Raw genomic sequence first — 288358 nt, 5'->3', positions numbered from 1 at the left:
TGATCCATATAAAAGATCATTCAAGTATAAAAAATGAGCCAAATCAAAGATGATGATGTGAGTGAGGACTGCAGAAATAATACTGACACATAGAAATAATGGACAAAAAGGTCAAGGGAAGCCTGACACAGAGGCAGGTTTACAGAATTATTGACCATCCTTAATCATACCCCCATTAACTTCCAAATCATGTCTGAAGGAGCCAAGCAGTGTCAACCACAGCAACTCCTGCTCAATGTACTTGGTAGAAGTCAACAGATAGGATTCTGCTTGTAGTTGTGAACCGAATGTTTCCTGGAGGAATATTAAGGTAACTCCACATTAGTCTATAAACCCCGGATAAAATTAAGCTTTAATCATAAGTTTAACATTTGCTAAAACTTTTTTTGCAATCTTTAGACATACTACTTCTAAAAATCTTAAAAAAGCAGGTTCTGAGGAACAATTCAATATTTTTCTTATATTTTCCTCAATGGTGCAGGTCAGATCTACAAAAGCACCTACATCACAAAGAGGCACAATCTGCTCTTATCAGTCTGCAGTCCAATACAAAGTGGATTCCTTGCAGCCGGCTCACATGCATGTTGGAATTTTAAAGATCTGAATACCATAAATAAAATGTGTCCTTAAGAAGCTGACATTTGATGGTCAGGATAGTCAATGTGTACTGATGATTACTTAAATTTTTTTTGATGGCATGCTTTCATACTGAGATATACTTCTAAGAATTATGAGAAGCTATTTGAGAAGGAAGGATCACAGCTCCATTTGACCATGTTCTATCATGTGCTTTGCTGCACAAACAGTAAGATCTGATCCTCTAACAACTGGATAACAGATGTGCTTTCTACAAGAGTCACTCCTACAAAAATACTGGAGAGTCTTCTGACTTAAACAGCCAGGTAACCTCAAAACTGTGCATAGCATAGCATAACACAGAATAGAAAAGAATACATTTTCAGTTAGAAGAGACCTAAAATTATCATCTAGTCTACCTGCCTGACTACTTCAGGGCTGACCAAAATGCAGGATTACTTCCATGCACAGGAGTATTCCTTATTCACTCTACATATCCACCTCTTTTCCTGTATGCCTTATTTCCTGAACAGTGTAGAGTAAGCACTGCTATGAGTTTCCTTCCTCTAGTGTCCTGACCAGACCCTGTTTCTCCCAGGGACTGGGATACCTGGGATTACCTGCTATTAACCTGGGATGAGTTCAGACTTCGCCAGCAGACATGACGTAGATGGTGGTGATAACTCCATCATTAACCTTTCCAAAATAGCATGTGTTGCCAACACATTTTTGAGATCATCGAATCAGATGTCTGAAAAATCATATGCAGACTTTCTAATAGTACTAAATAATCAGTGTCCAAAGAAAGGTATGGTGAAAATTGGAGAAGACTCCTGTAGATATGGAAAGAAGAAGCACATGGAAGAAAGGGAGAAGAGCAGATGGATGAAATAGAAAATTAAAGAGGAAAAACATTAGAAAGTCAAGAAAATAATATGACTTACTCAAAAATTACTAGAGACTTTAAGACTTCTCAGTTTTAGCTGCTCAAACTTTAGGTGGCCAGAAGACCTTGATTTCATGGGAAAGTGTTTACTCATTCTTGAAAACTCTTTTTATGTAACCTCTGGTTAATTGAACTATATAAGGCAGGCAAAATCTCTTGTAACTTTTGAGCTACTGAACCCTAAAATCTCCTCTAAAAGATGAATAGGCTACCTAAAAGAAATAACGAGGAAATAGGAAATTATTAGGTATTAAAATATAGGAGATAGAACAGATACAACCAGATAGTGCAACAGGTTTTTAAAAATTGTCTATTTACTTGGATAGAAAACAAAGTTGTAAAAGAATATCAGTAATGCCTATTTGATAATGGTGAAATTATGTTTTTGTTTTAACAGTTTGTCCTTAGCATCTATAGAGCAGCCATTACTCTATACCATTCTTAAACTACCAGCAAACTGCCAATTTATCATTTCCAATCAGGAATCACAGAATACATGCAGATCCTTATTTTTTAGCATATTTGGAGTATTAGTTACTTGTAAATAGCAAGCAAATATTTGTATTGATCATCCTTTCCATTTCATTTGCCTCAATTTTTTGTTTTCCAAGATGACCACACACATAAGGTGGACCTGGATGTATTTTCTCCGTGAGGCAGATTGTCAGACCTATTTTTCTAGTAAGTAATCTTATCTTTGGAAGCCAATGAGAGCACTTGTTCCTGAATCTAAATACTCCTAATAGTAGCCAAAGTCAATATTTAGGACACAAGTTGCTGGTTGACTTATTCACAGTTCTTTCTCAGGCCTTCCGTTAAATATCTGCTTTAGACACACAAGAGCAGTGCAACTCAAAAAATCAAATGAACAGAGTAAAAAAGGGGTTTGTTCTTAAAACAACATTTGCTAGCTGTCTCTTCAGATAAGGAAAGGCACAGCACAATGTGTGTGCTGGCCAACCTCCAAATCCCACCATGAATCCCTGGACTAGATCCCAGAAATTGAATTTGATCAGGGGATGCCTGGAAAGGACATGTTGCTGGCCTTCCATGAGGAGAAACTATTCTGTTTTAGGCAAGGGGAGATAATGCTCAATCTGAGAAAATGTGCAGGTGGTGGCTCTGAAAGGCATTTACAGCTTACAGTATTGAAATATCAATAGATCTTCTTCCTCATCTGTTAGAGCCAGCTTTCCCTACAGTATTGCAAAACATATGTACAAGGTAACTTGCTTTCCTTGCACAAATCTAGCATGCCAAGGATGAATGTTTCATCATCTACAAACAGAGTTTCAACATGTCAGCATGCCAATGCTTGTCAATCTGAGAAAGCCACCAACACTTTTAAACCACATTAAGGCTGCATTAATTTCCCAAGAAGCCAAGTTAACTGAAATGAGAAAAAAATAAGTATTCAGGGATAAAAAAAATTAACTACATTTGGTGCTATGTAGCTATAATAGAGCAGCTAGGGGAAGAGCAAAGCTTCTTAGCAGCTGTTACAGGAACAGAAGAGACAATTAAAATTCCAGCTGCAGAGGGAGAGAAATGTTCAGTGTGGGGTAAAAATAATAATCAGGTAACAGAGAACTTTAGAGGAAATCTATTGCTTTTTGGTCCCAAATAAGCTGATGTTCTTAAAGGTCAACTGCAGTTGGTATGTAGTTCCCATCTTTTCCTATGTCAATACCTAGCCTAGAGAAGGGGCCTGTGCTCAAAACTCTTTGTCAAATGTGACAGAGTTCTCACGTTAGGAGTACTCTCAATTCTTTTGAATATCTCTATCCAAAAAAAAGGAGGATCACTATACCACTAAATAGAGTGTTCTACTTTCAGCTCAAAAATAAACAATTCTGTTTGGGCAGAGACATAAAGTTTCTCAGCAGCTATCACTGATGTAATATTTCAACTATAGGAACTAATCTCCTCATTTTCTTTGTTACCCAACTTCCTCTCAACACCTCCTTCCCTCTCCATGGCAACAGCTGACAGGCTGTCAGGCACATCTAAACTGTTGGACCAGAATACAACTCCAGCCCTTCCCTGACTTTGTAAAACAGGACAGGGGAGGCAGTAACTTCCCCTTTCCCCATCTCCCAGACAAGCTATATTTTCATTACAATTAAATTAAAGTAATTTAGAAACAGATTTGTCACCGTGACTCATGTAAGCAAGGTCACAGGCCTGTATTTTGAGGGAAGACTCAACTACAAGAGATTAGCTTACAACACTTCATCTTGATAATATTTGAGTCACCAGTCTTCTGTGAAACGGTTTGCAATATAACTCACAATATCTCAAACCAACACTGCCTCCTTCAATAGTGATCATTATCAAAGAATGCAAACACAGTATCAGAAGATGGCATGGGAGAGTTTTTTGCATTTTCAGGATTAAATGTTAACATCTGTGTACTACAGAGTAACTTTTCCCTTTTCCATCAGCTCAACAATATATAAATAATTTCTCTCCATTATGCTATGCTAAAACTCCAGTACATAAATTGGGAGCACACTTTCACCTACATTGTTTAGTATCTTTAAAACCTCAGACTGATCACTGTTGATGAAACCTATTCTAGAATCACACAACTGTATTGGAGAGTATTAGCAGAACCAGAGAAATGGCTCAATAAATATTAATTTAAAAGCAGAGGAACAAGGAAAAAGTCATTGTAGATGGCAAGTATTTCTCAGCTATAGGAATAGATGAGATATTTTTCTTTCTGTGAATAATGTCACAATAGTAATTTCTTTAACTGCCATAGATCTTGAGGTAAATTTAAAATACTGATATTTCTGGTCTCAAAAGAGGATTTTGCTTTCAGGGGTCTGTGCTTTTGTCTACAATATATAAAATATCCTGCCATCCTTTTGCTCAAGAGACCATACCATTGGCATTTTGTTGCTCTTTCTTTCCACATCACTTTCCATTCCATCTTGTAAGAGTGGCTTAATGCAGCATTCACTTCAAAATTCCCAAGCACCACTAATGCTGTTGGGTTTACTACTGAATTTACTTTTCTACTGATGTAGAGTGAGATTTCTGTATTTAGAGTCCCATAGGAAGCCACCCTTGTAAAATCTTAAGTGATGATCTTGTCTGACAATCTTTCAGCTCTTAAAAGAGCCTTCTTTACAACATTTTCTTTTTTTTTTCTACTTCCAGCATTCTAATAATACTACTGTTTTTTTCAGTTCTTTTGTTCAGCTCAAAAATCTTAATTACTTTATGCATCCCTTTTTATTTTCTATACCCTGAGGGCTTCAAAGTTATTGATGAATTAAATAAACTTTACAGGATCCACTTGAAATGAAAAATGGAGATGATTCTGGTTCACACACTTTTACATTTGGGATCAAGGAAGTTAAAAATCCACGTAGTAAATCTACATGCAGAAACATACACAGAACCCTTACCCATGGATTTGACAAAAATATCAGGCTTAAACAATTTGAACACAGATGGGCAGAAGCTCATTGTCAAAGTTCAATAAAACCAGCAGGTCTCTTCCCACTACATTTAGAGTTAGGAAGCATACCAAAACCAACACAAATAGCTTCCTCCTGTTCAGATTTGACAGGCACACATCATTCTTGCCCTTTCCAGTTCAAGCTAATGAAATGCTGTCACAGTAGACAACTAGTCCACGGTAATGAGCTTCTAAAATGGGGAGATCATGACTGGATTTTAACTAAACTAGATTTACTGATTTTATTTCCATTCAGAGACGACTTTCTACCAAAGTAAGAAATTCAAGAAAATTTGAATATGATGCCACTACAGGAAGAAATTTGAATTAACTCAATACCAGACAATTCCTATCACAGGAAAATTGAGAGGTAAATGTGTTGGAGATGGGGCTTGGCATTTCTGTGTGCAGCAGCATAAGAAAAGAAATGGGTGCTGTGGGAGAGATTCTCCTCTCCTTAAATTATCTTGGAGTCACCTTGATCTTACCCTGTGTGTACATGACCTCCAAAAGAAAACACAATGTCTACTGCTGCTGAATTGCAGAAAAGAACTGTAATGCAAGGACAAGATTTCAGTTTTACACAGGCTAAGGATTAGATCCCACCAAAGTGTCAGACATATTTAAATCCAACAGGGTTGAAATGGCTCTACCATGTACCTTCCCAGTGTGGCCACAGAGATTCTGGCCAAGATTTGGCTGCTAGCTGTCTCAGAAAGCTGATAGGTGGAAAATTCCTGTCTGCCTGTGAAAGACTTAACACATATACACTTTTATGTATTCTGTTTCTAAAGGGGAGCTTGAAAGTTGTTTGCACAATGAGTGGTAGACCAATTCCAGTCAACTAACTGGAAATTTTACGTGCATCCCAACTACTATAAATATGCCCAAGTCTATGAACCAAGTATCTTCATCCACTTATGATTCAGAAAGCATCCTTTTTCCAAAGCAAATAGCTGCAGCTCTGCCTCCAAAGACAATGTGAAGTCTTCTTTTGCTTTAGTTCCAGTCTTATGTAAGGATGGCTCTGTCCATCCTACATTGAAAAGTTTGATTTTAGATCATTTATGCAAGAAATGAGACAAATAAGGTCTAGGTCCTTGTCTTGGGATTTTTTGAAAGCCAAAATGATCCACATATCTTAGGAGAATACAGCAGCAAGAAAATTGTTGTGTAGCATGCATAAAGGCATCTTTCAAAGTGTTTTCAGCAAGTTTGTGTGTAATTTCAGGTGCTTCTCAGTTATGTTGCAATTAAGAATGGAGAAAAGAGATGGGGCTGGAGGATGACTAAACACTGTTCCACTTTTAGTATGATTTAGTTTAAGATCTCTAAAATGAAAAGTAAACATTTCAGAAAGAGCCCACCTGAGGCTCAGAGACAGAACTAGCTGAGTTGAAGATGCAAACTGAGTTATAAATTAATCAGTGTATGAATATAGATCTATATTTGATGGCAGTTGAATTTTATTAATTGAATAGAAATTTTTTCATCTGAAAATCAACTAGATTTGTAGAAGTCAAGGAGAAGGACATGACAAATAAAATTTAAACAGGGATGAGGATCAGACCTTTCTTACACATATACTTAATCCTGATGTAACTCTACTATATTTTGATGTCTTATGAATACCACATAAGATAAGAAGGATATTCTACAACTGGTGAATCTGTTGAGGGTTCTAAGACTGGTAAGGCAACGCATACTGTTCCTAAATTGCATTTTCTAGAAATCAATGGGAAGTTGCACTTCAAAATATCACAGAATGGTAAATAAACATGAAGGCCATGAAGATACTGATTCAGTGTAGAAATTTCTTGGGAAAATCTTGGGCAGGGCAGACGTAATTAAATAAAATTAGCTTAATAGTTTAGCTTCTACAAAAATGAACAGTGCTCTAGAGACATTGTACATTGTTGCAATTAGTTGTTTTATAGTTTGTCCTAGTTTCTGCCAAGGACATGAAAGGGTGTGGAGCCTAGAGCCATGTGGGCATGTCTAGGTTGCTGTTCTTTGCCACTGACACCATGGGCTGGGGCTGGGAGTAGGGAATTCTCACTTCTGTGAAGGTGGGAGTGGATTCACATGCAGGAAGAAGGTGGCTCAGTTTGTCCTTTTCAGGGGCAGCGAGTGGCAAACAGAGCAGTGGGGTAACTCTGCCAGAGTCACGACCAGAGGGTTTGTCTGCCACTGGATTTCATGGGCTTGGGCTTGGGGGACACTCATGCAAAGGGTCCTGAGGCCGTTTTGTTCTGTGTTCTGTCCCAGTCAGAGGGCTGGGCAGTGCCAGGTAGGTTGGCCAGTCAGTGAGCATTTTCTGGATATTAATCACCCTCTTTTTGTATACTTTTGCTTTTAATGTTGCTGTTACTGTTGGTTTTCTTACTGCATTGCTATTTCCAGTAAATTCTTCTTATCTCTGTTTGGGATCTCTACCTTTTGTTTGTCACTGGAAGGGGCTGGAGGGAGCAGCAGCTTGTGGTTTTTTATTATAGTGGGAGCACTAATATGATTCCTAAACCATGACACAGTTTTATAAAGCAGATGATTCTGTGGTATTAACAACTTGCTCATAAGCCTGTTAGAAGCAATGTAGATCTGCAGGCATAGATCAACAAAGAAGAAAATACACCCAAAAGATTAATGTTTTGAAAATGTTAGAGATGATATCAAGGATTAACTGTTTGACCCTATTCTATTTGTATTACTTGCAGAATTTCAGATAAGTAAAAACATTAACTAAAAGCAATACCAGATGTTTTTCAGTCTTTATGCTCTAATTGTTGTAGAACAGTTTAAGATTACTTAGATCACTAATAATACAAAGAGAACAAAAGCAGACATGTCTCTTAATCAGTGTTCTTAGGAGAATTACAACTTCCTTAAACAGAGGAATTATACACATAGACATAATCATCATGCATTCTTGTTTGATTTTAAAGACTCTTCTAAGTTGTTTCTGTGCAAGCCACCTATGTACCTTTCACAAAATGGAAGCTGGAGTCACATTTGGGTTACATAGTTTGGTAGATTTATCTTCTCCATTCTTTACTTTTATTTTTTTTTTTCTCTTGCATTTGGCTATTAGCCAGAACAGAAATGTTTAGAATAGAGAATTCATTTTGCCTATGTGAAGTACCATAATGTAGAATATGAGCTAAAGGTATGTCTGAAGTGTTCAACAAAGTAGACATACAAAAAATGACTGAAGCTTTTCATCCTTTAGAAAATTACTTTGAATGACCAGAAATTATACACCAGTGAAAAGGAAAATGTAAGGCAGTTATTCAGCACTTGCTTTACTTTGTTCATTCATTACCAATTTAGCAGAGTTGACAATATTTTTTCATGTGATGAAATTTTGATTTGTATTGAAACCGAAAATCAATTTGCTTTCTGATGGACATTAGTTTCAGTAGAGCAAATGTAAAAGCTTCACACCTTTCATTGATGCCTGAATTAGGCTAAATTAAAGGACTTGATATGCTTGATTGAGTGGTTATATGCCACTTGTCAATATTACTAAAACAAGCCATACTGAAAATCACAAATTAGTTACACTGAAAGAGCACAGGGAAAATTGCTGGAAGATATTTGGGATAATGGTATTTTCTACTGTTGTGGCAATAGATATGTCAAATCACAAGAATTGCATGCAATTATGCTTCATCTATGTTTAGAGCTTTGACCCAAGTTTCCATTAATATCAAGAGGAATGCTAGAGGAAAAGTCAAGGCAAAACTAACCCAGTTACTATATCAAAGTGTTCATATTTGACTAGTCAGAACTCCTGCAAGTAAACTTCAGTTTTGAATAACTCATCTCCTGACCAAAACTGAAATGCCCAGACCATCATTTAGGCCCTAAAACTGACAACATGACAATGAGTGAGTGCCAACAGCTCTTTTTAGGTGTGTTGTTTAATAACTTCCCTTAGAAGAAGAAAAAAGGAAGTTTTCAGAAATTTACAGTTTCAGAGCTTAAATTATCTCTGCTGGGTTTTTTATTTTGTTAGATATTTCTACTAGAACTGTGTGCATTTTTCTAAGTAGGAGGCTTTATTAGGGTTTTTTTGCAATGACTGCTGTCTTGGATTGACTATCCATTCTTAATGCCATTCATATGATGGTTGAATGTAAGCACTGGTGATTGCAACTATTTACTATAGAAAGTGGGAGCATTCATCATTAAATCACATATTAAATTAATTTCTCTACCTTTTTTTAAAAAAACCTTCTTTTTTCAGGAATTTTCCTGACAAAGTAACAGTAGCAGACCATGGATGAGTCTTATTAAGCAAATTATTGTTTCTTGTTTTGATCATCTGTTTTTTCAAATTCTGAAATGAAACCTATAATAAAGTGAGTGTCATTGCATTAAGATCCATAATAGTCCTATCTAGAAAAAAAATCTCAATATTTTTACTGAAATGATTCACAATAATATAAAATCATAAAATTATTTGGATTGGAAGGGATCTTAAAGATCATCAACTTCCAGCCCCTCACCATGGCTAAGCAAGATAAACACCCCCAGCTCCCTCAGCTGCTCCTCACAGGACTCGTGCCCCAGACCCTTCCCCAGCTCCGCTGCCCTTCCCTGGACTCGCTCCAGCCCCTCAGTGTCTTTCTCACAGTGAGGGGCCCAGAACTGGACACAGCACTCCAGGTGTGGCCTCAGCAGTGCCCAGTACAGGGGGACAATCACTGGTCCTGGTCCTGCTGGCCACACTACTGCTGACACAGGCCAGGATGCCACTGCCTTCCTGGCCACCTGGGCACACGCTGGCTCATGTTCAGCCATCTGTCAAGCAACACTTCTGGTTCCTTCATTTACTCATTATTTTTGTTTGTGACTGACACCAATTTACATATCCTATGTGAGTTCTTTTTAGTTCACATAGCGCAAAGCATGGCAAATTTTTTTTTCATACAGAAACATTTTCTAACACAATAAAAGCATTTTATCTATTAATCCTCAATTTCTTCTTTCCTTGGTCCAAATGGTGTTCCTACTGAACTCTAGATATAAAGATAGGTTTGGGACTCTTATTTTCATCTTGTTGCCTGAAATATTTCAGTAGAGAAAGTCCTAGTGTCAAAATAGACTTTTGTTCCTTTTAATTTTACACTGCAAGTTCATCCAAGGCATTTGACTGAAGAAAAGACAAAAATTACTTCTGCTGTGATTAGATAATGTTGTTTGTTTTTTTTAACTCAGCCACCTGAATCAAACACCTTGAAAAGCCTCTCAGTGCTAGTCTGATTTCATCTTGCAATCATTACCATTGTTTAAACTATTAGTGATCACTTATATACATCATAGTTTTATTCATCCATTTCAAGGGAGATTAATTTAGACTGGAATGTGTGCAGAGAAATCTTGCTAGAAATGGGCAACTGAATGGAGATCTTATGTTTGGAAAGGACACGAGTGAAAATTACATTTATTTAATTCAGGAAATAAAATATAGAAATCAGTCTGTAAAATCATCAGGGTGACAGATGAGAGGGAGAGAGAAGAGCTAGTTTAAGCTAAAAAAACTTGTAACAGAACAGATTAGTTTGAACTAGTAGTAAATAAACTTTGTCTGGATTTTATTTATCTGAATAATGAAAAGTGGAAATTGTCTTCCACCTGGATATTAGAACAAGAAACAGCTGTTTTCATCTATCTACCCTGTAGCACAGATAATTCAGTTCTACAGATCTTAATATCTATATTGTTTCTTTAACAATTGATTCTTCTACAAACTCTCTATAGATTTTATCACTCACACTCCATACCCTGTTCATTAAGAACTAATCTGTATTCAGAAGTCCTTCTTCACCAGATATTGGCTCAACTGTCCTTAGGAAAGATAGTGAAAATGCCCCCCAAAAATATCAGTTTGTGGTGGTTGGTCTTTGGTTTTTTTTTTTTTACTTTCTTCCTCAGGAGGTACCATGGAGAAGTCCAGTGGATAATCAGAGACCCCTAGTGTGTGATCTGCTTGCTAGACAACCCATCTCAGCCAGTTCTCTCAATCAGGTGCCAGGTTGGTTTCTTTTCTGTTTGAACAAATCTACTGTTTCTGGCTGCCTAGGTGCACTTCTGTGAATACTGAACTGTCAGGAAGGCAGAAGTGCAGAGGGAGTTAGGGAGGTGCACCTTAAAGCTGAGAAGACTGACTTTGATAAACAACACCCATTGTGCTATAGAAAATTCAGAAGCAGCTGATAGGTAGATCTTCTGAATTATCAATAAATGTACTTAGCAGTACATTTGAGGATTAGACATTAAAGCTGGAAAGCAAAACTTGGAGGAAAAAAACCCAAAAACAAGCTTTGGCCAGCAAAGCATATTTTTCTTATTTTAAAAATTGCTAATTGGATTTGCTGTTCTGCAATTCTCACCACTCAAGCAGTCCAATCAATACTAACATGTGAAAAAAATAATTTAATTCTAGGGGTTTTTCCTAGGCAATTTATCCTTGAGATGTCCAAGGTCTTTCAGTTAAATTTTAGTGATTGCGTAGCACTTTGGGAGCACAGTATTTAATTTTTTTGTCATGCATGTACATCCTAAGGTCAGATTCAACTGTGCATTAATGTCAGATCAATTGAATAGAAATAGAAATGGAAATAGAAATAGAAATAGAAATAGAAATAGAAATAGAAATAGAAATAGAAATAGAAATAGAAATAGAAATAGAAATAGAAATAGAAATAGAAATAGAAATAGAAATAGAAATAGAAATAAGTAGATCTATCTGGACAACAGTATTGTCATAGTTTAGGGTAAACTGTATATTTTGATCCATCCCTGTGGATATCTCTTTCAAGCAACAAGTCTATATTCTGCACAGTCATATTCCAGTGTACTGTTTCTGGCTAAGATGGAGTTAAATTTCCTCACAGTATCCTATATTGTGCTGTGCATTTGTAGCTAAAATAGTGTGGAGAACACACCAATGTGTGGTCTTTTCCTGAGCATTGCTTGCACTGCATCAAGGCTTTCCCTCCCCTCCAAAGGCCAGCAGGTTGGGAATGAGCAAGAGGCTGAACAGATCTAGGACAGCTGACCCAGACTGATATAAGGGACATTCCATACCATATGACATTGCAATTTGCTGCTGAGGGCAAAGAGGTAAAAATGTGGGTGTAGTTCTGGCTATGCTCTTTGGCTCCAAGCAACTGCTATAGGTGTGGAGGCCCAAAGAGTGGCTGGAGATCTGCCTGCCAGTGGGAAGTAATGAATATTAAGATGCCCTATCTCATTCCATGAGCTTTTCTATTTTATTTTCTGCCCCTCTTCTGTTGAGAAGGGAGCAAAGAGCAAAAGTCTGGGGTATCAGGCAGCCAGCCAAAGTAAAGATCCTGTTCGTACTGTAACCCACGGGTTATAACCACAGAATTATGCAGGTTGGAAGGACCTTTAGCAATTTAAATTCCTTTGCTTATAGCAGGTTCCCTTAGTGCTGGCTGCTCTTGGACTTCTCCAAATGAGCTTTGAATATATTGAAGAATGGAGATCCCTCAGCCTCTTTGGAAACTCATTACACTGTTTGATCACACTCATGGTGTTTTTTCCCCTAATATTGACCCAGAATCTGCCATCTTCCAGCCCCTGTCCTCTCATTCTTCCTCAAAGAGTCCATCTCTTTTGTCTCTTATTTCCTTCCATTAGATAGCTGAGGACAGCATTAAGATCCCCCCAGACCCATCGTGCTCCAGGCTCAACAAGCCCAACTCTTCAGTCTCTTTTCACAGGAAAATTGTTCCAGCTCCTGGCCAATCTTGCTCAAGTTTATTTATGTTTTTCTTGTACTCAGCTAACACCTGGGTAATATTACTTCAGGGGAGAAGAAATTTTCTCAGTAAGTCTGACTATGTTCAGGTACCTGCAGTTTTTATGACTCAGATACAAATCATACATAGATACATAACTGCCTTCTTAAAATGGAAGTGTTAAGGTATTGTAACAAAGGGACAGTATTTCCTGAGAGAGCAGCTGGCATGCTCATCTATCTTAAAATCTTTTGATCTCCTGATAATAATGAAGCTAGTTGTAACTTCTTCTGGTCCCACAAAGTACTGTGTCTCAGCTGGTTGTTCCAAAATAATTACTCTCCACGGAGCAAGTGTTCATTTTTAGACCTGCAGGAGAGTTCTTTTGATCTCCTGCATACCAGGAACGTTTCTGTCCTTCTTCAGAATAGTTTCTCAGCTCACTGTTTTCACGGCAATGATAGCAAATTTTCCCTTGCTTCCTGAGCTCCAACTTACCTTGAACCATTCCTTTTGTGTCTTTAAAAAAGAACGAATCTCCTGATTTACTAAAAAACTCAATTTTCTGAAAATGTATCAATAATCCGTTCAAAATACTGGCTAAATTGCTCCTCATCAGTACCATTTTAAATACATAACTTGAGTCTTCCAAGCATATATGTTTTAAGAAGTTTCTCAAATCTACTTCTGGGTTATAAACTGAGAATAAATATTAGTAATTACTTTCATCTGGATTCTCACCATATCATCCTCCTGGAGGAGAAGACACCAAGTTAGGTATTAAGTCTTTCACACATGGGAAATGTTTCCTATGTAGCTAAGCACAGATGTAAAGGTGTTCTTTCTGTGTCAGACTGCCTTCTCTAAGGATGCTGAAAGGTAGCTGGGAATCCTCCTAAGACCAGAAGTTAAAGAAAGCAAATCACAAAACCTCTCAGTTCTGTCTTTTAATGCAAAAACTCAAAACCTTCCAATAACCTGATCTGAACACTCAGAAATCATTACAGAGCAGCTCCAAAGAAGTTTCAAGTTTGCTAATCCTTGTTCTCATGGGGGATTTCAATTTATCGGATATCTGCTGGAAATACAACCCACCAGAGAGAAAACAGTCCAGAAGATCCTGAGGTGTGGAAGAGATCTTCCTGACGTAGTTAGTGAGTGTGCCAACCAGGAGAAATGCCACACTGGAAGTGCTGTTAATGAACAGAGATGGACTGGTGGGTGATGTGAGGCCTCTTTGGCACAGAAATCACAAAATGATGGAGTTTTTGGTTCTTGGGGAAATAAGGAGGAGGATCAACAGAATGGCCTCTTTGGCACAGAAATCACAAAATGATGGAGTTTTTGGTTCTTGGGGAAATAAGGAGGAGGATCAACAGAATGGCCACCTTGGACTTGTGGGGGTCAGACTTTGGCCTGTTTAGCAGTTTGGGTAACAGAGTTCCTTGAGAGGCAGACCTGAAGGGCAAAGCAGCCCAGGAAGGATGAACATTCTTCAAGAGAGAAATCTCAAAGACCAGGAGCAGAGCCCCTGTGTGCTGAAAGATAAGCTGCTGGGGAGCAAGTTGGCTGGGACTCAGGAAAAAAAAAATGCATTTTATGATCTTTGGAAAGAAGAGGAAGACAACTCAGAAGGAGTCCAAGATGTCATAAGATTATGCAGGGAGAAAACTGGAAGGGCCAAAGCCCAACTAGAACTTAATCCGGCCACTGATACAAAAGACAAATAAAAAACAAACATTGTTATGAATATAGAGAGGAAATAGCAAATTGCACCAAGGGACATTTGGATTGGATATTCTAGAAACTTCCTTCACAGAAAGGGTTGTGAAACACTGGAACAGGCTGAGCAGGGAAGTGGCTGAGTCACCATCCATGGAGGCATTTAAAAGACATGTAGTTGTGGCACTTGGAGATGTGCTTTAGCGGTGGTCTTGGCAGTGCTGGGTTAACAGTAGAACTCAATGATCTTGAAGGTCTTTTCCAACCTAAACAATTCTATGATTCTATATCAAGGAGCTAAATGAACTAAGGAAAAAAGCCTCAAATAAAAAAAAAAATCAAATACTTGAACTACATCAAACATGAGCTTTCTTCTGATGTTGCTCAAAAGGCAGAACTTCTTTTATTTAAAAGGTAGTGCTTTTTCTGAAGTTATGTGCAGTGATGACCTGCAAACACTAAAAGACGCCAATTACTAAATACTAGATAGCAAATAGTGAATAAAAAATAATGAATACACTAAAAAAAAAAACACAAGCAAACAAAGGAAAACAAGTTCCTTGAGGATTATTTAAAGAAAAAACATTATTCACTGTGTATAATAATTCAAATGTTGTGGTGCTGATGATGGAACTGTGTTCAGCACAACAGTCTTCACAGATGGCCCTGAAGCTTCTGGCCTCACATGAACTAAACACTGTGCTATCCAAAAAGAGGTGCTATATGTACAAAAATGGTCCTTTGAAATGAATGGAAGTTACTGCTCTTTTCAAGTCAATAAAATGAATAAAATTAATCAAGTCAAAGGCACAAAACATTATGACAGAGTGTTCTGAGGACCAGCACTGCTCCTTCTTGCTGAGGTAAGGTGGCTATCACACAGAAGTATTTTGAGGAGAATATAAAAATTCAGAATTTTGGGCTTTTTATATCAGGAAAGCAATGCAATACAGGCACTGTGGTCTAATCAGCAATGATGGTGTACTTAGCCAGATCTGGGTGGTATCTTTAAGTCAAATATGTTCAACTTCTCTCTGAAGAGATTTAAACAGTCTGAAATGACAGAGAAGTTGTCTGTATTTCAGAAAGCTTAGCCTGTGGGAGGACAGGAAAGAACAAAAACAATGATGTAACCTACTTGATCTTTTTGTGGACTTCTATGATAATTAAGATCTATGTGTATACAATGTAAACACACAAAATTGAAATCTGCATATTTAGAAAACAGGCTCAGGAAGTATTCTGAGATGGCAATTGACTGTAGAACTTATTAAGAAGCCTTTTTAATGAAGAAGTTTTTAATTGTGCTTCTCCAAATTGTGATCACCAAAGATATTGATTAAGTTTTCTTTTCACTGTACAGTGAAGATAAATGAGAGGCACTTTAGCCTGAAAGAACATTCAGACTAGCACTGTAGCACTAAAAGGATATTCCAGCTGTTATGGTTTTCCTGCCATTTGGGTCTACTGTGAACTGTAGGTTTCAGTATCTCTGTAATATTAAGCAAAAAACTGAGGCTGTACCTCTGTTCCTCTGTTAGCCAGCTCTCATTTCAAGAAAGACATGGAGGTGTTGGAGCAAGTTCAGAAAGGGAAACAGAGCCGGTGAAGGTTCTAGATAGTAAATCAAATGAGGAAGCTGGGGGTGTTTAGCCTGGAGAAAAAGAGGCTCGGGGAGACCTTATTCTCTACAACTGGCTGAGAGGAATTGTAGCAAGGAGTTGGCTTCTTCTCCCAAGCAACCAGCAACAGGACAAGAGGAAATGGTCTCAAGCTGTGCCTGGGAAGGTTCAGGTTGGACAGCAGGAAGAATTTTGTCACTGAAAGATGGAACAGTCTACCCAGTGAGATTGTGAAGTTGCTTTGCCTGGAAATATTCAAGAAGAAGATAGTAGTGCTATTATTTAGTTGATATGGTGGTGTTTGGTTGAAGGTTGGACTTTATGATCTTAGAGGTCTTTTCCAAATGTAATGATTCTATGAACCTATGAAACTTCAGAGGAGATTGCATCATGCTTATTGAAGGAAAGGTTTGCAAAATCACGTGGAATAATAGAGATATCATATTATAAAGCAAATTTAGTTTTCAGCAAGTGTCTTCTATCTCCTCACTCACAGTAAAAAAAAAAAAAAAAACCCTAATGTACCTCAAACAAAATCGCATTTCAAGAGCATTACGCTGCAAGTTATCTTCTAAGCAGCAGCTATGAGAGGCAGTGATTTTTGATAGGTGAGCTTTTGATCAACTGTCAGAAAGAGAAATCACATCAATACCAGCCTGAATTAATGCTGTGACATGCACTGACACTTTTCACAGAACTCCTGTGAGTGATGCTGCTCTTCTTCTAGATTTGTTCCATTCAGGTTGGCAACAATGAATCAAGATAACTGTGTAGACAAATCTCTGATGATCAGGTGAGTGAACAATGTAGATGAGGAAAGCATCAGTGCAGGAAAACCCTGTAGAGCAGGATGTGTTTTCTTGTCTGACCTCCAGTCGGGATGGAGAACAATTTTTGACAGCATTGCTTGGTTTATAGGGCCATACAAAAAGACTTACTCCTATAAGTAGTGGCTCAGTAGTCATCCTGCACTTTCTCTGTGCATAATATGGGGGGAGCTGTTCTTTGATGCTCTTTCCCGTGTTACTTCTTACCTCTCTCAAACAAAAATATTTGAGCATTTTTCCTTAAAATCCTCTGTCCTAACAGCAGCTGTTGAGCAGAATAACCTCAGAACAGGCATGAGAAGTGGCATTTTCATTAAAACAATTGCAATTTCCCTGCTGCTTGTATAAGTTCATTATTCCATTATTGATGTTGGCCAAGATCCAGGCCCATTGTACCGTCTTACAAAATGTGCTACAAAGTGAATTTGCTGCTACAATAAAGTGCATCTGTCACCCCAATTATGCAAAGCAACTGGTTGACAGCAAAACTTCATCAAAAAGAGAATTAGGATCTTTCATCCATTTATATAAGAAATGCCAACATGACATACATGTTTATTTTGTAGTAAAGGTACTATATTACCACTACTACAGAAAATTGAGTCTGTATGAGAATGCAATTACCATAATATATAAAAAAAAATATTTTTTTTTTACTTTGGTCAGTATCTCAGTTGCTGTGAACAATGTCCTGCAGAATAAAACCTGACTTATCAAAGCCATATTTAAAAAAAAAAAGATCAAAATAATCACCTTAGCCTAACAATTTTATCAAAGGGGCAGATTGTGATCCCCTTTTTCATGTAGTATAACAATATATTCCATTAATATCCTCAGTAATATCAATAGAACTCTTTGAGGTTTTATATGTTATTAATTGTGATGGTATTTAAATCTCACTTTACATAAACCTCTCATCTGCACCACAGAGACCTAAATTTTGGTGAGGATCCAGTAATGTCAGCTGGTGAGTTGAGGTTTGAGTTCATTCTTAATGAAAAAAATAAACCACAGAAACTTTCAGAATGCTTAGGTCTTGTTGAATTTTGGAGGTACTGAGTAAGGACATTGCAGAACATCCATCGTGAAAGATCTGTAAGAATATGTTATACAAATCTTTTGGAAAGAGGCCTTGGGACAGACTGATGGGCAAGAAAAGTTCTTCAGGTCACTTCTAGCCCCAATGTTTCTGATTCCATGGCATGTGACAGAAGGCCATAGATCTATGCCATTCACATCACTAAAATCCAAATCAAAACCTCAGTTTGCGTCCTGAATGACTAAAATGAAGACAAATGTGACTTTTTTTTTTACACTTGCAGGACTGGTTTTCATGTATACTTCCTGGAGAGAAAGAATACTTTCTTATCTTCACTGGAATATAATTTAGGAAACTCAATATATTTTTATACATTCTGGATATGCTTTCAGAGTCTTTTAAATAGAATTTCTGTAATCTTCTTGTCAAAAATTCATATTTTGATAGCTTTATCTTTCAATATCCATATCAGCTGGAGCCGTACCAAGATGTATGCCATTTAAATGCCCTTTTCCTGGGATTAGGAAATACGGGGGGGAAAAAATGTAGTTTGGAATAGTTAGCACCATGAAGAACCTCTAGGCTTCTTAAACCTGTGAAGAACCACTTCAAAATAGCACTATTTTTTTGTATTACCTATAGATATTTATTACATAAGTCTGAATCAAGCACCTAAAATCTCCATAAAGGCAGTACAGACATGTTTTCACAGCATGTGCATAGCGAGTGGAAGAGCCTCAAGTTCTGGAATGAGGGCATCTGAAATGCTACTTACCAAGGCTATTTCCAGCTATGGGATTCTCTGACTAGAAACACATGTTGGATTTAAGACTGTACACAGTCTGCTGGAATATTCATATGTTTGTAAAAGATTATTTGCCCAGCTATGCAGGATGTACCTAAGAATACTTGAAAAGCACTTGATTATTGGCCAGAAACTGGCACATGTTATGAAATTACATTCTATGTAAGTCCTTCTACATCTGAAACAATTCCAAACTACACCTTTTTCTCCCTGCTTGTGTTATAGTCCTAACCATGAGTCCAGCAGTAAGTCTATGTATTTACCAGATATACTTCACTTCTCATGACAGAATTCACAGCCAAGATTATAATTCCATGATGGTAACAGAGGACAGTCCTGGGTACTGGTTTACACTTCCAGAGCTGTTTATTCATCTATCTTTAAAGACTCCTTGACACTGTCTTTCAGCAGGGCTTCAACACAGCCACACAATTTTGCCTTTCCAGTAAATATATAGATTTTAAGTAAGCAGTGATTTAGAGATAACGTCCTGCTCACTTGAACCTTTTTTAGTACTTATGAACCTGGTGCTCTCTGCTGTACTGTGTTACACCTTCACCAGGAAGCCTGGATGAAAAGTCTTTCTCAGCATAGTCTTTAACTTGACAGAAAAACAGAGATGTTTTTGATGGGATAAGATGGAACTCTTTCATTTATTGCACAAATATAAAATAAATTTTGTAGTAAAAGACTGACCTTTTCTCCCCTCACAGTTTTTCCCTTATATTGGTATGCAGTACTACCTTCCCTAACTGTGCTTTTAAGTAAATACAGCCACATTGCACATTTACTGCTAAATTCAATATGGTGAATGTTCATAAGGTTTCTTCTGAGCATTTTTAGTCCCTGAGCATTGAAATTTCTGCTTTTGTGAATGATGAAGAAGCTGAAAAGTTAAACAGATGGCAAGACATTGTTGAGATGTGATGGTTTTGTCACCACAGCACTTGAAGCCTTGGAGTACTTCACCATCTTAATGTTCAGGATAATATTTATCTGGGTAGACATAGTTGCTTTGTGGATATAATTTTTGGACTCCTTCCTAAATTTCATCAAAGTTGCACTCTATTTGCTCAAGTACTTTTTTCATATCTCTTCATTTTTCGAGTCACTATGAAATATGAATTACAGAATAAAGACACAAATACTGGGAATATGTAATCCACAGTAAAAATAAGGTGATTAAAATTCATCATAAATGTCAGTGAATAGTTCATTTAATATACTTTAAAATTGAATTTGGACATGACGGTTGTCAAGCCACAGATTCTGCCAGTCACACATGTCCTCTATTATTACGGACCCATCTATATCCCTCAGTTTTTCTGTCTTCCTGGATTTCTAGAACACAGAGTATTAAAACAGAAATGTTCAGAAAGTGGGGCATTTTATTAAAATTTTTTTATAAGTCCTTAAATTTCAGTTCTTGCTGTTTTGGTTATGTCCATATGACCCATATAATAAGATGCAATAAGCCTGATCTTGCATGTTGAAGAAAAATATTGCATTCCTTAGAATGCATTACTTTAGGAATCATCTCTTAGAAGATACTATTCTCTGAGAAAAAAAAACCAACTAAGTAACTTTAGCCAAAAGTGGAACTGTCATCCATGCTTATTTTACTATTATGTTCAGCTTTGGAAAAGAAAAAATCAGTGTTGCAGCTAATAACAAGCATTTTTTTGGTTGTGGTTTCTAAACATTTGCAATAGTACACACTCGCTTTTCTGAACTAACTTTATTACAGGGAAAGGACAAAACTGGAGAACAAGACAATTCACAAGCAAACCTCCAAATGGAATATGACTAAAATATGAGACAGAATCAAGCAACGGCAAACGTCATAGACCTTCAAAGTATTTTAGTGCTTGCTAAATATAGCTGCTGGCATAAAAAAATTAACTGGCTGCATAAATCTATCAATCATTAATGTAAAACTCCTACTATGTGCCTCAATACCAGCTCCAGTCCCACAGTCTGTTTGCAACACTTGGGTTTAACCACAGTGATAGCTGTAGTCATCTGAACTGATTGACAGTATTAAAGACAGACATCCTTTTCATGTGAGATTAAATATGTGGAGGAAATACACTATGATGCAACCAAAGACCATTAAATTTGATGCATGTGCTTCTTGAAAACATGCTTTGGTTGATAGACAGCTACGGAAATGTGGTATACTGAGAGAGACTCCTGAGTGAGAAGACAGGCACTGGTTTCCCAAGTGTTTTGCAAAAAACTAATGCTTACTTACACAGAATTCCCTGTGCTGTATCATCCCTCCACCACCACCACGTCTTAAGGGCTGAAGGACAGGAAATTCTATGAGTTTAGCTTGTCTCACCTCAAAAAACCCCTGTCCAAAGTCCTGCAGCTTAGACACTTAAGCCAGAAAATGTTGAAATCATAAAGGTTCAAAAATTTTTAATTTCTTCACTGTTTTTGAGTAATGAGAAAATTGAACTTCAAGTATTCCGGAACCTAATAAATCTGGGTTATGACTTTATAGTTTTTTTTATCCAAGAAGCAATTTTAAATGAAAAAGAAGATGGAAAAAACAATATAAGTTTTAAATGTCCTTATATTTTTTCAAGCTATAACTCCTACTTCCTAAAATATATTTATGTCATTTTATCTTCCTGCCAGCTAGGCAAAAGAAGATCAAAACAGGCAAAAAATATTTATGTGTTTTTATAACCTTATTTGATGAATAAAAGAACACCAAATAATTTATTTTCCTCTTAAAAGGACAATCAAATAGGGAATTCCAAATATTCATGTCAACAATAGAATATATAGGGCCCAGATAGCCCAAAATTGTTCATGTCAAAGCTTTCAATACAAAACTTTTTTTTCTAAAAACATAACAAAAACTATTCCTAGTATAGGAATTGGTGAATAGGACAGGACCAGTTTTGACAAATACATTATTCATAGTGAACCTTTAGTTTAGATCCTGTCTTGAAGTACTACATAAGCTGTCAGTCACTTCTGCAGACGTATTGGATGTCACATCAAGACTTCTGTGTTTATTTGACTGAATATCTTCTTATGCATTTTGATTGTTTTAATGCCAGGAAGTACAGAAAATGGTGTTGCCCTGTAATGCAGTCAAATATTCACAAATAATTTCAATTACAGACCAAAAAATCTTCCTTTTTTATCAGTAGTTACGTGTTTGGATTACAAGACAGATTCTTCTCTCACTTGCTGCACTGTAGATTGTCCTTTCCTAGATTGAAACATTGAAGACAACACAAGCGCACATTACAATGTGAGTAGGGTCAGAACTGCCTTTTATTGAAACAGGCTTTCTGAAACACTTGATTGCAGCGTGATACTTACCAAACTATAATTATCAACAGGGAAGAATATCCTACGTTGCACTTTCTAAAAGCAGTTTGCTTAGGTAAGAGCATTAATGACAGTACCAGCAGCAAAAGCTCCTGGCTCCATGCTAGGCTGGGTACACGCACAGGAGGAGTAGCTCGCGTATTACTCGTGGGATGCTTACCTCAGCTTGAGAGCTCTGGGCCAGACCCATATTTGTATTTGGATGACACCAGTGCAGCAGTCACCTCAGTCTTGTCATGAGGCAGTGCAAACCCTGTGTCTGTGACACCTGGAGCCTGACATTGCTTGCCCACTGCAAGGGCAAAGCAAAACGTGCTGGGTTTAAACCTCCACTGAGCTGGGGAGCGGAATGGTTCTGCACCAGGTGTGCACCCCCGTGGTTGTGGAGATGGCAAAGGGGAGGTGTGTATTAGCAAGTGCACTATTTGTAGCATAAATATGCAAATCTACCTTTCTGCAGGGAAAAATTAATAGAGGTGGTAATGATCATCATCATCTTAGTTGTTCATATTGCCTAAAAAAAAAATTTGAGTGGGATTTTTATTGCATTTTAATTGCTCTTTGCAAGTTTTATTGATTTTATTCTGACATACATAGAAGACAAAGTAGATATACTTTAACTGCTAACATTTAAAACAGAAAATAATTGTTTTTAGCTACAAATTGGGGTATACTACGGCACATCAGGAGATTTCTTTGTTAATTATTTCTTATCTTAGACATGCTCGGAGGTCATTCACTGCTTTCTAAATCTGCAAGCTTATTGCAGACCAGTCCAAGGTTATGTAACTCTCCAAACATAATTGTTCTGTGTACAATATTGGCTAACAAGTAATTATAACTACTAGCTGCTCCCAGCTGATAATATGCTCAGGAAATTCATATATTTGGAGTTGTCAGTTTAGGTCAAATTATTTGAGAAAAGGCCTGACTTAATTTGAGAACATGCCTGACTTAAGAGAGTGCCAAAAGAGAGTATTCAGATATAAGTAATTGCATAGCATGTGCTGCCCTTAAAATGGAATAATTTAAAATTTAAATCTCTTAAAATTTACAATTCCTAAAATAATTTTTCTAAGAATATGGATTTGGAAAAACATTATATTGACAGCATTTTGAGAAAGTACTGAAAGCTCAACTCTACGACCACATGCCAGGTGGCAAAGGACTTACATGGTTTGCATCTATCTTTAACTAAATTACTACTTTGAAGTCAATAATTGTATAGTCATCTTGGATACCAGAGGAAGTTTTTTCTACCATCTAATCATGATTTATATACACTTACTTTCAAAAAGACAGGAGTCTTCTCATTTAAAAAAATTCTGCCTTCAAAGATTTTCTTCCATATATTGAATCATGTTGTTTTGGGGTTTTTCCTTGAGTTTTAAAACTGTTAGGACATTCTTTTTCTAAATACTGCATTACAAAGAAAAACTAATCAATAATCATCTAGGAAATAAGAAACTAAGTGCCAAAGAAAGAATGATTTCAAAATAAGAAAAAAAAGGCAGGGAGAAAGGAGCCTGGTAATTTAAACACCCAATGTACTGTAGACACTGAAAAATCACTGGAGCATAAAATTCAGAATTGAATTTTAAAATTATAACATAATATATGTTATATATAGTATATATTATATATAATATGGTAACATTTTAGCATGTTTTAGGAGATACGGTACTGATTTTAGCCCAGATCACATGGCTAGAAGTGGAAAATGTCCCAACTTTAAGAGATTTGAGGAGGCCTTTCTGCTTTGAGATATGTAATAGGATCACCCATTATTGTAGCAAAAAAAGTAGTGCCAGAGAATAATCCACGTTAGTGCCCAGAGGCCAACAGCCACCAGATCTCCCAGGAGCCCCACAGCTATGTACAACTACCAGAATGTCTCTCAGTGCCTTTATACCTCAAAGCCACTGCTGGTATGGGCCCTTTTCCTTTCTTTCACTAACTAATTTCACCAGGATTTTAAAACATTTTACATTTATTTGGATTTTGTACCAAGGCAAATGTAACTGGACCAATAGGCCAGGAAGTAACACTGGTATTTTTGCCACAAAATATGTGAACATATGTCATAAAGCGTAATTTCTCCAGAAGTCAACCTGGAAAGGGTGGAAAACAATGAGAACATGTGGTTTAAGAACATGTTTCATCTCTTTTAAATTCTTCTAGGACGTGCAGAGCAGGTCAATATCTTTTGAAACTGTTCAAGTTAATTTTAGGAAGTACATTATCAGCACCAGAAAATCTCCTTGCAAATGTTGTTTCTTGTCCCAAAACATTGCTTTACCTTCTTATCAGCTGTTGTCACCTCAGAAATACTACTTTTTGTGCTATAACTGCATGGTTTCTTCAGCCTTCCCAGAAAAGAGCTTTGGGGTTTTGAATGCCTTTGTGTCACATGTGTGAGGACTTAAAGAATGCATTTGCATGTCTGAAAATGTAGTTCCCATAAGATAGGTCACCACAACAGGAACTTGAGATAAGCACAGATGGCAGAACAGGAAGGCATTAATTCCAGGCCTAACAAAGGTGAGGGTTTGTAATTAGCACACCAGACATAATGCCACTGTGCAAACTGTGGGAACTTCAGACTTTATCCAGACAGAAAAAACTGCATAGCAGAAAACTGGGAAAGTATACACATGTCAGCCCAAGTTGTGGGAATGGCATCTATGCCCATGGATACCTGGGACTGGACTGTATAAAAGCGTTACCTCCATAAGAATGACTCCCACCACCAAAGCCCAGGCTGAAGAAGGATTGGTGGGATGCCACAGGAGTCCATAATGTGCTGATATCTTCTGCTTAATCTCTCTCTCTGTGTCTCACTCTGACCCTCTTTCCCTCCTTCCTCTTCCTATTTCTTTTTATCTCTCTACCTCACATTTACTGTTAAATAAAATCTGTACAATTGACTTTTCCATATGGTCTTGCTTGCACCTTAATTTAGGCAGAAGCATCTTTTATAATGGGATCTTAACAACATAATTCTCCTTCACGTTATATTTCAGAAGAATGAAAAATCTCCTCCACCATTTAGGGCAGTATCTTGAATAACTTCATCCCAACAAAACCTCTCATTTCAGAACAGACATAACTACAGTATCAAAGTGTTTTTCCTGCTGAATTTGCTTTCTCAATCTTCAGAGACTTCACCTTTACTCAGAAAAAGCATGCAGTCAGCTGAACTATAAAATATTTTGAACCTGGTGGGCAGCCTTTACCCAAGATATTCTGGTTGTTCCAAAAAAAACTTAAAAAAAAATAAAAAATAAAAAGGCCATTTTGTCTGAAACCTTTCCTGTTATTTGTTTGCTTTTCTTGGCGGAAATTAAAAAATATGCATTTAGTTCACACTGTGCATACTTATCTGTAGAAATATGTATGCCCCTGTATGCCTCATTTGGCTTAGAGTTGTAGTAGTTCTATACCTGTTCTATAAGCACTTCTTAGTTCCACTGGGTTGAGCTTTCAAGTTTTTTTTCTTTGATGCACCTTCTAGTTGCTGTGTCGTTAAAAGTGACTGCAAAAGACCCTGCTAGAGTCATCACACCACAGAAAGGCTCTAATACTCCAGAGAATATGTGCTCACACTATGTGAGCTACACATCCACCCAATTTCCTAGGTATCCTCAAATTAATTGTTCTATTGCTCTAATTCCTTTTTTAAAACATGACCAATGGCAATGTCACATCCATCTGGCTTAAGTTTTGAGCCTTTTTCTAAGGACATTCATGACTTAATTCTCATCTTAGATACTAAACTATTCCCCTACTGTCTTAGCTATAACTGAGCCATGCTGTCACCTATTCCTCTCCCTTTCAACAATGATCTCCAAAGCAACACCTGTAAAGGAGAATTGCATCACCGCACTTGTACCTGGTTTTGATCCTCAGCAGAGACCTCTGTTTCTTCTGCATCATCTTGGTCCTCAAATTCAGGTGGTTGTCTCTATGTACAGTTTATAAATTATTGCACAGCTTACTCTGTGAAAGCAACACCATTATCAGCAGATAAGTAGACCTAGCTACTTACATCCATGTAAACTGTTAATGTTCCTTATTTACAGCAGATTTTTTTTATTCTTTTTTTTTTTTGTGAAATCAATAGAATAGTTTGTAATGGGATCTTTGTCCTCTTTTAAATTCACTTCTATTTATACAGTTTGCTGGAGTCAGTCTTTGTTAAGGCTGACCCATAAATACCTGACAGGCAAGAGGCTATTTTCTATTAATACAAAATCTGTAAAGTGCAGCCAGAGTTATTTAAGCTAGGAACCAAAGTGGCTTTTAGCTGCCTGAAAAATTATATGTTATATATTTTTTTGTGAGACTGGTGAATCTTAGCACTGGTTCATTAATAATGTGGATGGTGATATCTCACGACGTTATCACTCCACAAAGTAATACATCTTCACTCAAAATTTGTTCTGAATATCAGAAATCTAAGTATGAGATGGCCATATATTTGGGAAAGTGTGGAAGCCTTTTCTGGTGATGCAGTTTATAAGCTCATATTCACATTGATAAACTCCTACTGATCTAATTAATCATCTATCACATCAAATTTACTATCAATCTGGCCTCGAGTTTAGAGCTAATTAAAAAAAAAACCAAAAAAACAAAACCTGAGGTGATTATAACTTCTAAAGACACAGCTTATTTTCACCAGAAATAAAAGTATCTTTAAATGAGTGAAGTACTCTCTTTCAGTAACATGCAGCTTTCCTGACCAAGCACATTTTCACCTGGGCTTGGTTTCACATACTACATTTTTAGCCACTTGTAGTATGTGTGTTAAACCATGACACCAGGTTTGTAGCCTAATTATAGGAGAGAAACACAATTAGGTATTTCATTTGAAAAGGGTAGCTGTTAGTTCAATACCAGTCTTCCCCACTGAGTGCTAATGTTACTAAGGACAGATTTCCTTTAAAAGTTAAGAGCATACATAGCAAAGAACATAGCAAAAAGGGAGTTATTTCAATTCTTTGAATAATTTATTTGAGGTTTACTAGTATCACAGTATCTGGTTTACTCATTTCACATAACAAAGCACATGCCTGGTCCACTGCTTGCAGGCACCATTTAGATCTTTAGTGCATAGTATACTATGAATATTTTCTAAAGTTAATAAAGCATTCTTTTCCTTCCACAGCAGAAAACCATTCTGGTACTAAGAAAAATGTAATATTCAGCAAATATTTAGAGCTGTCAGCTAAATCTGTTGTTAAATTAGCATAATCTTTAGTTTTTATTCTTTGCTGGCTATTCTAGCCAGCTAGAATAAAACAACTGACCTGTTACAGTGTTTGAAGAGAATACACAGTGGAAAGCCCAGGGATGGAGCCAGAAGCCAGTTTTGTCTCTAAAGTAGATTCAGAAGCTACCTTATGGATTTTCAGTAAGTGTGACAAAAGAGCTGGAGACTACAGCAGGCTGGATTCTTTTAGCTACAACTAAAAAAGAGATCTGAGTCACTTTGTACTGTTTTGACTTCATGAAACTTGTAGCATGCTGTCAACCTACACAGAAGTCCAGCCTTTAATCTAAGTAAATCTGGCTGCAGGAAATGAGACAAGTCAAGGTCACAATGTAGGGGAGAAATCTTGGATTCAAGTTCCATATGGAGCCTCTCTTCGGGAGCAGAAGATTGCTCTTGTGCTAAACAGCACATTAAAATGGGAGGTAAAGAAACACCTGAGGATTGCTCTCAACATCTGTAACTATGTTGCAATTATAGAATCTTTCACATGTATCATCAGCAGCCATCTTATAGCTACAAAACCTTTGCTGACTGGTTTTGAACTTCTGACAATTTGACCAAAAAGCCCCTTAACATCTCCATGATGTATAAAGGTATATAAGCATCTCCATGAGCTCCTAGGAAAGGCCAATTGGCGTAAGCATGAGTGCTGAAATATGGCATCCTCTTCACTTTTAGGAATAGGTTATGTCACACAGAATGGAACTGAGGAGTCAGCCAAAAGAGGACAGTGATAGAAATAAGCATAAGGTAAAAGTTATATGAAGATCTTTTTTTGGCTTCAGAAGAACAAAAAGGAAATGGAGTGTGGGTCTAGGCCAGGAGCTGCTCCTGTGCTGTTCTTCAACAGTTTTCATCTTAATTTCAGAAACTCAATGTCATGTTTGCCATGTTCTACAGCGTTCTACAGCCTTAGTGTCAGCAGCTGAGTCAGTGCATTTCCAGGGAGGGAAGGGAATGGAAACAGTGGGACCACAAAGAGAGGCTTGTGGAACAAACTTAGGAAAGAGAAGATGCCTACTGCATCCCTGAGATTTATTCTTTTACTAGCTACAAGACCTGAGGAGAACAGCAGTCCAGAAAGGGAATTTTGACAGCGATGAGGTAAAGGAAAGACACTGAAGTTTTGGTAGTAGTTGTAAAGCAAGGTGAGACAGAAGACAGAAAGCTCTCCTGGCACAAAAGATTCTGCACTCAACTCAATTTGTGAGTCAAACACAGACCAGGAGATTGCACCCATGTTTACATTTTGGGATACAGCCTGCTCTCAGTGCCTGCAAGCAAGGGTCACAATGCAAACTGTGTTTATATGTCCCATGCAATCTTCTAAACCATGGCCAAGCATTGTCCAGGACAGAAAAAGCTGGCACTGGCCAGAATTGTGCCAGAGATCTTACAGATACATCAGTGCTCCAACTCTGCCGTGACACAGTGATTTTATTAATTATGGAAGTAGCTTATGAAACTATCTTGGGCAGTAGGAGGGATGCTAGTATGCTATGCAAGACAGCATTAGTGCTATGACAGCACTATGCAACACATGAATATAATTTTGAAATGCACTTCGAAATAAACCATAGCTGCACTTCTTAAAGCATCTGAAAGTTTATGGAATTAAAATCCTTTACCCAAGTGAAAAGTGATCCCTTGCACTGGATGCCAGGTAAATGGTAAGTAGCAGACCACTACAAAATCTATGTCATAATAGCTTCTCCTGTGTTACAGAAATTCATTACATACATAGTTTTCTGGAAGAGACACTTGTTAGGCCTAATTTTGGTTATATTATGAATATATAGTATTACAAGTTATAGAGAGAAAACACATTTCTGTAAATTTCTGGAATTATCATATGGAGACACAGAAATCTTCTATTGCATTAAAGTGGTAAATTCAGGGTTTTCTGTAGGTTGCAGCAAATTGTAAAGATTTGTGGTGTCTTTCTGGAAGTTATGCTGGTGTCATGCTCTTCTGGGAATGCAGAAGAGCTGTATCATTGTAAGTCAGTAAGTCACTGAGAATTGACTCTGAATTCTCAAACAGTTTACTAAACTAGAAGAGATTATACTAAATGGGAAAAGTGAGAAGCCAGCAACAGTCTCTCTCTCTGAGGGCATCCAAGGCAAGCTCAAGCAGATTTTAATGAGTTTGTTTATGGGAGTTCAAATAATACTTCTGGAATTACAAGAGATACATCCATAAAAACCAATTTATATTACCATTCCAGCAGTGCTGTTTCTAAGTTGAATGAAATAAAACATCATAAGATGAGATGATGAACCTTAAACAGGACAGTACTTCTGTCTTACAGCAATTCAAAGCAAAATACATTGCCCTTTTGGCCCCCAGGGTGACTATTTGAAGATAATCTATTTTTGGGGGGGTCAGGTAAACCCATAGAACTTCTTAATTCCTGGAGATGTTAACTGCTTATGTTTCAGTTAGTACCTACCGGTGGGTAACTAATTACACTGTGAAGAAGACTGCCAGCTATCTGTATGGGCAAGGCATTACTGATGTCGAGCTAAGGAACAGGGAGGCCTGTAGCTGCCATGGCCAATTTGTATTTGGGAGAAGCCAGAGCATCCCAGCAGAATGCTGTGGGATGAGCCAGCAGCCTTCCAGACCCTACAGCTGATACACTCAGGCACAGACATCACCTGGTTATTATAGATCACACAAGAATAAGGAAAAAGTTCGAAAGCACACTAAATTGTCGTCCTAAACATTTACCTTTCTAACATAAGGGGAAGCTGTACTTTCCCCAGTCCTTCTAAAAACTTTCAGTGAAAGAAACACAATAGGGTTTGTGGGTAGTCTCTTCCAATGTTTCATTAGTTTTACTGATATCCAGCCTGTATATTTCTACTTGAAATTTACTGAAGTTTGTTTGGTTGTAATAAGATTCATCAATCTCTGACTGCTTATGCTAGTCTACCCAGGTGGAGACCTTGAGGTAACACAAAAGATCCTTGAAGGATGAGGGAGAGCATGACACTGCAGTAAACCCCAATCATTCCTTGGATCCTAGAAAGATCTTTGCTTTTATGAATCAAATCAAATGCTACAAATAGTTCACAATTTGTAATTCAATTATCTCCTTTTTCAAATGCCTTGTGTTTAGCTAGGTTTTCAGCAAAAATGCAACTGATTTCAGTACTGCCAATGGGGTCCCAATTCTAAGTATAAAAGTCAGAGCTTCCTGTTTCTGAATGGACCTCAAAATTCTAGAATTTTTCTATAAACTGTTACTTACATTAAGTACATTTTATTGTGTATAGAAAAGATGTTCTGCTCTAAGATATGTTGATGCTCTCTATGGTGCCTACTGCCATAGCTGCCTTCAGACTATGCTCAAATTCATGCCAAAATTCCTTAGGAAGTCAATAAAGTTGCTTCCACTTGCACTATTTACCAACTTGTCTGGAATTAATCTGAATAGAACTTATATGGACTAACAAATGGAAGAAAATTAATATACATCTTAAATGAACCATTTCACCTATAAAGGAACCTAAGATTTTTAATCACATACAGAGATGTGCAAGCAAGAATCAGTTTTGAGTGAGCACCTAGATCAAATTTTTCAAATGTGAATGGCTCAGATTTGACTTAAATATACGTATCTGGGCAAATAAACAGATAAATAAAGATATTTGTCTGTATCAGAACTGTTGAGTATGTGCGGTACCTATTGATTCATTGAGAGGTAAACAGAAGACATTTTATGCAATATTTATGTGTTTTAATAATACTATATTTGTGCTGCTAAATTTATTGCTTTATTATCATCAGACAAGGTTTAAATGTGACTTTCTCACACAAAGTTTCATGAGCACTACTGTGCTGTGCTATCCCAGATTAAGTCCATTTAAACAACTTTGTATTTGAGTACTTCATTGATTCCTTCATATTTATTGTAGGGTTGCATCTATTTTCATCAGGTGGACTATTTTAGCAGGATTACTGATGTGATAAACTGGGCAGTTGGTCATAAGACCATTGTTTTATACCACAAAAAAACATGGATAAAACTACAGCAATGACACTTTGTGTTACAGGCTTTACTTACAGTGAACACTTGCAGGTCTGTCTCTGTAAGGACTGAAGAAGTTGGGATTTTAAGTACTCTCAGTACTACTAAAAGGAAGGAAATAACAGAATAAAAATCCTAGCAGAAAAAAATCCCCAAAATTTAGCCAGCAACCCAGGAGCAACATCTCATTCCAGTAGTTATCCAGAAATCTGATTTCCTTTGCTTTGTGTCAGGCTCTTAGCATTATTGTTGCATTAAGGGAACTTTATGGGAATGATTAAAATAAAACTTCTTGGAGGAGAGGTGCCACAAGAGACTGCAGCATCACTCGGGAAGTCATTTATCTACTGCGAAAACACAGGTCTCTTGCTTTATTAAACATCTCTGTACAACTCCCCTTGTTGTCTGCAGCCAGATATTCACCTGGCACAGTTCCACTGGAATCAATGGACCCATATTGACTTACACAAGCTGAAAATTTGAACCTCTGAGTTTATTACAACATCACTAAAAGGGCTGATTAATTGTAGGATGGCATCACAATATGATAATAACGCTCAGAAACCTCTCCAGAGTGGAATAGATATTTATTATGTCTTTCTGCAGAGCATTTGTTTTATGCAATCTACCTCTTTTTCAGTTGTGGGGGAGTTTTTTGTTTTATTTTTGAAATACAGATGGTAATCCTGCTATCATCTCTGGTTTACGCTGCAATAAATATCATGACATGGTTGTGGTATATATTTCCTGAAATCCTGACTGTCACTGGGTCTCAGGCACACAGTGATCCTCCTGAAAAAGAGTATACATTCTCCATTTGGCAATATCCTGCAGAAGACATGGCCTTTCTGTCCTGCAGCTCAATCAGTCCCCACCGAGGGGCTTGCTGCCTGGGCTGTTGGCCAGCCCTGATACAACACAACTGGGACCAAAGCTAAGCTGAGATCAAGCTTCTGGGAAAAAAGCTGTGCAGAAGAGACATCAAAATCTCTCTCAAGGCCTCCCCCACCTTTACTCATGCATTTAAGCTGTAGCTGTTTCCTAGGTTCAGGCCTGAGCCATGTTGAAGGTGTGCCTGTGCCTGGCCAACATCCTGACCTCCTGATTTGAACTCAGACTTCTCTGGACTGTTAGAGTCTCCAGTTGCCATCACCAGACCTGCCCTGTTCTCCTTGCTTAGGTACAGTGAGACTGACCCTTTCTTATGAGAACACTGTCCTACCACCTTGCCATTACCCCAGCTGCTGCTTGCCTTCCCTGGAGATTAGCTTGCCCTTGTTGCTTCCTGAGAAGATGAACCCTTAAATACTGCACAGACACTGCTACTGCAGCAGGCATAAATAAAAGAGACATGCTGTTGCTTTTCCAAAAGATAAAAAAATGTCCCTTACAGGATCATTCTTATTTACTATTATATTTAGTAGGAATAGTAAAAATTGTGCCTCTATTTTTGTTTGTTTTGTTATGCATAAATTTTCTGTTAACTAAGAGTTCATAATCTCAGAAGCCCAATGGCAGAGAGAAAATTTCATCCAAAGCACCATGGTCCAAGCAAATAATTTCTCTGGTTTTGCTTAATTTTAATAATGTGAGTAGAGGCATGTTTCCCACACTGTAGATATGTCAACTGTCCTGCATAAGTGTGAGACACACTCAAGGGTTTACCCCAGCTTGTTGTTGCCCTGTAGCTCCTGCAGCAGTGACACAGTGCCCCAGTCCCTTTTCCCCACCACGTGTGAAGATGCAGAGAGCAAAGGAGACCAGATCCTGTGCTACAGGAAAGGTTGGGCCTCTTCAGGAAGCCTCCCACACAGAAATCACAAAAGAAGAATTGTTTAGCCCCCTGCAGTTTCATGCCATCACTCCTGTCCTGTCACAAACTCAGCAAAGGGAAATGAGATGAGCTGGTGCAGCAGGGCAGGGATACATCCCACACAGGATCTGCCCTGCTGAGCCTCATTGGATAGGTTAGAGGAAAAACAGAAGTCTGAATCAAACCATCATTGACTGGCTCGTCTCCTAATTCTCTGTTTCATGGCAGATCTGGGTCAGGAGAGGTAAAATGAAAAAACCCCAGAAGTAATAAACTTAATGCATGAGGCTCCAGCTGTGGCTGTATAGTTTAATTCTTAAAGAAAAAAAAGCAGAACAGTCCTTACTTATAGGACTGTAAGTAGTCAATAACAATGTCAGGTCAACATATTTTTGAGACAACTCTTAGTAGAACTAAACCCTGCAAAGGGCAAGTTCTCTTTTCACAGAGGAGTTTTACAGTGCTGCACACTCAGCAGCAACACTAAATGTTAATAGTATGGAGAAATTAGGTACAAGTCTGATATTTTGGTGTAAAACTCCTCAGCATGAGTGACTTTCTGAAATGGCAGTGGGCATGACACATATTCATCCTAATGCAGCTGCTGACATGCTGCATGAAATGGTGCTTTGAAGTGTTTTGGGGAGCCAGGCAGTACTGTTTCCATCAGAAGCACCCAGGTCCCACAACAGGCCAGACCTAGAGCACTGCAGTTCAGCAGCTCATTAAGCATTTCAATCATGCCTTGCAGTTCTCTGAATTGTGGTCTTTCCAGTACATCAATTTTTTTCTCTAATTATATTGATTTTAGCAAATTGCAGTGTCCTTCTGTTGATTTTCAACTATGTATAGCAAAAACTTGCAATGTGAGAGAAAAACAAACTCATTGTGCTCTAGCAAGTTATTCTATACCATTAGACCTTTCATGGAGCAAAACATGAGAGACATGAGAGCTAAGAACAAATGAAAATATTGCAGTTATTACAAAAATAAACAGAAGCTAAGTTTTTTAATTAATATAGACCTTACATTCATCACCCAGAAGAAAAAAGACCAGTCAACTGTCTGGAGCACCAGCTCTGTAATTACACACCCATTTATCTTCAGTGTGTGGAGGATGTAATTGCCTGTGCCCAGCTCTATCTTTGGGTCATCACAATGGACCAACCATACAGTGTGCTAGCACCTGCCATCTGCAGGCTGTCCTCCCACACCAGAGACCTCAATTCTAGCCCACACTCCTGACTAAATCATGTTTTTATAAGGCAGAGAACTCCTAAAATCTGTTCAATTAATTAGGGGCTGCCATACAACCTCTCTAAAACCAGCAACACAACCCCTATCTTCTTGCTTCCCCATGAAGACAAGATATTATTCCCCTCTACATTTTCATTTTACAAGACAGCTCAGTAATTGTACTGCTGGATCATGCTTCCACTTCTGCATTGGTGGAAGTGCTCTGGAGTCAATGCATCTAGACAATACAGTTCCAGTCATCTCATTCAGGGTAGGAAGAAAAAGTACTTTGGTGCCCAGGAACTATGTATCTGTTCCTGTTTCTTTGACCATTTTACTCATTTTAGTGAATGATTTGCTGATAAAAATATGTAAGCACATTGGGGAGCCAATAACCAAGCCTGGAGTGAGTGTTTCAACAAGCCAGACAGCACCAAGAGCATTTTAAAGAACAGTGGAACCTGGGTCATTCATTCAAGAATTTATATGGTACATAGAGCCACCTGCTGCATTTCTGGATGTAGGGCCCATGTGGTGGGAGATAACTGGCTCATCCCTGCAGGTAAATACCTTATCTTTAGAGGAGGGTGTAGCAAAAATATGCATCTTTCTGCAGTTTTCCCTTCTGGTTAGCTCTGAAATACTTCTTCACTGCTTTTGGTTTTGGCTTTTTTAGAGAAAATCAGTCCTTTATTGGATTTAGTTCATATATTTTACAGACAGTTTAGAATTTTTTTTGCATCAATGAGTCATGACAATATACATAAGAAATTTTTATTTTTCTGTTCTTTGTTTTGGGAAAATTAATACATGTTCACATAAGTGGGGTTAATCTAGCATCTAGCAGGCAATTTTTCTCCCACATTTTAATTAAAATTTTCTAACCTTTTAAGTATATAAAAAACAGAAGGATACAGTTTATAGTTAGATATATTTAGCTGTTATCCTGTGTGCATTTAGTCCTTATCCCAAGAATTTTCGGTGTATACAAAGGACAAAATAATTTACACAACAGAAGGTTGAAATTACATGTTTAGGGGCATTCCATATGACTTGCACTTATTTGTGTTTTGAAGTCCCCTTTCTCTGTGAATCAGGAGACACCTTGGTAGGACCCATTACATGGACTTACCACTTTAGTAAAAATGTGTTCTTTCAAAACTCAGTTAAAAATCTGTTCAGGCACTTGTTAACCTCACTAAAAATCAGTGGACCAAATCTCATACATCTCATATATATCACCAGAATGCCACTTAAATCAAAGAGTTGCCTTAGGTAAGTAAGGAAGGCATTTGTCCAGTGAGGATGTTCATTCAAGTAATCCTGCAGGCTTACGTCTATCCTTGTTATCAGACACTCAGCAATGTCAAGTTAATTAATTTATTTCAAGTGTTTTTTCCCCCATCAGTGAAAGAATTAGATGAAATAAGCAAGAAAAAAACTATTGCAAATTAACACATAAAGATAGGAAAAGTGTCATACCTTCTGCTGTGGCCTGCATTCTGCTGCCAGAGACTGAGGAAAAAACACCAGTTCACATTTGGAGCATACCATATCATACCGTGGGGCATGCCTTCAACTACAGTTCTGATTGAAGCTTTAGCATGTCAGGCACAGCAGCATTCAGTTATGGTGTGACTTCATTAAGGTCACAATAGTCCACTGTTAGTCTCCATTTTCCATTCAACCTTCACACTGGCCATGTAGGATTGTTAAAAGGTGAGCAGGTCTTGGTGATGACTCCTTGGCCCTCCAGCCAACAAATCGGCTTATGGGTGGGGGACATATTAGGTCAGATATTGCTGTCGGTGCACTGCTGTGGTAGAGAGTGGCACCTGTTGCTCTTAGACCTTCAGCAACTCCACAACACAAGGGTCCTCTGAGAGACTGGGCAAGGAAGACACCTGCCTAATTTCCTCCATCTGCAAGACAGAAAGCCCAACCTTTTGGGTCCTTGAAACACCCTCTTCTGAGTCTCTGCCAAGGATGCATGGAGTCTCTGGACCAGTCACAACAGGTAGCTTTTGCCGCTCATTCCCAGTGAGGGTCACTTCAGCCTTCAATACAATTAGCTGTTGGCACACTCCAATTATTCCAGAAATACAAATGGGTTCTGCTTCTCTATAGCTGGGCAGTATTAGGATACACCATGCACCAGTGTGTCTAGTGTATGACCCTTAAACTCCCATTGGCATGATATACCAGGCCATCAAAATCACACAGTCCAGTAAACCTCCTTGTCCCCTTCCTCCACCTGGCTGGAAGCAGGGCCCCTCTAGTCCTGATCATCATATTGGTTACTCACTTTTTTTATGTACAAAATGGAATTCTTTTTATTACAATCAGAGGTAGGATCAGCTCTTCTACTCTGTTTGGGAAACTGCCTGCTTGAAACTAAAGCAGCAGTTTTCCTGAAGAACCCCATTTTGTGGTTGGCTTTCCTGTAAATCAGATACCCATGAGGGTGCTGAGGTCGATTTTCCACCCTACTTTCTCATGTCTTCTCTGTGGTCACTCAGGTGAAGCCACAGGATGGTCTGTGGTGTGTAATCGCTATATCCTCTCTCTTGAGCAGCAGACATGTAACTCCTGATAGCTGAGATACTGGTCCATGCAGGTGTGGACTAGAACATATCCTGTCTGAATTGCTGGAACTCTTGGAACATTTTCTCCACAGCTGAGACACGGCCCCACTGGGGGAAGAGAGAATTTCTTCATGTTGCTGGAATTGGACAGCCCATACATCCACTGTCTCTCTCCATCTTTCCAGGTCATGGCTGTCTATGATAACAGTGGTGGGCTCCATAGAAACTTCTACCACCTGGGTGACATACACTTGATTTCATCTGGATCTTTAAATAATTCCTCATTGCATAAATCACCTCCAGCATTGCTAATTCCCTCAGGTACTGGATACTTTTCTCAATGGTGATCCATTTGCCTGAATGACAATCTTCCTTGAAGGGAGACTTTTCCTTACTGCCTAATAGAAGTCACATCCAGAGGCTGAGGTCTTGTGCCCTTTTTCCAATCTCTTTGCCAATGCTTTCTCTAGGAAAGGATCCTAGCTGCTGCTTGGTTCTTCTACCCTCTAGTTTCAGGCCACTGGTCCTACTACCCCAGCATTGGAGCAATCAGGTGACAATATGCTGGTCTGGATGAAGCTGAAATCTTTTCACATATCTCACAGCTCTCTCAGGGATAGGGATCAGGTGGTTACTGTCTTGTTTATTAGTTCTTTCAGTTCCTCCTCCTCCTCCTCCTCCCGATGGCACTTGGAGAATTCTGCCTTATCTTCTTCTTCCTCCTTCCCTTTTACATAGGAGTTTCTTCCCTTATTAAACAAGCTCACTTTTGCATCCAGTATTCATTCTCATGTATGTTGGGGCAGCTGTTACCAGCATGGGTTGGTAACTGGTTCAGCTTCCTACTTGCCAGAGTTGGAGCAGCTGCAGTTGCAGGGAGTTGAGTAGCCCCAGTCCCTATTGTGGTTGCTGCAGTGTCTGTCATTTTGTCATCACAGACCTCTTTTTCCCCCTAAAGAGTGTTGAGCAGGGCTCATGATCTTCCTGGGCCAGGCCCCAGCATGTGGTACTGATTTTTTTCTCTCTTGAATTATCAGGGTCACAGCATATTTTTTTCCAAATATTTCACCAGTTTTTCTGGATTCTACACTTTTTTAGGGATGAAGTTCCAAAACACTAGAGGTGTCTGCTTGCCTAGATTCTTGCCCATGCTATCCCACACATCCTGTCACTCATAACTATCCACCCTTGGAATAGATCTCTGCATGGTATTCTTAAATATTTGTTTAACCTTAAACAAGACCTGAAATTTGTTCAGGAGACAGCAGTAGGAACACGCTTGTTTGAACATCCCAGGGATTCAAAATTTTCAAGAGCTATTGTAACTAGCCTGGAGGAGAAGGGGAAGGTGAAGTAGCAGGGGAGCGTTCCCTCTTGCCTCCCCCACAGACCAGCTCTCTGAGGAGAAGAGGTGGAGTGTAATTGTTAATAGTTTTTGAGACATGGCTCCCAAAGTACAGAGATGACAGCAGTGCTGAGTACAAATACCAGATTTGTCTCACGATCACTAATTTTATGATATCATAAACCAGTGTTACACAGTACAGCAAAATGATAACCTTAATCCAGCCCCCAGGGATGATAAACAGCACAACAGGGAACATATACAGCAAGTAAGGTCTTACATAACATGACCCTCAGAACAAGTGAAAATTCTCTGAAAGCAGATAAATCAACAGTGTGATCAGCAACTATTAAACTAATATAATGAACCTGTAAAACAAAAAAATTTTAACACATCTCGGGTCAGAGCTGTTATTTCAGCCCTTTGAACCTGATGCTGGGTACCAAAAAGGACAGTTGGGGTTTAACCCCAGCCAGCAGCCTAACACCACACAGCCATTCTCTCACCCCCCTCTAGTGGGATGGGGAAGAGAGGGAGAGAAGAGGGAAAGAGGTAAATCTTGTGGGTTGAGATAAGGACAGACACTGTAAAGGGAAAGGAAAATAATACTAATGATAAAAGAATATATAAAACAAGTGCAAAAAAACAACAATGTAGCTGCTCACCATGCACTGAATGATGTCCAGCCCATCCCTGAGCAAGTGGCTGCCCCACCTTGTTGTCCAATTGCCCTTAGTTTTACTGCTCAGGGGGGTGCTGACTGTGGTATGAAATATACCTTGTGTCCATTTGGGTCAGCTCTCCTGGACGTGTTCCCTCCCAGCTCCTTGTGCACCCTGCACCTCCTCAATGGCAGAGGAGAATGAAAAGCTGAAAAATCTTTGAATCAGAGTAAGCCCTGCTCACTAACAGCTAAAACATCAATGTGTTAGCATTATTGTCATCCTAAATCCAAAACACACCACTGCATCAGCCACTAGGAACAAAAGTAACTATTCTAGCCAAAACTAAAGTACTAGTTCTTTCTCTCCCTCTTTATTTCCAAGCTGACAGTTCTGAATCAGTGACTATCAGACTATCTAGTATCTCTAAAGTTTTAGACTGACTTAAACTTGGTTCCCATGAAGGATTCAGAGGCCAAGGAGTCAAGCACCTAGGGAGATGTTGTGGTGAAAAGAAGTAAAGAAAGGCCAGCAGTAGAGGAGTGGAGGGAAGTAATCACAAAAATTAACTTCAGCCCTGGGGATACCTGACCTGCTTCTCTAAGCTTCTTTATAAAGAATGGAGGATAATTATGGAACAGACAAGTCAAAGCAGAAACCTAATTTTAGGCTGTCTGAAATTGCACTCCCAGGGGAACTTCACTCACCATCATAGAGCTCCAGTGTCCACATTTTAAAAAGGGATTTTTTAAAAGTATTGTTGAGCAGAGAGGAAATACAAAAATCATTTAAGAACTGGAGAAAATGTCTTTCTTCTAGCTTGGTCTGTTTAACTTACCAGGAAAGAAGACTGGGATGTGAATAAATTAAGATGTATAAATGCTTTCATGAGTAAAAGACACTCATTTACAGAAGGGGGCTTTATACAACCAGAGGAATACATAACTAGAGCCAATTGTCTAGAAGCAGAAGCCAGAAAATTTAAATTAGAAAATAAGCATACATTTTTAGCTGTGGGAGTGAATAGGTACTGGAACACACTACAGAGGAAAATGATACATTCTCACCATATTCAGATTTTCAAGTCAGGACTAGGCTGAAAGAAAAGTTTCAGTTAAACTAAGGGTCTCAATGCAACATCACTGTCTGATACTTAATGGTCTGTGATATTCAGGAGATTAGATAGTCTCTCTCAACCTTAAACACCATGAAGCTTAATTCTATGAGTCTGTACCAGTTACCAGGGATATAGGCTTTTTATAAAAAAAATACTCCCTAAATTCAACTCAACAGTTTGATAACTTCTGGCATCTTTCAACACCAACCAATCTCTGAAATATTTCTGGCCATAACATCACTTCTGCTGAGAACTGAAGAGTTAAATATAAGCTGAATACAACTGTTGAAATAACTGTTTATTAATAATGGGGCTGTTTACTATTCTTGTATAAAAGTTCTTAAAAACAATAAGGAGTCTGTTAATTTATGGCAAAAATTACCATATTTATGATAATATATATGATATTTAGCAGCTGTAATTTGCCTAGAAATCAAGCTACAGAGGGGGAAGCAGAGTATATTGTGATTTGCAAATATTCATTAATTGAACATCATTTTAATGCTGTGAAGTAAATATTATTACTGAAATTTTTTCAGAACTTTTCAATTGGCTTGTTCCAAGTTGTGTATATGTGTATGCATATATATATATATATATATGATAATTTATTTTTTTTAAATACAATGAGGAAAAGCATATCAAAACCCATTAAAGAAGTCCTGACCGTCTTGATGTTATTTGCAGATTTGAAGGCAATAAACTTTAAACCAGCTTAATATCTCACTGTAAAACTAAATCAATCCCAAACACTGTGAAATGTTTTTCATTATTTTGGTATCTGACCTGAAAACCTGTGATTAAAGAAGTAAAATGATCGCTTCAAATATATTTATTTTCTCCTTTTTCTGCACTAGTTCTTGTTTGACAATCACTTTGAATTACTAGATTAAAAAATTCCTCGCTCTCTGCTCACTTTATAGTATTTTTAATATATTTCCCATGAGGGTAAAGTGAACTGAATACTGCTAACAGAAACACTTGAAAATCCATAAGAAAAATGTCCAGGGAGAATGATATTGGGCCTTTACTCCTGGTAATACAGATTATTTCAGATGTTACCTTTAGCTATGTAATCCAATGCTTAGATTTTCCTTGTACTTAAAAAAGAAGCCCAACATTAAGATAAACCTTATGAATTAAAAATGTTTAATATTAAATGAGAAGTACCTAAATGACTTGGGGTGAAAGATATAAATTCTATAACTCGTAACACTTTGTTCAACAGAAACTCATACAGGGATGGTCCCCCATCCCCATTGGTTCTCCCCAGTTAATTGACATACTCTATTAGTTTTGGAGATGTTTTAAGGGATTTCAAACACAATAATTTCGACTAGGTTTAACTTGAGCTACTGGGGGAAGACAAAGACCACTGAATGTAATGCTGAGTTTTAAGGCAAACTTTTTCTACCATGTGGCTGCACTGCCTCTGCCCACATGCACTCTCACACTGCTCAGACATCAGCATGGCTTTTCCCTACCTTCACACCCAAGAGGAGAAATGGACAGGAAGCCATCACAAAACCATGATCTTAACCTCTTCACTACTCTGGCCTTCAATTTCACAAAATTCCTCCCCTTAGCCAGGATCCCACCTTTCCCTCAGAGTAAAAACTGCAGTAGCTGAGAGGTTTCATTACTTGAGTAGACAGGCCACAAAGCTTTCCTCCCTCTAGCCCTGGTGCCTCTAAGCAGGAATTATTACCTCATCATTTCTAACTGACTTCCTCCATGCCTTTTCACTCAATAGCTATACAGATTTACCAGGGCTCAGCAGTCTGCAGCAGTTTTCAGCTCAGCTACTTGCAACCCATTTGAATTTTTGCTTTCCAAAGAAATGGCTTTATGCAGAAAAGTGGCATATGTCACCTGGAAAGCATTGACCTTGCCTTGCTTTCCTGGCAAGGTCATTGCAGTATATTTGTATATTTGTGGTAGTTTCCCTATATATAACAGTACTTATTTTGCTGGACCATCTCCTTCCAGTGCTGGGTAGTACATTTATTAATTATCTGCATGAGGGGATCAAAGGCACCCTCAGTCACTTTGCAGATGAAACCGAGTTGGGAGAGACTGTTGATCTGCTGAGGGGTAGCAAGGGATATGGACAGGCTGGATTGATAGGCCAAGACCAATTGTTTAAGGTTCAGTAAGGGCAAGTGGTGTGACCCTTGGGTCATAGCAATCCCATGCAGACCTACAGGCTGGGGGCAGAATGGCTGGAAAGCTGCCTGTTGGAAAAGGACCTGGGGGTGCTGGTTGACAGCAGCCAAACATGAGCCAGTGTGTGCCCAGGTGACCAAGAAGGGCAATGGCATCCTGGCCTGGATCAGCAATAGTGTGGTCAGCAGGACAATGAAGTGATTGTCCCCTGTATTGGTCACGAGTGAGGCTGCATCTCAAATCCTGTGTCAAGTTCTGACCCACTCATGACACAAAAGACACTGAGGGGCTGCAGCATGTCCAAAGAAGGGCAATGTGCACTCTGCACAAGACAGCTTCTGATCACCACATCACCCACCGGTCCTTCTCTGTTCACAAACAGCAGGTTCTGAGGGGCACCTTCCCTTGGCTCACTCACCAGCTACATCAGGAAGTTCTCTTCCACATGTTGCAGAAACTTCCTGGACTGTTTTTTCTCTGCTGTGACGTATTTCCAGAAGATATTTGGGAAGTTTAAGTCCTCCTTAAGAACAAGTGCCAGTGATTGTGAGACTTCTCCCAGCTACTGAAAGAATATTATAGACTATTTTGTCAGCTGGTATCATAGAATATTTGGTCAGTTGCTTAAGCAAAAACAAAATACTTGAAAAATGCCTGTGTTAATGCAAACACGCATAGAGGAAATTACACATAATAGATACACATCCATAGTGTCAAACATCTTCACATTTCTCTATTATGAGCCATACTAAAGTACTGTCCTCAAACCATGTTTTCCTAAAACAAACCTCAGTGTTGGTTTTGTGAGCTGGAGAGCAGATTTAGATTTTTAGCAGCACAAACCATGTTAGGTTACAGGTCATCTAAACAAATTGCTTTTGACTTTTGAAATGTGCAGACTGCCTTTGCTGAAGGACCTGTTGGCATGAGAAGGCATTTTTGAGATGCATTAAACATGCTAGTTATACAAAAGAGCATGATGAAATTGTTGCATTCGTACATGAAGGCACAGAGGTGAATATGAATATCATTCTCCAGAATGATCAGTTAGGATTTTGCATACAAAATTTGACCCAGAACATAAAGATCAACTTATTTTCCATTTCAAAATAGCAAGCTTTATTAATATATCATCAACAATCCAAATATATTATAACTAGCACCCTTAAAAACAATCTGGACTTTTCATGTGAATTTTACAGGATGGTTTAGATACGCAAAAATTTTAAAATTCTTTTTCCTTTCACTGTCAAATGGTATTCTCAAATGGCAGTAATTAACACATGCAGCTTCATCCTGGAGCAATGGTAGATCTGGTGGTAGTAGATCTGATGATAAGTCAATGAGTCTGTCAATAACTTCCTGTTAAACTCTTTAGGCGAGCATCATTTTCATGAAACCATCAAGAAGGGATGCACCTGCTGTTTCAGGAACGAACAGCCATGACACAGTTTTGGAACTGGAAACACAGCTTTGGACTGTGCCATTTGGTGGGACAGTGACCAAGCCACAGTGCAACTCAGGGAAATCCATGAAGCAGAAGAGGAAGGTCATTGAAACAGCTTTTCTCCAGTTAACCATAACTGTGTAAACTTGCCATTACTGTCAACCTGTGCTCATGCTACCAAAAGACACAGTGCCTGAAATACAATTTTCAAGCTATGAGTTTGTAGACTTTAGTAGCACAACTAATAACAAACTAGACACCTCTTCATCACAGACCAGCTCCTTATGCTAAGAGCAATGGGATGTTTCTTTTCATGCCCATGCTGCATTTCAAATCACTTTATCAAATTATGTTGATCAGCACATGGCTATGTTCCTGCAGAAACTGCTTCAATGTGAGGATATTTGCCCTTGTATCTGAATGTCATCAAGGATATTCCCCAGGAATAAGTTAGTATGGCTATTGTTCCTTCACATCCTCCTTCTACCCTCACTTCTGGTTATTGCCTTGAAGCAATCAGGCAACTACTTGTTGAGGAATACATCTGAAGTTTCCTTAACACTACAAAAGGTTAGGTTATACAACAGTGAAGAGAAACAGATGTCATTTGTTTGTGAAAACAGATTTCCAGATGGTTCAAGATCACCACATTGCGCAAAGCTTAAACAACTGCTTGTTTTTATTGTAATTACCCTCCAGTTCTCTTCTGCCATCACCCTCTAGTGTGTGCTATACTTCCTTACTTCAGTTTGTGTTCCAGGGTTTTATGCTATTTGAGACATGAGACATTATCTGCTAATAAAGTTTCTAGAAACATCTGGAGCAAAAATGGTAAAACAGAAATTGTAATAATAGATCATAATAAAACCATCCCCATTATCAGAAATGTGAAAGCCCAAGCAATGAGGTAGTATAACACCTATTAGTTTTGAAATTGCTTAGGAATGAAGTAGCTATGCTTTTAACAAAAATATGTACTTTCTCATAAATATCTTACCCCAATAGCAGGAAAACGTCAAGTTAATGCCTTGGTCACAGCCTGTTGTTCACACAGCATGTTTCCACACAGCAACAGCTTCTGAGTCCCCAGAAGGAATTTTCTTCTGCCTCCATCTGATAATGAAACACTCTACACACAACACATTATTCTCCCTCACAGAACAGCACAAAACCTTACCTACGACCTCAGGAAAATAGCAAGTACTCAGCCCTGAAATGTTTGCCAAGATTAGCTGTGCAGTGTTATACTCTAGCACTTGTTACAGTACAAGTCTCTGACAGACTCTTGGCACAGTAGTGTAAAGAGGACCTGCATGTAGTTAGTGTCCATGGAAGATATAAGGCCTCAGCACCTTGGTAAGTGTGGATCCGAAGGAAAACTCAGTGTAGCAGTTTCTCCATCAGATATAAAACACCCATAACTCAATCAGGTTCCCACTGTCCTAAGAAAAGCCTGAACCTGGGCAACCCATGTACCCCTGTGATTCTTGTTGCATGGAATGTTGGGAACCCCTTAGAAGGCCTGATTTCATCAACAGTGACTGCATAGGGACTGACCAGACAAATGGTACTACACTTGATTGCCCCAACCATCTCTGATAAGGTAGTCATTTTGCACAGGATATGCAAGACACCATCATGCCTATTCCTGCATATTATCATGGATGCAATATGAATTCAAGACTGAATGTGACACGGGCTCATGCTTAAGATGTTCTGTTGATCCCCCTGATCCTGTCTGTTGTGCTATTACAGCTATAGGCTGCTCTTCAGATTAGTGCCACTGAAGCATGCATTGGTGCATTTAGATACTATTAACTTGTCATAGGGTGACTTCACCTTTAAGATATCTTTGGGAGCTAAGGAAGTTGAAGCTGCTGGTGGCTGATGGGAGTCTTTAAAACCATGACATAACTATGTCCATTGAAAACTCATTCTGGTATTCCTATGCCTTGGTGAGGTATACACTGTAAAAGCATGCAACAATGAGTATTGCCAGCCCTGTTAATATTTTACCTAGGTAAAAATTATCCTGAAGCTGTTATTTTCAGTGCTGAAATCTTTAAGCTATTATTCAAGATATGGTACAAATACAGTTATTGTTTATTCTCCTACTACAGTTTTGAGTGGTGAAATAAAAGGTCATCATTCAGATGAGCTACTCTGAAACTGTGAGACAGCAACCAATTATAGATGCCTCAGACAGATGGGATTCTGCTCCTAATATGCAGGATCCCAATTATATCACATAGACACTGCCACAAGGAACAAATAAGGAACTGAAAAGAATAAGGACTTTGTTTAACAGATGCATTTGTGTAAGTCATTCTGGGCTTACACTTGAGTAATGGTGGCCTGGTTTTTTAAAACAAGCATATGCTTGCTCATTAGTGGCATTGGAGCACCCCTCAGTGGGAGCAGAATGTTAACTTATCCCCATGTAATTGGATGGCCTAGAGATAAGAAGTGTGTGAAAGTGTGACTGCACTTTCCAGGCAATGCATGACCAATTCAGCAAATTCATCATTCAGGTCATTGTGAACAGAAATGTGAGAGATTATGAGCAGTACATCCCATCTTTAGCTCTGGAGGGTACTACTTCATACAAAGATTTAAAATTTCTTCTTTTCACCCATTAATCGTAGTTTTTCCTGGGGGTTTAAAAGAAGCATCAATGAACATGAAAGGTTTCCCTCAGACCTTGTCAAACCAGAGACCAAAATGGGACTCACCTGTCACATGCTGGATATTCTCAGAATTCCTTAATTTTCATTCCACTGTGTCCCACTTTGGCCTTTTGGAAAATATACTTGTTAAGAAGTTGTGCCCTCCTTTTTGATATATGGGCTTTGTATTTCTACAGAACACTTTGTATATTAAGTGTTTGAGGTAGCTGAATCACTCTCAGCCTACACTGTACATTTTCAAAGGGACTATAACCACAGAGAAAGGAAATTACAACTTTAGCTTTATTGGAAGAGCTGTACCTGGCTCAAGTTATTTAGCCAAGTGAATAAATGAATGAGTGTGCAAACAACTAGAAATGACATTTCAGTTACTTTTGCTAGCCTGAAAGCCCTTAATCTTGTAATTAAAGGGCCTGAGATTTGAAATCTTATTACAGTATTTCTGTCAATGAAATATTTCCACAATAACTCTGGGCCTGGAACTCAGACAGGTAAAAACCATCTTCATCATTTTCTCTACAGCCAAAGATTCAAGCTGGGACCAGCGTACCCCCAAGCACTCATCACAAGTAATTACCCTGCAGAGGGAACACAGCCAGAGAAATGTTACTGCATTTCTATTATTACTTTTTTTGGATTAAGTAATAAATATTTAAGAGACTAAAGCTAGCTCACATGAAATGACAAATGAGTATACGCCAAATCCCCACCTACTTGACTGTGCACTTTAAGATCTCTTCTACTTGAGATAAACAGCAAAAATAATTCCCTTCCCCACCATTGTGGGCTCTTATTTTCCTTAAAAAACTAGAATCTCCTTCAAAGCTAAAATCTACTGTGATATTAGTTACCTTTATAAAAGTTTCTAGTCTGTTTCCAGAATGAGGTTAAAACAACTTCAGACAGCACAATAAAGGACAATTTCCTTTGTAGAGCTACGGGTGTTTCTCAATCTTTTCCACTTTGCAAATCCCCAGGCCCGTCTGAGAAAGATGCAGGTCTTTGTACAACAAAGTTAACCTTCCTGACCGCAGGAGCACATTTTCTACATGCTGTTACACAGCATTTCAATGTAATTCAGAATCCCAAATATTCACAGACCCTGGAGTGAAAAGCAACAAAACTGTTCTTTTTCCATTGCCATGTCATGCTTTGTCTGATTTACTACTTACTCAGCTGGTAATACTTTCTCATAAGTATTTTTTTTCCAGAAAATTTGCAAATATAGATAATAAAGAAACAATAATGAACTGTGAGGAATTTATAAAAATATAATTTTATATCAAAGAAATTAATTTTTAAATGACCCCATTATTTGATCTTTCACTACATTTTTCCTAAATAGAGATGAACAACATTAAGCTTAAATCAACAGGTATGGTACAGATTTCGAGAAATATTTAGACTTCGTCAAAGATACTTCTAGTCATTCTAGTACTTCTCAGTATTTGATAAACTATCAAAATTATGAAAAAAAATAATAATGGTGATTTTTAAAATTAGCTGGTTATAGATTATAGTCTCAATTTCATTTTTACACACTTTTTTTTTAAGTTTATTTGAATTTGGTAATAATAAAAAAAATCTTCAAAATCCCAAACATTTTTCACAGGTTGATGTGGATCAATACACTCTTTTATTAGGAGTTTTAAATATATTGACAGAATTATTAGTCACTTGAGAAAATAACCTAACAAAGACATAAATTCCACAGCTGTTAAAGGTCTTTTTTATTTGTCTATTTATTATGTAGCATCCGCAATCAACATATTTAGTGTAACTGAACTTCTTCAAGTCATGGACACAGGAATGAAAAAAAACTGTTGTATTGCCAATATTTCTAAAATGTGAAGACCTCAAACAATTCCCGTGCCATTCCTTCAAACATCTGCTTTTATTTTTGCAGCTTCTGCTTCTTTAAAAGCTGATGTCACATAATCTTCTTCAACTTAAAACCACAGTTATTCCCTCTTTTTGTCATTCATCTACAACCAAAGAAATCTTTCAGAGACATAAAAAAATAAAAACTAAAAATAAGACATTGACAAAGTGTCTTCTCATCTGTTTGCTACTAACATTGCTTTGGTCTAGAAGATTCTGGAGAAGTTCTTATTTCAAATATGTATTTCTATAAGGAAACAGAACATGGCTTTCACATAGATTGATATCTCTAACTAAAACATTATGAAGAAATTTAGGAGCAGTAAATGCAAGAATACAATCATATAACTTATTTCTAACAAAAATTAAACAGAAATTTGCCCTAAACCAAGACAGTGACATAGCAAAGGTGCTGATAGAGACAAGTAGCATGCAACTGCAAATTTCTGTAAAGCCAGAGATTTGCCTTACTTTCACTCTAGCCTAGAAATGCAAATGCACATCTCTTGAGAGATACAGGTGAAGTCCACAGAGAGAGTGGACTTAGAGTGAGTGCTTAGAGGGAGATTCTACTCACTTTTATAAAAAAGGATATCTTAGAAACTCAGTCTCAGAGGTATTGTTTGAAAGACACATTACACACAGAAGTTGGCGACTTCTTGAAAAATACAACCTCACAAGATCAGACTGAAAGAGTTTCAGTATGAGAAAATCTGGTCTCTAATATGTTAGAGATGGTGTGATTTCTGGAGGGTTAATAAATCAGGATGTAATAGTAATTATTAGGTTATTTCTGACCACAGAAGAACATTGGGACAATTGAGCAGATTCCTTTTTCTTGCAGAAAAGCTACTATCTACTCATAAAATAAAAAACAAAATACCAGACATCATTTATAATACTTCCCAGTTTTAAGTTTCTTACCCAGACACAAGGCTTTGGGATCAGCCTGTTCATCCCTGTGGCACTATCTGTCTATGTAAGGCCAGCAGGTGCTCAGCACAGCTTCCCTTCTCCCAGAACACCTGCTATGGCCAGTGCTGTCTCCCTGAACTGTCCTAGAAAGCTATCATGCTCTCTTCCTAATCTTGTGTTAGGGCTCTACAGCAACATGCAGGCAAAAAAGAAATAAAAAAATAAAAATAAAAATAAATAAAACAAACAGTACTTGGTATCAAGCAAATTTTTTCAAGTGTATATCTGACCTTAAAGAGTTTTCAAAGAGAGCTTCTTTTTGTATTTCTTTTGTTTTGGTTTGGTTTTGGGTTTTTTGGGGTTTTTTGGCTTTTTTGTTGTTTGTTTTTTTGTTTGGTTTGGTTATTTGTTTCTGGTCTTGCCTTCTTCAGTTTGTTCAGCAAGAAAAACAGAAGGCTTCAAGAGGACCTAATTGTGGCCTTCCAGTACCTGGAAGAGAGCCTACAAGAAAGATGTGGAGAGACTTTTTATACTAATAAGAGGGAATAGCTTCAAACTGAAAGGGAGTAGGTTTAAATTAGATATTAGGAAGAGGTTCTTTACTGGGAGGGTGGTGAGGCACTGGAATGAATGTGTTGTCTGAAGAAGCTGTGGATGCCCCATCCCTGGAGGTGTCTGAGGCCAGTCCAGATGGGGCTCTGAGAAACCTGGTCTAGTGAGAAAGGAATTGGGACTAGGTGACCTTTAGGGTTCCTTTGAAACCAGGCCATTCTATGATTCTCTGATTTTTAGTGGCAAGGACTAAGTTTTGTCGTAAGAGACCTTCCAGGTCCTGAGCAGGCTCAAGACAGCTGAGTGCTACAGTAACATAAATATTAGGCAATAGTTTGTATCTCCTTGTGCCCACTGCAGTGGAACTGGGCCCAGACACTTTCCTTGTACAAAAGTTGTATAAAATGTATTACAACTTCTATTCATATTTACTTAGTTCCACCCCTCCAACATCACCCAGTCTTTGGAACTAAATAAAACTTGTGGGTTTTTCTGTGTTTCTATTGCTAAAGTTTGTGTGTGCTGGGAACAGTCTAATAAATTGTTTAGTGTGAATCCAAGAAATTATGGAAAACAATGTATCATTTCAGGCTAGTTCTGTGAAAATTTCCATTAAAGCTGACAAAAACCACCAGAAATAATATTTAAAAAAACATCAAGTAGCTGATACAGTAATTTTTTCCCCAAGAAATCAACAGTGTGAATTTGTTAACAAAAAATGGCTTTTATTCTTATAAACAATAGTTATGTCTCTTTAATTAAAGCTAGTTAGACAGCTAATAACCTGATGGAAACTTCTTAGTGGGTAATCTTGCAGTGGGTCAGACCCTTTTTTATACTCAGACACTCAGTTTATAATTTTTACTTGTAAATTTACAAATTCAACCAAAACAACAAAATTTCACCTAATTTGAATGTGTACACCACACAGCATTTGTACCAAGCCACTCAAAGTACTCACTTCAGACACAGAAGGATATGGCTTTGTGGTATCTAAGATGTTTAAGATGCAAAGAATTTTAGTCAGTACTTTGACCCACAGCCTCATAAGAATTAATTTTTGTGTGCTCCATATGCCAGAAAAATTTGGTGCACAATCTCTCTGCAGTAGAGAAACTAGAAGGAAAGGCACCCTACTGGTTTTGTTCTGCTGCTTATGGCTTGTTCTTTTACCTCCTTCTCTAGAGAGACCCTCAGCAGAAAGTCTGAGCCAGAGTTTAGCATTGTTCTCATCTGTGGAACTCAGATCCAAAACTTTATTCAGGTCTTAAGGAAGTTTTTTCTTATAACTTCAAATATTTAGGCAATATTAAAGACTTAATAATGAGACTAATAGCAGTTAATAAGAGATAACAAAGAGACTTCAATTCGAGCAGAGAAGAAAGCTCTTAGCTCTGATTGACAAAAGCTGGATGCAGCCTTATTATTGGTGGCATTAACTCTATTGACCAGATTCTAAATCCAGGAATATTAATACATACAGAAATAAAAAGAACATGAGCTGAAATTCAAATTATTTCTGACATTCGTGAAAAGTCTAGTCATACTACCTTGTCAGGAAAGGAAGAATTTGTATTCTGTGGAGTGTCAAAGCAAAATGTATGCCCTTACAGGGGATCTACTTTAAATTATTCTCTTTTATTATTTTAAAATTGTTGTTTATTAGTTAACCTTTAAAGTGCTTTTCTCAATATACTTTTATGAAATCATATGCTAATAGCTTCAAATTCAATAAACAAACTGAAAAAAAAACCAAAGCATATGTTTGGTTAACATATGTTACAATATTCCTCAGTACATGAAAACTATTTGACATACTTTTGTTGCCAAGAAGAAAACAAAAAACCAAACCTCTAGGGGGAAAAAATCACATGCCATAGAAAAAAGTATTTTCCTAAATATAAAAATTTTCACTTTAATATGATACCTTGCAAACACTGGGACACTGATCAAATATACTGTTTCTCCAGTGCTACAATAGCATTAATACATGCTCAAAGCATTCTCAGTTGAATTCTATATGCATAGAAGTAGTCAATATTTTTAGTAACACTTTGTTCAGAGACCATCTCAGCTTCTTCTTCAAAATTTCACATCCTAATGTTTAATATTCCCACTAAATTTTAGGACAAATGAGATGGAAGAAAGACTGTGGAAACTCCAAATTTGAATAAAGCATAATCTGTCAGGTCTGCTCCCAGTAGTGATCTTGCGGTTTTTCCCTTCCCTCTCAAAACACACAGTCAGTCCATGAGTAGGCAGGATTTTTTTTTCAAAGGTCTCTACTTTTCTCAAAGAAAGGTGATAAGGATAAAAATACTTGGGGACAGATAGATTTTCACTCTTTCATTTTAATTAATCCCTAAAGTTTTTGTCCAGTGTTACAGAACCTGGAAGATCTGACCTTTCTCAAGTGTTCCCAGAGGAGAGGTGGATAAGAGATAAGTTTCAAAAGCTGGAACTGCAGTACTCCTGGGCTTATTTCTCTCTGCTGAGAAGGCCAATTTGGAAAAGGGGGGGGGGGGTGGGGGGGGGGGGGGGGGCGGGGAAAGAAGAAAAAAAGAATAAAAATTTTAAAAAGAGGAGAGGAAAAATCAAAACTAGATACATTTTAAAACATATTAAATTGAGTTGCCTAGGTCAGCTAGTTAATTATGCTGTTCTTTAGTCACTGGAAGGACATGTGATGTCAGCTTCCCAAGATTATTATCTCCATTGTAGGAATATAAAAAGAGAGGTGCCTAAGACATGCAGGATGAATAACCTAGGGCAACTCCAGAAGGGACTCCACCATGATGGGTCAGCAAGATCCTTCAGGGTCTCAAGCAGTGACCATCAGAACCCTCCATCTCTTCCCAAGGGAATCTAGAAAGTGTGTACTAGACACTCAGCTCTTTAGTCAGCTAATAGAGGAAATGGAGCCTGCTCTGTATCTGAAACATCAGTGAATAGTTGCATTTTTCATGCAGTGGTTCCCCCAAGTAACACAAAAAATATTCTCAAATTCAGGAGGCCTCTAAGAGAGGCAGTCAGTCCTATTGTCCAAGTTTCCAAATGATACCCCTTGTGCCTGCCCTGTACACACAAAAATACAGGCAGACAGTGCTGAGGGGCAGGGACAGTGATCACTGTGGTCACCCTATCTACCAGTTATATGCAAAGGGAGCAGATCACAATTCAGGGCACTACAGGAACTTATCTGACTCACGGATGCTTTACAGTTAAAAGGCAGCAGGAGAGGGTTTACTTTCTTTTTATATCTCAAGCTATACAGCAGCACATAACAGGCTTGTCATGGACATGAAGGAAATTAGCTCAGATTGCTACCAGCAGCTCTTCTCCTGTGTCATCTCTGTTTTCCTGTCACCTCTGGCTCTCTGGCCAAGGACAAAGGCTCATAGTTTGGTTCAACCACTGCCTCTAAGATCCCAGCTTGATCAGCTGTCATGATAATAAGTAGATGGTGGGAACGAGTTACAGAAAGAAATCCATGTTTCCACCACTGAGCACTGCTGCTATTAGTGGCAATTAAAACACTGCTTTGGAATCTACTCTCTCTGTCCAGCTGAGAGTTCCTGCCCAAAATTTCTGCCAGTTGTGTCCAGCTTGGCTTCCTCTGAGTCTTTTAAGAATTAACATGTTCAGATTAACCTCCATCACTGGATTAAAATTCTTGCATTAGAATATCGAGTGTCTATTCCACCTGTTCTGGAAGCATTATGTGGGAGCTTAATGCACCTAGCCCAGTGTGAAGACTTACAGAGAGCCCTGAAAAATTTGTAAGAAAAATCTGATGGGGCTGAGAAAAGTTGACAAGCAGCCAGAATAAGCACAGGGAAGCAATGAAATATTAGGGGTTAGCAAGGCGATGGCATAACAAGAGGCACAGCCCAAGAAACCACAGTTTAAAGGGAGGGAGTTTAAAGACCTGCAAATATCTAAGCATCAGAGAACACCTAAGAAGAGGTGGCTGAATTTGGAAAGAGCATATATTTTATTTGCCTAGATCTTGGGGAAAAATAAAAAATAGCATAGATCTCAATTTATAGTAATCTTTCACTTTGAGAGAAATTTGCATTCTGTATGAAGAAGAAGAAGAAAACAGATGCAAGGAGGGACTAACTATCACAACAGAGTATAATTAGCAATTCAACAAGTAAATGGCCACCCTACTTAGGATGCAGGAAGTCCTAATAGAGACAAATAGCATGGCTGCCTGGCATGATACATGAAAAAATAGCTTCAGCAGTTCACTGAATCATAACAGTTCATCTAATGTAATGACTGCAGAGAAAAGGTATCTGATCTAAAGGAGTGTTTCATCTATGCAGGACATTTTTTTTGTCCTGAAAGCTGTTGGAATCACCATCCACCTGAATCCTAGAGCTTATTCATTTGAGTCAAAGAACAAAGAACCGCATCTTGCCGATTCTTTGTGTTCAACATGAAAAAGCGTCTTGACCAAAAAACAAGCAAAGTGCCAATCTTGCAATTCAGCCCAAGCTTGACTTAAATTAAGGGCTTTCAGTAAATTTTTGATCAAATGTAGGTTTAACCCCAAACATCTTTTACAAGCACTTTTAGGACTGAAGTAATAAATTAACTGCATCCCTTTCACACATGTCTAGCTCAGTCCCTGCGCTAGGAGGAAAAGAGTAAATCCACTTCTTCTGTCTAAAGGGCAGAAACACTTCAGCAAAACAAAAGGAATCCCTCAGCACAGCTACCACACAGGTCTACCACACCAGTGTGTGCAAGAAGACTTAGTTTCATGATGGCCCAGTTTTTATATCAAGGCAATTCTAGCCACTTACAGTGTACAACACGGTGGAAAATAGTCTTTGTAAAAATTTCCTTAAGTGAAATATTTAAGGTAATGGCAGGTACCATAAAGGGTACTCAGGACTTTCTCTCAGGTTTGTGTGTTGGAAAATCAGTCATTATTCTTCCTCCAATGGATCCAAGCCACTGGTTTTCATTTAACAGCAGTTCTACAGGTACAGTGAAGTGAATCTGTACATAAAGTTACCACTATTCCCCTGAGAAGACAGCTGAAATCACATGCCAATTAAATTTTTTCAATGTGTTCACTAATAGCAAAATATTACACAGCCCAGTAGTGTTCCATATATAAAAATAGCTTTTCAGAAATAGCGGCTCTGCTGTACTGGAATTTCCCAGAAGACCAGTTACTGTTGTTTGATATGTTAACACACTTGCTGTAGAGTGAAAATACTGAAACCAAATACATTAGCAGTAGTTTTCTTATTGCCTACAAATGGCATTTAAGCAACAGTAATAATGCTTTAGACTTGAAAAGCTTGTGCTTTCAAAATTTTGGCAAGTAGTTGGAATAATTCTGTGCTCCATTCCCAGTGCATAAATGTCAACACAGTGGGTATATTCTCAGTCAAATTACTGCAAGGGGAGGAAGCCTTGCAGTTGTCTGAGTGCAATGAGTTTGGCAAGATAGCTCTATTATTGTACTTTTTAATCTGACTTTTTTTTTTCTCCACTGCTCAGCAAGAGCAAGTAATCAGAACAGAAAATGTTTCCAAAATGTAAATTAGTGAGTCTGATGTAGGGAACTAGTGCATACAAAAAGTCTTGATTCAAAAACATTTATTTTTCTAGTTCATTGCTGGCAATGCAACCCTTGAAATTAAAGAACTGCTTTTCTAATTCTAGTGTTATGTTAGTGTTTCCTTTAGCTGTGCAGTACGTGGGCACACACATATCATGTATCTTTGTTTAGAGGCTGTAGTTTCTATTAAATTTAATTACTTCTTTCAGTTCCTAGGGTAGAAAACAAGGGCAGTTTCTATTAAATAGCATAACATTCCACAGAAACATACATGCTAAAGGCATCTGTCAGGATGTGGCTACAAAATGAAGTCTTACCAAGGCACTAGGCTATTGAATGCAAATACAGATGAAGATGACTACAGTGAGGCATCTCAATGTTAACAGCTTAGACTTTTAGCCTAATGAAACACATATTCAAAACAGTTGAAACCACAATCCTTCAGTCACTGCATCTTGAAAATTTCATTACAGTCATTGTAATGACTGTGTTAAGAGTTCAGAACCTGCAGGGTCAAACCTCTAAGTAATGTTGACAGGCGTTGCTTAAAATTTTGTTCAGTCATCTTCACTATTTCTTCTGGCATATGAATTTCAGGTTATAGTATTTAAATAATATGGAAATAAGAATAGGAGCTAAGCATGTACTGTTAAAAGTTCAGAATACATTATTTAGAAGATGCCTTCCACTGTTGCTTAATAATTAATATTTTAGGAAAGAGAGTAGATAATATCTATGTAACACCACTGAGGCAGAGATATGTAGAGACTACAAAAGATAAAAGTATTTTACTCAATAAATATGGAAGAGTGGATCAGCAGGTTCACAAAGAGTCACTAAACTCAGTAAAAATTCAAATATGGATCTGATTACAGAAGCTGAGCTCCAGCTCCTGCTTTGACACAGTGCAGTGTGATACAGGGAAAAGGTCTGGCCCTGACCCAGTATATCATTAGAACCCCTGTGTATCAAGGAACATGTATTGCTTCACTGGCTTTGCTGTAGCTATGTACAGAAACTATTATTATTTATTATTTGTATTATGGTAGCTACCTTCAACAACCAGGGCTTGAGTGATCCAGCCATTATAGAGACATTTACAGGGCTCACAGTTTTCAGGAGAGGCAGTATATCAAAAGAGACAAGCATGATTGGGAAGGATGACATTACAAATGAGCAAATTGAGCAGGGAAGTCTGCTGAAGTCACACTGTTTCTGCGTGTAAAATTGTAATCATCCTAAAGCATATTTCAAAACAACATTCTATATTAGGCAGGAAGGAGATATATCTGCACAACAGAAGATTTTAAGCATTCTTGTTCGAGCAAAGTCCATAACACCTCTAAGAATGTCTTCACCTTTCTGCACACATCTCGTTCCTCTATGGAAGGTTTTTTCTAAACACATTTCAGTTTTAACAGATTGTGATAAGCATTTGGGTCATGGACAGAATGAATAAATCACAGTCACCTAAATTAATTTTTCTATGTGGCACTATCATTTTGCTTGATTTATTATCATTAAGCACATAACAGTTTTAAAAGGTAAGTAACATTAGATTATTGGGAGAAATAGATGCCAAACACCCCTTAAGAAGCTGGCTTCTATTTCCTGTTTGAGTTTAATAAGAAAGTAGTTGTTGAATAAAAAGACTTTCAGCCTTGAACCAAGCAAGGCTTCTTGGAAGAGCCAGTCATTATTTTGTTGCATGTGACCTTGAAAGTGAGGCATTTTCCCTGAATATAGGGCAAAGCAAAAAAAAAGATGCCTTTCAATTGCATCAACACCATGCTTCTGTAACAAAATTGTCAGCAATAATGACTAGAAGCATGAAAAGAGTGAAGCTCTGCATTTGGCATCATATCAGCATAAGGAAAAATAATTATTTTTGAGAAATTTTATTTATTAGAACTAGCTATGATCTTTGACTGTATTTTCTGCTATGCTTTAAGATCGTTTAGGACTTTAGGTTAAATCCCCAGATTTAAATTCTCTCAATACTTAAGTATTAAGTGTGTTTGAAAACAAAATTTCAATACAGAACATAATTTCTGAAGTTATTAAATCAATAGAGTAATCCCGTATCTTCAATCCAAGCATACTGTAACAAACCAAGCCAAGTGTGACCCTGAACTCAATTGAATTTTGCAGGTTTTGGCCAAACACTTCAATAAAATGTTTCGAATATGATCCTTAGAACTTACTACCATCATAGCTACAAGAACTAAAAATCAAGCTTCAAAAATCATTTAAAATTGTTTTACAGCAAGTATTCACTGTGAAAATGTAGCTAAAGTTATCCAAATGTAGCTAAAGTTATCCAAATCACCAAAAATTCTGTGTTTAGATTATTTTACCCCTGCTTTCAGATGTCATGGCTATGCTTCATACAATTTGCAAACTTCAACTCTGTATATGTATCCATAGCTAGAGAATTTTTTTTCGTCCTGAAAATTAATAAGCCCATTAAAGACTCCTGTAGTAGATGGAAAAATAAGCAATATGAAAGGGGAAATAAAAGCAAACACTACTTGGTAATGTTTCTGATTTTGCAGTGAAACTCATTTGACAGCTGAGCTTTAACCATAATTCCTTGGTTAGATGAAAACACTAGATTTCCTAATTTCCTTTTAATAAAAAAAAAAATCTACCAACTTCCTTTTTCTTTAAAAATGATTGAAATTACATCCTAAAAAGATTCAAATCTTATACATCCTTCAAAATAACTCCAAGTTTTTTTTACAATTCCATTGCTTTAAAATGATGGCCATTTTGGAGAGAAAACCAAGGCTGATTTCAGTAGTTTGGTGATCTCCCAGTAGTAGGGTGTTTGAAAGCAGATGATCAAGTAGGAAGATCCACTCTACTCTCTGATACAGCAAAGGCTCTGCTTTTAGCTTCATTGATATGTTTTACTGAAGACAAAATCTACCAGAAATGCACTGATGCTTTCTGATAAAAAGTTCTTATAAATACCCCTGTTGCAGTATCTGCAGCAAAGCTGTTTTTCAAAAACTACTTTTACATTATGAAATACAGAAAACTCTTAGAGCTTCAGCTTCAACATTGCCCATCTAACTTAAACACCTGTCCTTTCTCCGGACATCTTATTAATGACTGTAAATACACCTCAGATTCAAGGTAAAAGTCAGAAAGCAGATGTTGAAAGCAAATAATTAACACTGCTTTGCTCAACAAACAACATAGTAAGGCTCTATTTGTGTGTAGTGGGAATTTTGTAAAAAAGAAATAATTTGCTGTGGGCTCACACAATACATGAGGGAGAACTGCAAAACATCAGTCTTCCTGACAATGATAATAGTACTGCCTTCTAAAATAACATAAGCAACTGCTAACTCAAACACTGAAGATAAGGACATCTGATTTGAAAACAATACTTCTTCCTACTTTGGATATTTTCCTTAGAATGGTCTCTGCAGGTAGTTGAACCACAATCTATTTAAGAACCTTCTGGTACAAAGCTAAGCAAATTTGAGGAGAAAGACCAGATTGCATGTTTTGCACTCAGTAAAACTGTGTAAATATTTACATAGTGGACAGTTTTGAAATCTGAAATGCTGCTACAGGTTCTCTAAACACTTTGTTAAATAAATGGTAAATTCATATTTCTAGAAATTGAAACATATCCTGTTATACTTAATGCTTTTAACACAGTTACATAGATACTGTAACAGGGAAACATTTCAGTAGCAAATTAGATTACAAAAAAACTTCCAACTGAGTTTTCAAAAAGAGATCTTGGGCACTTTATATTTTTATGATGGGAACAGATGATCCTTTTGGATATTCTCTCTGAGGCTGAATATCCAATTCAAAGTGCTGAATTGGAGAAGTTCTTATGAATAAACAAAAAACCATTTCTTTTGACTCTTGAGCAAAACTTTCTATTGAAGCATTCATACTTCCTGTGTAACCATAATGACATTGGTCACTTGTTCATTTCTAAATATTTCCAGGAACAAACACCTATCAGGATTGACCTAAAACTTGAGGGAATTAGATTAGGTAAATTATTTTTTGCAATTATGTAATCATTTTTATTAGCATCTTAGGCAAAGGAAACATCTATTACTTTCTTGGGCATGCTTGTGCAGACTTCCCAAAAATTTGAATGGAGAATATCTGACTATTTGCTGAAATGTAACAATAACCTTGAGATCTTTAACAATATCAATCACCTGTTATGACGTTACAAACTGATTTCTAAATCTATTCTATTTAGACAGATTAGAGCAGAATAAGTATATTCAGCATTGTCTAACCCTCTACTGAATTGTTTTCAGCCACATTCATCTCTGCTATAACTCAATTGATATGAATTTTTTCTACAATTGCAGTGTATGTTAGTCTTAGAAAAGCACCTAAATTTAAATGCACGTGGCTTACATTTACATTTACATTACACTTACATTTGTAGTACTAGACAAAGAAGGAAATGCCAAGATAATTATTCTCAAGTTTTAGGTTTTAGCTGGCAAAATTAACCGCTTGTGACACAAATTTTTTCAAATATGATGAAGAGTAGAGAGAACTACTGAAAAGTCAGTTTCTAGATTTTAGAAACTGAGGAACTTTGCTATAAATAGGCAGAACAAGTATCCTTTGACGTCTTCCTATTATCATGCACTCCAAATCCCACAAATACAAATTCTGATGTGGGATCTGAGAAAGTAATCTAAAATCAAGTTTCCAGCCTGGTTAATAATTAGCAGTTATTTTATCTTTGTGATTATCAGCTGTATAGAAACTACATAGCCTTGTGCTGTATCTATGTACATCATCTCAAAGTATCACAAGAGCATTTCAGTCGCATTTCTGATTTCCTCTTTTGTGAATTCTTGTCTCCCAGGTCTGACAAAAGACTTGATTACTAAACAACTTACATATAAAAACTATTAATTATAACCTTGCATTGTCTCTGCCCTTGAAAATGTGTACAGCCTACCCAGAAACTTTTCTGTGGGTTTCATCGCCTTTCCCAGCCCCTGTATTGGTTTTAAAAGAGCACTGGAGTCAGATGTGAAAAAACAAAATTTTTAAACAAATACTTTTCTCCACTTCCCCTCTGGGTCTGTTCCCAGACTATTGTATGAATTACTGGGTGTATCCTGCTGTTATTACCCTCTGTGGGAGAACTGTCATTTACTTTCCTGCAACCTGGATCAGACTACAAGTTATATAACTGAAAGTTTCTGCAAGGGGAAGAATATTTTATTGTTAACAAATGAAACTTCCTCACTTAGCTCAAAACAAAGCTAGGTAATAGCAAATAACAGCAAATATTTAGTTCTTATTATAATTCTTTCCCATCATCATAATGTCACCTGTAATAGCCATTTGCTGCTGTCTTACAAAAAAAGTACAAAAAATTATTCCCCAGAATTGTTAACCATTTGCCTATCGGAAATGCCATAAAATGTGGGTTCCCATTTTTCAGGGAACTGTGCTGCTTTTTGTCTCTAAAATTAATAAATCCAAAATTGTGGCAGGAACAGAACTAATAACATGACTTGTTTCCAAGTTCCTCTCGATTGCTCTGCTACATCACAGCACTTTGTTACAGTTTTAAGCCAACCATTTACTCATTCCATGCAGTGTAGGAGCCTACCATTGCTTCCTCCAGTAAAAAACCTTCTCTTCAGTGTACTCCTGGCACCAGCATGGTGAAAATACACTAGTGCTGTAATGGAAACATCTGGTTCATTTGATAGGAAAAAAAGAGGGAACTGAATTTAAATTAAAATCCTCTTGTAACTTTGAACTGCAACACAGCATTTGTGTTCTGTTGAGAATTTAAGCAACCTCCTATTAATAGCATTAATTTGAGATCTTAAAAGCTCATGATAAATAAAGCATTTTAAAAAAATCCTGTTGATGTGATTTGCCTGGGAGGCATATTTGACAAGAGGATTATAATTTTTTTTCATTTCCCCTTCTTTGAAAAATATGTTATAACTGGTGGAAGAACTATTTCAAAGAGAATTGTGGAAGCAGGTTTACTAAAGATGGAAGTGAGCTCCAAGAAGAAAATATAAAGAGCAAAAAAACAAAGAGAACATTTAAGTGGCGCTGGATTAGGGCAACTGAGAATGTATGAAACCAGGAAAAAGTCAAAGATGAGAATATGAGAAAATTGAACCTTACTGGAATTGCAGAAGCTACTAAAGGGATTAAAAAATGAAGGTAATGAGGGACAGATAAGACAATTTTTTGAACAGCACTTCAGGGACTAGAGTCTTAAAAGTTTGAATGTTGTATTTCCTTCAGGCAGATATAAAAGCATAAATTTTATTTGTTTTGAATCATAAACACTAAGATTTTATTTAGCAATTAACTTTACCATTTACTTTTTCGTTATTAAGAGAAAAAAATACTACTTTTTGATACTACTTTTTTCATGTTAGAAAATGCCATGACTGAAAGTGATGGGTCTACAACTAATACACGTGTATGCATGAGAAACTCCCAAGCATTTGAGAACCAAGTAACCATGCAACTGAAGGATTACAAGAGACAAGCAGATTACAAGATAAACTCTGAGTAAACAACTCAGAAGTAGTCCAGAAACAATATTAAAAAATATTACAATGAATATTATCAATTAGTGAGCCAAATCAAAACTCATTGACACAGAAAAATAGGTTTACTGATTAACTTACACCAGTCTGCTGAGTTATCTGTTTCTATATATCTGCATTAATGCATGCATTAATATCTCTACCTTTTCTTTCTCCTTTATGAGGAACAAAAATAGGTACAGATCTTTCTGTAACAGAATATCTTGAGAGTCCAGCAAAAGGAGCAAAAGTCTGAGAGAGAGAGGTGGGAGTCCACAGTGACTCATCCCTACAATGCAGAGAAATAACAAGATGAATCAAGAGAATACAAAAAGAATAAAGGTAACAAGACTTGTGGCTTTTAAATAGGCAGTTTCACAGGCAGTGGCAATGTGACATGGGGAGGAGATAATAAGTAAAGCAGAGGACCCCACAGCAGTATTCTGAGGTCTTGAATATTACCTTCTGTTTTCAAATCAGATAAATATTGTGAAAGAGCTACCAGTTTATAACACAGAACTGCACAAAATGCAGAAGGCTGAACACAGGGATGAAAGGGATTCTAAATAAACAGTAAAAACACGTAGACAAAAAATGCAGAGAAGATATGGTTTGAGATTCATACAAAGAAAGCAACATGAAATAAAAGCACATTATACATCATTAGGTGTAAGCTGAGGGAAATATAGATCAATTATTTTAAGAGGAAGAGTGAATAAATAATGAATAATACTAATAATACTAATAATTAACTAATAATACCAATAAAAGTCAAAAGATTTACTGCCTTTTTGGTATGGGCCTTTGGAGAAAAAAGATTAATAGCAACCATGCATGTAACACGAACTTTATATTAGAGGAGTTCAGGTGAGCAAACAGCTTAGAGAATACTTAGAATATGGGAGGCGTTCAAGACAGTAAATGGGGTGGATTTCCATCAATAGCTTTAAAGAAAGTAACAAAAAGGATCTTTGAATAATTTGCAATTAGTTACCTAAGAAAATTTGAAAGGAGAGAGACAGAGGTGTCAGAAAAGACTTGAGGGCTGGAGAACAATAAATATAAATTTAGTCATTTTTTTTCTTCAGAATGAGGAATATGTAGGACTGGACATAATCAACCCAAAAAGATATTGTTGAAAAATATTGATCATTCAACTAGTCCCTGAAAGAAATGTGATAGGAAATATCCCAAAAGGAAGTACAAAAGCATCCCTTGTCAAAATAATCTCATCTTCCGCAGAGTCAATAGGAAAAGCAGAAGGTATTTCCCACCTTTTTTATGGAAATGCACCGCAGCTAGGATTATCTTACAACAGTGAAAAGACTGGACAATAAAGCTGACTAAAGTGTAGTGTGCAGTAGTTTTTTGACTGGACCTATGAAAATCTTTTATAGGTTTGTTCTGTGCTTTCACAAATAGCTTGAATGCTGGAGTAGAGAGCATACACAAATAACTGCACTAAGAGCAAGCTGCATCAGAGGAAGCACTTCAGGACAAGCAACTACCTTCAGCATTTTTTTGCTCAATTTACAGAACAATCTGAAATTAGTAAGACAAAATAAAACTAAAGAAGAACAGAAAAAGACAGAAAAATGCTAATGATGGGTTGAAAGTACAATAGGAGGCTGAAAGTAATTCAAAAAATATTTTAATTTGACATGAATCAGTCATGCCACTATAAGAGTCTTGTTTTTCTACTGCCATACCTCCTCTCTTTTGCAAGGGAAAAACATTGGCATAGCTATTCTGCAAACCATATCAAAGGCACAATGTAGGTGAAAAATAACCTCTTTTGGCAAATTAGCTTTCAGCTCAAAGGAAAGAGATGAGAATGGAGACAGGAGGGCTGCAGAGGCTGTCTTATAACAAGTTTGTTCACATTTTAAGCTGGATACACAGTGTAATACTTATTCTAAAAAGTTCCAAGAAGAAGGCCAGATATAAGACATCAGAGACAGCAAGTCAGACTGATGAGCACCTGTTCTGCAGCCTTCTACTGCACCTCAGGAAAGCACATCTAAGAAAGGGGTAGATGTTTTAGAAGGATTCCAGAGGAGTGCAGTGAAGATAAATCTTTGAAAGAACTGAGGAAGCATCCTAGCATTGATGGGGTTAGGTTGGAATTAAAATTTTACAGTCTTCATATGATGGAGCCTATTTCAAGTACCTCAGATTCCTTATAGGCACGTTTTTGTATGTTTTTTAATTTATTTTAAACATTTTATATTCCAAATTTTAGAATTTTAAAATGTTTTGATTTTTTTTCTGGAAAACACTTCCTTTTTTTTCAATTTACATAAACTGTATATGTGTATATATGCTTTATCATGTCCTGTTATCTCTATTCTATGTAACACAACATCCACCACTGTCCATGTAGCTGAGTTACATTCCAGTAAACTGAACTTAATCTTACATATGTTTCTTCATTTTCTGAATGCTTTTCCAAAGGTTTCAAGATTAGAAAACCTTATCACTTTAAAATAGAAATTAATGCATATTCAAATAAGGCTGTTTTCAGTTGTTTTCAATAACAGATGTGCTGGCAAAATTTCCATAACTAAGACTTGAAAATTACTGCAGGATTACCAGAAATCTTCAGGGAAGATGATGATATGAAACAGTGTGGTGTAGGCAGACTCATGGCATTTTGACTTTTACAGCTGCTAAGAGTATATTCAAAAGGCTGTTGAAATAATGGTTTATGAACTCTACTGAAAGGTAGTCTGCTGCCACCAATAAACTCCTTGCTTAAAATATCACGAGCAGTTGCCTGGAAAGATATTTCTATGAAACTGATCAATTTTTAGCTTACTAGTCTTTGTCCATTTGTGGGACTCTTGGGAAAGACAGAAAGAAGTTCTTTGACATGGTCCCCCCCACCCCCAACATACTTTTCTCTAAATTGAAGAGATACAAATTTAAGGGACTGACCATTTGGTGAAGGAGGAATTGTTTAGACAGTCGCATCCAGAGGGTAGTAGTCAATAACTCAAAGTCCAGATGGGCATCAGTGACAAGTGGTGTTCCATCATGGGTTCATATGGGGATAAGTACTGTTTAATATCTTTATCAGTGCCATGGACAGTGAGTTCCCATGCAGCCTCAGCAAGTCTACAGACAACACCAAGCTGAGCGGTGCAGTTGACAAGCCTGTGGGACTTGACATACAGAAGGATCTGGACAAGCTCAAGAGGTGGGCCCATGAGAATCGCATGAGGTCCAAGGTACAAGGTTCAGCCTTTGTGTCAGGGAAATGCCCAGTATCAATACTATCTAGAGGATGAAGAGATAGAGAACAACCCTGTGAAGAAGGGCCTGGGGTACTGGTAGATGAGCCAAGAGTGCATTCACAGACCAGGTCAGCAGCATCCTAGGCTGCACCAAAAGCAGTGTGACCAGCAGACCAAGGAAAATTATTACACCCCTCTGCTCTTCCCTTGTACAACCTCAACTGGAGTATTGCATCCATCTCCAGAGTTGTCAGCAGAATAAAGACATGGAACACTCTGGAATGGTTCCAGAGGAGGGTCATGATGATGAACAGAGGGCTGGAACAGCTCCACTGTGCAGGGAGTCTGAGAGAGATGGAGATGTCCAGTCTGGATACAAGAAGACTCTGGGGAGACCATATTGCAGCCTTGGAGGGGGATTATAGGAATGGTGGGGACACACATTTTATCAGAACCTATTGTAAAAGGAAAGCGGTTATAAGGATGGTGAAATGCCAGAGCAGGTTTTCCACTGGGAAGTGATGGATGCCCCATTCCTGGAAATATTCAAGGTCAGGTTGGATGGAGCTTTGAGCAATGTGATCTAATTGAAGAGGGCCCTGCTCATTGCAGGGAATGTTGGACTAGCTGACCTGTAAATGTCCCTTCTAACCCAAATCATTCTATGATTCTATGATTTGACAAGACTGCTAAAGGGCCTCTGAGGGCTGAAGTGTGGGAGAGAAGGCTGGGAGGAGCAGTTTTGGGTCTTGGGAATAGTCATCCACTTATCTCCTCATGCAGAATGTAAAAGCTGGATTGAATCACCTCATATTGTATTGGAATTAATTCTCTACTCATAATTTCAGCATCCCACTTCAGCATAACATAGTTATGTTCAGTTTACTCTTTATGACTCTGATGGCTAAAATTCTGGGAAAGCTGCACTCTCTTTTGTGAAGTGGAAAAAAAGAAAGGAAAAAACAGAGAGAAGGTTTATGAGGTTCCCCAAGGAAAGGAGACAGAAAAATAGTTAATCCCATCTCCTGTTTTACTACAAAGTGAAGTCAATAAGTATATTTTGAGGGTTCAGTCTTCAGTTTCCATTTCTTTAATTTGAACCTCAAAGTACGGGAAAAATAACTTCAGCCAGGCCAAATATAAAGTGTGTGCTCAGTCCCAAAAAAAGTTCAATGTTTTCTTGGCTACTGTTCACAACTCTGTAACAAGCAATTCTGTTGGCAATTGTTAGGGCTGGATCAATAATTATCTTTGTCCTAATGTTTTGCTTAGATGGAAGCAGAATGAAGAGTCATTCTTGCCCCTTTTGTGAAGAAAACAGCAAAACAAATCAAAGGAAAAAACAAAATGTTATTTATCAGAAATATTTATTAAGCTGGTGATTACTATAATACTGCCAAGCATTATAATACTAAATACTCTGGAAGATCACTGGGATTTTGGTGACCTGTGATAGGGAGGAGGTTCTCTCTCTCTTCTCCATTTCAAAACCTCTTGCTGCATGGCTGGTCCCACTGAGAGTGCTTGTCACTGAGGGCAGAGGAAGTTTACAGATCCCAGAAGCAGCCCCAGTCCCTGTCACAATCACTATCTCCCCTATCCCCATGACAGGATTCCTCATCATCAGGAAAGCTCTCCTCTGCCAATTTTTGCTGGTGCTTTCTGTCATCAGGGAATGTGAACAAAGCTGGAAAAACAGAAAATAAATTGGTGGAAGCACCTAATAACTATTTTCTACTAAAAAAAGGTTGCCTTGAATCTGTGCAGGGAGCTCACATGTCCATTCTCTATTTACTAAAGGTAGTGTGAGTGATTATTGAGTAAGTAATTCTGCATCTGTCTTTGTGACTGCTTGTGACTGCTGAGCTGTGAAAACCAAAATGTAGTTTAAATGCTCATAAGTTTGAAACAGTTCAGGATATTAAGTATCTCTGCCCAGCTTTCCAGAGATCTCCCCCTCATCCTGCCCACAGCACAGAACCCCAGACCAGTGCCCCCAGGATGCCAGAGTGAGGCTGGTCTCCAGCTTCCCACAGCCCAGCCCTGCCCAGCCACGAGCTATGGGCCATGCTAAGCTGGACCCAGCCTCTGCCCATCCTCATCCCCAGGGATGTGTCCAATATCTGGGGCTGTCTGGTGTCCCTGGCTGCTCTGCTGCCTGCTGGGATGGTGAAACAGGCCTGGCTGCCCATCCCTGCCTGCGCTGATGAGGTCTTCAGTGACTCCTGAGGGAACTCATAAGATTACCACACCTATATGTAGACACCTGCATTGCAGACAAATAAATGCAGATGTTTCAATCTGAAGCTAGCTCTCATTCCTGGAGGTCATTTCAAGAAAATGTCTGGTATGATGTTTCCTGGACAAAAAATTGGTTTGACTTTGACTAATGTGAAGTTTTTATTGATGATAAGGAACTAGATATAACTCAGTACTACTTCATAAAAACCTGCAGTTTTCCTCTGGGTGAAATACCCAGACTTCTGAATCATTCAGCAAGATGAGCAACATGACCCTGTCAATCAGCTCAGTATCTTCTAAAAATCCATAAAGGTTTATTAAACTTTTGAAAGGCAATACTTGCTTTCTAATTCTATCAGAGGCTTTGTTTCTCTGAAGTGACCAGTAAGAATATTGGAGCAGAAGGATCTCAGAGGTGCAGCTGAAGTAATAAATGGATAATGATGATTTTTGTAATGTTTTCTGACAAGTTCTTCATTAAGACTATAAGTTTTCTGTATTTCAGTTTCTACTGTCTATATTTCAGTGTATGGAATTATATTAAAAAATAAAAATCTTATCTGGGAACCACCATTTATTCTTAAATGCATTGACTCTTGGGCAGAAGCAGACCTAACAAATATTTTAGAATCTGAATGACAAGAGTTTTGCTAGCATTTTATCAAGAATAAGAGATGTCATTGATGACTTTCAGTCTGACATATCACCTTTTCCTTCCGCAGAAAAAAAGCAATTGTACCACTATGACCAACTAGCGAGGTGCCATATTCCCAAACAGATACAAATCACAGCTTTTACCCATGAATAAATGCTGCAGCACCATAATTAAGTGGAGCAAGAGGCAATGCCTTTACGGTCTGGTGAGCAGTGACTTGAGCTGATGTACAGCTTTCTGATTTCTTCTGAAGATGGTGCTGCAGCAAGCACTTGAACTGTCTCTGCCTGTGTTTCTTTTTTTTTCCTCAATTGCCCTCTGCAGAAGGTTAATAGTAGGTTTATAATGCCAAAGTTTTGTAGCCAGTGAATCACCCTTTCAGATTTGTCATTTAGTGATGTGAAACCAGCTGCTATTTTAAGTGGAATATGAACACTCCCCCCCAACTCCACAGATGCTCTTCAGTTGTATAAAAAAATCGATCATTTTGTTTCTTCTGCAAGCCTTTAGAATGTCACTAATTTCTTATTTACCACAAATTTTTCATCTTGTGTAAGTAACACCATAGAAGCATTACAGTTACCCTATATGCTCTGCCCTGTTCTCACAGCTGGATAATGAAAGAATGAATGATATCCAGCACAGAATTAAAATTCATAAGTATGGAACTTGTTGCATCCTGTCTATAAATATCCTGTAATGATGCTATGAATTACTATACTTAAGTTATTTCCAGGTTAAAAATTCATTACTCCTGCTATGAAGAACAATTACAGACAGATTAGTAAAACCAAGCTGATTTTTCAATTATTATTTTCTTCTGACAGTCATACTATTTGCATTTTGTATTTCCCTAGATCTAGACAACTTTTATAAGGAAATGTCAGCCCGAAGCAGCTGCAGAGAGTCAGCAGCTGAGATTTGCATTGGTTTCCTCATGTCTTCTGGGGATTTTCTGCTCTCTGCTGCGCACTATAAATATTAACAAAAAGGAACAAGATGAAGTTTTAGACATTTTGATCAACCTCAGGAGGAGTCACTGTCAACAGGATTTAACCAAAACCCTCTATTTCCAGACCAAAGAGGGAAATGGCTGTCACTACAGAATAGTGACATTTTTAAGCCTGCTTGCTCATCTGTTTTTTCTACCCTATCATTATGATACTACATCATATATGCTCTTCTGATCTCCAGTTTCTCTCTGCTCACAGATCATTCTACATTCAGCTTTTGATAGGTCATTGCAACAGTGAAGAATATGCGCATAGTTCAACAGCTACAGTGTCATCTTTATAAGTAATGGAAACAACTACTTTAAAATAACATCTGACTCCACAAAAAAAAAAAGTATCATTTAATTGATTATTTAAGTAAAACATGAAAATATCTTCCCCAAATTATAATTTAAAAATTATGGCTTTTAGTTAGCTTCTTTGTTTTTCAGGAAAAATATTATAACAGTTACTTAGCTTGAAATAACTCCCTACATGATGTGAGAGAAAGAAAAAAAAATGTAAGTGGAGAGATTCATGTACTGTGTTGCCTGTGTTGCCAATTCTTATCTTGTCTTTCAAACTATATATCCGTTGTAAGTAATTGAAGCCCATCAACTGAGAGATTTTAATGTATTTTTCAAAATTCAATCTAGATTTCAAGAATCCATTGTTGATGTCCTTTATTCAGTAGGAGAGCTAGATAATGTACATTGTGGATAAAATTTGGCATACAACCTGAAGACATTTGTGCTAATTCTAAATGCTTAACAATGCCAAATAACAGGAAAATTACCTTCTATCACTTCCACATAAAATTAACTCTGATAAAAACTAGTTAAAATATAATCAGACTAGTATTAACTACTTACCCCACTGCATAATTATATGTATATTTTAATTGTGACTGACATCTTTGTGCTCAAAATAAAATGTTGTTTATACATAATAGCACAGGAATATAAGTTACCCCAGCTAAAGATCACTTGGTATAGAAAGAGTTAAGCTAGTCATTTCATGATGGTAGAGATTTTCCAAAAAAAATCCTAAATACCTTTTAAGAATACATAGATTCACCAGATACATCAAAGAATTATTTGAACAAAACAAACCAGTATCTGAATTCTCTTTTAAACTGGCATAGATTAATTCAGTCCTTGAATCTTTGTCACTGGTATTGATGAAGGATAGATATCAAGAAGTCTTGGATCAATCAATGGATTGATTCTTCATTTTAGAATCAGCATTTATACTGTTTTTTCATCATTTCTTAAGCTTTCCAAATTGGATTATTAAAGGAAGTATTATTAAAACATACTTTTGGAGAAAGTCCTTACTTGTATGTAATTTTTTCTTTTGTTTTCCATCCTCAAAGTATTGAGGCAAATTATATAGCCAAGAATAAACTTTTCTGAACCTTAACAATTTTTTGGCTGGATTTGATTCAAAGTTAGGATTGATTTTTATTTCATGAAAATGAGTTAATTCCTCTCAATATACCATATCTGGCAATGTAATACACATCCTAATGGAGACACATATCTTAAAAATATTGAAGTTCAAATTAGTAATTGCTTTACCTAAATAGTTGGTGTGGGGAAGAGGAGGGAATATTACATGTCAGATTCCAGAAGTAGCTGAGAAACAGCTACTTAATCTGCAATGATTTATTATTAATATTCTGTATTGCCTAGTTGTGGCTGTATCAGCTTGCCAAAATGTTTACTATATACATATGTTGATTTACTTTTATAAGAGAGTAGTTAGAAAACTGCCAAGAAGGGAAAATAAAGATTCTCAATAAGCATCCTGTTGGTAAACATTTCAAAAGCACTATGAAACAATATCTGAATTATTAAGCTATTCCAGGGACCAGTCAGGTCATTTCTTTTGCTAACACTAAGAGCAGTAAGATCAGAGGAACAGTAACATAGTAAAGCAGTCATTTTAGAAAGAAGGTGTAGGCTTTATTATGCAAGATTAAACTTTGAGCTTCTGACAGTGATAAAAAGAGGCAAAATCTATAGACAAAAACCTTCTACTAAGCATTTTAGCTCCAGTGAGGATGCAACTGACCATAATTAGCTTTTCCATAGTTAAATTAACAATGTGAAAAGTGCAGAATACTGACCTTATTTGGTACAGATTCTGAAGAAAAAATATCACTTCTAAATTCCCCTTTACAAAAAATCATCTTTAAATAAAGGTCAAACTATCAGTACACATAGACAATGGCTTTTGCAAAGCATTTTGTTTTGTCTAACTTAAGTGATCACTAAGATTGATGACTAGTAAAAACAAATTGCACTGCAATATCAAAGGACTCATATTTTTACTAGATTTGCATTGCCGGGTTTTTTTCCCTTCCTGCTGTTTTTTATTATACTCTCCAAAGCTTATGAAGGCAAACTGTTTTTAAAATGTTTTTCTATGATTAAACTTCTCCCTTCATGAAGCAGATTTCCAAACAAAATTACTGCCCTCAAACTTTGATACAATGGAAACGAATTTTATTGAGTTAGCTTTCATAAATTTTCTCTCAACAGACAGAAGTTCTAAGAAGTTTGGGCCACAGTTAAACTACAGGGATAGGAGTCTCTCAAAATCCTGTAATTAGCAGCCACAGGATCTTTGTAAACAGGTAATGTCAAAGGAATCAGAGGCAAGCTAGCATGAAATAGTAAAAACAAGTGGCTTCAGCAGCAAGTAATCAGCATCACGATAGGGAATATTCAGGAAACAAAGAGAATTAACTTTGAAAGCTTTAGTCCTTCAGACTGAAAAAACAAGCCACACACTTCTGCATAGCCTTCACTTTACTTATGAGAATAGGAGCAAGTTGACTAGAAAGTGCGGAAAGTTAAAGAAAACTTGCAAACAATTCCAGTTGCTGCACTGATGTTCCAGTGGCAACAAGATGAGGCAAGCACGCAAATTCTAGGAATAAAGCCATGCACAGTTAGCACAGATACACTTCAAATCAGGAGTTTCTACTAAGTGCATGGGGACAGAAGAGCAGGATCAGAACATAGTACAGTCAAAACAAAGAAAATTAAAAGGCCTAATACTCTACAGTGACTTTCTGAAGTGCTGTGTAGCAGTCTCAGGAGGTAGGAACAATCCTTTATAAAAGAAGAACAGAAAGACAAAAAGAGTTCTAAACCCAAAGTATTGCTCAGTAAGGAACTTGTTCTGGCCAGAGAGCAGAAATCAAAGCTCTGTGAAGGCAACCAACAAAAAGTAACAGATAGGTCATGAGGTGTCAAAATATGTACATTAATTAAATACTTAGTAAGCTTTAGAGGAAACTGGGTACAGAAAATATATCTCCAATAAAACCTTTGGGATTGCAGAGGAGACTGAAGCATTTTGATCTCTGTAAAAATTAGGGATGCTGATGCCACAAGCGAACAAATAGGAAACTCACCCTGATGGCGCCTTCATGAGAGTAGAGTCTCAGCACTGAGAATCAGAAGGACTTTGCAAAAGCAGAACTGTATGAAAGCATATGAATAAGGTAATTTAAAACTCAAAGGGATATACGTGACTGAGCAAAGCATACCTAAAAGGTTTAGCTGAGTCTGTCATGCAGTATTTCAGCAGCTTTCTATACTGCATATTGCACTGACCTGCATTAACTTTGCTTTTCACTTCTGTCCTGAATGAGTTCTCGCAAGGAAACAAGACACACATACAGAACAAGCAGTTGCTGCTATACGAAAAAAAATGAGCAAGGTCACTACATACTCTGCAGAAAGAGGCATTAATGGCTTCTCAGTATCTTCCAAGAAAAAACCCATTTATGTATGCCATCAGAGAAAATTCTCAGCAATCATAGCACTACAGCAAAATTTATCAATATGCAATGTATTTCACTTTGAGCAAAATTTTAGTACTGTTTTTGACAGTACCTTGAGGTATGCTTTGGCAAATGGTAGCTTACTAAAGTAGCCTAAAACCATAAAAACCGGATAAGCACACTTGTTTAATTTTCTTTTCAAAAGACTAAAGTATGAAATGGAAAAATATATATCACGTTTTACCTAAGCAACAATATCCTTTTGTGGATGACAGAACATATGGAAGACGTTTCTTAAAATCAAGTTGCCTGCAGTCAAATACACAGAAAATGAACTGTCTGCAACTTTGTCACAAAGGGAATAACTTCCATTAGGTCAGATAAATGTGATGCCCCTCTTGACTTACAGGTTATGATTTAACATAGCTCCTATTTCTCTAACCGATTTCAGGATCTTGCACATAGTGAAGGGAAGTGTGAGGACATTGACTAGAGCACACAGCAAGTTCTTCCAAGGATAACTTCTTTTAGTAATACTGAATAGAATCCAAGTAGAGTACGTGTTCAGGGTAGATTGATCCCAATCTTACAGTGCATATGAAAATATATATTATATATAATATATATATATAATGCATATTAAAAATATGCATTGTATTACCTTTAAACAATACACTATTACTTTTGAAATCAATGGACTTACCAGTGTACCTAATGACTTTACTGTTTGGGACACAGAGTAGCCTTTTTCCCAATAGTTCAAATGTTCTCTTACTATTACTGTTGCCAAAGGCAACATATATGCAACATAAACTGCTTCTGCCAGAGGACATGCTTCGTGTTTGGCTTTAGCCTACCTCTGGTATGGGTTGCTGTATGGGTTACTCATGCTACAAATTTCTTTAAGCAAGCATGAGAAGTGTTGCACAAATCAACTTCCTCATGTTCCATCTGCTTTTATCCTAATGCCCAGAGGAATCCTACTGGTTTTCAATAGATATGGACAAGGATGCCCCAGGATATTCTGTTTCTGCCAGGAAGGCCTGTGGAGATTTTGCATGGGCACTGACAAGCAAGTGAAGGAGACTACGCCTTTGCTTCAGTTCAAGACATACAAGTATGACTTACTCATCTCTTCTCTGACAATTACTGATTCATGCACTAATAATTACACTTCATGAGCTGGTCTGCAGCAATATGCTGTGTTCCCATCTTCCTTTTTTCCTATTCCCTACTCCCAGAAGTTTACCTGGGTTTTCTCACTGTCTCTATATGATATCTATATCATATTATACTATATTCTCACTGTATATCTATGACATCTGGAATTCTCCCAGAGCCCCAAGATACCGGTCTAGTTCTGGGGCATTGGAAATGCAGATGGGCAAATATCTCTCCCAGTGTCTCCCAGGCTGGAGAGTCAGGGCTTCAGAAGAAGACATCCTTGGACCTGGATCCAACACAGAATCCAGGTTCAAGGATCTGGGAAAAGAGGCTCTTCTGTTTAGGGCTCTGGCTTCACTAATTCCTATAAATAATACATAAGGTGACACCACAGTCAATTAAAAACATAAACCAAACAAGTAACACCCCACCCCCTGCAAATCTCTTTGAAAGAATAATGTCAGGTATGTATTGACAAGGTACTGTAGTTGAGAACTGAAACAGAGAAAACAACTTGTTATTTTCTGGAGTACTGAAAAACCACACCAGGGAGACCTGTGCTTTAGGGAGACACCGATGTGCCCGGGAAGGACTTCAGGGGGCTGCCACCAATGGCTCAGGCACTCCCTGTGCACACAATTAGAGACAGACAGCCTCTGATGTGTGATTCCCTTCCAGAAAACACAATGGTATCTGGTTGCTGATGCACTTAGGTGTTTTACTTGATCTCTTCCCTAACCCATAGACACTGTCATGAAAAATATCCAAAATACAAAAGAAAATAACCTTTGTTTTTTGCACATTAATGTGAAAAAGAGAATTTTTATCTTCCTTAATTGTAAATCTGAAACAGTAGTTTTACCCAGACACCTTACATGTCCAGTGGAGACTGGACACAGTACATTTCAATACCTTCAGGGGTGTATTTGCTGATAAGAAGCAATGCCAATATAGTCATTATACTCTTCACAATTTAAATTTATTTCAAAGTGGGAGACAAAGACAGGCAAAGAACATGAATGGGAGCAATTACAACAGAAGGCAAATAAACAGCAGACTCTACATATGGGGATCTGTCAGGCTGCTTCCTTCTCCCCTTCTGCACTTTTCTTTCTTCAAGTACTACTGAGTTATTATTTAGTCAGCTTCTCTTATTCTGTCAACAAGCTCACTTAGCTCATCAGTGCTTTCTATTCCCTCTTCAGCTAAATAATAAAAAATAGTTACTTAAGTTTTCAAGGACTAATAACTTCAGCACAGGTTTTCTTGTTTAAGCAACATAAACTGCTTAATCTGGTAGGGCAGAAACTAGGTCCCCAGCTAAATTTCAAAACATGACTAATAAAGAGATAAAGGATTCATCTCTTTCAAACAAAAGGTTTATTTGACCATGAGGGAATTGGGAGAAAAGATAAGAATCTAAGCTAAAGGTACATGAAAGGAAGAGAGAAGATGGAATAAAAGAGGAGGGAGGTGAGAGAAACACAACCTTTGCAAATGTCCTGGGTTCTGTCTGAAGCAAACACGGTATAAAGTACTGTATGCACTTAGGCCACATCAATTTGAATAACCCAACTGTGATCAAAGCAGTTGTTCATCAGAATTAAATCAAACCCACACAAGTGTTTGGAGCATAAGAAATGTTACTGCAACAAAATGACAGAAAATACAGTGTCAAGAAAAGCAGGGCTTCAGCAGCAGTTTGAACTTTTTAAAGGAAAATTTGTTCTGCAATAACTAGTGAAGAATCAATATTTTCCTAATTGACTCCTTCTTTTGCAATTTTGAGTCTGTTCTATCACAAGTATTTCCTTGTAACACAATAAATGATGCAAGGTTTCAACTGAATTTTAATATCAGAGGGTCAAATACTAGTTCACACAATAATAAGCTTGCAGCCAAAATCATCAAGACAAACATTGAGGTCTGACAAACTCCATAAGGAAAAATGTGATATCCTGCTCTCCTTGAGAGAAAAACTGCACTGGCAAGGTCACTAAAAGGGTCTCTGATTAGCTTAAGAAGAAAGTCAACAATAACTTTTAAATTTAAAATTGAATTCAAAAATAAATCACTGAATAACCTAGAGAAAGAAGTTTTGGTTCAGCAATTTAGAATAACTTAATAAATTGTGAAGAAGCATTTGGACTAAGTATACTCCTAACATCAACACAAGCACATTCTTTGAGTAATACAGGATTAACATTGTCAATGACTAAAATATCATCACTCTGGCAACAGAATATAAATGGTGTCTCTCCATCAGGATTCTTTAAGTGATAAACCCATCTCTTGTCAGAACATATACATTACCTGGTCTTTATTTTAAAAACATTGATCCAAAAACAATATTGAAATCTTAAGTGCAGAGAGAACACTGGACTATTAAATTACATGGTTGCAGAAGGGGCTGTTGCAATCTTTTGCCATGAGATAATTAGTTTTACTTCCATCTTGTTCAAATTCACTTTAAAATTAAGGTGCTCAGTTCTGAATTTCTGCCAAACACTGCGACAAAGCACAGGCTGCAGCTGAAGTATCAGGAAACACAGAGAGGGAGCTGGGAACCACCAGCAAAGCAAAAGAACATTATATTGTGATTGTGAAAAATTGAAGTAGGAGACATCATATAAAGAAGAAAAAAATCTAATCATTGTTCTGCAGAGCCCTGGGATGAAGCCACTCCACAACAAGCCAAGTACATAGGAAGAGGAGGGAAGAATTTGGTCAACAATCTAATGATGATCTCAAAGACCTTAATATAGCTTTGTTAAGGTACAAACTGTCACCAAATTGGCAGCAAAGTATGGTTCAGAAGAACAGAATATTAATTATGGCACTGAATAGAAGGTCTGGTTTAAAGTAGAGATGCCATATGCCATGACAAATAAATAAATACAATGAGAAAGAAGACCTGCAGGAAAGTATAAACAATGTCTCAGCAATTACCAAAAAATGAGAGAAATTGGGGTTTTCTTTCTTTTACTGGCATGCAAACGATCTCTTCAATTAACAGATACAGAATGGAACACAAAACAAGGAAGACATATATATATAAGACCATATAACACTACAGAAGTTAGGCTAAGGTGGCAGTAGATAAAGCTTGTTACTGATCAGTACCCACTGGTATACCAGCTAGGTTGACACAAATTCCTCCTAGTGATCACAAGAAAATAGCCCAAAGTTAACAGTGTGAATCTGTACTTCACCACTTCTTTATGCTTACAGCGGGTCAGAAAATAATAAAGACTAAATAGACAGAGAAAATGAAGAGCTGGAAAGGGACTTTTTACAAGGGCATGTAGTTCTAGGACAAGGAGAAACTGCTTTAAATTGAAAGAAGGTAGATTAGATAATAGGAATAATTAGATAATAAGAAAGAAATCTTTGCTGTAAGGGTGGTAAGGCATTGGCACTGGTTTCCCAGAGAAGCTGTGAATACCCCATCGCTGGAGAGTTGAAGGCCAAGTTGGATGGGGCCCTGGGCAGCTTGGTCTAGTGGAAGGTGTCCTTGCCAAAGGTAGGAGAGTTGGAATGAGATCTTTAAGGTCCATTCCAACCCAAAACACTAAATGATTCTGTGAAGCTGTAATATGGAAAATTGAGCACCTTTTTGCTCTTGCAGGCTCTATGTGTGAATACAGAATTCAGCACTTGGACAAGAGCAGTAGGAGGAATTTAGTACTCTTGTTGACTGCAGAATTTTCACTTGTGTATAATGCAGGATGGATTATTGGACAAGCACCCTTCCGAATACTGCATTTTGCTTTACAAATAAATTTTAAAATGCTTGCAAAGCACTTGGTAGTAAAATACTAGCAAATACCTTCTACCAAGACAAAATGTAATCTCATCAGCAAGCAGCTGAAAACAAGTGCCTCCTCCTGACTATGAGAGGGAGAGCTATGAAGTCCTTTAAAGATATTATATTCAGATGCAACAAAGGACTTGCAGGAAGGCCAGTTAAGTATCACACACATCTGTGCTGAGAACAGAATCCAGAGCAAGGGACTGACTCACCATGCAGCCCACACTGAGCAGGATGCCCTTACCAAAGGAGTACTTGGTGGCTCCACATTTCACATAACTGCCCTAAGGCTGGGGTGCGCCTCTGGGGCAGTGAACCCTAAATTCAGTGTCTTCCTTATCTGGCTGTCCCACAGTCTTCCAAAATTATTTTTTGTATGTACATGCTTCTCCAATCTGTGAGGAGAGTCCCATCAAAGGGAAGCCAAAGCAAAACAACTGCGCACAGTATCACTGTAAGGAATGGTAAGAGGGAGAGAGAGAGAGAGACTCTGTCCCCTAGGGAATAAATTAGAAGATGCAGGCCCTTCACAAAAATTAGGCATATACATAAAATTTTGAGTATGGAGTGAAAGTAAATAAAATCATTAAGAAAATCAGTGCCTTCTCTTAAAAAAAAATAGAAATAAACAAATTATATAAATATAAATTATATAAAAATCTATAAAACAAAACTGATGGCTGCACAAAGGACATTGATCCCAAAGAGTGAGACACCTGTTTTCATAAATCATACGTTGCAGGGTTCACAAACTAAGACAGAATTTAGAGGGAATGTGTTTTTCCAGTTCAGGCAAAGAAACATAATGTAAGCAATTTTGCCTGGGTCAAAAAATGTCTGCACTTTAACATCCAGAGCAAAAAGCATCAGAGCTCAAACGGCGTCAGTTGTCTCTTGAAATAAATTACTTCCATATTCCTACAGATACAGTTACTATTAGCAAATGGAAGTGTAGGATTTTATAAGCTGTCAAAAGTATATACATACATCTTGTCAGAAGATCTTGAAGGTCATACAGCCAAACTTTACTCTGTTCTTTTCAGCACATAAAAGTGCGAGCAGATTCCAGAATCAGACCTTTTTCTATAGAATAAAATAAAACATTGAAGATTCAGCCCAGTCAATATTTACTCTAAAACACAAATGTTCATATCTCATTAGTATTATTAGTATTAGTATTAATAATAATAAATCAATATTATTATATTTTTGTTATTGTCATTAATATCATTAATATTACTTATTCAGAAAAGGCACTGGAAAAATCTTGTCTCAAAATATTTATACATTTCTTTCCTGAATCATTGCTTGGAGAAACAGAACTAATATATGCATATGTTGATACTATATGAAGCATAAGTAGTGCACATTCTGCAGGTACTGTTCAATGTGACTCAAAACAGTAACCTTTAAAAAGGGTGCTTCAGAGTTAGAGAAGGATTTATTCAAACGCAATAATTTCAGTTTATTACAAGTAGGCACATGAATAAAAATTAAATATAATTTACATTGTATTAAAATATGTCTTTTGTGTAAAAACACTAGGCAAAAACTTTGCAGCTGATCTTTGGGTAGAATTTATTTTTCATAAGTTCAAATAGCTACAATATGGACATTTACATCTGAGTTTCTGGCTCTGTCCTTCCCATATAATTGATGTGGAGCAACAGGCATGTCCGGGAAGTCATTCAGTTGATCTGTTTCCACTGTGTAGTGTAGGCTAATACACATCACACCCTGGGGATATCTATTTCTCTGCAATGACTATAAAGGGAGCTTCAGGTGACTAATTCACAAAGTACTATAGGTATCTACATTTGTTCAGATGAAACCCACCCTAAACGTGCTCTTGAAGAGAAATGTGATGTATCTTTAGGCAAAGAAAACTACGCAGGATAAAAAGAGCATATTGAAGAAGTAGGTCAGAAAAATAATTTAAATTTCCAGGATCAGTTGCTAAGAAATTACCATAATCAAATCTCCTGTAAGTTCTGAACCATGCCTTGTTATATTACTAAAACTCAACCTTAAAACAGTTTACTAGCTTACACAGCTACAACCTGGTAAAATGTATGGAGAAAATGTGGAATGGAAAGACACAATCCATGAGTGGCTGGAATAAGCATTGTACAACCAGGTATAAGAAATAAAGACCACATACCAGAGAGGGAAGGGACACTTGCTTCTTGATTTCTATTTGAAAACTGAAGAGAAAGGTCTATACTACATCAAATTCATTCCTTTGAATTTCCCTCACTCTGCTTGGCCAGCATAACCAATCCCCAAAGCATTCAAAAATACACGAATATTTCTGAACTACCCCAGGGCAATGTAAATAAAAGTTTGCCTTGATTCAAATGGAACACACATTTACCACTACCTGATAAAAGGCAGGCAGTGCCTGAACCCATCCCTCTGTGGGAGTGGGACTCTCCATCAGCTGGTAAGGAAGGAGGAGCTTTGAGGACAGCCAAGCTGTCAGGGAAATCAGCCAGAGGAGATGTGCTAACCCTGCTTCTGGAAGCTTTCAAAACCTGATGGGACTAAATGAATTTCCACAGTCCCTTCCAACCTACGTGATTCTGTATGCATGTGAGTCTTTCAAATATGCACATATATTAGAAATCAATTATCATTAATTATTGATTGCTATTAAATATTCATTAACATTAATTAGCATAAAATTCTGATTTTCAAGGAACAATGCATAGAACAAATCTTCTAAATTAAACAGGGGCAAATATGTAACACCTTTGGATAACTGAATATAAGAACTCTCTCTGACATCTTCATTTTTCCTTCTGCCTAGCACTGAAGGTGATCTTGCCTAAACAAAACCAAAAGAAAATGTATAAACATGCTTTTGTTGCATGTCCACAAACAAAGTCAAAATATAAGACTTGTTTCAACTACTTACAAGCTATGAGTATTTCTTTTTTTGCAGATAGAGAGATGTTCCTCATGAAACTATTTCATTTATAGCTACTTCTATCAGAACCACCAAAATTCTGTAAAAATTGTCCTGATTAGGTTTATTTCTTTTCTACTTACTTCTTTTAGGTTATACTTATTTTCATTTTTCAGAAAGGACAGTTCAGAAATATGAAAAGAAAAATCTATATCAAGTTTATATTCCTGTATATAAATGCTACTTACTTTAAAAGTAAAATCTTAAGCTCAGGCTAGTTACTTATCTGAAGTCTTTAAAAAAAAATATATAAACCACAAACCTTACACTTAATTAATTAGTAATTATACTAAAAATCTGCAGTAACTTCATTCTTGTAAAGCAACATCTTTCACAATGGCTACGATTTCATACATAGACTATCTGTAACACACTTGTCTATATTTAATTTTGCAGTCCATGCTTAATAAAACAAAAAATGCTTTTCTTCATTTAAAAACTCGATTATGTAGTGTAAATAATGATATAGAATGACAGGAGTGAAATCAAAGTACCCATTTAAACACAATTAAGGAGTTTTAAGAGAACAGTTTTGGGTTTTTTTTAAAGGTGTACATTTTCATCAGCCTTCGCTCTGTACTCACAAATAATAAGTCAAAAACTTCTGTAACCTCAAAGAAAGGAATTTGCATTTTATCATTGAAAGAATTTGCATTTTATCATTGAAGTTGGGAATATTCTCTGTGGGATCGGATTCTGCCTTAATTCTAGCCTCTATCACAGTAGTTAAACTTCAATAGTATTGCACTTGGTATTTTTCCGTGTGATAACAAAATCACCCCTAAACAGTTGCATTCATTATATAATGGTGGCCCATAAGTTAAATCTGAGACAGATTCCACTGATCTTTTATTTCAAAGCTTAAAGTCTTCCTGAGGCAACCAGTTTAACCTCTAAAGATAATTTTGATATTGTGGGTATAATTCATCCCACATTCATTTTCATCTGGAAAGTAACCAAGGTATCTAAACATGGGTGTCTACACCTATTAGATCTTGCAGGATGTCTTCTACATGGAGTTATAAGGAATGGCAGAGAGACTATTTAGAAACATGCATCTTTCTTTGCAAGAAAGATGGGGATAGGTATTTCTTGAGTTTGAGAGGACATTCAGTATCAGAATTCCATTTTGGAACATATTTATTAGTATCAATATTACCATTAGATAAGTATTATTTAAGTCTGAACTATTTTATTAATGTCTTTTTTTTGGCAACAGGAAGAAGTAAACACTTCAGAATATATTCCTTATTAATAATTTTGCATCTCTGTATCTATCTATATATAATCTCAAATGACATACCAGAAGCAGTCATTTCTTTGCACCGAGTATAAAGGAAACACAGTAATTGCCTGAATCTCTGTGCTTTCAATCACTTTTATATCTACTGAGCATATAAGTGGGCATTATGATATCATACGATTCAAGTAACTTCCTTTCTCCTATCTAATCTAAATAGCCTGTCCATTAGTTGCTACAGCACTGCATGATGAACACAGAGGAAAAGAGCAGAGAGAGAGCTAAGAGATGCCTGTTTCAGACTGATAGCACACTTGAAGAGAGAGAGGGAAAATTCATAACAAGGATGAAAGATGCACTTATTCTGCTTTGCCATGTGTTATGTTATACAGAAGCATAATCACAATGATATTGCCAAAATAAAATACATCAACAATTGCACAGTATCTTCAGGTGTAAAGTAAATATAAGAGTGTGATACATGAGGCAACTGATAGTCTCAAGTGTACCTCTCAGAAGGGGTTATTTCAGATATTCTGCTCAGAGGTGAGCAGTTAGTGATCACATGCTGGTTTGTAAATGGTTTATATTGAAGCATTTGTGTAGATAACCGTTTTAACACAAGATGTTTTTTCCATCAAAGACTTTCATTCAAACCTTTGTTTAAATAACTTATGTTTGATAGGTCACCCTAACCTTCTGTGGCTACTGATTACAATACATATGCTAAAAAATTGCTGCATCTAGCTATGCAACAAGGGAAGTCAAGCTTCGCTGATGAGTCAGGGATGAGGTTCAGTGAGATAAAATGAACAGTACAGGCTCAGCTCAGGACACTGATTTCATTCTGCCATCAGCTGTACAATTATTGATCTCGGCAGTTTAAAAGAAAAGCATGTATTTGATGTAGCTGGCAGCAGCCTCCCAGTTAAATTGCTCATCAGCTGGCAGACTATTCTGTAAGCTTTGTTACAGAGCAGTTCAGCAAATGAACACCATTCTTGTATTTCTCACCATACCTAAGACAGTAAGTAATCTGAAAACTATTTAAATATTTTCAGTCATAGCCCTAATGGGTGTAAATGCAGCCCATTGCCCTAAACAAGTGGAAATACAGCCTGTGTGCATGGGACCTGCTGTTTGCCAACTGATCAGGAGGAATTCACAACACCAAGTGCAGCTTTCTCTTCAGCTCAAAAGATGTGTAAGAGAACAAATAGAGAAGATCAGTGTGTGAATCACAGATTTGGGCCTACAGCGTTTGGGAAGAAAGTCTTTGGGGATAACATGTTATTGATATGCGATAAACTTTGGCTTAGGTGGTTCATAAATAGGTTTACACAGTCAAAAATGCAGTGTTCTTCCTTTCTTTTTATCATGTCTCAAATAAATTCAAGGTAAGAAAGGGGAGAAAACAGGGACAGAAAAGCTTTTCCTAAAAATGTAGAAAAGTAAAATGTTGCCAGAAAGGGATAACAAAAAAGGTAGATCTAAACTTAAAGCTACTTCTGTGCATGTTTGTATCTGATCTTCACATAAACACTCCGGCACCACATGTTGTTAATATAGTATCTGTAAAGGAATTAAAGTACAGGCTTGTAAGAAATTATCTCATTCCCTAAAAGAAATCCCAGCTGAGGTCTGAAGAATGAGAACACAAATATCTAAAATCTAAGGGATAGCTGAGAGAAGTACCAGGGCTATGTAGGAAAGGTTGTTGTCCAAAGAGAGATGGGGAGGGTGAGAAGAGTCAGAAGTAGCAGTTAGGAGTAACCTCAGAGAAGTAAAAGCCCAGAAGACAGAAACTGGTCTTAGAGAAGGGAATGGCAGCCCAGCCAAGTGGAGGGATAGCACTTGTACAGACTCTCTAATGGGGTATACATAAGGGGTCAATAAGAGATTTTCTTGCAGGAAAATATAATGAATAGAGAGGGAAAACATTACGGAGACAAATACAGGTGGTCAAGGGAATCAGTCTCCAGGGCATACCATTACCACCCTTCCAAGAGCTCCCTTTGAGGTTGTAGGTATATTTGTTAAGGCAGTCTACAGTGACCACATTTTATTTTGTGCATGTATAACATCTCACACAGAGGCCTTGATTGCTTGAGAGCACCTCAATATTAACATTGGATACAAGTGCTTCCTACAAGTATCAAACGTAGTAAACAACCGAAGGACAAGAGAAGGAGGAACTAGATGACCATGCATGCTCTCCACTCAAGCACACCCTAACAAAAAAGGACCAAATGTGAGCTGTTTTACTGTCTCCCCTTACAGCTCCTTCCTGGTCCAGGAAAATTGCACCTAAATAACAGTGAATGTTATTGCCACAGCAGAAGGATTTCCCCACCTGTTCCACCTGTTAGGTAGAAATTAGAACAGTGATGTACACACTGCATGTTTGTAAACATTCATAAGGTGACTATAAATATAAGAAAGTAGCTCACATGATTATGTCATAAATCACTGTACTTTGAAGGAAAGGAAGCTGAACTTAAGAGCTAATTTACATATATACTTACCACTGTAAGTACATTGTGACACATCTTTCAATTGTTCCTCTGCAGAAGACTGAAATCCTTACAGGCAAGGTCTAAAAGTTTGGGTTATTCTGATTATATAATGGCCAAAAGTGTCCTGCAGCCACTGCTGTTAAGTGGCTGACAAGATGCATGACCCCACCAGGGAATAATAGCTCAGCATGTTGCAAGAAGCCCACTTGAACTCTTCTGGCAAGAACAAGTGAGTCATTCATTATCCCACAGCTGAATCTATTGAAGACTTATTAACACTAATTCACAAGAAAGGGGCTTGTTTGATTCCCAGCAGGGATGGAAAACCTGAACTAGGCTGTTATTAAAGGGCACCTGGTATTAAGGTAGTACCTCACAAAGTAATATAATTCTAAAGTGATATTAGTACGATCATCTGAAATACATTTGACCTAAATATTAGTATTGAATTACTATGCTATTACTGTTCATTGCCAAAACAAACTTGCCTTAACTATAATATTTAGCATAACTCCTATGCTCCAAAAATTATCTGAACTCACTCCAGTTATTAATGACCAAAAGCTAAGTCTGCCTGTTAAAATTTCTTTAATGCTTGTTTTAGGAATTCAGACTGATTACCATATAAAAATCGATCATGAACTAATCCAGAAGGAATTAAAGAACAATACAAAGCATTTCAAGGTACAATTAAAAACATTAAAAATTACTAACACTTGCAATTTAAACATTGCTGTCACATGAAACCAGAAAGTAGAACTGGAATTAATTACATTGATCATGATTTTTCTGTCTATGTAAGCCAAGAGTAAACAAAAGCTCTAAACTGAAACTGGAAACAGAATCTGGAAATACATACTGTATTCCTTAAGAACTTTGAAAACCCAACAAAATGTTTCGGAGTTAGGTTTACTTGTGTATTTGCATTTAAAAAAGAAGTTTTCATTCTAGTTGCACCAGTTTCCTCTGTGTAAATCTACATGCAGGCTATATTTTGGGATAAAACCACCTTGAAATATTTTCTTAATCAATAAATGTGAACTGACAAGAATGATAGAGCAATTTGGAAATCTGTAATGAGCTAAATTCTCAATTTTTTAAAAAATGTTTCTAGACCACTAATTAAAAATAGTTTTGTTAATATTTGTTAATAAAACCATCTTAATTTTACTGTTTAAATTATTAATTGTTTAAGCAAATTTTAAAATTCTGCCATGATTGTTTAATACAGTCTTATGCCTTGCTGTCATGTTTTGAAAATAGCTGAAATGTCTAAAATAGAGAGAAATGAAAGGTACAGTCCTGAAAACCTTGTGGATGATGCACAATCATGAAATTGCAAAATTCTAAAGAAATTGTCACTGCATCTTGCTTTTTAATTAACAGTTTCCCAAATTACTTTTCTGGACATCACCTTTGGCATTTCATTCAGTCTTAGGAGCAGCCTGGTGCAACAATGAAGACTGACAAGGAACCATTTATTTGTTTGTCCATTAACAAAGTATTCCAAGGGTGTCTTTAAATGCACTTTAGCATCAGAACCACCTATATGATGTGCAGGTTGGTTTTTTTCTTTGTCAGAATCTGAAGAAATAAATGGTCCCCAGAAGAAGGTGGGATTTAGCAGTTAAACCCTTTTGGTTTCTCATACTTATTCCTTCAGAGCTAGGAGCACTAATCTGCTTGGCACACCACTCTCTGGAATCCTGCTCTGCCATGCCCAGCTCCTGCCCTGCTCAGCTCAGGGAGCCTGACACACAACTCTGGTGTCCACTTCAGGAAGAAGACTAAAAATCAGGCTCTTCAGAATTCACTGAGTTCCTTTTGTTTTCAAATGAGATCACTTGTCTGACAAAAGAGAAAATATTCCTTGTAGGATGAAATATTTTTTTAATTTGAGCCACTGGGTTGTTTTTACATGCAGATACAAAAGATTTCATAAGGATGCTTATCACACCAAAATGTGACAAACACTGCAGATACACCCAGCTGACATTAATGCTGTATTTTGGTATGTGGAGTCAATACCCTTTAACACTCAAAGCACTATTTATGTAGTAGACTTAAGTTCTTTAAAAGAGACTTTAAAAGAATGATCATTTTTAAATGTGAATAAATGGTTAGAGAACAACAAAGCTTTCTCTGAGCTCTTAGGAGAGCCTCATAATAAAGTGATTACATCTGGTTGTCTATTTTAAAATCTTCCTGTTAGTGAACCACTTTTAATATCTCATACTGAAGTTGCACACTCAGGACCTGCAAGCATTTCCAAAAGTGGCCATGAATTTTCAAACTGATTATAGCAACCTGACAGAAACATTTTTAAAAGCTTGACCTGGAAAAGTGCTGAGCAATTTTCTAAAGTATTGGACAGCCTTGAACCCAATTGTTTTTAGGGAAAGTTGTGGCTATTCACTGAATTTTAGGAATAATCAGCATTTTGTGAGATTTAACTCTGAAGACCCTTATTGAAAGTCAATGAGAGTTAGTTTCCTAAAACTCAGTGTCTCTAAAATATTTCAGTAGTTGAAATCAATGTAGTCAGTTCACTAAATACATTTGAAACTCAGAGGTTTCACTTTACAGAGTGCAGTGCCATGATGCCTGACTCCAGTGTAAATGTTCAGAATAACTGAAGGATATATTGATGGATTTGCATGTCTGCCACCTTTGCAACGTATTTTTAACTGCCAAGGAAACAATAAGTTAGGAGGGGAAAAGGCCTTTAGTAATAAGCCTAGACAATTAACTTTTTAATGTATGTCATTTGTAGCAGAGATATCTCCGTTTTGCAGTGTTCAAGGAAAATAGAATGGAGAAAAGGAAATAAAGATAACATTGGAAGATAACAATGGAAACTTTATTTATCAGTCCAGGTATTTGTGCTCCTTATAAAAGCAATACAGATGCATTGCAGTTATTTCACCTGTAAATAGTATGCTATTTATAAAATTTCAGTGTTGCTTTGAAAAAATGCATCACTACAGCATTTTTTCATAAGTAATACCAGAACTGGGTATTCAGCAGGCACAGCACATTGCCCCAAAGGGAATAAGCATATGAAATTTGCATACCATTTGGCAGAAGACAAGACTAACCAAAAATATCCTTCTGCCATCTGAAGAGCCTGATAAGGCCTTCACTGATGGTCACAGATCTGAGTCCCTCATCTTCCATGACTTCCCTCTTTAGCACTTTGCAAAGTCATCAGTGGAGAAGAGGCCAATTCAGCACAGTAGCCAAGATATGGAGAAGTTCATAGTCTCTCCAAAATACAGTCTCTAAGTGTCTGTTTGGCAGGTGGACCAAGCTTTGTTCAGAAGTTTCCTCAAGACCTGCCTCCTCCACACTCCCAGCAGGGTAGGCTTTTCCCCATGTATCTCAAACAGGGGAAAAAGAATGCTCACCATCCAAGTATTGGTAACTCCAGCAGTACTGCCTACAGCAAGGTCATTATTACTCAGAATATTTTACCAAATTTTTTGTTAGGATAGTAAAATAATCCATGTCATACCTGTTCCAAGCCTTACAGTAACACTTTGGGTGTTAGTCTGATTGTGTCAATTAAATTATGTGCCCCACACTGCAGCACCAAGAGCACTGGCCTTGCCCTGGCAGAGCCCTCCTCAGCCACCTGCTCATGCAGAACCTGTTCAAGAACAGGAAGCACAAAGAAAAGACAGCTGATGTTATGAGTTTGCAGTATGTTTTCTCTGAGCAGAGTTTAGCACTATAGTTTTTGATTAATTTGGGATAGGTATTTTGTCATGCAATTAAAATGCAATTAGACTACTGTCCTGCAATATTGACTTGATTTATAATCTGCTGCTTAAGTAAATTGTTTTAATATCTCTCTTGAGTCTTTCTCCAGATACTACTTTTTATTAATACATGTGGTTTAGGAGACATTTAATCTCATTTTAAATAAAAGGAAAAGAGAAATTGAGTGCAATATATATAAAAGCAGGCATTAACCATTTATGCAGTAAACCAAATCAAGATACAATTGGGATGACCTCAGCAATCAAGGGTTTTCTACATGGTTATGTGTGGTTTGTTTCTGTCCCCCAGATCCTAGCATCTGGACAAAAATGAATATAGTCTATGCTCTCAGCAAATAAAACACAGAGCACTCAAAACCAGCAGAAGTGCTTGGACACCCCGAGAAAGGAGTGCAGCTCTGGTTCCACCTGCCCTACCTCGTCAGCTCGTGGAGCATGGAGCTGGCTGTGAAGGGTTGTGGCAGCTGTCACTGCTCTGTTCCTTCCTTCAGGGACATTGCACTTGATTTTGGGTAATGCTTCCATCAGCTGCCACAAGATCTTCTCTTCACACAATGCATAGCAACCTGGAAAAGTTGTGAAGTTAGAATTTATTGCTAAGTATTTGTGAGCTTAGGTTTATTCTGAAGATGATGAGTCAAATGAACCTTAATGGGTTAATCTTATCATTAGAAATTACAGCCTATGACCAGTGATATTTAGGTCTGTTACATATGCTTGGGATTCACCACAAAAACCTCACCTGCTCAAGCTATACCTCATCTTGCAGCTTCATTGGTGAGTAACTGGGCAGGAAAAAATTCAAACCTGGAGTCTAATTGTCTGAAGTGTAACCTCAGCTAGGTCCACTTCCCTTTCACTTTTAAAAGCAGGACTAAATATTTTGTAATTTAGATATACTATTGAGGATTTCCATTCTTTAGTATAAACTATTCATAGTGGAGCACAGAATTCTGTACTGAAGTAATATTTTTAGTACATCATGTCACTTCTATTTATCCTTCTCTTGTAAGTACAGTTGAAAATATTTATATAATACAAAGACAATTTTAAAAAATCCAACTGCATTCATTTCCAGTTTAACTCAGTATAAGGTAACTGTTAAATTAGTGTATATGCTATTATATACAACTAAGCAAAGCTAAATCTGAAAAGCTTACTGGTTCAGGAAAAAAAAACAAAAACAAAACCAGCATAATTCTTATTGGTTTTTTTCTTATTTTTTTGAAATTATTTGAACGAAACTGTTCTCTTGCTTGTATTTATTTACCAACAGTGCACAAAAGTGTGCTTCAGTTGCTTTTCAATACTTTTATTTATTTAAAGATCAATTTTCTTACCATCACATCCACTGTAGATGACAGTTTCTGTACATGCAATAGTGTCATTTTAGAGCAGCTTATATATTTTTCAGAAAAAATCCAGCCATATTGTATTGTTGTAAGCACTTTTGTGTTGTCTTATACATAAAGTATTTTAAAGGGTGATTTGAATCACATAGGACCAGCAGGCAGTTCATTGAAATGCCTGTGAAAAGACATCTAACACACATTGATTTTAACTTCTGCAGTAATAAACACAGTGAAAAACTGGCTTGTTAAAAGCCAGGACACTACAGGGAAAAAAAAAAAAAAAAGTTTAAAAACTAGTTATAGATTTTTTTTAGGCTAGAGTACCTTGCTTCTGGCATCACCTGTATTTCACCATCCAAAGAAGTTTCAATTCTCCTTTACCTGTTAGCAAAAAGCACATCTAATGGAGTCTACAGTCCTGGGTGAAAAATGAAATACTGTGCATTTCTAAACAAGGACAGCACTTACAAGGAGTAGAGAGTCTTGATCTACCAGTGACTGAGGCAGATGTAGCTGCAGAGAAACAGAAAGAGGGAAAAAGCAGAAATTCAGAAACAGGAGTGAAAATTCAAGGAAATAATGGGCTCATTCACCTGAGACTGGAAGTGGGTGTTAGATGGAAAGAAAATATCTTCAGAAATGCCCTTGACAGACAGATCCCCATTCTCTAAGTAAAGCCATAATACATATTATGCAGGGGAAAGTGTTGAGGGGGCAGCTGAAATAGCAATATATTCCCAAGGTTGCTCTTGAGAAATATATTTTCAGATTTGAACACAGAAGGCTCAAAATATTGTACGTACCTTTTTGTATTGGCAAGTGCTATCCAGTATTAGAATTATCGTAAACTGTATCACATATTTTCACGAGTTTTTGAGAGATTACGTGATTGATAACAAATTTTGCAAGGACCTAAAAGCACAACACTCCAAAACCAGATCCAATAGAATATATTTATCTCTGGAATGATATGAGATGAAGTCAATAATCAGGGCATCAAATTAGATGCCAGGTTTAGAGCTGCAGATTCCTTACCGTCAAGGTTTGCAAATATTGGCCTTTGTCTGTAGTACCACCTAGTGTCAAAAACTCTTATCTCTGAGCTGAAGAGAACTGAATTGATCTCTATCTATGCTCCTTTATTTCCTCCATTCAAAAAAACCAAACCATACAGGAAAGGTGCCCAGAAGGCATTTTTCATTATATTGAGCCCAAGGAAGAGTCTTGCATACTTCTGTTTGCTTTATGGAAACAGAATTCTGAGCCAAAATTTAGCTTGGGTTTTTGTGACAGCAGAAAAAATCCCCCCAATGTTACATGCAATTTTAAGTATGGGTAATTTTTTCCATAGTGTGAAGTAGAAGAAATGCTAAAGGGCTTCTCTGCACTGGAAGTGAGAGAAAATTCTGTTTTGCTTTTGTGGGCATGCCCCAGAGTGGAATCAGAAAACTCACTTAGAGAGACACTGCCTGCACACCAGAGAGACACTGCCTGCACACCAGAGACACTGCCTGCACACCAGAGAGACACTGCCTGCACACCAGAGACACTGCCTGCACACCAGAGACACTGCCTGCACACCAGAGAGACACTGCCTGCACACCAGAGAGACACTGCCTGCACACCACAGACACTGCCTGCACACCACAGACACTGCCTGCACACCAGAGACGCTGCCTGCACACCAGAGAGACACTGCCTGCACACCAGAGACACTGCCTGCACACCACAGACACTGCCTGCACACCACAGACACTGCCTGCACACCACAGACACTGCCTGCACACCACAGACACTGCCTGCACACCAGAGACAATGCCTGCACACCAGAGACACTGCCTGCACACCAGAGACACTGCCTGCACACCAGAGACACTGCCTGCACACCACAGACACTGCCTGCACACCACAGACACTGCCTGCACACCACAGACACTGCCTGCACACCAGAGAGACAATGCCTGCACACCAGAGACACTGCCTGCACACCACAGACACTGCCTGCACACCAGAGACACTGCCTGCACACCACAGACACTGCCTGCACACCAGAGACACTGCCTGCACACCAGAGAGACAATGCCTGCACACCAAAGAGCCAGCAGCTCCAGCAACAGCCTGAAAATTCATCTTCCCTCTTTCCACATGTTAATTTGCCCACGTAGGCTTTCTTTTAAAACCAAAATGTTCTCCCCAAGATCTCAGGTTCCCAGATTGCCTAGGGAGGTGGCCACGCATGGAGCCTGCCTTCTGCCTGTCCATCTGGCAGGGAAGCCTGCAGGGCACAGGGGCAGGAGAGCTGGGTAGCCCCGGAGCCAGTGCACCTGCCGGTGTGCTGAGGCAGGAGAGCTGCCCGGCTGCCAGGGCTGGGCACCTGGCAGCTCCTCAGGAGCAGGGGGCTCCAGGCAGCTGGCAGGCTGTGGGAGCGGGGCAGAGCTGTGCTCCCGGAGCCCTGAGCCTAAGGAGCGGGAAGCAGAGGGAGACTTGATGGCCACCCACTCTGGGGGTTGCCATGGAGCTGGGCAGCTCCTGAGCCTGGCAGCTGGGAAACAGCCTGGCATGGTGACAGGCTGCACTTCACTCAGCCTGTTGGGATTTCTCCCTTCAAAACCTTTCTAGTGGAAAGTGGGTTTGCCCCAGAATTTCTTACCCACTCTGTGACTTTCCAAAAACATGGTATCTAGAAGAAAAGTTCATGAAGTGACTATAAGTGCAGAAAACTCACACACATCGTGAATTCAAATTAAGTTAAAACAGGTCCAGCAAACGTGAAAGGATACACAGCAGGTACATTTACTAAACCAGAACGGAGTGTGTTGACTGTGAATTCCCTGGAGATGCAGCTAGCCTTTGTACAAGGGCCTCATGTTACTAATGAGTAGATGCCATGGCTGCTCAATATATAGCTTGTAGGTTTAATGATAAATGTAATACAGGAGCAGGCCAGAGAAACAACATAAAGATTAAATATATAATAAAAAATTTGCAGCAACATCAGTTAATTGCAAAGCTGAGGCAGGAGGTGTTAATTACAATTATAGATGAGCCATTTAGTAATTCACATTAGTGAGCATAGAGCAATTATCAACCTGCTGGTTTTCTTGCTACTTATAATATCCATGTTTTCCTATTTTTTATGAAACATAATAGCTGTATTGAACAATGTAAAATAACAGTAATGGATATAATGCCTATTTAGGTAACCTACAGCTGTGATGACCATTATCACAAAGACATTCCATTTGGAGTAAGACACTATCCAAAAAGCTAAGTGTTTCTGTTGCTAGAGTTAAGTAGATAACATATAATGGGCATTTCACAGATGGACAGATACACTTTGTTTGTTGCATTAAAATTTACAAATACAAATTAACCTTGACTGGACCTGAGGCAAAAGTACAGTTTAAATTATACACCAGTAAAAAACTAAGTCTAAGAGTCTCAACATCAGTACTGAAACATCTGTTTCTAAGTGATAAATTAGGGGGAAAAATCTCCATCAATTGATTGAAGAAATGTAGTCTCCAAGCCTGGCAAATACATTATTCCTATGAGATTCCAACTGTCTTGGTTTAACATGGCTTACCCAGGAGATACCATGCCATCATCGTGTTAGCGCCTTTATCATATATCATCATGTGGGGTACTAGAACAAAGGTGTTGAAGACAAGTGACCTTCTCAGGAATAGGTCACTTAGTGCTTACAAGCCGTACCCATGTTCTTCACCATGGATTTATTTCAGCAGCAAGGCTCTTGTCACACTGATAGTGCACAGCTTCCCAGAGGAAGATAGAATGCTGGTATAGCCCAAAGGTCCTGGAGATAGAGGACTTGCAGAACTAACCTTTCTCCGTGGACTGGAACACAAAGCTCTATTTTATTTTACTAAGAGCTTGTGCTTTGTACTGTGTACACATTACAATGAAAATCCTTTCCAGTCAAAGGGGAGCTATATATCTGTATCCAGGCTTCCTTGGGATGAACTCTGCACATCCATACTTACAAGACGCTCCACCAGTATATTCCTGACAGTGCCTTACCCTTGATCCTTTAAACTTTAAAAAATTTTATAAATTTTTTTTTTGCTTACTTAAGCAAATTTATTTATATAAATTGATATATAAATATATATATATATATTTATATTTTATTTATTTACTTAAGGAGAACATGAGCCACATTTTGAAGATGTAACACTGTTGTTTCACATGTTTTCCATATATTTATGCCATTAGTTCAGTCACATTTGAATTCAACACAAGGATATCAAGCAACTATGCAATTTGTCTGAAAAATAGTATCTTTTTTGGCAGGTGTTTATCAGTTAACAGACATAACTGGGATATTATAAATAATCTACACATTTTCTTCTTGTTTAACAGTAACTGAAGTTGAATTCATTGAGCATAATGACATTCCTCCTAGGTTAATGTACAAAGCAAAACTTCATCACATTAGCAATATTATTATCTTCCTATTCATGTTTTGAAGTATTTGTAAGCTTCAAGGGAAAAATAATGGTTAGAACTAACTAAAGACTTTTAACTAATCCCATGACTATTTACTCATATTTTAAAAGAAATTTGAGTTGCATCTGCACCATTTCTGTGTTTCATTTCTGGATTACATTCAGCAAAACCACCTGCCCAGCAGAAGATTTGTATATTATGTAAGTCAACATGGCTGCTATTTTGAGAGCTTAGAAGAAACAGAAAAGAGTATACCCTGCATACTTTCAATGCAGCAGTATATATATACCTAGAAATATGATATATCTATGTGTTCTTCTTCCTCCATAACCAAATAGGCTGTCACCCTGTCTTAATCTGGGGTTCTTTGATCAGCTTTTGATCAGATCAAATTTTCAGATGAGATACTACCATTTTCAAGCCTTTGAGTCTGAATGTGTTTCAAAGAATGTCTCCATCCTCCCTAGCCTGGAACTCCCAGTATTTTCATGGTGGCATTGGGACTCATATGATGCCAGAGCAGAGAGCTACAAACTATGATTTTCTTACTTTTTTGTTGTTGTTGAAAGATAATTTTCCTGACAGTAACTATAACTGCATGTCGCTCTATTAGGAACAGCTGGGAATGAGCAACACAGACTCTCAAGGAGTCGATCAGGAGAATGTCTCTAGTTTATTACTTCAGATTTGTTTTACAGACTGATACGTGGAAAGTACAGAAAGGAAACTCTCATTGGTCAGCAAACCACTACATTACCATCATTGGTCAGTGGTGCACACTACCCCCTGACTTTCTCCTGCAAAGAAAACAGGGGACAGACAAACAGCACCTGGCAAGGCTGTTTTCTGTCTCTGAGGATTGTTTTGAATACTCCCATGAATTTCTCAGGCTAGCTTCTCAAGCAGGACTGAGAGCTATGTGGCCTGTAATTTCTACTGGCTCTCTGTTTCAGAGTTAGACACAGAGTCCACAACTGCATACATCTCAAGCCTTACAGATGTTGCACTCTTAACCCAAGGAATAATTTCAAGTGTAATCTCTCTATGAACCAGCATAAATCAAACCCTCTGCATTACATTTCATGTCACTTAAATGAATTGTTAGAGAATGTGAATGAAATTTGAGTACCAATGCTGTGCATTGCCAAGTGTGACAAATGTCTCAGGATAACTAAACAGGTATTCAAATTATTTTAAATACTGAAAAGGACTTTACAGACATTAAGTGTGAAGTGCTTTCGCTATGTGAGTCACTGGAAAATTCTTTATTAGAAGAATAAAATATTCATTAGAAGCCGTATTTTATCTTTTCTACTCATACAGATGTAACTCCATGTTCTTTAGAGACCTGCAAACAAATAAAATATAAGGAAAGAGTTTCAAATTATGGATGTTGTTAAGAGAGAATAGACTTTAGAAGTAATACTTTGGGATTTGTTACCCAAAGTCAAGCATCAAAGACGATCAAACAAAAACAGAGCTTAAAGGCTGGTATGGGTCATAGCTCAGATTTAAGTACCCTACTCTGTATTTGAGCATCACCACAGCCAGTCACTGGAAATCAAACCCCACACTGAAATATGTAACAAATGAATCTCTTGTCACTGTTTCCTTGGTGCCTGAGAGCAGTTACAAATTTCAAAGTATTTTATAGTAAACGAGTTAAACTTTAGTATCCTTGAACTACTCCACCCACTGAAGAATTTTTTATGCCTATAATTATTCTAGCTGTGCATACCCCTGCCAGGAGTCCATTAATGACATTACCAACAGCTTCTCATTCCTCTGTTTTTCAGACCCATGTAAGTTTTTTTTACCTCCTATTCCCCCAAGCTGTCAAGCTTTTCATATTCCTGTGTTCTGTTCCCAGTTCTCTTTAGCATTGCAGACCACCAGAGAGTCCTAATTCTGCCCAGATGAGGATGTGATCCCAAATACAGGTTTTAAGGTCACTTCACTCACATACTAGGAGGAACTTCTTGAGTAAATAAAGCAGTAATTGAGCCGCTGAAGAAAAGCTGGTTTGCCAGCAGCACATAATAGACAAATTCCTAAAAGCTTTCAATTCTGTGTGCTGCTGTGATTCAGTTTCAGAAATTCTAGACATAAGTTCCAGAGCAAGTGTAGGTGTCCTCAAAGGGAGACATGTAAAAGGAAAAGGAGCACAGTCAGGTGTGACTTTTTAAAGAATTTCTGAATCGTAACACATGATATCTTTCACTTGTGATCATCACATAAAAACTCGGAAAATTATTGCAGGTTTTTTGGGAGTAAAAATACATACATTGTTAAGGATAGGTCAGTGTAATTCTCGTGCTGTAACCTCATAGATGACACCAATCTGTGGGGCATAGTCAACATTTGCATTTTGTTTTTATAGGCAAAGTTGCACTTGGCTTGGCATGACTGAATGCTATAAAAATAAGTAGTCCAATTACAAGAACCTATACAATACAAGAGCACTGATGTGAGATTGCTGAAACACTGAGCATAACCCACTTCCTAACAGGAATTCTCTGTGTTGGGGACTAGATGATCTTTAAGGTTCCTTCCAAACAAAACCATTCTATGAATGTATGATTTTGTGGTTCTATGTCCTATTTACAAAACCAGCACAGAGTTACCAAACAGACTTTTGGAACCCTTGGTGTTCAAGGTTACCCTGAGGTGATCTTGCCCTGGAGAGCATTGTAATTCATAGAATTATTGATCCAAACAACAATTAACCCGAGTGGGCACAGGTCTGTGCTCTGTTATCATGCCTGTAGAGCCTGGCCTTCCAGTTGTTGTGCTGCACAGACCCCATGGCTGCAGGATAACCTCACTGTCACAGCACAGCCCGTGTGCAGCTCCCACACAGCACCAGCATTTACATCACCTCTGTGACCTTGCCTTTAAAAAGTGCAGCAAGATGGCCTCATGTGAACATCCTTTTTTTTCTGACAGTAGAAATTCATACAATAGTTTTCTTTTGAGAACAATGTGTAAGATCTCAAATGATCAAAAAGGAATGTACTTCCCATGGGTAGGAGCTATACAGTATGTTGTGCCCTGGTTGGAGACCTGTTTGATGCAGTGCATCTAGGGTTTCCCAGCATCTGAAGGTACATAAGATTATCTACACCATCCTCTTTTCCTTGATAGTGTTAGTACAAAAAAATATGGGATTTTAAATAACAGTTGACAGACTCTGAGTGCCTTTCATTCTGGGATCATAAGATATCAGCACCTTCTGCTGTAAAACACTACCATGTTTTCTTTCTAAAGACTACAATAAGAAAGTAGAATTGGTTTTCATTTCTCTAAGTTTATGGGGCTTTATTTTGCTTTTTTTTTTTCCAATATCTTAAAATGTATCAGAAGCTAGTTACTGAAATAAATCAGATATTAAGGAAGACTGATCATCCGTGTTTTAGAAGCATCCAAACTTCAGTTTTGGCAGCACTAGGAAATAGAAATGTCATTTTGTTGTAGCTCCTTGGCACTTATGATCACAGCATGTCCAATTGCTGGCAGAAAGACAGGCAACTGAGAAGCCCTGACACACCATAGTGCAGGCATCCATCATTATGTCACCTTTTGCTATCACCTTTTATTAAAAACTAAATTAGAAGACTGACTTAAATGTTATCAAACTTGGTCCAAAGCTAACCCCTGACCACCAACCTTGCATGCAAATTTTAAAGCAGAAAGAGCAATTTCTAAAGGTTTCTTAGGATAAAACATGGAAGGTAGGCTTATAATGAAAAAGTACTACACCTTTTCAGTGACAGTGGTGTGAAGCATTATTAACAGCTCTATTTATACTATGGGTAAAAAATAGACCTGAAAAAAGAAGACGCAGGAAGTTTCAAATAGAAGCTAATATGAGTTTTGTACCTAGGATAACTCTATTTCACTCCAGAATTTTTAAAGTTGAAGTTAAAAGTGGCTGCTAAAATAGACAATCTTTTGATATAAGACAGGGTGAGAGAAAAGATCTAAAGTACATTTTTTTTTCAGATTTTTTGGAGCTTACCATGGTATCATTTTTGCTATTAATACCTATTCAAAGATGCATAGCTCAGACACTGGAACCCTAAGCACTTGACTGAATGTGCAGAAGAATATAAACACTGTGTCTCCAGTTGTTCTCTGTCCTTCTTACTTAGTTCATGGGAAAAAGAAAATTAGATCTGCTCTGGTAGCAGACTCTTAGCTCTTGATATTCTTGTTCATCTGTTCCAGGTAGGACTGTGTGGGTAGAAAAAACACTTTGACTTGTAAGACAGAGCCCTCTACCACTGATTATAACAGTGACATAAAACTCCATGACCATTTCTGTAGGTCCCATAGTTTGGCCCAGGTAGTTTTTTAAAGCAAGACTAAAAGAAATATAGTTTCACTTATTTTATTTTATGTATTTCTTTATAGAAAACTGATTGTGACATAAAATACTCAGGTTCAGAAACAGTTTCAGTCAATCACTGGTGTTTGATGGGGGTGTTTTTTATTACTATTTTTAAAAATAAATAGAAATTTTACTATTTTAAAATAATTAAGAGCATTGGCAACCAAAACACTTGTGCTCCTGAATCTTTTCTCATGATCTGTAAAACCAGTGAGAGAGACAGTGACAGAATGAATGCCATCACATCTTCCTTGGCTCTGCAACATCTGACAAAGGTAAGGACAAAGGTTCTGCAGACTGGTTATTTTCCTTATTTAAGGTGTATTGATATGGTTACATGTGTGGTTAGCTATTACATTTCACTGACACACTGGTTAGCTAACCACACTTTTACATGCAAAGTTACCTGTACTTTGAAGTGGACAACTGGACCACAGCCTAAGGTTCTGTGCCTTTAAATTAAAGCAGAGTAGGGGTCATACGTGCCCTGGAGATGACAGCCTTTACCTAGTACCAAGAAATCACCTTAATGTGCTAGCAATAAAAGTTAATAATAAAGAATGAAAAAATAATATTTTCAGTGATCTTCTTTCTCCTTCCAATAATCAAATCCCTTTTTATTTATTTTTGTTTGTTTGTTTATTTTTTGTTATTTTGGGGTTGTTTTGTTTGGTTTTTTTTTGTAGGGGTGGGCAATGGGAGGGGAAAAGACAAAACTTTATCTACGAAAACTAATCAGAATTTATAGGCACTTAATAGTTTTTCTCAGTCACTGGAAGCATACAAAATTTAATGATCAGTGAAACACTAGTCAAGAGAAGAATTTGTAAGAGAGAAGCAATATTAGACTTTGTTACTCCCACCTCCTCAAATGTAGTGCACACACTCTTTATGTAACATAATTAATAGTGATTTCTTCTTCCAAAGGTCCCAATGACAGTAAGCAAAAAGGCATGCTATTGTCAGATGTTCTGTTGCTTTAAGTAAATATTTAGTCTATAAGCAACTCTAAAACTGGTCTGCTTAAAGGAACTGGACCCAGAATACCATTTAGTAGCATGTCCTATGTCCCCTGTCTGAAGTGCTAGAAATCAGATATGAGGCTATAAAATGTAGTTTTCCTTTCTAAATAGAGCACACAAAGTAACCAAAGCCACAGAAATCTACATTGTCCTAGTGTTATCACAAAGAGCACTTTCTAAATGACCCACTCAGAAAGCTAATGTTCTCTATAATACAGAGAAAATATAATTAACTGGAACCCTATAACACATTCTGATAAATATCTTATTTGTTAGACTACTTCAGCAGGATCAATCTAATCAGAAATCAGGTTACTTTCAGAATTGACTAAAACTCCCACTACCTGGCCAGAAAGCAGTGCGAAACAGACTCTGTTCACTTAAGCATGAAGAGTCCACTGGCTTCTGCGCATTTACTGGAAATATGACCCGAGCTTATGAGGACTTCAACAGTTGTTTCACTAAAACAAGAGCAAACAGAAGAGCAGTTCTCATATGGCTGCTGATACTATTGAAGGGCCCATTATGTGGCTTGCTGCTTGACCTGTAATGTGTGATAAGAAGCTTCTTTTTACAGCTGCAATGCCTCCAGATCACATTTAAGGATGATTGGGCTGTTCTTTTTTAATGAAAGCTGCTCCATTTCACAGATTCTGTACCATCACAGTTATTCTGGCACAACAACACTGGAAACTAATCTTATTCCAAAGGAGAGAAAAAAATTCTGTCCAAATTAGCAAGTCTTTAAGACACAAAGAAGGTCAGTAGAGTGAAATAGTGAGCGCTAAAGAGTGAAATAGCCATGTCTTCTTTATATGTTTCACTTGCTTTAATCTCGTCCCATTGCCCAAATGTTCATTTGCAGGTGGACTTCAGCTTCCAGATTTTATTTAATCTAAAATCCAATTTATGTGTACTAAGGCCATAGTGTGAACTGAAGGAAGCAAGTAGGGAATGTTAGAAAATTCATTTCAAACATTCACTCCTGAACACTATGTCCATATTGTCCATAAATAAATAAGGAGTTTTCCTGCTGGTATAAATTTATTTCCTCTTTAAATGACATAAAGTCCATTGCATTATTCTCTGCTCATTCAAGAGCTGATATTTTTCATGCTCATATTCAAAGCCAACTTGCTTGTACTGGAAAAAGTCTGTTTCATAAACCTGTTATACAAGTAACATCAAAGGCAAATCAGAACAAAGTGTTTCTTCTAAACATGAGACTTCATGTCCCAAACAAGATTCCTGCATTTGCATCACTCTTGTAAAGTGATAGATGTATTCATCATGACATAGACAAGAAGAGCTGCTGACACTTAAAGCTATTTCTTCATGTTCTGAATTTATTAACATCATGTAAAATGCAGCATCAACCACTCTATGCATAAAATATGTATTTGTTGGACACCATTAATAGAGAACACAAAGTCTTTATAGGTATGTATGGACATGATCCTTTAAACTATGGTTCACACAGCAATTATTAATTTTATAAGTCATCCAGTCATATTCTTGTACAAAGCTTTGAGAGTGCAAGAGTAAGCTCACATGTACACAAGAATGATAAATGTGTTCCTAACAATTTATATTCACCAGCATAGTGCCCATCATTTTTATGTAATGTAATTCATTGTAATGACTTCTAAGTAAATAAATACTTTAAAATAAAATAAAGCTGAGAATTTCAGGCTTGTTAGAATTTTTCAGTGAAACTTCTGTTTTTTGGGAGAGACTACTTATGAAAGGTTTTTTCTGGGATTAGCGTGAATGACACTGGGAAATGCTTCTGATCTCTAATATGGACATGCTAGAAGTACAGAAAGCACTGCAAGCAACTGAAGCACTCACAATTGCAGGAGATCTTTCAATGTACCAGACTTTTAGGAATGCTTCCTTTTCATTATACTTTTTCTTACATCTGCAACTATTTATTAATCCAGAGAGACACTAAAACTGTCGCACATACTATAGAGGGGTGGTCTCCAGACTGGTTTGATTGCTCATGCCATCAACTAAAAATTTCTGAACACATACCCAGTATTTTTTATTTATTTATAAAATGTATACATTTACTCCTGTACTAATATATTACATATCTTATAAAACATACATGAAAATAGACAATAAAAAGTATGAGATAAACAACTATTTTTTATTTATTTATTTTTTAATTTATTAATGGTACAAAAATCATAGAATCATACTGTGATTTGTGTTGGAAGAGCTATTAAAGACCATCTAGCCCCAGTCCTTCTGCCTTGGGCAGGGATGTCACCCACTAGGTCAGGTTGCTCAGGGCCCCATCCAAACTGGCCTTGAACACTTCCAGGGATAGGGCACCCACAAAGTCTCTGGGCAACATCCTTTGGATCCATCACCACCCTTTGGATAAAGAACTTCTTCCTAAAATCTAACTTAGACGTGCCCTCTTTGAGTTTAAAATCATTGCCTTTTGTTCTGTCACCATCTGCCTGTTATAACAACTCTTCTTCTTCTTCTGTTTCTTCTTCTTCTTTTTTTTTTTTTTTTAATGGACCCTCTTAAGGTACTGGAATGAGGTGTCCCTGATGTCTTCTCTCCTCCAGCCTGAGCAAGCCCAGCTCTCTCAGCCTGTCTTTGAAGAAGAGGTGCTCCAGCCCTGTGATAACCTTTCTGGCCTCCTACTGACCTGCTCTAACAGTTCCATGTCCTGGGTGCAGAGCTGGGTGCAGCACTGCAGGTTGGGTCTCACCAGAGCAGAGCAGAGGGGCAGAAATCCCTCTCTCACCCTGCTAGCCAAGCTGCTTTTGATACAGCCCAGGAAATAGTTAGATTTCTAGGTTGCAAGCACACATTGTTGCCTCATGTCCAGATTTTTTTCATCCATAAGGGCCCCAAGGCCTTTTCAGCAGAGCTGCTCTCAATGAATTCTTCTCCCAGTCTGTGATCATGTCTAGGACTGTCCCAACCCAGGTGTAGCACTTTAACTCATTGAACTTCATGACGCTCTCAGGGGCCCACTTCTCAAGTTTTTACTTTTTTCCTACACTCCAATGGATTGCTTTGAGCAAACTGACATGTGTGCACACCCTACTTTGGAGGCCACTGAACAAGAGTACCCACCTCAAAAATATGAGTCCAAATCCTTTATCTGAATCTAAAAGTGCAAGAACTTGGATTCTACAAAAACTTCTTCCAAGTAGTCTTGACATTGTTCTGATAGTTAAGATGGTATATTCCTTTAGTTTGAATTCTTCTCTCTCACCTCTAGCAGGAACATGCATTGTCATTTCACTGTCATGAGTCTTGATCATGTCTTGAAAGACAGCTCACTAGAATTTCAGTATGTAGTAATTACATCTATATTCAGCAAAATTGCTGTTACCCAATAGAATGCTCAAAAAGTTTTCAGCTAGTACTTCTATAAGAGCATCTAGGTTAACTCTCAAATTATTCTTATTATCCAGCCACCTTTCAAACATACTCAAATAACTCTCAGACACAGATAAACAGTCTTAAAGTTGCACACAAGATTGCTTATTCAGTTATGTTTAAGCTCTGACATAATTGCTTAATACCCATTTCTAAGACCCAAGTACAAAGTTCCCAAAAGCATACTAGTCTTTCTTTACTGAATACCTGTCTTTTCTTCCCTGATTTCCCAGATGCTCCATTCAAGTCCCTAATACATGTGCAGTGCCTTTTCCAGAAATATATGAACCTCCCTCTTCCCTAACAGGCCACTGCTAACCAGGTTTAGCATGTGGGAACCAAATCTCTGCCCATGCTGTGGTAAGCCTGAAAAATCTGTTGCAGTCAACAACACAACTCATTTAGCCTGCTGTGATGGTAGGTTGTACACCATTTGTATAATGGCTGGCTCTTAGAGAACTCACATAATGGTTGGAAAATAGAGCTCCTCCCAGGAGATGTGAGATTAACCATATGGCTTTCTGTTATTTGAGGGGCAAGGTATGCCACCTGCCTTCAAAACTGATCTGCCAAAAGCAGCAAATAGCCAGAAGCTGGGCCAGGCTAGGTGTGGACCCCTAATCACTAGACAAATCAGGGAACAGAGACATTTAAAGCTTTGCTTATGGTCTTGAGCCATGACTAAGTTTCTTTTTCAATAAAAAGCATCCTCACTAACACAACCAGACTTATCCCTGCTGAGTCTTCATCTGGTCCTGTGATACTTTTCACTATGTAAGAGTTCAAGAAGCAAAGGAAAGCACAAAAAGTTCATTTATTCATACCAGAAAAGAAAATTATGTTATTTTTAGTCAGTAAATTAAAGGTCACCTAATACATGAATATAAAACCTACTGGTAATATCATAACTACAGTTACTTTTTTTAAAATATTATTGTAAAATCCCAGACCTGATGCACAGTCATAATTCAATCATGGAAACATTAACTTTAACATTCAATTAACACAATGAATTTCACATTGCTGATATAAAATCATGAATATGCCTTGTCATTCCAGTGCATCAGCAAGTAGTTCACTTTGCAACAGTCATCCTACTATACCAGTTAAAAAGAAGCTCACTCCAGGCCTGTACTGTTCATACAGAGCTCTTTCTCCCAGTGGAGAAAAAGGTTCCAGGTGTTCAGCCTCCCTCTTACATATGCAAAATTGTAGAATTTTAATTCAAAATGCAGAAAAAATTGCTATTTAAAAATTTAATTCTTCTTCACAAGGTTCACATTGTGTTTACAACTCCTTTTTCTAGACATTTGAGTAAGAAAAGTTTCATCCATACAAATAATCATATTTTTGAAATAATTTTTGAATTTTTGAATCCATAAAATTGATGTGTTTTAGTTTGCTTCCCAAACAATAATTGTCTTAAGTGGTAGTGGAGACTGCTCCTGTGCTTCAGAGTGAATTGAAAACAGTATGATAGGTTTTGCCTGACCAGTCACAGCCTGCATATGAGATTGTGTTTATGAATTCCTGAAGGAAGAAGACACCATTCTAGATCTACACAAACTGATCTTAATGCTCTTTGACCATAGCAAATTAAGAGTTATGATTCAAACCTTTGGCATATACAGTGGATAAGTCATGATTAGGCAAACTGTGTCCTTCCAATAATAAATAAACCAGAATTCATTCTCTGATGGAGAATCTCGTTTAAAATATTATCATGCAGAAAAGACTTGTTCAAAATAAATATACCTACATTTCTCTCTCAGGGCAGGAACCACATTTGCTTCACAGTCTGTGATGCTCAAAGAAATCCTTCTTGCTGAGAAAATAAAAGTACCTATTGACAGTCATGTCTAGTTGATCTCTTGGAAATATGATGATACTTGGTCTCACTGACTGTAGTAGCAGCCTTTACAGAAGAACTGTTAAGAAATCTAAATGTAACACAAAAGCCTGATTTTTCAAAAAACCGACCATGGAGGGAACAGGGAAAAACAAAGAGAGCAGGACAGAAGAGTCAGATCACTGCTTTAGTATTCTCCTGAGCACTCAGACAGCTTGCCAGTACACCTGAAATCTAGGCTTGAAGCCATCCATGGGACCTGTACAGTGTCAGTGCAAATACTGCTGACTTTTTTTGAACCTGGTCAGGGATGCATGCCACAATATGGTCTCCTCAATTTTTCATAGTCAAAAGTCAGAATTTGCTACATGTTCTTGCTTTTTGCAATGTCACGCAGTCACACAGTAAACTGAAATCACATTTTTCTGATTAAAATATTTCTCCAGCAGCAAGCCACAGATCTGCAACAGTACTAGCATGGGGATTTTTTTTTTTTATATCCATTTGCAGAAAATTAAATATGTGGTTTATGTCGACTTTTATGCTTAACGTAACAGCAGCTATATCAAAATGTTGGTATAGATCTAGTCCAAGTTTTCGTATATTATTCTGCAGATGACAGAATGAAGTCACATAGAAATGTTTTCAAATAAACATAAACATTTATTTAAAGTAGTTACTCCCAGGACAGGTACTTTTCCCCATAAATACTATCTGCAGTCTGTTTCTGGAAACATCTTTGCTATAAGTGGCTTCTGTAGTGTTTGCAAAGCCTCCAGACATACAAGCCATTGAGAATACAGCTGAAATTGTGTGTTGTCTCACAGCACTTTGTAGTGTTGCCCGCAAACAGAAGTAAAAGTCAGACCAATTATGCCTTGAATACTACGTGTGTGACACTCTGTGACTCTGTGTGACTGACCTTTTTCATTCCTGTATTTTTGTAATACCTCAAGCATAGGGTATGCTTCCCTTTCAAGCTCCACCCCCCCTCCTGACCTAAGAGCCCTCATTCAGGTTGGGGTGACTTTCCCCTCCACTTGTTCCATAAGGTCAGACTCACTGTCTATTTACTTCATTTTCACCTTTTCCAATGCAAACTCCCAGGATACTTACTAAGTGCTGCAGATTTTCTTCCTCTGCCTTCAAGTTGTTTACTGAGACTTTGATTTATAGCCAAGACCACTGGCAGTCATGCTAACCATTATCTCGGTGTGTCTTCATGCTCACTCATTTCAAGGAACAGTTCTCTTGTCCTGTGCATAGACTGTAAACTGCTTAGGACCTATATACTACCTGAGACACGGGCCATGACTAGCACTCCTGTGTGCATATAGAAAGATAACACAGGATAAAAACCAGTAAATTTTGTGAGGAAGATCAAGATGAGAAACAGTACTTCACAATGCACCACTGAGGCTTTTGATCAGTATCAGCCCAAAAAAGGACATTGCCTTCCACTAAGTTGGTAATACAGATGAATCACTAAAAGCATCCCGGAGTCTTTTTATGGTAATCATTCAAATTAAGTCAGCTAAACCTAAAAAATATAAGGGGGAGGAAAGGCCAAGACAACAAGACAGAAGAAACAAGGGGTGGGGAGATTATTAAAAAATAATTTTGTTTATCTAACATAAAATTTCCCCATAAAAAGTTCAATTTTTCCACAATGGTTACTCCATCTTTATGACTTGGAACATAAAGAGCTCATTTAATACATGCATTTTGGTTCACAGTGTTTAAAAATTCATAAGCTCACTGTATAAACCCACTTGCTGAGATTCATGCTAGATGTTCTTCCCTGAATACAGTGTCATACCTGCATAAAAGAAAACTGGTCATAAAATGGGGGGGGAAAAGACAAAAAAAAATTATGTGCAGATCTACTTAGAATATTTAATTGCCTCGAGTTACACTGAAGAAAATACTATCATTAAATCATTATGGAGCTTATCAGAGCAATATATTTTTTAACATTAATTTCTGTTAGACATATAGTGGTTCCTAACAAGAAGCAGCATGTGCCACAATGCCTACTTGCCATGAAACCTAGTGTTTATATATGTTATATAGATTGCTCTACAGAAATAAAATAATAGATTCCTTGTTTAGTTGTAGTTTATTTTCCTAAATGGAACATTCAGAAAATCAAACATTCTTTACAGAAAACAAAAAGAAAATAATATTTGAGGCAGCATAAGAGAGGAAAAATCAATGAGGAAAAAAACAGTTGTTTTTTTCTTTTATTTGTTATGGTAGCATTTGGGGACCTTACACTTGGATCAGAAAACCAGTGTGTTTGGAGCTGTGCAAGATTATTAAAAAAAAACAGAGAAGAAAACATTGCTGTTCCTATAACCTGAACCTCATCATAACTTGATTCTGATTTTATAACACTTAGGTACTCTGAGCTTTGTACTCCACTCAGAATGCAAAGCACACATGCACTTTGCAGTCAAGTGCAACTTTTTTGCTTTATTCAACTTATAATAGGAAAGGTCTCTTTAGGTGTACAAGCACTTACAAAAGCTTTAGATAAAAGCATCTTGCCTAGGTAATTCATAATATTTTTTGCATAACAAGACAAAGATGAAAGAAATTTGCTTCCTAAAATTGGGACAGAACATCAAGAAAGCACATAGATCTGGTTCTATAAGCTATCTGAACAACATTTCATCATTAAAAGTCATAAAAATCTTGAAAATCTCTGATATGTTCAAAACATCAGGGTACATCACCACTTTTTTTGGAACATGATATTAGAAGAATTCCAGCTGTGGTAGACCTTTGACGTTGTGATGATATAGCAAAACTATTGAAAAACTAGTGATGTGGAACCAGCCTCAATGTGTTATTATGTAAGGACATCAAACTTGGTAAGTACAACTAAGCCTGGGGTGTGCACGATGGCAGAAAATTTTAGAAAAAGAAGGATGTAAACACAAGAAGTAAGTTAGTCATAGTGTTAGTCTGAAAACATCTTCCAAAAGTGTCACCAGGAATTCTGTTTGCTAAGACATCTGCTAGAAGGAGATCTTGGAGCTTGGAACTTTGCCCATTCTATGCCTGAGTGATTCCAGGAAAACAGGATTCTCTGCTTAACTATCTCAGAAAACATGCAAAAAATTATTATACTTATTACTCAATAAATATTCCATTGTGTTGAGCTTTTCTTCATGCTTGCAGTACCCTGGTGGCAAATACTGCTCTATCTTAAGTACCAACTGCCTTCTTTTCCTTGTTTGTATAAATATGATTTTTGGTCTGGACACCAAGAGGAACTGACACAAACTTCAGTAAATAACTTAGCATCAATAAAATAGTTCTTTTCTGGAATTTGGCACAGCAAAACATTGAAACCATAATCCTCTGCAGTGGCCATAACTTGAATCAGAAAATCAAGATACAAACATCCCTTATAAATGTATGTATGGCAGGTTTATCATTTTATTCCCACACTCAGCATACTTTTATGTGCACAGTTATTAAGTTCATCTCTTGTTTGTGATTAAGTAAAATTAAAAACCTGGATTTGTGCTATTACACATTATTTTAATGATGATGCTAAAAGTGCTATGGGTACGATTATATTCAACTCAACAAAATCTGTCCATTTGCCTACTTGCTAATTAAAGACACATAGGTAATTGTAGTGAAGAGTATTAATGATAAGAGGAGGATGCAAGGCTGCTTCAAAATCATAGGAGATGTAACAGTCAGATGTTGCTGCTTCTCAGATACTGTTTTCCAAAAGCAGCTTTTGCCAATGCATGATGCTGCAAAACTTTCTCCTTATGAGTTAAGAGCTTGGTAATTATTTTCTAGGTCAATTCAACCAGTCAGGTAGACAAGTTTGCAAAAGGTATATCTTCCTTTCTTGCTGCTTGTCTTCCTTGTCACCTTATCTTGGCTCATTTTCCCTTCCTAGTAAACATCTATTTGCATAACATTCTATTGCAAATGTCAGTGAGAGTTGTTTTAAACTTTTTCTGAGGTATTTGTTATTTTTACTTTACTGGTCAGACAAATTAATTTGCATTTTAAGCAAGATGAGAGAATAAGTGAAAAAGAAATCCAGTGCTGAAAGTGTGATTAGCTCTGATATACAGTAATCAAGATAAGCCAATTTCTTGCTTCCTACTCTGTGAGACTGATTGGCCATACAAAAGATTAAAAAATGAATATAGCTGTTTTGATCAAGACTCTTCCTTAGGAGATGGTAATGACACTCACATACTGGGGATGAATTCAAAGGAATCAGGAAACAGGTTGCGGCACACTCTCTACTGGCTTAATTTCACTAAAACAAATGGGAATATCTGTCATGAACCTTCTTCCCTCATAAGAAACTCAAATGAAGCTGGGGTAGCAGTGCTTCATAGCAGGGTACTTCTCTGGATTCCAGAAAATGGCAATTTTTGTCTTAAAAATCTGGTTTGGGACATCCTGAGTTCCATGCTGAGCTCTAGGTGCCATAGTCCTAGACAGGAGGAGGAGGATGATGCTGGCACAGCAGACCTCTGCACCCAGAAATGGCTCCCCCTTTGCACATGGATAGAGAGGAAAAATGTCTGCATCACTTATAGTTGCACATTTTGACAAAATTATTCAGTCAATGAAGCTGGAAGAAAGCCTCTAAAAACTGTGTAGACAACAGTGGAAAAGTTAACCTTTTGGGTGAATCAAAGCTATGCTTTCTTCATATGCTTCTCAGTGAATTTAAGCTGAATACAACCTGAATACTCTGTGAATACATCAGTTAGTGAACTGATGTTTCACTTCAAATGTATATTCCTCAACTGATCTGCCTATATCAAATAATTTTGTGAATAGTTTATTAAACCACTTGTGAAAGTACTGCTTCCTCTTTTGGATTACTTCTCATCTCTGATTTACATCTTTTGTAGCTGCAAACAAAAATAACTGTGGAGTTTTAAATATTGCAAGGATATACAATTCAGAATTACCATTTTCTCTCTTGCCTTGTCCCTTTTCCTCCAAGACCATTTCACTATCATGTTTCAAATATCTGTTGTGACCATTTCCACAAAAACTGCATGGGCTATTGCTTTCATTTGCCCTTCATTTCCCCATGCTTCATTAATTTACAAGGAAAAGTGGGGATCAGACAAAGGCACATCTTTTTCTCTTTGGCTTATATTAGGAGTGGAGAGCCAGTGATAAGCACTAGACATGCAGCATCTGAACCATTGTTTTTGAAGCCAGAAAATTAAAATCTTCCTCTGGAGTTGTGAAATCTTTGAATGGATGACAGAAAACATGAAAAATCACACAGCCCTCACTAGTATTTTATTTTGTTTTTCCAAAGATATGATATTTGAACCATCCTTCTATCCACAATCACAAACACACACACACACACACACACCTGTGTTCTAGTACAATGATGGAGTAAACCCTGCGGCTAAAAAACCCAATTTACAGCTGTGAGCAAGTGATAAAGCTACCTGCCAGCTCAGCTGTAAAGGCATGTAGGAGGCTTTTCTTTTTTCTCCCTTAGGAACAATGTGAATAGGGTTTTAATTGCTACCTGTGGCATTTTATGACATAAAGCAAAATGTCCATGTTGTGTTGCAACATTTCATCAGTGTCTCATCACTCTTTAGTGGATATCTAATGGCAGTTCAAAACTGCATGGCAACCTTTCTTTGAAACATGATGACATCAGGAAGCCTGACACCATGTCAGTTCCCTCCATCCTCATAAACCTAAACCCCAATCCAGCAGAAGTTTCAATATATAAAAAATTCCAAACACAAAGCAAGGATTTTGTCAAAAAATGCCAGTTCACTGAAATAAAAATATTTTTATAGGCATTCTGGTTTCATAAATGCACAGCACAAACATAGGCAGGCTTTGGAGCAGAAGAACGCCTGTCTCTGATAGCTATTCTTTTCCTAGCTAACCTCAACTTTGACCTTGAGTCACAAGTTCAATGATTCTAAGAGGTTAGCAGTATGCTTATGAAAACTGGAGATTCTACTGTTTCCAGGCCTGAAACTGCAGAAGACATTATGTATACAGGACTGGGGTCAGAGATCATGACAATGCATTTGGATCACAACTAGACCTCAGAATTTGTTGAGTGCCAGTTAACAGCACAGAGCTCTTGAGTAAGGACTCAAGACTTCCACACCTCCTGAAGGGAAACTCAAATAATTAGAACAGGATTTCTTCATTTGAGAGGGACTTCCCAAGCTGTTCTCTCTCAAAACAACTGTAAAAATAATTACTCACCATGCCAGAATGTCTAACAGATCATTTTGTTAGGCTGAAGCCAAGGTGACAGTGTGATCCTGAAGCTAGGAATAAAGTTGACAGAGCCTACAAACCATATGCCTGACCATTACTCTTCTGAGACTCTCGCAACCTTGTATTATCTATCATGCTTTGATCAGCTTCCAAAGATTTTTAGATGTTGATAAGCTCTTGCAAAAAAGATTGCTTTCTATATATTGCCTCTTAGTGATTTCAGTGGAGTGAATGTGAGGGCCTAGCATGCTTCTTGATTTCTAAAGCACTAAAAGTTGTCCTCACTCTGTTCTCCTGTAAACCAAAGGGTACAAGAGACATAAAGTCATAGAATCATAGAGTGAATAAGGTTGTAAAAGACCTTTAAGGTCATTGATTCTAATTCTTCTCTTAGCACTGTCAAGTTCAACTTTATATCATGTCCCTATGTGTCATACATACACATCTTTCAAATACCTTCAAGGATGGTGACCCAACCATTTCCCTGGACAGCTTGATCCATTGCTTGACAACCATTTCTGTGAAGAATTTTTCCTACTATCCAGCTTAAACCTCTCCTGGGGAAACTTGATGTCATTTCCTCTTGTCCTGTCAGTTGTTACTTGGATAGAAGAGGCCAGCCCCACCTGGCTACAACTTCCTTTCAGGCAGTTGTAGAGAGTGATAAGGTCTCCCCTGAGCTTCCTTTTCTCCAGCTCTCTCAGCCATTCTTCACAGCACTTACTCTCTAAAGCTTTCTTCAGCTCCATTGCCCTTCTCTAGACTTGCCCCAGCACCTCAATGACTTTCTTGTAGTGAAGGGCCCAAAACTGGACAAAGGATTCACAGCATGACCATGGCAAGTAGATCACTAGTCCAGATTATTTCTGATGCAGGTCAGGATGTCATTGGCCTCTTGGCCACCTGGACACACACTGGCTCATGTTCAGCTGCTGTTGTCCAGCACCCCAAGTCCTTTTACGATGGGCAGCTTTTCAGCCACTCTGCCCTTAGCCTGTAGTTCTGCATAAGGTTGCTGTGACCCAAGTATAGGACCAGGCACTTGGCCTTGTTGAACCTCACACAATTGGCCTCAGCCCATTGATCCAAACCCTCCAGATGCTTCTGCAGAGCCTTCCTAGACTCCAACAGATCAACATTCCCACTCAACTTAGTATCATCTGCAAACTGAGTGTGCACTTGATCTCCTTGTCCAGATCATCAATAAAGATATTAAACAGGGGTGTCCCTAATACTGAGCCTTGAGGAACCTTACTAGTGACCAGCCACCAGCAGGATGTAACTCCATTCACCACCACTCCGTGGGCCTGGCCATACAGACAAGTTTTTTACCCAGCAAACAATGTGTACCTTCCAAGCCATAAGCAGCCACTTTCTCTAGGAGAATGCTCTGGGAAATGGTGTCAAAAGTCCAGGTAGAAAAAATCCACAGCCTCTTGCTCATGCACTAAAAGTGTCACCTTGTTAGAGAAGTGGGCAGGCAGCACACGGTTGTCCTAAACCCATACTGGCAGGCCTCATCCCCTGGTTGTCCTGCAAGTGCTGCATGATGTCATTCACAATGATCTGCTCCATGACTTCTCTGGCACTGAGGTCAGGCTGACAGGTCTGTAGTTCCATGGAATTTTTCATCCAGCCCTTCCTGCTAATGGGAATCACTTTGATAACCTCTAGTCACCTGGGAACAGTTAGCAAGGACTAATTGAAAAGGGCTTGGTGAGCACTTCTGCTGGTTCCCTTTGTAACCTTGTGTGGATTCATCCATCCCCATAGACCTCTGTGTGTCTAAGAGATGTAGCAGATGTAGCAGGTAGCTGACCATTTTCCCTTGGACTATGGGGACTTCATTCTGCCCCCATCCCTGTCTTCCAGCCCAGGGGGCTGGTTCCCAGAGAAGAACTTACTACTTAAGACTGGGAGAAAAGAAAGAGTAGTCTTACTACTGAAGACTGTGAGAAAAGACATGAAGTACCTCACCCTTTTCCTTTTGCCACTATGTTCCATTTCAAATCCAATAAAGGATTAAGATTCTCTTTAACTGTCCTTTTGTTGCCCTCAATAGCTCTCTATACTCTTCTAGGGATGTGGTTATCAGTCATGATTGTGCAAGAATAAAGATTTTACAGGCTAGAACCTATGTATATATAAATAATATACTGAATTGTATGCAGCAAAATTGAATACAAAAGTGTACATAGGCCCCAAAGAGAGAAAAACTCATCTTCCGCAAGGTATCACCTCATGATGGTTCCAGGCAAGTTAATTCTTACACTGGGAACAGGTTGCTTAGCAACAGGAAAGCACAAAATAGACAAACTGATATATTATATCCAGTGCTTCAGAAAGGCTAACTTTACAAATCTCAGGGAAATTTGAACACAGATAGAGCTGTTTAAGAGGATTCCAAAGGAAAGTCTCACCAGTGTTGTGCACAGTGACACAAATACTTTACTTTCTCTATTGAAAACAGTTACCAGATACATCCTTGTGCTAAGTTTCCTTTCCACAGACCAGTCCTATTGTCATACTCTGGCTGACCCAGATCATTGTCCTTTGCTGTCATTTCTAACTGATCAGTCCCTAGCTTCTGGAAGAAGTTCCTATTATTAGTCCCTAAATGCATTACCTGGCACTTTTCATTATTAAATGTAATGCTATTCTATTACGGCAGTCCTTTAGGTTATCCAATTTCTTCTTTGTATTGATAATACTTCCCAAATTTTGTCATATGCGAATTTCATTACCACATTCCTACTACTTCTGCCAAGAACCTTAATTAAACCATTATATGAGATCAAACTCCAAAACCAAACCTTTTTTTATCACAATTACTCTTTCAACCAATGTGTTTTCATATTGTCTTTAGCCAGTTCTCCTGTATTTTTATCTATTTTTGTTCTTTATTTTAACTAGTATCTTTCCCAATGGTGATGTACTGAATGCTCACATGAAGATCAGATATAATGAATGAATTTCCATCACTTTTCATATCATCCGAGTCTGATAAAGAGGCTTACATTAGCATGTCTCATAGTTAGGAATCTTAAAATGATTAGTTGACAAAGCTAGTATTACATTACATTTACATTTATATTAAAAACACTGGGAAGTAGGGAAATTTCAGAATAGATATGTGATCAGCTAAGGAAACATCTTTAAAGAAATAAAAGTTTTCAGCACACAAATAACTAGGCTGTCATCATAACCAAGAAAAATGTGGAGAAACACAAAAACTTAAGACAGGAATACAATTAATGTCAAGAATTTTGATTTTATAGGAGACGGGCCTTTTCAAACAAAAGTGACTTCATTCTTTCATAAGACTGAAAATGGAATTATATGCCCTTAATATATAGACTTGAAAATTATTTGATGTGTGCTGCATTACAGTGTGATTAATAAATGAGCATCATATAGCATCATGCTATCAATGAAGCATGTGGTATATAAGAGTTACCAAGGACAATATATACTTTGAATCCTAGACTGACTCCTGGAGTCATCCAAAAGGATGTGCACTATTCTCTCTGGTCTGTATTGTATATATTGTATCAGGTTATGGGCTAGCCTTTATTTTTTTGTTTTTGTTTTTATATTTCATTAAGTAGAATTAGAGAGATGGAGTGAAAAAATTCCAGGAATCATTCTTATTTGGAAATTTTTAATACACAAAGCTTGTTTATGCAAGTGAGCTTGAAATACCTCATGGAAATGTTTTAAAGTCTTAAGCAAGAAAAGTCAGATTCATCCTGAAAATTCAAGAGATTCTTTGAAGAGGGGATAGACCATTCTTGTGATCATGCTAAAAGACTGACAGACAAGGAAGGCTAAGAACTTAGATGCAAAAGGAATGTGGTTAAGACTCAGGATTGGATTCTACCTTACTGAAATGTCTTCAAGAATCCTTCTCACTGAAGAGTTTTCCATTGACTGGGAGTGTTTTTCAGGCTGTCCCAACATCACTGGTTCGAGTCTTTGTTCTATTCAAAATTTTCATTAGTGAGCTAGTTAAAAATTATTACAAAACCATAAGGTAAGCAGAGTGATAAATAATGATGAGAAAAAGGAACAGTCTCTCTCACTTGCTAAGTTTGGCTCCTATTTAAACAGCGTAGAATTTACTAAGTCAAAATGCAATGTTCTATTTGCAGAAACCAAGAGTAGAGATAAAATCCATAGCTATGACAATCCACAAGTATGATAGATTATATCCTGAAATTTAGTGACCAAAAACAATGTAAGAATCATAGCAGACTACCAAATAAGCATAAACAGCTGGTGCATGCTACCATTATCCAAGGAGATTGCATCTAGGTCTAGTCTATTCAACAATTTCAGTCATTGGGGAAAATGTGTCTCTACATTTGGCTTCTCATGTGCTAATCAATTCCTAATTATCTTCAAACATATTGACCTGCTCTCACTGCTTGTGCCATATAGATTTATGAATGACATTCTAAAGAACACAATATTACACTTGGAGAGTAAGGGGTTCATGTATTATTCACTCTGCATAAATATATACTGTTACTTCTTTTTTGATCTAAGCCAGACTTTGGAACTTGCAGGTTGTTTGTGTGAGGAGATGCTGATAATGCAATCTTATTTACATCAATTTACATTTCACTTAAAAATAGAAAACAGAGAACTAAATAAGTCTCTTGGTTTACAGCCCTGTCCTGGAATTCTCAGTTCCAAAAGCTTCCTTTCACAGGACCACATTACCAGGACTGGTCCAGGCTATGCCTGGTCCTTCCTTGGTAGCTCCTCGCTTTTCTCCTATGAGTTTTCCACCTTAACAATGCAACAACCCAAAAAATCTCACCAGCCTTTCATATGCTTTTCTTTCACACCCAGAAATGTGTACCCAGGTTTGGGAGTGAGGCTGCAGTCTAGTTCTTTGAAGAACTAACTGCTTTCTTTTTTCCTCCGATTGTGCTCTTCCGTCTTGATGCAGAAGCAACACCTTTGGAGGAGGTGAAGGGCTTGAGAGGTGAAAGAATAAAACATAAAAAGGAAAGTGCTGCGTAGGTAGAGTAGGGAAGAGGACAGAAGAAGACATCACACATAAACAATGAAAAAACACATATCATGGGAAAACAAAGGAGAGAAAGAAAACAAACTTGGAGAAAAGAAATTGACACTGGAGATTCCCTTCAGTCCTTACCCATGTCTTTTCCTCCCACAGTACCCCCAACCAAGTTCAGTACCCTTGCGGAAAACAATGTTTTCCAATATGCTACACTGGAAAAAGTATTTCTGGTTTTGTTTGTAAAGCTGAGAAAAAGGGGAAGAATATTCTGAATTTGTTTTCTTCAGTTGAAGATAAAAATGCCTTTCTACCCTCTGCTGATCTTTTCCTAGGTAACCTAATTTCCCCTGATCAGAGATTGAGTGATTTATTTTGGCTTCTGACAAATGTCATGGCAGCCAACAAACTGTCAGAGCCTACCTTCACCTCTTCCATGCTATGCTATTCCTATGAGGACAGCTGGAACAGTTGCTTGTAGAAGGGTATTCTTTGTGGAAGGGAAAGGTTGAGGTCCTTAGGTCACTCTTTTTTTTGTTTTTGTTTTGTTTGGTTTTGGTTTTGGTTTTTGTGTTTTGTTTTGGTTTTTTCCTGCAGCTTTAACAGTTTCATACCAAACAGGAATTTGTCTTCAGAATTATGAAGACTGTGTTCTTTTTCTGACTTGCTGTTTTGGACTGGAGTGAGATAAGCAAGCCGGTCTAGCATTTTATACCATTATAAGTTTTTTCTCTATTGATGTAATTAAAAAAGATGGAAACACACCAGAAACACAGATAATACTCAGCAATATACCTGTAAACATGCATAGAATGAAAACAAACCCTGCACACAAAAGCAAAAAAAAAAAAACCCTCCTGTCTGACCTTTGTGTTCATTTAGAGCCTGTTTCAATAGTTGGGGTGAGATTTAAGCAGATAGTTAAATTTGGTGCATATTCTCTTTTGAGGTCTACTCTAAAAGTGTAGTTACTCTAGTTCTCCTGAGCAGAGTGCAAGTGCAATAACAGGTTTCAAAACACGCCAGGTAATAATACTGTGCCAGAGACATGTCACAAATAAACACTGAATTTGAAGCACCTTGGTTTATCAAGAATTGATCCAAGTATTTTTCACACTTTAGAAGGTTAATCCTGAACTACACATATTTTCAGAATTTAATACTTTAAAAAGGAAAACATCCCTTATCAACCATCATCTTCAAAACCTTGGACTCTGCCAAGGATAGATACAAGACTTTATTTGCAGAGAACAGTGACAGCACAGTTTACAAATCCCTCTCCTGAGAAGAGACTGTCCTTCTTACTGTGGATTTTCCGGTATTTTAAGTATGTTTAGATACTCTGCATCATATGGTTAAACCCTTTACAAGAATATGTGTATAAAATATTCTTTACAGGAACATATAACTGTGGCTGCATCAGGGTCCATATGCTTGCTTACTTCATAGGAGGACAAATGTGCTATTTTAATTCTCTCTTTACTGCTTTCATCTAAAGTACATTTTCCCCTTCTGGTCCATGACTAAACGCATAACTAGAGTTATTACAATATGAAGAGAAGTAAAAGCCAGGGTGTCGCTCTACTAGGAACGGCGAGAACGAACGACACAGACTCTCTTGGGAGTCAATCAGGAGAATTTCTTGTAGTTTATTACTTCAGGTCTTTTTTATAGACCGATACGTGGAAAGTACAGAAAAGAAACTCTTATTGGTTAGTAAACTACTACATCACCATCATTGGTCAGTGTGGCACACCACCTGTCCTGGGGTGACTTTATGATACTGGTATCCCCAATCGTCTGGTTTATGTTATATATTAAGTTCTGCACCTTTAAAACTGGCTTTGAGAGCAAGAGAGGGGGAAGAAGAAGCCCGCAGTTTGTGTTAAGGAAAAACATCACTCCCACACATCCCGCTCCTGGACTGTGGTGTCTGCAGCACGGACAGACAGCGGGACAGAGCTTCTCTCTGGCTTTTAGCTAGTTTTAGCAAGCTGAGGCAGAAGAGTTCCCTGGACCTTTGTTTTTTCCAATTTTCTTGGATCTGTGCAAGCCTGCTCTGGACTGAACACCCAGCCAAACCCCGGGAGCTCACGCCTGTGGCCCACCGGGGCCTGGGCCTCGGCACTTTCCAGCGCCGGAGGGACTGATAAGAACCTGAGTGAGCCGAGCTACACCACATGAAAAGGACTTTTCTTCCTAGACTTGCCATCCCATCGAACTGCAAGAAGTTTTATTATTCAATATGATTCAATTTCTGTTAAATAAACAGCTTTTTCCACTTCTCTCCAAGGAATTTTTTTTCCTTTTCCCGGACCAGTTAGTGAAGAAGAGCATTTCCCTGGGGAAATCCCCATTTAGAGTTTTCCTTCCTAATTTGCCCTAAACTAAGACACCACCCCTTGACCTTCTCCTGCAAAGAAAACAAGGAACAGACAATCAGCACCTGCAAGGTTGTTTTCTGTCTCTGAGGATTGTTTTAATTCCTCCTTATGAATTCCCAGGCCACTTTCTCAGGCAAGACTGAGAAAGCTATGTGGCCTGCAGTTTCACATGCTCTCTGTTTCAGAGTTAGCATCCACACCAGGGGGCTTTTAAAAGAAGAGAATGTGTACAGAAGAAAACATGAAGGGGGAGATTCTTGTACTCTGCTGCTATCATGAATGGGGGCCTGTAACAAGCGCTCCTACACAATGGATGAAAGTGTGAGAAACATCAAGAGAAATTAACAGTTCTTGTATATCTGTAGAGAAATTATATCAGATAGAGAAATGTGGTGGAACAACTCCCATGTTTAAGTGTTTGAATAGCTTCTTGTGCAAGTTTTTCACATCAGAGGTTAGATTAACACAGATGACATTGTGGTATGTGTGTGTTACATATCACCTGATCAAGGATGTAAAAGTTAGCCAAAGGCAGCCTTGGCTGCCATGACTTTAAGATTGTGGAGTTTAAAATTCAGAGAAAAAGTGAGCAAGACAAATAGTAGAATCACAACCCTAGACCTAAGGAAAGCAAATTTCAGCTTGTCAGGAATCTGCTTGACAGTATCCCATGATTGACATTTTCAAAGAAAAACAGAAAATTTGAGGAAGCATATACTTACTTTTTGAAATAGTTATAAGTTCATGCAACTGCTACTATTTAATGTTCATACTTTCACTAAAGTAATAATAGTAGAGAGAAGAGAGAGGATCATTAATCACTATATTCAGTTCTTAAAAAATGTGACCTAAAATTAGAAGACTGGGCTAGAGTTTAACTGAAAACTCTGTGGTGTTTAACTGAGTGGTGGTTAACATTTGTGTGACATGCAATATGGGAAATATAACAGGGACTATATAATGCATATACTTCTTATAATGAACATCTAATATTTGTATGATGATATTTTAAAAATAATGTGTCATCATTGGGCTCTAAATACATATACGACTATGTATACCAAGGTGGGAAGTCTATTAAGAAAATATAACACCTGCAAGTGTTCATCAAAATGAATTTGGGGCTTTCAAAATTTTTGTAAGTCTATCCATTGTAAAGTACAGATTTGGAAACAACCTCAAATTACCAAGTACAGAGGGTAGGACAGGCTATACAGGAGCCAGAAGACTAAAAAAGGAAGAACATTTTCTTTATAAGGCATGTCAGAACAAATTAAACTAGGCTCCTACTCTGAAGTATTTCATAAATGGATCTCTATTAAATACAGAAGAAGTCTAGAGAAATTAGCCTCCTGTGCCTGAAGCTAGTCATTGTAAATACCCCCTAACGTCCTGCTTGATACTATGTCTTTATATAAAAGTAGATCAAATAATTGGGCTATCATGAAATATGGCAAAGGTGCTTGGGCAGAGAAGGAAGGTTTCTTTGATGTAAATTTGAATTTTGAACTTCAAGAGATGCATGATGACATTATAATAAATCAGAAAGAATACTTGTAGTTTAGAAGACAAAGATAAAAGCAGAATATAAATTTATTCTACCTCCATTTCTCTCTCTTTGACCATTAGCTGGAATCCTAACTAATGAATAAAGGAAAAAGCACTGATGCTAATATTTAAATATTAACATATTTTTTTACTTTAAAATAAGTAGAGTCTTTTTTTCTGACCTTTATTTACCATTTAATTATTCCATTCTGCAAGAAACATCTAAGATGAATTCATTCCAGGATACTTATTACTTAGGCAAGAAATACACATTTAAAATTTGCTCAGGTACAAACTGCAGGGGCAGATTCTTTCTAAGTCAGAATTCAAAGCAGTAAAAAAAAAATTCTTCTGGATGTAAGATAAGTTAGCCAAATGTCTAATGAAACTTGTTTACACAGCACTATAATAAAAATACAGATGTTATCCATGAGCATCCTAAGCACATCACACCTCTGGTCTAAAACACTTTATATCACTCTGAAGGTCCTTTAGACAACAGTTTGAAGACAATTTTTTGCTTATTTGGGTTTTTTTCCTATTTACATTCCTTGAATATGTACAAGGTTAACTTTGAAAGAGGTGATGCATTCCCTCTGTGCTTTCCATATTGGGAAAGATATTTTGGATATGTATCTGTTTAATCTTTATTTGAAAGGATTTCACAAATAGATTGTTTTATATTTCTCGTCATGATCAAAAGAGAAAAAGACCTGGATAAGGCATGATCAAAAGAAAGTTAAAAACAATCCCATAATACTTAATTTGAGCATAAATAAATAAATAAATAAATAAATAAATAAATAAATGCAAGTCAGATAAGACTGAACAAACAGATGGAAAATAAAAATAACATACGAATAACAATTAACTTATGACTCTGCATAAGACCTTTCATGCAGTACAAAGAAGCTACGAAGAAAATCAGTAGCAAGTAGTGAGTTTATTCATTCTACATTAAAAAAAAAAATTCTGGTTAGAACTTAGTAAAGATATTTTGTTTCTTCAGTCTTGCATGGACTTTTGCATATCTATTATAGTTCGATATGCAGAATGATTTTTACAAAGGTAAAGCAACAGAATAACTAGTATCCATGTGACAGGAATATCTTTGTATTTAAAATGTAAAGGAAAAATATGTTGAATTCCAGCCTCATTAGTGCAGTATTTGGCATACTGAAATTAAAATATTATAAATATTTAAGGCTAGAAAATGATTCAATATTGACTACTCTTTCAAAAGCTGTGCCTTTGTCTTTAGGAAGTATGACAATGCAGATTTCAAACCTGTAAGGACTTGGAGATACATTTTTAGTGAGCAATGGTACAGAATTCCATGCAATTTACAGGATAGAAAAGTGTATTTTGCTTATTATGCATGCTTTAAGACAATTACTGTGCTGTAAACATTCAGTAATTTATCAATAGGGTAAGATAGCATTTAATTAAATCAATATGGTAAAGAACTCATTGACAAGTATTTGATTACTATTTGAAATAATTTTGAATATTCCATATTATTATAATCACCGTATTATTACATGGAATTTACTCAGCATCAAATAGGGGATGACTTATTCATATAAGAGGTAAGTTTAAAAGCTTTGTGAGAAAAATTTCTATGGATTCTTTCTAAAAGCAATGGGGAAATAGAGTTCCTCAGTGAAAAAATCACAAGTTTAATTAGGGTACAACTCTGAACCATCCATAAAAGAAGCCTTTCAATTAGCTATAAGGAAAGCTGAGGGAAACCTGGGAAACATAAACACTAAGAACACCCACCTCTGTCAGTATAAAATTGGAACTGTGGCTGTTGAATTGTTATTACACCTTAGGGTTCAAAACTTTAAATTAATTATCATTAGGTCTAAAGGAAAGAGGAGAAAAGAAAATCCCTAAGGTTATATCCAAATGGATTAAAGTAGAATGGAAAATAAATGGTTGCTCACACACCTTCTAGTCCTGAACTTCAAAATAAGGACTAGGCAATGTATTTCCTATGATGTCCTAAGTGATTTACAGATTTATCATGATTCTCCTATATGAGTATTACCACTGAACTCTGATGCCATTGTCAGACTGTTCAAGATAGTGATTAGCATCTTCACAGTTCAAGGACAAGGAAGACAGGTAACATTAGGGTGGGGAATTGAACATTAAAGGAATATACATGCATGCTAAATTACTCATCTACATCAGGCAATTTCTTGCATTTTTATAGATAAGAATAGTGGGTCTGTTAATTTTTCACTTTAGTTGACATTTTCTTAGTAGTGTGCACCTAGCTGCACATAATCTTGCAAAATATTACCAGTCTCAACTGAAACTTTTTAATTCAGGGAATAAATTCTTTGGGAAAGTCTTTGTCTAGTTTAATCGGCTTCTCCTGGGGGCAAGCTATATTATAAATTCAAGGTAAAGGTATTTTGAGGGCTATTTGTCCCATGAAAATCTGGTATTCAAATGCTTTAAGACATATTTCTAGAATGTGTCCTATCCAACTTCACACAAATATATCTAAAATTGTCCACGTTGGAAAACATGGAATGCTGCCATTTACACATGCTCTGTAGAAACTTTGCTGGGTGAGGCAACTTCAGCCTGCACAGAGTAACACTTTCTGATAGTTTGGATGGCTGTGGACCATGAGGAGTCAAGGAGCAAATTCTGTTCATATGAAAACAGAGCATGAGGACTCTCCCCTGCATTCACTGAGGACTGAGGAACTGTGGACATTCAAAATGGGAAAAGAAACAAGATTAACATAAGTGGCCATGAAAGAGCAGATTAGGACTAAAAAAAATAACCCCTCTGAGGGTGAGCAGTTCAAAATTGGAACTGGAAGTCCTGTAGGTAATAACAATCACACAATGGTAGAAACTGGAAAGGGAAACCATGGCTGGGTCAGAAAATATGGCAACACATGGAAAAAAACAAAAGTTGGGGAATAGGATGCAAGTAGAAAGAACTAAAGGTGTTAGTGTGCAAAATTAGCTGTGAAGGCATTGGGACATTGAAATTGGGAAGGGATCTAGAAGGGGAAAGTGATGAGGCAGTGGTACAGATCTCAGGAAGAGCTCTGACACTAGAGGTAACTGAGGCAAGGCACATACTGTGCCACAGCTGCAGGAATGCAGACACAAGAAGAATAGGAAGACTAACAGAGAAACAAAGGCTGGGACTAAGCAAAAAAATGGTGGAAAATATAGGGTCTGACTGCACCAGAAGATTATGAGTGTGGCAGAATTCTGGAGTGAAGGGAGTAGCTGAATAATGCCCTGGTGCATCCTATCACCATGGAAAAGGCATAGGATTAGTTTTGCATAAAGCCTACCTCATCAGTTGAAGAGTCTCCTGATAATACAATAAACTACTTAGTAAAGAATCAGCAGGTAATACAGTCAAGTGTCCAGAAAAGGAATGTCCATTGTTTATGTGCTATTTTCAAAGCTCTAAGCTTCTCAGATTGTAAAAAAATGCTGGATCCCAGTACCACGAGAGGGGTCTACAAGATTGAAGTTCACCATATTCTCTGCATCTGGCAGTGACAAATGACCAGTATGGCTAGAAACTTAATGTACTACTTAATCACATACTACTATAAGCCATTACTCTGGGGTCACTAAGGAAAAGATTATATTAATTTGAGTTTGATTGGTTTATGAACATGATTACTTGACATGGTCATCAGTAAAAACAGGAAACTGCCTCAGTAGCAGCTTGAAAAATTCACCATCTTCTGCTTTTAGTAAAATTTTACAGAGCTAACCTTTTCTGTTGGAAAATAAAACACTTCTCAAGCACATGCAGTGATACAGTAGCATTTTGTCATTTTCCTTTTTTATATGGGGGATGTATTTATCTTTCAGCATGATAAATAACAAGTTCTACAGAACTGTGCACATTAAATGATGCCAAAGCATAAAAGTGGCAATGCTGCTTTTTATTATAAGTAGATAAAATGTACAATAATTCAAAGTATTTTCAGGACCTTTAAATTTTATTATTGGTATGTAAATAAGTGTTAAAATATGAAGAAGATAAGGCAATTTTCAGTGCTATAAAATGTATACAAACTAAATTATTTTCTTAGATATGAGTGAGAGGAGAAGAGGCAATGCCTAACACATCAAACACATTACTATGATTTTTACATGCCCTAAGATATACCTACACTGACATAGTAACTTTCATTCACTTGTTCAAAATATTTCAGCTTTCTGAAAAAAACAGCTGAAAACTAGTTTGCAAATTTCTCTTTAAGATTTCCTTCCAATAGACATGATTATCTTTCTATGATATAAAAAAGAAATGGGCAGTTGTTCCTTACTAAGACAATAACATGAATCTCTGTCCCTTTCTACTGCCTTTCATCAGTCTGTTTTAATATCCTGGCCCATAGGTTTTCTTCTTGACTGTTAATCTTGCCACCAAATATCAGCAAAATCTGAGAAAGTATATGTACAACCTCCCAAGTCATAATGTGAACTACACAGCACATAATCAGGAGCACATAGTAAAGGATCAGAAAACAGAAAAAAACCCTGTTCTCTCATCCTAGGATGTCCTAGTACTTTTGGAGATACATAATTTTAAATTGTAATTGTAATTGTGAAGTTAATGGTATCCCTTTGAATGTCATATTTTACTTAAAGGTAGTTTAACTTTTGGGATTCAAATATTCAGATACTGTCATGGTTCTAGGATTTTTTCCCCTCTTTGTGGCTGTCATTGCAACTGAGATTGCTTTTAAAAGGTAATAGAATTAATTTTCTAAAATCCCTTAAGAGTAAGAAATTTTAATTTATCTTTAAAATGAATGCTACTGTATTGTATTTAAAAGAAATACTATTATATATATTCTATGTGTTCTGTTACAAAACGTTTGTGGATAACTACCCTTCTAAGAACTTGATTTACTATAAGAAAAGGCTGTAATGTTTTGCAAAGCAATTTTTCCATCTTTTCTGTATTACAACGTTAATTTTAAGTCAGCAAATGTTTCTAGCCATCTGTAACAAACATTATGAACGGGATGATTCTGATTACACAGTTTTTCCTAGAGATCATATCTTCCTGCTCTAAATCACTTGTGCTGCAGCCCTGACAAATTCAAAAGCAGATTAGCACCATCTAGTTGCTTCTATATCAAAGCTGCCATCTGTTTCTTTAAAAGTATGTACTAATTTTGATAGTATTCTTTTCATAAACAAAAAGATGGTAAGTAAACATAATTAGTTTAGGTATATTTAAGCATGAACTTCCTTTGTATTTTTTAATATTTATTGCTAGATGAATGCAAGAAGTTATTCTAATAACTGAGAATTTAGCAGATTTGACTTGTTTTGCTCTATTCTGTGTGTTTGCAGGTAGGATTTGTGGACAGAGAGAGGACATCTCAGCATCAGGCATTGGCAGGAATGATCTCAGGAATTTGTTTTCACTGTTCTCAGAGATGTGAGTGAGACCTGCTGGTACAGTTAGGCTCTGTCAAAATCCTAAGAAAAGGAGGAAGTAGCAGATGTGAGATACAGCTGCCTAATGTGGGATACATAGTCATGGCTCTTCAGCCTTTCCTAAAGTAAACAACAATCAGTCAGGTGGATTTCACCTTCTGTTTTTTAATTGTAGAATTTTTTTACAGTGTTTGGGGAACACAAATTTTTAGTCCCAATTTCAGCAGCATTTTTCTCATTGAATATAGCAGAAATATTTCATGCAGACTGAAGAAAGTGCAGAGTCAGGATCTTTGCTGTAATCAGCTCACCTGCAGACTAATACTGCAGACTATCCACTAAAATTTAAAATGGGTACTTTTATGTATGAATTCTTTAGTTTGTCAGCATGCTTCCATTCAGTATATATACTAGCACCAGAAGAAAAGAATTATTTGGTGAAAACTTAATAGATAAAGAGACCTATATAAGCCTGCCTATAAAAAAGTCTGGCAGGAGATCTAAGAAGGTCATTGTATCATTTTTACACTTTTCCAAATGAAAATTATCTTCGTGCTTTAAAACTTCCTAAGGCTGCATATTCAAAGGCATCTGGAGACCTACACTATATTCTAGACATTAATTTAAGAAAACTAGAAAGACAGTCACACACAGAAGAACCTGAAATTGTCCTATTTCTTTACTTTTTAATTTAAAAATAATCTCCAAGCTACAAACTAAACAAGTTCAATCATTGGACTGGGATGAATAAAATTACCTATTCTTAGAGACAACAGAATAGGAGTAAACCAAAGTTCAAGAATTGTGTACAGGTCTGTAGACTTAATGAGGGTGTTGCTATGGGACAGCAAGACAAAAAAACAAAGCACATTTATATATGTCTTCAGCGTTACAGTACAGCTTGTAAAGAATTATTAATTGGCTGAAGAAAAAAAAAGAACTACCAAGCTGAATAACCAGCATTTTACCTCCTTAAAGGTAGAAGTTTGTTTTAACCTGTTACATAATTCACTTCTATTACTTGGTAGGCTGGGAAACATATAGCTGCTACAAATTCAGTTCTTCAATTGAAAGAATTGTTAGAAGCAGTTTTCCATGACTTTCCATGAGGTCAGATTTAACAAGAACTAGCTAAAGCATTCTAATATTGTAAAAGAACATTCAAATTTAAAATCATCAGAATGTAATTCCATGACCTAGTGCTAATGGTAGTGTTTCTTTGGCTTTGTTTCTCCAGGAACCAGTAAGCTAATTTCTGAGACAGAAAAAAATACTTTAAAACTGTAGATGGTACCTTACTTTCTATTCAGATCTGGAACTCTATTGAACTTCCATAATATGGATCCTGAAAATTATCCTGATCTGTCAGATAAATACAATTTAAAATAAATAAACAAACCAAATAAAAATAAAAACAAATATAGAAGAGCTGGTAATTTCACATTTTAAAAAGTTAAAATACCCAACACATTCTACAGACCAATATTAGGACCATCATGCCAAGCAACACCTACTGTGCTTCCTAAATCAGAGTGTGGTAACCCTGAATTAGTCAAAAAGAGACAGAAAAATAAACAGAAGAAATACTTCAATATCTCTATTGGTCTGCTACCCATACTGGAAGTGGAACAGTGTGTCAGAATACTAAAACAAAGTCACTGGCAAATCTCCAAGATAATGAATGTAACATACCCAGCAAATTCATACATCATACCAAACACTCTCTGCAGGAACAGAAACAGTCTAAACAAAACACAAAATGGTTCTCTGCTTCTTGGGAAGTTCTATAATCTTAGCCAATACTTAGCTGGGTTGTTGATGATCAGCCCAGCCATGGTGCTCCAGATCACTATGTGTTTTCTGCATCCATGAAGCAAGTCCTTTGAACATCCAATCTAACCCTACAGAGCTGGGTGTGCTTGTACAAGCAACCTTTTTCACAGATATCTGTAAGATGCCATAGGCCTTCCTATTAGTTTTTCAACTCCTTTTTGTCTGTACCTCACTAATTAGTTGATTCACTTTCCTGTCCCAGATACTCCTGCCTTCCACCAACCACACTGATCACATTGTGTCAATACATGAATAAAAGAGGTAATTTGTGAGACTGGAGAAAGTTGAGAAATAGTCTGAGCCCCAAGAGAGCTCTATCTAGACAGAAACAAAATCCAGCATGGTAATGTCTCATTTTACTCCACTCCCACTCTTTACTCACAGTGAAAGGTTTGAATTGTCCCATGCATCTCCAATGGCATGTTCAGTCCACATCTACTGCCAAGTTAAGGAATGAATATCAACCTTCTTGCAGACAAGAAAAGAGTACAGTACAGACATTTCAAGCACTCAGAAATGCCACAGATATTTGAAAAACATTCAAGCCCACTCCGTGAACAGCAGTTTCATACCATGGCAGCAGGGTTGTATTTGTTTTGAGGAGGAGAGCTGTCACTCCAGATGAACTATGAGAGAACAGAAGAACTCTAGAACTATGCCTAGGGCTACATTTTTCTGCCTGAGCTATGGGTACACTCATCATAAGTGTCTCACTTTTGGTTCACATGATGTGGACTCCTGCAAGCTGCAGTCTTCCCTTGGATCCAGAGAAGCTGCCTGGGTAAGAAGAATGAATACTGCAGAACTGACTTCCTCACTCACACATCTTTCTCTCTGGATGACCCACTCAGCTGCTGACCAGGAACCAAGGGGCAGAATCTGTATTTGCAGATTCTGGCATTTCTGCAGCTGTTGTTCCTGGTCCCAAATTAAGCTACTTTGTTTTTTAGTGTTTTTTCCATTTGTTTTTCAAGAGAGAAAAGGCAGGACAATGGCAAGGTCAAAAGAGCAACAAGGCAGGTGTTATGATATTGTGTCAAAGGAAAGTACACTCAGCATTCTGGCAGCGAGGATTAGTCTTCTCTGTTAGGAACTAACACTAAAATTTTTGGTTGATTTCTGAGCTTGGGTGGGGGTTTTTTTGCAGTCCGTACAAATCCCTGTTTACTTCTTTACTTATGGCTTACTACTACAATATTTATTTACGGACAGATTCAGTTTAGACCTCAAGTATACATTGCAGTGAGCAGAGACTGACCTGTTTTCAGGTGGGAGAAAGAGGTGGCATTGCTGGCAGGGAGGAAGTGTCAAGGATATTGTTGGTGCCAGGCAATATTAGCACATGCAATTTAACACTTTTTAATTCCAGTACTAAGGAAAGTCCTATTTTCTTTCCCTTGTGTAATAGGAATTTAGGCCAGGCTGCATGGAGCTGAGTAACCTGGTCTAGTGAAAGATGTCCCTGCCCACAGCAGGGGGTTTGGAATTGCATGATTTGTAAGTTCCCTTCTGACCCAAAACAATCTATGAAATCTATTAGAACTCATAGTCACTAAGCAGTGGTTTTGCTTTGTAAAGACAGTTGACCAATTCAGTAAGTGAATTACATGGCTGACGATTCTCATAACATTTTTTTTCCCTAAAGATTTTTCTTTCTTATGTTTATGAAGAAGTGTAGTAGCCAACAGTCATTGCCAAAGACCTGTTTCCTTCCTGACAATTGAACCTGGACCTCAGCCATGTTCCTTCCCTATTACTCTCCCATTTCCCTTAAACTGTTTTGCTCACTCTGTTTCCTTTTGGTTGCTAATACTATTAATGAGAGAGTAAAGCTCTCTCCATAAAGAATACATAAAAATCCATTATGTTTACTCCATGGTCAAAAACAGCAGAGCTTCACCATTTTACCACAATTAATTACAGTCTTTTGAAACAATGAAGCTTGAGTTGAAATGTTTCTGCTGAGTTTTACAGGACATAAGGGCACCTAAGAAAAAAACAACCAGTAACTAATTAATTCTGATAGCATTATTTTGCTTCAGGGTAGTAGGAAAGATTAGATCAGACTAAGAAAACAGATACCTCTCCTGACATGTTGAAAATATATCATTGCAGGTTTCTCACACTAAAAGAAAAATGTTCACATGAGCTCCCCTATGCTACTTTGTCTCTACCTACTCATATCCAAAAATGAAACCCTTTGGTCATCTATGAATCACTTTGGTTATGCTTGAATTTAATAAATAATGCCTTTATTTCTGTTGGTCAGAGAGCATATTTTCAGATCAGGAGAACAAGAGCAATGTTCCTATGATGTAAAATAAAACTATTGCAAAAATTGCTAGCTATTTTCCTTTTCGTTTCTAGGTGACTTCTGAAATTCAGGTGATATTCAAAAGTGATGTAAGAATTGTTTAAAAAAATGAAGGGACTGCTTTCCCCACAGCATTTTAAGTTTAATCATGGTCCTGACTTATCCTTTGTAACCAGAAACGTTGATCAGCTTTGATTCATGTAAAGATCATCTTCTGGCATGCTTTTTTCTTATAGCATTCTTTTCTAAAACCCAATGTGCTTGTTTACTAGAAGTTTCTTTCTTCATTCTCACTTCACCCCAGCCCCTACCCCCCAAATATATACATTTCCTGTGTTCAGCAATCAAAGATAACTTTTGCAGCAATACGTACCAGAGCCTAGCTTCATAGGGTGCAGTGATCCTGATGTTATGATCACAGACAGGTCTGGGACTATAACATGATTTTCCTCTTTCTCTCTGAGGCCAGATATGAATCAAGTCCTGAATTCATTTCTCATACAATATAGGGTCACAGTCTGGAAAAAACAAGGATCACCACTGAATAATGCAAAGCAGAGAGGCCATGCATAACACCACTGTCAAAAATGAGGCTGTGGTTGATAATATGCTGCCTTTGATAAGGAAGCATTAAAGTCTTTTTAAGTTAAGTTTTAAGTAACTTAAGTTTCTCATCCTGAAAAGTTCCTTCTGCTCCTCCCCCCACCTTTCCTCCCCTCCTCCAATGTTTTCTTCTCTCAATCAGATAACTAAAATGAAGTAACATTGTTCAAAGAAAGGGGTCTCAGAGAAGAAAATGTTACTTTTAACCTGGACTCAGATTTGGCGTGGTGAATATCTAACAGTTTACGGCTGCTAAGAGGAGACAGCAAATAACAACAGTATTACCATTGTGTGTATGAAAGGGATAATTTATTAAGCCTGTTTCACCTTCAAAGATATTTTATCATGGATAGACTGTATGAAAATTGTGTGTCCAGCTGTTTAAGGTCTCTGCATTTAAAATAAGAGGAGGCAAATGTTATCCTTGGTGTAATTGTAAAATTCAAAATGTCCTTGATATTTATTACACTAGAATTATGATAAGTCTAATTTGTAGTAGACTTGTTAAACTATTGGAAAGCATACATCATTCCAGTAATATTTTCTCTAGGCTTCGAATAAGACATTCACATTCTAGATCCAAAGTGCTTCCCTTATAGGAAATAGAAAGGACATAGACCTCACCCAAAAAGACACAGACCTCACTCATTCTATTGTATCTCCCAAGCTTTGCTGCTGCTGAAGTTTCTTTCTGTAAGAACACCTTGTCTCTTCCTCAGCCTTAAGAGACATTAAAATACTTTTTATAGCCCAATATATTGCCAGCAAGAACTCCTTGTTCCAGCTCTTCAGAAGGCAAAGCAGATGAATTCCACATCACTGAGTATATTCCTAGACCATGAATACTTTTACAGTCCCATTTGAGACTCTGTATAGCACTTTTTATTTGAGCAAGTCTAGTGATGCAACTTTTTTCCCAGTAATATATTCACTCCCTTATTGTCTGACACATTTTTGCTGCTATCTGCAAGTCCTACATGAAAGTACCATGAGCTATTTCTTTGACCCAATGTTCTGCCATTTTTGAGAATTTGGGGATTTAAGCCTCATTTTTCCAAATCCATTAACAGTTTGAGATGTTCAACCCAAACCTCTCTACATGTCTTGTTTCAGACGAAGGCAGATGATATTTTCTAAGACTATAAGCAATTTATCAAGACAAATGAAGTTAACATAGGCCATAAACAGGAAATGAATTTGTCATTCAACTGTAACAATTCATGTACATACATTGCCTCTTGTAAATATTTTTTTTCAAGAGTCAGTGAGAAAGGGTAATCAATCATTCCCTTGTTTCTGGGTAAGAGTAGAGTTTTTAACAGCCATTGAACAATCTGTATGCTACAAATTAACAGATGAATTCCATAGCGATTTATCTATAGGTCCATACCTTAGCAACAAATTTGTTCTGTATTTGCCAACCTGAAAGATAGGCACCCAAAATTATCAGGAAAAGCCTAGTCATGGGTCTGAAGCCTACTGCTCAGGCCCAGTGTTTTTATGGCTATCTATATCTTCATGAGTCTCAGGCCATAATTTCCAGCCAAAACTGATGTAAAACTTCAACTAGATGAACAGAAATTAGTTTTGGAAATGTTATACAGTGCTACTGGGCTTCATGAAAGAATAGATTTTTAAGTTTTTCAATAGGTGTATGGAAATGTAACATACATGTGGCAAAATAACATAATGCAGCAAGAACAAGGTAATCTCTTCATTCACATGATGTCTAGCTTTGTGTTACACTGTATCAAAACTGCACTAGGTGAAAGAATGCAGAAATTTAAATAGTTAGATAACCATTTCAAAATTATCTCAGGCTTTGTGTCTTTGATCTAAAACTTTGAGATGCCTTATAAAAGTCAAATAACAGTCCTATTATCTGTCTCTGTGGCTCAGTATCTTTCAGTGTGCAGATCTCTTCAGCTTTTCACTAGATCTTTGTGTCACTTTAAATTTTCATATCCATTGGGTTATTGCATAATACTGTTCATATTACAAATCCCTACTAAGTGATCTATATATCTGTAGCTCACTCTTAACTGCAGAGTACCCTTTTATCTTGTTTTTCTATGTTTTGAATAGTCTGACAAATTTGCTGACTCTTCTCATAGATTTCATTGTATTCTGATGATACAAATATATTTTATCTCTGCCTTGATGAAAGAGAAATTAGAATCCATCTTCAAACAACTGAAAAGCAAATGGGTTAATCTTTAGTGCTCCCAAGTCTCCCATCTGCCACTTACCTTCTTCCTTGTAATCCATTCCTGATTTTTTTTTTCCATTTAATATTAGCTGGCCCATAATCGTTACTAGCTTCACTAGAATTGCATAAAAATTTAGTTTGGTCCCTCATGACCAAAAACATATGATGAGCAACAGAAACAATCAAAATGTGTTTGCTCTACTTGAACAAAAATGGACATTTATCTAACATTTGTCATTTGTTCCCTTCCTGCTTGCCTACAATCTACTTTCACATGTACTGAGAGTTACACTTTGTTCTTGTGCACTTCATCCACCCATTTACTGTGATAACAGGCTAGCTAAGCAGAGCTGGAAGCATGCAAAACCTTTTTGCAGTTCTTAGTCCAGATGCTGTTTAAACATATTTTTTAGAGAAAAAGAGGGAAATGGACAAACAGAATTAAAACAAATCAATTTTTAGGACCAATCATTTTATTAGAATGTGCAACACAAAGGCATTAAATAATGATAATTTCAGTTGACTCTGTCAGTAACTTTTATAAATGCTGCACTAAAAACTAAGTGCTTTGTAGCATTCTGGAAGACAGCATTCCTAGTAATAAACTATTCATTTAGTTTTATTCAGAATTCTAGAATATTCCAAGCTGGAAGGGACCCATAAAGATCATTGTGTTCAACTCCCTGCCCCTCACAGGACTATGTAAAATTAACCTAATGACTAAGAGCATCGACCAGGCAGTCCTTAAACTCTGTCAGGCTTAGTGCTGTCACCACTTCCCTCAGGAGCCTGTTCCAGTAACCAACAACCCTCTCAATGAAGACCCTTTTCCTAATTGCAGTCTGAGTTTCCCTTGACACAGCTTCATTCCATTTCCTTGTGACATATTGCTGGCTACCAGAGGGAGATAAGCATTTCCCTCTCTGCTACCTGCCTTGAGAAAGGTTTAGATTGCCATGAGGTCACCTCTCAGCTTTCTCTTCTCCAGGCCAAACAAGCCAAGTGATCTCAGCTGCTTCTCCTAAGTCTTGCCCTCAAAAAAGAACTTTCAACATCTTGGTCATCCTCGCCTGGAGACTCTCTATTACTTTGATGTCTTTCTTATATTGTGATACACAAAACTGCATACAATAGTGTGGAAGCTACAGCAGTGAAGTTGACAAACACAATCACCTCCCTTGACTGGCTGGCAATGCTGTTCCTGATGCACCCCAGGACATGGCTCATCCTTTTGGCTGCCAGGACACTGCTGATTCATATTCAATTTGCCATCATCAGTGTTGAAACAGGCAAAAAAGGCATTAAACATCTCTGCTTTGTCTATGTCCCTACTGAGGAGATGACTGACCCCAACAGCAACAGACCAATATTACTTCCAATTCTCCTTTTGCTATCAGCATATTTTTAAGATCCCTTATTATCCCTTATCCCTTATAAGTCCTTCCCAACTCTAATCAAGTTTTTGCAACAAGAATTTTATCCCTACAGCGATGACCAGCACCTCTCATGGGAGTACTCCTCCCATATTGCCTCCCCTTGTCACCTATGTCCAAACATTTTCCTCCTCTTCCTAAGACCCCTTCTCAGCCAAGCCAGTCTTCTGTGCCACTTCTGACATTTTGGAATTGCCTGCCCTGCCTATCTATCCTGAAAGTCTGTAACTGTCCACTACAGCACCCCATCATAGGACTCACCCCATCATTTTCGTCTTATGGCAATGGTGTCATAGATATGGGGCAGAGCCAAAGCTTCTAGCTCTTCTTTTTAATTTCTTATGCTGTGCACACTTTTTATAAGGACATTTCAAACGTACTCCATGTAAAGAGCACATTGTTGACTTCACTAGCACATGATCCTTCAAAACTTGGCATGCCACCCCCACACGTATCTCTAGGGAGCCTGGTTTTCTCCCCTTCCCATTTAAAATCTAATTTAAAGCTCATTCTGTGAGCTCTGCTAACTGCTATGCAAAGATCCTTTTCCCCTTTGAGACAGGTGTATCCCATCTGCTGCCAGAAGGCTCAGTGTCACATAGACCAACCCATGATCAAAAAACCCAAAATTCTGCCAGTGGCTCCAGGCTAGACAGCTAGGTACTAATTTGCTGGTTCTTCCAGTTTCTTCTCTCATCATTTCCTGCAACTGGAAAGATAGTGAACACTCCTGCTCCTGATCCCTCAACCCATTGTCCCAAGGCTCTGAAGTCTCTCATGATTGCCCTCAGGCTCCTTGTTGCAACTTCACATTGCCTACATGAAAAATCAGTAACAGACAATAATCTGACAGTCATACCAGAGTATGAAGTTTTATCATCATATCTTTAACTCAAGTCCCAGGATGACAAGAAGGCCTGTTCTTCTCTACATGATCAGGTTCCAGGTGTTTTGTTCCACATTCGGAACACTGTCCTTGTCTGCAGCACAAGGTGAAAGATGGCATGGACCAGTTCCACAACACCTTACACTGGTCCAAGTCAGATGAGCTTCCACTCCTTCTTCAATAATTTGGCCCTGTCCCTGCTTTGCACAGGCACCATTGCTCAGAAGTCATGCACTGATTAATTCAAGGAGGTGATCCAGCTGAAAATTCCTAGAATTAAAGGATAAATCCAGTTGGAAGGGATCTTGGGAATTTGTCTAGTCAGGTACAACACTGAACTCAGACAATATTTGCTTGGATCTTTGTGCACTGTGTTCTTGAACAACCCCTGTAGGAAACCTGCTCCGTTGCTTGGCCCAGTTACCTCAATCTCTTGTCAACATTTGTCAAAGGACAAATGTTCCAGTCATCCTGATGGCCCTTTTCTGAACTTACTGAAGTTTCTCCATGTCTTCCTTGTACAGAAAGAACCCAAACCACTCTTTATTATTGCCATAAGTCCTTCCTGTCCCAGTGCATGACTTTGGATATTTGTTGAATTTAACAATGTTCCCAACAGCCCATTTAAGTCCCTCTGAATGGCAGTCTTAAACTCAGGAGTACTGACATTACCCCTCAGCTGGCGTCACAAACTTAATGGATTCCTTTCTTAAAGCATCAAGCCTCTCACAACTTGAAACTTTAGAAACATAAAAATACGTTTTCTCAGTCAGAGTTTATCTAACCAGTAACCTGTCTCAGTAGAGTTTCAGCCTATTTATGGCTTCAGGATTTCCTGAACTAGGTATAACTGTGAAATACTTAGTAACCCACCTGAATTCTGTGACCACTTCTGTCAGCCGCAACACCCAGCTGCTAGGAGTTCTAGAGTTTAAGTTCCACTTGTGTTAAAAAAAACACGTTTTCTTTTTTTTATGAATATGACATCTACTGACTTCTTTGAATGCTTGTACTTTATTGGGAAAAGAGAGCAAACAGCTTCTCCCCAGTACCCCTCTCCAGGTCACTCATCAGTCTGTACACCCACCCCTTCTTACACACCTGCCCTCACTTAGCTGTTTTCCAGACAACACTGAGGCCCACTAAACCATACTGACATACTTCTGCTCACACCAGTCACCCTTCTCTGAGCCTGAACCCTACCATGTCATACTTAACTTGGGAGACACGGTCTGCCAACAGGATGTAGGCAAACTGTAGTTGTAAATATAGTAATATTCCTTGTTTTGATGCCTATTCCCAAAGAGACAGTAACAGAAATCTCCTTTCCTGTGTATACCACATCATCGTGTATACAAATTAGAAATTCTAGTTGGCAAGTAAAGCACCTCAGATGCTTTCAAATGAGCTTTGGTCATTCATGTCAGGGAGATAGAAGTTCACACCATTGTTCTCTTTGCTGGATCCACTGCTTCTGGATGAGTCAGCTGCAGCAAATGTGAGTCCTACTTCAGTTCACAGCCTTAACTCCAAACTTACCCTACCATCACTTTTCCTGAGACTCAGGTAAGCTGTGGAGCTCAGAGCAGGAGATCAAAACCTTAAATTGCTCTCACATGTTCAAGAAAGACATGCCTGAACACACACAAAAGGACCGTGCTTTTAAACAGTATCTTTTGGGCAGCTTTGCCAAGCAAGAGTAGGATCATGAAGCATTGAGGATATTTGCTGTTAACGCTGTCCAGAGCTGATCTCCACAGAGATGTATGAAAAGCAAAAAGCCTGTTTTCAGCAGCACAGTTCTACATTGCTTGGGAAAATCACAAACCTTCTCAAAAGAATTTTAGTACAGAGGTCAGATAAACTGGCTTTTTGACCCCTTCACAGCTGCAGTCTCAGCCTGAACTGCAGGCAGTGAAAACTGCTCAGAGGGGAAATGAATAAGCCTTCCATGCCATCTCATGAACGACACAGAAACCTGATTATTAGCGTGTTGTTGCGTCATACTCTCAATTACATGATGGGCTGTTATTTTTCAGCATGCTGCTGTCTTTTTCTTCCATGACAGGCCTCTGGGGTCACAGTGCATCAAAGACTGGGTGAATTAAAACTTAACAAGGATAGACCTCTATCTTATTATCACTGTATCACAAACACAAAATAAAGCTGGTGCTGTGTCAGCACATAAGCTGTGGATATAAAAACAGTGATTTCTTAATTACAGGATAGGAAAAGAAAATAAAAATGGTCACTGCCTCAGCTGAAAGTAAAAAGTATTAAATACTTTTTCATTTCCTGAAAAAGGTCTCATACTTACTTCATGCCATTTTGTTAATCGTGAACTTCTCATTGGAAAAGGAACAAAATCATCTCATTGACAAGAACTTCCAACAATTTTGTAAGACTTCGTAAGACATAATCCATAACGTTACTCTTTCTTTATGGCAGGAAATAAATGTACCTCATAATTTTTTCCACGTTCCATGAAACAGAAATAAGGACTGAGAGTAGCGATAACATTATTTTGACAATGACAGATACACACATATCTCACAAGCATATGCAACTTTTTTCCCAACGTTGCTCACAATGGGTATTAAAATGCTGTTATTTTGGCTTTTTGAGTTTGGTTTTTTTTGTACTAATAGTCTACATAATATATACTAAAATAAGTAGAAAAAACGTAAGATTTTCTCTTGTAAGGAAATTTTTATAAGAATTACAAGAATTTCCTCTTGTCTGTTTAGAATGAACTATTCTGCAAAACAGAAGTGGAAAGTTGAAACATGCCTTTTTAAGCATCAGCCAAAGGAGGAGAACAGGAGAACAAAGAAGCCACTGTTGGCAATCTCAGGCTGAACTCTGCTTGTGGAGAAGCAAGGAGACTAGAATGCCTCTGAGGCTATTGAGGTGTGACTCCTCAATCTTATTGTCCTGGTTTAAAAGACAGATGTCTGCCAAGGAAGGCAGGAACCTTACTGGAATGGAAAATGTGACCCCCTTCCCTACACATTATTATAACTTTGAAATTACGGGGCTTTCAAGGAAAGATATGGGCAAAGGAATAACAGTTATTTCCTGGAATATATATCTAACAAGACAAGCAAACACAATAACTGCAGCAACAACAAACAGAATCAGAGACCCAATGCCAGCCTTCTCTCAGCCGCAGGAGCTTTCCCCTCAGGGCAGTTCTGGGCACAGCTGGCAGGGGCGCTGCTGGCTCCTGGCTAGGCAGGGCAGGTGCAGTGATTCCCCCACAGCTGCAGGGGGTGCTGTGGGGCAGGCTGGGCATGGTTAATGGTGGGCCAGCCAGGGGCAAAGAGATGGGAAAGAGTTTCCTTTACTAATTGGAAACTGATAAACAAACAGTTACAATCCCAGAGCTGGAAATATTAGTTCATCACAGAATAGTTATGCAGTCCTGAGAAAAGGAGAATGTAAAGTACGTCTGTTGGTCCAGTATTAATGGCACAGAACATGGCAGCCAAAACACTGCACCATTTTGTGTGCTACTTTTAAAATCAATGTTCAAACTGAAACAGGCATAGACAAGAACTGTTAGACTTACTAAGAAAATAAGAAGTCTACCTTGTCAGAGGAGACAATGACAGTTGATGTGGACAATCAGAGCTGATTTCTGGAGCTTCCTCCATGAAGGCAGTATGCAAGTTTGTACCTGCTCCAAGCACTTCTTCCCACCTCTGCATCTCTAATGGTCAAGTAGCGTTATAGAGATGACAACTTTAGTTTTTATACAAGTGTTCAGGTCTTAAATACACAAACTGATTGACTGGGATTTACTACTTTAGAGGAAGCAGCTCACACTTGGAAGTTTAATATTTTAAAAAAATAAATAAAAAAGGTTAAAGCCGTTGTTTGCACAAATTGGAAATAGGTTCATTAAATCCACCCAACCAAATAAACAAACAAGCACTACCCAACAATCAATATAGAAAACCAGACTTTACTTAATAATAAAAAACTTCCTTATTTGTTCTAGGCATCTTTCATATGCCTAATGTCAAGTCCCAGGGAGTAATACATAGCCCACCATATGAATTCTATATCTGAGAACTTGTCTCTGTGATGTAGCCTTACAAAACACGATCCCAAAGTTCACATCAAATTTATATCAATAAATTAAGGTCTGGCTGAGAAGGAATCTTTTGAATTACCAAAGCAACACTTGAGAATACAGCTCTTTTCTGTATTTTACTTAAACCTGGAAAATTACTGCATTGATGTTTTTTTTTTTTTAGGTGGTTTTCTTTTTTTTTTTTTTAGTTTTTGGTGGGGATTTTTTGTTTGTTTGTTCTTGTTTTTTTAGTTTTTCAAGACTAAACTTTTTTGGCTGGGAAAACATTTAGGCGTTTATAGGGCTTTTACTTTTTTGTAACTATTACTTCTTTTTGATTAGGAGGTCAACTGAAATGTAACTTTCACAATTCCTTCCTTTCTCAATATAATTGACCTGTAAAACTCTTTCTTCCTAGTGCAGCATTCTATAACCTGTATGTTCTAGTAAGTACTGACTGTAGAGAAAATATAACAGTTAATGTTATATTTCTAGCTTTATAGACACCATGATATTACATATCATCAAGCCAAATAACTAGCCTATTTAGAGGGCATTTACATTATGTTTACTTAATGTAAATAAGCCCCATTCATTGTCATTTTCAGAAGTTCATTGTGGCATGAAAGCTAAAACATCCTGTTGCATTCAAACCGGCAAAATAGCAGCTGTAAAAATATAGTGCTGCATTCTGTAAGTACTAGAGGATGATAAATGCTGAGGAGTAGCTGACAGCAAGATAATACTGGTACAAGAACAGACAACTATTAACTACCAGTGGAATTCTGAAGTTTAGTCACCATCTGAGAATTAAGTTCTTATATAAAAAAATTTACTTCTTAAATTAAGTTATTAAATTAAATCCTAAAGTAATTCTGATGTCAAAGCTCCAATCGTTTAAGACAAAACTGTAAATTTTTGGGACAGTTTCAGTAATCTGTGTAGTCATTTCCACGATAAAAAGGTGGGCATCCCAAATCCAGTGTCCTCATGAGTAGTCCTAGTCTGCTCTGATCAGAAATTACATCTTCTTGCAATTACTACTTTTCATTGTTTCTACCAGTGTAGAATCAGAGCATACAGGTACAGTTGCACATTTCATCACATTTGCCTTTAGCATCTATAAAACCTGCTACTACCTTGCAGCTAAAGGCTCAAACACAGCCTGTGGGTTTTCTTACTGAGGGTTTTCAATGTATGTCTGTCTCCCCTACCCTCACTCCCCTTCTGGACTTGCCTTCAGATCAATGTTCATAGACACTGCATTGGACAATACTCCCTTTTCCTTGAGGCACAGACGAGAACCTTGGTAAAAATATTTTATTATTGACTAGCAAAGAACTGTGTAATATACTGACAGAAGTACAAAGGATAGGTAAATAAAAACAAACGTATATATGTAGATTTCCTGGTTACTTTATACACATAGTGAATAAATTAGTGAAAGGAACACATTCAGCAGAGGAAGCACCCAAGAACTTATGCTTAACACTTTCCACATATTTAGTGCCATACCAATGCCCTGGAAATGAAACAAATTATCAATGCCAAAATCCTACATACTAGATTAACATATCTTAAAAAGCATTAGTAAAGCTATCTGCTTGGTAGACTCCTAGGAGTCAAGATCTGAGCCTCTCCATGAAAGTAAGAATGGGCAAAATGGACTACACCAAAACATTTTTAGGTCAGCACTGTCTCTCCAGTGCAAAATTGCTTAGAAAAAGAACAAAAAACAAGAAAAACCTGAAGTGTTCCCTGTACCTTCTCAGAGTTCAGCAATATACAGTTCAAGGCTTTACTAAGGGAAAGGAGGTTTTGTACATTTTTCATAGTCTTAAATTGATTTTCAGGGATTTGCTGGGTTTGCTTCATAAACCATGTGGTTTGCCAGCACTCTGAACACTTACACAGCCTTCTGCAGCTTCTGAGAAGACCCCATCTGGTCTTTGGTGCTCACTAGCTATTGTAGGGAACACACTGCTCCATGTTCACCTTTTGCACACACTCATGGTTTTAATGACCTCTAGTACATCCACCTTCCACTGTTTCTTTTCCAAGCTGACCAGTCCTTGTCAGAATAGCTATTTCTCATATGGAAATCACTTAGTATCCTTGTGTTGCAGCTCTGTTGTTTTTCCATGCCAGCTACATTATTTTTCAAATTATGTAATTAGCATTACATATTGAAGATTTCAGAACAACACCAATTTGAACAACCATATAGTAACTCCTGAGCTCTGTGAGTTGCATAATAAAGCTATACAACATCATTTACCTCTATTAGGTCCTTTCTCACAATAAATCTCCTTACACTCACTAATTCCCGTATTTTATTATACATTTTATCATTTTTCCCTGGGGAAACCATGAATTTTTCTCTAACTTCCCTTTATATCACATTTGCTACACTCCAGCCTGCGAGCACCAAAGCTGGCTCCTGTTAAGGTTCCATAACTATAGTCAATAGTATAGCTGCTCTCAAGCAGTTTTACATGCTTTGGTAGATACTATCTCACAGTGCTCTTTACTAACCCTTATTTTGCTGTCTTTTTCTGTTATTTGTTATTAAAAATGACAATATAGTTATCAGCTTTCTCATTTATGTATTTGCTTTTACATGTTGTTATTGATCATAAGTATTTAGATATGGTACAATTTGTAACTCCTTTTAGCTGCTCATTAGTATAACACAATCTCTTGGTTTTGCACCGTATAGCTTATAAAAATAGTAATGTGGTAAATATATCTATGTATGCACCATATAGCTTATAGAAATAGTGGTGTGATGAATCTATTATATTGTAGGCCTTAGCAAAACACAAAATGTTAAAATGCTTCTATGTAACTAAGAGAATGGTGTAAACCATTATGCTGTTTCCCCGACATCTCCTGATGACCTCTGCAAGTGATAATGGTGACACAAACTACAGCACTGGAAAAGAATTAGAGAAGAACTTGTTAACTCCTTATGAGGGAGTGGGAAACAACAGGATGGAAACACAAAAAGAAATAAAATGTATTGACCTAATCCACAGGATATCATGCAAGTAAATCAGAGTGTAAAACCAAGCAAAAGAGTTCCTGAAACATCAAAAAGCTTACAAGAATGTTTGAATAATGTATTGTACACAAGAATATGCATGTACCTCTGTAATGTAACAGTATATAGAAAACACTGTCTTAATCTGCTGGTGTGTTCTCTGACCAATAGCCAGAAACACCACAGCACTGGACATTGTCCCTTTTTATTCCCTTATTAAACTTTTAAAAATTCTGAAGAGTGGACTTTGTTTTTCACATTTGTTTTCCCACTTCATACACTGCAGTTTGGGCTACCAGAGAGTTGAGAGACAAGTAATTCTCTGATGCTGGACTTTCCTGCAAACTAAAATTCTTCAGGAATGCCTCCTTAGGATTCCTTATGGAGAACAGTGACACAGAAAATTCACTCAGTTTGGTTTTGTCAAAACTTGGTGGCATCCTGGCCTCTGTCAGCAGTAGTGTGGCCAGCAGGACCAGGACCAGTGATTGTCCCCCAGTACTGGGCACTGCTGAGGCCACACCTGGAGTGCTGTGTCCAGTTCTGGGCCCCTCACTGTGAGAAAGACACTGAGGGGCTGGAGCGAGTCCAGGGAAGCACAGCAGAGCTGGGGAAGGGTCTGGGGCACGAGTCCTGTGAGGAGCAGCTGAGGGAGCTGGGGGTGTTCAGCCTGGAGGAGGCTCAGGAGAGACCTTATTGCTCTCTATAACTACCAGAAAGGAGGCTGTAGCCACCCAAGGGTCGGTCTCTTGTCCCAGGAACTACTGACAGAATGAGAGGACATAGTCTAAATTATGCTGGGGGTGGTTTAGGCTGGATATTAGGAAGACTTTTTTAACGGGAAGGGTGATTAGATATTGGAATGGGCTGCCCAGGGAAGTGGTGGAGTCACTGTCCCTGGAGATGTTTACAGAAAGACTGGATGTAGCACTCAGTGCCATGGTCTAGTTCACGAAGCGGTGTTGGGTCACAGGTTGGACTCTACGATCTCACAAGTATTTAGAACCTAATTCTGAGACACTCTTTCCAGCAGCATTTGGCGGTGGAAAGCCTTCCCTGGCGCCGAAAAGGGCGGTAGCGGGGCCGAGCACAGTCCATTTCCGACGAGGGCCGCGGGACGCCACAGCCGCTCCCCGCCCCGCACCGGAGCCACGACAGGGCCGGCCCGCCGCTGGTGCGCAGGCGCGGCGGGGCCTTGCGCGGAGGCGGGTTTGAACCCTGGCGGGCGCCGCGAGCTCCGGGGCTGTGTCGCCAATGGAGCCCGTCCTGAAAGGTACCGGCTCGGCCGCCGTGCCGTGGCTTCTCCCGGCGCGGCCGAGAAGAGCCTTCGGGCTGGCGCGGGCTCCGCGCTGCCCCTACCCCCTGTCTCCTTGCGGTTCTTGTCCCGGTGCTTCCCGTCAGGGGGGGTGACAGGCCGCTGTGGGGACCCGGCCAGCGGGGTGGTCAGGGCTCCCCCGCGGGCTGCTCTGACTCGCCGCGAACCCGCCCGATCCCGCCGGCGGGGACTGGTCGGCCCCGGGGGGAAGCGCGTTGTGCCCGGGCACAGGCCCGGCCCCGCTGCGTGGCCGGCGGGTGGGCAGGGCCGCACGCCTCCCTCCGCTCGTGTGCCGATGTAAGGTGCCTCCCGGTGGGGCACTGCCCGGCGACCCCTCTGTTCTTCCTATCCCAGTCAATCGTGTCTTTCTTTTGCATCTCAAAATTTCTGCCTTGCCAAGTTGCCCTCTCATGGCCACTTTGCTCTGCGATCACCCTCTTCTCGGGGGGCTTCTAAGGCTGGCGTTTACAAAAACCGATTTCTACTCGGACCTCCTCTAGTTCAAAAAAGCACCAAGAACTTCCTCATTTTCCTTTCCATCAACTGTACAAAAACGGCGAAAAGCCTTGCCTTTTGCTGGAATATATTTGATTAGTTAAAATTGACTAATTACTGTAAAGTACACCTTTGATCATACTGCATGGAGTTTTGAAGTAACATCCCTTTAAGTTCCTAGTTATTCCTTTACTGAAGTGTTCTGATCTGTATTTCTAGGAGAATTTTAACTATGAAAGTTCTTAAAATATTTGATGTAAGAGAAAGATACTGTATTTTCATATGCAAGTGCGTTGTTCTTCACAATTGAACTATCAAGGAAAAAAGTAACTCTAGCAGAATCTGCCCCAGTCTAGTAGTAGAATGAACACAGTTAAAGCACATTGGAGTAGACTTGTCTTAAATTCCCATTTATATCTGAAGTTGTAGTACTGATAATAAGATTTTTCACAGTGCTTTGCATGAGGAGGTACTTTGTTTCACATTTCTCTTGTATGACAAAAATATTTCTAATAGTAAAAATATTTTAATCTTTATAAAAGTAGTTTTATTGTTATGAATAATTGGAGTATTATTCTGGTTTAAATTTAGAAATAAGACAGATGTGACTACATAATTAATCAGAAGTAAATGCTTTATTATCTTAGTAGCTAAGATAATTAAACAATATTTGCTAAGGATGACCCTTTTAAAAATGAAACTCTCAGTTTTATTCATGAGTTCTTAGAATTGTCTGGCCTTTGCCTCAAGTTGGTTTTGGTGAACTGCCATTTCTCCAGTTTTTGGAATTTTCCTGGTTTCTCATTCAAAATGGGAAAGTTGCATGGCCAGTGAAACTGTAGGTCACTTTAGTTCCTATCCTGTGTAAAACTAATGAAGGGATTGTTATGAGTTTTATTTGTTTATCCCTCCTTATCAGTACTTCTGTCTTTGGTTGGTTGTTTGAAGATATTCTCAACCAAGGCTGACCTGATTCCTTGAAGAGTTTATTAATCTGCTTGATGAAGCAAGCTAATTAAATCTGAATATCTAAAGTTGCATAAGGTAACTGATAGGAAATTTTATTAACCCCTGTTATATGTACTTAATTTGGGACATTTCAATATAAATGAAGTGAAAATTGAAATCAATTGGAAACTGTTAAGTAATATTTCTGCAAAATTTTCTGGGAGTTTGGGCAAGGAATAATTCTATTGTGATGATATAATTTTGTTCTGTAAGTTCTGTTATATCAACTGGTTTTCAAATTTTTAATTAATATGAAGATTAAAAATTCTTAAATAATGGTAAGCGTGCGTAGCCATGTAAAGATAATGCTTGTTAAGCTGGTAATGTGTTTTAAATAGATGAAGTGAAAAGTTGACTAGTGTCGGGCTTCTAAGTTATTTCCATTACAATTAATTTAGGGGACATAAATACATTAAAAAAAATTCTGCTGCTAAAATCTGGCACTCAGTTTACTAAAAGCTGTATTTGCAACTGAATGCAATATGTATAAAAGAAATTTTTGTTGGAAAGGCAGTTTAACCAGTTTTACCATGGCATATACTTCATTACATTCATTAGTTGTTGTTTTTTCTCTTCTGATCCAGGTATTTCTGCCTTTGTAGAAGTTTGGTCCTCTAACAGAACAGAAAATTACTCAAAAACCTTTGAACAGCAGCTTCTTGATATGGGAGCAAAAGTAAGGAGACTATTTTGAAATAAATCAAATACAAAAGATCTTAATTATAAATTAGCTTGCTTGTTCTGCTTGTCACATATATTTCTTTTTAGCATGAGCTTTTAAAGGGCAGGAAGAGAAAAAATCAGAGACCTGAGAATAGACCAATGTGCTGTAAAATTTGTGCTGCTGACAGATGGGAAATGCATTTAAAGCCTTTCTACAACTACAGACCTCTTTGCATATTAATGATAGCATGCTCTTGTTGGGAAGTATTGGGCTTACCACAGACTGTGGGCAAAGCAAATCTAAGTGTTGAAAACCTATGGCTTACAAGGATGTACCTTATATTGTTTTATTTTCCACAATTTGCAAGCAGCTGCTGTGTTGTTAGTACAATGTTTTCTAACCCAAGTACCATGACATTTTATTCTTCCATTCACTCTCCCACAAATTTGCATCAAATCCAGAAAGCGCTAGTAAAAATACAGCTTAGGAGTTTCAGTATATGTCTCAATGAATTTTTCTGTGACATATAGTTGACTTGTAGGTGCAAAAGATGTTTAATTGCCAGCTGTAACATTTCAGCCAGAGACCAAAGTCAAACTGGCATCCTCCCTTCTTGCACATTATCGCTGGTTAATGGAGATTAATACAGCCCTCATCATGCTCCAGAAAAATATTTGTGTGGACTCCCAGTGCTCTTTAAAATGGGCGTGTGTGTGTCTCTTACCAAAATTTAAGAAATCTTGCTGATTTCCCTCCCTAAATCCTTTCTTTCTGTATGAAGTAAGCTGACTGTGACAGAACAGTTAGGATAACTGGTTTTTGTTATCAAACAAAAAAAACTCGAGGAAAAGGTACAAGAAATATTTCTATGCTGTAGTATCAGACCTAGTAATAGTGTAAATCTATTCTAATAATGTAAAGCTTTTTTCTTACAGAAAATACGGCAGAAGCGTAAGGCTTCAAAATAGTCAAAATAATCAAATTTGGTGCAGACCGATGATACAGATGAGCCTTTTTAGCATATCCCTATGACTGAATAAGGGTGGTCATTCCCCTTCCCTATTCCAGACACTTCCCAGTTACTAGCTGAGCACATGGTACTAAGCTGCCTTGGTTAACTGTGTCAGGAAATTAAATTCTAGATTAGTTTTTTTCTAGATTGTTGATTCAGACATCTCAAAAGTTCATCTGTGCAGCAGAAGATGCACAGGATAAGGGGAGGAGGTGAGAAAGGGGAGGGGGAGGTGTAAGGTGGTGCTCCTCCATAATTTGGAGGCAAAGCTACGTCAAGCATCCTTAGGACGTGGGCTGTGAGCTGAATACTGGAAAAAGTGAGTAAGCAATTGCATCTGGAGCAATAACTTATTCTATAAGAGACTAATGGATCATTTTAAACCTAGATACTTAAATATCACAGATTTTTGTCTTCTAAGAAGTCATAATCAGCTTGCCACCAGCAATGTTTGGAAAAGCTAGTTTTCTTAAAGCTAAATTCAGACCCAGCATGCTGTAAGCAAAGTATAGTGATGCAACTGAGGGTGCAACAGAAAGCCATGGAGCTATTTCCATTTGGCTGGGGAGATGCTGCTGTAAAAAATGAATTGTACTGATGTCACCACATCAGCAATCACAACTGATCAAGCAGTTCTGTGTAGGGTGCTTAGTCTCCACAAAGGAAACCTTGTCTGTGAAAAATGGAGTATCTAGAATGAAAACATCACTTGCCAGTGGAGGCTGATAACTGAAAATTTGGTCATCTGTGCTGGCTATAATTTTCTGTATTTCTCATTTTTAAAGCATTCCCATATAATTTTTGTTAGTCATACCTCCAGCCTTTCCCTCAAAACTAAAGTGATTTTTATTTACAAAAATTAGTTTAAAAATTGAGATTCGCGATGCTCTTTAAGCCTGAGCTCTTTTGCCTAAAAGATGTAACTTCTTTGGATAGTGGCATCTGCTTTCTGGACTGGCTGTTGCATAAGAAATTATGTTGCACTACTTAAATAAATATGTTGCAAAATTAGCGATACACCTAGAGTAGGGAGTTGAAAATGGTAACCTAGGGGAGATTGAAAACAAATGCTTATTCCATCCCTTTAGCCTGCATTAGCTTGACTAATGAGAATGGAGTTTTGATTACTTCTTGTGAAGCTGGGAAAGATCAAAAGGGTCCTTGACATAATGTTTAGAATAAATTTTAATGGTAGTGGTTTATACAATAAAAATGGGCTGTCTGGTTTCATTAGCATTTTCCAATTCTTGGACCTAAATGTGAGCTGTCCATGTATTTCTGCAGGTTTCAAAAACTTTGAATAAGCACGTGACCCATCTAGTCTTCAAAGACGGACGGTTGACTACATGGAAAAAAGCACAGAAGATGGGTGTAAAAATAGTTTCTGTACTCTGGGTGGAAAAGTGAGTACTTGTGGTCATAATGAATGTGGTCTATTTCAGAGATAATATATTCTAGTATTTTTTAATTGAAAAACTTAAATCCAGAAGCCATTTTATTGGTGTTGAAATAGAGATAAATCTGTGAGTAAATGATAACTTTTCTATTACATTATTCGTATTATAAAGCATGTGACTTGTGCAGGTAAAATGTTAACTCTTGAAAAATGAATGTGGTGAAGTATATTTGTTAACAGTGTTCTACTCTAGTGCTCTCAGATGGCATGTGTAGACAGTGAAGGCCATACTTACACTGAATACAATTCTTACATTTTCTTGTATAAAAGCACATTTCATCAAGGTCATTGTACTGTTTCTGTACTTAAATCCTGTAAACAGAATATGTCCTAGCAAGAAAGAAAAAGATCCATGTATTCTGTTTTTTAAGATATTTGGGAAGTTCAGAACAAAACTTCATGAAGATTCTCTTCTACCGTATGGAAAAAATTAAATTTATTTTAAAAAAATTAAATAAAAATTCCAACAAGCCCTTCAGAATTGCAACCAACCATTTAGAATTTACTAGTCCATAGCTGCTTCTCTAAATTTATGAAGTGCTTGTCAGGCCTAACTAAGATTTCAGATGAGGGGTAAAAACACTGTTCATGTATATGCATGTGTTAAACACTCCAATCGATAAATCAATGTGATGATGGAAATTAGAATATAAATCAAGTAAAGAGGGACTTACCTATACCAATTGTCATGTATGGAGAGGTAGTGCTTTAAGTGCAAACATTTTGGGCTTGTTTTTTTTTAAAAAAAGTGGGGCTGTAGGACGGAGGGTAAACTGAGGCCTACAGGCACCTAATTGTTGCCAAGTACAGCTTGGAAACTTGTGATGCAAGTCCATTAGCCAAAAAAGATATTCATGCAGATCTTCAGAAGCAAGTGGTTTTTGTTTGATTTGTTGGGTTTTTTAAGTATGTCAGATATAGAAATCACAGCCATGCAACCCAGCCAGTTTTAAAGCTTTAACACCAAGGAATAAATACTTTAAGTTCCCAAAAATGAGGGCAATGCAAAATTTTATTTATGTGAATACATCTTTAGGGGACGTGGTGCTATTTGAACATGTGAGAATAATGATGATTTTAATACTGTTGTAAAATTAAATATGTTCTTCAGGTGGCTAAGTGTATAAATGCAGAATTTGAAATCTTAGTCACATGAACTATAAACTATTGAGATTTGGATGTGCTGTAGTAAAAAGGATCTCATAAAAGTCCAGGTGAGTACCATCAGCAATGGAAGAATGAGAGTGCCTTACAGGGGAGAGTCATACAGAAATACTCTTTCTGTGATAGCAGTTCCACCACAAGAGTCTCCTGTGTACTGCTGGAAAGCATTGAGGGGATGAACACTGTAGAAACATGTGATACTGTAAGGGCAGCATGGATGGAAATCCAGGTGTAAAAGCCTCTAGGAACTTTGACTTTTGCTGGATAACAGCAACAGAGCAAAAGACAAGAGAAAGCATCTAGAGGGAAAACTTAGGCTATTTGGTAGGAAAGAGAAGGCTAGCATCTTCCTGGTATTTTTTAAGTTTTCCTGTTGGGAAGGTAGAATTAGAAAGGAATTATAAATATGACTCCTTAGCCAGAAAGGCTAAGGAAGAAATACAAATGAAAGCACGGTTTGAATAATTCAAAGAAACTGGTCTGGTATGCCAGAACACATTCTTTCCCCCAGTAAAACTAAGCTGAGACCCCTCTCCCCAGCCTTATAAGGAAAGGTCTGAAGGACCCTGAGATAGCTAAAAATATGCAAAAGCAGCGATTTCTATAGGTCGCACACAAATGTTACTCTATTAGTATACTTAGAAAGATTGGTTAGTGAAGGAATAGAATATTCAAATGTATAGATTATATAAGTAATTGTAAAGGAGAGCTCGGCCTCTTCTTGCCACTCTCTTGTTTCTCTTGTCACTCTCTTGTCTCTCTTGCCTCGCTCTTTCTACGCTCTTGCTTCCTCTTGCTTCTCTTCTTTCTGCTCTTTCCTGCTCTTCTTTATCCTCTTTTCCCAGCTCACTTCTGTTCTGTTACTCTCTTTCTTAGCTATCTTAAGTCTTGAACTCCTGTATTCATATTTTACCCCCTTTTGTATTGTTCCCTCTGAGCCTGCTTTGAGCTTCATCTGCTGGCTCCTAGCAGGGCTCTCTCTCCCTCGCCCTGAAATAAACTACTAACATCTAACTCAACTATAGAGGTCTCTGTCGTGTCCCAGACCGTCCACACCCCGAAGCATCTCTTACATTTTCCTATTACCATTTTCTGATCAAAGCAAGGTCTTGGTACGTGGCTTAGGTGAAATTTGTTGGAACAGGGGGAATCATCTAAAACAGATTTATTTTAGTGCAGAGGAGGAGCCAAGCTGTGAATTATGATTGAACTTCTCTGTCATCTTTTTCTTCTGGCCTTTAGTTTAAAGTAAACGCCAAAAGGTACAGAAGAACATACTGCTTAGATTGGTGTATACTGTAAGCAGAATTCATGGGAATATCATATCCTTGAGCAAAGTATAGGTCAGGAGCACTAAAGCTTGTATCAGAGATAGTAATGAGTATTCATACTGGTCATGGGGTTATTCAAACGAGGCACAGGCAGTAGAAAATTTAAATGAGTCTTTGCCAGGATACATACTAATTTTTGGTTTTTGTAATAAGAACCAGGTTGCCTGACTACGCTACATGTCTAGTACATCTGTGTCTCAGACACTAGTCGGCAGAAGACAGTCTATTGAACTCTGTAAATGTAACAGTGTAAATAGGAAGGACTGAATAGTATGTACCCATAAAATTGTGGTCCTTTGTGAATGGAAACTTAGTTTGAACCTGATAACTGTGTAAGTAACTCATGCAGAGTTTTAGTACTGCTAAAAAAGATGGCTTGATTAACCAGCTGCTTCATTCAGTAGCAAGTGGAACATTCTCAAAATGGTCAGAAAAGCTGTGAAATGTTATCTCAGCAAGATAATAATACCTGTCAACTTTCAGGTTGTCGGCTGGGGTTTGGTGACTCCTTTAGGAGTGCAGTGCAAAACCATGTTAGTTGTTACTTGGTCTTGATTAATATAATTAATTATACTACAGTATAAGTGTTCATGATGGAACACCAAACCCAAGAAATTCTATGACAATGCTTACATTTAAAAAGGTGTCTACTTAAAATGGAAGAAGTTCTGTTAAGAAACTAAGACTGAGGGGAATAAAATCCTTGCAGGTGTAAAGAAGACTGTGTAAAGCAGTCCACTTAAGCATATCAGAAAGATGATCATTGCATTTTGGTATTTACAGTAGACATTTTCATAGCATTGTTACCTCAGCAATAGTCAAAAATCAAATTAAATAGAACACAAAACTTCATATAGTGGAATGACAGCATTTTATCATGGTTATATTTGGAATGTTGCCAGAGGATGGCAATGAGCTTTACTGAAGTTATAAAATAGTTTTCTTACAAGATGTGATAGAAGAGACAAGAATATTTCAGTCTGGAAAAGGAGTGGAGGAGGGAGACTACTGTGAACACAAAGGTTTATGTAGAGAGGCTGAATGGGAAATGAATGTATATTTTCCTTTCCAGCAGAAAAATTGTAAAGCGTTACATCAATATACCTGGAGGCAGATTCAGAGAAAACAGTAAATGATGGGTTTTAATAACACAGAGTTAGGCTGTAGAACTCCTTATTGCAGAATCATAATGAGCAAGCATTTACGTGGTTTTAAAAAATTACTGAAGCAATTAAACACTTCATTTTATCAAAACCCAACTATAATATTCCATCTAACCATCTGATGACCTGAAATCTGTGGAGCACAGTAAACTGGGAATGTTTGGCTTTTGTTTTTGTTATTACATGCTCTTGGGAATCTTCATATTGGAGGATACTACAGGATGCGGCAGTATATGGTATTGAATCTGGATGCTACTTCTTGGTGTTTGAGCTCTGAAAATACCAGACAAGGAAGCAAGTAATATACAATTAGTCCAGCATTTCTTGATTCTTCTGCTTTGTGGAAAATACTCTCACATTTAACAGTTAGTGAACCCCTATTTCCAGCCTGTTAGACTTGTACCCCAGTGTTGCCTTCCCCTGAGCAGTGCTTGAGCTGCTCAGAGGAGTATGCCCTATGAGCTGAAAAGTGCTGTGATACTTAGATTTCTCTATAAAAGCCTGAAACATTTGAAGGGTTTGTGCTGTATTTAGTGATCATTGCCTTGTTGAATTTTTAGTGGATTTCTAGTGCTCTCTCCAATGATTTAAGCCTTTTATTGGAAGCTTCTGCTCTATAGTATGAGCACCTATTTGGGCCTAAACTGTATACAGGTATACAGTTTAGGAGGTAATTTGAGAAGACAACCCTTTAAGATGAAAATTGAAAATCAGAAAAAATTGTAGCTGCAGAGTAAAGTTATTTTGAATTTTCAAACAGTTGTTTGCTTTTGCTTTATTTTTGGGGTTTTTTTCTTTGTTTCTTTTCTTTCTAAAAATGATAATTATGTCTAACTTTAAAAACAGCAAACAAAAGTCAAGGACTTGCTATCATGTAAAAAAATTTAAAGTGTTATGCAAAATGAGCGACAGCTTTGGGGTCACTGAGAAAAAGTTTTTTACTGCTTCTTCAACACAAATACTTCAGTGAGCAGCCAAAAAAAATTCCAAAATCTGGGAACAAAAAGAACCCAATATAGAATGGAATAGCTACGATCTGCCCAAATTAGGAACACTTAATACTTCTGCATCAAATGTGTAATTGTGATGCTCTACCTGTGTTTTCTTAGCAGGATAACTCATCCCACAAATAAGTTTTATAAATCATTTGCATTCAGATTTGTCTGCAAAGTAAAAGATTCATAGATTTAATGCTAAAATTTTCTGCTCTTTAGCTTCTCTGTATCAATTACATCTCTGAATTAACATAACTTTTCATGTAGTCTACGTCTGTGCTGGTTATTATCCAGAATTTAATAACAGTCACTGAAGTCCAGCTGCTTAATCTCTCTTTTTGATGCCCCTGAGAACTCTAAATTCAGTGACTTTGACAAATACCTGCAGTGGTACATCTTTCTCATCCATTCCAACCCAAGTGAGGATGAGGCCTTAACTGTACAGGCTCACACGGTGTAGCAGTTCCATCACTAGGTGTCACCAGAGCCACACGAGCAGCTGCTGCAAGGGCAATCCAGCAGCTTGGAAGGGTGTGGAAAATAACACAAGTGGGAATCTTGCCCTTCCAGAGCAGCAATTTGGAAGACATAATTGGCACAAAAATTTGGATCACATATTTGTCATAGATTTGTATTTCTATCTATTCTATATCTATTTGTAATAGATAGACTGGGGAAGGAGGGGAGGGGGTAACATTACAGTACCTACCTTAAAGTAGGTACTTAACACACTTAGAAGGGGTTGGTGTTTCATTATTGCAGGGCTCAGACAACTCTTCTTGCAATAAAAGTTCTCATTCTTCAAGCAAAACTGAGAAAATAAAAACTCACAAAACCTTCTCTAATTTACTGTACAGGTGTCGAGAAACTGGAGCCCATGTTGATGAATCCCTATTTCCTGCAGTAGACACTAATGAGGGATTTCTCATACCAATCAAAAAAGTAAGTATGTGATTTTTTTTGGGGGGGCCTAGAATAAAAAACTTTAAAGTTTGAACTTGGCTTTTTGACCTCAAGCATTTGAACTATTTTCAGAACATTCTGTAAACTCTATCTGAGTAGAGTATTCAATTAAAATTATATAATAGAGATATATAATAGTAGAGATTTCAATTCAAATTATATAATGATGAGTAATCAAAAAAATGACTACTATGTGGCTTATGTTTTACAGAGTTGCAACAAATACTATTATTTTAAAAAACTATCTTTAAATCTTTAACTTTGCTGCAAGCAAAAAAAAATGTTTGTTAGATTCTTTCTTAATTAGTATTAAAGATTACTTTGCAAAATGCTTTTTTCTACAATTACCTGTTGTTCTAAAGGAGGTGATAAGCAGCATAAATACCAATAATCAATACCATGACAAAGTGGTAGGCAAAATAGGAGGAGGAGGTATCATTATTTTGGCAGTTCTATATGTATAATTAAGGGTTTTGTCTGTCTTGTAGCACAAATGTATGCAGCCAAAAGACTATGTTGAACAAACTCCAGAAAATAATAGAAAGCTTCAGAGAAGACTAAACCAAATGGCTAAAGAATTAGCCCTACAAAAGACAGCAGTTAATGCTGGTAAGAACTGTTTTTTACTAAGATTCAAATATTTGAAGTTTTTTTTTAAAGCACTTGATGAGGTTTTGGTGTTTGTTGGTTGGGGTTTTTTTGAGTCTTTTGTATCTTGCCATTAGAAATAAAATTGATTTAATTTTTACAGAGTTCTTTGCAGTTATGTTGTGTTAAGGCATCTGTAATGATCCTAGATCTAAGAAAACTGTTTTTGCCAAGTTTTATGGAATAAAAAGAAAGAAACTTAATCTCAAGCTGTTACATCATTTAAATATTAATATATAAATACAATTTCTTTGTGTAGAAACAGATGTACCAGTTTTATTATTTGAAGACAATGGTTCACTTATATACAGCCCTGTTAATAAGATAAAAGCTCAGTGCAATGCAATGGAAAGAAGAATAAAGGATATTAAGGAAAAAAGAGAGAATCTTTCTCCTACGGGTAAGAAGTTGAATTTTACTTACTTATGAACATGCACAAATGGCTGCTGGTTTTATTGCTGACTTTTTTGTGCACTTGTGCTCTTGCCTTTAGAATTTTTTTTCATATCTTGATTGCATGTCTGGAGCACAGTGGTTGCAAAATAATTTTTTGATCACTAGACTGCTCAAGAGGACTGATGTTTAAGATAGACTTTCTATCTCAATGTAAATTGATATTATCACCTCTTGATTAAACTTTACAGTGAGACTCTAAATCTTATTTCCTGTTAAATTTTAATGTGGATGCTGTGCATAACAAAGATTGTAATGCTATTGCATCAACAGTTTAAAAAGGAACCCAAAACTGATGAGATACCTGTCCAAGTACTGAAGAACAGGACTTAAAAAAGAAAAAAAATTTGAATAACCTTATTAAATAAATCTAGTTAATTTTAAAATGCATATTCTTATTAATTAAACCTAGATTGCAGTTTTCAAGGGTTTTTTTTAGTGTTTGCATTGCTTTATTGAGAAAATATTACGGTCTAAGTCATTAGGTTTCACCAGTTACTGCAAAAAATGTTGAATGTGGAACATTTTTTGGTGGGGTGGAATCCAAAGTATTTGAAGTTTTAAGATGTTAGTCAGCTAGACTGTCAATTTCTGATTTCAAAAATAGTTGTGAAACTAAAGAAACAGTAATACATGGATAAAAAATTAAATCTCAGTTTATTTTAGTGAGGATTGTATTTATTTTCTCTCCAAATTTTAAGGTAAACCTTCAAACATTAAAAACATTTCTGCTATATCAAGACATGACTGCCAATTGCAAGATTTCACAGATTCTTTAGTAAAATGTCTCAGCAGGCCTTAAAAATACCGGTAATAATTTCTAAATAGTTTGACATTATTCTTTAGTTTCAGAAAAATATGCTGCTGAGTTTCCTAGGAAAAATGCTGACAGATTTCTAATAGCCTTTTTGTATTCCTAGGTTCACAAATGACTCAAAGACTTCCAAGTACCTCACCAGGAGACTACGCACTTTCTACTTGTATCTTAACTAATTCAGAAGATGTGTTGCTATCTGGTAACTAACACAACTTAATATATTACAGAAATTAAAAATAATACGTGGCCTTTATATCTTACTTCAGAAAGTACTGTATACTGAAATGAGAACTGTATCTATTTTCTCTATCTTTTATATTTAAAACTGAATTATCATAGTTTTTCCTTACTAAAGAAAGTGTGTTGTACTAAGAAGTCAAGAAAAATGGAGCATAAGGAATACTGCTGGGTAAATGCTCTGCCTTACTGCTGTATTGCTTGCCTCACCTCCTCCTCTCTACTCATACCATTCCCTATTAATAATTTTTTGTCCTACATGGTATCAATCTTCTCTACTCTTAACAGTAATCATATATAGTACACAGAGTGAACAGCAAAGAGTATAATGTGAGAAGCTTAAGAGATCTGAATGAGGGTAAGGCCTGAAAGAACTGAAATGTCTTCCAAATTTTCAGTTGAAGAACTTGAATTTCAAAGTTAGCCTAATGTGTTTTTCAGCTTATGTAGTCAAGTTTGAGGAAATAACAAGAATAAAAATAAATTGGCTTTTTTAATGTTTTATGGTTTAAGATGGATTAAAATAATTTGTGAGCAAGGTAAGAACCTTATAAAATCATTCTTGTAAAGTTAGGAGTTTGTTCCTGTGTTTTGGTGTATTAGCAGGGCATAAGACAGAAGATTGTGAAATCTGTTGAGGTACATCAGTGAACATCCTAATAATATTGATTATGTATGCAGAAAGTTTGTGCTTCAGACCTCATGTCATCTGTCAGTCACTGGGGCAAAAAGCTCAAGTCAGATGCTGGCCTTGATCTCAGTAGGAAAGTGAGGAGAAGGGAATCTTTAGAATTTGTAATGAGGGCTGCTAGAGCAGTTTGCCTGCTCTCTGTTCTCCCCTAACAGTAAGCTATACCACATTTTGTTTTGAGGTTTTGTATTTTACTCATGTCATACAAGAGTTCTGACATGTTGGCTTATCTAAGAACACGGTGGGTTTCTTGCAGCATGCGACAGCTTGTTATGTCTTCATGCAATATTAGTGAAAAGTGATAGTTGAACACTGCAAGTAGTTTAGCTGTTCCAGCAAACTGTTTTACTTTGGTAGCTGATGAGGTAGAACATTGTGATTTGAGAGCTGTGCATTGCATATGTCCCTTCAGCTTTGCAACTGCACAATGTAATTTTACACTAAGAACAGACCAAAAATTCCCATAACAGCATTTAGTGTAGCTTCCATCTCCAGCACTCTGCGACAGTGGACCCTATGTTTGTGCCTAAGAGATATGAGACTGGTTAGTAACGGTTTGGAAAGTTCAAGAAGCCAGGTTAATTTGAGGATTGAAGCTGACTTTGTCAGTTGTCAGTATGAGAGACTGATCATATAATGTGGAATTTCTCTCTATGTTTTATTTTTCAAAATACAGTTAGCTACACCATATGTTTAAAAATATTATCTATATTAAGTAAGCAAATAATATCAAGACTTCCCCTTAAACCTGTAGGAGAACTTACAGAAGGAGTATTGCTGTGATGTTGCACTCATCATCTACTTAAGCAAAAGCATGTGTTGCAATCATCTTATTGCAGAACAACAGGATTTTAAAAAATGCACGTTGATTAATCAGAAATACTAGCTTGTTTCAGAGGAATTTATTGTGAAGAGTTATGAATAGATTCTGTAAAATACCTAACACAAATTAACTTCATAAGAATAGCTACAAGAAGTAATTCTAATTGTTTTTGTATATTGTATTGATGTATGTGATTGATAGTATGGTATTGTATTTAATTCCCTCTTAAATGCAAAATCTTCAAGGTGGTGCTAATGCTGTGGTAGCAAAAATTATTAATGAGTTTCCACTGTTACTAAAGCTAACTTTATCATATTAACAAGAATATATTAACAAGAATATAATCTTGCTTTCTCTACAAATGCAAGAAGAGTAACGAGTTCCTTTGCTGCTTTATTTCAAGAAAACAGAATGGAACTTGTGGGTGCTTATGACCAGATAAGGGGATAAAATAGCTAAAACTGTTGTAGGTTCTTGTCAGCATAGAACATGCTTTGTTTCTAATCCATATTCTGTTTAGTTTTTGTTGACTTTACATATAATATCCAGAGAAGTGGCCAAATCTTTGTTTTTTCAGTTCAGGAATTCCATATATATTTCACTAAGAAATTGATACTCTTTTTGATTTGTTCAATACATTTATATTGCCACATTTTTTTGTTTTGCAGAAGAACAAATGGAAGACTGCTTGAACTCAAGTTGTGATTATCTTTGGAGAACTGAGAAGTTAAAGAGTCAGAGAACAGAGGCAGCAGAACATGACTGTGATACTTGGACTGATATTCATGTATCTGTGAGTGCATCAGTGAATTCTCCATCACGTAGCAATGAGCAGACGAGCTTAACACCAAAACAACATGCCAGAAGTTTAACAAAGAAACAGATTATACAGCATACTTTGGATCATAGATTGTCTTTAGGAAAGAAACGTTTAAAGTTTCCAAAGAAAAATCAGAAGAACGAGAAGACCAAGACAACTTCAGTTGCAAATAGAAGTTCTCTTCTCGAGGGCTTTGGTAATATTACTCTTTGCAAAAAAACAGTCCAGTTAAATACTGTTCCTGCTTTGATTGACAGTCTCTCTAATTCACCTATGAGTAGCGAAGACTTAAATACATGTTCACTGGATAAAAGCTTCCCTGTTGACAGAAATGATTGTGTTCTTAAAGACAAGAAGAGGAAGAAACTACAAACATTACCAAGTTTTAAGCTGGCTACCTCAGAACTTGGTGCATCAGGCTCTAAGGGGTTCTTGCAAGCAGTTACTACATATAGCAAGTCTTACTGCACTGAAGAGGCTTCTTATGAAGATTTCTTCTCATCATCTAATTCAAATGAAAATGAAGTACAGATACAAGTACCAAAGGAATCACAGAATCCTCCTGAAGTTTGTTCCAAAGACTCTTTTACAAGCATGGACCTGCATGATGTGAGTTTCAGTGAGCTGCATAACTGCATAGCTACTAAGAAAAGTAGGAAGACGTCTATTTCAGTGAATGATTTTCCAGTAAAGAAAAAAATCAAACCAGCTAAACATCCAGGAAGCATACCATTAAATATATCAGGTGATGAAAAAGATGACACTGGAGGAGCTCTAGATACTGATGATGTGGACAGGCTTCCACAGCATGTTCATGAAAAATCCTACAACAGTGTAAATGACTGTGCTCATACTGCTGGTAAGTTACTACATAGAGCTGGAAAATCAAAAGATGCTATACTGCCTTAGATATACTAATGCAACTAAATTGCAAAATGAACTGCCATTCCAAAACGAAAAATACTTCAGACATACACCAGAAGAAGAAAATACTGTGGTACTTACTTTATTACTGAGTAAAATAAATGAATGCATAGAATCCAAAAGAACACCCATTTGTTTTCCCATACCTTACAAGCACAAAGTCATAAGAGATAAGGAAACTGCCCACTATACACAACAAAAGTAATGTTAAACCTTCTTTTCTCCTAATCTCCTAATTTCATGTTGCTACTCAAAATCTGTTTAAGAAACCAGAGTCTCATCATATGTTCCCTTGTTCAAGCTATTTTTACTTCACAAGTGAAAATTGTTACCAAAATTGCAGTTAAGATCATAAAATCTCTGGTGGAAAAAAGATATTTGAGTTAGCATTTCTTGTGTGGTGAAGATGAAATAGGACCTGCAAGGGTTGCAATGGAAGCATATTTTTCAACCATGACTTTTTTATATGGAACTAATCTTAATTTTTAATAATAATTTTAAGAGTATTTTTCTATATTTAAGCATTTTCAAGTTGATTTAGCATAAAGTATTTTAATGTAAATGTATACTAAAATATAGAATCTCAGGAACTTCCTTGGAAGATGCTCCTTACTTACATTGGAATAATTTTCTGATTTTGATATCTTGAGCTTTGTCAAGCTTTACATGGGGTTGAATTTTTGTAACTATAATTTTGCATTTTAATAATATATCTTCCCTAGAAAATTCTGTAGTAGTGCATCAATTAATTATATAAAAGTAAGTATTAACTTAAAGCGCTCAACGGACTTGCTATCAGACTTATAAAATTCAGTGGAAAGGTTGAACCATGATTGTGCCTATACGTGTGAGTAATAAGCTGCTGAGCTGTGAACTGCCATTTTGAGTTCATTGCACCTGTATTTTAATATCTGGAGTGCATAATTTATTATGTAGTTTAAAAAACAGTGGATGCAGGTGTATGTTATACAGGTATAAATGTACACCCATAATTGACAACTTTCTGCTCCAAGTGGTAAATGAGCCATAGAGGTGATATGTTGTTCTCACCAAGAAGGAGGTGCTGGTGAGGAATGTGAAGCTCAAGGACAGCCTTGGCTGCAGTGACCATGAAATTCTGGAGTTCAAGACCTTGGGGCAGTGAGGAGGGCATACAGCAAGCTTACTACCCTGGACTTGAGGAGAGCAGACTTTGGCTTCACCAGGGATTTGCTTGGTAGAGTACCATGGGAAGAGGTACCCAAGGGATGATATTCAAGGATTGTCTCCTCCAGACTGAACAACAGCACATCTCTACAAAGATGACATGGAAAAGTGCCAGGAGGTCTGCATGGATGAACATGGAGCTCCTGGACAATCTTAAGCACAAACAGGTAGTTTTCAAAGAACAGAAGCAGGGACTGGTAGCCTGGGAGGAAGACAAAGAAATTGAACAGCCACGGGTCTGATTAGAAAGGCTAAAGCACTATCAGAAGTAAATCTGGCCAAGGTTCTGAGGATAAATAAAAAAAGCTTATTTAGGTGCATCAGCAACAAAAGAAAGACTAGGGAAAATATGGGTCCTCTAAGGAATGGTAGTTACCAGGATGTGGAGAAGGCTGACATACTCACCATGGTTCTTTGCTCCAGGCTTCACCAGCAAGTGCTTCAGCCACACCACCCATGTTGCAGCAGGTGAAAGCAGGGATTGGGGGAATAAAGAACTGCCTGCTGTAGGAGAAATACAGGTTTGAGACCTCTAGCCCTGGAGCCCCAAGCAGAAACAAGAAGTTTACCTGTTAGAACAAGCCCAGAGCAGGCCACAGAGATGATTTAAGGACTGGAGCACCTCCTGTGAAGACTGAGAAAATTGGAAATGTTCAGCCTGGAGAAGAGAAGGCTCTGAGGAGACCTAAGAGCAGTTTTCCAGTACCTAAAGGAGGCTTATAAGAAAGCTGAAGGACTTTAATGGGGGCATGTAGTAATGGGACAAAAGGGAATGATCTTAAAATGAAAATGAGTAGGCTTAAGTTAGATATTAGGAAAAAATTAGTGTGCTGAGGCACTGGAACAGGTAGCCCAAAGAAGTTGTGGACCCCTCATCTCTGGAATTGTTCAAGGTGAGGATGGATGGAGCTCTGAGTAACCTGGTCTAGTGGAAAGTATCCCTGTCTATTGCAATGGAGTTGGAAATAGATGGTCCCTTCCAACCCAAACCATTTGACTATTCTACATAATATATGAACCCACTGTATGTGGCTTTTTGCCATGTGTCAGTGTACTAGAAGATGATCCTTAAATTGTATAGTTCATAATGTCAAAGAAGAGTCTAGTTTTCATTATATAGTCATGGAAACAAATAGGGAAGCAGAAAAATCATGGAGCATTCCGAGCTGGAAAGAAGGGACCCACAAAGATCACCAAAGTCCAGCTCCTGCACAGGACAGCCTCAAGAATCACACCATATGCCTAAGAGAATTGTCCAAATGCTTTTTGAACTCTATCAGGCTTATTTGCTATGTTTAAACTTAGTTATTACAGTTAATTTTAGATTTAATTATAACTTTTAAATTCTAGCAACTGAATTATGATCACTGTTCTAGCATGTCACACTTTTATTTTCATGCTGGACAATGTGTTTAAACTAATAGATTTTAGAGGACCAAAAAAATAATATGATTCTGCAAACATAAGTTATTCAATGTTTATACTTTTTATCCTTTTTTTTAGGAATGTCTGTAAATCTCAGTTTGTGTTTGTAGTGATTTTAATAATATTTGTGTTATATTATTGATGGCCGTTTTCCCATGTATGGTACATTCAGCTTCATGCATCTTTTGCACAGTCAAGTAGCACTTCAAGTTTGACAGCTTGAATGAGCTCATTTAAAAATGGAAGGAATCAATAATGTAAGAGAAGTTGTGTTTTCCCTAATAATGCAAGTTTTGCGGGAGAAAATTAAAATCTTGTATTACACTTACCCCTGATTCTCTGTGATGGAATAATTGATTTTTATAAATTAAGAGTTACACATTTCCTTTTCTTAATTAAATGTAAGTTGCTCCTTGCTCCTATTAGTAAATAAATAGTAAATGGGTTTTTTTTTCCTGTATATTGTACATTATTTGAAAGCTGGCAAATCCAGTATATTTTTAAAAACTAATGAATTTTCTTAATTCATCATATATATAGATATAGATATATGTTTAGGAGTAATCAAATAGCCATATAAAACATTATATCTCTAAATGTTTTAAATATCAAATATTTTTCTTGCCCATTTTTTTGTTGTGATTTTATGTCAGTGGCACCTTTACCCAGTATCTTTAATGACAAGAAGATTTGATAAGCTTTCTTTCCATAGACTACTTGGAACAATTCATTTTAAAGTAGAAGTGTAATATGCAAGCTAATCTGAAACCAAATTTTCAAGGCCTAATGCTTATGTGGTAGCAAGCTTCAGGTTCCTTTGTAGGGCACATTCAACGCTGCCCAGTTGTTCTGCTGGAATAAACACTGCTACTTATTTTCATCTTACTCCAGGTCATGGACTCTTCATCTGAAAGCTACAACAATAAATAATAATGTGCAAGGAATGCAAGAGTTTACTCTCTTGAGCTTTTATCATGCTAACATCATTTAGAAATTTGAACTCAGACTTAGCATTACTTTCAGTCTTAAAAATAAACTTAAGGCTTTTCCGAGTGAATATTATATATTTATGGTAATGTGGAAGGCAAATATTATCTTAATTAGCAAAACTAAGACCCTGTATTACCTACTGTAATCAGTGTAGTTCAGTGTTAAGATGGAAAATCTGGAATATCAGTATCAGTTATTTGGTGCAATAAATCATTGTATTTAATTTAGATTATTGAGTTTTACCTTAGGTTCTAGGTCCTATGGGGCTTAATGCTGCTAAAATACTGTTTATATCTTTAAAAGCACACGTGTGAAAACTTCCTTAGATTAGATGTGTCTTTTGGTTTTTTTCAGCTTTGGGAGAAGATAATCTCACTAAAAATATTTTATAATGTCCTCTATTGACCTTTTATTATGTCCTTTTAAAAAACAAATGAGGCATAAAGAAGAAAACTGTTTTTTCCTTGACTCCTTGTTTCATTTATCCTCACAAAAAGTTGATTTGTAACTAATAAAACAAAAGAGGACAAGTGTTTCTGGGTAGAGGAACAGGTTGAGGATTATTTTGATGTAGTCAAATTTGCCAAAGCCTGGTGGCACTTGTCCTAGAGCACATACCAAGCCACATCAAATTTTTATAAACCGTCAACAGGCTCTCTCTGAGGATCTGGGGGGGGACTCATACATTTTCAGAAGACTTGAAGAAATTATGTTCTGTATAAAAAAACCTTGGTGTTTTCCCATGCCTCAGTAATATCTACAATAATAATAACAACACAAGATGTTAAATATTCTGTGCATTTGTACCTGAAGGATTACTAATTATGAGAAATTTGGACTTAATTCCTTCATAGTTGTGGTAAATACCTCTATGGATAAGTACAAAATAGTAGATGCGACATAGCTTAATTTAAGTGACAGTTCATAACAATATTTTTAAAGTAGAGAACTATACTATAGAAAAATATTTTATTAGATAGACATGGTTTATTTGATCGAGCAGGACTAGCTCATTTTGCCCTAATCATTGCCTTTCAATTCAATGGAAATATCTAATGGAATTTTATAGATAATATTCTGGTTCAAAACTTCTCATTGGTGTTAAAATTATCATGAATGAGTAGAAGCTTAAATTGCAAAGTAAAACCACTCTAGTTTGTGGCAATGCTTCAGAGGGCTCAGTTGTTGATTTTAGTGCCAATCATTCAGCAGTGTTTCGGAAGAGCATTTAGGGGATCTAATGAACCACTGTGGTAGGAGTTACCTGCATATTGAACTTAGTTTAGGGAGACCTAACACTGGATGCAATTGCTTTAAAACGTTCTGTCAACTTTGAAGTCCTCTAGGAAAAGCTACTAAGGATGAAAACTCATTATTTTTGCCTGAGTGACTGCTTTAAAAAGAAGTAATCAGGAAAAGAACAGAAAGTAGTGAAGCTTGAGACCTATAGGATGGAAAAGCTGTAAAGTACTTGAGAAGTGCTGATAGACAGGAATGTAATAGCAAAGAATAGCCCTTATTAATGTAGTGCCTAAGATCCGTGAGCTGATAAGCAGAGATAAGGGACATTATCCTCTGTTCCTGCTTTCCTGTAAATATGAAGAACCCACAAGAATGAACCCTAATGGGAAAGAAGTCCAAGCAAACAGGTTTTAAGAATTTAAGCCCAAGTGGGACAAGTGCTGTGGAGCATGAGAATTCAGCCAAGAGCAGTAAAAAGAATATTATGCCACTTTTCACTGTTAGCCCCCAAGCCAAGCTGCCCCTCAAAAAAACCCCAAAAACCTGAAATAACCTAATGGAAATTACCAGAGACTACTGTGGGTAAAGTGGTGGAGTACATGATCTTACATCTTATGTAGTCATGTAATTAGGTTTTTTTTAAGATTCAAAATACATCTTTAATAGTTCTGGGGTTTATGCAAAAAGAGGCAATTTTTTTCTTTATTGTGTAGCAAGATGTTTTCTCCTACTTGCCATCAGTCTTCCTCAGTGATTGAAAATGATGGGCCTCAGTGCAATACTAAATAAAATTAACATAGCTATTAGTTACGTCTTTATTGCATGACACTATATACCTAAATATTGAATTTAAATCAACAATTGTACCTGAAAACCAGGTTTACACTTATCACACAAAAATTACTGCAATAAATTTTGACTAGTTTAAAGATTATAATTTTTAAATGAGTAATCATAATGGATTGTAATTTGATGATATATCACCGCAAGGATTAAGAGTTTAAGTAGCTGACAGAGGAAAAACAAATGATTCTTAGTTATATATGCATTCTAAATAGGGGGATAGTAGCCTTCAGTATTTTCCAAAAAATAATCAAAGAAACTTTGTTAACGGAAGCTAAATTTAGGCCACTTTAATCACTAATTAAACTTTCTTTAATTGATCTCATCCATTTCTTTGAAGTGGAAAATGAATAAGTGCTCTAAAATAGACTATTGAGTGGCATTTGGGAAAAATTCTCTCCCTAAATTTAGAGTAATTAAAGCTTAATTATTTAAAAGATAGATCAAAATTTTTCATCTTAGGCAGGTAAGCTATTTTTTCAAATGATCTAGGAGTTTATTTAGTTCTTAGGAAAGTCATCCTGACAGAGTTGAAGAATTAAATCGTATTAATTCATAAAATACATAATGAAAAGTACTGCTTTTTGACAGAGAGCATTCTTATGGATGGTCTGATAATGCCTTTATGTACATAGAATCCTTGCCTGCTAACAGTTTGCTAGATTTGCATGCAAGGTGTTTGAAAAGAGCTTTCAGACCTTCATATCATTTTAGATAAAGTGTGTGCCGAAAGTGTTGATGTGAAGGTCTAGCCACTGAAGCTTCATACCCAAATATCTCTGCAGAAAAATTGCACATTTTATAATAATTAGAAAGCAATTTAGCATATTCTCTACTTGTAGTTAATACATGGTTTTCAAAATATAGGAAATTGAGAGTTTTACAACTGGGTTTTTTAATAAGAATAGATATTCAAAGATTAAGTCAGATGCTTGAGTGTCGTTCCTTTTTTCCCTAACTGAAATACAGTGAGAAAATAACTGGTACAAATTATTAAGTATCTTAAGGGTACATAGCGCTGTGCTATGATAAAATAATAGGTTGCAGTCCCATTTCATAAGATTGCATTTTTCATTTTAAGTTTCTAAATTTGGTTTCTAGGTGGTGAAAATGAAGTGTCAGAGTGTCATGTTACTTATGGCTCTTGCAAAATCTTTGATGAACAAAAGAATAAGCACACTGGGGGCTTAAGAAAAGCTAGAAGACTCCAAAAGGTCAGTTTAACTGAATATTTGCTTTGTTAAGATCTTCAGTGGAGGATCAGAGTCTCTTTGTATATACAAAAATTAAAGTAAATTCTCTTTTGTAGTATCAATTTTAAAACTTTCCTGAATCTCATTTTTCTTGAAATATTATGCTCATGGTCTTGGTGTATACCAATAAAACTGAGCTCTCTGGTAACTTGGGCTGGCTGAGTTCATGCCAAGCTGACATCATAAAGGAGGCTGGCAAGCCAGCTCAAACTGAAAATAGCTGAAAAGCCACTGAAGTTACTTGAAAAGATGCCTGTCTGTTTTAGAGGAGTTCCTAAATGCAGCAGGTTTTTTTAATTTGTTTTATACTGGATCATTGCCAATGGATGTTTCTGCTGAATAAGGATTTATGCAAGATTTTCTTTTAGGTTCTGATAAATTTCTTAATTTAGTATTTGAGCTCAATTTAGCTGTAAAAAGGGGAGAGAGGATTGAGTCAGCACTGACTCTTTTTTAAAGTGTTTTCCTTTGTAAAAGTCTTTTAAGTAAATATAAAACTAATCAAGAAAATAAATATTAGTTCTTATAATCAATAAGCAGCAATTCACAATTGAAATGAGTGCTGTGTTTTTGAGAGTGGAAAGTCCTAAAGCACTAAAGGATGTCTGCTGTTGTTAACAATATGAAATAAGTTAGGTGTTTCATTCATAGATACTGGTGGAGTTTAAAAGAGACTGATCACAGATTTTGAAACTTTTATGTAAAGGTTTTGTGCAGGTGCAGTTACTAAGTTGTTCAACATTATAAACATCCTGAAGATTGGATATTAACCTTCATGGGCCAGTGATCTCTGGATTAAAATGATTATTTAACTTGTCTGCATCTTACTACTTTTTACTTTTTAAAATTTATTCCCTTTATTTTCCTAAATATATTATGTATAAAATTAATAACTAGAATGTGTAAATCACTCTAGAAGTATAGAAGCATTTAGACAGTGTACTCTTTAGGCTAAAGTATCTCTCCAGAATAGTTTCATTTCCTGGCACAGAAATCTGACTAAAGCTGCTGCATGTAAATCCACAACCACACTCAATGGCTCTTTCTAAGGGTATTTGGAGAAAGTGTGCTTGGAGATTTGTCAGGGTTGTTGGCACTGATTCCTTCTCCAGTGAAATTACTCAACAAGACCATTATACATCAGTGCTAATTTTGACTAATTTCTCTTTTGATCCCAACATAATTATTGTACTGAAGAGTACAAAATATACTGGAGAGAAACAAAAAGAAATACGGAAGTCTTTTTTATTGCTCCCCTTTTTCAGATCTGGCATTGCAGTCAGAGGTATCTTTAAAAGGTTCTACATGGTTCTGCTTGTAAAGTATGCTCTGTGAAGTGTTTAACAGTAACAAGGCTAAGTAGGTGCTAGAGAAAATTCCTATTCAGTGTTTTGAGATGGCTTCTTTTATCCACCCATTTCAGCTTGGTGTTAATACCATTTCACTCAAATATCAATAAAATAGCAGTGCATAATTTCATTCATGTCATTAATGCTTTTTAAAACTTACTTTAAAGGTTTTCATTGTCAGCTTGACTGCGCAGATTCATATGGAGACAATTTTGGCTGAAAAGTAAAAAGGGAAAAAACTTCACAAAAAGGTGCTATGTGATTAACCAGATGCTATGTTTGGCAGTGAGACTGCTGCACTGAAAAGTTTAAATTTTAAGAGTATATTGTTTTAAACAAAATCAGACTATGTAAATTTTTGTAAATAATTATGTTGCAAAACCTCTCATATACCAATCAAAACATGTTCTTGAAGCTTTATAAAAGCAACCAAACATTTTACACCATTTTTATTTAATACTTTTTTTTCCAGTGGCTATGGCTTAATGTTTACATTGCCAATAGTTAGCAAAAAGTTGCAATGTTTTAGTTAGAAAATGTTAGTTAGTTTTCTTTTGCCTAAAGAAAAAACTGGGAGACAAATGGCACAAATATTTTAAAAAATATAATTTTATTGGATTATAGTATTATGAAGAAATCATATTTATTTAAATCATAAAATAAATCATATGCGAAAAATACAACTGCCTAAGAAATGCTTTTTCCTAGATGCTTTGATATATGTATTTCCACAAATGTGACTGTGACTCTTCAGACAGATTATATTGCTAGGAATCTGTTGTGTGATCTCTTAAATTCATTACTTTGCTTCCCAAAACAAGAGACATCTATGTAAATTACAGCTGTCTTTTTTATAGAAAAAGGTTTTTGAAATATAATGCCTCAAAAATACTTTAGATGCTTGCAGAATGTAATTCCCAGATAATTATTGTACTTTAGTTACAACTATGCTACAGTGAGCACTACAATTCTAACTTATTCAGTACAGTGAATGCATGTCAGTAGGCCTTTGGAGTTCATGATGTGATGGTAAATATTAAAAAAGCCATGAAAAAACATCTTTAGGAAACATGACTAGGTCTAAGAGTTTACATTATTTAATTCTGTGTTTCTTTCAATTTTTCATTTGTAGTTTCTTTAATAGAAATCAAGTCATAAGTTCTGTATTTCTCTGCTGTGCTATTGAGTTATGCTTTTGTTTTCTTCAAAAACTCATGCAGGTTGAGTTTCTTGTGTTTTGTTTTAGATGAAGTCAAAACTGAGAATCACTTTGTTCAGATACTTGTATATCACAATTTTAGATTAAAGCACTAATAGTTTCTTTATCTATACTCTTTATAAAGGCATGCTTAATGTACTGTTAATGTAGAAGATGTCTAACCAAATAATATGAAAAATTGTACTATCAACAAACAAAAGCGGGGAAGACAGAACAGTTTATAATGACAGCTGCATACACATTTGGGGAAGATAAGTAAGATTTTCAAGAATCTTTAATGGCTTCAGAAAAAAATTATTTTTGGATTTAAAAAAACATCACTACCACCCTGAAACCAGGACTTTTGGTGTGTTCAAAGGCAGTGAATCCAGACAGATTTATAAAATTGACTCTTAGTTTTGAGACAGAGTTGGTAAGGATAAATGCTGTTGATTAATGCTTGTGAATGTCAGCAGGTGGCTTCCCTGGTCTAGAAATCTAAATTGATGACACTGGGTTGCAGGGATAAAGTAAATCCTTTATGCATTGTGATATGTTTCTCAATTAGTCCATGAAATTGAATACATAGATCTTTGTTGTTTTGCATAGGGGGGACAAAGTGAAATAAGTAAAATTCATCTTAAAGCCAAAAATGTATTCAAACAAGTTATTTATAGTAGTGGTGAAATATTGAGTTCTCATTTCATTGCTTATTGTCACAAAAAAGTTTACATTTATCACAGTGTCTGTTGCATGTCACAAATTAAATACTTTGTACTTTAAAAAGATCAGAGATGCATTGTTATTAACCAGTTAACTGCCATTTTTATCCAAATAAAAATTTGTTTTATAGTTTTAGAGGGATATGAGAGGTGATGGATGTCTTAAAAAGCATCTGAGAGTCTCACAGCATTAGAAATGCAATTGGAATAAATTGTAAGGTTAAAAAAAAGTTTAAAATATTGTTATCTGAGCAAAAAGAAAAAAACAGTTAAACATCATGAGGGATGATTCAAAACATATTTTTACGATGACAGTGTGGACTTAACTGAAATTCCTTTAGTTTTGTTTTAAACAGATTAATCTTGGCTTGTATTTCTTTAGCTCTTGGATTTGGGTGAAGTACATCAACACTGATCTTAAGAGCTTTTTTAAGAGGAGATTTTTACAAGCAATCTAAACTCATGCTGTGGAAGAAATAATGTGAAGCAAGTCATTGTTAGATCCTGTTATCACAATCCTTTTTAAAATTACTTTTTTCATGGCAAAACAAATTTTAATATCCTGAAAAATCTGTAACTATAAAACATGAAGCATCTTGCCAGACATTCAGGAAAGTAACTTTATGACTGTATTTTATATGTACATTCATAGACTTTCCTAAATTGTATTAGTTTAGGGGACAACATCATTTTATGTTTTCCTTCTAGTTTTGATTTGAATAGGTACATATTTGAAATACTGATACTTGAAATGTTACTGACTTTGAGACACAAATGAATAGGACAGTGAATTAGACAAGGTGGAAGCATGCAAGCTCCTTTGTAGTTAACAAAGAAAAAATTGGAACTTCCTATCCCATGGTTTGGGGAAAATGTTTGATGTAATGGGGGTGGTCAGAGGGATAGCACTGTGAAGGATGTCTGAATCCCCTGGTTTGGGAAAGTTTTAAAAATACTTCTATATGATTGATCCCATGACTACTTTCACTCAAACTTTGCAAGGCAGTTCTGGTTCTGGACTTCCACCAGCTAGTGAATTTGTCCCCCACAATTCTCCCACATCAAGTGAAGGGCTTCCAGGATAGAAGCCATACCTTTGGCTGTTTTACCTAACATTGCATGTTTTGGGCCATGTCCTAATGTCAACAGCTTTGTTATCACCCCTTTGGGGTGCTGCCATTCCTGCCAGGATTATCTCCTGTAGATGAACCTAATGGATTGATTTATGACCTTGGGTCCCTAGAAATCATTCTCTTTGTGATAGGCTTCATATTAGCTATTTGGGACTACCTATTGAAGTGCTGTGGTATATTTCTTAATTTTAAAAAAGTGTCTTTTAAAATCAGTACCTTTCTAGGGCAAAAGGCACATGCTCCTCTTGGCTCAAGCTGTTTCCTGTTGTTCCAGGGACACTTCCAGCTGGTGTTCACACTCTTGTATATGTTGCTGTTTGGAACACTGGAAATGTGCTGTGACAGTGAAACCTGAGGTGGTTGACTGTAGCTTGTCATCTTAGGAGGCAGGATAGTAAAGATCCAGGAACTGCATTGTCCCAGTTTTTTATATAAAATTGTCACTAAATTTCTGTTCACTCTCTTCTAAAAAAGGGCATAAAGGCTTAAGTAGGTGGAGAGTTTTGATTTATTTTTTTTTGTCTTCATAGAATTCAGGAAAAAAAAACCCACTTAACTGTTTCGTTTTTTTTTTCCCAGAAGATTGGTAGATTTGGTGACTTTTGATTAAGAGACTGTTTATGTGGCTTCACGTAAATTCAGTACATATTTTTTATTACTACTTTTAGGCAAGTATGAAATTGCTCAAGATCTATCTACAGTGAATGGTAGATAAGGATAAGCACCAAGAATAACATCCGGGAATCTCAAGTTATTTAAAATATATCTATGTCATCTCCATCCTTTTAAATAAAAGTCCATGGCACTCTTGGATTTAATGGTGGAAGGAAGGCTTAGGTGCAAAAAGCAAATGCAGCTTTCTGGCTCAGAGCATGAGGAGAACAGTACAGAAACATCATGCAAGAAGTCGTATCATAGAGTCCATGCTTGAAGCATGCCTCATTGCTGAACATATGTATGTATGTTGTTCTCCTGTTTTGAGGTGCTCACAACCATCACGCCTGAAAACCACAAAATCCATTGGACTGCAGTTGCCTTGGCAGAGAATAATCGTAAAACTGAAACTTGTTTTCCCCCTTGGAATCAGCAACTATCAGGAGGAAAACTGCTGCTTAGATCCTATTTTTTTTTTTTTTTCTTAATGCAGCTTTTGGAAAAATGGACACCCTACATAAACCTGTTGGTATCTGGCATGACTCTAGAGGCTGGAAATCCTTTTGTTAATCAGTCTCCTTTCTAAATTATCGTCTTGCAGCTCTTGAAAATGGTTGAAAATCAACCTGAACAAAAGACTTCCTAAACTCCTTTCCATCAGCATTTGACGTGTCTTCATTAAGATTCAATAATTTGACAAATATCTCTGACCTTTTCTTTATTGAAATTAAACATTTGATAGATTAATGGTGTGATCTTTGTAGAATTGAATTATTAGCTTACAAACAAATATGTGTGGAACAGAAATAAAAATATGCAGTCAGTCAAATAGGAAAAAATCTTGCATCATGTTACATATGCACTACAGAAATCTTTTGTGTTTCAAAGAGTTGTCTCCAGGTATGATTAATTCGTAATCCTTCAAGCTACTAAAAAATATCTGGGTGGGTTTTAAAAAAAATTATTATTATGCCCTTCCTAATATTGCTGTTGCACTTTAAAGCGTGAAGTAAATACTGTTCAATTGTTTACCATATAGTCTAGAAGGCTATAAAGCTTAAAGTCAGTTTATTGATTATCATCTACAAGTGTGTTAAAATCTTGTTAGCAAAGTATTTATTGAAGTTTAAAATCTTGTGTCTTAACACAAAGTCAACATAAATCCTGTGTTGAGTCTTTTGGGTTGCAGACATCTTCACCTCAAATTCCACTAGTCTCCAGCAGTCTCCAGAAGAGTTCTGCTATCCAAATTAACCTCACGCTGCTAACAATTGTGCAAACCCACCATGTAACAGTTGCGGTCATGCAAAATTGTTCTTTCACTCTTAAAATGGTTCTATACCTACAGCCTGCACAATGGAAATGTGTCTCTGTGTCTCAGTTCTGCCCAGTGACCCATTGTGAGTAAAGTTAATGAGCCACTGATGGCTCCAGTGAAGTAGCTGAGGCAAACATTAATTTCTAATGAGCCTTCCATGAAGGGTTGAAACCAACATGACCAAAAATTGAATGTTGATGAGATCTTAAATATCAATTTATTGCAATTAATTATCAATTTATAGCAATTAATTTCACTGAAGCTACTCTACTGTTGCCCACTACCCTTGTGGCTGCTTTTTTTAATCTCGAAGAAAGGCCATAGGGTAACTCACCTGAAGCTTCATGAAGTGCTTTCAGTTGGTCATAAGTCAGCTGTCTGGAAGTATTCTTCACTTCACTGGATCATTATGAAAGCATAATCAATTTTTTTGTTTGAACAGATGAAGCAGATTAATTTATATCATACTTTATTTTTTGTTGGAATTATTTGTAGAAGGGTACAAATTAGTTCTCTTAATCTTGGTGAGGCTGGGGTTAGGAGGAAGATCATATAGCATAAAATTTCAGAAAAAAAAAAAGTTAACTGTGCATGACTTTTTCACAGATCATTTGGGAGGGTGAGTATATGTTGGACGTTATTTGGTACTAATGACAGAATTAATTGGCACCTTAGTATTGTCTTTAAAATGTTTCTGCTTGCCTATACAGGTTTTCTCTGTAACATAGTGTTACCCCATGATAGCCCTGTTTCTTCTTTTTTCTGCCTTGTGACTTTTTTAGGGTGAACAAGTACCCTTCCTTCACCTAAGCTTTCATCTTAGAATCTAATCATGTTAGAATTTAAACTCTAAAGTAGCCTTCTCCTCCCCTGAGCATTCCACATCTTGAGGTACATTTCTGTTTCACTGGTAATCCTGGTGTCTCTTTCTGATACTAGAAAAAGGTTCTTCACCCAGAGGATGGTCACGTGCTGGAACAGGCTCCCCAGGGCAGTGGTCACAGCGTGACCAAGCCTGACAGAGTTCAAGGAGTGTTAAAACACTCAGGCACACAGTGTGTGTGACTCTTAGTGTCCAGTGTGACTCTTAGGGTGTCCTGTGCAGGGCCAGGAGTTGGACTTTGATGATTCTTGTGGGTGCATTCCAACTAAGGATATTCTATGGTTTTGTGATTTCCTCAGGTTTCACATAATAAGGTAAAGACATGAGATTTTCCTAGTAAGATACAGTTAAGAACGTGACTGCTGCTTTTCCTGAGTGATGCTGACCAGGGAATCAATCCCTAATTGTACCTGTTGGAAAGGCTCGGGCTTCCTGTTGGAATGAGAATCGCTACTGCCTGTGCTTGTAGAAATGATAATAATAATGTCATGCTGATTGACAGGGAAGTTTTTTGCTTGCAGTTGAATGATTGGGAAGGAGCACCTCCTCTCCCCTTAATTTTTTGTCTATCCTAATAAAAAAAAAAAAAATCCCTCTCATTTTGCTAATGATAGGTAAACCTGTCCTTCAAAGTTGCGGAATGCTGGGAAATCTATCCCTTGCTAAAGTTTTGAATCCCTATGGTTGGAATTTTTTATTTTTCTTAAATATAGTTGTTAGCTATGATTGGTTGCATGTGGAAAACCAAAAATGTCAGAAAGTTGTGAACTCTGACACTGCTAGCCTGAAAAGTCCGAAGCTATTCTGTCTCTTTTATCTTGCAACAGAAGTTCTAGGGGTTCCTATGTCTTCAATTACAGTATTTCTCATTATTTTTTTGTATTTGGCAGTGAAGGAAAAATGGTGCCCAGGCACCTGTCACATAATCTAATTTTTCTGTCTTCTCACAGACTAGTTTATTTTTTCATCTTCCCACATGACAGTACTGGATTTGGTTTGGATAGGCTCATTTTTTTGCATCTTTTTAGGACCAAAGCAGAGGTATATGTTTAGTGAGGAAATTACAGTTGAAATTTACTTTTGCAGCCAGAAGAAACTTGAAAAATATCAGTATCAAAGGACTGATAAGAGAAAGGCCAGCCAGAAAGTAAATTACAGTTTTGAATAATTGCTGTTTAAAAGTACTGAATAGTAATCATTCATTAAAATTACCAATTATTTTCAGCTATGAGCCACAATTACTTGAAAAAAATTAATGTAATACTAATAAATTATTTCTAAAAACAGCCTAAAAGTTTTGGGTCCTCATTGCAATCTTCTTGTCTTGGTTTGAAAAAATGGGTGTTTGCTAAGGAAGGCAGGAGCCTCTCTTAAAATGGAAAATGTAAATCTCCTCCTTCTGAATTATTATAATAATAATAATTTTTGAAGTTAAGGGGCTTTCAGGCAAAGATATGGGAGTAGGAATAACAGTTTGTTACTAATATGTATAAATAAAAAGCCTACAATTTAATAGGAAAATTAAAATAAAATGCAGTAGTACAAAAAATACTGACAGAGTCCGAATACAACTTGACACCCGCTTGGTCAAGTTGTTGGTAACAGCTTGATTAAGTGCTGGCCACAGTTTTCTTGGAGTGGCAGACGTGGTTTTGTTGAAGCAGTGGTTTTGTAGAAGGGTGTAGTTTTCTTTTGAAGGTTGTGGTGATACAGAACGGTCTGGGGTTTTTTGGGAATCTAGTGGAAAAAGTCTGACTGTGGTGTTCTAAGCCTCAGATTATATCCAGGTCGGAATGCTTGGCTCCTCCCCCTGGGTGGAGCATCTCCCAATGGGACGATGGAATTTTATCAGTCATGCAGTGAGACTCAGTGGCCCATTAACAGAAGATATCCCCCTGGAGGGAGGATGGGTCCTGGAAGAGATAAAGAACATTGTCCCAACCTGGTTTTAACAGATGGTAATAGAATAACAGATAGTCCTGGTTACATCTTGCATTGCAACCTCAGATGCTTCTTAAATACAAGCAGAGTGAAATTAACCTGATTAATATTCCTATGCTACCTACAGAGCTGTCTTTTGGTTCATATACTAATAAGACTGAAGATTATTGCTTCTGAAATGCAGTTGTAAAGATCAAAATTGATTATAAGGGTACTAAACCAATTACAAAAGCATATAATGGACGTACAATAGCCAGAGAAGAAAGGGATTTGAAGATTATAAAACAGATAGTATAATATACTCTCCCTTAAACTTTCTTTGCTCATACATGCACTGGTTTTTTCCTACCTGCCTCCCACCCTCCAAAAGTTCTTTATCCCTTGTATATTAGCCAAACCACCTAGGGTATCTTGTTGAGTCCTGAAGTTGAAGATCTTCTTTCACTCCACTAAAACTTGTATCTGAGTTTGAGACTACTCTGAGGCTTATTTCTTTCAGAACTTTAGTCAACTCTAAGGCACAAGAGGACCACTGGGACTAAGTAATACACAATTTAAAAGTACTTTACTTGAAATAATTTCTTGAAAAATATTTGAGACCTGGGTTTTTGATACAAAGACAAAATGAGATCTAATATAGATAGGCTGGAATTTAATCAGTGACAAATCTAAACCTATTCCTATCAAATTAATTATTTGCATGAATACACTTTATTCATGAGAACTAATCTGGAAAAACATTTTATGGTCTCATTTTCATTCATTTGTCACTTACAAAAAAGAACTCATGACATGCTTAACAAAGCAAAGTTTGAATTCATCTTCTTGAAAAGCAGCTTGTACAAAACAGGGCTTTTTTCTTCCAGCTTTTTTCTTCTTCATCTCCAAGAAACATCAGCTCAAACTTAGATGAGAGAAAGAACACATTTTGAGGTTGGATACCTCTTTTGTTCTGTAGATCAGTTAACATATAGGAGGTATCACTTTTAAGCACTGGGGAGATTTACAAATACTGTTTCCTTCTAGCTACTGAAATGAATGTTATGTATTTCAGATGGCTTTGAAAAACCTTGTTGTTGGCAGACACTAAAGAAATACTTAATGCAACTGTGCTTCTAAGAAATATGGAAATGGAAAGCTGAAGCTGTCATTTATAATGAAGTCTGTATTGCAGACCTCAAAAATAATTCAGAAAGAAGTGTGTGCTCTGATTCAGAGTATGGGTATACAACTCTTCAGGACTCAGAGATTAATGGTAAATAAAAGGGACAGTTAACTTAATACCACCTTTTCCAGTGTTTTATTAATAATAATCCTGCTAAAAACATCCATTAGAACTCATAATGATGCTCACCAGATGTCTTTTTGCTGGTCAGAAAAGAAAATGCTAACTTTTTTTTTTTCAATAGAAGTAACATGTAAAATAAAACAGACACAAAAAAGCACAGAAGAAAAATTGCATAGTAGGGGGTGGGGGAGAAAGCAATTAACTTGAAAAATGTAGAACTGAAAATTAGAACATAGTTTGGCTAAGTTTTCCACTTGGTAACTGTAATTAAAGAGAGCTGCTTGTCTTACTGAAGCAATAAAACAAAATATTGTCTGCTTAGCAAATGACCTTTAACTTGCAAAAATATGCAGTTCTGAATGCAAATGAAATAATAGCCTGGAAGAAATTAAATTTATTTCCCATTTTTACATTTTGTGTGTACCCTTCTGCATTCTTGAGTCTTTGAACCATTTCTAAGTACACTGACAAGACATTTGTTCAGAATACTCACTGCGTCATGTACATGATGTGTGGTAGCATAAAAGCTACAATTCAAAAGCTGACCTTGCAGGGTAAGGTCAGGACAGGCTGTAGATTTCCTGATTTGTGTGGATCCAGTATTTTTACTTACCTATAGGCAAGGTATTAAGGGACTGTTAAAATTTCTGCTCTGAAGCTGAAGAAGCAGCTGCAGGATCTCAAGCTGCACTGGCCTTGGTTTATAGTATGGCTTCTTTTTAACTCAAGTTTGACAAAAATAGTAGTGTGATTAGTAACGCTTCAATAACATTTATAAAAAAAATTGCAAGGAAGGATGTTTTTCTGAACTGACACATCAGGATCTACTTTACAGCTAATACTACTCTCAAGAACCTAGTATAATTGCTCTGTGTGGATTTAACTCCAGACTTTTAGCCAAGGAGCTTGAGTGTGATGGCAATGAGGCCTGGCTTCAGGTAGTCTAGGAGAATATCATGGCTGTGCTGAAACATACACATTTGATATAGATGAGTTTTTCCACCCAGAAAGACTAGACAGGGCAAAGCAAAACCTTTTTTTTAAGCCCTGTCTTTTGCCTTCCTAGGCTGCTCCATCCCAGAATCCTTTAATGCTCATGAATTTATGGAGATCCTGCAATGTGTATTAAGACAGTATGAGGTATATACTCATAATAATGTGGCTTCACATCTGATTTTAATCATCTGACCTAACCTGTGCAGTAATGTGCAGTGCTTTTGCCACAAGAACCCTTGCTCAGTGTGTTATTAGAAATCTTCTTTGAGTACTTATTCTCAAATTTTGAATGTATGTAACTTAATACTAATATGTTCATGTTATGATAGATATATTTGATGTATATTGTTGCAGTGTCACTATTTTTGCACAAATTTTTTATATATAAAACTTCAGTGTAGAATCGAGTTGGAACTTCCAAGAGCAATTAAATGTGACTGCTTGTTTGGAGTTGGAAGTAATGCAGTAGAAATTCTTTTGTCTAAGAATAGAACTAAATTTGATCAAGATAAGTGTATATTCTTTTCAGTTGTCAGGCTAGCAGTAGAGTAAGACATCATCAGTAAGTATTGCTGGCAACAAGTTAGAGTTTGGAAACTTGTATTTCCAAAAATACTGCATCGAATTTCTTTCAAATATTTCAATGCAAAAGTTTTATCCTTTTTTTATTTTGAATTTTTGTTCTGTTTTATTGTTATTTGGGTTTATATTTTCACAGGGTATACATAGTCAGTTTGAAGTATTGTAGAGCTTACATAGTGTGTTCTGAGTGCATGTTTATCATGAATTTTAAAAATTATTAAATATGCTGCATTATGTTACTTCTTAAGATATAAATAGTATCTGGATTTTGTGTTTTTTAAATGTACACAACCACAGAATGAAATTACCATATGTATGTTGAAATGACTACTACTTGTGTTATCTTTAATCTAATTTGTCAATGGTATCTAAATTGTGCTCTATGCAAAGAGTGTTCATATAATGAACAGTCATGGTGCGCATTATTAGTCTACATTCTATTAGTCTAATAGTCTACACAGGTAATTCCAACTCTTTCCTTAAATGTGAAAGATTACTTGGATAGCAAACTGTTCTGTGCTCATAACAGAGGTCAGAAGGAATTGCATCAGATTTCTCTCTTCTGTTCTTTGATTCATTGCTGGGTAAAACGAGTTGCCCTGGAATATTTTTTTTGCCTGTGCTCCCAGTTCAAAATATTTTTGTACTCTTAACTCAGCGCATTACTCAAAAGAAACTGAATTTTAGTAGAGACTTTGGGAGCTTACTACTTGTGGTTGTGGTAATATGTTTGGTGGCAGAAGTGGAAGTTAGTATTTCATATGGAGCAGTAGCTATATGGATAAATAATTTAAATTCATATACTGATTTTGAAAATTAGAAATAGTTTTTTGAAATCATTGTATAAAATTGAGTCAGTCTGCTTTTTCTACAGGATTAAAATGTTTGTATATAGATATATTTATGCGTGTTTCTGTAGCTACAAATAATTCTTAGCTAAGATGATCAAAATCTCTTCTTACATATGTTTTTTGACATAGACCATATTCTGTGTAGTTATATATTTCTCTGATACTGCTAAAATTCATGTTCTCTCCAACCTTTGTGCATACTGGAGGCTTTCATGGTCAATGGTGATGAACTTCCTCCTCTTCTGACCTCTGTAATAATAATTCTTCCCAAGCTTATTTGAAGTCCGTATGGGGCAAACATTCCTGCTTCTCAAGTAAGCTATGGGGAGTATTGCAGAAGGTAGGGGTGCTTTTTAAGGTGTCTCAGAATAGCTGATTTGAGTATTGCTGTATTCTTTGAGTATACCCTGTGTGTGATACTACTTGCACAACTTTTATTCAGTAGAAAATACTGAAGAATGAAAGAATGTTTATTTAACCTTGACATAAAATACTGAAAATGTGCCAAGAACCCCCAAAAATACACTATCAAAATAAAAACAAAATAATTAAAATTATATTTCTTGTTTCTGATGTGTCCTAGCCAGTTTCTACCTTTCTTTTGGAAGAAACTGGAATTTTAAATTATAGTTTTTCTTTATTGTGGGTAAGCTGCCTTTTCCTTTCCATCTGATGAAAAGTCAGTAGACCAGTACTGTTTTTATTTCTGTGGCATCTCAGGTTGGAAATCCTTTGCATTTTGTTTTTTCTAAAAAAAGCTTACATTCCTGTCTTCTGTATCATTTGCTGTGACATAAAACGATTGAAGGGTTTTCCTTCCTTCCATGTAATCAAAGTTTAGTATTTCTAGTATATATGTTAATTAGTACAGCCTCTTCCCCAGGTGATATTATAGTTGTGAAGTAGTCTGCACCTTTTAACATAACATTTTCTAATTTAAGGAGTTTTTTTCAAATGGTTTTTTTCCAGATTTTTGATGTTTTCTTGTTTCTTTCATGTCTCTAGCCAACAAGGACACTAGTTATGACAAGTATGTCTTCTGAGTAAGTATTAACCATTTTGACTATTTAGTCAGCCCACCATTTAAATTTCAATGTTGATATTTTTTTTTATGCCTACAGAAAGTAAAATTTAACTTTGAGTTCTGCACTTTATTTCATTCTGTATTCTAGCTATAAACTTGTTCATACATGTATATGTAGTTGTTATTTGCACTGTATGTGTGTGTCTTTGTTGCTGTGGTGGAGACTGAAGTAGATCCATAAGTGAGTTCAAAAGGGCTTCAGAGCAATAAAAGTAAAATTTTAAGCAAGTTTTGAATTTTTCTGAAGGAAATGTAAATAGTTGTATGTAGTAAATGGTTCAGCCCAGCACAGCCTTTTTGCCATACGTTTTAATTATTTCTATTTAAAAAGTCATAATCTGAAACATCAGTTTAAAATGTTTTATTTCATACAAATAGCTGCAGAATAAATATCAGTTGTAGGCTTTTTAGTGACTTAGTTTCAAAACATCAGAAGCAGCTGCCACTGCATATTTTGGGGGAGAGTTAATAATTTTCTGGCATGCTCTTATCATTCTCTTAAAAGTCTTAAAGCATAAGGAACATCCAACAAAAACATGATTCCATATTTTATACTACACTTGCTTACAGTTTTTGAATTCTTTTTCAAAAGTCCAGATATTTATACTACCCAAAAATCTGTTTCAGGTTTGAAGTAGCTAAATGTTGACAGTTACATGGAAATACATACTCAGAAACAGCACTTAGTGGCTATGCTTTCAGAAGTTTTTGTAAAAGGTTTTCAACAGCTGTTAACAAGTGTACTTATATATGTCAGAAACATTAAATGGAATTAATATTGTTCTTCTATTTGATGTGACTGGATGCTAGTAACACCAAAACTATAAAAGTCATGCACAATGCAGAATCACTGTGGAGGAGGTAAAGATCATCACTACAGTGCAGATAGAAAGGGAAAACAGAGGCTGTGGTCTACCTGAAACAGGAGAACAAATACTGGCTGAGCTGGAGAATTTATTTTGTTTTTAAAGAGGTCATCAATATATTATTTCTTTCATGTTCCTGTATGTTGACTTCCCCACTACCCAATTACTGTTTCATTAAATTAAATTGTTGGGGGATAACGATTGCTTTTCTTCAGAACCTTACCATCAAGACTGCTTTTGGCTGACTGCAATTGTAGGCATTTATCTGCATGTAAATGGGTGAAGGGAAAAGGACTCCTTCTGAAACAACTAAAGAACAGAAAACACTGCTCCAAAACACAAACCAGTGGTCAAAATCCAATTCTACTACCCAGTAACTATAGCCTCAAAAGTGGTTCAGTAGAATTTACATTTTAAGGTGCATGAATTCAATGGTTTCATGGCATTGGGTTTTGCAGTGATATTAGATGCTGCTCACTGATTCACAGCCACACGGCTAATTTTCTGGTTTAAAAATTCAGTGAAATTTTGCTGTAAATTTTCATCCACCAATATTTGCAGCTACCTCAAGTATAAACTGGTAAGTTTCCTATGCAGTTTGTAAGATGTCTTCGATTCAAGACTTGTACAACAGAATTTTTTCTTCTCCTTGTAAGGAATTTTGTATAGACACAGGAAGAACTTAGAAAAGGTTCACATAAAGCATGGAGCATATGTAGTCTGGGCAAGGCCAGCCCGTATGGGTTGCAGTGTTGCAAAAACATTCACTTGTAGGCTATATCAAGCTAAAGCTCATAAAATGAAAAAGGAATACTAAGAGTTCTAGTAACAATCAAAGCTATATAGCCAAGGCCAGAATTCATACTGGAGAGAGGGTTAGTCATAGGATTTTTTTTAAGTATCTCAACATACAATATCACCTTTTGATTTTATTATGAGATTAATTTGCTGCACTGCTTTCACTATTATTTTTTTTTGTTATAAACTTCTTGAAAAACAGATTGCTCCAATTTTTGTAAGAATTTTTTTTGCGGTTTCATTTGGATTCGGCAAGTAGTGTTTGTTTTAGCTGGGATATTTTGGGAGTTTTAAGAGACTTCCTTTCTGTGGAGTTAAATATAGTGAGAACAAAGCAACCCCAGAGGCTTCTGGAGATGCTCTGAGTGCACTAGCATTGTGTGTGTGATTAACTCACAAGTTCTGCCTTAAAGGATCACCACTGTGATAGGTGTGACTGTGTTCAAGGTTGTGCCTTGTGTTGCATGGACATTTCCAAGTTAGTCTGAGGAGCAGAGAGGCCACCAGAATTTTGCTTTCATTTACAGATATTTAAGGATCATTTATAATTGTAAAGTAATCATTAATAAAAGCAGTAAATTATTATCATGCAACAACTTTTCTCTAGTGATACCAAGATCTTCCTTTTTTCATAATTATATATTTATGTGCTCCTGTGTAGCTATGTAGAGAGCTCAAATTAGAAATTCAAAATTAGAATTCCAGTTATGGATGGCAATTCTGGACTTTAGATCTAATTTTATATATATTTCATTATAATTGTGTTTAAAGATAAGTGAATTTTTAATTTAAACATTGGCATAGATGTGTAGGTAGAAAGCCAGATAGAACTTTATGACTTCTCTCTAGATTTAAACACAGCATTATTCAGATGCTGAAAATCTGGTGTTTCCTAATGAAAAACTGTTAAATGTGCTGTGTCTAAATATTTATGTTTCTTGGTAATAATTTTTATAGTACTACAAAAGAAACCAAGATTTAGGCTCTGTTGTGTTGGGCACAAACAACTTAATAGATAATTGTGCTCTCAAAAGCTTTTATTTAAAAAAGATAGATGTGAGGGGCTAAAGGGCTTTGATGTGCAATTAGATGTGATTTTGTGATAATATAAAAGGGTCTGTTTGGACTCTGAAGAGGCTAATGAATTTAGGGCTAGCAAGTGGTTAAAAGGCTTAGTGAGAAAAGGATAAAAAATGTTTAGTGGGGAAAGAAATGAGGTGAATTTGAATTAATTTGTGTTGTGCGTATATGCTTTTATAATTCTGCCTTCCTCCATTCAATATTGCATGGGATTTTTTACCTTTTCTTCTTTTTAGGAAGCAAAATATGGTAATACAGATTGTGAATAAACTTGGAGACTTTTTGTTCTCAAATGAAGTGTGTGAAACAACAAGTCATGTAGTTACTGGGAGTCCTCGTCGTACCTTGAATGTTATGCTGGGAATTGCTTGTGGCTGTTGGATTGTTTCTTATGAATGGGTAAGAAATTCTTTTTAACTTTACTAAACAATAAATTAAATTTAGTTTGTATAGGTGAAATACCAATCATGTTTGTGCCCACATTACATGCAATAATGCCGATTTTAACTTATTCAGACTTACTTAGAGTTAGTTCAGTTAGATGAAATTTGTCTTTGTGAAGATCTGTTAATTTGTTACAGTTTTTCAGTGCTTACTTTAACCAAATATTCCTGTATTGTACCCAATTATCTATTTTAGGAAGGTCCAAGGACTGATCTCATGGATGAGAAACTCATGTCCCATACATTATTTTTGGACAGGTTAATTTCTGCTCAACATTAGCCAACTCACATTATTCAGATTGAACTTTTTATATCCTGATATATTTATGTTATGTTCTGAAACATGTATTGTGTAAAAATTAGTAAAAATGAAGGGAAATTCTTGAATATTTCACTGCAAGTGGGAAAAATGTCAAATAGAAATAGTAGTGACTGGGTGGGGAACTTATCTGTCAGCCCAGGCTTAAACCATCTCAACTGCTCACTGTAATAATAAAGATTAACCACTCAATCTAACATTGCAGATGACAGTTTCTCAGCTTTCCTCATGCTTCCAGAGCTATAAAACATAGATGTTGAAATTTTTATGGAAATATCTCTTCATCTTATACAGAAAAGGGTTATTGAATAACTAAATTTCTTTATTTCCTCTTTCTTACAAATACTTTAAAATTTACTTGTTGGGCAGAAAATAAACTGCTGCCTTTTTTTTTTCAAGACGTCTGGCACTTACCAGTATGGAGCTTGTCCTATATGATATATATGCAGTTATCTGATGTTGCTGTGATAGACTGCAGGTTTTTCAGAAGTTCTTTGTGATTAATTTCCCTTGAAATAGAAGCTTTGCATCTTTGGTCACCTTTAGCATCTAGTAATGTGCCTTTTTGGCAAAAGAAGACTAATAGCATCCTTGGCTGCATTAAGAGGAACATATTTGAGCAGAGGGTTTGGAGAAGAACATCTCCACAGACTCATGCCAGCCTTCTATAGGATTCCTTGCATCTATTAGTTGAATACACTGAATTCTGCCCCACACTTAGCTTTGTATGGAGCTTTAAACAAGTCACAACATAATTATCACAAGTTACTTTTTCATAACAGGGTGCTCAAACATGAAAGATGCATTCTTCCTTGAGAAAAAGCTTCAAAAAACTGCTAAGATAGCTAGAGCTACAGATAAGTACTACAAAATAGATTCCTGTTTTTGTACATGAGGCAGTATTGGATAATTAGTATTCCTGCAAGTGCTGTCCTAGAATTTCATTGCCTGTTTTATGCCTTGCACTTCTGTGAACGAAGGCATGGTGAAAATATCTGCCTATGCTCTTCACAGACCAGTATTGATTGAAAATGTTGTCCTCTTGCGTTATGGTCTACTTTGTAGACTCCTCATGGGATCATCTATATCCCTCATATAATACCAGTAAGTTGAATGAATTGTTCCAAGTATTAGTTTGTTGCTGTAGATGTTATTGGATCAAATCCTGATGCTGTTTTCACTCCTTTTATAAAGCTGCTATTTAGACAAAATTCTGGAGTTACTAGGAGAGGCACATGAGAAAGAACTAGAGACAAACTTCAGATCTTCAAATCAAAAGTTTGTTTGATCTTTTAGTATCTGCTTATCTGAAAGATTGCTGTTTTAAATATTTATAGAACTGTGCTTATCTCATTCACAGAGACTGGGTCTAACTTTGCCCATTCCCTCTATTTATTTGTTTGTTTGTTTGTTTAGCTGAAATAAAACAGTGCTTTGAACTTTTTTTAAAAAAATATTTCTTCACCTGGTTAAATCATTGAATCATATAATATAAGAACATTATTGTCTTATTTGATATTTTGTCAATAGCATACTTTTGCCATCTTTTTACCCAAACTGGTTAACTAGAGAAGAGAAAACTGAAGCCTTACCTTGCCAGAATTAGGAATTCAGTGGGAAATAATTTTCTCCTTTTATTGATGTTACATAACTGAATCCTTTAAATGTAATCAATCCTACCATTAGTATTTTTACTGATAAAATAGTTCAAATTGGATAAATAAAATAATCAATCTGGAAAAAATTTGCAGTACCTTATAAACATGGTATTACTTTTAAGCAGTGATGATTTCTTTTGGAAGATGTTTATCAGCATTTGAAGAAGCTATTTACCGCTGCCTTTTGATTTGTAATGTGGACATAATTTATGCTGAAGTATTTTTTTTTCCTAAGAAAAACTTAAAATGTTATTTTTAAAGATGGATGCTGGAGAACTACCAAATTTACCATCAGACATTTAATCTTCATAGCACTCCATTTACACTTTCAAGATGAATTATTCAAGTACAGATACCATATGATCATTCAGTGTGCTAGCTGGATAGGTGAGAGATCTTAATAACTAATCAAATAGGGTGTTTTCAGACCCATTGAGCTCTTTTGTAACTGCACAATTGAAAACTTCTAGATAGTTCTTTCTTCTCAACAGAAACACACATTCTGAAGTATTTCAGCCAAGAATAGTATTGCAAATCATAACTTTTTTGCATGAATCTGAAGAATTTTTTGGTGTTGCTTTGAAAATAAAACTGCTTGAAAAATTGCCAGTCAGAAGCAAACTTTCTGTGACTTGGAATGGAAAGCTCTTGTCTTTGTTTTCATGAAAACTGAATGTTTTAGTGAATGGTGACCTAATTATTTACTGCAGGACCTGTTCATGAACTCACTATCCAATTTTCTTTTTATCTAGGAAAGTAGATATGATGCCTTTGTACTCAATTCCAGAACCATGATAGACAAGCATTAATCCATCTTTTGTTAAGACAAACAAATTACATTTCTAAACAAAATTCTGTAAATACTACAAGGGTTGATAAAGGTCATTGCTGTAGAATTGGCCTGGAAAATGAAATAGGATTACTTAATCATAACTAATCTTTTGGGTTTATATTTTAATCTATTTCAGTTGTTTTCCAGCTACTTTTGATACAAACATAATTTTGGTATTATAAGCACGTGATGTATATGTAATACAGCACAGCACATCTGTTCCTGCTCAAGTTTATTTATGAAGAATTTCTTCTAATGTTGTATGTCTCTATGAATTTTATTCATAGTTAACAATTTTCTTGGTTCAGTTAAAGTTGATTTATATTGTGATTAAGAGAAATTACATTAAGAAATTTCTTTTACATTCAATAAATATATGCAGCTATAAGTTTTAAGCTAAGAGGCTTTGATATTTTTAGTGCAAATTGTTAAAAGTAGTTGTAAAAACTATACAGAGGTACCACCCTAAAATTTATAACTTACAATCCTAAGTTGCAGTCTTAACTGTATTTTTTTAAGAAGTTACAATACTTAGCTGAACACTGCAATGCATTATTAGGTTTTGAATATTTTTAAAGGTCATTGATTTATTAATGAGATTAACTCTTATTTTTATGTTTGGTACAATATAAAGGCTGTAGAAATTATTTTCTCTTTTTGCACAGCTGTAGCATTTTCAAATATTTGATTGTTCTTTTTCTAAAAGTAAACATAATATTCTTTGGATGTTTTATAATCAAGTTTAGCAACAAGTCTAAGGATATGCTGCTTTTCATTGTCAGCAAAAAAATCACTCTTCATTTACAATAGCCTGAAAAATTTGATACCTCTCCTCACAAGTCAAACATCACTTGTCACTTCACACAAGGCAGCAGCTTTTGCAGAAGTTCACATTAGATGTTGTTGGTTTCCCTGGAAGTAATCAGGCATAAGATACTTTGGACTGAAAACTACAGAACTTACTGAGAAAATAATTTTGTTATGAAAACTGAATTTGCAATTTACTACTTGTAGCAACAGTTTTAGGGCTAAAGAGTTCTTTACAGAAACTTATTTTCTTACTTGCAATTAGGCCATTTTATAAGGTTTACATTGCTAGTTTATGATCAATTTGTTCAGCTTAGAATTTTCCATTCGTGAGCTGTAACATTGTAAAGGATAACTTTACTACACTCAGTATATATAATGCCAGTTTTTATCTATGGGAAATATTTCATAGACTTGTTCACGATTTTAAAAGGGAGCATTTTATCATCTAAATTAAAACTAATAATATATGCACTTGTATGGCAGAGTATTTTAGTTATTGTGAATCAAGCATGGGAATAATTTCAGACACTGATGAAATTCAGCTTGTTCTAAGATGAATAATGACAACTGTTTAATAGTGCATGGCTGTGCTAATGTCTCCATCTATTTGAAATTGTTAGAGAGCTATTAAGGGAAAATATGAGAGAGGTAGAATTAGCCTAAGACAGGGGTTGCCTTTCTGATAAATTCCACATATCCCATTTTGGGGGTATATTTGTGCTTGTTCAGTTAGCTTCACTTGCTCTAGGAGCAACAGGATGTCTCAGTGGTTGGAAACATTACTTTTTTTGAACTTAAGGGTGCCAGATGGCAACTACAGAAGAGACATTGTGAAGCTTAAATACCTGTGAAGGGGAAAAGTTGTTGAATTGAGTGACAGTGAACAAACTTGGCAAAGATACCTGTGTTTTACCTCTGTGAGAAGCTTCATGGCTCACCACTTATAAAGCCAATAAGGAAAAGAATCTCATCTTCCATCAGAATGGGCTTCGGAATTTAGACTGTCTACAAATTAGGAGTAGTATGTTCTTTGTATGACTCATGGGCATAGCCAATGTAGGAACTTTATCTTTTTCCATTTTCCCATTAAGACAATGCTTTTAACAATTGAGGGATAGTATTTGAATACTCTCCCATGCAGCTTCTAATATTATAGTAAACCAACTGCAAGTTATGATAAATTGTTCTGAAAAGTGCTTAGAAAATCAATCCATAAAAAATGCTGTATGGAGTAGTTTGGATGGAAAGTTTTACCAAAAAAAAAAAATTATAATACTGTATTTCAGAAATTGGAAATACAACCATTTTAAGTTGTTAACCAGTTTGCGCTGATCCTGATGGGAGCAGAAGTCTGCAAGTGGGCCACAGTTTTAGGGTTACTAGTCTCTAAAGATGGTATTGATCCAGTGTTTCAGAGCTCAGTTGAACACGAATGATTATGTATTTTCTAGAGAGTTAGTGTTCTGCAGTCTTTTTTTGTGCTCTAACATATGACACTGACAAAGGAGGATACCACAGAGAAAGAAATTGAATTATTCTTCTTTGCAGGATGATTTATATATATAATGTGCATTTTATGCAATAGTTGCATAATCCTTGTAGTAGTAGGGGTCCAGTACTGTTTGACATCTTCATTTATGAGTTGGATGATGGGGAAGAATGCACCCTCAGCAAATTTGCAGATGTGAGAGAAACAGAAAGCTGTGAGGAGTGTTTGATACACCAGATGGGTGTTTCTGTTCAGATGGACTTTGACAAGCTGGAGAAATAAGCCAACAGGAACTTCATGAAATTCAATGATTACTGAACTGAGAGAACAGAACTCATATATTGTAACTTCCATTTCCAAATTTTTGCTCTGCAATATGTGATTAAAAATAGTTGAATTTTCTAATATCCTCACAATGTTTTAAACTTTATTATAGCTATGCATAGAAGTACTGACTGATATTTCAATGGTTTGTTTTAGTTGTAAAATTTGTATCTTTCTGATTTATTGATTTTTCAGCAAATCATTTGGTTTGGATAAATGAAATAGCAAACCAGCTATTGTAACAGCACTGTGACTTCTAATTACACATTCAAAAAGTTTATTTTAGAAATTTTAAGATTCTGCTTACCACTTATTTTATTTTAGGTTCTGTGGTCTTTGGAATTAGGCCACTGGATCTCAGAGGAACCATATGAACTTTCATCCAGCTTCCCTGCAGCTCCTGTAAGTTTAATGGTCCTTTAAGCTTGTGAACCTTCTTTTGTTTATCTGGGAAATGATTTTCCCTCTAAATAGGTTTTGTGAATAAGAAAGGCTACTAGAAAAATATTTTTTAAAGCACATACTGCAAGGAATTATTTTCTTCTTCATCCACTATTTTTTGAAATGTATGCAAAACCTTTGGTACATGTGGAAAATGCAAAATATTGGTTCACTAATTAACACCTTAATAAACCAGCATCTTACTGGAGTATAAATATACTTTAATTTTATTTCTATCTGTACCTGTATACAAACTGGAGGGGCATATTATTGCCAAATGGAAAGATCTGCAGGTCAGGGACTCAATTTCTTTGGCCCAGAAATTACTTGGGCAATGGAAAATTACTATGGTCTTCTAGAACTACTAAGCTGGAAAAAATGAAGTATTTTTCCTGCCTCTAATAATCATTCTCAAGTACTGAATAGGGAACTAGTGCAAAAGAGGAAATGTGGGGGCATGATGTACCTGTGTAGACTTCAGTGCACTTCATGTATTGTAATTTATTAAGCAGGAATTCTATTTTGGTTTTAAAAAAAGTCTAATCCTAGCTGGCTACTATTCAATCATTCCAATAATTTTCCCTCCACTAAATTAGTGTCTGCAATTTATTTCTCAAAATTTCATACAGGCTTTGAAGAAAGTACAGTTAATGGAGTATGAAATTTATTTCTACTGTAATTTTATTAACTGTTAGGAATTTCTGTTTAGCATTCTTTCTAAATCTATAACTAATGTAAATTTATATATTCAACATGAAGCTTTATTTCATGACTGTAAGTTGTCTGTTCTCAAACTTTAGGAAAACTGAAGCAGTTATTCTCAAATAACCCTAAAGAAATTAATTATCCATTATTTAATGTATATTTTTTAATAAAATTAGAAAGTAGATTGTGGTATATAGTAAATACAGTAAGAATTGTAAAACTTAATGTGAAAAATAAATAAGAAGTATGTTATTTTTTCCACTTCTCTGTATTTCTATGAAAAAATCTACACTGAATTTCATGTGAAGTTGCTTTGAATTTTCTGTTTCTTTTCAGACTATCTTGATTACAAAGTATGCTATCAGTAACAATGTACAAAGCATTCTTTAGAAGTGCTTCCTCTTGGGTTTGTGTTTGAGATTCCATTTAGAGGTTTTATTCTGGAAGCAGAAGGAGAATTTGAGAGATGGTGAGAATGTGAAATTGAGGGAAGTTAGGGTTGTGCTAAGAACCTGAATCACTTCTTTTTGCAATGTGCTGTTCTTGTAAAGGAACAAAGTTGGAGTGCAAGGCAATATTTCCATCACCATTCCAATCATTCCCTTATTTAGTCCCTCTTCATTTCTTACTGTAACAGATAACTTATTTTTTTAAAGATACAATTATTATTTGATACAGAATGGTTTTTTTATTTGCTTTTTTTTCTTCTTTCTTTCCTGCTTCCTAAAAAGTACTTAGAGAAAATGGAAGTACATTCTAGTTTCACATACTGTTTATTTGATTACAGGAAGGAATTAAAAGTAGGGGTTACCTTGCTGTTATGTTTTACTTGTTTGTACCAAGTCCAAAGCAGCTTTTGAAGCCTTCTGTTTCCTATTATTGCCTTCCTTCTGACATGTTGTCCTTCTGTGGCTTCACTGTGGTGTTTGGAGTTAAAGCCATGCAATCTTCTTTAAATGAAATGTCATTTAAAGACATATACACTCTAAAATTTTACACTTGTGTTGATAAATTGATCTTTTTTGCCCCAAAATTAAGTCTCATTAAACAATTGATCCATTCAGTGCCTACATCAATATTTTTGATTACTTTCCCAGAACAGTCATCAGAAAGCCTCAGATTCTATAAACTTTTCAACAAATCAAAACTAGCCATGCAATATTAAATTATTTTTGTCATACAGGGTTTTCTTACTAAAATAAAGTTAGCGTTAACCAGAAGTTAGCACTGCTTTTCTTCACCAGGCTGAGCATTCAGATGCCATCATGGCTTTTAAGAACATTTTGGAGGACTTTGTTTGTTTTGTTGGCTTTTATTTCTCTTTCCTTTTAGTATTGGTGTGGATATGCTTAATATCGCAAATGTTGGGAGTATTTTCTTTAGTTGTCTGATTAAATGTAGCAACACAGGAAATGCAGTAATGTAGACTCAGCATTTCTATTAAATTTCATAGAATCATGAAGTATTTTAGATTACCAGGGACGTCTGAAGGTTGTCAACACGGGTCTCCAAGCGACTTGTCCAATCCATCCTTCTGGTAATAAATGAATAAATGAAAAGGAAATTCACTTTCTCCAATTCCAATTTGTATTTACTGCCCGTTGTCCCTGTCTCTTGTCTCATAGCAGAGCACCTCCAAGAAGGGTCTGGCTTTGTCCTCCCTATGTCTTCAGTCAGGCTGTTGTAGGTACCATTAAGGTCTCCCCTTCCCTTTTTCTCTTCTAGGCTGAAAAATGACAACTCTTTAGGCTTCTCTTGGTATGCTGTGTGCTTGTTGGTATGTGTGACCTCTCTTCTAGCCTTGCTGTCTAAGACATTTCTTGGAAATTCATGAAAACAATTTGGGAAGTATTTTTTTATTTTAGTTTGGGATATGTTTATCCTTGAAAGTTTCATATGAAAAACAATAAAATACTAAACAGTAATTTCAAATACATTTGAGATTATTTTATGGAACTCTTCAGACAGTGACGGAAGAGTTCCATAAAACTGTTAATTTACAGTCTTTAGGTTTAAAATCAGATCATGAAGTAATATTAGAAATATTTCTTGTCTCTGATACACTTAGTAATGATGGCAGATTTTCACTGAAGAATGGTGGTGGTGGTGTGAGTAGTGGGTACTCTGACAGCAGCTTTAATGATTGTCAATATAAAAACATTTTGCAAAACTGTTTAATTATTATTCCTCAAAACTATCTCAAAAACTCAATTCTCAAAACAATTTACTGTTCTCAAGATTGAACCATAGAATCATCAAGGCTGGGAGACACCTACAGGATCATCCAGTCCAACTGTCTACCCAGCACTTCCACTATAACCCCTAAACATCACCCAGCAGATCCAAATGCTTCTTGAACACCTCCAAGGATACTGACTTTACGACCTCTGGGCAACCTGTTCCAATACCTGACCATTGTAAAAATGAATTTTTTTTTTCTAATATCTAATCTGAATCTCCCCTCTCTCAGCTTAAAGCCATTTCTTCTGGGCCTGTCACTGCTGGCACAGTAGAAGGGGAGCCACACCCCACCTAACTACAATCTCCTTTCAGGTGATTGTAGGGAGTGAGGTGCCCCCTGAGCCTCCTCCATCTAAACAACCCCAGATCCCTCATCCCCTCCTCATACAATATTTTTTTAGACCCTTCACAAGCCTTGTTGCCCTTAAAACACCTTTTGTTAAGTTAGTTTTCAGAAACACATCTGGGGTTTTTGTTTTGTTTTGGGTTAAGTTCGTGCATTGTAACTAATTCAGTCAACTGCTGAAATCAGTTTTACAAAAATATTAGGCAAAGAATAAGCATAAGAATTAAAAGCTAAACTTAATTTGGAGAAAAACCTCCACTAAATTATTGTGATGTATGAAGAAACATCTTCTCAATCTGATTCACAGTGTTTAGTACACAGTTTTAAAACATATAGTAATAAAATGAAGGGGAGAAAAAAAACAAAGATCACCTAGTAGAGTAATTTATTCACATTGTGGCATACATTAAGGGCCTACCTACAGAGAACTTTTAGGGAGGAGCCCTAACTTTACTGAAAGAAAACCATAGTGTGACCTTAGATAATTTTCAGATTATTTTTCTTCCTGTTCTTAAAATGTAGTAATTTATATCTTAAGTCACAAGCATAAATTTAATTGTATCAAAGAACATGCATATGTTTTTCAGTTAGGTTATTTTTACAAAACATATAGATATATTACAGCACCAGGTGATAAATGATTGTCATAGACAACCAGACATCTGGTGTTAATGCCGTTGTCTCAGTTTATAAAATACTGGTCAGTTATTTTATAGGTAAATGACAAGGGAAGAAAAAAAGTGCATTCTTCATAAAAATGTATAGGAATACATGCTATATTGTAATTTGTAGGGATTTTCTGTAATTTAAAGACAGTGACTGAAATGGACTGAAAAAAATTATGGTATTTGTAAATGATAGTTCCCAAAAATAAATGCAAACTATTGAAATGCTATTTGTCCTCAGTTAAACATTGTCATATAGGCTATTGGAAAAAAATCCTCAAATAAGTGTAAGAAATTGTTTAGGAGACTATGGGGCAAAAGAATGTATTCCCTAAGTATAGGATTGAGCTAATTACAGAATGTTATTTTTTTATGTACATAAAGGGCACACATGACACAGAAAGATAAATAGTTCTAGATCTAGCTCAGTGTTTTATATTAATGTTTTAAGTTCAGTGGTGAGGCAAAATGCATATTCCTAAAACTATTTTAGGGTTTTTTTTCACTGTTCCAGTTATTTACTAACACATACATAACATAAATGGTCAGTAAAACAGAGTCCTTAAGTTGTCTGACGGCTTCTTGGATGTTCTTTTTATTGAGTCATTTGGCCAAATCACTGTTGTATCAGGTTGATGCTTTAGAGTTTAGGTCTGATTGAATAATATGGGCTTTAGCTGGTCAAAGCGATTGCAATTCAGGAACTGTACTGAACTGACTCCTTCAGAACACTAGCGCATGTTTCTGGGCTTGAAAAAATGAGACAAGTTGCTTGGTAAAATAAGTCTTTGAAGACTATACAATACATAATTCACATAAAGACAAAGCATTTAGAAATCTGCTGGTCGAATCATCATAGTTGTAGCTTTGAGAGAGTATCCTGAGCCCTTCCAGTAGTACCACTTGATCCCATTAAACTTGTTGTTGTTCTGTCGTAATGGATAATACATTCCATTGAGGTTAGAAGGACCACATGCGTCAAACCACCATCCTGCAAGACAGAAGACAAACATCAGCAGAAGTAATTCTCAAAATAGTATTTAAGGTCACTTTGGAACTGAGAAAGAAAACTAAACCCAGTTTTTTGTTCTTATGATTTGGAAGCATCAGTATAAAATTCTTGCCCCAAACTCAGGAAGGAAATGTATTTATGTATCAACTACATATTATTGAATCTTATGCAATATATTGTATTTGAAAATTGAGAAGGGAAAGTTCAATCAATTTATTATCCACATCAAACATTTCTGACAGTCTGAAGGCAGAACACAACTTGAACTATAACAATACTGAGTTGCCTTTGGTTTTATCTACTCTTTGGCAAACTCCTGTTCTTGACACATTTAAACTCCTTTCTTAATTCTTTCTAGAGGAATTATTCAGTACTCTGGGCAGGTCAGTTCAAAACCTCCTGGAATTTCATAAGAAGGAAAAGGAGAAAAAAACAGCCCGAATGTATTTTGCATCTGTATAGTCCTGACTTGTTAGTCGGTCATAATAAAAATTTTTTTTTATTAATAAAATAATATTTTTGTATTTCTGTTATGGTAATGATAGTGTGTGTGTTCTGTTTTGCAGGGCAGTACTCCAACTATCCTTTTGGATAAACTGAAGCTGTCTTTTTTTCTTGTAGCCTGTGCTATAGGAAAATGAACAATTGCTTAAGAGATAACGGAAGAGAAGCCAAATTTACAAGGCACTTGTTTACATTTCAGAATGTGGAATTCCAGATTAACAAATTATATAGAATTACGTGTGTGGTTGAAGATAAAAACACCACCTAGAACACAAATATAACTAGTGAAAAATCATTAGAAAAGTGTAGATATATCTGTGGTATATCTTTACCACTTCATAACTATATTAAAATACGGAATTAAATTCTTGTACCCTTCTACTGCACTTGCAGCACCCAGCAGTTCTTGGGGGTTTTTCCTTGGGTAGTTAGGGAAAGGGCTTGTGCCTAAAGAATCAGGAGCCATTTCACTGACAAGCTGAATCTCTGAAAGAGGGTTTTTGCAGGGAGTTGTGTTTTCATCTCTGAGTGTACCTCATTCCTCAGAAGAGGAATCTGCTGTCTCTGATTAGTTCCACAATTACAGGCTTTCTTGTACCTCAACTTCAGGCACTTATTTTCCCTCCAGTTTTAACTTCTCTTGTTTTATTTTAACTAACTTTTGTCAAATGGTAAAATATTTCATCTGGAGTCACCATACTAGTATATCTATCCATGAGTTTTGAACTTTTTTAATGATCAAAATTTACTAAGTCAAAATTATCACTCATAGACAATTTCAGTGCCAATAAAAATAGGAAGACTGAGAAACATAAAAACATTCGTACCTCCTGTTAGCATTTGTGAACATTTGCAAATACATTTGTCATTGTCTGCATCCTTTGTGCTAAAATCATTTCCTGGTTGGCTTATACTACTTATTTTGCCCGCTGTCCCAGTAAGTCCTTTAAGGTAAATCCTGTAGAAGTGAAAAATGGAAAAACAATTATTACGTGGAAGTTGATGGTAGTTGTCTGCAAAATAATGATGGAATAATTTGCAGTAAATATCCTGTTCAAATTGTTTAATTCTCTTCTGGCCAATGTACTGCTGTAAGCTGTTTTTCAGCACAATGTTTTCATATGAGCAGAAATGGTCAGCACTATATTCTAATGAACATGTGTTTGTTCATGTCATAATAGAAGAAAATGAGAGCAAGTAGATAGTAACTTCTAAGATTTTTCATACAGATTATGCATTTGTTAATACTGAAAGTGCATTGTTGTTCTTCAGTGCAATAGTATGTGCAGTTATTTTTATTACATTCAAATATTTAAACCAAAACTTTTTATTCCTATTTTGTTGTTCATACAACACAGCAATTTAGCATTACAACCTCATGTATATATGAGGTAACAGCCTTACCAGGAGTATTGATTATGAGCTAGTGAATGATATTTTAGAAGTTTCTCAGTATTCTCATATCCCTTTCCACTGTCATAACTACTCATCCTTTTCACATTGTTCATAAATTTTGTTAGCTCATCACAAGTATTTCAGTTTGCTTCATTTCCCTGGCAAGGTACATGAAGCCTTTCACTGAGGCTGCTACTGCTGGGATCTGCTTGCACGGGTGCCAGTGCAGTCTCAGTAGGGAGAGACAGGGCACTAAACTGGGCAGGACAATTACACAACTATTCATGTGTTACCTTGAATTGGGAGAACTTGAACCCTCTGCTCCCACAGTATCTTTTCAGTGATTGCATTTCTTTATCAAATAGCTTATGCTTCTCAGAAGTATTCTATTTGTTTAAAGAGGATATCTGACTCTCAGGATAAGTAACTTGTTCCCCAATCGGTCTACATCTTGCATATAATTTTCTGCTTATGATAGTAATGGTCTTCGGTAGTTTAACAGATTATTTTAACCCATTTCATATTCCCTATTTTAAAATATAATTAATTTATTTTTATTCATTTAGGTTTCAAAGGATCAGTTCATTACAGATTTTCTTTAAATTACCTTTTAAAAAAATCACTGTTGTTTCTTAAGATGAGTTAAAAATTATGTAAGCCAATTTCTAACCTAAATTATTTTAAAGGTTCCAAGTATAATATATGAGCCTAGGCTGGGTCTTCAAATATCATCTGAAGTTTAATATAAGCATAGTATTATTTACTTATGATTAATAATAATTTTTTTAAGGTACAGCTTAGTATAACAGAAGATGAGAGGAAGTGGATGGAAATTGAAATGAGACATTCTTACTGGATATCAGAAAAACTTTTTACCTTGAGGTAAAACAAGTAGGTTGTGCCATCTCTACCTCTGGAGGTTTTCAAAATCCAAATGAAAAACCCTGAGCAACCTTGTTTGACTTCATAGCTTTGATATCAGGAAGTTTGATTCAAACAAAGTCCATTCTGATCTCAGTTTAATATGAAGAAATTTCAGGTTTATGGGCCAACTCATAATCTTTCCAGCATTCAGAATGTATTAATCTTTTTAATGTAATAGATCACAGAATCATAGAATTGTTTGAGTTAGAAGGGACCTTAAAGATCATCTAGATCCAACCCCTTTGCCATGGGCAGGGACACCTTCCACTAGATGAGGTTGCTCAAAGCCCCATTCAGCCTGGCCTTAAGCACTGCCAGGGATGGGGCATGGAAGATATTCTTAACTGAATACTTTCTTAGGGTTTTTTTCTTTTTCATAATGTTAAATATATTCTTTAAACCACTCCGCTTTATGATGAATTACTTGTTTAATTGCATATTGTAATAAAATTGCTTTTACCATCTTAGTTTTCAGTAAGTATCTTTTACTATTGTAAATGGACAAGGGTAATCACCCATTTTGCAAAAGTTGCCTTTCTAAGTATTTTAAAGCATTATTTAAAAAAAAAAAAAACTGCTGTAGATTCTGACTGTTTCCAGATGAAAAAATATTTATTTTGGAATTGAGACAACTAAATACTACCAAGGCATTAAGATCTAACATTTTGTGGGGGGCAGATGCTGATAGTTTTGAATTGCTTTGTTTGCATATAAGACCTGAATTGAAATAAAAGCATCAGTTCTCTCAGGTGTCGGGTTGACTTTATGTACAACAAATAGTTGCTAGAGATCTTGGAGAAATTCATCTAAATGTAGACAATTTTTCTGTCCAGTCACCCAAAGCTCCATGAATCTGTATGACTCTTACAAAGAAACATTTCTTGTAGTAGGAAAGCATCTGTTATACTGTGAAGACTTTAGTTTCTTGTATAATAAATCAAACTATTTATTGAGAACCTGGTGAATGAGCTATGAACTGCCCATATATTTCAGCTGTGGTTGACACTATTTCAAAATGTGTAATGCTATGATACTATTTAAAGTGTATAACGAATACTATGATAATATTTATATAAAATATTTATTTAAAATTTGTATTATTTTTTATTTTAACCAAGAATTAAGAAGAAATTGTGAACCTTTACATTTTACAGGATTAGAGCATAAAAATAGGTCCATTAAAATTTGGTGTTTAGAAGCTACTGACAAGGAAAATCCTTGCAGTATAATTCATTTTAGTCATCCACCTTCCAGAAATTTATTGCAGGGAATCAGGATTTTATAGCAACTGCAGGCAGGTCAGTCAAAAATGACTTTGCACTGTCACCCACTATATTGGCACATGATTCTTATCTTATTCCATACTATCTCATTATCTTTGCATTTTTTGTGTTATACTCACTCAGGATGCACTAGTAAAATACACATTTTCTCCTCTGGAAAAAGAAATTATTTTTTTAGGCAAAAGATGAAATATGGAGAAAACATTTTCTGAGTGAACTGGAAAATAGTCATGATTTGTATGAAATAAGGCCATGCACGTACACAGTTTAGAAGGATTGCTATCAGAATTTTTTTTTTAATTAGATCTGATTTTTCTGCTTACCTGTATTTTTGTTCTTCACTTGCTAGAGAGAAGTGATCATACAATGAATATGCCTCATTTCCTTCCCAGTCTTTCAGTTGTATTTTAAGAACATATCGCTTCTGATTAGTCAGTTGAGAAACAAACTCATTTCCCAGCCAGTACTCCCCAGCAGGATCACCAAATCCCTGTAATTCAAGTTGTATATTTAAATAGCTTTGTTAGGGTAGGTTTTTTTCCTTCCAGTTTGAAATGATCACTTTATCAGTGTTTAGGTTTAATAGTTTTCAGCCTGTCAATTAAGAATTTTGCTGTGTCCATGGGGATTATTGATCTGTAATGTTTCAAAAAGTTGATTTCAGCAAAGATAAGCTCAGGAATCTGAAACAGTGAATCAGTATTACTTAGTAGACTTGGAGCAGTTCCTACTGTTGCCACTAGAAACACAAATATAAACATCTCAAAAAATGTAGACATACGATGGAACAGTTGATTAAAAAAAAGTAAGGTTTCTCTTTAAAAACAAACATCACACTTGCAAGTCTGCTTAGGCAAACAACTTATACTACTTTGACATTTTCAAAATGAGCATCTGAGGACAAAGACAACTTTTTAAAGTTGCTTACATTCTAAAGATGCTATAAATATAACTTTAGCATATTAGATTTCAAATAATAAAAGCTGATATTCAGGCTTCAGAGAACACTGTTTACCATCTTGTACTCCTTCCATGTCCGGTGGAAGTCCACACTGCCATCTTCTCGTTTCTGAATAACTGTCCAACCTCCTCCACCAGTTTCCATGTCACAGTAGGCCTACCAGAGTAAGCATGTAACAGCCTAAGTGCATGCAGTCACAGCAAAACAAAACCAGAAATCATGTAATTTGCATCATTCTGTATAGTGGCAAATCGTGTGCAAAACATGAGTTAACCTAAAAGTGCAAGTTTTCATAGCTTTCATACAAATTAGTTGTGGTTGTCCACAAATAAATGTGATTGCTCAGTACATATCACACTTAACAGAATACCTTAACAAATTACATTTTTCACTTCTCCATCTTTTTTGTGAGATACATTCAACTTTCCTATGACTTGTCAGAGTATAGATACTGTTAAATTCAGGCAATGAACAAACTGAAACAATTTTTTTATCAGTTATTGTTCAGTGTCTTTGCAAGTGGTCTGACCCCAAAGTTAAATCTAAGTGTATTATCTGAAAGCTGTGTCTTAAAGCCATGTTATTATACAGACTGCGATGAATATCTTCTATGCTTGAACAAAAAGTAACACCTATAAGATGTTTCCAAATGTTCATAAATCACCTTTGAATTTGCCAAGTTATTCCTAAAAATTTGAAAAGACTGATATGTAAGAAACAGTTCACTGAACTCAGTTTTAGCATACCCAATAAGTGTATCCCTGGCACAGTAAAATTCAAGTTTATAGGTGACTTGTTCAATCAGTGTCCCAGATTAAATCACTTCAGTGTCAGATGTGAAAGGTATTACTGAAAATGCCAATATACTGGGGAAATGCTGATGGGAAAAAATTGAAATAATAATTTCAATGAAATAATTGAAAATTAATTGCAATTTCAGAGTGATGTTTGGGAGAAGTAGGGTATAAATTAATAATAATTGTTTTTTAATATGAGAATATCTAGTACAATTTTTCCCGAGAAAGGATCTCAAATTGTTGCATCTAATTCTGCTTTTCCAAAACTAACAGAACTTATAACTAAATGAGTGAAGTCAGTGGAGCTAACCTGGTGTATGACAGTACAGTGAAAGTCAAACTGAAGTCAGTATCCCTTTAAATTGCATGTTAGTACCAATACTATCTTTAAGAAAGATATTGAGTTTCTTGAACAAGTATTCCTGTTTGAAGAATTCTCAGTTAATGTTTTCTCATTTGGAAGTTTAATATTTTTTACCACTTTCTGCCAAGACACTGAAGTTCAAAGCCTTCTTCAGAATCACTTCACATCTTTGAAAATTTTTGAATTCTACTTTGAGTATTAAACTACATTAGCTTCTAATCTGTATTCTAGATCTTTCATCCAATAAGTGAAATTGTGTCTTCCCAATTATAGTAGTATAGGCAAGATCTGACTTACGACACTTAGCTAGGATATTTCATCTGTAGAGTAATTAAATAAATAATTTTAAAATAAACTAGGCAAATATTTAATTATGAATTTGGATGTTTCCTTCTTTGTTTAACAGTCCTCTCAGTAGTCTTACTTCTTGCCTCACAGCTGCTTGTCACTATGCCTATAAATGCCCCAAATCATGACCCAAATCAATGCCCCTATAAATGACCCAAATCAGGGTAACACTGAAGCTGTAATGTCTTTTTCATCCTCTTCTATGGGAGACTGTCTTATCAATGTTAGCAGTTATCAGATTTGAGCTCTTTGAACTGTTAGATATCCTGGAAATTCATTGAAAAAGTATGACTTCAGAGAAGCCAGTTTCCTTCTGTGCTTTGGTAGTGTTATGTGTGTCATTTTGGGAAGTGAAGTATGCTCCTTACTAAGTTTTCAATATAGTTGGCTCTTTTAGGGTATGTGTATTTTACATATGTTATACACTCACATCTCTATATAAATCAGAGTATTCACAGTTCAAGCAGTGTCACATATAATGTTGAAGGGTGTCAGACCTTTGAAAGGAAAAAAAAATCCTTACAGCTGCAAATATCAAATATATTAGTGTTTCAACAGGCTGTTGCTCATTGGAAATCCAAAGCAAATACTGTACTTTCAGCTTGCAGCAAACTCTTCAACATCAGAGAATCACAAGTCATTCAGTAGATGATTTTTAGGGAAGATAAAATAAGTAAGGAAAAGAGTTGGATAAGGGATTACTTTTTAAAGTTTGTCTTGTGAATGGAATTTAATTGAAAGCAGCAACCTCAGTTTATACTGATGTATGCAATTCCTTACACCTCAAAGTCTGTTTTTTGTTTGGCTTTACTAACATCTGTATTTAATGACTGGTAAAAATTTGATAATAGTGTATAAATTAATTTAGTTAAAATAAAAATTCCTTTCAAAGGAAAGGCTGAAGAGGAGGTATTGTAAGAGAAGATCAGTCTGTTTTAGAAGGCTAACTCATGGTGTAATGTATATGTGGAAACTAATTTCCACAGAGGGCTATGAAAAGGGATACTAGGAATGGGATACTAAAGCAGAAGCAAATACTTTTTTTAAGCATCAATACTAGTTAAAAAGCTGATTTAACAATGATCAAATATCACTGGTTGTAGAAGCAAGAAAATAGAACTGTTTCACCCTTCTCTGAAATATGTTGTTTTTAACTGTGTACAGTGGGAGGCCATGTATTAATTTATTTGAGCGATGGGTTCAGTCTGATATTGCTATTGTAGATGTTAATTGATGGTTTTGAATGTTACGTGCAATTTCCTTTACACCTATCATCTAAATTTCAATTTAGTTGGAATTAATACTTTGAAAAAAATCAATGCTTTAAATAGCACTTTATTTTGTTATAATGAGATAATTTATAATATAAATAGTGAATGACTGTGAATGTCTATCATAAAATATTCCTTTCACAGGCAATATCCATTTTTTTTAAGTGAATGGTAAAACAACTAGCTTTAATAGATTCTATAGATGCTTTGAGATAAATGCTGGGATACAGCAAATTAGATCCCAAAGGAAAAAGCAACTTGCTAGGAACTGAAAAAGATAATGAGAAATTGAAGAAGAGATGACTGTAAAAACCTCATGTTGATTTTTCTTACCAGTAACAATTTTTAAAAGTTTACATAGATTTAGGAGTGTAATTTTTCCACACCAAAAATTTAATGTAAATCAACTCTAAGTCTTTCTCCTAACACCCATTGCTAGAATAGAACTTTTCTGATCTTTCAGCCTATTCTAGGTTTTATATTCAAAGAAAGATATGTAACGTTTTATAAAACTAGTAAAAATAGATACCAAGATTAGGCAGGCAGCAGGAGTCTTCAAACAAATGCCAAAAAGAATAAAGAGATTAGCCTCTCAAGTTACAACAAATTAGATCGGGGAGCATTTGATGTATCTTGTGAACTGCTTCCGTACTTACAGTTCTAGCAGCTGTAGCACTGTAAGAGGATATTTGGGTATAAGTGTTTTCAGACCTACTTTGTGAATGGTAAGGCTCAGGCTGAGTTATCAGGATGAAGAGCCACTGCAGTTTATATAGCAAAGCAAGTGCAGTTGCCACATCTTTGCAGTGACCCTGTGCATCACTTTCAGCTGTTTTCTGAACACTTAAGTAATTATGTCTAGTGACATAATAAGACATATAATGTTCAGTGACATATAATGTCTTCTGACTCATTATGTGCAATGATTTTTGTATTCTGCTATCTCTATCTCCTAGAAATGTGACTAGGTAACAACTACAGTCTAATTGGTTCATGAGGTTGCTGTAAGCATAAAACTATTGACTTTCCATAGTTTTGCCTCTGCCATTTTTCCTTGTGTCAGCAGTCCTTTGGTGTTTTCCTCAGCGTTTCTAAAAGGACTTAGCTTTTGTCCTGGTGCAGAACAGGAAAGTTTGAAAGTATTAATGGAATTGAATATTTGTTTTCCTCTCAGTTGTCATATGCAATTCCTTAGTTTTGGATTATGATGGGAGACAAATTAGTAACGTGGGATCAGTTACAGATTACACTGAAGTTGTTTATAAGCCTGCTGGGAGGTCAGAAGGTGTTACAAGAGGAAAAGATGAAAACATAAACAGCAGTGCAGCACTTTTGGCAAATAAAAAAGGTCACTCTGTTTCCTGGTCTGAGTAGCTAGCCACATCATAAACAGTTGAAAATGGTGTAATGTGTTCATTGTCCCTAACCTTCACTTCCCTTGACAACTCCTCTTATGCATTTATATTTGTATAAAAAATCAGCATCAGGTTAAAACTTTTTAGTCTCTTATTTTCAATGTCATACGGTAAGTCAAACCTTCCCTGTCTTTTTCTATCTGAAATGGACAGACTAAGATTTTAATTCTTTAATATTATTAAGTGACTGATTTAATAGTAAGTGAAATTATTACATTTTAACTACCTTTTTAACCTAGTATATTACAAAAATGGGTATTTTCATTAAGTATTTTAAGCCTCCATATTCAAATGTAAAGCATTTACTATTTTATAGTCTATGAAATTTGTAGTTTTGTACTTTTGAAAATGAAGTGTTAAAAGTTTATGACAAATTTTTGTTCTGTAATATGTCATGAACTTAGAAAATATGCATGCTTTTTATACTGTATTTGACAGTAAAATTAAAACCAAAAATATAAGCTTGAGACAAGTAATAGTGAGAGATCCAAGGAATGTAAACCTTCCTGGGTCATCTAACAAGGACTGCTGCATTCTATTACTTTAGAGATGCAGGAGCTTTCATCTCCTTTAGCTTTAAAAATTGTGATTTTAGATATCTATGCTATTTAAATGCCATTCAGCTTCATGTAAAACACTTCATTGCATCTTATGTAACTAATTTTCTTGTGAAATGGATATATTTAGTCCAGATTATTCCAAAGGAAAACCAGCTTTTTTTTTTCCAAGTGAAGCAGACTGCAAAAAGTTTCTCTAAATATATCTACAAAAAATTACAGGTTTTATCTATTGTATTTTTTAGATCTTACCCAAACAAATTGCTTATTTATTTTAGCTGAGACATTTGTAAGTGTAAAGATTTCAGTCTGGCTTGGGCTAAATGAAGTTCTGGTACTTCAAAGGCTAGTCACTGATGAACTTTATTTCTAAACTTTTGCTTGGGAAAAAAATGCTTTCTCTGTCAGAGCTTTACCAACTCCTTTTCCATATTGCACCTCTTTTCCCACTGCATTTTTACATTTTCTGTTAATTTTTCTGATGCAGTGAAGTAGAGCCTTAGGAATTCTGTAAAATATTTAATTTTTTTGTGTAAAGGAAATATCTACAGTAGAAATTAGAAAATAAAAACATCATAAAATTATTCATTGTTTGTCTAAGAAATATATTAAACATTTTTTTAATATTCATATGTCCCTTAGTCTCCTCAACCTGCTGTGCCTTCATCACGTGAGCCCCCACTCCTCCAAATGCTTGCTCCAGGTTTTTAGTTCTTTATCCTCAAAGTCCACCTGGGACTTTTCTCCCTTTCAAATTCCATTGATTATTTCTACTAAATTATACTGTCTGAAGCTTTATCATTTTATTTACTTCAGTAGATGGAGCATCTCTGTCAGGCATCCAGTATATAATCCAAGGTCTCTTCTACAGAGGTATGGCATACTGCTTTAATTTAAACTGATATTGAAGTTCATTTCAGTAAACAGATCGGGGAAAAAATATCCATAGAGGGTTTTAAACTGATCTAATGAAACACCTGCAAACTCACCTTTTCTATGAATTAGTAGTAGTATTTTCCAGAGCAGTATTTTCCAGAGAAGTCCTCTGTTACACAGTGTCTAATAGTTAATCTAATTGTTACACAAATGTCCTTAAAATTCTATGATACAAAGAACTGAAACCCCTACATGAGTCCAGTACTACTAGATTGCTTTCATGACTATAAATCCATGAGTAATCTTCCATGCCCCTGTCTTTAACTCCTTTTGCCACCTGAAGAGCCTTGGGCATATGAAGGAACTAAGAACTTAAAGGAGACAGGAGTCTGCAGATCATGCAGAGCAACTCTGTTGGAGTCACAGATTTTATGAAGAAATTACAGCTCCTTATTAATTTAATTACATTAATTATGTGGAAAAAAGAATGAAATTCTGGCACAGTGAAACAAACAACAAAATGTTATTTATTTCAACTGAGCCAAGATTTCACCTGAAGGACTTTTTTCTTCCTGTGAGATACTCAGATCTAGGAGTGATGAAATACTTATAAAAAAATTGATAAATAGTAAACTTATCAATTAACTACCCTTTAAAATATCGTATTTGCCAGATCAAATAACCTTTAACATGCAGTATGCCTAGGTAGCTCTTTGTAGACATACTACCTTCTTCTCTTGTGCAGTGTTTGAAACTGTTAAAGTGTAGATTCCACTTGTTGTCAGTCCAGATTTGAAAGCTTCAGCACAGTCTTTGAAGCTGATTTGTTCCTCTTTGGCTATGAAGTTGTTCTTAGCTGTAGAAAATACAATAGAAATTGAAAGCATTAACAGGAGATGAATGAAAGTTACTAAGAATCAATTTATGGTGTAATTTGCTTAAAGCAGTTCAAAAAAGTATGTTTGGTCCTGAAAGAAATGACAGATCAAGGTATTTATTATGTGTGTTGTTACTTTGTATCATTTAGAGACATTATTCTGATAGGACTGTGATTGTTGGATAGGTTGAAAAGTTCCAACACTTGGTACGTTGAATGAGAAAAGTCAAGATATTGCATCTCATTTAGTTGAACAGTTTCTGCTTCCACTCATTATCCTGGCTGGACTCCTACATGCATTACAACCTATGCATGCATTAACTACTATTAAATACATATCTAAGTAGCAAATGATTATGTTAATAATGACTTTTGGCCAGTACTCTTATATTGTGAAGTAAGTTATGAAACCTTTTATAATGCATCAGGCTGGTAGAACTACCCTTAAAAAGTTTAAAGCTTTTTTTTTTTTGCCCCTGTGCTGAGCCGGAACAACTTTGTATGTACCTAGCTGAAGCTTGGTAGCTCAGCCCAACTCACTAAAGACATACCTTCTGGAATTCATTTGTGTAAAAAATACATTTTCATATGTCTAAGCCTACTTATTCAACAGAATAATCTAAGGCTCATCTTTTTGTTCAGTTCTTTATTAACTATGGAGGTTGGAATTTCCTGGCATTTCGTCTGCTGACTGATATTTCATATTTGATCCTTTTGGGGTTGGTTCTGTGTATTTTCCCTTTTAATTTAATCTAACAATCGCAGTCAGTTACTACAAAGGTTTAGGTGCCATATAAATACGTGCTTATATTACAGTTGGTTATTATGTTCTTTTTAGCTTGGTTATTCATTATTTACCTGTTTAAGTGCTTTGCCTTAAATAGAAAAATAACACATTCAGTGTTTTAATTGCTTTTCCACACTCTATTGTTTGCATACTGTCTTAGAAGCTTTCCCTGCTAATTTTGTCTTTTTGGCAAACACTCATTATTTTTTCCACTCTGGGTTTAATGGTGCTGTAGCCAACATGACTTTGACTTGTTTACTTATTTGTGCACTAGCATAGCAGATAACATCAGCAGGAACATGTACAGCCTTGGTATTTAAGGGAATAGCGTCAGTTATTAAGAAAAAAAAACCTGGAATTTACTTTGTTTAGAAAAACCTACAACCTATGTTATGATAATAACATATAGGACAATACTAAAAGTGAGGACTTCCAAACTCCCTTTTCTTTTTCTGTCATCCACCTTACAGTAATGTATCATAGACCACCTATAATGTATTTTAAGTTCTAATAACAACTTCTAACATTTTTTCCCAGTATTTAATTTTAAATCTTTTCTTTAGGGGTACTGTATGCTTGTGTGTTTTCAGCCCTGAGAACTTTACAGGCAACTGTGCCAGATTCTACAGTCTTTTAGAACAGCTTCTTAATCTGTCCAAGTTCCATATCAGACATGAAACTCAAGGCACTGAATGTTTAAATCCTGTGTAGCCATAACTTCCAGTTTATGGTTTGTGTGGGTTTTTTATGGATCACATTAATCTGCATAAATCTGAAAGCTATGCTGATTTGTTCCAGGGTTGTCAGGCATTTAGGGGTGAGATTATTGCCTATAAAGTTTGCTAGGCTGAGGGATTTTTAGGATGAACAAGAATACCTTGGTGAAGAACTTGTGGGAGTACCTGCTGCCCTGGCCTGGTGCTTTCTGGTTTTGGGGGCTAATTCATGCCTGTGCTTATTCCTTTGCCTTTGGTACCCACTATAATTCATCCTTTCTTTGATAAACTCCATGTACATGAAGCAATGAGAGGTGGCAGAAACAGTATCTGTGAGCCAGGAAGAAAAGTTGCAGGCCTACAATATGCAGTCTCACAAAGATACATGGTCAAGGGAGTGTATATTGCTACACATGTGAATGCCATGTGAGATGAATGATACTTGGCATAGCTGTATTTTGTTGAACCACTGAAGAATTGGTAAAGAAGATAAACAAACCAGAGAAGATAAACGAAGTGTTGGAAAGAAATCACATGAATGTGGTTGTTTCTCCCACCCTCTAAAAAGTAGGTTAATTAATTCAGATGCTGAATTTAAGGCAAAAAATACAGACTTTTGAAAAGCAGAAGTGTATCAGAACTAGTTGTAGGACTATAGGTACCATTGTACACAAATTAGGAAATAGCACTGAAATGATATAAGCATGTCTGCTTTAACTTACAGTTTGGTGTTGATATCATAGTAAGCAAACTATGAACCGTCTCCATCAGATCATGTTGCTGTTTTTGCAGAACTGAGTTGTTTACTGTAGCTGTAACTAACTGTTTTTCTAGTTCTTCTATAATAGAGTTCTGTCTGGTTACTAGGACTTGAAGCTGATCTTTTTCATCTTTTATTGACTTCAGCTGAAGCATGTGTTTGTCTTCCATTTCAAGAACTCTTTTTTCTAAAAAGCTAAATAAAAGATTATAATTAGGCTCTCCAGAAATAATTTTGAGATGATGTCAAGAGAATCAAGCATGTTGTATAAGTTTCTTTCTTCATAAACACTCAACTTCATTCTCTGATGCTATCCAAGCAGTAGACAACTAAATGAAAGTTTAGTTTTGATACATATGCTTTAATTTATTATATAAATGCACTAATAAACAATATTATCTACTACAGTCTATATTGCAGGTTTTAAAAGTGTAATAATCGTGTTTGATAATTCAACATTATTAAAGGAAAGATAAAGTGACTAAGTTTTCATAGGTTTACCCTATTAAAAGATGAAACTTATTTAAAGATGTAACTGAACATTTCAAATATCCTATAATAAAATACATATTTAATAATGTTATGGCATTAAGGCAGGGAAAAGTTCAAACAGCTACTTGAAGATGGATTATCTTTCTCCAGTTTTGGAGCTGGTATTTTTAGGGAACTGGCTAGGAACATTATTTCACTGCTAATTGTTCTGATATAGACTTTGAGAAAGCTGATGTTAAAAGATGCATAGTCAGGAGAGAGAAATTCACCTAAAATCCACTGCTGTTACTGAAAAAAAAAATGCTGACCCTTATATATAATTATGTTTCGAGCAGATTAGTTCAATGCAGATTGTATTTTGTTAGGTGAGAAACAATGCTTTTGTGTTTTATGTGGATGTTACAAGGGTAACCTAAAGTCTGCTGAGTTCAACACCAAAAAACATGACCTTTTAAAAATCACTATTTCCTTTGCTTTCCATTTGATAAGGATGCTTGTTTTTCTTAAGTTGGTAGATAAAACCTTTAGGGAACATATATAAATGTAGTAGAGTAGTGAACAAAAATGTCAAAACATGTCTCCTGGGTTTCTTAAGCTAATTCTTTCAAAGAAAAAGTACTTTGCACATATGGTTCTCATTGAAAAAACATTGCTTTGAAGGAGAAAACTTACTGTTATTGCTGCTTTTAGATTCCTCTGTAAACCATTTATTGCCAAAAGTAAAATAAGACCATGGTGATATGGAAATGAAACTAGCTGAAAAAAGGTATGAGCCTTTGGACCACAGCCAAGTACAGAAAAGGACAGGAGTAATAGTTGGATATGGGTCAATTTCAAAACACTGACTCTTAAGGAACACTGAATATGATTAGCGGTTTATTTTTCTCACTACATTAGATAAAAATTGTAGCAATGACCTGGTTAATCATTAGGATCATTGTGTATTACATGGAAATAAAATTTTGGAGATGTGTTTACATTCAAGTAGTTTGAATCAGGTTACATCAAATTCATCTGGATAAATCTAAAGAAAAATATAAATTGGGTGCAATTGAAGTACTGTTTCAGTTTTAGCCTTAAGTTCCTCATATAAAGGACAATTTTAAATAGTGAAGAACAATATATAAATAGAATGCAAGAATAAACCTGCATCAATCTCCTAGGCTTTAAGTAATATGTGACCTTTGTAACAACTGTGGGTAACACTTTGTAATCAGTTTGGAAAGCTTGTGCACAAACCTTTATTTTCCTCCTTGAGTACATTTGTTTCTAAAACTATTAGAAAGGCACTTCATGGAATAGCGTTTTATTGGGCTGTGCAAACTTACCTGTTTTTTTCTTGTAATTTAGTTATCTCATTGGTTTGATCTGAAATCTGTCTTTCTAGTTTGTTTGTTGAAAGAGAGTGTTCCAAAAGCTGAAGTTCAAGTCGGGTTGTCTGGTTTAATACCTAAAAAAATTTACAAAAAAATTACTTATTTTAAAAGATAGTTCTTTTAAATAAATGGTAATTTTGTTATGTTGTGAAATCATGCAAATCTCTATGTAGACCTATGATTAAAAAAGTATTTTTCAACACTTAATTTAGGCACAAATGTTCATAGAATCAGAATGAAGAAGAATACACAGAGTTGCACTAATTTTGTTGTCACACTATCGTATATTATTTGGAATATTTCAGTAGTATGCTATGTTTCTGATGAGAGTTACTGTGTACTTTAGCTTTGTTGTTATACCTTTCCCTCTGTTATGATAATTCTTTTTTCATTACTGGAACTATTATGGTTGTGGCTCAAAGAATAAGTTGAATTGTTTTCCCCATCTGGTGTTGAAACTAAGTCTCTTACTCAATGAAATCTTGGCACAGTCCTGAAACCCTTTGGTAGTTCTCTCCTAGCTATTTTACTCAATCCCAAATTATATTTTGAAGTGTTTATCATGTGAACTTTAGTCGATTCATTCTTTTCATTTAATATCACCTTTTCTCTATGCATGGTGTAAATGCATTTATTTGCATCTTTAAATGAAGAAATGCAGATATTAGGAAACATGTAAGATACCCTATAGTTTGTATTGCTTTACTTTGAGGCAAGTTTTCTAGAAATATTTTCTCATTGTTTTAGAATAGCTTTTTTTAATTCAAAAGAATCTGGCTTTCCTTGACAGGAAGAATTGATTACTCATGTCCTTCATGTTAAACAGTCATTCAGGACATGATTTCACACTTAAGTGTAATTGAAAACTATTGCCAAAAGTAAGTGTCCTTGAGAGAGCAATTGTTTGGTTAATTTCCTTATGTTGCTAATTAAGCCCTTAACCCAGTCACCAGTAATTTCAAGCAGAGAAGGAAAGTTACAGTGATGATTTTCTTCCTCTAAGCAGAAAATAATTGAGTAATTTCCATAAAGACATTACTGTGAATTAATAAATTCTCTCAACATGTGCAAAATGTTAGGCTCCTGAATAATACAATGAAAGTTGAACTCAGTATGCCTATGAGCTATGTATTACCAGTTTATCAAAGAGTTCACAAACTCTTGATTTAGGTTAAAAAATGTAATTTATTTCATTGCATGAATTCTACAGATAAGTAAAATGTCTAACCAGGATTTTAGACTTTGCATACTTTTTATATTATACAAAATGTTATGTGCTGCATGATATATCCATTATTTGTTTTGGCAATTATAGATCTGCATCCTCCTACCATGTCTGCAAAACTACAACGCATACCACTCTACATGGATTGGACTTGGCCTTCTACTAGTATCTGCATTCTGTTTAACACAATGTCTTTTTGTACTTAATGCTTTTCAAATAGAACCCATTTGTCTTTGTTTGAAGTTAAATGTACAAATGTACATTTAACAAGTTTACAAGTTTACTTCTGTGTGAATATACTTTTCTAGCAGTCTCCTAATTTATTTTTTATTAATCTCAGATTTGTTTAGGTATCCCTTTTTTAACCATAACACAGTGCATTGTACTGGAAATGAACTGTTAATCCACTTAGTTATCTGTGAAAACGTTAATTAAAAAGACATAGTTCTCTTGATAAGTTAAAAAAATAAAAAAGGAAAGATTCTGTTTAAAAAAAGCAATTAAGCTGGTAAATGGAACGAAGACAGTTTGAAGAGACTCGTTTAGCTTTGATTAGTAATGAGAGGGTCATATAAAGCATACTAGGGCCCAACTGATGCCTGGATATAATATAGTAGTTTTAAATACATTCTCTTTAAAAATTAATTTAACAATTGTCTTTCTAGACTTAAATAACACTGTAATGAAAATCACTCAAGTGACAACACTGGGCTTGAGATGGAACTATTCGTTATCAAATATGAATGTTTCCTTAAGTGGGGTAGAACTGTGGGTCATAACGATTGACTTCTAATTGTTCAACAGAAGTGTGTAACACTAAACAGTGTTAAATGTGTAGCTGTAGTATTTGGGAAGCAGAAGCATTTTGAGGTTGAAATTCATTACTTACTTGTGCTTCAACATCTGTTAATTTGCGGGTCTGTTCAGCTGTTTGATTTAGCAAGTTTGTGCCTATTTCAATCATTACTGCAGTCTGGTTCTGTACTGCAGTTTGCTGGATCTCTACCATTTCTTTCTTCATACTGTCTTGAATGTAATTCTCAAGCTACATGGGAAAGGAAAGAGAGAAGATAGTTGCATTCTTTAAATGTTGGAAAGGGGGTAGTACAGTAAGCCTCTTGGCAGCCTTGCTAAACAAATTTGGTCTTTGTCCTTGTCTGTTATGTATTTAAGTTTCTCAACGTTAAACTTTGTGAGAGGAAGACCAAATGTGACAAGGAATGTGTAGCCACTCATTTTCTAAAGGCAGGAACAGAGATTTGCAGGAGTTAGGTGGTAGGCACAGTGATGAAAATGCTTGCAGGCACTTGGAAGACTTTCTGCCCTAGTGCTCCCACCATTGTAACCATCAGAGGAGCTTCACCAGCTTTGGCAGCAATGGGAGTTTTTTAGAAGATAAAAGTTTAGGAGCTTAGTCATCTTCCTGTATTTACACTTAACTATTTTAAAAGCATTTTTCATCACATGACTAGAAGTCAGAGAAGAGGTCAGATGTCAGTTAACACTGTTATGTGTACATTTTTATCAGAGAGAATTTCAAATAAAGACACAAAGCAGTAGAAAAAACTATAAATACTTTAAGTGCTTAATATTAAAGAATACAAAAATTGCTTAAAATACTAGACTGAAGTAATTTCTGTCTAAAATAATAAGGCTTTTTTAGTAGTCATTTTATAACAGAGTACCCTGCTTTCAAGGAAAGTAAGGAGAAAATAAGTAGCAAGGAGAAAATTAAAGTAGCCTTTTGTGTAATTCTTCCTTTCTACCTGTTTGGATTATGAAAAAGCAGTTTGTTTTTTCTTCACATTTCTTTATTTCTCAGTCAGTAATTGCAAATGTTTCATATTTCTTTAATGTATCATTGTTTATGTTTGAATTCATAAAAGTCCAGGCCACAAGACTTCATTTTTTTCCACTCACTGAGGAAATTTCTAGAATCAAACTTCTACTTCACTCCAACACTGTTCTACTAAAAGAATCATAAATCTTGCGCTTAGTGCTCTACCTACAAAGAGGATACTAGCTAATAAAAAATAGTTCGTGTCATTAAGCACAAATGGTAATACATTACCAATTCCTAATCTAAGTGAAATGGTAAAACAGGTTGATATCTTGATTTTTTAAAAAAATATATTTTGATAGTCTTATGTTGATATTAATGATGGCTTGTAGTAAGGAGACACCTTGAACTTTATTTTGTGGCTACTTTTCAGATCAGTGAGGAAAAAGCATCTTGTGATTTAATATTCTATAAGCCACTGTTCAGATATAACCATTCCACTTCCAACCAGCTAAAGATCGATGGGCAGATCTATCAGCTTTGAATATTTAAGGTTCCCCCTTTAAATATTACTTGAACAAGGGCTTTTAATTTTTCTTACTTCACTTTTAATTTTTCTTACTTCACAGCTGCTTTTTAAAGCTGGCAAATGAAGAAAACCAGGTATATTAAGAAATCAAAACCTCTAAAACTGGTAGTATATTCTTACATTTGAAGTGACCATTATTTCTTGATGCCCAGTGTGACCAAATTGTCAAAGCAGTATGTGTTTGTTCACTTCAGTGTCCCCATGCAGCTGGTGAATTGCAATGCACAACAGGGAGATTTCTGACCTGGCATCTACTGTTCTGCTCCATAAACACACTTACTTCTCAAGTGTACCACAAAGACTTAAAACCAGTCTTTAGGCAGCCTTTACATGCTCTTTGCATGACGATTTTTTTGAATACTACAAGTAAGCATACAATCAACTGAGTTTTGGTATAATAGTTTAACATGGGTATCTTCAATTGCCATCATACTATGGTAATTAGAGTTGTTTACTATTCACATGGTTGACTCTTAAGTGTTACCTTTTGCTCCAGTCTCTTCCTCATATTCAAAAGCTTCTCCACCCAGACAGAAATCTAATTTGACCAAACATGTTGGAATTTTTTTAATTATTTGGTGACCTCTTTAGCTTTTTGTTTTAAGTTGCACAACAATCAGTGCCTTCTAACTGAGTAGTAATAGTACGATATCTTTGGTCCTTGATCATTAGACTATGAGATGTCAGAGTATAGTGATAATTTATTTTAAAAAGCAATGCAAATTGGTACTTGTGCACCACAGTCAAAGGACTAAATTCTGAAAGACTGCAAAATTCTGAAGACTTATACAGATAAAAATAAGTAATTTTTCACTAAAGTAAGATGAAGACAGAGAACAACTAATAGACATCTGGAAATTAAATTATTTGAGTCCAACTTAAATTTAGCAACTGAACCTGAAAGATGGGACATCATTATAGATAACATTGAAAAAAAAATTTTGCTCAAATGCAGCTCTGTTAAAAGACTATGAAGTGAGATCTCCAGAATGCATTTTATTTGCCTCAGTATCACAGTTAAGTATGGAAATACCTTTATCAAGATCAAGGAGATGGCTTCATTTGACAGACTCAATGCATTGAAAATATTGCATCATCTTTAATTTAGAAAAAAAGGCCCAAAATATAAAGGAAGACTGTAATAAATTGATCAGCAAAGAAAGATTGTTCATGAGCTTTGATTTTTTCATTAAATAATTGTGGACATTTAACCTCATTCTCCAAGGTTCTTTGTTCACCAAAGCGAGAGCAGAATGAGAGTCTGAGCAAAGTAATTTCTACATACAGGATTACAGAACTGCATGACTTCTTTGAAATTGTTATCACTGAGTTATTCTGAAACACACTACTAGAAAATGAGTTAAGTCTGGGCTTAAAGGTAAGGTAAACATTTTATGGTAAGCTTAGGCAATTGCCCAGTTCAAACACACAGATGTAAGGTTGCTCTGAATACTGTATGCAAAACCCATCATTACACTTTAAGGCATCTGGTGGTTCTGGTTGCCAGATTTCTATTGCCTTGCCACTGTACTTGTACCCTTGCCACTGTACTTGTAACCGTGGAAAGCAGATTTGTTTGGACACACATATCTGTATTTTCATAATTTCTCTTATTTGAATATCTGTAAGTGTAAGCATATGTGCAAGTATCTGATCTCTTTTAAATCATTTCTCATTTATGTGGCGATTTCTAAATCACTTAAGTATTCTCTTGACTCCAGTTTTAAGTTTGTCTTCACATCTGTTTTTCAACTTAAAAAATGTTAAATATGTAATTTAGGGAATATGGTATCTGTGCTTACTTGAAAGCATGAAATGTGAACACCAAAAGGGATTTAAGATTTAAAGCCAGTTTCATCATCTGACCCATTTATTCTAATTTGGAGCAACATGAAGCATCAAAACTATAATGACCTATTAAGTGGCTTTGGAGCTTCTTGTGTTTTTTTTCCCTAAAAATCCTACAAAGCATGATTACATAAAACACTTCTCTTTTTTTCCTTCATATTCACTAATCCTCTTGCACTTCTGTATATTCTCTGCATGTACATATCATAAAATCTCTTTTTCTGACCTGAACCAAGATATGCACTGATCCTTCTCTGCTTATTTCCCCCTCTCTCTTAATCATACAATGCAAAACTGTAGCAAGTAGCACTTTTTACCACTACAACATCCTAACTTTTTCTTAGTGGCTTACTTTAATCTTTCTTCAAAGAGGAATAAAAGAATGACTTTCATCCAAAATGCCCCACCATCTCCCACTGACCTTAATGACAGCAGAACATGTTCCCACTGCAAGGCCCAGCAAGCAAGGCCCTTGGGTTTTGCTGAGAGTGGTGGAAGAACTTTTTTAACAAGGGCTCCAGTTCCCACAGGCACGGCTGAGCTACGCTGACAGCACTGAGGATTAGCAGCCATTTTGCAGGACTGCAGTTCTTTGTGGCACATTTCTTTGTAGAGTACTATTCATCAGCTCCTGCCAAGGAGCCTCCTTTCTTTGTGAGCAGTAGCACACTCAGAGTTTCTGAAGGGGGAAGAATAGCTTGGGTAAAAAAGAAGTTTAAAAGAGGGAAGGACAGAGGAATGAATGCCTCAGTCCCCACCCATCAGTCAGGAGGCTGGGTAGTTTGAACAGCATGTCTGTCTTCTTCACTATTTTGCTCAAATCTGGAAGGTGAAACAGGGATTATTTCCCAGATCTCTCCCTTGCCACAGTGCTAGCTATGGTTTCATCTCTTTAATTCAAATAATATTTGAATAATATTATAAGAATTGTGTTAACCATGATTACATTATTATTTTGAACAAAATAAATGTTAAAACATAATAGCTGACTGTTAGTGATGCATCTTCTTTCAGAAAGTTTGCTTTTAAGGAAGTCAATCAATGAATCCTATCTTAAAGACAATACAAGGAAGAGGGACTATTTGAAAGAAGGAATAGTTAGTTGGCAGTATTTAAGTGATTCTTCCTGGGATTTTTTATTAAACATTCTATCCCTTGTGTAAGAATTTGGCTGGCATGTATTCCTGAGCAAAATAAATATAAAAATGAAAGCACAGATGGGAAAAAACATGTCTCAAAATATGCTTAAATTGCAAAAACAGCTGGGAAAATCAAAATAGTTTCGTAGTTAAGATTTGTTATAGAGTTATAGTGATGCATTTTTAAAGAGAAAAAATTCTCTAAGGTCATCACTTTTGGGGCTGCATCATGCTTTATTACTTCAAATCATATAAAATTATAAAATTTGGCGAAAATACTTCAGCTAAGTTGCCAAAAAAACCAAGGACAGGTCAATAATATTGGAGCACATTCCAACACATTGCTTTTATAGCCAAGGCTTTTTTTTAAACAGGCTTTTTCTTTAAACTGGCAAGAAAGACAACATGTAGAGTATGCACTAAAAGAAGTATGTTTTCTAAGCATTGGCAGAGATAGTATTAATCCATTATGAAGGTTATCAATACTCAGTCAAATGAAAAGCCTTCCTGGTTGTACAGTTTTGTCCATGTTATAGAATTTTTCAAAGAATCAGGAACTTATTTGTGCATTTTATAGACATTTGACTTACCATTTTTTTCCATTTTAAGTTATGAATGATGTCTTGTATTTGTTCTTTGCTGCCAAATGTTTCATCTATACTAATTAAACAGTCATGTTCCTGGCAGTATTTATGCTCCATGAATACATATATCCCTCCTTTGCCAAATGCTACTCCATATAAATAGTACAGATAGAACTGGATGCTTGTTCTATTTTGTAGAATTTGTCAGTTATTGGAGAAGGCTTTCCAGATAAAGTTTGGTGATTTTCTTAATGTTTATAGCCTGATTCTGTCAACTCTAACATTCATTTTCAGCGAGAGGTAATGTTAATTATGAGTTTCTATACGGTGCTGTGTCCGGTGAGAACAGGTGGTGTTACATTGCATAATGCATGCTTAGTCATCTAATATAGATATAGAGAAAACTGCAGGGCTAATGACATATATGTAGTGATTTTCCTCTAACTTCTGTTTTGGATTTACAAAAGTGGGATAGATCCAGTAGAAAACCTAGCAACAAAAAAATACATTTACAGCTAGGCACCTTTTAAATATGCATTGAAGTTACAGAGTTTGGCATATTGTAAGAAGCCTAGGCAGTAAGGAGTTGTTATATCTCAAATGCTGATGGCTATTCAAGTGGGCAAGTAAGAACAGGATGTGGCTAGGAAGAGGGGCTGTCAGAAAGTAGGGCAGCACCTTTCTGGAACCCACTTCCCTGTTCTGGTCTATGGTGACATAAAGGACAGTAGATGGGCAGAAGTGGGGTCAAGAATCAGGCATGAAATTTCAGCTGAGGGTCAATCCAGTAGAGAGGCATCAGGACTATCAAAAGACCCTCAAAGACCCTCAACTCATTTCCAGAAAGGTCCAGAAGAATGGACTGCATCTGCTCACTTATTTACATGAAGAGTGAGAAACCTAATCTCAGGAGAGGGAAATTTACCTATAAAACGGTACCCCTACAAAGCTCAGGTGGCACCATCAGGACCTTGGACACCCTGTTGGTTGGATCAGGGCTGGACCCAGAACTGGTGATCCCTTTTCCTCTTCTATCTCATTTCTCTTAATAAGGGCAAACACATTTGCTTGCCAAGTGTGTTGCCCATTAATAAAACACTGTGTTTTTCTTTTGGACACTTTTGGCTTAGCCACTCCTCTTCGACCAAAGGCATGGAGGAATTTTGGGTGCTCCCTTCCAAGGGAGAATGACATGTGACATATATTAAGCTGTCAAAAGCTTTGAGTTACGGTTCTCACATCCTTAATATAAATGTTATGTGCTTTATTCAAAACTTATCTTTGCAAATTTAAACTACTTGAGTTTAATCTTCCAATACCTGTAGTCATCATCCTGGTGTTTCATTCACAAAGATGTTCATTATACACACAAAAGCGAGCAAGATGGAAAATGTAGTTAAGCATCCATAATCAGATTTGCTTAGTTTTAGTAACAGGGCAAAATAAGAAATCTGCTGAGTCTCAGTTCCTTTGGGAATACTTTTTCAGAATACAGATGAGACCTTCATGCTTTTTGTACTCCATATGTCTTGAGGTATCTTTAACCTAGTAACGCTTGGTCTTAGCTGCCCTGCCCTTTTTGCAAAGTGGCAGTGTTCTTTGGATTGTGGCCACATCTGATTTCTTCATGAGTCATCTGAAGTAGAATTTAGCCCATGATTTGGATTTTTTTTTTTTTTAAATGCTGTGTCAATAGGCAGTTTTCCGATTGTAAAAGGTTTTCCTTATATGCTACAAAATCCTTAAATTTCTCATTCACAGATACATTTTTTATATAAAGACAAAAATATAGTTTTTTTCAAAGACTATTTTAACAGACTTATTTTTCAATTAAAATACTAAATAATTAAATTGTTTATTCGTAGTATAATTGAAGTCTGAATATTAGGAGGGTTTTCTTGGTATGAGCCACCTTGGATCCTACTGGATATGGATAACAGTGAAATGTAGTATACTCTTTAAAAACGAAGAAAACACTGCCTCAATTTCATTATATCAGTTCACGTAGGAAATATGTAGTATTTTACCAATATATATATGCTACACATGCTCCTTAATGTGCATGTATGTAACCATATTGACAGGTACTCCATGTGTGCTTATATTTCCACGTCATATTAATGTACTGGTGTTATGAAAGCAAAATACTGTCAAAATTTCAATTTTGCAGACAATTTTGTTCTCTTTAAAATAGCTTTTCATACTTATTTTCAGTCTGTCCATGTTGTTACTGCTTAAAGTCAGAATGGAAATAGAAGAATACTACTCTTTCCAGGAGTCATTTATCTTGACAGACCAAAGGGAACACATTTTTAATGGCATTGCATCAATCCCCATCAATCAGACCTTAAGCTAGTTTAAATCAGCTTTTAATAAAATAATTTATTTTTCCATGTTTTCTGGAACTAAGTTACAATTTTAGGAGCTTATAACTTTTGGAAAAAGATTAGTACACTGCAGAAATAAAATGCAAGCATGTCTGAAAAAGAGACATTTAAAATTGCCTTTTTTTGGGGGTTTTTTTTCCCCCGTACAGCAGCAAGTCCCAATGGTCTATGAGTTGTTTCTCAAGGGAAGGGAAAAAATCTTTTGGGAATGTATATGGGAATGCTTGAGATGTCTCTACGCTATTAGATTCTTACATGCCCCATCAAACACGTCTGCCTGTCCAGACCTCCAGCTAAGATTTTTCTCTTATCTCATTTTCCTGTCAGCAAACAAAAGGTGAAAGTAACATCATAAATGAATACTATCTGGAAGTGAGCTGTGATTTACTGGAAAATATTCAAGCTAAAGTTGTGTAATAAAATACAAAAGGTTTAAATGCTAGCTGTTAAAATAGTAGACACAGACTAAGGTAAATTATATGCAGATGGTTCTGGTAGGGACACTTGTTCACTAAATTAAAACTTACCAGCTTATTCTCTTGTCTGATTACATTACATTTAGAGGAAACACTTTTAACGCTTCTTACACTTTTATAATTTACACTTGCTATCAGAAGAAAAAATATTCCCCTCCCTCCTTTAATGGCAAAATTCAACTTAAACATAAACTAAATTTTGATTAATATAACATGAAATAAAATGTAAGAAATGTCTTCATTTTCTATGCAAATATTTATTAAAAATTACTTTAAATCTGTGTTCTTGAATGGAAGTATTTCGTACCTAATTCTAAAAGTTATTACAGCATGATTTTGCTTTCTGCTGTATGTTTTGAGCTACCTAAGAATGTTGCAATCCAAGTGATGATGTAGAAAAGGCAAAGGAGTAAAAGGGAAAGACATAGAAAAAGGGGAGAGACTTTGACGCTGGAACACTCCCAAAGGCTGCCATAGATTTGAGCTCCCGCCATTCCAGACACTGAGCTTATTTTGTACATGTAATACTACACTACTGCTTTCCTACCTACATATGTGTTCTGTCATTTGGAGGATGACGTGGGTTCTTTGTATATACAATGCACATACTTTCTATGGTGTATTCCTGGGCAGTTGTATATTAAATTGCAAATGAAAAATATTCTTTTCAAAAAAACACTGTTAATGGAAACTAAATAGCCAACTTGACAAGCCTCTTAACAGTGTGAATTTCTTTATACGTAAGTAAATAATTTTTAAAAAACCAAAATTTAACAAGATTATCTTCAAAATTAAAATAAATTATTTGGTGATTACCCATACTCGTTAAGAGTTAAGGCTGTTCATTAAGGCAATCATTTAAGATTCTGAATCACCATTTTTCTGGATCATAGCTAAGTGGTATTTCTCTTAAAAATCAGGGAAGGAATTCATAAAGTTCCCATTAGTCTAAAAATAAAGAATAAATAAATAAATAGTGTGAGTCATGAATGGCATTTTGCCAAAGTTCAGTAGCACTGAAGCCAGGAAGACAAGAAGCCAGTGATGCTTCTGCCATTCACTGAAATGCATGTAAATATTTTTCATTATATACAACAAGCCATCAGTACTCAAAATGAGGATTCCATATTTATAAACAGTGTAGGAAATACTGATAATCAATACTTGAATTTAAAATACTAGGTTATGGCATTGGGCTATAATTTAACCAATTGAATATTCTAACTTTTTGGAAACAAGTCTACATGTTTTCAATCGGATTTTGAACTTGCATGCTACCAACAAGGAATCAGGACTTTACCAGACCACTGTAAGAACGAGATTCTGCCCTACAAAGATGACATCTGAATAAACACTTGCTATCCCAGATCTCAATAATCCTTTCCATTTGTGTATTTTTTCCATTCCACTGAGTAATAGGCAGCTGTAATTAACTTACTATCAGATATGCTGATGACATTTTTCATAAAAAACATTGTCTGTGTAGCCTCATAAACTTTAAAAAATATTTAGCAAATGTATCAGTCACATTTACAGCCATTTATCTTTTTTATCTCAACTTAAAATATCAAGTGTTTTTTTAAGAACTCCTCTTTCAACAGGACAGTCTATTTTAGAGAATAGCTCACAATGTGGTAAAGCAAATCAGAGTCCAAGTTTCTGATGAATATGAAGCAAATTCCACTTTTCTAAACATTTTACTGGGGAAATGAAAAAGAGCTAGGCATTTACAGTTTGTTCTCAGCATTGCTTTCTAGGGAAGCAGTCATCCTGCATTCCATTTCCAACCAGAAGGAAGAATGATTTGGAGTTCAAGGATCAAATTAGTTAGGAAGCTATGGTACACAATTAGTCCCTTTTGTAAGCTATAAAACTGGGTGTCTCAGGTTTCAAAGCCATCTTTACTGAGCATCTTTCAGCATGACAAAAATTAGATTCTTTTTAAAGTTCACAGGTTAAGGAAACTGAAAGTATTTTCAGTAGTTCTTAAGCCTTGAAACACGCTGGCATCTAATTATAATTTGTTGAGCTTTAATGAGATATTTTTCTTGTAGAAGCCTCAATGATGCTACCAAGTGACAACCAGTCATTTTTGCTGAAGGCCCGACATATTTTGAATGCCCAAGAAGTTGGGGAAGCACATGTCAGCTGCAGATTTCAGTTTTGAGGGACTGAATTTCTTTACTAAACCCATTCACTGATTTTGGAGAAGGGAAAATAAATTTGTGCTCAGTACTGTAGCTTTTTTTTTTAAGATGCACTGCATGTTTCTCACTACTGTTTCCATTGATAATATACTAGATGGACTGGGGAGGTGGGGTGTCTGGAGAACTGCTGCATTTTCATCACCAGCTTGAAAATTCCTCACTTGCTGGACTAAATGTCACTGGACACTAAATGTGTCAGAGAACTTCCCAAAGGTTTCCAAAATACTGGGCGGGGGAAGCAGGACCTGAAAACCAAACTACCCTTAAATATGACTACAGAATGCACTAAAGGCTGCCTTAAAAAAAAGAAGCTCAGGTGGTCACCTCTGCTTAGTTAAAACAATTAGCAATCTTATATGTTCTTGTCAAATACTACTTATTTATTTCCCTGTACTGTTCCATTAGCCCAGTTGAGAGTCTTTAGTGCAAAAGCTTCTGAGGAATTCTATGCTTGAAAGATAAAACAGGAAGCTACTGTGTTAAAAGTGGACAAACACGAATATTTGGAAGCAAGATCAGAATATATAGGCAGCATATTGCAGAAACAGAATGTAATGTGTGATGCAGAAAAAAAAAATGTAATCCTGATTAAAAATACTTTTTTTTTTCTTGTCTCAACAGCTGGAATTATCCATCTAAAAGCAGGCAATTTAAGTTTTTGGCACAGAAAAGGGTAGACAGGTCTTTCCATCCATTGCTTCCAAAACTTCCTCTGTCTCTGGTACCCCCTGACTACTCAGGTGGTGATGTCAAGTCACCTCTTGAGCTGAGCTCCAGTCAGTGCTCCTGAAAGCTTGACACCAGGCCAGTTGGTACCCTTCTAGAAAGACCAGAAGGCAGATCCTCTCAAAACAAATTATGCTATTGGTGTTAACCATAAGAGAAGAGAAAATCTCAGAAAAAAATGTCTGAGAACCAGAGCTATACATTATAGGATGAGTATTTCATGAAAGGACAATGTTCCCTGTCTGTCAAGATCTGAGAAGGAGGACCACTGAAGAGGGAGACTTTTAAATATGAGTTCCAGAAACTCTCATGGATGTAAAACTGCTCTCAAGTTGAGTATACTAAGCACATTAGCAGTTTAGAAAGTATAATGACATTGATACTATATGCACCTAGCCAGAAAAGAAAGCTATCTGTGTTAGATTTGAGAGGTGGGCCTTCAATAAGGCCAAGTGCAAGGTCCTGAACATGGGTCCAGGAAATCCCGAGCATAAGCACAGGCTGGGCGGTGAAGGGATTGAGAGCAGCCCTGCCAAGAAGGACTTGGGGTTGCTGGTGGATGAGAGGCTGAACGTGCTCCAGCAAGATGTGCTCACAGCCCAGAAAGCAAATGGTGTCCTGGGCTGCATGCAAAGCAGCGTGGCCAGCAGGGCAAGAGAAGGGATTCTGCCCCTCTGCTCTGGTCTGGTGAGACCCCAGCTGGACCACTCCTGCATCCAGCTCTGGGTCCCACAGCATTAGAAGGGATTTGAATGTGTCCAGAGGAAGACCACAAAGATGATCCAGTGGTTGAAGCACCTCTTCTACGAAGACAGATTGAGAGAGTTGGTATTTTTCAGTCTAGAGAAGAGGTTTTCAGGGACCATAGAGCAGCTTTCCAGTACCTAAAGGGGGATTACAAGAAAGCTGGAGAGGGACTTTTTCACATAGCCATGTGTAGTGACAGGACAAGAGGGAATGGCCGTAAACTGATGAAGGGAAGGTTTAGGTTAGATATTAGGAAGAAATTCTTTACAGTGAGGGTGGTGAGGCACTGGCACAGGTTTCCCAGAGAAGTTATTATCCCAGGAAGTGTTCAACCCCAGGCTGCATGGTGCTCTGAGTAACCTGGTCTAGTGGAAGGTGACCCTGCCTACAGCAGAGTACTTGAAACTAGGTAACCTTATAGGTCCTTTCCAACCCAAAGCATTCTGTGATTCTGTGAGTACTCAGGGAAGTTTGCATAGAAGGTTAAAAACAAATTTAGCTATAAGGACAAAAGAATCCAGAACAGAGAATTCTGAATGAGAAAGAATGTAGAGGAAAGGGACAGCCAGGAAGCTGCATAACTTTAATTGAAGGAAAGAAATAAAGGAAATGAATCTGTGTGAGCAGAATTTTAAAAGTGAATGTGGATAGGAATAGGGATAGGAATTTTTAATGGCAGTAAGCTGCAAAAGGGAACTGGAAGGCTGATCTTAAAGCCAGCTGAGGGAATGAATTCTCTGGTTTGCTTGAAGTTTACAAAACATTGTGCAGTTGGAAGAAAATTCACTGAGGAAAATGGTGAGTGCAAAGGACTTGACTGGATGAGACTCTCGGGAGATACTACTCCCACATGGACTAGAGAGAGACAAGAAAAGGAAAATGTTTATTTCCTCATGATGAAAATTATTACTCTTTTTTCTATTCCAGTAGCATCCTTACTTACTTAGAGGTAGTCCACATTAATTAAGCCTTAAAGCACATGTCTGATTTACTGGTCTACTCCATTATCAACTTCAAATACTTTTTCAGTATTGTTTTATTAATATTTAATTAGTGAAACTAAGTATTTTTGGTTTTACTAAGAAGTCAGTGGGAATTTTTCTACTTGTTTGGAGCAGAGCTAAGATTTTGTATGCTGTCCTCAGAGCCTTTTTAAAATAATAAAGTTTACCATAACAAAGAAACTGAACTCAAGACATGGCTAAGTTTTTTCTAGATTCTAGTCAAATAAACTTACATGTCAGGGGAAAAAACTAGAGTATTTTCAACTATATATTTAAACTTTGTTGCCTAGCTGGTAAACGGTAGTTGTCAGAATCCTTGTTTGTATGTGCTAAGATTTCAATGGGGTCAGATTGTTTATATTTGTTGCAGTTTATACTCTTTCTGAGGGCTGGGTTATTAGTCAAGGGGCTTACTTTCTACTTATTTGAACTTTGTTTCATCATGTCAGAGTAGTTTTCAGAAAACATTCCTAGTAAGGCTCCAGTAGCAGTTACAATAGGGTTTTTAAATTTACTATTACTTTATAGGCAAACATTATATCTTTCAGAAAATCTGGCATCAGGATGACAGCTTAACGTAAGTGAAAACACAGGGATAGTTAATATGGTCAAAGTTCAGACCTCATGCAAGGAAGCTTAAGGGTATTTTTAAAGTCAATTCCTTAGAAGCAGTAAAACACAAGATTTTTGTATTTTTTCCTTATTCATTTAAGCTGTCTTTTGCCTACTTTATTAGTTTTTTTAAATTGTACTAAGAAACTGGAAACTCGTGTTTCATTTGAATAGTTGAATTCCCTATTTGTAAAAAATCGTTCTGAAAAGAAAAGCAAAAATATGGAAATTTTTTCATTAGGTCTTCACTGGCGAATCTTCTTGAGTAAGAAAACTGTCTAACTGGACATGGCATCTGTTAACGCAAACTGAAGTATGGCAAGTGTGTTTTCCATTTCTATTTGTAATAGTGTATTTTAGTCTTGATATGAAGCTTTTTTGTGTTTGAATGTTAAGACTGCACAGCTGAGATTGTCAGTTGACAGCTGATACCCTGGAAAACTGAGGCTATTGCTTCTTGACTGAATGGCACATTCTCCTTAAGGTGCCGGTTTATATTTCATTCTGAAACTGTAGGTTTGAACTAGTATCATGCAGGTAGTTACACCTTGTAAATGGAAAATGAGGAAAATTGTTCCATAGAACATAATGTAGTTCATGAGAAAAGACCTAAAGCAAGTATATAAAGTGTCATAACATGATGTCTTCATCAAGTTCTGTCAAGGAAGACAAAACTAAAATGATTTTTAGGTGCCAGGGATCAAAATTAAACCTCTCAGGTACCTCTAAATCTGTACATCAGATCACATGATGAGCAGCAACCCTGCGGCACACAGATGTCACATCACGTGTTGGGGAGCTGCTATGGGGGCTATGGCTATTGCCCAGGAAATGTCCTTTCCACTTAGCTGGGTGTCTCCCCATTCCCACACCCTGACAGAATGGAACAAAGAGGCTTTTTCCTTCCAGGATCACGCACATCAGGTGCAGGCCTGAACCAAAAGTCAAGCATAGCGATGAAGCTGATACCATGAGTGCAGGAGGTGAATGACTCCTAGTGCCTGCAGTGAGAGAACGAACAGGACTGTAGAGCTGTTGTTCAGACAGGGCTTAAGACACTGCTCAATTGTTTTTATACTAGAGATTTTCAGAAGATCCTACTATTTTTAAATTGATACAATTATTTTCTCCAAAGATGAGAACTTTTAGGTTTTCTCCCTGTCAAAAAGTTTTTTTAAGTGGAGTGATAAAGATCAAACGTTTGCTCAGTGTGTTTTCCTGTGATTTTAACAAACAGTTTATTCAAATAACATACTAAAACTTTGCTTCTGAAGTACACAACTTATGGCAATTGTATGAGTGATTATGCTGTACCACACTGGAATGCTCTAATACAATAGCTTTGATTTCATACTGAATCACTCTGGTCCTCATCAGTGCTTTAGTACAGATATTGAAATGCACATAGCTAGTTTCAGTCTCTTGATAATTATATTTATTAAAAGGTATTACACAGTCTAACACTTTAATGCCCATTAGAGGAATTTCAGTTGCTAATATTGAGAGAGCAGTAATGAATCTACCAAGGCTTTCTTTTCCCCTTTCTGGAAACAATAAGCTCTCAGTTGGGCTTCCACAACACACTGATTTTAATATCTGAGCAAAATCAATGATATAAATTTGATATGTTGTTCCCTAGAGATAAAGAAACTGTATAGTTGTGGTTTTTATTTTAAAACTCTATCATGATGCTTGAGACCTGAATACCAGTACAAAACTAAAAAGATCATTTTTTCCCTACGTTATTAAAGGGAGTTTGAGCAAAGCTATGACACTTAGATACTGCTTGGTTTTAACAAGAAATCTCCAGAGTCAGCTGAATTGCAAAAAAAGTTGCTGTCGTCTAAGAATTCTGAAGTATTTGCTCATCTAGAGAGGAAAATGTTTCCTTACAGCTTCTGTGAATAGTAAACTCTGTGAAGAATACTAGATTCCCATCCACACTTTTATTAACAGAGAGAGAAGTTAACAGAGAGAGGGTTGCATATTCTCTCAGCCTTCTCTTTTTAGAAGTAAGACCTTTATATAACTTTAGTAGACTCCTGGAAGATAGTTATCTAAACTGATATAGCTTCATATGGGCAATATAAAGACAGCAGAAAGATTCCTGTAGCTTCCTGCTCTCTCTTCAGACTAAGCCATAATGGGCTGGAAATTGGAAAGAGACTAGATAGATATCATTTAATCACACAAATTGCAGGATACGTTTGCTGAGCTTTGTAAACATCATCTTACTTTTAGGGTTAACCTGTTCCACAAACAGATAAAAACTAACAGATTTTCAGTAATTACTTGGAACACAGTAAGAATTTTTTCTAAAAAAAGCTTTTAAGGAGTAGTAATGTTTTTTTCTAGGAAGCTTAAGAACTGACACAGTGAGTGTTTGCAGAACTATCTAGGTGTGGGATTTTTTTTATACAAAATGTAGATCTGGATTTTGTAACTTGAAGAATTCTTTAACATCTCCTCTGAGCCTGGTTTACTTGGAATATAAATCATGTTCACCAAAACATAATTTACTTATTCTCACTAGAGAATAAATAAACCTATTTTCTCCTCTGCCCCATTTTCTAAAAATATCTCTGGTCAAGAAAATGAAATGACCACAGTATTTTCAGTTGTAAAACACTTTTTAACTTACTGTGTGCATTAGGTTATTTGGTTTAATGCTGTATAATGTGCCATATCTTTAAAGCATTTCCAGGTATTAAATTACTGTGCTATACTTTTTTCTCCCCAAATACTTTGCCTTTTTAAATTATATAATATTCCTATTATTTTCCCATTTCTAGTTTATATTTGGCTAGTCTGAGAAATTCAAATAATAAAATGTCAGATAAGCACTGCTGGTTTTATTTCTGAAAAATCTTATTCAGTGCCATAGAAATTCCCCTTTTCTTGAAGGATCTAGTGATACTTACAGTCTACTAACACATTGTTTTCATTGTTACTACCAGTGAGATATTTCCTAGGGCGCATTTGGAGCACCAAAATATTTTCTCTGTGTGTGACATTCTTGTTTCAGGTACATTATTTTTTTTTTTTTCCCAGAGCTATCTTCTCCATTTTCCCTTATGCAGTCTGTATAAGTATCCTTAAGGCTCCCATTAATATCTCAACACATTAACTAGATGCGAGAATCACTTTTCTCTGAAGTACAACTTGCATCTCCAGTTCCAGGAAGTTTGGGGGGGTTTGTTGGTTTTTTGTTTGTTTGTTTTGTTTTTTTAGTTTGGTTGGGGGTTTTTTTGTTGTTGTTGGTTGGTTTCATTGTGTTTTTTCTGTTTCATTTTGGTTGGTGTTTTGGGGGGGATGGTTTACAGTAAGAGTAGTTACACACTGGAACAGGCTGTCTTGAGAAGTTGTGGACGCCCCATCCCTGAAGTGTTTAAGGTTTGGCTGGATAGGGCTTTGAGCAACTTGATCTGGAAGATGGCCCTGCCCACAGCAGAGGCATTGGAACTAGATGATCTCTGAAAATTCTTTCCAAACCAAACCAGTCTGGGATTCTGTGATTCTATCAGGATGTGGGAATAGGAAGACACCAAAATCTTATGGAAAAGCAATGAATCCTGATTTGACTATTGTACTCAAGCTGGTTTTTAACAAGTGGGAAGCATAATGTTTAACTATATATTCATATAATATTTGCAGTCTAATCCACAGTTATACCTTCTACCTATTGTCTCTGTATTTTCAGGCCTACAAACTTCAGTGCTAAAGTCTGTCAGGATGAGAGCCATGCAGCATGCTAGCTTTTTTAAGTTCTTCAGCAATGCTGACTATCAGCCTCTTCAAGGGGGATTTCTGTTAAGTTTTCCATTCCTCTATTTGTCTCCCTCAGGATGAAAAGGCTGATCCAACTTACTTTAGGAGGCTAATTAATACATACTGAGGCACCTGATGAAACTCTGGGTTTGCAAAGTTCCAAAGATCCAAGAGTGGATCCAACAGTGTCTCTGTTGTAGACACTAATGTAAGATGTAAGACCATGTATTCTAAATCAGTTGGCAACACTTTGCCTGTCTAGCCCTATAACAACAGTAACAGTAGGGGAAAACCATCTTACTTTGTCCCCGCTCTGGCTTTCAGCCAAACCTGTGTAGAAGCCCATGAAATGACAGATGCAGCAGGAGGTTCTTGCATTAAAGTATGTAAAAAGTTATTAAAGAAATAATGGTTAACTAAGCTGCTTAGTATTGTAAATCAAAGAATATGGTACTTTTTCAAAAGCAAACACTGTTTTCTACCACTGTGTTTTGCAATATTAAGCAGTAAAGGTGCTAGTAGTGATATTTTGAAGGTTAGAAATGGGTCTAACCCATTGCTGTGGTCTCTAGGTAACTTCCCTTCTAAGTAATACATATATAATAGCTTAGGAATCAAGCAAATTATATTGTTTTACTTGGTAAATTTGAGGTGAGATGCATATTGTTGATTTTTTTTATAATTGATAAGAAAAAAGGAGCAGTAACAATAACTGTCTGTAAAAGAAACACCATCCTCAGCTTCAGTCTCTCTGACAAACTATCAAAGATATTCTAAAGACTATGCTGTTAAATTTTATATATTAAGTGGGTATGCAAATAAAAAGAACTGGAAACTGGCAAGTCAAGAATCTTCAAGTTAATTTCCTATATGTACACTTGAAGAAAGAAAATTAAAAAGAAAAGAAAGAAAAAATGAAATTAAGTTTGCTGTCACTAATTGACAGAAAAAATCTCCCATTTTGCTGTTTGGATCAATCAAAGATGACAAGTTTATGGTCACGTTAATAACAAAGCAAGCACAGGAAAATATATATTGAATGCTAGCATGAGACTGGTTCTGTAAAACAAGCCTCCATTTATCCCATTTTTTACTGATAGCACCGTGGAGAAGGTGAATTCTCTATTTCAATTTTGTCTCGTAGATCTGTACAAGAACATCTCATCTTCTTTGTTGATTTTGTACAATTTCATACCTGTATCACCAATTTATTATTTGAGGTATGATGCAGAAATGGTTTCTACAACATAGTTTCCAAACATATGCAATAGCATCATTTCAAATCCTGTCACTGAAATTTACCTACAGGAAATACAACAATAAACTGCATAATTATATCATCCAGAGTAGTGTGGAAACTTTATCTGGTAACATACTAATCTGAAAGTAAGAAAGTATTTTCTTTTAAGTCCTGCCAGTTATCTTTTGCTTAGCAAATAATCGTTGATAGACAGAAACAAGCAGTTTTCACAATAAGTAGAAACAGATGCATTACTTAAGAAAGGAATGTAGGAGTCAGAGTCAGAATCATCTCTTGGGTACTTCAAAATCCAACATTGTTCAATATATTTTTCCTTATCCATTGTGTGCAGACGGCTTTGGATGGCAGAATGTCAAAGTATCTTTTTGTATTTGACAAATGACATTCAGTAGAGTAATAATTATAACCTTTTAGGGTATCAAGACAAAGGAAAATTAATCTCAGTTAAGCATATCCAAAGATACTGCATTTCTATCAGCAGTGCATTCCCCTCCTAGTCTGCTGGGATGGATCAGGATGAAGCTCTGGCCTTGGGTTTAAATAGTAACTCCTGATACAGACTTTCACTTGCTAGTCTTTTGATATGCTGATAAACTACAAATAAGCTATCAGTATTCCAGATGCTATCATCAATTTGATCATACATTGTTTTCAGCTGTTGGTAACAGGAAAGACTAAGAAAATATGACCTTTTTTTTTTACACAGTTGCTGTGGACAGTCATGTCTCCTGAGTCATAGGATCCAGTCAATATATTAAGTAATAAATTCAGTTAACGTTCAGTTATTTCAATGTCTTAACATCTGAAAAAATTGCAGTTCCTTGAGTACAGGCGCTGTGATTCAAATAGTAAAGCTGCCATTTATTCAGATAGAAATAGTTAAATTATTGAACCTAAGGGATTGCCTGTCTTTTAGGAATATCTGAAAACCTGGTGTTTTTATATAAAAGTTCTAAACTTTAATAACATATATGTCTATATTTAAAATTTACAGTCTTGTATCTCAGCTGCATACCAACCTGCTATCAAGTTAATCGAAAATTTTATTATTGAGAGCTTTATTCTCCCTCCTCACACACACATTAGAAAAAAATCTTACACTTCAGTATACAAATTGATACTGAGATAGGAAAAGTCAAAGAGGAAAGTTCATTTCAGGTATATTGCAGCACAGCTGATCTAGGGTTTTGGCCTTTGCTTCAAAGTATCACTTACTGGCTTACTGCTAAACTGTGGATTAAGTGGAATAGTGGTTTATTCTAGCTTGTCATCTGAATGCTTAAACATAATCTGCTTTTCAAAAGACATTCTCCAGTTTTATGTATGGCACATACAGTAGTGGTAGAATGCATTATTGAAGTCCAGATTGAAAAAAAAGTGTTTTCATGAAGAAGCAATTTGTATTAACTGTAGAAAAAAGTCTTTTGCTTCCTATGCAGGAGCAAATCAGAAAAGAATTGACATATCTAACTCATTTTCTTCTCATTGTGTTTGTCCATTAAGCAGATGAAGCTCACACTTCCCATGCTGTTCCATTCATACAGCACAGTGTTCATTCAGAAACAGAACGTTTCCTTTAGTTGATGGATTAAAGGCAGGAGAGGGGGAGGTGTGTAAAAATGTTTGGGCATGTGCAATATTTCAAGAACAATGTTTAACAGTTAATTCACACTAGAAGTTTACAATGTATATTTTACACAACTTCAAAACAAAACAGGTTCTGCCTCCTAAATGAACAAAAATAACTTTTAAAGAGAAAGACCCAATGAAGGTTTTTGTGTAATTGCTGAGAAGCTAAATGTCAGGTTATTTTTAATAGCAAATCTTGTATTACACTTTTAGTACACTAAAAAAATTAAGCAAATACAATTTTTTCACCCCACCTTGACTGATCTTGCACTATATTTTGGGAGGTTGAAATATGAACCTAAGAATGTGTGTTAGTGACCTTACAAAAACAGCAAGTAAACTCTGTACGCAACTTTAAGGGTTATTGTTTGCTTTTTATCTTCACTTGCAGGCCAGGTGTCTCTAGCAAAGTAAATCTGAGGAAAAGCTACTTTTTGTTGGAGGCTCTTTGTGAACAAAACAGATGACATAGAGAGCAGGTGTTAAAATAGTGAAAAAGGCAAACAACAGATATTTTACAGGATGTTTAGCTGTGGAAGAGCTAGAAAAAAAACAAAAAACAAAACAAAACAACAAAAACCTCAGGCTATTCTAAAGCATCTTATTTAGAAGCCTTTGCTCAAATACAAGAAACATTTCTCTGTCTTGTAAATCAGAATATATATTTTGATCCCCCAAAGAATGATATTCTTATCCTATTCTTCTTGGCACTGAGTTCCCAGGGACTGACAGGAAAAAGCATAGTTTTTACTAAATAAGGATGCTTACTGGTTTTTGTTTACCTGATGCCACTTATGATATTGTGTTTGTCTACTTAAGTGCCATTTAGGACTGAAGTGTTGTGTAATTTACTATTTATGTTAGGAAATTGCTGAGCAGCTGGGTAGATTAGACTATTCTACTTTGTGTGTTTTTCATCCTACATTGCACATCTGTTGATTTTGGTCTTAGCAATACAATAGTGAGCATTGTAAATTAATAAGTAGAAAGGTAAGTAAGTGGAGGAAAGCAAGTTTGCCTGTTTAAAAAAACAAAAACTACTCAACTGGTATTATTTGTGTCTCCAAATGAAGCATCCTAAACCTACAAAGAGGGATTTAGAATTCCACACTGGAGCCTTCAAGTGTATGCATTTTGGATTTAAGCTTCAAGGCTCATTTTCAGGTTGATGAAAAGCCCGTGCTGTTTGTTTTGGAATATGAATTTTAACACTTAAAATTTTGCCAGCAAGTTTCATTGGCTGTATCACAGAAGTTCTGTAATTTTGTGACCAATTAGAGTGTGAGCTCTAATGCAAAATTATTTTATAACAACGCATGAAATGGCTATTCTTTGTAAAAAACTGAATTCTCTCCATTTGCAGCACATATTTCTTTTGCTATGAAGAAACCATTATGGCATCACTAGAACACCTATTTGGAAATACAGTGCCAAGTCCTTAAAATATTTATTGCTTAGAAGATAGACATCTTGGTACAAAACATAAATGCTCATAAATTCACTATGCAATTAGACTATACTATCCCACTTTTCCAGGTAGTAGTGTAATAAAGGCTTTTTAAGTCAAAATCAGTTGAACTGCATAGCATTTTGAATCAAATTAATTTCTGTAAAAATGTGAAATAGTGATCAGGCTTATTATCCAGTAATAATAAGTATATATGCTGCAGATTTTTTTTTCCTGCTCCTTCAGGTACAAATGTTGCCACTTTGGCAATGACCATGTCATTTTCCCTTAGTTCCAATGGAATTGCATTAAAGGAAGCTCTGTGGTATCCGTAACACCTTTTCCAGACTATTTTTCCCTTGAATCTTGTACATTTCACTGAAAATATTACAGGATGCAAAGGATATATTCTAAAGAATTTTCTTAAAATTCTATCACTTCACAAGGCTAATTTCACTGCAAGTCTGACTTGCAGTCTTTGCTGGAACTACAGTTCTTTATCAGTGGGGTTTAATAGGTTAATTTCAAGTTTTGAAATCACATTTTCAGTAACATTTTTCAGGCATGCCTTAGATAAAGGTACATTCTATATTCTTTAATATAGATCTAAAACAGCCCTTGCCAGTTAATTATAAATTAGTAGCCGCTTCTCTCATGTCAGAAACTTCAGACATGCCCACAGTCCATCTGTGTACGTAACTTGTCCAAACCACTCAAATGTAATGACAAACTTTAAAGCACAATCTCTGCAGAACTGTGCAGTTCATTATTATTTTCTAGTTAATATTATGTTTCCAGACTTCAAAACAACTTTTTGATTGAAAGGTAATTCAGAAATTTAGCTTAGACGATGCACTCTGTGAATTTAGGCACTGGTCAAGAAAAAAAATAAATTACACTGAAAGAGATAACAAGATGTTAAATTTCTGGGCGAGAAAGTATATTACTCTACCTTCATTAGCCACTGAGTGTTGTTTTCCATGATGTTCTCAAGTAGCTGCAGTCTTTGAACCGAATCATCATAGTCCAGAGGTGCATCCCTTTGCACCGCGTTGGACACGTACGGAGTCGAGGAGCGGCAGTTGTCCGCCTCAGGCAGAAGGAAGGTGTAGCTGCACGACCCGTGCTGAACCTGGTACTGCTTCTTGCCTATCGTCTCCATGCTCTTACTGAAGGAGTTGTATCCTGAAGCTAAGAATATGCCGCAGCCCAAAAAGAAGCAGGCGGCCAGCTGCATTTTAATCCCTGCGGTAACTCGGCGGACCTAGAGAGCCTGGATGCGCTGGCCGGAGCCCGGCCCTAGCTAACCTGCGGCGCAGCCGAGCGCTCCGCTGCCATGTGCCGTCAGGGGAGGGCTGGGCTTGCCTGCCTGCCCCGGGCGGGCCGGGGAGGTGCGGCCGCTCCCGCCGTGCCCGCAGCTGTCAGGCGCGGGAAGCAGCTGCGGCCGCCCCGCCTGGCCCGCTGCCTTCCTGCGCCGAGCCCCCGCCGCCTCACACCCGAGTCCCTCGCCGCCCTGCCCTTATAACAGAACTTGGGAAGAGCAGCACACGTGTGGAGCGGAGCGGCTCCTCCCTCCCGGGCTCGCCAGGGCCGGGGGGCAGCGTACAGCGGCTGGCGGGAGCGGGGCGGCGAGAGGAAACCCCAGGGAGGAGCCGGCAGCGGCAGGACCCCTGCGAATTCCTGCAGCGCGGCTCTAATTAAGAGTTTCCTAGACAGAGCAGTCAGTTCCGATCGCCTCCAACTAGGCTAGTAAATTATTTGCGATGGTAGTAATTTTTAAGCTCCTTACCCTCGACCACCCCCTCAAAACCCACACACACACAGACACACACACAGACACACACACACACGTCCCTGGGCTTCTTTGATCTTAATTTATTTTCTTTAAAATGTGCTGAAACAAGATGTAATTTAGTTGGTGTTTAATACATTGTGGAATTACAGGGAAAGACACTGTCCCATGAGTACAAATGCAGGCTTGGGTACGTCCTTGCAAAGAGAACGCGAGGGGCAGTAATTAGAGGTTTTCAGTTGAACACAGAATTTGTATTTTACTGATTCTCTGAGATGAACACTAAGGCATGTCTTTCAAGAGTTAAGCGTTTACAAGAGTTTTATTTATTATTTTAAAGGTTTGGGTTTTTTTTTTTCTGTATGACATGGCTAACTTTGGAAGTGCTAATGTTAATAAAAGAGTTAGAAATCACAAGTCAGCTGGGACTGTAAGGGGAAAAACCATCCAGAGGCAGTGGCAGTAAGGCATGGCTCAGGAAGTGGCATGGCTGAATAGGAATTACCCTGTTAGCTCTCCCCAGCCCAATTCTCTGCCCTTGGGAGTGGGAAATACCCATAAAAGGGGAGAGAAATTCTAATAAAGTATTTGAAATCTATATGTAAGTGTAAAAAGGACTACTTCCAATTCCCATGGTCTCTCTCTGCAATGGTCAGTCATCTTGAAAAAGCGGAAAATTACTAGCCAATTTAGCAGATCCTGGGAAAGAGTCCATTCCACTGAAACTTTGGATAAGTTTACCTCTCTGTGTAAGGAGAAATTGTCTTCTTGAAACCAGTATGATACTGACTCCTGAAGACAAACTGCCTGAGATTTTGGCTAAGTCTAGATCTGGAAACTACAGATTTTTCTTAATTAAAATAAACTAAGGGAATGCTGTGCTAGTAAAACTAACATGAATTGCTGACCAAAGTTTCTCATATTCAAGGAAAATCCCAGCAGGTCTCAGGATCTCTTAAGACAGACTCTTACATAACTTGCTTTATCTCATATAGTGTATTAATGTGGCTTTACTTTTTTATGTCATGGAAGGGGTTGTCAAAAATAGTTGTAGCAGCTTCAATTCATGTCTTAGATTGTTGGAAGCTGCTGATATTTCTTAACATATTTACTTTTGGATAGGAAAATCTCTAGAATTCAATTCTGGTGAATTCCAGAAAGATTCTGATTATATTTGGATTGTGATGAATGAAACCAATTTGTCAGATTTTTTTCCTGTGGAGTATTCGTATACCACTGTTCATCCTTCCAACCAGAGGAAACAGAGGAATATGTTTGGAATGGTCAAGATTATTTGCAACAAAATGTATGTATTTGGAGGGTTTGGTATATGAAGTATGCATTTTCCATCACTTCAATTTTGTGTTGCAATAGCCTAGCAGAAATGTAACAGCTACTTACATTGATAACAAAGTTTCAAACTTGTTGTAGACTGATTTCAAATTTTCAATTAATTGAAGTCTTTGAAAGAATGTTTAATTCCATATGGGTAACAGTCTTTGCAAGATACTTGACCAACATACTATTATCCAATGAAGACAGAATGTGCATTCGATTAATGCACTAGACTGTCTGAAGCATTTCTATCTAACCAGACATTCCAACTGAGTATTTTCTGTTATTTAGGTACTTTAATGAATATGCTAAGTTAAATGAGAATTTCCCATTGCTTGTCCTTAAATCGGTCTGTTCCCTATTTTCTTTGCACAGCTAGCCTGAAAAAAAATTAAGGGCCATATCTTAATAGTCCTTCTTTTCACCACCATGTGTGTACTCAGAGTAGTGCTGGAAATTAGATTGCTCCAGCCCTGGAAATATGTCTCTTAATAAGGAAGAACTGGAGGATAATCTTTATTTTTCTGATTATATTTTCATGGATTTTTTTTTTAAATTCTTTAGTTATTTAGTTAAATGAAAATATGAGAGTGAGCAGTGTAGTCATTTAAAAGTTTTCTTTTTCATTATTAGAGCTCTACTCAAGGGACTGAATATATATAAAAGACAAGATTTAAGGGAGGATCTGCTGAGAATTCATTAGATAGGATCTCCTTGTGAGGCTTGATTTCTGAATGGCTATAAAGCTTGCCATCTTTATGTGAGTCACATCACCATTGTAATCTGTCAGCTCGGTTTTGCTGGGTTTTGGAGGAGACATGAATGTCTCTAAAAGTTTGAACTGGAGTCTGTTTTCCTTTATGAAAGGCAGAAGCATGACCCTGGGAGGCCCTTGTGCTGTAATGAGGCTAGGAGCAAAACTGAATTTGGAGACTGCCTAGGAAGCCTTGCTGTATCCTGGGCCTCCACTAGGGAGAACTGTGGTTGTAGGAATACTGGAAAGAGAAACGAGTTCACCTTTTACTGCGTTTTAAGCTGGGCTTGGTTTTTGTGTCTTGGTTTTTTTGTTGTTGTGAATGAATGAGTAAATGGCCAGTTGCTATGGCAGCTGTCCGCAGTTCAGGGAAAAGGTACAGAAAGCCCAGGTATTATTCTGAGAAGTGACGACAAACTCCTATTGGGAGACTCTTACCAGCACAGCAGGCACCACCAGTTAGCTTCTACTCACTGTGCTTCTCATCTAGGTCTTGGAGTAACACCCTGAGGTGCACCATGGTAATGTTTTCCCCAATGTTTCATAGATAATCCTAGGCTGTAGGGGCAGTAACTAAAATACCCCCCGCACACACATAACAGTGAGAGGGTTTTGCTGTTTCCCCATCTGGGTCCAATGGACTCATATTGCTTTAATGAGGTGCTCTTTCCCACTGTCCAGGAAAGTTAGTGATTGTTCACCTTGCCAACGACATAAATATACATCCCTTTAACCCTTCACTGCAGCTCAGTGCCGTATTTGGTGCATCTTTTCGAGCAGTCGATTGTGATCCTTCACCCTTTCTATCCCTTTGGGAGCAGCTTTCCCAGCTGTGGAGGAGGAAGTGGTCTTCTCTGCCTCTCCAGAGAGTCAGAGCCAGTCAGAGTTCGGGGGAAAGAAAGTAGTAACAGCTAAATTAAGAAAACTGGTGTGAAAAGTAAGGCAAGTTAAATCCATTTTTGTCCTTGAAATCTGAGGAAGAGGAAGCAAGATGCCTGAATACAGTCTTTTTACTGAGCCTTAGAGGCATTTTAACAAGCCTGCTTGAAAGAGAGGGCTTATTCTGAAAACTGAATGACTGAGAAGATCTGTCCCATCAGTTATGAAAACTACAATTTCTTTGTTAGACATACTGAAGTAGGGAGGAATTTAAATAATTTGGCATGGAGTATTATAAATGTCAGAAACTGAGTAAAAAGTTATAATTCAGACTAGTCACATCCTCTCAGTATTTCTTTCATGTTCGTTGTTCTCTTCATCTTTCATTTCTGCTGTCGATATGGAGTGTTGTATTTACATTCATGATACGTTTTTCTTGTAAACTAAAATATAGTTTCAGCCTGTGAGTTCCTGCTTGCTTTAGAGCTGAGTGTATATAGTATATGCCATAAAATACCAAATAGTGGATCTGTATATTTAAAGTACAAATTAGATCTTTCCCATTTTAGAAAGAAGATACCCACTCTACAGAACTCACCTTATAAGCAGAGATGAAATGTGTATTTTGTCAAAACTAAACATTTAGAACATTTTGCCAGATGTGTGCAGGCAACTTCCTTTCCTGGGAAACAGTAAATTCCCTTACTCAGCCAATTGTGGGTTTCTTCCATACAGTATATGACTAGGCTGCGTTGAGAGAGACGCCTGAATTCTACTAACATTATCTTTCCAACTATAATTTTACTTACAGCTGCACAGCTTCTGTTTGACAGGCAGATACAGAGATCTTGTGAGATCTCTGACAGAAAAGGAAGCATGTAAACTTATGTAATATAAGAAAATGTTGACTTGGCTTTAGTCTGGTATCTGCAAACTTTCCCACCTAAAACTTTTGAGAAGTTGATTTAGTAGATAAATTCTCATTTCAGCAGTTTACTTATTTTAGGAAGGGAAAATTACATGATAAAATATGTGCAAACTAAAGGCAAAACCATGTAATCAAGTAGGTTTTGGTGCTACGTTCTTACAAGGATATTTGATCTATATATATAAATGAAAAAATGTTGTAAAGTAACATCAAAATCAAATCTGAGATGAAAAATCATCTGCAGCATGGAATAAATTTATAAAGTATTTTATATATTCCTGGTATTTACATTCCACACATTTTGACACTCAGTGTTAAGTTCCCACCTTTGGTTCCTGGTACTTTAATACTAGTTTATGATAGTTCCATTTGCTGTCTTCAAAATATTTTCCTTCACTGTAACTAGTTTAACATTTTTCTCAGGAACAAATGTCAACGAGGACAAGACTCATGAACTTATAACTTAAAAAACAGGGAACAGGATCTAGGACCCTATTGGATTTTTAGGCTGCTGAAAATATTGTCTGGTTTTAGATCTTATGCTCTTTTTCAACAAGAAGAGTAATAGGTTATTACATTTTCCTATATGCCAAACAATTTCTTTTCATTCAGACCCATAGTTCAGATTTCTAGCCCTTTAAAATTATTATCTATCATTCCTACTTTCCCCAGCTTTTACTCATTATCTTTTTTATTCCATCTGAGCTTCTGCACCAATCTCTCATGACTTCTTTAACAAAATCTCAGGATTCCACTCACTTTCTCAGCTGAAGCTTATTTCTGATCACTCAGAACATCTGGTGTAACATCTTGTGAATTCATAATCATCTTTATGTTCCATCTCTGATGTTCTATCACGTCTCCTTTGAGTACCCTTCCTTACAAGGGAGGGCATTTGCTCAATAGTTCTCATATTGTACTCTGCTGAAGGGACAAGAGGTCAATAATCTGATCCACTGAAAATTTCAGTTACTGCTCTGTCTTGGTGACTCAGTCTGGTTTTTTCCCATCTTGCTTTGTAACATCCAATCCATCATTTCAGTACACAGTATTTTTCCTAGATGTCACAGCACTAGTGGAAGCATAATGCAGCCAAAACCAGACTTTGTGTATTCCCTCTGAAATTCTTCCATGCTCCCTTTTTCTCTTTAGCAATTGACCCTGCCGCCATCCTTCAATGCATTTAAATCTATAATCTGCAAGTTATGTTTCTTTTATTTCTTTGATGTTTTATTCTCTCCCTTTTTTGATGCTATGCTTCCATTAATGTATCTAAAATCCCTATCTTGGTCCTTGTCATCAATATACTGAATTTTGTAACATAATCTGTCTAGCTTGTCCATAATATTTGAAATGTGACTTGCTTATGAAGCTTACTATATTAGTTCCGCCTCAGTAAATTACATTCAACTTTGCTGTCATAAAGATGATTAGACAACCATCAGAGCTTCACACAAGTAGATTATATACTTAATTGCTTTGAATTTGGAAGGTTTAAACTCAGCATCTCTCCTACCAATATGTCAACTTCATTGCTTTCTTTGTAGCCACTGTCTGGATTGGCTTTCCTGGATGGTCTTGGGTTAAACTTGGGATAGCTTTTCTCAGATAATCAGATATTTAATGTGATCATATTTTCAAATTACAGACTTATTTTGATTTCCCACTTTTTTAACATATTAGCATTAAAAGACATTATATATTTTGTATATACATAATTATAGCTGTATATATGTGTGTGCTTCTTATGTTGTTGATGCCACTGTTCCTAAAATATAATTGGTCGTGTTAATTTAGATTGGGATTTTATGACAGCACATCCTGAGTAATAACAATAACATGAATAAATGGGTTTTTTAAAATTCCTGTCATTATCACATCCACATACCAAAACCTTGTTAAATACAAAGTGCTTCTTAATTATTGCTGGTTCATTACTTTTACAGTGATTTCCTTTTTCAGTCCGAATTTCCAAGTGATATGTAAAGTAGAATTCACAAGTATCTATTGAACTCTATACAAATAATGTAGGCACAATCTAGGAAGACTCACTGTGCATTAATGAAGTTCCTGTTTGTAGGACAGATGGTAGTGTCTTTCACTGTGAGCATTTTCTAATAATGAATGTTATTTTAATCTTTGAAAGATGAGTCATCCACACACAGAAGTAGGAAGTGAGTCCCAGGATTATGAAGAATAGTTGCTACATGTCCTTCCTCCTTAATATTTTTATATAGTTTGGCTACAGTGCCCAAAGACTGTGCTTATTCTCTTCAGAGTTATGTGATGACAGCAAACTTCAGCTGGTAACAAGTGCAATTACATCTTAAACTCAAATAGCACGAGTTCAAAACTATCATGGAAATTACAGCTAATGTTAAGGATCTTACAATTGCACTGCTGAACATCTGACAGTGTTAAGTGCCCTGTCGATCTCCCATACTGGGACAAGCATAATAAAGCACCTGTTTAAACAGGCTATCATTGGTCGAAACTGAGCAACATAACTTGTGTGCTAATGGGTAGTAAAGCCTTTAAAATCTGTTTTAAAAAAATTTTCCCATAGCACTTGTGTATTTACCCTTTACTGCTGAATTATAAGCTAAAAAACTTAACAGATGTTCTTACTCTGTAAGCTTATATACTGTTTCTATGCTTTGAAAAATGTCTTTTAAATTACAGTTTTGAGCATTTGGACAATTTAAACCTAAAATCTTTATGTAAGGTTTTGACTTTTGTTGTATCATGTGAATGGTGTATTATGTTGATGTGAAAAGGCAGCAGACTCTGAAAGAATCCAGAAGGCTTTTGGAAAATGAGAAATCTGCCTTACTGACATCCTAAAGAAAAATGAATATGCCGTTTGTTTAAAGGAGTGTATTTTTAAAACATCTAAGCAGCTGACAGCAAGATAGCCTTACAAGTCACCCCAGTCCCTATGATTTAAGTCCTTCCTCTTGTAAGCAGTCACTCAGGTTAGCGGAAGGTTCTCTCATCTGGTAATAGCACACTTATATGATAATAACAGCATGTCATACTTCCGAAGAGCATGTTCAAGTTAAGATCTGAATTCAAAGATAAACTGGTGTCAAAGAGGGAATGAAAAGGAAGTGAAAAACTGTGTAAGAGGAATCAACAACACTTTCAGAGAGGGAGAGGACGTTTATGGCAACAGTAAGGTACCTAGTTCCTGACATCTGTTTCCCTCAAGAAAAAAATACAGTCCATGCACTAACCTTTTAATGAAGAGTGCAAGAAAAATATTTGCAGCATAATTTCATATATTCCTATTTGCTGAACTGTATTATGGATGTGTCATTTGAAGCGGACAGAGCAACTGCAAACTATTTTTGTCTCCATAAAGATAAATATTTTCTTTTTTTCAGTACTACTAAACATAGATCAGTAATAGCTCTCAAAAACATTGCCCACCCTCTTGCTTGTTCTGCCATAGAAACTGGGCATTATTTTTGTTGTTGGTCTTACTGCTGTACAAGCAAAGGAAGGAATTAAAGTGGGTTTTTCCTCCCTGGTTATTGAGGCATCAGAACCCATGATGGGGCAGCACAAAGATTAGCTGCATACAGATACCAAGATTAGGGCTTATTTGAGTTTGGACTCCCTGACTCCATACAATTTATTTCTCTGTAAATATTAACAAAAGTACCTCATTGGCTGAGTAACATTCTGTTCTTTATCTCTCCAAATAAATCCTTTGCTGGAAAGATAATCCTCCATTTCCAATGGAATATATAGACAAGACCAGATCTCTTATAAGTATCGTTTCATTAAAGTATATTTTCTTCCCAACACAAACCAATTAGAAAGTCCTTTTACTAGGCTTTCATCTAAATCTGAATGATTCCTTGAGTAATTTCTCTACACAGAAAATACAAATCTTTAAAAATCTTTATTCTGTCTCAGTAGAAATAATGTACAGGAAATTTGGAGATGACATTGGTGATGTCTCTAGTGTTTGAATGTGCATCCCCATTCAGGATAGCCACAAACAAAGTGACTTTTATTTACAAATCCAAGAGTGCAGTCTTAGCTTATTAGCTTGAGGTTAAGCTTGATTATAGAACATCTTGCTTGTATTTTTATGTTCTTACTTGATTTTTATGTCAATATTTTCAGTCAAATCTGTGATCAAATTCTAATATAAATAACTAATAAAGCTTCACCCTTGGTTTTAAATTATACATTCTGATTGGTTACTGCTTCAGGATTGATTGATTGCAATCTTAATAGCAATGTCCAGCGAATAGCATTTTTCTTGAACATAACTTTAGTTCATCAAAGTAGTGATCAGCCATCCTTTGCCTGTTCACCCACTTGAGTATCATTTTTAGGACGCAAAACCCATACTAAATATTTGCTAGATGATGTCATGAAATGGCAATGCCTCCTCACTCAGCCAGTTTAGAATACTTTCTTTTTGCATTAAGGAAGATTGATTATATCCCTGTGTAGGGTGTTAAGGTGCCCATCTTTGATTAAATGCATATATTAGGTCAACCAAGATTTCCTGTGGAGTCAGAGAAATTTCTCTTTGTTGATCAGAAGGAGACTCTTCAGATGAAGAGATGAAGTTAGATGAAATGAATGTCATGAAACTTACGGAAATAAGTGATAGTTATTTGAGATTTCATGTGTTTCATTGTCTCATCTTAAAGTGCTGCTGTTAATATACTATCAGCATTTTTCATTTTATTGTGCTTTTCAGACTATTGTATCCAAACTGCATTGCTTTGCCGCTCTTCTCTTTTGGTAATGGATTCACTTGGACTGTGAATTGATTAAAAAAAAAAAACAGGCCAGTAAGAAATTTGGTCTAAATAGATTGTTCACCCTGGAAACATAATTCTTTTACACTTCAGGCACATTTTGCAAGGCTAAGAGCACTTTGGTGAATGTCAATTGAAATGTTTAAGAAGCAGGGTCTGTTCTGGAACCCCAGTGCAGCCCATGGTGAGGAAGGAGGGACAAGAAATGGACCAAGTTTTCAGCCAGCTGGGAAGTATCGCAGGCAGGACTACAGCAGGCAGGGAAACTGTAGGGAGTCATGGCCTAAAATTTGTTCTAATTTCATACAGCATATAAAGATATATCTTCTGAAGCTAAGATCTATCAAACTGCAGAAAAGCCTCTCATGAGAAGCAGTGGAATCCCTGTTGCATGAGTAATACAGATGGCAAAACACTGAAAAATGTAAAGGAAAATCCCGTGCTGGCAGCAATATGAATTAAGTGATTAATAAGCTTTTTCATCTCTTCATTTCTCTCATCAAACCTTATCACTTCGATGAAAGAAAGAAAAATGTTTATGCTGGACCTCCATGTGAAAAGTGCTTAGAGGAAAAAATATCCCTCTTCAGATGATAAAGATATAATTAATATAGTTGAAATAATTCTTGCGTTTTCTCACAGACATTATATTAAACCTATCAGGCACAAGCTGATATTAATGCCTTCAAACTGTTAAACACAATTATTCTAATGTAACACAGCAGTGGGTTTAATATTGAAAATTGTTATGGTTTCAGATTTCTTTGCAATATTGGGAAATTTAGAATTATCTAATTAATTCCATCAATGACATGCAGAAGAATACAGTTACTCAAATTGCTAAAAGCATCAGGGTGAGACTGTGCTTCACAAATTGTTATTGCCCCCATGAAAACCTTGGTTGAGAAGTATGCAACCAGACAAATCATTCTCAATTATCAATGGCTTAATTGCTGCTTTTGTTTTCAGATTTTTTTTTTTTAAAGAAAACTTATTTAAACATATTTAGAGTGAATATTTTTTTAAAAATTCATTTCATGGAGTTCATTTAAGTTCATGGACATCATGAACTTAAAAAGCCACAAATTTTACATCAAAATCAGATTGCTCTTCATTAACGTGGGATTTTCAAACCTCTGTTTTTGAACATTTATTTGATGTGAAGTGGGCTCCTTTGTATTCATGTTTTCTACCTTGCTGGTTCTGCCATGGGGGCAGAAAATCTGCGTTCACTTACCTCTGACCTAACTCTGCTGGCCCACAGTTTTAGACTGCAGTACACCCAATAAAGAAAAATAACACATGCTTTTAAGATAGCTATTTCAATAAACTGATAGCCTCAAGGACTAGGAAAAAAAGTGATGCTTTACAGGCCAGCTGGGGTCTTCTCATCTAGAAGACTTTTCTAGCATCAGTCAGAATTTTTTTGTGATACATCTGTCATGGAAAATGATCAGAAGCTGCTGAAGTAAACAAAATTTGGGTCTGTTCTGCATTATTGTAATTTGCAGATGCCCTGTGCCTGCTTACAGAGGACAGCCTGAGGCTTGTGAAACTGTTAATGACATGAACAGTAGCCAAAACCTGTCTTTATTTGAAATGCAAGTTTTTAAAATAAACCAGAACCTGTGAATCCTCACACAGTTGCCATTTGCATTAGCTTTACACAGTGAGAATTTTTTTAAAAGATACAGATTTCTCACCAAACGTTCTGTGGACTAGTTAAATAATTGGAAGCATTTTCAAGAGGTGTTACCACTAGTTAAAATATTGGCTTTTGTGGCTGGTCCAAATCAAGCTTTACAGTAAGTGAAACTTGGTTCCATTTCACTGATTTCTCAACGTTCATAAATTCATTAAATGTTCATTCATCAAATTCCATCTCTTTTCTGGGTCTTCCATGTCAGAAGGAGGCACCTGTTTTCAAAAAACAAACTGGCAGATGGCTTAGTAAGTATTGCACCATATCACAGCTGGCAGAACAAATTTTAATAAACAGAAGACAAGCAGAAATTTCAATAGAAATAAGGGAGAAAGGATTTCTTGTCCCTTTCTTTTTCTTCTTTTTTTTCTATTTAATATTCTTCTATAAAGGTAGAGTTGTGAATCCTGAATACTAACTGTTGAAATTCAGAAGTTTGGGACTGTGTAACAGCTCTGCACATGGACATCAACTGTAGCTGGTAGTGCATCTGCTGTACATGGAGGCTTTATCCGTGTATGCATTGTGTCATTTTCCCAGTTTACAAGGCATCTGAAAATTAGCCTGGTTTCAATATGTGGAAAGCCATACTCCATATGCTTTTCATATGAGACATAAGACTTGACCGTGTAATACTGGACATCCCCCATTCTTTGGGACATCTGCCAAGCTCAGCAGAAATAAAAGTTACAGGCAGGAGAATAAAACCAGAGGAATAAGTGATTGCTAGATCCTTATTCTGTTTTTAATTTTTATATTCTGCTCTGGTCTCAGCTGTTCAAGTCAACTTTTAACAATGTCTCTGAACTGGAATAGCCATGTAATCTGTACTATAAAATGTTTTGTGGTTAAAACTTTAAAATGTTTAATGTTCATAAATGAATGACAGATTTTCAGAGGTTCTCAGTGCAGGTTTAGAGACTTGCAAAAATCCTAGTGTGTCTCCCTTTGCATCTTTAGGTAAGAATGTATCTTTGATCTATGAGTTTAGAAAAGCCTAAGAGCCTTTTAATGTGTGCATGAATAGTTTAGGTTGTATTTGAAATGTAAACTGCAGCTGTTACAAATTTTCTCAAGAGTTTTGGGGTAAAAGAGAATTCTTGCCTTGTTTTGGGGTGTTGCCAGTGAATATGTTACTCTGTCCTTTTGGTCTGTTACATCCTAGATTGTGAACTAATTAGATTAAGAAAGAAATGATGGCTTAAATTTAGGGGAAATAATTCTATTTCTCATGGTTACAGAAGCATGAAAATGTTCCTCTATAAAATGGCAATAGAAGGCAGTAATTAAATAAAAAACATATTTTTTTAAAGCATAATTTTGAAAGCCAGAATCCTGGTTTCTGAATAGTTTGGTTAGCAGTTCCAGAAATGTAAATTCTAAAGTCCCATTGTAAGACCTTCTTTTCACATTTCCAGAATGTGAAAGTAAATACTGATAACATGTACATATTTGGCATTGCTTTCAAGATATTGTTCTCTTGTATCTATTTATAAATCTAATACTGTTTAACTCCTTTTTATTGGCATATATGTGTTTATTGTACCTAATAAGAAGCAAGTCCCCTAAATACCTTGGATGCTATAGAAAACTTCAAATTAAATTGGAATTGGGTTCCTGTCTACAATACAATCCACAGTCACATACAGGTTTCACTTGCTAGAACTTTGGCTGCAGGTAGAATTTTAAAAATGCTCTGGTTAATGCATGTGGAGGATTTTTTAGGCACTTCAACTCCCAGTGTAACGGAAAGAACCCTGAGAATATTTACCTTCTTTTATCATGCTTTCAGTTTTAGTATTAAATATATTACAAGAGAGAGCAGAAATCATCTACCTGGCATCTCACTTTACATCTTAGGTTAAAAAAGTTACTACCAGGCTATTACTTTCTGCAAGTTATATGTTGCTTTTCTAATATTCTAGTCCTCCACTGCTGTTTCTTTGTGTTACATCTGTGAAACTCAGAATAATCTCTGTATTCAATACATTGCTAACAGACAAGAAAGAAAGGAAATTTTACATATTCAGGATGCGTATCTAAATTGCTATTTTTATTTAATAAAGATAAATTGTTGAGCCTGGCACTAATTTTATCCTTTATTACCAGTGAAGACATGAGAACTTGAAGTAGATCCTGCTTCCATACCAGGGAAATTGGCTCAAACTGGAAGGAGGAAGACATAGCATAATTTTTTGTGGAATATGTCCTTTAAATGTTAGTTTACAAAGACTTGCTGAGTCAAAAGGCCAATTTTATCCAAAAGATGTTTTTAAAAATGTAGTATCCTCAGATATACATAGCATACATGACAAAATAGCCAAGATAAAACTGTTCTAGAAACCTGTTGGACTTTATGGATGCATCTGATTGTTGCTTGGGAGCCTATCCTGGGAAGGACACTCAGCTAATTCTGTGACTTCTCTGGCTGATGTGCTTAATCTATACACATGACGATAATCTGTGAGCACAGTGTGAGATTATGTTCTGCAATGACTTACAAATAATTTTATCACCCCAATTAGCCCCTAAAAAGTGCTCTGTTTTATCTACATTTTCCATGATAAAAATCAATTCTGTAATTCCTTTTTACCACTCTGTGGTCCTTGCTTATAGTACAATGGACTATATTTATCTGACTAATAGAATCTTGCTGCCTTGGTACACCTTGCTCACAAAACCTATTCACCTATTATTTTATTTTGCTTGTAATTGTGATGTATGCCACCAGTTTCCTCTCTGCATTTGACAAGTCTGGACTAACATGGAAATAAAAAATGAGTGAATGTAAATTTTTTGCTAAAAGAAGGTCTTAAGTGTTAACAGGACAGCTTGTTCCAGCCCAGAATTTTCTCTGCGCATAAACAGAGACTACATTTCATAAACCAAAACTGCAGTTTTTGTTTGTTTGCTTTGGGGTTGTTTTCTGAGTTTCTTGAAAGGACATGATTCTTAAATGAAAAGAAATACTGGGATGTGTCTAAAATGGAAATTCTGTGATTAAGTACCAGAAGGGCAATCAAAGACTGCAGTAAAGGAGCTGAAACTTAGTACACAGGTAATAAGAACAGACCCAGGCCCAGTCGTCTTTGCAGCCAATATTAATTGTGAAGAAGAACAGATGTTTATATTATTCTATTGATGTAGATTTGGTGAATTTCTGCTTTGCTGCAACTGTAGCACTTTACATGTATATTACACATGCTTTTACATTATCATATGAACTGTAATCTTGCACTTCTAGAAAATAAGTACTTGGGGAAACTGTGTTATCATTTGAAAACACAATCAAAGTTTTACTTTGATCTTTTTTCCACAGTAGAAAAAAACATAGTTAAGTTTATGTGCCTTTGTTTTTCTCCTTTGGTGATGTTGCACTGTGACTGTGTTTGTGTGATTCATTACAAGCTGACTGGCAGATGGTCACGTACACTTTGAAAAAGTGCTTGATGCTAATAATCAGCTTTTAGCTTTAATATTCTTTTCCTATGGTGAGTAATGTATATTATCGTATTGCCTAGAAATATCATGGCTTTTTAGTCACTGCCATCTAAATACCTTTATCCTTCACTAAAAAAGGTTTCTCTGTATATGTTCAGTATTTTATGAGTAAAATCTACTGCATGTATAGATGGTAGTGACAGAAAAATTAGAGTTCTGTCTTCCATATATGAATAAAATGGAAGAACGAGAGTTTCATGAGACCAGGATGTGCTAGAAATCCTCCTGGCTCCTACATATAATGATTTTCTGTTGGTTAAGCCATTGGAATCCCATGGGCATTATACAGCTAAAGCTTCAGAAATCCTGCTTTGTCTTATTTGATCCTCCCACTTGTTATGGTGGAAGGAAAGTGTTTATGTCTATTTTATTTGTTTATGTATATTTTATTGCATAACAGTAAATCAGACTTATATGTAGTGTTTATCTGTAACAGTTAAAATGCTGTCAGTCCAAAATACATTTCATTTATTTAAAAGGTGAAATGGTAAAGAACTGCTTCTGTGTAGCACAGAAGAACATGTATTTCAAGAAACATTGTTTTATAAGAGGAAAAATGTGTTGAATTATGCGTTCTTATCATTATATTATTTATTTAACAGTAGTTCTAGATGGAATAGCTGAAGAAGCCAAAATGTGGTGGAACTTTGTGGAGACTCTTCGTAGCTAATGTTGGGAAGGGAAAATTTCTTGTCAGGCACCTTAAGTGAAGCTGTTGAGATGCTCATGTTGGCTTTTGTTTATTATAGTTGTAGCACACTATATCCAGGCAATAAAATGAGTAACAAATCTGACTCCCTTAAAACACAGTGTCATGCAACGGTTCCAGCAAAAGTGAATCCTATTTATTTAATAAAATTCCCTTCTTTTTAATTAATTCCTTGCTGTTTCTTCATTTAGTCATAAGCAAAAGGTTGTACTGCAATTCTGTTTGTGTTCTTGGAAGAGAATATGACACTGAAGTCCATGACAATGTCTCTACAGTGTAGGATCATAGCCTACAGATCTGTTATTTTTCTGGGTGTATTTCTCAGTTACATCTCATGAAAGCTTTAGAATGGACATTTTAGCTGATATAGCTCATCTTCTCAGGCACATTCATAAATGTGTCTAAGGTACAGTCTGCAGAATTCTGTCCTCCAAAATTGAGTCTGAAGTAATTCACAGCTAATATGAAGGAAATACTCCATGAATATGTGCCAGACTTGGTCCTGCTAGTCTTAGTTTCTCTGATATAAGCATTTTAATAGGCTCCTTTGATTCCTAACTCCCATACCTTTGGTCCAACCACACAAACACCCAAAAAATTAAATTTTAAAATGTATTTGTAAGATAGTTGTCAAACTAAATTCCATCTTCAGCTGATCAACTTTGCAATTATTTTGACTTACTGTGCTTGTGAGTATATTTTTTTATATCTACTTCTGTACTTGTTCTTACTGTTTTGTGATTTATTATGTGTTGATGAGATTCTCTTGTGGACCTTGGAGGTTTTTCAAAGACAAGAAGTTTCACTGTCATGTTTTTCTTACAATGATTTATGTCTTGTGTATTGAAGTTATTTATCAGAAGTATTTAAAAGATGCTCTAAATTAATAATTTTTTTTAAAAATATTATTTAATATTTGCCTGAAGTTGGTCCCAGAGGCTGCAATCAAAAATGAGCCTCACTTTGCTAGTCAGTATAGTACTATTACAAAGGTAGAATTTCTTCATTATTTTCCACTGAACATAAAAACTGACTTTGCATCTAAATGCATTGTACAAATCCAAAACAAAGGATAATGTCCGCACCAGGGACCTTTTGATCTTCAGAGGAATATTTCTGTCCTTTCTTTTTTCCCAATTTGACTGAAAGGTCACACTTTACCCATGCTTCATTCTACCAGATTTGTGTCCTGGATTTATCAAATGCATTTCAAGCAGAAAATTCTGGCATTGGTTCATATGAGAGATGAAGCAGCCTGATTCTGCTCACCTTTGTCTTTGCTACATGTTGTGCCTACTTTTAAGTCTATTATAGAAAGAGAAGTCTAACAGCAGTATGTTTCCTGAGGGCCAGGAATTTTATGGATAATCTGAATGGGGTGAAATTTTGTCAGCTGTTTTAACAGTTTAACTATTGATTAGTATCTGTCTTTTAAACTAGTATGTTTTGAACATATTAGGACAATCCAGAGGAAAAGTATAAAAATTTGAGTTAGTACTAACTTTCTAAAATCAAAGGAAATACACATTTAAGAATTCATTTAAAGGGGTCCTCACTATCATGTTAAAGCTGAAGAACTTGTCCCAAAACTTTAGTGATCTCTGAGGCTAGGCAAAACTTTTGGTAGATTCCAGCCTGAATCAAGGTACCTTGTAAGTGCCTTTAAACAGCTGCAGTTTCAACACAAAGCGAGGCCAAACTCTACAGATTTTATTGAGGACTACTATTGAAGTTCTGGGTTTAGTCTGACATGAAGGAGGTAGATAACTATGATGTTAATTAAGAAGTTTTGGATGAAACTTTACTATGTGGAACTACGTAGTTGAGTCATCTGTGGCTTAGAAGAAAAACTATAAAATAGGAATGGCATAAATAATTGAAAGACCTGTTTGTCCCATCCCATTGGGTTTTTGGTCAATTTAAGCTCATACTTATTAAACTAAAGATGTGTTTCTTGAAGGAGGACCATATTGTAATCCCTTTATTATTATTCTCTGTGTGATGTAGATTGGGCTGCTTGCTGCTTACTAATGTAGGAGATGCTGAAGGACACAGTGGTTCATCTGATATTAGAAGTAGACAATATTTTTTCTTGGGATTTTTGCTTCAGGTTTGTTGGTTTTGGTTTTTTGTTTGGGATTTGTTTGGTTGTTTTTTTTCTGGAAGCTCATTGAATCATTAAATGGTTTGAGTTGGAGGAGGCCTTATAGATCATCAAGTTGCAACCCCCTCCACCACAGACAGGGACACCTTCCACTAGACCAGGTTGCTCAAAGTCCCATCCAGTCTGGCCTTGGACACTTCCAGGGATACATTCACAGCTTTGGACAACCTGTTCCAGTGCCACACCACCTTCACAGTAAATAATTTCTTCCTAATATTTAATCTAAACCTACCCTCCTTCATCTTAAGGCCATTCTGCTTATCCTGTCACTACATACCCTTGTAAAAAGTCTCTCTCCAGTTCACTCGTAACCCCCTTAAAGTGCTGGAAGGCTGTCCTAAGGTCTCCCAGGAGTCTTCCCTTCTTAAACACTCCAACTATCTCAGCCTGTCTTCATAGGAGATGTGTTCCAGCCCTCTGATCACCTTTGTGACCTCCTCTGGACTTGCTCCAAGAGTTCCATGCCCTTCCTGAGAACTGAGAACCCCAGAGCAGGAGGCAGCTCTTCAGGTGGGGTCTCAAGAGGTCAGAGCAGAGGGGCAGAATCCCCTCCCTTGCCCTGCTGTTCGCACTGCTTCTGATGCAGCCCAGGACATGTTTGGCTCTCTGGGCTGTGAGCACACACTGCCATCCAAACTCCTGTTATGTGCTTTCCCCAAGAGCATCTCACCACTGCCCTAGGGCTGCTGGCTTCTCAGCAACACTGCCAAGTCATTCTCCTTTTTGATGAGATAATTTCTCAAACTTTGGGGTTTTCCAGGATTAACTGGACTATTTCTATTTTCATGTTGCCTTTGGATGGTGCTGCAGACATCATAGTGGTTATTTCTTTTATCAGAAGTTTTCAGCATCCCCTTCTGGCTTTAACCATTTACAGTGGATGTTTTTTTCTACTGCATTCCAGATTTGCCTAGAACACAACCCCGAGGAGCTGACTGGGGTTTTAACTTCATTTACTGGAAGCCTTTGGTTTATATGACGAAGCAGTGCTCTCCACAAAGATACAATGTGCATATGGATTTATCCAAAATTAATTTTGATTAATTATTACCCCTATTATAGCGTCATTTTAAGTTTGAGCTTCTGCCTGGGTGAATCAGCACTTCCAATTCTGTGGTTAAATAAATTTAGGAAAGAAACCACATACGTTGTAATATTAAGGCTGTATTGTTCTTAAGCAGACAATTACATTATGCTGTGTTTGCAGATCTGGTATTTACCTTTTCATGGGAATTTATTTTTCTCATGGTTAATTGCAAATGAAGTAGACAGAGGTCTTTCATCTGGAATCTAACATTAACAAAAAATTTGAAAATTGAGGAAAGAGGACATCAGTAAGGATTCTTATTGCTCTTATCTCATGCTGAGGAAAACACAGGAACATTTCCAGTTAAAAAAATTCAAATTATATGTTAAAGAATAGTGTATCTTAAGTATTATGGTGTTCTAAAAATATTGTTGATTACTTTACACAGGTGGTATTACATTTGTATGGCATTAGAGGAATTATTACCTTTAATAGCTTTCACAAGACACTATTAGTGGAAACTCTGCTACCCATGTTTTATCTCAGAGAAATACATGCCATAATTAAGTGCACTTAAAAAGCCAAATTAAACTGAATGGACAAGTAACGAGTAGGGATGTTCTCTTGAGCATTCATTCTTACCATGATGAATGTAATGCTTGTTTTTCTCTTCTCTTTAATTAGAATGTTTCTACATTTGCCAAAGAAAATGTTGGAATGAGGACAAAAACTGAATTTATAGGAACAGGGTTTGATGTAATAGCTTATTTGTAAAGGAAACACAACTTGTTTGGTATTTTATTGAAACAGGAAGTTCAGAACCTCAGTACACACAAGCACAACAAATTCTCAGGTGCTAGTTGAGTCATCTGTTGTTGGAAGTAGCCTCATAGAAGGCTTCCCCTTGATTTAGTTTTAATCTTCAATTAACAAAGGGAAGGAAATTACATACAGATTTAGTTTTAGATTATGTGCAAAGCTCTGTTGCTTCTTAGCTGTCACCCTGATGTGCATACTTTGTGACTGTATCATGCCGGCACTACCAAAGTGTGTCTCAGTGAATATATTCAGCTTTTAATGAACATAAAAACCCATGATGTATTCCTTTTATTTATGAAATAATACAAAACTTGCCTCATCAAAGTATTTTGATTTTTCCTTCTCTAGTCATCTCATACCTGATTTCAGCTTTACTTCAAACTGGAGAAGTAATCAGCTGTGATAAGTTTGTAATCAATAAAACTACTGTTTTAAGTTTAGTATGGGATTATTTAATTTTTAATTGTCATATTTGTTTGTAGTAAGAGGTCTGTTATATAGCAGAGAAGAGTATGACGATGCCATGTAGTTTTGTTTAGCTGTGAAATCATTAAAAACCAGTTTGGAGTTTATGTGTTTACCGTGTCTGGAGAAGACTTAGCTTTTCCCTCCCTTCAAAGTCTTTATGACTCTCTTTATTAAGGATTTCTTGAGCTCCCTCCAAATCATATCATTACTATTTCTCTGTTTAACCCCAGGAGCATTCCAGTGTTGTGCAGTAAGTTCTTGCCTCCATTAACAGTCTGTCAATGATGGCTTTATAGCTCTCCCAGTATCAGTCCACAGCATAAGGACAAATGCATTACACTTCAATCAGTAATGTCATTTTGAGAAAAAATTCTGTGGGTAGCATTAGAACTACCATGTTAGCTCCTCAATTTTAAACCTAATAGAATTTTTAAATAAAAATATGCACATGATCCAATGAGTGTGCAGGACGTTTTAAAAATTTTTCCCTTATGCAGGACTAGCTAGATTATATACTTTTTCCTCATTATCTGAGTAGTGTATATACTTTAATATAGTATGTGTGCAAACAAACAGTACTTTCTGTTACGTGATGAGTTTGCATTGTTATAGGACTAAAGCTGTATTCCTGATACACCCACCTTATTCCCATGGATTTTAGTGGGAATTCTGGATTGGGGCAGAGCCAGATATGATGAATATTTATTTACATACATTTACTGGAAAACTGATTTGCAGGAGAGAAGTTATTGAGCATTTGTGCTTTATCTAAAACATCCTGATGTGTGACTAGAAAATAACTATCAGTTTTGCTTGAAGACTGTGGCTGTTTCTGTGCTTCAGAGTATTTATCTTGCATTTAAGCTCAAATGTCAGTTGCTTATATAATATGTACAGTACTTGCTGAGTGTCCTCTGGTTTTCAGATTGGAGCTGCTTGCATATACAATGGCAGCCTCTTGAAAACGCTTTCTGTTTTCACTAAAGCTAAAGCACTTCAGGTAAAATCCAGATAGACTAGAAGGTAGTAGACACTCAATCCTGCACCATTCTTAGACAAGGAACAGCAGGAATATAGGAAAGGAACTTGGAAAGGAGGACAGGGTCAGGAGTTTGACCTTAGAAACTTTGCCCAGCTAGCATAAGAAGTTATTGAAAGTCCACTACCATAATAAGTCTGCCTAGTTCTCCGTATTTAACTGCATCATAACTGGAAAGCTCAAATTTAAAAAAAGCACAAATTCCATATGGAATTCACAATATTTTTTTCTTTTTAAGAAAGGTTTTTAAAAGATCACCATTAGATTTTCAGTAAACAGAACTGGACTTTCTTATTAATTGATTTTAGATTGCAACTTCAGATTATCACTTCAATACACTTCAAAAGCTTTGCCTTTAGAGTCGTACTTTTACCTTCATTAAAACAGTTTCTGCAAGACCAAATGCAAATATCAAATAAGTCAAATTAATATTGTTCCATTATCTTTGTCACTAAAAAATAAATCATAAAAAAAAATTAAATGTGGAAATACTATTACATGTTGAAATCCCAAATGCATCTGAAATCCTAATCAGGAATAAGTTCATATTCTAAATAAGGCTTATGTTTCAAACTTCTTCTTACTTGCAGCAACAACATGTTAGACTTCTGTTTTCCTCCAGCATTTGATCAGGTTACTGACACAGTGTCTGCTCTGCCTCCTGTAGACTCTTGAGAAGAAAACAGTGGGGTAATCTGCTGCAAATGTGTTTTTATATTAGCTCACTAATTCATAAGTGTCAATTCCTCAAACAAGTTCTGGCATCAGTTATTTGTAGAAGAGCATCATTTGTTACCATGTACAGTTTATGACTGTGGGTTGTGAATTCATTTTTTCACTTTATTAAAACAAATTATTTTCAAATACTTATCCTTAAAAAGAAATAAGAAGAGCAAAGACAAAAAAATTTAGTGTCAGGTACTTGGCCCTTACCCCACCAACTATCGTAGCTTTAAACTTATTCTGTATTCACAACTTAAAACATTTCTCCCTCAATTATACAGAAGACAGCCCCAGCTTACTGTCACAATATAGTCAAAGTTCTTATATTATTGTCATGCTTAAAAATACAATAGTTCATGAAAATAGTCTTCAAATACAAATTGTTAGTTAAGTCTTTTGTTTAGCACTTCTGAAGAAATTGGTCCTCTCCAAAAAACTCTTCTTTTCTGAGTAATGGTTATTTTAAAACACAATTGATAAAAAGCACCTGGTCAAATATTTGAACACCTAGGGTTTTTTTTTTTTGCTCTGTGTGTGCTGGCAACTCCACTTGCTACTTTTAATGCTGGAGGATTAAATGTCTCTGCTTTGCATTCTTCCTATGGGATCTTCCAATTTGTGACATAGATTAAGTGAGGAGGAGATGTTATTACACATAAAGAAGTATTCCTGCCAAGGAGTGCTACTCAGGGAAGTTATAGATCAGAGGTAATCACAATAGCAATTCTTCTGGGAGTTCCTGAAAGCAAACCAAATAAGGTCTAGTTTTGTAGTGGGCAGCATTCCACAGCAATGGCACCATGTATGATTCCAGGTAATCTCTTTGAGCGGGCTCATTTTTGTGATTCTCAGACAATTTTAAAGATTTTTGCTGTTGAACTTCGATGTAATTTCAACTGACCCTTTAGTTCATATTTTAAAAACCAAGAATTCACTGCTAATTATCATTGTAGTGCATGTGTTTCCCTGTAAGTAGAGAGTTTGCATGGGACTTCTGAATGCAGCTCTCCAGGTTTCTGCTTGGCTTAGTCATTATGATACATCTTTTTTAAACAATTTAAGAAAAAAATCTTTTAATTATACATCACATGTTTGTTAATATTTGGTTTGGTATGTTGTAATATATTGTGTGCTAAACAGAAACATTTTGTTGTTGTTTTGATGAGGGAATACTTTAGACTGCCCTACTTAGTTTTTCCTCTGTTGATACCAAAAAAATAAGAAAGCAACTTTAAAAAGACTAACTTGCTGATGCCTGATTTTTTAAAGCCAAGTCGTTTTTATTTGTTTCTCTGCAGCATATCAAAAAATTGAGAAAAGTCAATCCTTAGAAATTTGAAGGAAAACTAACTCACTGTGTTCAAGCTTTGGCATATTTCATAAAGCTGTTGAAAACCTAAACATGAAAGTCAGATTTATGAGCTTTTTTTAAGTTATTTGTAGATTCCCAAGACGATTGTGTTCCCATCACTTACTTTAGCCTCTAAAACTCAAATGACGCTTAAAAATATTCATGTTTGGCACACACTGAGTTACTGCTGGGCGTTGCAATGGCATTCAGCTAAAACTAAGAGTAGAGAGAAGAATGTATTCTGCCTTCATATAAAACAATTCAGTCTGCTGAGACACAGCAAAAGTACTCACATTTTCATATTTTAAAGATAAAACTAGCAATTATTTTTAATGTTAAGGTTGTGTTTATTATGGGTTAATACAACTGTTTGGGGAATGAGCCATTTGGGAGCATCTGTGTAACCCTTCACATTTGCCAGGCTTTTCCTTTCAACAAGATCACTCACTTTGTTATTACTGGAATAGAAAACTCTTTTATTTATCAAAGTATTATTCATCTGCACATTGCCAGGTATATCAAATCTGTTGACAGCACTGGATTTATCATTTACTGTTAAAGGCAAATGGAAGGATTCCCCACTTCCCTAAGCCAGCAAAACAAATGTCATTCTTGAATATACTGTGTTGATTAAAAAAAAAATTTAAAAATTGGGCTGTCCAAAATTATTCAATATCTTCAATATCTGAAAAGCCTAAGGTAGTTGAAATAAGCTTATAATTTTGATTTTTTTTTTCTTAAATGCAAATACTAGGCTTCCATGCCTTGTGTCTTCATTATTTGTAGTATTTAACCATGGGGAGTATCAAGTTGTTTTCCATTAAGTGCAGCATGTTATTAGCTCATGGAATTTCTGTTTCAGTGTGGTCTTTCATCACTGAAATGCAGTTATCTGGAAATGTATTCTTTCAGTATGTGAAAATGCAGATGTGTTTACTCTCATATGATTAAACATTGCTATTTACTTCATTGATACTTCATTCCTTAAGCTACTCTGATGAAATTAATAACATACTGGTCTCATGCAATAGGCACTGGTCTGCTTAAAACAAAAACCCAACAAACAATAAGCCTTATGTGGGTTGGGAGAGTTTGGTAAGCCTAGAGGATACCTTATATGAAATATGGGTAAATGGTTGCAATATGAGGGAATAAATGCCGAAATGCAATTAATCTTCCTCCTTCTTGTTGCTGTATGAGAATGAACTATGAGATACCAATATGAACTATGAGTTGCAACTGTTAAAAGATAGCCTACATTAGTTGAGGTCATTATTTTTGTGCAGTTAATAATTCCATTTGAAAGAAGCATCCCATACCTGTATCACTACCCCATTGCATTTGCCAGAGTGACTTCGTTCTCCCTGGTGCCTGTCAGTAATCCAGGCTGGAAAGGGATCTGCAGAGTGCATGAGTGAGTGATGAGAGCACCGTGAGCACCACACATGCTTCAGGCTCTGGGCTCGTTCCAGCCTGCTCCCCTGAACTGAGCACAGCTTCTGAATGTATTCCATCAAACAGAGTATAGTCTGTGCCCTGATGGCTGCTCCACAGTGAGAACTAAAAGTACTCTCAATGGGAGTGACTAACAGATTTGTTTCAAAATTGCATTCAACTAGACCAGTAAAAATATAAGTATCATTTTGCCAAAGGTCCTGTGAGGATAGATCCATCAAGAACAGATCTTTGTCAGTTGTGAGAAAAAACAGGTCCATGTACATATTACATACCTTTTAAAGTCATGGCTGGTTGTCTAAAGCAAATTATTTGGAGGCTAAGATTTTCTTGGTTTGTATGTGGACTCAATTGTCAGTTGAATTAAGGGAAGAAACTTTCTGTTCTTATTTTTCTTGCTTTGTGTTTTTGAGACATGAACTTGCAGACATTTACAAACTGTGTTAGTTGGAGTGTCCTACCAATAATGCCAGGTATAAAATGGTAGATTAAACATTGCTCACTTAGATCTCCTGTGCAGAAGATCCACATATGCTCACATGAGCTTTGTCATAAACATAATGAGGCCACTACACCAGCACATATAGGAACCATTGGCATAAAATGCACAACTATTCCATCCATATGCTGTATTTGTTATGTAGGCTTTTGCTAAGCTACCAGGCTGTAAAATCTGGTTAATCATGATGTAAAGTTAGTAGAAATGGAGATTCACCTTGTCAGTTCTTTAATACTAAACTGTCTCCATATCATCTCATGAGTTTTCTCATTTTCACCCTTGCAAACTTCCTCCCTTCCAACATCTCACAGAGTGGGGAAGCAAGCAGCTCTGTGGTGCTTAGCTGCCACCAAGGCTAAGCTACAACAGATTGGAATTTAAATAACCTTGAGAGATAGAAGGAACAGTCAGAAATAAGTATGATGGAGTTCAGTAAAAACAAGTACAAAGGCAGACAAATAATCACCTGCAGAGTGACAATGCAATATTTCTGACTGAAGTGCAACTCAGTATTTTAGATGATCTGAACCAATATATGTAACCTCTGTCATACTCCAATAAAAGAAGCAGGCGTACAAGGATGTGTTAACAGGAATGCTAAGCATAAGACACATGGATTGTTTGTAGTGTGCAGAGAACAGTGGGGCCCGAGCTGGAATACCATGTCTAGTTTTGGGCACTGCACTTCAGGAAAGATGTGGGATCCATTGGCAAAAATCCAGGGGAGAGTAACAAAAAAACTATCGGAGGTCTACAAAATATGACCCCAGCGCAAAGACTGAAAGAACTGTGTTTGTTTAGTCTAGAGACAGCTGAGTGGAGACATGATAACTGTCTTCAAATATTTAAAGGTTGTTGCAAAGAGGAAAAGAAGAAATTGTTCTCCATGTGCCTTGGCACTAGGACAAGAAATAATGGGCTGAAAATGCATCAGAGGCAATTCAGGTTATATCATTAAGGGAAGCTTTCTAACTGTGAGAGAAGATAAGCATTGGACTAGATCATGTATGGAGGTGGAAGATTTCTGTCTTTGAATTGTACTGGGATTCTTGGGGACTTGTCACATGTAGTACATGTAACTGTCATGGAATGCCAGTGGTGCAGGGCTCAGAGGTGCATGTGCCACACTCACATACCACTTTGGCATGAGGCATGGAACAGGGCTGCTTTATTGATATTCTTGTGGGGAAAACTCTTCCTAATCATAATTTGCAGAATTTTGATATAGATTTGCAATTGCAGTTTGCATTCATATCACTGCCTAGTAGTCACTTGAGTTCTCTTGAAATAAGACAAAATGGAGGAAGGACAAGTTTTGAGGTATATTGGAAGAAAATTAAATTTCTAGTTGTGAAATATCCTTTCTTAGCTGATTTATAATTAAAGGACTTTTTAAGTTCAAAAATACTTAGTTTGTGTTGAAATCAAATGCAAATACATTTATTTCATAATATATTTGAAATTCTAAACAAATAGTTATAGTAAAGTGACTGCATCTTGCAATATTATCAGAGTGTTTTTAAATTGTACATATATTGGAAATACAGCTCCTTGATTTGCAAGTCATAGTTATTCTCAAAAGGGAAAAGACATTGCTTTACCCTGATTTGTTTTTTATTAATCTATAGCTGATTACATGGAATTATGTAGTTTTTAAAAATAGTTCTATCTCTGGAAAACAAGGAAATTAAAGTAAAAATAAGTGAATTTAGGTTTCTTTCTTGCAAAAATTTGCTATGCCGGAAAAAAAATGGTTCAGACATCTTCCAGTATAATTTTGAATATCCGCCAAACAGTAGATTTATTTGCCAAACATTTTCATACAGTATTCCCACTGGGACTCAGTCTTTCAGAGAATAAATTGGTGAAATTAACTTTTCTTATCAGTCTGTGGGATTTGAGAGAAGCACGGTTGTCTGCCAAAACACAGTAGAAAGAAACAATATCAGCTAAATTGTCTGGATTCAAGTGTACTTGCTTTCGCCCTCGCCTTGGCCAGGAAACTGTTATATGAAGGAGTATCAGAGGAGGGGAAGAAACTGTCTTGAAGAACTTTTCAGATAATACAGTCTTAACTGTATGCCATTTCTCCTTTTGCTTTCCTTTTTATTTTTCAAGACCAGACATTGAAGGTTTCTTTTTTCTGGACCAAAGTTTCTACTCTATTCTCTTCCATTTCTGGCTCCTGGCTCAGAGCATCAGGTTTTCTACTGCAGAAACCTACGGCCTGTTTGCCTGTACAAAATCTCGGTGTGTGTGTACGTGCTCGGGTTCTGATGTAGCCTTTTCAAGCACTCAAAATGTTCTCACTTCTGTCTGAAGTCTTGATAGACAGGGAACTTTTATTTCAGCCAAAGGATATCAATAACCAATGAGAAAGCATTGTTTCAATAAATAAAGATGTAATATTTGTAATTAATTTATGTTGCAAAATGTTGCAAGTTGAGTTTTGCTCTGAGAATGAAAAACATTACTAGCAATAACAAATGCATGTCATGCCAGAGTGGAATAAGGTTCTGGGTGCTGTTGGGGTAATAGGATGGCAGTACATCCAGAACCATTTGGGGTCCTGCATCAGTGTGGTGTTCCATTAACTGAGACAACATTCTTGAAAGCTGAGGATCTATTTCTTTGTGAAACTGCTTGCTGAAGAAGGTTTTTTCCAGCTCTTAACATGCTCTTTTCATGCCAGAGTTCACCAATTTATTTATCTAGTGCAGCATTTCAATGTAATTTTTAAATCTTTTAGAGAATACTATTTCAATTTTAGTATTCCAAACGTTAAAAAACTCAGCCAAGTGCTAAAAGAAAAAAAAAAAAGAAAAAAACCTAAAAAAATAATTAAGAAAAACTAAAATTATGAGCTTTTAATTTAAGTTGAAAATGTATGGCACATGTTTTTGCCACAGAAATAGAGTTGCTACTTGATTAGTTGCTTCTGTCCTTTTAAACCTGATATTTAAAAAGATGAAAAGAAAGCATTTCTTCTTTGTCTTGCAGCAGTACTGCATTGTTAACACAAACCTCCTTGATCCCTGTAGGGTCCTGCAGATTCTGCAAATTCCTCACTGCAGGATAACTGTACTTTCAGAAGTCTGCACATTGCAATACTCTCCTTTTTATCAGAAGCAGGCTGATGGTTCACTTGTGTGGATGTAAGCCCTCTCTACATATACATGGGGCTCCACATATATGTTTTTCTTTTAAATTTTTACTAAATGACAGACTGTCCGAATATGCATATCACCATGCAAGTGTAATGATTCATAAGAGAGATATCATTTCTATTTCATTCCTCACAAGGGCTTCATAAAGAATTATAGCAACTGAAAATGTAAACATCACTTAGACACTATATTGATCCATACTGAAATAATATGAATATTAAAATTTAGAGCTTATATTTCCCCAGCAACACCACTAAACTATATTCAATTTATATGCTATTCTATATGTCTTTTACTGCTAAATTTGTACATTATCAACGCATAAAGCCTGTGGGGTTTGGGGTTCATCAATTTTGTGGGGGTTTTGTCATTTAATATTTGCAGAGTAGTGAACTAATCCTTAACACTTCAGCAGTCAGTTTTCTTTTTACAGAGCAATTTCTCATCAATTTCAAATGGAATAATAGTCTGGATTGATATAAACCATAAAATATACAATCTTCTCTCTTAAAGGTTGTGTCTGCAATTTAATTTTCTGCTGTTTGCATGTAATAGGATATATTAATTATTTTTGCAAGTAACAGTAACCAAGACATTACAGCTTTCCATGTTTTCATAAATGCTATATTAAATGCTCAAATATTAATTATAAAATAAATCAAATTGGGTCTTTTGTACATTTATTTATCTCTAGTAAATAATTGAAATTAAGAATGAAGATTAATAATGCATGCATTGATTGTGCATGCACAAATTTTCAGACATGTAGTCATTAAAGATGGCTACATTATATATATTATTGAAGCTAGTACTTTACATTATCAATTCTAGGCTACAAATACAATTACTTATAATTTTAATAAATCATAACCATACTCTTAATTTCATTTTTGTGACGTATTATTATTCTAATAGCAATTTAGACTGGACATTTCTTCATGTGCTATTTTCTGGAAGTTGGACACTGAAAATTGAGTGCTGTATATAGGAAATTAGCAGTTTCAGTGCTTAAAAATTTCCAAGTACATTCAAAACATTTATTTTCTTACATATTACATGAATTTAGGTATTATTCAGAGATAATACCTTTGTGGCACTTTAGAGCTGTCTCCTATGGAGTTTATGGAGTTTTGTGTTTGTTTGGGCACCTCGCCCAGCAGGAGGTATTTTCATACAGTCCTAGACAAAACTATGAAGTTCAGAGGTTTTTATACTATATGCTCTTTTGGCTTGGGGGATTGAAAATGAATCACAGGAGGGACAATAGTTGAAGTTTTTTGTGATTTTTTTATTTTATATATTTTATATATTTTTTATTTTATAACAAAGAAAGGCTTTAGTTGTTTGTCATGCATTCTCCTTAAATTTTACTTCTGCCAGCAGGGATTATTTTTCCATTTAGAACTTAGGCTCAAACAAACAACTACATTAATGGTACAATTATGAGAAATGTATGCATGTAAAAGATGCCTTCCTGCCATTCATCCTAGTGAAAGGATGAGGTTCATGGTTAGAATCTTACCAAAATGATTAAATAGATGCATCAATAACACTTTGTTTTAGTGTTCATCTGCTAAAGAATACCATTGGAAATGAAAATCAGTGCAGTCTAATAGGCACTAACACAATTGTAACCATAACTACTGACTTATAGATCCACAGTTTTTGGAAATAGCTGCTTTTGGGATCTGGTATTTTCCCAGGCTTGGTCTCTGCTAAGGAATTATTTATTTATTTGTGAAAGTTTGCGTGAAATGGGTATGGTTTCAAAGGACTGGGAGCACCCCTGGAGAGCCGCAAAGGCTTTGAAGCTGCAAAGGCAGCTGAGTCAATTCAGGGGTAAGAGCTTGATTGTGCCCTCTCATCCCCCCGCCAAAGCCTGTGTGGTCAGCTGGCTGCCCTTCAGCAGCTGGCCAGCAGTGTGACTTTCAGGCCAGTGGGCCAGAAAGCAAAGTTAACCTTCCAGACTCCTCTCTGACCTCTGAATGTAAACACTGTGATTCCTGCCTCTCTGTGGCCTGTGAGTGGATCAGCAAATCCAGGCACAGCTGATTGGGAAAGTGTTTGTGGTGGTGATCCAGACAAAGGAAATACAGAAATGACAGTCCATGCTGAACTTTTCCTTTGTTCCTACCACCGGGATGTGCTGTGTTCTTACCCTGCCTCCTCTCAAACACACTGGTAATGAACCCAGATGGAATTGTAAACGCAGTTTAAGGAAACCTACTCTATAGCACAGCAGCATTTCCCTTCTCTGGGTGCTCCTACTATGTACTGAATGCACAAATAAAGCATGCTAATTGTGGGCATGAGCTGAGTGCTGTTAGGTCCTTAAAATATGGGTTTCCTAATGTTATGATTAGCTATGTACACATTTGCCTTAATATTAATTTCATCCAACAGCTGTTTCTATAGGAAGATGTATCATATAAATGAGTTTTCATTACAGTGGCAGCAAATAAATTCTTTCAGGGGATTTTTTTAGGAAGCAGGAATACAATTAGCCCTTTAAAATAATATTCTCTAAAATATGTGAAATAGCAGATTGAAACAATTTATATTTGATGTCTTCTATCTGACACAAGTCCTCCTGCCTTCCTAAGATAAAAACTTGTCAATTCTAATAATTTTTATCTTTAAAATCTTGGAGTTTCAGGTTGATAAAACCAGTGTGACTTTTGTCTTTTTTAGTTAAATCTAATCTATTGTAGATAAGCTAGCACTGTACCCTCTTTGGAATTGTCTTTTTTCTATCAGTTGCATCTGATTTGTGCCAATAAACAATTCCAAAGAGCTCTGTGCCAGATGAACTAAGATGGCATTGCATTTATCATGAGGCTGTTATGAGGTTGATATAGAGTGTTATTTTTCACTATAGTGAATACTTTAATTTGTTGAAAGTGCTTACAACTACTTTCACAGTTTCACAATTGCACAGCTTTTAAATTAAGATTAATGATTACAGTCCTAATAATACCAAAATCACACTGCTCTGTACATCACAGATTGCAAAGTGGTTTATGTTCCTGACCTAGTCTCCTTTTAAGACAGTGATCACAGCCTCTAAGCCTCACAAGGCCCATCACAAATGGTGCTCTTAGAGAATTCCAAAGCTGATACCATGTATTTAAAAAGTACAATTATTATTTTTCTGATTTTGTTGACACCACGATGCCCAGAAGACAGGCACTCCTAGAAGAGCATTCTGCTCAGATGGAGGTAGGCAATACTCCACTGAGTCCAAATCCAGATCTGCAAGTGCAAGGCATTGGGTGCAGGAAGGGCCATCAGATATATTCAATGTCCTCCAAAGTCTGCAGTAGAACTCTGCAATGATACTGTGATCAACAAAATTATTTAGCAGCTAAGAGACAGGATTAGGTGTGCCATACCATTCCTAAACCTAAGTTTACAAAGAAATAGAAAATATAGGGTATTTCTTGGGTTGTGATTAAGTCTTTTTGGTCTGCTTCATCCATAGCAGTCAGTCTTGACAACTGCATCAATTCAGAAAGCAAAGAATCAACCTAATTTTATTCTCAGGAAAGCAACCAAGGAATGAACAATCTGCGAAAGCTAAATTCTTTATTGGTGGAGGAAATCTCAAAATTGAGATTGCCAGGGATTGACATGTCCCAGAAGAGCAGAGGCCAGTGACACAGAGCCACTGAGCTGAAGCCTCATAGTTACCATGGGTTTCAGACTTTGCAGGATCTTCCTCTAGCTTCCTTTATAAACCCCTGCAAATCATGTGGAGATTCTTACTTTGGCTGCACATGTGCCAAGCACATACATTATCACATCAGATTCTTAAGTGCCTATAGTTTCATACAGCATATTTGTGTGTTGAGTGGAAGGAATCCACTCAAGAGCTATTTTTTTCCACTGTTCCAGTTAAACCTTCTCACACGCTACAGTTTCATATTCAGATGTCTCACATAAACCAGATATATGCAAAATGACCTTTCCTCCATGCTCATGTTGTCATCTGTATAAAAACTTCCAAGCTTCACATAATATGAAACATTTCTTTTTGTTCTCATATTGCAGTTAACTCCAGTCTTAGTATAAATTTTCCAAACTTTGACAAGTGATACAAAATCAGAACTGTTATATGCATTGCTCTGGCAGGTCAATGGCAGCCTCACACTATGAAATACAAGGGTTTTTTTTAATGTTGGTATGAAAACTTTATTTTGCATACCATGTTGTGTGCACTTGCTGTATGCTTTTACACATATTATAGCTAAAGGAGATGGCTTTAATTGCTGCAACACTGTTCTGCCAGGTATATACTGGGAAGAAAATTTGCCTGATAGGTGAAGCAGGTTTTTGTTATAATGATCAAATGTTACAAGCTGCACAGCATTTACAAAGAACTTCTCTTGGTTTTGTGAACACAAAAGGGTTTACAGTAAATAGTTCCCTCTGAGTGCTGGTACATTTGTGTTACTTCATACATCGCAGCTAAAATATAGTTTGTATCTGTGGAGCACAGGAGCAGAAAAGGGGTCCTAAAGTAGTTTAAACTCTGAGTTAGATATGTTTGTAAACTCCCCAGTACAAACCGACAAGCATTATATATTATAAAGGCTATCACAGTTTGTGCTGCAAGACTATAATAATTTATAATATCCTTTAAGATTTCTGTGTGATGGCCAGTGTTATAAATGTAAGAATGTAAAACTATGAAGAAAAACAATATTGTCAAGTGCTTTAAGAAGTTTTATAGGTAAATGTCTGACCTATAGTGAAATAATCTCAAACTCTGGTTTGGAAATTGTATTGATGAAGTAGAGAAAATTCTTTGTATATTTTATATATCAGAAATTCTTATTTCTGATACACTTTACAAAGTAAAGTTTTTCAATAATTTCTAATAATAAATCTAATATATTTCTCCTTTTTTTCTGAATTATGAAAAACAAGGATTAGTCTTACTTTGAGTGGAAATGTAACACACGGGTTAATTAATTTTTTTGTTTCTTCAAATACAGATCTGCAGGCTTCAGCGTCATCTATCAACAGGAAAATACAAGCAGACTCTCTTTTCAAACCAGCCTGTCATGTTTGTATCTCCTACCAGTCAGCCATCCTGCAAAAAGTTAATTGAACTTATACAGCTGGCAGGAGGGAAAATATGTAAAGACTTACATCAGGCAAAAATCTGTATAGGAAAAAAACCAGGAAAGAAGTACCAGGAAATAATATCTTTATCAGAAAACTGGGTATTAGGTAAGACACCAAATTTCAGCTTATACATAATATTGCAGAATATGTATTTAAAAAATTACCAAAAGTATTTCACTAAACTGGGGTTATGATGGGAAGAAAACAGAACCAACTGCTAAAGCTAGATTTTCAGGAAAGTTGTCTCTATGGTAAGATCTTACTCTTACAGCTAAGAGGGTGTTATGATGGTCCTGATACTCTCCATTTTAATTTTTCCTAGAACAAATAGCATCCAAATATTTTCAAATTTATCTTTTGGTTTAATGGTTTCATGTAGAGCAAACTAAATTATGGGAAAATGCCTATATGATAATTGCTTTTTACAACAGCATGTATTTCACCTTTAGATGTAGTTTTAACTGGTATAAATTGGCATAGTAATACTGACATATGGTGACTGGTACGCTCTGATAAATTTTCCTGAAAGCTGGACTGTGCATCTCAATGACAATTTTTGCAGTCTCCATTTCACTGGCAAAAGGTTTCTTTTTAACACCTGCTGTTCTGTTTCTGAGTTCGTAGTCTATCATCTTTCCAAGTAATTTGCAACACATTCTGACAGACTATATATGTAGCAAGGGTCTTTTCCAAAAAGGGACCTTATTTAGAAAAAATAAGATTTAATTTACATCATATGCTCTGTCAAACTTCTACAGAAAGTGTCCCACTCATACCCTAGCAATAAATGTACTACAGGACTTGATGTTATATGAGAGTAGCCAAGCAAGTCCTAATCTCTTGACCCCTAATGCTGTCGGATCATAATGACTTTAAACATGACTGAAAATAACATTAAAGAAAAAAGGAAAAGTGAGCCATAAGGGAAAAATACCCATCTAAATGCACATTTTATATCATACTTACTTAAAGGATAAGATAAAATTGTGAAGCTTCACGAGAGGCATTAAAAAGGTGGCATTGTTTGTTATACCTTTCTCCAGCTTCCAAAACTTAGTGAGCAAGTGTACAAAAAAAAAAGTGAGCAGATGATGAAACCAAAGGTTTGTGCAAGCCTGAAAATAAGAGTAAATTAAACACAAAAGTTTCCAGCAGCAGTGCACCAGATGGACAAATGTAATGATCTAAAGTGGTGTGGGATTCATATGTCCCAGTCTTCTACTGGTCTCATGGAGGTCTGCCTTATCCCAGGTCAATGATCTCATGAGCTCCCTGCAGCTGAACAGGCCACCCTCAGCCCATCAGTGGACTGAAGGAATTGCATATCCAGCTGCTAACAAAAAAGGACTTGGAATTTTTTGTGCCGTTTACAGATTTCTCAGTTCATTTTTGCAGTGTGATTTCTGATCATGAGGCATGGTCACTCCCCAGTTAATGGGTTTTAATTCATTTTGAGGAATCATCAAATCTCAGAAAAAAGTATTTCTATATGATGCTTCAAAAGAATGATGCAGAGCTTTGAAGCTCTGCCCCTTTCTCAGCAGCTGTGTGCATAATAGTATGAACAGTGTCACCTATAAGTTGCTGTCTTTATCAAGTAAATCAAATCTGAAGTTGTTTCTAATCTTTCAGACTTCACTGTTGCAATTCAGTTGGTTTGTGGCTATCTGCTTTCTGCTATTAATACCAGCTGCCAATTAATTCACTCAAGGTTGACTGGAACAAAAAGCATATAGGTCAATAATGCAGCACCTTTTAAAAACTTAAGTAAATGGTAAGTGTCTGCACTATTATCATTTCACTGTTCGCATTTATCTGGGTTCTCAGCTTCAACAAACTTCCTTTTATCAGAAACTGCTCTGAAGTACATTGTTGCTTTATCATCTGTTTCTTTTGCATTTTATTTTAAATAATCCTGTGTTTTTTTAATTTATTTTAGATTCAATCACTCAGTATACGATATGTCCTATGGAAAACTACATTTTTCAGACATGAGCCAACTCAAGAGCTTCCATATGGTTGTACGGAAACATGCCTAGCTTGGATTCAACAAAAATAATAAGCTGTGAAGGAAATTAAAAAAAAACCCGCAAGTTACATACTTATAAATACAGAGGAACTATTTCTATATTTTTAGTACTTATGCAAGTGTTCATCTTGTGAAATCTTTAGGTTTTGAAATAAAGTATTTCCCTTATATAAGTAATTTTTTGTTTATTTGTCACTTTTGCTTGTTGAAGACCTTTGGAACTAAAAGCTGAAGGAATCAATATTCACTAGGAGGGAGTGAATTTTCTAGTCTTCAAGCAAGACTGGTCATGTTGCAGTGCAGTTAAAAGATGTGCACTCAGTGTGGGTGAGTGTGCCTGAGGTGGGTCTCGTGCAGTCAGCAGGAGCTGTGCCCCCAGAGCAGATGCAGGAATCCTGTTGGCTCCTGTAGTCTGAGTGCCTCTGCACATACTTGAAGGGCCATATTGTCCCATCTTCACAACCATTGCTAAATACATTTCTTTGGTAAAAGGATAAGGTTGCCTATGATGCTCAACTCACACCTGCTGGCATAAACTTGCACTTCTAAACTGAGTTCTCAAAAGTAAGTGAAACTCAGTAATTATGCTCAGATGTGTAGTTAAGGTACTGCTTTATTTCAATGCCTTTAATTGAATCTCAAAATGTGTCTACCTTACACCTAGGCTGAAACCACAGTTACTGACCCTGAGTTAAATGCATTAAGACAGCACATCATTCAAATGCTAAATCTGTTGAAAAGGGAACATAATATGAAATGCTTTAGGTGTGCTTGCAAAATGCATACAAATGTATTACATGTTAAATTTCTCTTTAATCTGTAGATTTGTTTTTAGCAGATAAAAAGTGAAGTTTATATGTAAAGTATATTGCACAGCACCTGTTCATCTATAAATGTATAAGCTCCTTTAAAGATTTCCAAGTACCAGCAAAATGAAGGATCATGACAGAGAGTAATGTTATCAAGTAATTTAAAGGCAGCTCATAACTCACACCTTCCAAACTATGTGTTCTCCTCAGAGTTCCCTCAGAGTAAGAAAATGCTGTACCAAAAAATTGTTATTTTGAGTTAATATTATGGAAAAATCAAAGTACAATGTCTGATTTTTACGTTATTTTTACATTGCCATTCTATTGCATATTCTAATATAAAAGTTCTGTAAACAAGGATTATACAATCTTTTTCTTCAAAACAAATTCAGCAGTATCTGTGGCTGACAGGCTGTTTCAGGTACAATCGCATTTCTATAGTTGCTCTGTAAAATGTTAAATATACTAATAATGGAAAAGTTCCACATTATGATTCTTTTATGGAAAGTTAAACTGGTTTTCTGAAATGCTAAGCGCCTGTAACTCAAAAGGTTAAGACCTCATTTTCAAGGGTTACATAGCTGGATTTGGTATATAAACTATAAAATCTAATTAACTGAAGCCTTTTCCTTGCTTAGTTTTCTGATATGCAAATTTTTATCAGTGTCTTTTATAGGAAAAGTATGTTTGATATAAAAACTGGTATATTTGATACAAAATTTGGCAATCATGTCTGTCTACAAATTGTACAGTGTATCATCAAAACTATTTACCTATTCAGTGCAGAGCACTGGTAACATGTTATTACTCTTCAGCCTTGACCTTATGAGCCTCTTTATAAAGAAAGTACTTGCCAAGTATTACATACTAAAATAAAAATACTTATATACATTGTATTATGTGAACATATGGTTACCAGTAAATAACAGAATCATTTGTTTGAATTATAGTGCTTAACTTTGACTATAACAACCTCCTGGTTTTATTTTGTAGTTATTTCCTAAGTGTACTACCCATAAAAATCTGTCACTATTAATTTATAGAATATAGCACTCCAAATCAGCTTTCTCATAAATCTTCTTAAGATTAGTCTTAGCTATTTAAATTGTAAATTCTTGGATCATCTTGTTGGTCTTTATTAGTCACACATGTAACAGATTTGACAGTGAAAAGTCTAATATCCTTTTTTTCTAAACTAAAAGGTTTCCAATGAAACAATCTGCCAATTTAGATAATTCCACCTTACATTATTTGGTTGATAGAAATCCCTATCTATTGGCTCTTCTTGCAGAATTTGTAGTAGACAGGCAGATACAGCAGGAGGAAATTGAATTCCAAATTCTGGTCTCACATTCTGGGCAATGGCACTGCTGTCCACCCTGACTGACTGTTGCTTTTCAAGAGTATGACCAGCACTAAGAAGTGATTCATGAGTAGTTTGAGTTCTGAGATCTTTGTAACGTGCAGTTGTCAGTGAACATTTGCCACAGCACAGCCATGTGCTGTCTTCTCTGCAAACAGGTACTGTGCTGTTCCTTATTAGGCAAATCTACTTAATTTTTATTAATTTCCTTTAGTGCTTTCTTTTTGTGCAGGAGAAGTTATCTTAACCTTACCTTTTTCATCCTGCAAGAATACTTTTGCCATCCATTTGTGAAAATGACTCAGCATAGCTCTGTGTCTCCTCAGAGAGCTTCTGCTCCCCTGCTAAAGGCTCTCTAGCTCAATCCCATTAGTACGATTAAAGTCTTTCTAAGATAGCTTAATTTGATTAGGAATCTGTTTAAACTAAAATATATTGAAAAGTCAAAATAAGCATTATTCCTCTGTGAGATTCACATTAGCTGAGCTAATTTGTAAATGCAGTTTAACTCCCAGCACATTTTAACTCATTTTACTTTCATCAGTGCTATAGGTAGTAGCAATTAGGTACACAGAGCACCAATATTCCTCCCATCCTTCCTCTTCCAGAGATAAGAAGAGCTTTTACCACACTTTGCATAATTTAGTGGGGACTCACATTGGCAAATGCACAAATACTGAGGACAAACACAGGTATGGCCTTGAAGAATGTGTTGCTTAAGCTGTGTCAAAGTGGCAGCAAAATTGGTGTCCTCTTCAAACCATATATCCATAAAAAATAGCTTAGGAGCTAAAAAATTTCTTAGTTTCAGTGACTAATAATGTGAGACTGGCTAAGGATGCCAGTGAGGTAGGTGGATCTTATGTCTCTTTTTCCCCTTTCTCTGTTTTTGCAATCAGTTTTAGATTGTAACTGCATTTGTGGTATGTATATCAATTGAGTAAAAAGTCTCTAAATATTCACAGCAATCCCAGTATATGAACCATCTGGTATTGAATTACTAAACTGCAGATTTGTTGAGCTGGTTTTATGTTTCTGGATATTTTCCTGACTCTAGTCAACTTTTTGGAGATTATTCCTTTTTAAATAAAAATAAGTAATAAAAACTGTTGCAACACTTGATCATCTGTTTATAGTTCCACTATATAGTTCCACTAAAATAAACTTGTGTTACATTAATTGATCTGTATAGAATGTAATTTAGGCACAGCTGCATTATGTGCTGAAGTGTTATCAGCACATTCAGTGCTAGGAAGCTGCCAGCACACACACACACATATTGTTGGTGAAGCCTTAAGGACTGTGAGACAAAGGTGCTCTAAATTAGTCTTTCTGAGGAACTGTGGCTGTGTGTTTCTAACACTTATAAAGCTTAAAATTGAGGTATACCAGGAACAATATCTAGAAAACAGATTAAACTAATTTTTTTACTCCATAGATAGACACAACAACAAAAAAATAAGTATTTGCTCACACTGAAAAGTATTAACAAGCCTGTGTCTGTGCCAGCAGTCATCTTTAATGACAGCACTAATAAAACCAAATGGCTGTGGTCCTGTTTCAATAATCAGAGTCTTATTTCTGATCTCCTTTTATTGTTTTATCTCAGAATGCGCTCTTTGCGTGACAGGACCAAACTGCAGGCTCTGGAAGAGTATCACCTCTACTTAGCATCATGCAGCAGCTGATAACAGGGTGGTTAAAAACTGCCAGTGGTTAAAAAAAAAAAACCACTGTTATCAGCACAGGTATCTGCTGAGAGCTTTTGCTGGGACGTCACAAAGCAACGTTTTCCTTTTGTTGATACAGATGTGAAACAACCTCTTATCTCCCAGGAGTAGCTCAGGTTCCTGTGCAGGAGTGAGGTGTTAAGTAGCAGCCAGGTGTGATGCAGGACTGCACGTTTACTTGAACTGCTGGAGCCAGCATCCTTCAGAGAGTGATTTGTGGCACAGTGCTGGAGGCACAGCCTTCCCAGCCTGCCAACACGTCCTCACCTTCCTGGCCCCTGGGAACCTCGAGCTCACACTGGCTGAACCTTCCTGCGACCTCTTCTGTGCCAGGTTGTGTTGTTTGCCTTGTAGCTTCTGTTGTCTGGAAGGCACCTGAGCTATCACTAGAGACTGAACTGCCACGGGGTGTTTATTTTTCAAGAGCATTTATCAATGCCCACAATGTCATTCACATTGTTTTGAGATATATTTAAAGGGCTACATGAGTTGGTGAAAGGATCGGTACTACCAGTCCAGGCAGGTTTAGGATATGCTTGGGGTTTGTTTTTTCCTTCTTCATCACAGATTTTATGGAGATATACACTCGGGGCTTTTAAGAGAGAAAACCAGGTCTTTAGGAAGGAGTGTGCAAAGGGAGGCAATTTCACAATACTGTTGATGTGCATGTGACAGTCATGGCAGCTGGAGGTGAAACTGGAAACTCTTCTGTAATTGATTACATTTTCAGTGAATAGATCTCTCTTAAGACCCTGCTTTTTCAAAACTTTTAATAATTAAAGAAATATACTTTAAAAATCACAGAAGGAGATAGCTTCATGATTGAGAACTGTTAGGGAGATGATCTCATCTCTAAATTACATTTTTGTGTTACAAATTGTTGACTCGGATGCAAGTATGGGGAGAGGTAAAGAAAAAACATTTTCCAGATTTTCTGCTCTGGAGTGAAGCATCCCAGCTCATTCACTCAAACTGAAATTTGTTCAGGGGAAATTTTGCTAAATAGTCCCATGAATCTAAAGATAATCCTAACTCCAAGATGATTTTTATGCAATAAATAAGGAAATCGTCATGACTTTAAATGTTCTGTGCAACACATTATGGATAAAACTAAACCAATGTCCAAAATCACACATCATACTTTCTAAATATTAAGTTAAGCAAACCCAGGATTTTTGATCTTAACATTTGTGGGGAGGGCAAAGGTTTTAGTTCAAGAAATGAACAAATATGGACCTGCCCTGCTTACAGCCTAATGTGTCAATTCATATGAAAATCATATGACATTTGGGAACCCTGCTATAAGCTTGCAGATACTTGACCTCTGTGAAGAGCCTGGCTGGTCTCTTTTCCACTTTTAATGTATACTTAAAGAAATCTGGTGCTCCTTCTCTCCCCCACCAATGACTGAATATTTCTGAATAACTTGAAATTCACACCCACTTGAAATGCTGACTGGGGAATACACTTTTTTGGACACATGCTTCATCATATTTCAGATGTACACAAAGATAAGCATTTTAGAAGTTGGAGGAAGAGCATTTCCTCCTACAGAAGAGAATTTATATTTTCCCTGACATTGCCCAGGCAACACAGGCTTGAATAAAAAATTGACGCTAAAAGCAGAGTTCTCTAGTCTGGGAATCAACACTGTTATTTTATTCCCAGCTACACTCAGTATCCTACTTGATGAAGAGAAGAACATCCTTAAGTGCAGGGATGTCGAACACATTTTGATGACCCATATAGAAGATATTAAAGGGCATAGCTGCAAATAAAAGAATTTTAAGCAACAGAACCTGAGATTCACTTTGCCCTGATTTTATCCAGCCTCTTCTTCTGTGCTTTTTTGTCTTCTCTTTTTCACTTCATGTTAGTAGTGATATTTCATATATAGTACATTTTAGGAGTGTTGTATGAGAGATGGAAACCCATAGTCCCTACTCTTGCACAGTATCACAGCCCCTCTGTTACAGAATCAGATCTCCTCTTCTGCCTTCCCATTTGGAATCTTTTGCATACCAGCAGTGAGCTGCACACAAACTATGAAGCTACAGCTCCCATGGGAGATCTGAGCCTGGATCTGCCCAGGCTAACAAGGGCCTTGTACCCAGGTTTGCAGTTCTCTTTATACCTTCATGAGGGTTACTCATACCACTAAATTTGCTACCTATGCAATTTAGAGCATCTGAGTTAAAAGTGTAGGTAGGCACAAAGACAGCAGAAGCACAAAGACTCCTAATAAAGATTGTCTGAATATCCAACTGAAGTTTTCCAGAACATCATGTCATTAATAAAGAGAGGTTTGTATCTCAGGAAGCTTTGTCTCATGCCTAAATTAGAGAGCTAAAGGCCTAAGTAATCCAAAAGGGGACACCCACTGAATTCAAGAAAGGTTCTTTACTTCCTGCCAACAAGCAGCATCTTCCTTTGCATTTCCAAGCACACAGGTATTCAGTTCTGTTCTCCCTTCTCTCTAAACAGATACAGGATGTTTGAGAAGGTTCAGAGAGGGGCAGCAAAGTTAAACCTACAAAGTGTCCTCTGTATGAGAACTGATTGCAGAAACTGGGGAATCCCCTGCCTTCAAAAGAAGCCCGAGAGGGCAGCATTACTCTTCACACCACCTAGAATCAAGCTGTGGAACTTAGTGGATGTTAAAAGTTTATACACATTTAAAAACATGTTTTTAAGGGACCTTGATTCTTGATTCATGATGAAATTATGACCTTTTGACCATCGATCTCAACTTGGTAACTTTTTGCTTTTGTATTTCTGACAGAACTAACTTCAGTTATTAAGGTAAGAAAATCTTCACCTTTTCCAAAGTAGGAACAAGTGCTCTGTTGCGTTGTAACTAATACAATTTACTCATATCAGTGGTCTTATCTTTTTTTCATTTCTATCTTAATAGCTGGACTCTGTATAACCAGCAATTCATTAAGAAAATTGTTGCTTTACTCCCTCGTAAGACTAAATATTCTTAAGCTAGATTTCCAGCTCCCAACACAAAGAAAAAAACGGTGTACAAATGTCCAGTCCCAAGTCATACATGGAAAGTACGAATACAGGGGTCTCTCAGGAAAACTGGATGTTGCAAATCGAGTGTGGGAAAATGCTGAGAGCTTCAGGTCATGGCTGACATTTAAACTCAACACCTCTGCTTCTGCATTGCTATTACTGGTAGTCAGTGACGTAAAACACTGCTTTGCTGTGGGTTTGATACTGAGATAATCTGTACAATGAGCCACTGAATCCAGCTATATTTACAGACGTAACAAACTTTCTGCAGAATATCAATACGGGTACCTAGAAGCAATGTTTGTTTTTAACTTGCAGAGCTGTGCTCTTTTGCATGACTTGCACAAGGAAAGTATTAGTATCTGTGTCTTCACAAGTGATTTCTGTTCTATTATTACTGCCCATGATTCAGCTAACCTGAAAACTGATAGCTACATTTTGCAAGTTAGAAAATTCAGAGAGCTTTATTTCCATACTTCATTCCTGCTGCACCACAGAGGGTCAGAGGTTCTTCATCACTGGTCTGTGGTCTCCTTAGTAAGGGGAAAGGGCTACATTAGAACTAGCACAGGCTCTGTCTGTCCACTGCTCCTACAGAACTGCTCCTACAGTCTGGTGGTTTATGGACAAATGATGCTATTTATTTTACATCCTGTTTTGGTTTGGGTTTTTTAAAATATTTTGCTCTAAAACATTTTTCTGTCTTTTAGGGAAAGAAAATGACCTCAACTCTTGATGAATTTGTGATTTTGAAGAAGGGAGGCACACTGCAGTAAGATAAATAAGTTTGAAAATACCCTTTAGAAACACCCAGGATTGTCATAGAAAACTCTTGAGTAATGTACATGTGGCTGCTAACAAGGCTGTAAATGGCTGCCTTACTGCCAATAAAAGATGCCATCTGGTAGGTCTGTCTATTAAGAGAGTTTATCTGCAACCTTTTAAGTCTGGAGGTTTGTTTTGTTGTTTTTTGGGGTTTTTTTTTTTGCTGTGGGATGTTGCTGAATCATTGAGAGAATCATGGCAGTGTTAATAAAATGATTTATGGAGTTATCAAAATGCTAGTTGTGACAAATTACATCCTAAACTCAACTCACTCCTAAATTGGAGTTTGGCTTTGTCAAACAGCTTTACCTCAGGTTTGGTCATAAGCCCTTCATACCACGAAGGGTAGTAAGCACATGAGTGCATGAAGTCAAGCTCTAGGGCTTTCTTCTTTCAACAGTGAAGGCTGTGGCGTGACCTGGGGGAGTTATTCTTTGTGCTCATCAGCATGTAATTGCAGTGTCATTTACAAAGCCTCTTACACCTGAAGAGGGAGGTGGGGGGAAAAAAAGGATACCTTACTTCCAAGGCTATTTTTACTCCAAGAAACCTTTTTGTATGATCCATTTGGGGGTCACTACAGAACAAGCTGGGGAAAGCAGGGTAAGATAAGAGAACAAGCAGGTAGTTTGTACATGTTTGTTTGTATACCCCGTGTTTCTATTCACAGAGACTGCAGGCAGAAGGTAGGGCAGTCTAGACACCCACATTCTTGACCAAAAGGCTGGAGGGACCAACAAAAGCACTATCAAACAAAAATCCATTTTAAGTAAGAAGTTACTACCTACCTGATTAGTGGCATCACCACACAGATTTTTGCAGACCCTAAAATCATGGCAAACAGCAAACGATATGAGCTTTAAAGACACTGCCACAAATTTCAGCATTAGGCAGGGCCAAAAGAGAAACACAGCTTAGAGCAAAAATAAAAGAACCCTCTTCTTTGAAATGAGACATCCACTATTCAAAGTGAGTTTTTTCTGAAGTTACTAAGATACTTCTTTCAAGACTTGAAGTAATCCATTTATCAGTGATATTAACTGAAAGGTACTCTAGTCAGGTACAGCAAAAAGTGTTGGATGATAGGAGATTTTTTAAAATAATAAAATAAGAATAATAATAATAAAAATAATGCTTTATGATGTTTGGTTTCAGGAGTTTTAAAGAAACAGTGTTGGTTTTGCACACTTCATCAGAAAATCATAGCAGCAGGAAGCAAACATCATTGGGATTTCATGTCTGACATTATTCAGGTTACAGTAAGAAAAGCTTCCCCTTAAATTAGTTATATTAACAGTGATATGATATTGCTGTTCTAATGAGCTATATTTCAGCATTTTTGTCATGTTATACGTGACATTTTTGGTCAGTTTTCATCTGTTGGTTGTGTTCAACTGTCAGTAAAGAAATATTCCTATGGAGTTCTTATAGCAAATTCAGACTTGCTCCAGACAAGTCTGACAAAAGCAGGAAAAGCTTGAGAGATTATTTATTTTTGAAATATAATCAGTTACCAAGGTGCAGTGAGGATGGGAAGACCCAGACAGCCCAAGGAACCGTCCCTGCAGTCCAGCCCATGGCCATCTGCATGGAGGTGATCCCAGCTGCTGGAGCTGCTGAGGCAGCACGGCCAGAACATACAAAATAATGTCCCCGATGATACCTGCTGCCTCCCAATGCCTGGGTGAGCTCACTGAAGAAAAGGCTCATGCACAGACTCCCAAGGTTTCAAAGCACAAAGAGATTTGACACACCAAAGCAGGCAGAGACAGCAGCTCTAGCATGCTGGCGGCTGGCTTGGGATTCCCCTAACAGCCAGGATGGAGAAGCCTGTGGCAGTGGAAGACTCTAACTTGCTGTCAGCAGCCACAGCTAAAGAGTGAGCATGCATGTCCCTACCAACTTTTGGCCCTGGGCACCCTGCAGGTGCCACAGGGCCCTTCCTATTTCCACAACATGGGGTATGTGTTTCTCTGAATTGGTGTTTCCACCTCATCTTTGATTCCTCCTGGTTTTTCATAAATCTCAGCCAGCCCTATCCCGCGCTCAGAAGTCTCATTTAATCTGATGGATAAGAAGCATATGCAACTTTTTCAGTAAGATTTCTGACTTCACCCTTTTAACCCAGAGAATAACTATAAATAGTTTATAATGTCTGGGATTTCCACAGCCTAAGTGCAGCTATAAATAGTTCTAAACATTTTCCCACTTCATGCTTTTGAAAAGAACATTCTCCACTTCCTTTCTTGGAGAACCCCTGGGAATAATGCTAGATCACAGCTCAGAAAATGTGTATATTAGGAGAGTTTAGCAAGACGGAGCTATGGCAGCTCTCGGGCTGATTTCGCGTCAGGAAAGGGTCAGGAGTCCTTCGCCAGGAGTTCACGTCCGCGATGCCCCGGGCGGCTCTCGCCAGCCGGCTGCGGTCCGTCCGTGCCCCTCAGCTCTCCGGGCCTGGGGCCGTTCTTCCCGCCGGGCCTGGGGCCGCTGTTCCCGGAGACCCGGGCCGCTGTTCCCGCCGGGCCTGGGGCCGCTGTTCCCGGAGACCCGGGCCGCTGTTCCCGGAGACCCGGGCAGCTGTTCCCGGAGACCCGGGCCGCTGTTCCCGCCGGGCCCGGGGCCGCTGTTGCCGCCGGCAGCGCTGTCCCCGCTCCGCTCCGCGCCCGGCGGGGCTCGGCCGCGCTTACGTGCGGGACGTGTGTGCTCGGCGGGCGCTCTTCTTAACACACGTCCCTTCGGCTCGCATTTAGGCACGGCTCCGCCCGTCCGTGTCGAAGCGCCGATGGCCCGGGGCTGGCGGGAAGGGGCCGGGAGTGGCCGGGCCGGGAATGGCGCCCCCTGCCCCCCGGGCGCTGCCAGCGCGGCCCGCAGCAGCGCCCGGGAATTCCCGCTTTGGCCCAGAGTAAGCTCGCTCTGAAATGAGTTCGGTACCGGAAAGCTGATGACATGAGACGGGGGAAAAGACTGACTTAAATTATGTCCTGCCATTCAGTCTTTCATTTCCTCCATCTTGCCTTTTTTGTTTCACCCCAAGCCACCACACTCCTTTCACTTCAAAAGCTCTAAAACACCCGATAGCTATTTTACCCGTGATGTGAAGTTATTTGAAGCTGATGAGAAAAGACCGGAATTTATCACTACAGAAGATGATAAATTATTTGCTCAGGGACACCAGATAATGAGCCTCCTAATTAACAGGAATTTGCAAGATGCAGAATAATGGCTTCACACAAAAGTTTAGGAAGCGCAGGGAGTAGCACGGCTCAGTTGACAGACCCAGACCATTTATTTATTCTATGTAGTCCAGAAAAATGTTCATGTGAAAAGGATGAAAACAGAAAATCACATTATGCCATTATATCTTTTAAAAGTACACAGCAGTTTGATGAGATGATTTTATGCATGGCTTCACGTCTACAGAAAACTAGATGAGCAGTAATGAATTTCAAAACAAACATTTTTAAATTCAGCCCAGGAACTGGCAGAGAGGTTGAGTTCCTAATATTAGATGGCAAGGACTTTCTGTAAACACAGAGCATGAGAAGCAAAAGTCCAAACCCCATAGGACTCCAGCATCTCAGAGAACCTCCATAGTAAAAGGTGTAAAGTGTGTGATTCCTAATATTAAGAGCACAGTGAAATGGTTTAGCACACATAAAAACAAGCTGAGATACTTGCAGGAATTCATATTTGCTTTCTTTTGACACTTTAAATCAATATAGCTTTAAATTTCCATCTGTGCAGTAGCAAATTTGCATACAAAATGAATGCAAATTGTGATATATGCAATACCAAAATGCTGATTCCTTAAAAAAGCCAACATTTCCACAAGTATTACTATCACAGCCTGTTCACAGATTTGTTACGTGGTATGCAAACTCTGCACCCACTTAAATGCTTGTACACTGAATGAAGTATGTATAGCTCACTTCAAAAATACCTCCTTTTTACATTGACTCAGTTTTAGTTGGTCCAGATAAGAGGCTGTTGAGATAATGGAAAATTCCTCATAACAGAGGAGATCTGACTGTGCACAGGAAAAGAGAACTCTCTGCACAGCCACCTCTCACAACATCTTTGAAGACTTTGGTAGTTTCACAGGAGGGGACTGGATATTTCTTTTTCTCAGACCCATTGCAGACAGAATGTGGGAATATAACAAACCTTTGTATCACAGCTGATCAAAAAAAACCCAAGCCATACAATCAGTGAGTGCTCTATAGCCTACTTAGAAATGATCTACCTATCACAGATTACCTCTACATAAAGACAAGCCTGATCTCTCAATGTACTGGCTAGCATGTACTCTCATTCAGAGTATATATCTGCCTATACCAGCAGACCAGTAAAATGATTCTGCTGTTAAGACAGTAGGAACATAAGCCCAAACAAAGGTAATGAAATAACCATGACTTTGATATACAACACTCCTTCCTCCTTGTAAAGAGCACTAAGAATGCACCAAACAGTACAGTGCACTTGAAGTTATGCAGGATAATCCCAGGAGTTTCCATGAAGTCAAAAGAAAAAAAAAAGAATTTTTACAGCTTTTGTCTTATTGTCACAAAGTACTCTGTAAGCACTCGTGCTCCTTGCCCCAGTTTCTTCACTTCCCAATCTTGTTTTTCAAGTGGAGCTCCTTTGCTAGAGAGTATTCATTTGAATAGTCACAGTATGAGCCACAGCCTCTGAACTGGCAATTTCATTCCTCTCCCTTCTGTGCAGTGCTTTTCTTCTGCATATCCCTATCTCTGTAGGATATAATTCAACACACTCTTATGGATTAAACTCAAAATGCTGCTCCCATTTGGCACAGAGCGAGTTCTTACGGAACGCAAAAGCCAAATGTACATTTTCCAAACAGAAGTGATATGCTACAAGGGCTTGGTTCAAGCCTTAGCACTATTCTAGGTAAGACCTACTACACAGCCAAATGTGGAATTAAGCTGAGATAGGGAAAGAGTTAAATGATCAAGCTGAAATGTTATTTAAATATCATGAATTAAAAGCTCCAGCCTAGCTGCAAAGAATTAAAAAGAGCACAAGCTTGGCAATGCTCCTAAGGCAGTAAAAGCGATGTTTAGAGAGAAAGAAATCTTTGTTTGAATGCAAAAAGGAAACTAAAATTGGCAAAATGAAGCAAAGAAAATGGATCTGGGTGATCGCAAACTGACAGAATACAAACCTTCCTCAATACAAGGAGAATCTCCATGAATTTCAGCAGGGCCACTGTCAAAAATCTCATAATATAGTTAAGGTGAAACCCCAGCAATTACATAGGCTACTTTTAAAACTGAGTTTAATTTGTAGTTACTTCTGTCATATCTCACTCTCCTCTGTTTCAGACTCCAAGGGAAGAAGGTTAGTTGCTTCTTCCATACCCATCTTTGTTACAAGAAATGCTGTCTGAGAACTCAAATCCTCTCCTATTGGCAGCAACAGTGCTCTTGATGATAATTTCAGTAAAATGGGAACATGGACACCAGTCTCCCTGGAAAATCCTCAGCAAGTGGGAAGGAACCTAAATTTCTTGCCTCTTCAAAGGAAATCATTAGCCAGAGGAGTGAGATCAAAGTCGGTGTGATGGCTGACTGTTGCCAGAAAAGGATGGGCCCACCACCCCCTCTGCAGGGGACCCAATCCAGTATGGGCACATGGATCTCCATGTGATCAGTTTGCTGATTTGGAAGAATTATTAGTCTCTGTTTCTTGTTTCAACGGGTTAATCTTCTGTGGAATCATCTGCTTGATCGAATTGTGGTCACATCTAAATCCCAGCTCAGGGAAGCAGTGTGTGAGCACAGGGCTATGGGGAGCTGGCCTACTCCATACCCAACTTATATTGTGAAATTGCCCCGTAAGAAAAGCATGATCAGAATCCTCAGCATTAGACTGTGAAGGACAAAGATGAGAGTCTCTACATAGTGCAATTAATGAGATGAGATGAGTGAGCATCCATTTTCCTAAATGGCAAGCCTGCCACTGAAAATTAGGTGGGGAAAATCAATACAATTTCTTGGAAGTTTATGTTGCTTCAGAGTGCATTTACCCTCACCCTGGCAGTGAGAAATTCTCCATGAAAGATTGTGGAGGAGGGATGTGTGCTGTCCTGGAGCTGCAAAGTCCTTTGAACCTGCTAGACGGGGTAGATGGGGCAGGGAGGTAAGGTAAGCTCTTTGGGGAGCAGGCAGCTGACATGGTGATCTCTCCAACTCCACAAAGCCCCTGGAAGGGTTGCTGTGACCTTAGTCTTTCAGTGGATTTACACCATATCATTGCTGGCCAACTCACAGTGTCTCTGGCAGGGTAGCACTAATAATAACCAAACTACAGCAAATGTCATCACTTCCCACAGCCCCTTCCCTGCTGAGCCAGGCACTCAGAGCTTCAACCCTACGGGGGGGAAAAGGGACATTCCTCACCCAGTGTGAATACAATCAAAACATGTAACAGTACTTCTAATTAAATCCTACTTAAAATTATTGCCTCTGTAGAATTGCCTGCAAGGAAAAAGCCCCAGAATAACTCAGTCACCATGTAGTTCAATTCACCATTGTTGTCTGTGACCAGTGCCAAACACATCCGAGAAAAGGCCATCCCTGACATAAATTCCTGCAATCATATGAACAAGTAGAAATGTCTTCCTGACTACACCTGGGATTTGGCCAATGATACATTAAAAATCTTTGTAATTTTCTTGTAGGTAGTATAACCACAGAGGCTTTCTGTATTGAAATAATTAAGACTTTGGAGATTCCCTAAAGTTCCCATGAGAAAAGAATTTCTGGGTAAGGTTTCTGGTAAATTGCTCAAGCCAGAATATGATTACAATATCTCTTGCAGTGACAGAAAGTTAAAAATCACAACATAATATTGCAAATTGATCCCTTCAGCTGCAAATGGGAATGATCTGCTGATATTTGTTTCTTTATATTTTCAAAGCCAAGTTAGATGAATGTTATCTATCTTCTATGCTGGCACTGACTGATGGAATATTTTGAAATTATCTGTACATACACCTACATGCTTATTACAACAGAAGGATGGAAATTTAACTGTATTCATGACTTTCATTGACTTTTTTTTTTTTTCCTTATGAATCTAACTTTAGTTTTACAGGACTGGACTCTGTGAAACTAAGGAGTACACTTGTGCTGCTGCATGGGAAATGTCTTGTTTTTAATGAGTTGCCAGCTTAATGACCAGTGGGATTTCAAAGTTCCTTTTTGGTTTTAAAGGAAATGATTAATATATATTCTGTCTTTAATTATAGTGCTATAATTGTGTGAAAGGAATTCCATTCATTCTTTTCTTCATTTAAATATCTTACATTTATGAATGTTAGGCAACATATTCTCCTTAAAGTTTTGTCTGTAAAATAGAGGTATAATACTATTCACTTTCAAATATGAGAGTAATGGGAGTACTGGTTTTCCTCAGTTTGGGGCAGAGTATTTTGATTCTTACTTTAAAAGGATAGACAAGTTATTTGAATAATTGCTTGACTAAAATAAAGTGAATTTATATGGAAAGACATGCATGGCTTCAAGTATCTATTAATGTAATACTGCTCCTTATTTTTTTACCAATAAAATGCCGCGGTTACAAAACAGGAAATGTTATGTGTATATTTTTGTTGATACTGTAAATGGCTACTATAGTCCACTAGCAAATGTCCTAGGATAAATTTGGATAATTGGTAGTTACACTTTGGAAAGCAATTCTACTGCTCTGTCTGTATAATCTATGGATTTTCTACTAATTCTGAAAATGATTCACGATTTCTGTCTCCTGTTTTTACCCCATGTAATTGGGAGTTTTAGGGTTTTTAAGAGCTTATGTATGTGCTGCATACAAATCCCATCCCTGTGACTCAGACATTTTGATCCTTTGGTTATCAGCCAGATATTTTTCAACAACCTGTAAATCTCTGGAAATAAAACATTTTTGTCTGTTTTTTTCCTTATACATAAGGAGAGTCTGATTTTGCAAAATTCTGATTTAGAAAAACCTTTTAGGATGCACACCACCACCCCACACAGATGCAGAACACCCTTCTCGCACTACCTACTCAGCTTTCCTGCTCCATACCAGGTGCTCTTACCAGGTATCCCTAATTTGGTTTCCCAGATGGCCTGGCCTAGATATCAAGATCCACTCCTTAATATGGATCACAAGGACAAGACAGACTTATTGTATGACACCAGAAACCTTTCTTCTCACGTATGTCTGAAAACTTTATTTCTTTGGGGTTTTGAGTAGTCCCCAGACCTTTACAAAAAGATGTGAAACCCGATTCACAGCTCCTTATATGCACCTCTCCATGCTACCAGAGACAACTGGCTCTTCATCCAGCAGCAGCACCACCAAAAAGGGAACACAGACTAGGAAAGAACTATCTGGGTCATCAAATCCCAGCCGTCTGCTATCTCAGGACCATGTCATAATCCATTTATAAAGTTATCAAGCTCCATCTTAAAACTACTTAGGCTTTGTTGCCTCCCTGCACCTGTTAGGAAGATCTCATTCCCAAGTGATAAGCTTCTGCTATGTAACAGAATTACCTAGTATTAATCTTCTAGTGCATTGACTTGTATTTTGCACAATTACATTTAATCTCACTTCCATTTCTCCAGTCCTCATCTACCCTGTTAACCTTTAGTGTTTTGCCTTTACAGAGCTGCATTGGGATAATTTTAAGACATTTATTTGATAGACAAGAACTGCATTATTGTTCTGCCAATAAACAGAAAAGGCTCTACTTTCCTTGCGAGGTTAGAGTGACCTTGCTTGTTGGATCAGAAAGAAAAATATGTACACATTCCATAAAGGAGAGTGCTGGTGTCTTCTGCTAGAAGTAAGTGCAACATTAAATCACAATAATACATCACCACGGGATTATGAAAGGAATATTGAGAGTAGTTTTCACAAATGTTATTGTGTAGGCAAAAAGAATTCCACAACATTAACAAAACATTACAACTTAGTACATTAATGTAAGAATCTGTATGGTTATGAAATACTTAGAAAAAGAACTGGCAAAGCAGACAACAAGATAAAAACATAAGTAAGGCTAATTTTCTGCAGCTTTCCCTCAACTGAGTTCCTGGAAACTCTGCCTCTAGCTTGACTGTCAGCCATGTCAAAATGAGCAAGACAAGCAACTGAACAGGAATGATGGCTTTATTCCTCATAAGTAAGTGTGCAGCTTTGATAATAATTTCACTGTGTCTACACATGAACCAGCACACTCAGGCACTAGTGTGATGGGTCAGGTGTTTCTACCTCCTCTGTCCTCACCAGCTACCCAGCTTTGTGCCACTGAGATAGAACAACAGCACACATCTAGTTTTTGTTTGCAACATCATTAAAGAAACCATTTAAGAGTATCAGGCTCAAGACCAGTTTTTGAGGAACTCTGATTTCACACTAGTTCTCTTTTCTCTTTGGCCAGTTCCTCACCTTGCCTACAGTTCTAATGCTGATCTTCAGGTTCTCCACTTTAATTACTAATTTTCGATTTGCACTGTATCGAGTCCTCTAGAGAAGATGATAACTCTTATTGCAATTTTTCAGTTATCTCACTAAAGAATATGAAAATGCAATTTGCATTTTATCCTCTTTTACAGCAATTTTAGTCTCTGGTAATTTTTTCCATCAAAAATAGATTTTTAAGTCATGTGAAGTCAGACTGTGTGATGGAGACTATCTAGAATACTCTGCCTAAATGTAGTATGTATTGATATAATTGAAACCTTGCAAGCTGCAGAATCAATGTTATCTGTTTTCTTCATGCACACAGCACATTCTCCCTATTCTCAGTAGACCATGAAAGCACTCCTGGTAGATGAGCAGTAATTTAAAAAGTCAATAAATTCCTCCATTCAGGCATTTCAAGTCGGTTAATGTGAAATGAATACATTTTATATTGCCCAAGGTAGAACTGGATAATTTTCATTTACTCTGGATTATATTAGCATTCCCTCCTGTACCTGTGTGACATCTCTCTGCAGGCCCCTTTGGAATAAGAACATTATTTCTCCAGGCTGTGATGTTGATTCCCAGCTCTGTTTCTAACTTCTCCTCTCCAGAACTATGAACAGAATGATTATGTCTGTGGGGACGAGCTAAATGTATCTCACAAAGAGTAAATCTGCAATGTATTATGTCCTCACTTTTACAGTCCACAGGGTATATAGGAGATTGCCCTTCCTTAGGATACTGCAGCAACCTTTGAGACAATATTGCTCTTTCTTTTCTTTATTTTACACGCTATTCCTTTCAAAAAGTCTACTCAGGTAAAATACTGGTGCTGGTTTTACTGCTTTGATCCAGTGCTATTTGGGTGTTCACACCTGGTTTTTCATTTTCATTCTCCCTTTACAGCTACATGGTTCTTATATCTCTAAGCAAAAATATTTGTAAAATGTGAAATAACTATTCTGTTCTGTTTAGGGAAGGTTTTTAAACTTGAGTTTTAACAAGAAGCTTAGAGAACAGGGAGAGTCAAGAAAAAAAACAATATGAGAAGATATTTAGAAATTGTGGCATATAAATAGGAGATTGAAGAAATTTTAGATTTACTTGCTCCTGGATAAAGAAGACTGAAAAGACTTCATGATAGAAGTCTCATAATAAACTTCATGAAGGATGCAAAAGACTAGCTAGGTATGAGTCACAGAATATCTTGAGTTCTAAAGGCTCATCAAAGGCCAACTCCTGGCCCTGCACAGCACCATCCCCAAGAGTCACCTCATGTGCCTGAGAGCATTGTCCAAGCAGTTCTTGAGCTCTGTCAGGCTTGGTGCTGTGACCACTTCCCTGGGGAGCCTGTTCCAGTGCCCAACCACCCCCTGGGTGAGGAACCTTCTCCTGATATCCAACCTAAACCTCCCCTGGCACAGCTTCAGGCCATTCCCTCAGTCCTGTCACTATCACCACAGAGAAGAGATCAGTGCCTGCTCCTCCTCCTCCCCTCACAAGAAGCTGTAACTGCAGTGAGGTCTCCCCTCAGTCTCCTCCAGGCTGAACACACCAAGTGCCCTCAGCCGCTCCTCACATGGCTTCCGCTCAAGGCCTTTACCATCTTTGCTGCCCCTCTTTAGATGCTCTCAAATAGCTTAGTATAGCTTCTCAGTCTCAAATAGTTTCTTCTATTGTGATCCCAAAAGTGCACACAGGACTCAGAGGCAAGGCCACACCACTGCAAAGTGGGACAATCACCTCCCTCAACCTGATTCCTGATGCACA

At 36.6% G+C, this 288358-nt stretch overlaps 2 protein-coding genes, 1 long non-coding RNA gene and 1 pseudogene across 5 annotated transcripts; 1 reads left to right on the top strand and 3 right to left on the bottom strand.

Moving 5' to 3' along the window:
- Positions 1 to 36339: 36339 nt before the first annotated feature.
- On the bottom strand, positions 36340 to 38371 carry LOC148184704 (uncharacterized; annotated as a pseudogene).
- Positions 38372 to 67621: 29250 nt separating this feature from the next.
- On the bottom strand, positions 67622 to 72636 carry LOC148184703 (uncharacterized). The gene is made up of 2 exons (XR_015772238.1): positions 72566 to 72636; positions 67622 to 69118 (listed from the first exon to the last, which is right to left on the bottom strand). It is a non-coding gene; the product is annotated as an uncharacterized LOC148184703 (long non-coding RNA).
- A 70568-nt stretch (positions 72637 to 143204) lies between these two features.
- On the top strand, positions 143205 to 272254 carry MCPH1 (microcephalin 1). 2 transcript variants are annotated; one of them, XM_005521941.3, is made up of 14 exons: positions 143205 to 143277; positions 145407 to 145498; positions 147783 to 147901; positions 153465 to 153549; positions 154059 to 154179; positions 154478 to 154618; positions 155592 to 155687; positions 157908 to 158918; positions 165791 to 165903; positions 179863 to 179900; positions 182922 to 183084; positions 188885 to 188962; positions 267199 to 267436; positions 269271 to 272254. In XM_005521941.3, exons 1-14 carry the CDS (start codon positions 143259 to 143261, stop codon positions 269324 to 269326), a joined length of 2370 nt encoding a protein of 789 aa, XP_005521998.2. In that variant the 5' UTR covers positions 143205 to 143258; the 3' UTR covers positions 269327 to 272254. The 2 variants fall into 2 exon arrangements, with proteins under 2 accessions (XP_005521998.2, XP_087909669.1); XM_088053543.1 differs by lacking the exon at positions 143205 to 143277 and adding an exon at positions 144733 to 144858.
- Positions 192662 to 234544, bottom strand: ANGPT2 (angiopoietin 2). Of its 2 annotated transcripts, XM_005521904.3 has the most exons (9): positions 234055 to 234544; positions 211788 to 211943; positions 209626 to 209747; positions 207768 to 208000; positions 205394 to 205521; positions 199092 to 199193; positions 198400 to 198566; positions 195302 to 195432; positions 192662 to 193949 (listed from the first exon to the last, which is right to left on the bottom strand). In XM_005521904.3, exons 1-9 carry the CDS (start codon positions 234337 to 234339, stop codon positions 193789 to 193791), a joined length of 1485 nt encoding a protein of 494 aa, XP_005521961.1. In that variant the 5' UTR covers positions 234340 to 234544; the 3' UTR covers positions 192662 to 193788. The 2 variants fall into 2 exon arrangements, with proteins under 2 accessions (XP_005521961.1, XP_014106936.1); XM_014251461.2 differs by lacking the exon at positions 211788 to 211943 and having other exon boundaries at positions 234055 to 234542.
- Positions 272255 to 288358: the final 16104 nt, after the last annotated feature.

The sequence above is a fragment of the Pseudopodoces humilis genome, chromosome 3, assembly GCF_049639895.1.
Source record: "Pseudopodoces humilis isolate 2021_Gansu_Grassland_sample_001 chromosome 3, ASM4963989v1, whole genome shotgun sequence".
NCBI lineage: Eukaryota > Metazoa > Chordata > Aves > Passeriformes > Paridae > Pseudopodoces > Pseudopodoces humilis.
The sequence above is the reverse complement of the archived record's forward strand: the minus strand, read 5'-3'. Positions and strand labels throughout refer to the sequence as shown.

Bases quoted from the DNA above. Each gene is read 5' to 3' on its own strand.
- MCPH1 (XM_005521941.3), top strand. The intron at 154,619-155,591 runs GTAAGAAGTTGA...TTGTATTCCTAG, and splicing joins AGAGAATCTTTCTCCTACGG to GTTCACAAATGACTCAAAGA. The intron at 155,688-157,907 runs GTAACTAACACA...TTTGTTTTGCAG, and splicing joins AGAAGATGTGTTGCTATCTG to AAGAACAAATGGAAGACTGC.
- ANGPT2 (XM_005521904.3), bottom strand. From the start codon at position 234,339: ATGCAGCTGGCCGCCTGCTTCTTTTTGGGCTGCGGCATATTCTTAGCT. The intron at 211,944-234,054 runs GTAGAGTAATAT...TTTCCCATGTAG, and splicing joins ACACTCAGTGGCTAATGAAG to CTTGAGAATTACATTCAAGA. The intron at 195,433-198,399 runs GTAAGCAGAAAA...TCACTTCTACAG, and splicing joins AGTGAAGAACAAAAATACAG to GATTTACCTTAAAGGACTTA.